Raw genomic sequence first — 288,358 nt, 5'->3', positions numbered from 1 at the left:
TGACACCTAAATTGTAAGCCTGAGTGATTGAGAGGATGGTGGTGCCCTAAACAGTAATGGGGAAGTGCAATGGTTTGAGAGGAAAAAAATGATTTCGGGTTTGGACATGTTGAGTTTAGATGTCTATAGGACATTCTAGATATTCAATAGGTAGTTGGAGATGTAAGACTGGAGATCAGTAGAGACTTTGTGCTAGATACTTAGATTTGAAAACCATTAGCATCAAAATAATTGAATCTATGAGAGCTGATGAGATCACCAAGTAAAAGACTATAGAGGGAAAAGAGATGATTCAGACAGGAGTCCCATAGGACACCCACAGTTAGTGGGCATGACCTAGCGAAGATCTAGAAAAAGGAAACTATGGAGTAGTCAGAAAAGAGAACTAGGAGAGAACAATGTCATAAAAACCTAGAGAGAAGAAAGTATCAAGAAGTGGGTGATCAACAACATCAACGAACAGTCAAGAAGGATGAGGGATTGAGACAAAGACGATGAATTGCGCAATTAAGATATCATTGGTAATTTTGGAGAGAGCAGTTTCAGTTGAATGATAAGGTCAGAAGCCAAACTACACAGCGTTAAGAAGAGGGTGAGAGGCAAGATGTGAAAGCCATCTACTGCAGACAGACTTCTCAAGAAGTTTGGCCACAAAAGGGAGGAGAGATATAGAATGATAGCTAGCACGAACAGATGATCAAGTGGGAGATTTTTTTTGAGGATGAAGGAGACACAGGAATAGGGAAGCAGCCAGGAGACAGGAAGAGACTAAAGATATCTAAGAGACTGGGAATGAAAGAGGGGGAAATCTGCTGAAGAAAAAAAGATGGAATGGGATCACACATGTATGTAGATGGGTTCATCTTGGCAAGGAGAAGGAAGGGCTCTTCATGTGAGACAGGGGTAATGAGGAAATAGTGGCAGAAGGTACATAAGTGATGGAAGATGAAGAGGAGGGAACAAGAAAACTCTCAGAGAATGGTGTCAATTTTTTCAGTAAAATATGAGGCAGGAACTTGGTCTTATGAGGTGATACAAATTCTGGCTGATCCTAGATGAATAGTCAGAGGTCTTGTGTTACCCTAGGAACTCCATTCCCTATCCTAAATTCACTCCTTTTAAGCATTCAACTATATTGACATTAATTAATTAATGCTCTCAGATAATTCCCAGATAGAGGTTGCCTTGCTCAGCAGACCTTTAAGCTTTCATTCAAACCTGTTCTAAATACTACTTTCAATATTACCTCCTCTAAGTATAAGATGGTTCTCACCTGGCAGAATTCATTATCAAATACTTATCATTGGTGGAATTCTAGAATAGTGATAATCACGTACCACTTTTAATGAGGATACCACATTATGATCATAAACTTCACTTTATACTTCTGGTATCTTCCTATCAGGGGGCATCCATCCTTCATCAAATGAAATGCCCATTCTAGGGAGGACCTGCCCATCCTAACAATGACAAATGTCCTAGGTTTCTTGAAAAAGACCATGACTGGGTCATAAGTACAAAATCATAACAAGCTAAGAAAGTCAGTGTCTGAGTCCATTACCTTTGAAACAAAAAGAATAAGAGTCTTGTATCCAAAATATAAAGGGAATTAACACAAATACATAATCATGAATCTTTCCTCAATACATTATTAGTCAAGGGACATGAACAAACAATTTTCAAAGGAAGCATTTAAAATGATTAAACATATCTCCAAATTGCTTATAATAATGAGAAATTCAAATTAAAACTGTTTTTTCCTCACAATAAAAAAATTGGCAAAGATGAGAAAAGATGAAAATAGTCAATGTTGAAGTCATTGTGAAATGAGAGGTACGTTAGTACACTGAGTACAGACCTGCAACTGGTTCACCTATTCTCAAAAGCACTTTGGAATTATGCCACACACAAAAAGGGGTGGAGTGATGAACGTAAAATATCTGTACCCTTTGACCCAATGATCGCATTGCTAGGCACATACCCCAAGAAGATCAATGACAAAAAGAAAGGTCCTATACACACCAATATAATTACAGTAGCACATTTTGTGATAGTGAAATAAACTAGAAATATAGATACCCTGCCTCTGATACATCTTTTTATCAGAGAAACATCATGGTGTGGTAGAAAATATCATCCGGACCTCAGTTTAAGTCTGGGCTCTGCACCCCTATGTGACTTTAGTCAAGTCACAGAACTTATTTGACCTTCAGTTTCATCATTTACAAAATGAAGGGCATTGAACTAGATGACCTCTAATGTTCTTTCCAGATCAAATCCATTAAATTATAAAATTACGAATGTGGCCATTGATTAATTTGTTTTATACAAATATAATGCAATACTGAAGCAGCTAGGTGGTGGCTTAGTGGATAGAGTGCTGCACTTGGAGTCAGGAAGACATTAATTCAAATCCAGACTCAGTCATTTACTAGCTATGTGACCCTGGGTAAGTCACTTAACCTGTTTGCCTCTCTTTCCTCATCTGTAAAATGGGCATAATAACTGCATCTACCTCACAGGGTTGTTGTGAGGATCAAATGAGATAATAATTATAAGGTACTTAGTACAATGCCTGGTATATAACAAGCACCATATAAATGTTAGCTATTATAACAACTAAGCCATAAGAAGTAATTAATATGAAGAATTTAGAGAAGCATAGGAAGACTTGTATAAACTGATGCAGCACAAACTAAGCAGAACCAGAAAAAAAACAAAACAAACCATTACTACAATGATGTAAACAGAAGGAACAAAAACAAAACAAAAAAATCCAGTTCATAATTATAATGGCTAAAGCTGTCCCTGAAGAATAGATGAGAAAATGCACCCCACTCTCTTCAACTACAGAAGTAGGCTTTTAATATTATATGTACTGTCAGATATGGTCAATGTATTCAATAATATTGAGGAACTTATAAAAAAATCTTTGTTATAATGGAAGAGTCACTGAGGAGGAGATAGACAAACAGACTGATACAGATATATATATATATATATATATATATATATATATATATATATATATATATATATATATATATATCAATACCCACACGTATTAAAGAATGGGATGTTTTAAAAAGGCAACCATTTTTTTAAAAAGGAAAGAAAAATGGCTGAGGACAAAATGGTGGCCATTAGGCAATGGTAACTGGCCACCTTTATGGGGCTCTCCCATAGCAGTACAAACCAAGCAAACCATTCCTTTTTTCTAATCACCTTTCATATGTCTCACCTCCATCAGGGCTAACCCATGACATAACCCTTAAGAGTGTGGAAGGAATTCTCCATGACGTGCTGGTGTTACTGCTTGAATTCCATGACCTTTGGCACAAGCACACCCCTGAGCTTAGGGAAGATCTCAGAAACTGTTGTTAAGATAACAATTCTTGCTAACCTTGTCAACAACTCAAAGTTGTTATTGCCCAAATCCTTCATTGTTTTCTATGTTTAAGACCACAAGCAGCTCACAGTAAGGCCTGGCACACAAGACTTCCCCCAGGGACATACAACATAGAAGAACAAAGGAAAAACTACCTAGGAACATCAGAACCCCTGGAGTCACACTGTTCTGCCATGCAGATATCTCACTTAGTTCTTTCTCTCTTTCTCCCAAAGGATAATCAGCTTTTTCAACCACAGTGGAGTGGGCCAGCCTGGGAACACAGCCCACAGGTTCTGGCTTTCCCTGCTTTTATGTGCTGCCTGCAGGCAAGCTCACAGTAGGAGAGAGACTAGTGCCCTCATTAGGACAGCTGCTGCCTTCCTGCCCCCACAGCTCAACTGCCTTGCCTCCCCAAGTGTGATAACACCTTTTAATATTGACATTGGGAAGGAGAAAACGATTTCTTCTCACAACTTAGTTCCACCGTTAGAGATAGAAGATTGGGCAAGTTGAACCGTGGGGCCGACCCATTATGGTAATTCTTAAGTTGTCTGCAATCTGCCACCACAAATCTCACCTGAGCCTACTTCGTTTTGTCTATTAAGCCTTCCGTTGCCAGATACTGTAAGCTGGCAGTAAGTTTCTGTTTTTAACAAAAGCTGATCTCCTGTCTTTAAAAGTTGTTTGCCTGAAAAAAATCTTCCTATGTTCCCCTGTAATTATGATGGTGCAGCCAGCAAGATTTTTGTTTTCATAACAACTACTATTTATGAGTGTCTATTTTCGTTTTATATGAAGGGAGGACGGAAAATTAAACACATAATAGCACTTTTTTCATATTCACATTTATAAATGGTCTAGCTTTGGACTAATGGGCTAGCTTTGGAAATGGGTATATACACTGGGCTCATTTTTTAATTATACTAAAAATATTGAAGACCTTTTACTTACAAATGCTTGCATCAGGTGATGATACAGGTATCATGTCAATGATTAAGCTCTTTGGATTAGCAGTGCTAATAATAATTAGTACACAGATGTTACAGTGAGTACCCTCTTCTTATTCTAGATATGCTTATTTTTATGTAATGCACAAAATTTGGGCCATGTTCAAGTAAACAAAATGACATCTATATTTTTTCAACCCAAGTAATTTCTGGCTCAACACCTCCAAACTGAAAATCTCCCCTCTGTGTCGGGATCTCCCTTTTAAATCAATAACAGCTCTGAGTGTGGAGTGTGGAAGGAAGCTAAAACACTATACTTGTCAAAGTACAACAGTGGTAGGCACTACATAAATAAGCTAAACAACACAAATGAACATTAGTACACACCAAGTAATCCTATTGCTAATCAAACTTGCAAATGACATAAAAAAGCCCCAAATGAGGCTTTTTTTAATCCCAAACTTCCTTAAGCCTATTTGTTTTTTAAAAGCAGCATGACATCGACAACATTTATGTAGCACCAGCTATGGTAAACTGCAAATTTTTAGGTCACATCTATAAAAAAGAAGTTTGCTTTCAGAGTTCCTCCTTTTTTACTTTTTTTCCCCCTCTAATCCAATCAAGGCCTGGGTACCCTACCTTGTTGTTGTTGTTATTATTCAGTTGTTTTCAGTCTTGCCCAACTTTTCATGGCCCCATTTGGGGTTTTCTTGGCAAAAATACTTGAGTGCTTTGCCATTTCCTTCTCCAGCTCATCTTACAGATGAGGAAAGTGAAGCAAATAGGGTTAAGTGACTTGCCCAGCTAATACTTCTCTGAAGCCAGATCTGAACTCAGGAGGATGAGTCTTCCTGACTCCAGGCCTGGCACTCCATCCACTGCACCACCTAGCTGCCCTTGGTATCCCACCTATCGAACCCCAACTAGTTAGAAATCTCCCACTGAAACAATCCATCCAGTTCTGCCCTCCTGAGCAGTGTAACATGTTCCAGAATTATCTGTTCTCTCTCCCCACCAAAATTCCCATTTCCTCAGCATGTGACTTTCAGATGCCATAAAGGAAAACATCTGATGAATTGTGACGAGATTTGAAACCCAACAATCTGTATTCAAGTCCCCACTCTGCAATTTACTACCTATATAACCTTGAGTAGGTCATTGGGCTCCATTCTCTCATCTGTAAAATGAGAGCATTGGGCTCTGAAGTCCATTCTGGATCTACGATTCCATGAACTATTTCATGTGCTAATGACTTGATGCATTATTCCTCTCCTAGGGTTATCTGCATTTTATCAAAGGACTCTAGGAGAGTACAAATGCCCTAAACCAAAAGAATAAATATCTAATGTGAAATTTCGATAATTCTTCAGACCAGTGGGGATGCTATTTTTAGACAAGTAAGTTATCTCAGGGTAACCAATTAATTTGTGGTACAATAGATAGAGCCCTGAGTCAAAGAAGGCTTGAGTTCAAATCTGGCCTCAGATACTGTGTGACCCTGGACAAGTCACTTGGATCTGTTTCCTCAGTTTCCTCAACTATAAAATGGAGACAATGATATCACAGCAGGGTTGTTGTGAGAATTGAATGAGATGATAATTGTAAAGTGCTTAGTACAGTGTCTGACACATTAGTAAAAGCCACTTAAATGGTAATTATTATTAATTATAATTATATATTATCTCATTTGATCCTTACCACTTATAAGATAATCCAAGTATTATTATACATATAATGCATATTATATATATATATATAATATGAAATCTACATATTTATCTATATGTGTACTTGTACATATATATATCTATGTTAGGAAACTGAGGCTGTTAAGTGGTGAGTCTGAGACTTAAACGTGGTCTTCTGATTCCAAGTGCAATACCTTTACAATATACTGCCTCTCAATCTGTAGCCCATACTTGAACAGAGCTCTGGACTTGGACTCAGGAAGGTCTGAGTTCAAATCCTGCCTAAAACACTTCCTAGCTATGTGAACCTGGGCAAGTCATCTAACTTTTCTAAGCCTCGGTTTCCTGATCTGTAAAATTGAAAATATCATAATAGCATCTATCTCACAAATTGTAGTGAGGATCAAATGACACAAAATATGTAAAGCAGTCTGCAAATCTTAGAACACTCTATGAATCTTATTATTATTATTATTAAGTATATGTAAGTCTTACCTTGACATATAAATACAGCTGCTATAGGCACTATGGCTATGGCCTAAGGAAAAATGGCCCATGAAATCATTATCCTTTTGAGCAAGAAAAACTATTTTTCTGCATTCCCCTCATCCTGTTCACCATTCTGCTTTACTTATTTTTTTAAGTCACTGCTGTCCCAAAAAAATATTTACTAGAAAAAAGGTAGAACCAGGTGCAGGCATTAATTACTAATTACACTGATTTACCCAGAATAGCCACAAATTCTTAGTTCCAATCCCTATAGGCTTTCTCATCACCCATGCATTTTGTTAACAGGGTCAAAAAATGTATTTTGTTTTGGAAATATGTCACTATTCCTTATTTTTAAAATAACAAATGTAGTCTTTCCTGTACAGAAATTATTTTAAAATAAAAACTTTCAGCCATTTTCTTCAGTTTTAAAATGATCTTTTTAACCAGCTTTAAAATACTCTTTACAATACAGCCATGATACTTTGCATTACCATCTGCCCTAAACACTATCCTCCCACTCTACCTTGTTATTCTTACACCTAATTCTCTCTGTAACCCTTACACCTCCTACACTATCTACCCGAACTACACAATTTTCAAGAAGGAAATGATCGTTTTATCTCACAGACCATCATTTTTGGCAATTTTTCTCATCCAGAGGGTGTGGCCTTTTCCTCCAGCCAGCTAGCTGTTAGAACCTTTCTTTCTCATACTATCAGTGGGAAGGCACTGATGAACTGTGCACTGGTCTTCAAAATAAGGCAGATAATTATGAATACATTGCTCTTTGACTCTGAAACATACTGGACACAAAGATTACATTCTCATGTCCTCAAGTTCACCATTTCTCTTTTTTACTAGCTCTGTCGCATTTTTAGCCTTTCCTACTATGACATTTCCTCAGATCCATATATCTTGGCCAGCTAACTCAGTTGGGTTAACATGGCATTAATGAAGCCAAGGGTATGGGTTCAATTCCCATACTGGCCAATTAGCCGAGCAGAGAGAAAAAACTCAGCCATAGAACAACAGACTGCACCCTTACCCTAGAACACAAACTCAAACACAGGGAGCCTGGGCCAGAGGGTGTCTGTGACTGACAATAGTCAATCATTGAGAGTAATTGAAAAATTACATGTCCTACTTACTGTCATGTGAGGCACTAATACAGTCCAGGACTGCGATATAGTCCAAATGTTGTATAGCCACAATGTACTTACATAGAGTTCCTATCCAGAGAAGATTACATAGCTGATTATGGCACAGACAATTTCTAAGTGGTTCTACGATACAATCTAGTAAAAAGAGCAATGAGATGAGAAGAAAGGGAATGTGTCACCTTTAGGAGGCAAAGGCCTTCATTTCTTCATGTAGAGAATGGGGATCATAATGGCTAGTCCTAGATTCATTCACTCAAATGAGAGGAAATCCTTCAGATCAAATGAGATGATATTTGTAAAGTGCTTATCATAGTGCCTGGCAAATAGCAGGCAGTTAACAAATGCTTGTTCCCTTCCCTACCATTACCACCCAGTTCATTCAGCACTTCAGCTGGATACACTAGGTTGTGAAAATCAGCTGTTCTAATCCAAGGGAATACAGATAAAAAACACTTTATAAACTCCATTATAAATGTGAAAATGATCATTATTTCTACTTATAAGGCATTGTGGTAGACACTGAAGGAAAGAGGTAGAAGGTAGAGATGGAGGCTGAGAAGAGGGACAAAGATACAAAACACATGTCTCTGGTCTTCAAGAATCACAGAATGTTAGAGATGGAAAGGGCCTCTGTGATCATCTGGTCCAACCCCCTCACTGTAAAGATTAAGATAAGGCCCACAAAAAATGAATTGTCTTAAATGACTAAAGTAGAAATGTTTTATATGATTGCACATATATAACCTATTATCAGATGACTTACTATCTCAGAATGAGAGGAAGGAAAAGAGGGAATGACAGGATCTGGAACTCAAAGCTTTTTTTAAAAAAAAGTTTAAAATTGTTTACATATGTAATGGGGGGGAAATAAAATATTATTTTAAAAAAGTAAAAGTAGGCTAAAAGTTGTACCTGTGGAAATAGTGATGATGTAGCTTCATTAAATGCTTTTCAAGAATTTTTTTAAAAATAAATTATCTTTCTGAAGTCCCCTCCAATAGCCACAGAGTAAGCATTTGAACTGGGGTTTCCTGAATCCAGATTCAATGATCTTTCAAAGTCACTTCCACTCTACTGGGAGAGAGGCGGCAAATACACCTCTAAGGATGATACAGGGCAATCAATGCCTGTTTCAGGAAGCCCTCCAACTCACACATGCAGTTTTGGATCCCCAAGGGATGACTGTCTCAGGGTCAAAGTACTCTGTGATTCCTCACTAGCTCATGAAGCCTCTAGTAAGAGGGAATACACAATTAACCCCAAAGGCATTTACTGAATTAATAATAATTCATCATAATAATAGCTAACATTTATATAGTGCCTGCTATGTGCCAGGCACTGTGCTAAGCACTTCACAATTATTATCTCATTTCATATTCAGAACAACCCTCTGAGGGAGGTACTGCTAGTATCACCATTTTACAGATGAAGAAACCAAGGCAGACAGAGGTGAAGTAACATGGCTTGAGTCACACAGCTAGTAAGTGTCTGAGGCTGGATTTGAACTCAAGTCTTCCTGACTCTAGGCCTGGTGCTCTATCTACTGCACCACCTAGGATGCAGTATGGCATAATGCCACATAAATGGTATAAACAAAGTGTTAAGGAGTTCAAAGGTGTATAAGATGATTTCTGGGTCATGTGAGCAGTAAAGATATATCAAGGAGCAGGTGACATTAGAGATAGGATTTGCAAGATGGGAAGACTTTTGAAGTGGAATAAAGGCTAGGAAACTTCAGGGAAACAAAGGCAAAGAATAGATTAGTTTTGTAAGAGCATGTAGTTCATGTAAAGGAGTAATATAAAATATAAATATTAATATATACAAATATATTATATATAAATAAATATAATATTATATAGTAATTTAAAATAAGATTGGAAAGGGGACAGATTCTAAAGGATCTTAACTATGTTAAGAATCTTGCATCTTGACTATATTAAGAAATTTCGTGTTGGTTCAAATGCAAATGCCTTTGTCTGACATTTAAAGTCCTTCACAACCTGGCTCTATCCTACCTCTGTGGTCTTCTTGTATGCTTTTCCCCTTCCTACCTTCTACAGTCTGACCAAACAGACCTTCAGGCTGTTTGCACACATAAAACTTGGTCTCATACCTGAGTACCTTTGTACATGATTATAATGGACTCCTCATCGGCATCTCTTAGAATTCCTAGTTTCCTTCAAAGCTCAGCTCAGACACCATTTCCTACATGAAATCCTTCCTAATTCCTCAGTTGCTATGCCTCCCTAAAATATAACTTTGTACTTATTCACCATGTGTTTCCTATATACTTTATACATAAATGATACTCCTTGAGGGTAGGGGCTGTTTCATTTCTGTCTTTGTACCACCAGGGCCAAGCATGGTAGATAGTAAACACTTTTAAGTTTGATTGATTAACAATCGTGAACTGTCAAAGGTGGCTACAATACGATATGATATAGACAAAGCTGTTTCTTAGAAAGATTAATTTTATTCCAGCATATAGTATGAGTTGGATTGGAGTAAGAATCATGTGGAAAGCCAAGTGAAGAGGCTACAGCAATACCCAAGGAATGAGGTAATAAGGGTCTGAGTTGGGGTGAGATGGCAGTGATAATGGAAATAAAGGAATAGCTAAGATCGAGTTTGTGAAGAAATAACAAATAGAATCAAGATATGCTTAAATCAAAGAAAAGAAGAGAACTTGAAGTGTGTGGTACTCTTTGGCAGGAAACGGCTACATAAATGAAAAAAATATTATTGTATACTTCCAAAAAGAATCACAGAAGTTTGGGGTTTTGTTTTGTGATTGTTGTGGTTTTTTTTACTGTTACTTAGGGAAGTGACAATATAGTTCACTATCACTAAACTTTTAAAAATTTAGTGAGAGTTTTGAAAGAAAAGTGAAAGCTATTGTGTACATACAGATTGGATGGTTTTTTTTAAATAACAGGGATTAAAGAGGCATTAGGGTATAGTTGATAGATTGCTGGAATTAGAATCTGGAAGACCTAGGACCTCTGAAACTTCTTTTGTGACCTAGGAAAAAATCACAGCTTCTGAGAGAGTTAGTAGAAAGTTTCCACACAAGGAGTGCCAGAAGCTAAGGAAATGGTAGATATTATTTTTATTCCATTATTCCTGAATAATAACACACAAAAAAGGCATAGATAATAAACAGGATTGAAATAAAGGTTTCCCAAAAGAAGGAAGCAAAAGGCAAAATATGACATGAAGGAGGACCTTTAAATCAACTCTAAGTATTCTGAATTTTAGAATGAAGTGGTGATGCGATTCATGATTAAAAAAAAAGTGATTTCACCAACATTATTTTAACAATCTAGAGAGCAGAGAAGTTAGCGGTAGGAAGGTCAATAGGCAATTTACAGAAATTCCAAAATGGTTAGCTATCTAGTGTGGCCATGATTGAACTAGTTAATACCTTATTACATCCCAGCTGCTTAGTGGAATACCCCATGGTGGGCAGATTCACCCAGAGTAAAAAGGTCTTAGAATAGAGGTGTGATTGAATTGGAGAAATAACTCTCTGTTAATAACAGGACAGGCTTTTTTCTAATCTCAGCTGCCCTTGTCCCTTGAGGAGTCTAGTGTGGTATATGTACAATGACCATATGTCTTGGATTTTCCAGAACAGTTCTGACTTCAAGAAAAGAAAGTGTATTTTAATAAGGTTTTGCAAAAATAAATATCCTTTGGCAGACCACATGTCCTGATTTGGGAAAATATGGTTACCATAAGCACACCCCAAAAAAAGGTTAATGAAGTCCAAGCCTGGCATAAACTGTAAGGATTTTCACCTTCTCCATTACCCCCCAACCTCAGCATAACAAAAGGCATAAGTTAAAGAAAGGTATTTAGCACTTAAAAGAAATAAATTAAACCTGGCCCCACTTCTCAAACTATAGAAAAGAAAGGTTAAGAAATGAGGGAAAAGGGTGTAATGTTTTTCGTTCATCCTTTTTTTCCAAGTTTCCCTGTTATGACACTGCAAGTTTGAGTATGAAGCTTGTTGGGATAGCATGAAAGGTTTGGAGGGTAAGGTCTTTTGGTGACCCAAATACTCTCACCCAGAAGCTATCAAGGGTAGAAGAGGGATCACTTGGTCCCCAAAGAATTCAAAGATGTCTACCAAGTTCGAAGTAGATAGCAGCACGAAGATGGAATAAAAACTGTAAAACAGGGATGATTTCTGCCCCTTTCTCTCGACATAGTTGTTTAGGGATGAGAAAATACGCTCTCTCTTTTTATGCTTGGCCATAAACAGGTATTTGTGGGTTGATAAATAAATCCATGAAGGTAGGGAAATTGTATTACCTTAACTTAAATCCCCTTGACTCACCTCATTCCAGCATCTATGAAAGTGCCTGCTGCAAACTGAGTTACTGATTAATTTTACTGTAGACCTCTCTATATCTGGCCAGAGCTTTACCTTGGGCTTAAAGTCTAACTCTCAAGTGATCAATTGATCAGAACTTTGGAGGGTTTAATAACAATTTCATTTCTTTCTATAGTAATGCTTAGATGACTGAATGCTTTAAATTTTGCATTACTGCAAAATTCCCCACGGAGAAAAGGATATTTTGTAGATTGGCATATTTGTTTTTAGCTTAATTTTCCCAAAGTAATCAGTGTGCATTTTAGTCTTGTGTTTGATAAACATATGTTGCTGTTTTTTAAATAGAAATCTGTATATGGAATTTATTAGGGTTCCATCTACCACAATGTGCTATCACCAATGTTAAACCATCACCAATGTTAAACAATATCACCACTGTTAAAACAACCCAAGGTTCCCTACACTAGTTCTGCTTGAAAATTGGGGGAACAGTCTCATTAACAGTCTTGGTAGAGAACTCCACTAAACCTGCCATAACAGTAGCAATTTTGGGTTCTCACAATGACAACTGTCTTCAAGTTTGAACAGGTTGTCATGAGGAAGACACTTTAGCCTTATTTGGCATAGCTCTAGAGGGAATAACTAATAAGCTCCTTAAGGGCAGAGACTACTTTTTTTATTTGCATACCCAGAGCCTAGAATAGCATCTGGCACAAAGGAGACACTTAGTAAATATTTTTTGAATTGAAATTAGAAGGAGGCAGGTTTTGGTTTAATAGGAAAAAGAACTTTCTAACAATAAGAATGATCCAAAGATGTAACATGCTGACTTATGAAAGGGTAGGTCCTATTAGAACCTAGGGCAGCTAGGTGGTGCAGGGGATAGGGTGCTGGGCCTGAGGTCAGGACTTCCTGAGTTCAAATCTGGCCTCAGATACTTACTAGCTGTGTGACCCTGGGTAAGTCACTTAACCCTATTGCCTCAGTTTCTTCATCGTAAAATGAGCTGGAAAAGAAGATGGCAAACTACTCCAGTATCTCTGCCAAGAAAACCCCAAATTGGGTCAAAAAGGGTCAAACACAACTGAAAACAGCAACAGGTCCCACTCACCACAAGTATTCAGGGAAAAGTGTCAGGAACATCATAATAGTGATTCCTACATGGACTGGCAGGTTGTACTACCATCAAAACTCACTTCCACAGGTTAAATTTTTAGGACAAGGAGTCAAGAACAATTTTGAGATGCCGTTCCTGGCATCTTAGAAAAAAGACAGTTTCTCCTTTATGACTAAGAAGTTGTTCACAACTAAGTTCTTCCATAAAAGTGTGAGCTTCTTTAGGACAAAGATTATTTCTTGCCCTTCTTAACAGAGCTTAGTACAGTGGCTGGCACATAGTAGTCACTTTAAATAAACACCTGTAGATTGGACCAATATTCAGTCAAATCACTGAGAGCTCCAGGATACATGCCAATCTCTGTATTGAGATTGAATATCACCCTCTTCTCACCTCCTGCCTTTTCCTTGTTGTTTTCTATCCTACCACTAAATTAGGTTTAATTTTTAACAAAACTCTTCAGTTTCCAATAGCTATAATCAGTGGAGTAAATTTTGTCCAAAGGAAAGTTGTGCAGGAGTGGCAGAAAGGAATGACTGTTTTCCTTTCTGGACCACTGTGTAATTTCACACAAGCAAGGCTCAGGTGCAGAAACAGGACTGGGTGTGCTCTGGGATATTCTTACCATGCTGACTAAGGTAAGTGTGAATTACCCTTTGAAATTAGATCTCATACTGAATCTTACATAATCAAAGAGAGGATGTTCTGTAATGTCCCTGTTTTAAAGGCATAAACATATTTATTTTTCTCAGCTTCTCATTACACATTATTGAAATATTCAAAACTCTGTAGATTACATGATAAAATGAAGACAGGAAAAAAAAACAGAAGATTCCACATTCTTTAAAATAAGTTGGAACAGGTCATATAATAAATCTCTTCACTGGCTTTTGAGAAAGATTAGGTCAAATATAAGAAAATAATGTGTTAAAATGATTAAATATGGAAGAATTTTAAGCTTAATCAACTAAAACACCATAAAAATTTTTCACTTTATTGTAACATCTCACTTACCAAGAATTTACTGATCTAACTGATTTTATTGATTTAACCTCATCTATCCCAAATAGAGCAGAAAATTACGAAGGCAGCCAGAGGAAAATAAAGCCTTGGAAAAGTAAAAAAAAAATGTCTCAAAGTTGAAGCACTAAAGCTCAGTTTGTGTTCTTTTTCATATGAGGGTTCTTCAGCTCCTAACTAAAAGCCTGTATACTCTAATTTAACATGCAATTCTAAGAAGCAGAGAGTTGCTGCTTACTAATAGGCCCTTGAACAAGAGCAAGAAAATATTAGAAAGTCTGATAACAGGGAAGCAGACAAAAAAATTATACAAAGCAGACACAAGAACTAAAAAAAAGGAAAAACAAATAAATAAAAAACAATAGCAGGCTGGAGCCAGTAAGTATAGTGGTGAGCAGCCCTATAAATTTCAAATGTCAGGAGGGCTTCCCTCCTGACAATCAGTTCAACAAACCTTTAATAAGAGCCTATTGTGTTTAGAGAACCATGATAAGACACATGCTCTCGTGGAGCTTCCTGTCAAAAGAAGGGATAAAACACATTCACAGAAAACGATAATACATATTTAACATGTGATAAGTGAATCACATAGGTGCAAAACAAAGTACACATATGTCCATGAGGTCCAAAGAGGAAAAGTGCATGCCTTGATCATAGTATATCACACCCTACAAAGACCTTTCTTGAAAATAGCCCTGTGATAGATCATACAAATATTCACGTTGTGGGGTGGGGGAGGGGAGAGGAGGGGAACTGAAACTTAGAAAGGTTAAGTGACTTCTTGTGGTTGCAGAGGGAAGTAACAGAGTTTAGGATTTCAACCCATGTTGAAAATCTAGTCCAAATTCAATGCTCCTTCAGGAAATGTGGTTTTAAGTCCTAGGTCTTTTTTCACCATGACACTCAGAGGTCGAGACTTGGTCAGTGCTGTAATGTGATCTTCAGTTCCATGTTGAACTAATGAATTATTGTTATTTACTACTTTAAAGGTAGAATATGACTGTGACACTTTAGGCTGAAACTACACATGGGAGCAAAATTTAAGGAGGCTTACACTATCTCAGTGGTTCAATGGGACATTCTCCAAAAGCCACAGGCTATGAAAAGCATTCAACTAACAGAAAAACTAAAACACCATTTCAGAAGTAGTAATCTCCTTCTAATTCCTAAACTGCTGACTCAGAACAGTATCTATGATGGAGAAAGGTGACTGGTAATGTTACAGTTACAGGCCAATATTATCTTCACTCTTCCCTTAAATTTCCCTCCCTTTCTACACCTAGAGGCAGCAAAATGGATAGAGCCACTGGCCCTAGAGTCGGGAAAACCTGAGGTCAAATCTTGCCTCAGACATTTACTAGCTGGGTGATTATATTTTTAAATTGTTTTGTAAAATATTTTGCACACCTTAAAGCAATGTATAAATGATAGATATTATTAATTATGTCGGTCTCATGTTCCTATGGTGTTTCCTCATATTCCTCCCCATCAGTAAAGAAAGAAAAGGCTCTAATATAATATACCATCTAAGGATTTTGAGGCTAATCTGAAAATGTAAAATAGGAATGTCTTTTCAGTACTTTCATATCTTATATTACTTCATTACTTACTCATTTTCCATTCTCCCCTTTTGACAGTTTGGCCACACCCCCAACTGTCAGACCTCTAATGATCCTGCTGTCTCCCTGGCACTAGAGATTCTTTACTCTATTTTTTAATAATTTAATTTATTTATTTTTAGCTTTCAACATTCACTTCCATAAATTTTAAATTTTCTCCCCGTCCCTCTCCTCCCATTCCCCAAGACGGCGGCATGCAAACCAATATAGGCTTTACATATATATATATATATATATATATATATATATATATATATATATATATATATTCCTATTAAACGTATTTTCATATCAGTCATGTTGTGTAGAAGAACTAGAATGAATGGGGGTAACCACGAGAAAGAAAAACATAAAACAACAAAACAAAAAGAAAACATTCTGCTTCGATCTGCATTTAGACTCCATTATTTCTTTTTTCTGGATGTGGATGGCATTTTCCATCATGAGTCTTTTGGAATTGTTTCAGGTCCTTGCATTGCTGAGAAGCCTGCTAAGTCTATCAAAATCAGTCATTGCACACTGTGGCTGTTTCTGTGTGCAATGTTCTACTGGTTCTGATCACTTTGCTCAGCATCAGTTCATCTAAGTCTTTCCAGGTTTTTCTGAAGTCCACATGTTCAACATTTCTTATAACACAATAGTATTCCATTATATTCATATACCACAACTTGTTCAGTCATTCCCCAATTGATGGGCATCCCCTCAATTTCCAGTTCTTGGTGACCACAAAAAAGAGCTGCTATAAATATTTTTGTACATCTGGGTCCTTTTCACATTTTTATGATCCCTTTGGGATACAGCCCTAGAAGTGGTATTGCAGGGTCAAGGAGTTGCACATTTTTATAGCCCTTTGGACATTTTCTACTCTATTATTGATGAAGACCTGTTCCCTGAGTTCCCCTCCTACTCCGAGTCTATCCCTTTTTCCTCATCAAATCATAAAATCTGGGTTGAAAGGTATCTTTTCCAGGCTACGTTCCACAACTCTTTCATTGATTGTTTTGTTTTGTGTATGTATGTGTGTGATTATTACCTCCCCTGTTCTGGACAGCAAACTGTTATTAATAAAGTTCTCTGCTGTGTTAACTCTTTTCATTATCATGATACTCAGATTGTAAACAACTAAAGTCTCAATTTGGTTTTATCTCCACCCATACAATACCCATGCCAGCCCCAGATCCATTTATCAAAAGCTCCTAGGCTTGCTACATACAGGAATTGTTCTCTGCCCTGCTAAGAAGTAGTTTTTTAAAAAGTTTCTCTAGTTGGGTTAGAAGTCTGCCTTCCTACCAATTTCTCTTTGCTGCTCTCCTTTCAGTGGCCCCCTCCTCCACCCCACATACACATACATCCTGCTTTGCTTGGCATGTCTTTTTTTCTGTAGATAACCTGTATCTTAATTGCTTCACCTAGACCTTTGACCATATGTGTGCTCACAATCCTGAACCATATGCTAGGGGTTTGGTCCATTGCCTTTCTCTGATGTATGCTATATGCCTGCATCTAAATTCTGGACTGCTTACCTGGCTCTAGTCCCCACGCTTGTTTTCACTGCAAATTCCCTAATACTTCCCCATGTCTGGCCCACTCTTGTGCCAGCTTTCCATTGTAAACTCCCTCAGATTTTTGCCCTACATCTCTGACTGACAGCAGTCCATAGGGCTGGCTTTGACAGGAACAGTGCCCAGGAAGAGAGGCCCAGAACAAAAATAAATTATTTCTTGATGGCATAAACATAATCATAATTGATTAAATATTTTTTTCAGATTCCTGATTATAGGACAAAAATTTCCACAGACAAAAATATATCTCTACAGGTAAATAGTTTTCACTTTAACACACACACACGACTACAAGAATCATTACTAAGTCAAAATAGAAAACCACTATTTTAACTTTATTGGGATATTTGTTATGGAATTACCTACCACCTTACCCTTTCCAGAAAATCACATGGTCAACAACTTCCTAGGTTCAATGAAGGATGTTTGTCCACAGATACCAATCAACATGATTTTCAGCTGAGCATTCAGGAATAAGGGGGAAAACGTTTATATGAAAATAAGGGGCAAAAAAGTTCATATGGGCAGTTGAAAGTGGGCAGTGGAAAATTTAGCTCTCCCTTCAAAACACAGAAGATCCAGATAAATAAAGAAGATTGAGATGCCTAGTCTTCCAATTCAAATTGGAACAAAAGTCAGCCTTGCATCTTGAAGTTTTTGTAACTCTGCTTTAGATTTTAAAAGGTAATCAGGTGAAGTATCAGAAAAGAACGACTTGCAATGAGCCTCTCAGAGTTTCTTCCAGACAGAAGCAATCAGCTAAGATACGATGGAAGGCATCTGAGTGGGAAGTTTGTGACCCATGAGGTTGATTGCTGGAAACCTGAATAAAAAGTTGAAAGGCTTTAGGATTAGGCCAGACTAGATAGATAGTGAGGCAATTAGAATCATTCATTGCTGCCAAGGCATCAGGCCAAAGTGAATTACAACCCAAACTGAATGAAGTAGAATGGAAAATAGAAAAGCCTTTAATGAAAATGTTTGAGAACTCACAGGGGATGGGGAAAGTGCCAAATAACTGGAAGATGGCTAAGTAACTAAAAGGTCTGTTCTCCCACCGATGCATAAGGGATTTACAAGTTTAACTCTCATTGCTGTTAATAGGAGTTCTATGTGTGATCCAAGGATGTATTCATGGGGAAAATGCATCTATTAGTGTCTTGATTGGCCTCTCTTGAGCCAACACTGGCAAAGGCTTCAAATTATGTGGTGGTTTGGTGACAGGGACTAAGGGGAACAAAAATGAAAACAACCACTTCAGCTTCCCTTTGTAGTCTTTGGACAGAGCAGGATCCCAAGTCAACAAAAGCTAAAAATTCACCTCTTCTATCATTCAGTACTTTTTTTCTTACTTAAAATGTTTTAGAACTCAAATTTCGGTTAATTGGGGAGACAGAGGAAGAGAAAGGGGAGTAGTTTCCTAGTGCAGTTGGAAGGTTTAGCTTTGGCAACGGAAAGAATATTTTAATCTCCCTGTCAACTTGACTGAATGTCCATTAGCACTCTTACGAGGGCGCTTATTTTTGCCAACTTACATAAAATAGCACAGCTCATTCAACAGAAGTCCTACGCTAACTCACTAAGACTTGACATAACTGGTTCCCCAATCCAATGCCAATTTCCAAAGCCACTAACTCTCTTTTTTGACACAAGAAAGGAATTATAACTGTTTCAGAGACAGAGTAAATTCTGACACATACTAACTCTGTGACAATGAGCAAGTCATTGAACTTCTTAGTACCCTCAGGAAACTCCCTGAAAGTCTAAGTTATGGACAAGTTACTAATTTGCTTCAGTGTTAGAAAATGCCACATGAAGAGGGCCAATCCTTCCTCCTTCCAAAAAAGTTGTGTTTTTAACCGTATCTACATACCATACATACCATCACTCTAAAGATCTCAACAAAAATTAACTACTCCATTAATTTTTACCCCCTTTAAAATCATTTACAGCAACATTTGCCTCTTCCAAATTTGATCAATGTATATGTGATGACAAACATCCTTGTTGCCATTAAGCAGTCAGAGAAAGCTTAGAGGCTCAATAAAATTAAATTATTTCTAGAACCCAGAATGATGGCCCTCCAGGCTATTTTCTTCAATTAAGATATTACCTATTCTAAAATTTTTTAAAAATCTAGTGCATTGCATTTTTAATGATTCTGAGGACTTTCTCTTATGTACTCAAATCCTTAAGAACTAGTTTGAACAAGTTTTATAAAATAGCCTGAACAGGCTTAGTTCAAACAAACAGCAAAACAATCTCCAGACCCACAGGTAGGTGCTGGATACCTCTTTCATTTGAGTTAATTAAAAGTATTTGATCCACTATGGCTCATTTTAGTGTAAGATCTTTAAAAGAATCGATTAATACATGCAAGGCTTGTGGCCGGATGTTAATCAAGAGCTAGCTATTGGTTACTGAACTATCTCAGAATTTGCTTGCTTTGAGATGAAGATTCTTGAAGAATGGAATAAGCTGTCAAAGCCAGCACTGTTTTCCAATATTTAAATTATTTAAATAAATTTAAGAGACCTATGGAAAATAGAAAAAGGATAAGATTCTTGTGGAAGGTAGGTAATAGTGAGATTACTGAAGGAAAGGTACAAAGATTATCTTCTTCTACTTTGCCAGTGTCCAGAAAGTTACTTAGAATAAGGATGATGTAGAAATAGACAGTCCTGTCCCTTGGTGGATGCTTAGTTCTATTCAACTTTCCATATTTAAAGTTGACTGGCATTCATAGGTTGCTATAGATTACCAACCCACAAAACCCAGAAAACCTACATGTCGTACCTACACCACTTTAAAGGGCAGGCCCATTAGGCAATCATTTTTGCAATGTGATTTCATCAGGGTGGGAACGGTAAAATATGGAAACTAGGGTAGCCAAAGACAAAGCCCACAATGTGTAACTTACCAACACCAATATGGCTATTTTTAGAGAAAAAGACTACCTTTAGAGATTATGTTATAGGTGTAATCTGAGGTCTTATCATATTTACTATGGTTTATTTTGAACAAAGATAATAGAATGTAAAAAAGCAGGGACCATTTTGTTTTTGTCTTTCTTTTTCTAGCACCTTTCACAGCATCCTGTGCGTTCTAGATACTTAATAAATGTTCAATTAAATTAAGTTTAATTAATAGATCTTAATCTTCACATAGACTCTCCATGAGCTTCCTCATTTCATAATATGAAATACACTATTATAAATAATGAATTTGTTCATTCAATAAACATTTATTAAACGCTTACTGTGTACAATGCACTCTGGTAGGCACTTAGGGAGATACAAAGATAAAAAGTTACAGACACTGACTGTTCTTATGGAATTTATATTCTGAGAGATGTTACTAGTAAAACAGGGTTATGTGGAAGGGCAACCTCTCACATGTGATAGGATTATAAGGATTATTATATTATAATAATAGATGTAATAAATATAGACATAAAGATATAATACTATAATAAGGATTATAAGAATCATTATCTCATGTCTAGGTCATTCTTCACTGTTTTACTTAATTCATTCCCATATTTAATTTTATCATCTCAAGGTCTAGGGTCATATTCATATATTTCCTTATTAATTAACAAAATATCAACATATATTTCAATTAAACAACAGAACTCAAAGCACCCACTCCAGTTCATCAAATATTATTTATTTAATAGGCTGAAGGAATTCCTTTTCTCAACAGCAGTTATTCAATATCTCTGGATATATTAAGCTCTTTAATCTCCTAGGATACAATAATTAAAATTACTTAAGATAATGTATGAACAATGAAGTGAATAATAAAACAATAATATATGTTTTTACAATATTTATCTGTAAAAATGATCACAACCGGAGTCTTTTCAAAGCCTCACTGTAATTGCTCTCACTCCTGAAAGCATTGTCACATATCATTTAGTTAATTCAGGATAATGAATAGTCTCTTCCAAAGAATCCTTTTTGCAAAATATAGTTGCAATAAAAATCTTCTTTTGTAAAGAAAGACGATAGCTCTATCTTCTGTTTTCTCTTGCTTGTCTCCAGCCATGACAGGAAAGCAAATCTTTTCAACTTTCCTCAAGCTTTCACTCTTTATAGTTTCTTTCCAGTCCCATTCGTAAAAGTTCCTTTATGACTCATAAAATTATCTTGATAATAATTCTTCATAAAATAGCAATTCAGACAGTTCTAACAAGATAAAGGTTTCTCCTCACCTCCTTTCTGTCTTCTCTATATCTCAAAAATTCTCATAGCTCATTTAAGCTCACACATTTTCTCTCTTACTCCACAGTAAGAAGCACCTCATAGAATGAGTTATAACTCTAATTCCTAGTTCTTTTCTTCCTAAAAAAAGGGCAAATATTTCTATAGCCTCTGTAATCAAGTCTTTTGAAATGGATTACCCTAGTGTATATTATTGCGTTTAATCCTCTTTAAAATTTTCTTTTATGCATATTTAAGCTATCAACTAAAAACCCCATCTATAAAATAAAATGCTATACAAAATGAGTAGGATTTGTTTTTATTGTGAAGGAAAATGTTCCATACCTTGCAAATAGTATATAGTCAATTATTACTCTAAAAAGAAACTGTGAAAGTCAAAAAAGACATCTGACTTTTATTTGTAAATGAGTCAGAAAGGCAAACTCTTCTTTGAGTCCACTCCAAATTTTTCAGGCATATTTTTGCCTGTACTATTTCTGTCACATTTTTTTTCTGGAAATACTTTAGCTTATTTTTAAGCAAATAGAAAAGGAGATTTACAGCTTGGAATTAACAAGACCATAACCTCATGTAATTATGTTAAATAATGTGAAGGCTTTCCAATTTGGACTAAGACTATGAAATTCAGAACACAAACTCTCTGACTTAAATAGACAATGATTGAAAAATTTCATATTTTTTACAAAAAGATTTTGGTCCATTCTGCATTTGTTTAAAGTATTTTTTAAATAAAACTCATTTCAATAGGTCTAATTGCATATGATAACACATCATAGGCTGGTTTGCCCCACTTACCTCTTGTTTCTTAATTATCTCCCAGGTGATTCCAGTTTAAACTGAAGACCATTGAACAGCTACAACTGCTGTGCTGGAGGGAATATTTTTTCTAAATTTAAAAATGAGACATCTTTTATTTCAAGGGTATGGAGGAAGTTAGTTACAAAAAGCATTACTTGCAGGCTCAACATTGCTGAAATTCTCAACAATGTGGAAAATCAATTTGATGAAATGATTTAAATTTAATGAAGTAGAAATACATATTTTAAATTATAGATAAATATTTTTAAAATTATAGATGTAATTCCAATTGTTAGGAAATGTCTGGGACAATGGTTGGCAACAGGGGTATGCTGGAGCCATCTCCAACGGTCTGACAAGAATCAATGGTTAAATTTATAGTGGGAGCATTAAACCTTGTAAATCCACAAACATGGCAAAGCAGGGCTTGACTCATTGTTCTGTTTATTGTTCAGACAAGAAAGTGATGGAGAAAATGCTAATAATGCAGATTAAACTTAATACATTTCTTTTTACAGAGAGCCGGTTGTCAAACATTTATCAGCATACTAGCAGTTGGGAGGAATGTTTGGCCAATTCAGAAACTACATGCCATCCCACCATTCTATATGGAAGAAAATAATGAATATGTTTCAGATAAAAGTCTGATTCTATCAAAATGTGTGTCAGGTACCAAAAGATTAACAAGAAAATTACTAACTTGCTTTACTAACATATAAAATTGCAAGTGAACTGAGTCCTGACTGTCTAAAAAATTCATCAAGGATCTGCTCTATTTCTTAGGCCTCTAAGCTATCATCCTCTTCAGCCTATTTTTTCTTGATAATGCTTTTGCGCTGGGGGTCCTGGGTAGTGAGAGTGAGGCATTGTACATAATGATCTATTGCTTCATGGTCATCTTAATATTACCACTAGTAGTCATCATTATAATTTCAACCATTTCTTTTTGGTTTAGCCATCACCAATTAAATCACTTTATTCCCAACTTCAGAGACAGCATGAAATAGTAGATTGAGAGCAAGCTTCAGAGTCATGAAAAATGAGTACAGGCTCTGCATCTGAGACATAGTGGCTATGGACTCTGCAGAAATCACTTAACCTTCTAGTATCTAAGGCAGGGCTGTCCAACCTTAGGTTTTTAATGAAACAATAGACGATATATTTTGATTTGCCATTTTAGTGAGAGCTATGCGGTACCTCAGCTTCCTTTACTAAAGCATTTACGTAAATTTCTATGCACTGCCCACAAGGCTGCATTTTGGAAAGCCCTGATCTAAGGGAACTCTATAGAACTTTAAATTGCAAAGAAGGTGTATCTCTGCATTGGTAGATGAACTGATCCTCACTGTCAGCTCCAAACCAACAAAATCACAGATCTGAAGTCTGTTGTTCTAATTTTTTACAGTTAGTTACTTTTATGTGTTTGAGATAAACTTTTGCTTCATTTAATGCTATGCTAAACCCAAGGACATTGGCTAAACCGAAGGACACTGGTTTAAGAGACAGGTTTGAAGCATGATAATGGTTAAAAGATAGGTTGGATGCATGATAACAGTAGCTTCTGATAGTAATCGATTTATGATTCATAGAAAAAAAGATTTTAGGAACTCGTTTCACTCATATTCTCAATTTCGGGCATGCTCACCGACAATCTATCGTAGATAAATGAGACTACAGCATATTTTAAAAACTTCTAGAAAAATAGATTTCCAAACACTCTCATTTCCAATATTCATATATTTTCAAAGACTTCTAAGAGTCATGTTAGGTTATAATGTCCAATAATGTCACTACTCTGCTCAATAAACTCCAGTGGTTCCTTATTATCTATAGAATCAAATCAAACAAACTTTGCTGTTGGACATTTAAAGCCATTCACAAACTGTCTTTCCAGCCTTATCTCACACTATTCACCTTCACATATTCTTCAGTCAAGGCTAGAAGGTCCCTCAACTGCTATAGCCATGATAAATGGATTATATGGGAGATAGTTTGCTGGTAAAATGATTACACCTGCTCATGCACATATTGCAACTTAGCACAACCTCTTCACAGATGCTATGAAAGCAATACATATTGCTTCCCATGAGGATTTATTCCCTTAGGTAAATAGCCAGAAACTGGCCTTGTTGCTGTTCCTCACTCACTGCATTCTATTTCCTGTTTCCTGTACCCTTGCAAAGACTGTATTTCCTCCCATGCAGCTAATGCATCCCTTCCTCATTCTGCCCCTTTGAATCCCTAGTCTTTTCAAAACTCAGCTCAATTGCCGCCTCTTATATGTGACCTTTCCTGATCCCCCCATTTGCCACTGCCTCCCCTAAATTATCTTGTATTTATTTTAAGTATACTTTGTATCTATGAATACATATTGTATGAGTTGTCCATCCCTATAGAACAGAAGATCCCTGAAGGCAGGATTTTTTCATCTTTTGTCTTTGTCTCCCCAGCACTTAGCAGTGTCTAACACGTAATAAGTGTTTAATAAATACTTGCGGATTGATTCACTGTTATCATAATTGTTTTGTGATATGAGAGGCAGCCCGGCAGATAAATGGGCAAAAAAGTCAGCCCCAGAATTACAAAGATCTGGAAGCAAGTCACATCTCTGACACGTATCGTGTCTGTGACTCTGGGCAAGTCCCTCAACTTTGCAGTGCCCCATGGCACCCTAAAACTGTAATAGGAAGAAGAGCTCTCAACCTATACTGGGAGAGGAAATATCTTCATTGGGAATTTCCCACATCAATAACATTATAGATCCATACCACAAAATATTTACTGCAATATGCGTCATGATATGTTGAAGGTACCATGATTACATAGAGTGCAAAAAGCATTTGATGATGATAATTAATTGTGAGAGCTTCAAAGTTCTATTTAGAACATGTAAAAATGTAACCACTGTAGATTGTTTACATCAGGATGATATATTTAAAAATAAGATCTTTTACTTTTCTTTCTGAATCTGTAAAATGCAGCTTAAATTTTGATTTTTTTTAAAATGCACATACAAAGACTTTGCAATAAAGAATAAGTTGTTAAAGCCAACATTTAAGACTTACTTGTCAAAGCTTCTCATTTACAGATTGGCCAGATGGTAATTAGTGTGGAGACGTGTTCCAGGCAGATGTGTACAAAGGAGAGGTTCTTAGATTATTACCAGCTAAGAAAGGGTGAATTAAAGTCAAGACTAGAAAGAAGATTATTATCTGTTTTCTTGTTTTCATGAAAGTCCCTGAGAGTTACTCCAGTGAGACCAATAAGTAGAGAGATTGAATTTTTTTTTAAAGGCAGAAGGCCAAAGTGTCATAATGCTGTTAAAGTATATGATAAAAGCTATCCACTTGAGGCTCATTGTAACACATCGAATAATGATCTTCCCATATTTAGACACAAGAGATAGCAGACCAAACCCCCTGGAAAAGATGTGATACTGTAATACAACAACATACAGAACTATATTTATTTCATCATTGCTACCTATGCACCCTATGGTGTTAGTAAGAACCTGATTTGATATACATGTTATAATGTTTGGAAGCTGCTCTGATTATTCTCCCCTAATTAGCAATATGTCTAGTAAAGCCAGCAAACAATACAATCCCTCAGTATGGTACAAAACTATGTCTTAAATCTCGATAATATTTTTAAACACACAACCGAGGACATGAATGTGGTTTTTTTTCCCCTCTGGATTCATCTCTTTCAGAAATTTCCAAGATCCTTTCAGTCGATACATAAGATAGGGTACATATTGTCAAGGATAAGTTGTTAAAGTGAATTTGAAATGTGCTTCTCAAAATATCGTTTACACATTTACCAGATGGTAAAATAAACATGTAAATTGTTATCAAGTATACACCAAGTTTGTATTAAAATTTTGCGCACTGTAGGAATGGTGTAAAAATTATTGCATACTGTAATACTTGTTCATTTAATAGTTTATTAGCATTTTTATAAATATTTTCTTTAAGGAAATACACTTATGTAAATGGTCACAGTTTTCATGTGTTCAAGACTGGAAGTAAATCAGCTATAAACTGGATATTAAGATCCAGGTTAACTATCTCCCGAGTCACTTCATTTTTTTTGCATCTGCCCACATCTCTGAGATAGGAAAAAATGTTCAAAAATAAGCATAGAGGAATACTTCATATAAAAGCATGAGAATGCCTAGGCTATCATATGACCAACAAAATGCATAAGTTACCACAAGTTAATATCTTGAAGACCCAAAGTGACAAAGGATTTTAAATACAAAGTAAAAGAAAATGTCTCTGACATTCTCAAAATAGAAATGTCATTGCCTTTTGCCCATAACATTCCTCTGGGTCTTTTTGTATTTAAGAAAATAAAAATCATAAAATGTCAACATTACAATTCAATCAGACCAAAACTACATCTGTGATCTGTAGAGGATAGCTGTTTATCAGGACTTGGAGATTCTACCCTCCCCCCTCAACAGTATGAAAGAAAATCAACAGAGGAGTCACATTGCATACCCCCACAAGTTTCCCAGAGATTTCACTTTCCATGCACAAATGTGACAGCTTGGCATGAGGTCATGGGACTCACATCTTGCTCAAGTTGTAGCCCCCAAAACCACCATGGCCAGCATATGCTGAAGCCAGCATCCAGACACAAAAAGGAACAATTCTGCCACTCATCTATGTTGTACATTTAGTCAGTGCCAACCAGCCACACACCTAGACCGGGTTATAGATCAATTAATGAACATGAAGCTAATTACAGAGATTCTGTGAATTCTCCACTATTCTTAACTCTTCCGTTGTCAATGAGAAACACAATTTCAAACCATCAGTCAACAGTGGGAGTAGAAGACTAGAGTGAGAACCTGGAGGGAACAGAGAGAGCTTAAAAAAGATGCCCTCTTGCTTTCTACAAAGGTGTATGATTTTATGTACCAATAGAGCTGAGTACTATAGCCATTCATTTCTACTCTCAACCCTAATCAGTCTAGCCATATCTTTCCACAGCTTGGTTTGCTATTCTATTATTTGGTTTAGTAGCATATGCTGTGACAGAAAGACTATGGAATTACAGGTGTGTTAGTGTGAAAAATCTTGGCTGAACCCTCAGCCAATCCCCTTCAGAATCAATATTTCTAAATGCCAAATATCAGCACATAAAAGGAGCTGATGTGAAGTAGCTAAGCAGTTTTCTAAGATGACCTAAGACACTTCACAGAAGTAGGAAGACACAGAATAGAGATACTTTTGTTATACAGAACCAAGTTTGAATGGAGAAGGAGCAGACACCGATGGCAAGGTTCTCATCCTATCACATACATTTGGCTCAATTCATTTTTTCAACAGCCAAAACACACTTTCAATATTTCTATGGATCTAACACCCTCCTCACAAGCAGGTCACTTTTTCATATAGCATGTTGAAAGTTTGTTTTACATTTCCAAGTTGACTTTGACTTTTACGTATAAAGGTAATACTGAGAATATGATAATAATAATATCTAGAAAGCAATTTCTGAAATGAAATCATATTTAGGCTTTTTATAGCTCTTCCAGCCAATAGAATCATCTTTGAATGCTTTCACAGAAAAGTAATTGAGAACAGAATCACTGGTTTTAGAGGCAGAACGAAAATGAGATTTTCTGTCCTTTAATATTAACTATTTGTGGGACCCTAGGTAAGTCATTTAGCTTTACTGGGCCTTGGTTTCCTCATCTTAAAAATGAGAGGTTGAGCTAGATGGCTTCTGTGGTCACCTCCAGATATAAATCTATGATCCTTTGGTCCAGTCCAAACTCCCTAAATTTACAAATGAAGCACATGGGGTCCAGGGAAGCTAAAGACTTGCCCACGGTCATACAAGCAGTGAGATTTTAAACACAAATTCTCTGATTACAAATTCAGCACTAATTCTACTACTCCACACTGTCCTCTAAGTATACAAGCTACTAAATCCAAAATATTGGTTGATTTCAAATCATGGTATCATAGAACTTTGAGCATTGAGATTAAGGTGATTTAATATTACCTAGCCCAGTCTTCTTCTTATACAGATGCAACTAAGCCTCCAGAAGTGGAATGATATCCAATACCATATGGGTGGTAAGTACTCAAACCCACATTGCTTACTGCAAAACCAGTCCTTGAGATTTTTAAAAAAAGGCAGCAATGGGGTACTCTGAAGCCTCCAATGAGGGAGAGATCACTTCCAGCTAATGGGTATCATCAAGGAGGAGGTGGGTCCTGAGCTGGGCCTTAAAAGATGGAAAAGATTTCAATAAATGGCTGTGGAGCAAAGGTATTTCAGGCAAGCAGTGTTCATTTATGTCCAAGGAATGAGGAGTGGAAAGGGGTGGTCAAGGATGACCAAGGAGGGGGTAGGGGAAGGAGGTCATTGTCAAGGGCAGTTCAAGAAGAGAGCAATCACTTCTTACTGGGGTGGGGTAGAATAATAGAAATGTCTTCTTGGAAGAGATGGGTTGTGAGGAGCATTCCAAGGAAGGAGAATAATTATGCTATTAGTGCAATATAAAACTACAAAGAAATTCCCTCAAACTCTTATTCATCCTATTGCTCAGACCTTCAGACTATTCTCTTTTATCTCTACTGTCTTCTAGGTTCCTCTGTGCTAGCTTGACTTATCCCAACCTCAGAAACTATGAACTGGGCCCTTCATGGCATTAGGCTGAACATGTCATCATACATAAATTGTTACTGTGTTTCATTTTTGGTGCTTGGGTCTAATGAATTATGTTTGTTTGGAAATGTGTTCATTAATCATGTGGGATCTTTTGAAAGATATATGACCAAGTCACTTAAGAACATGCCACTTTTTCTTTTCTTGGAGGACCTTCTCCCCACCTAAAAACTTCATGTTTGCTCTTATTCCTCCCCCTCATCAATTTTTTTTTACATTCAAGGCCTTTAATCTAACTCCAATATATCCAACTTTATGATTCACTGTCTCCATTCAGAGACTCTACACTATTGCTAAACTGAACCAGTCACCAACCCTCTAACACTTCCAACTCTCAATGTTTCTGTGTTTTTGCTCACATCATTCTGCACATCTGGAATGTACTCCCTGTGTAGTCCTTCTCTATTGGACTCTTTCCAGTCCTTCAAGGTGAAGTTCAGGTGACACATCTTCCATGAGATTTTTCCCTAATACTTCCAGCTTGAAATTCTTTCTTCTTCCTTTGAACTCTCATAGCTCTTTGTTTTCTTTGTTTATACTTTTTTAGGTGCTTCTCATCTCCCCTAGTTTTTAATCCTTGGTTTTATTTATAAGGTTTATTTTCTGGTTTAGATTTCACAAGCTAGCTGTTAGTAATATTAGAAAGTTTCACATTTACCCTATGATTGGAAACTATTCTAATTTGTTTTAAAAATATTTTAATTTTAATCTAGGTGTGCCTCAATTTATGAAATAAATGCTTGCGTCTAACTGAAATTAAACAATGAGTTGTATTTACATTATCAAAGAAAAATATTGAATAATTTCTCAAGGAATCATGGAACTTTACAGCTGACAAGGATCAGCTGTTCATCTAGTCTAGGTCATTTGTTTTAGAGATGAGGTCATTGAGGCCTCAAAAGACTGGTAAAGGCCACACAGTTCAAAAAAACCAGGACTAGAACCCAGGTCTCCTGCCTACCAGGCTAATGCTTTTTCTACCTACAATGAACTAACCTTGGGTTTACCAGACAGAAATTTTACATCTTCCAATGAAAATTATGATTATCTTTTTAAAAATGACATCATATTGCTACTTAATAAAACACCTATCCTACTCAGTCAATGACCCTTCTAAAATTTGCTTACATTTGTTATCAGTGTGAGTTGGAAACATTTTATTGATTTCCTGATATCTTCTTTGTTTAGGCATTGGTTTGAACTCACAGCCACAATATTATACTGTGCATACCAAACTGACAATGCACCAGTTGGGTTCCCTCCTGTTTGGAAGAAAAGAGATGATGCACCATGAGTGAATATTACTCAAAATAATTTATGGACTCCACATATATATTCGTATTATTTCAATCTAAGATTTAAGGAAGAATTTCTGGACTAAATCATCCTTAAATAATAACCTACAAGTCAATCACTTAAAACTTCTTTTAAAGACAACCCCTCCTCCCAAATAAAAGGCTAGATTAAAGACAAATAAAAGTTCTCTTTGTGGAACAGTTAAAAAGTAGGTATGCCAGTGTTCATTTTTATTTAGATAGTGATTTGAAATGGATTTATTCTATGTTCCTAGATTCAAGCAGAATTTAGACTATGCACACGACGACCTACTATTTATATAATCTGTAAATCCTATGTATTATAGTGTCTACATCCTGGGTGTATGTGTTTAAAAATGTTGTGATAGATTTCCCCCCATTATTTCAGTCTAAAAGACTAGGCTGAAAAACACAATGAAATGTTGCACTATAGAAGATTAATGTAGAAGGCTCCATACTTATCCAACTGAGAGATGCAGATTTCTGATTCCAAATAGTAATACCTCAAAATAGTCATGTAATTCAATTCACCAGAATTTGTCAAGTACCAACTATGTACATGGCACTTGGACACAAATATTTTTAAATAACCAATACAGTCTCTACTCTCAAGTAACTTGCAATATAATATGAGTGATAGTCAGGAAAAATCTGGTTCAGTGCAATATCAGTTGAATATATTTAAAAATAAAAGCTAATAGTTTTCGATAACCAGAAACTGAAACTTTTATGATCCATTTATCCTTAACTTAAGGTTTTTGTTTTGTTTCATTTTGGTCCAGACCTATGACTTCATAGGAGTAGGAAAGGGTAGGAATTCCTGGAGTGTAAAATCTATCCATCAATGCAGATCAGTAACTCCTTGGTAACATAGCTTTTTTCTCTTTTTAAACAATATTTTATTCCTCCCCAGTTACATGTAACAACAATTTTTAACATTTTTTTAAAGTTTTGAGTTCCAAATTCTATCCCTTCTTCCCTCTCCTCCCCCTCCCTAAGACAGAATATCTGACTGAGGTTATACATATGTAATCATGTAAAACATTTCCATGTTAGTAACTAGAGAATTGCTTGAGGCCCTGAGAGGATAAGTGACTTGCCAATGGTCCTAGATACCAGAGATAGGATTAACTCACAGTGCTTTAAAAAAAAATCCAACATTTACTGAATGTCTTCTACGTGCATTGAACTGATGGAAGAAACAAAATTTTTTAAAACATGGTCCTTGCCTTCTGTGAATTCAAACTTTAGTTAGGTAAGTGTGACATGCCTATAAAAAGATAACAAAAGTATCACACAAGAACTAGCAAATAATGGTAAAAACAGTAAGGGCTATGGTTCAGAGGGAGTACATGTTCAACAAATAAAGCCTATAACTTATATTGAGTAATTTCCATGTGTAGAAGTGCTATTGATTCTATATAGCTAGTCCCTGCCCTTAAGGAGCTTGCAATATAATGAAAAGGATAGCAGTGTTAATATTAGAGCTGTAACTAGAACTGTGGTACCTGAGCAAATTCAGAGGAATGAGGAAGGAGATGGGTCACAATGAGTCTCTGTTCCCATGCCACCACTCAGCCTGAGGCTCCCCTCCTACAGCTATCCTGTCTGTCTCTCTGCACTGTGGTGTGAGGAAGTATATCTCCTCCTCTCCCCCCACCAACCCTGGTCATCATATCACTTATCTCTGGACAACTTGGGCAATATCCTGACCTTCTTTCTCATTGGAAGGAGATATAAAAAAGCACATCCATGCTCCAGAGGAACAAGACCCTTGAAAGACCCCATCCTTCTCTGAGGGCAGAAGGTTAGCAGAAAGAGACTGCACTCCCACCTGCCACTCATCCCAGAAGTGCACCGTCCCTCTTTCCAGGTCACCATCTGCTTTGGAGAAGCAATATCTCTCCAACAGACCCCATCCTTGCCTGCTGCTTATCCTAGCACCAGCTTGGTATGATCAGAGAGTCTCTCTCCCTTTTTACCTTGGGAGGAGGACCAGCTTGGGAAAGGAAATACATTGCCTTATGACTCAGCCCTGGTACAAAGCCCCAGTGGTTATGACCTAGTTGTTCCCTGAAATTAGACAGAGAGGCAGAGAAACTAGAGAGCAGCAATGCAGTAGAGTAGGTATGGAAACAGCCTTGGATTTATAACAATCTAGGTTCGTGTCTCACCTCTGACATTCATTGTATGACCCTGGGCAAGTCACTTACCCTCTCAATTGTTGTTCCATCATTCAGTCCTGTCTGACTCTTTGTGACCCTACATATCATAGTACATCAACATTGTCCATGAAGTTTTCTTGGCAAAGACACTGGAGTGGTTTGCCATTTTCTTTTCCTGTGGATTAAGGCATTAAGTGACTTGCCCTGGGTCACACAGATACTAAATGTCTGAGGCCAGATTTGAATCTTCTTGACTCCAGGCCCAGCACTCTATCCACTGAGCTACTTCCAGTACTCCCAAGCAATTCTCTGAAAATATAAAGTTGCTGAACCTTTTGGCTGTTGGTAGAAGGAACATCCTCCTTGGAGAACTCTCTACAATAGTGAAATCAGGTCTAAACCAAATGGTTTTTTATACAGACCTATAATTTTTTTAATTTAGGGGAGCTCTCTGGTGGGGAAATTCCCTCTACCAATGTAATGGCAGCATGAAATAGCACAGAAAAAAAACCATAATGGTATCATAAAGAGAAATCTGGTCTCAAGGTTAAAGGGTCCTGGGTTCAGCACTTACCTCTGATAGGTTCTGGCTATGTGACCCTGAGTAAGTTACAACTACTCAGTGCCCTCTCCACCCCCAGGCAACTCTCTAAGATTCTAAGTTGCATAATAGTTGTCTGTGTGCATTGCCCCCCAAAAATATATATCTATAAAAATGGCAAAAACAATTAGCCATATGCAACCAGAAGTGCTAAATAAACAAAGGCGGAGAAATAAAAGAAGAGAGAGAGAGATTAGAGATGGAAAATATTATAATTTTTAATGCTGTAACTAACATTGATTTAGCACTTTCAAGTTTTGCAAAATACTCTACACACATCATCTTATTTGATTCTTAATATACTGGCAGTGGGGCAGCTAGTCAGCTCTAATTACCTCTCCCTGCTGGGAAATTTGAGAGAGGAAAAGAGTAAAAGGGTGAAACAGAGAAGAGTGACAATTGGCAACAAGCTTAAAAATCTACCAGGTAAAGCTTCAAGATCTACTGATATATCCCAATGTATTTGAAGCCTCCTGCCTTAGTTAGTTTACAACGATGATGAATTCTTCCATAATCTCTTACATATCCTACAATGTTCCCATATTCAATTAAAATAGCTTTTGAATATTTTATGACAATTAGCGATCGTAATAGGTACCAAGAATAGCATAGATAAATGAAATCCATAGATTAGCTAAAGATTTAATTTTAGCAATATTTTTCTCTTCCTTCCTGATACATCTTTTTAACCAAAGTATCTAATAAATTCACAGATTTCCGTTCCATCTACTATAATTCATATTTCTACTGTCTACTGAAGTGAATTAATGAGCAATAAAGTATATAAAAGGCTGACAGATAAAAGATGTGACTAATATAGAAACTGGAAATACCAAAATAATAAAAAAAATTACTATCTAGAATTCCTGGGTATTGTTAGTTTAAAAAACAACAGAAATAAATTACATAGGAACTCTGTGATTTTTCAAATAAAACTCAATGTTTTCATTAAATTTACATCAAAACCTTACTTCGGTCTCTAAAATGTCCCTTTTAAAATATCCAGATTATGAAATCTCCTTTCACAAGTATTCAAAGTCCAAAAACAAAGACAGAGAGCTTGAGCGAAAAAACTCAACTTCACATTTGTTCTCTCTTCCCTTTACCATTTTCAATCTGGGAACACTTCTAAATTTAGGAGTAAACTATAATAAGCCATGGTCATATGACTTCAAAGTCTCTTTAATATTAATAAATAATTTATTCCAAAACAGATGAAACATATTGCAGTGAAGGAAAAAAAAACAAGCAGGATCAATGGCTTAACTTTTTATTCTGGTTTTCTTGCCTCTATAAATCTCATTAACCTATAGATTTCTAAATATGGGCCAACATGTTTTGTCTTCAACAGAAAACTAAATTGTTTTTCAAATGTCTAAAAGTTTATCAAAACCTAAACTATATTTAATTAAACCATTTCATCTTAGCCTTTTTTTAGCTATGTGTATTTTTTTCATTCCGTCATTTCTTCTAAGCCATCATCACCTTTCTAAATCACTTCCCTTTAATCCACGAAATAAAAATTGTGAATTTTAAAAAGTTATTTTCATATATGAAGAAGACTTTTCTAGCCACATACGGAACTCACTAAAAAATATTTTTCTCAATGTAAACTGGGACACCTGTATTTTCTTTGGATCTAGAAATGGAAGGGAACTTAAAGATCACCTAGTCCATGTCATTCAGTGAATAAACATTTATTAAGCACTTACTATGTGCCAGGCACTGTGCAAAACATTGGGTATACCAAACAAAAAAAGGCAAAAGACAACTCTTGCTCTCAAGGAGATCACAGTCTTATGGGGGAGACAATATGTAAATTGCTATCTACAAATAAACTCTATACAAGATAAGTTGGAAATAATAGAGGGAAGCAACCAGAATTAAGAAGGATCTGGAAGGGCTTCCTTTTAGAAGGTAGGCTTCTAGCTAGGACTTGGGGGAGGCGGGGACACAGGGAAGCCAGGGAAGTGGAGAGGAGACTATTCCAGGTATGGAGAACAGGAGGAAAAATGTCCAGAGTCAGGAGGTAGAGTGTCTTGTTTGAGGAACAGCAAAGAGGCCAGTGTCAAAGATCAAGTATACAGAGGGCTATAACATGTAAGAAGACTGGAAAGGTAGAGTGAGGATAGGTTATGAGGGCTTTGAATGCTCATCAGGGGTTTATATATTTGATCCTAGAAGTGAAAGGGAGCCAGCCACTGGAGTTTACTGAGTGGTGGTGGGGTGGTGGTGGGTATATGATCAGACCTGTGCTTTAGGAATATCGTTTTGACAGCTAAATGGAAGACAGATTGGGGTGGGGAAGAGAAGGGGGGGAAGGAAAACCAGTCAGCAGGCTATTTCAGTAGTCCAAGTATGAAGGAATGAGGACCTGCACTAAGGTGGTAGCAGTGTCAGAAAAGGGAAGGGGGTGTATGCAAGCAATGTTATGAAGGTAAAATCATTAGGATTTGACAATAAATTAGGTATGGGCAGTGAGATGGAGTGAAAAGTCAAGGATGATACCTAGGTTATGAGACCAGGTGCCTGGGAGAATGGTGGTACCCTCAACAGTAATAGGAAAGGAAGGAAGAGGTGAGAGTTTGGAGGGAAAGAGAACAAATTCCGTTTCAGACATGTAAAGTTTAAGGTGTTTACAGAACATCCAGTTTGAGATGTCTAATAGTGAACCATAACTATTGTTAAGAACCATCAATAAATGGCATCAATATTGTACAAAACATAGGTACCATCTAATTAATGTGGTCTAACATTATTTCTGCAGATAATTGCAGCAAATAAATAACCTTCAAAATGTTCAAGGACTGAGAAACTAACCAAAGTGCTAACTTAGAAGTCTGTATATTTCCACTGCAGTACCTTGAATACAAGAATTCCTCCGTTATGTAGATTACTTTGTGAGTCAGTGTGCTAGATATTATTCACCTCGTGACTTAAAAGGATGCAACCACTTAGAAATTGAATGACTTGGGAATCTGCCATAGACTCTGAAGTGATCTGCCTGAATCTGGCCTATGCTGAGGGGAAGATATTTTGCCATATGACATATTTAGAGGTAATCCCTCTTTAACAGAATGGAACTACAGTACACTGCTGGCACTGCTGTGCCCACTTTCCACCCCTAGAATGCTATACTTGTTTCATAGATTAAGACTATTCTAGGCATCCTGGCATTTATTCTTTTGAGAATGAAATCAGATGTCAAGTGCATAATACTCCTGGATGACCTTCCCATTTCAGTCTATCCAGATGAATTCATGGATCATTGCAGGGTTTCTAAAATCATTGCTAATCATTGTGTTTAATCATGATAAACTGAGGAAAGAGGAGGAAGAGGACGGAAAAGGAGGGATAGGAGGAAGAAGAACTGAAGTAAGAGAAAGAAGAGGCGAAGGAAGGAGAGAAGGAGAAAGGAGAAGGAAACAAGTAGATGAGGAAGAGGAGGAGGAGTACAAATGTTTATTCTCTTCAGGTATATTTTCCTCAACGGTGAAGGGGTTGAACACAGTTTTACAAAATTTAATGAATTTGCCACTTCACATTTCCATGCCATATCATTTCCACATAGAAAAGATATGATTCAAAATATCTACATATGTTTATTTCTCAGAATCTCAGAATGGCAAGGGACCTGAAAGGCCATCTGGTTTAAACCTCACTTGAGCAAGAACCCCTAGGTATGATGTTCCTAAGAAATGCAATCTTTGCTCGAAGACTTCAATTAAAGGGGAATCTCTTTACTGCCCCAACCCTGGGAGTCCATTATACTTTTGGAGGAATCTCGTAGTTCTACCTAACAGGCATCTAGATGGTGCAGTAAATAATGAGCCAGGCCTGGAGTCAGGAAGCCCTGAGTTCAAATCCAGCCTCAGACATTTATTAGCTGTGTGACCACGGGCAGGTCACTTAACTTTTTCTGCCTCAGTTTCCTCAATTGTAAAATGGGTATGAGAAGAACAACACCTAAGTCATAGGGTTGTTGTGAAGATCAAATTAGATATTTATAAAGTGTTGGGCATATAGTGGGCACTTAATAAATTTTGTTCCCCTTCTCACGGGGTCTAAATTTGCCTTTGTGCAATGTTTACTCATTTCTCCAAGTTATGCCATCTGGAGCCAAGCAAATCAAATCAAATCCCTCTTCCTCACATTCCTCAATATTTTAAGAGACTTGTCATATCCTACATTCCCAACAAGTCTTCTCTTTACCAAACTAAACATTTCTAATTCATTCAACCAATCTTCTCATGCTATGTTTTCCACCATCCTGGCTGTCCTTGTCTGAATTCTCTCAGATAATTAATATCCTTCCTAAAATGTGATACCTAGAGCTGAACACAAGATTCAGATGTGGTCTAACCAGGGCAGAATACAAGGACTATCACATCCCTAGTCCTCGACACCAGACCTCTCTTGATGCAGCCTATACTAATAATAATTAATACTAAGACTAAGCTAATATATTGGTGTTTTTAGCTACCATATCTATCAATCAAACAATAAACATTTATTAAGCATCTACTATGTGCCAGGCACTGTGCTATGTGCTGGGGATACAAAAAGAGCAAAAGATAATCACTCTATTAACTCATATGGAATTTTAAGTTTACTAAAATTTCCCAAACTTTTTCAGGTGAATTGTGGCCTAGTTATGTATCCCCAATCTTGTGAAGTTGATTTTTTAATCCAGTGTAAGAAGACCTTTATCCCTATTATATTTCATCTTATTAGGTTCAGCCCAACGTTCTAATGTGACAAGGTCTTTTTGGAATCTGACCAGTATATTAGCTACTCCTCTCATCTTTATGTCATCTGAAAATGTAATCAGTATTCCATCAATGCCCTTACCCAAATCATTGACAAACATGTAATACAGCACAAGGGCAAAGGATCCACTCTGCTGGAGATCTCCTTCCAAGCCAACAATGAATCGTTAATGGTTACTCTTTGGATCTAATCAATCTAATCAGTTTGGATCTGACCTAACTCTACTGTTATTTCACTTAGCTCTTCATCTTGTTCACAAAAACAGCACAAAAGACTGTCAAATGTTTGGCTAAAACCTAGTTAAAACTCTATGTACAGCATGCATCCTATCAATAAGTGTAAAAACCCTGTCAAAAAAGAAATGGTGCTGGTCAAGCAGTATTTATTCAAAATGGAGCCATGATGGCGATACAGGCTCACCAGTTCTTTCTCCAGGTGTTGAATAATTCCATCAAGCTCTCTATTAGTGAGCAAAGTCAAACACACAGGCCTATAATTTGAAAATCCCATTCTCTTCCCTTCTTTGGAAATCAGGCACTTGCTCTTCCACAGGTCTGCTGTATCTTTCCTATCCTCCATTCTCTTTCCAAAATAATTTACAAGGTCAGGAATTAAACACATAAGTTCTTTCTGCATCCTGGGACATAATTTATCTGACCCTAGTGACTTGAACTCATCCAAGGCAGCAAGGAGCTCTCTTACTATCCTCCTTACTTATCCAAGGTTTCAATTCCTTATTAGCCTGTTGCTGTTTTTGTTCTGTCTTCTTCAGTTCAGAAATAAATAATTTCTTAATGTTTTTTCACCATCCCTGTGTCTTTCCAAACCAAAATAGCCTGTCTGTTCACCATTCCCCTATATGTGCTGCCTCCCTCTATTCTTTGGGGGCAGAGGCTATCTAATTTTTCTGTTTTTTATGCCTGGGACTTGGAACAACACTTGACAAATAATATCTAGCATAACTATTTTGTCCTTACAATAGCCTTGGGAGTGAGGTGCTATTATTATAACCTCTTTACAGATGAGGAAAATGAGGCAAGCAGCAATTAAATGACTAGACCAGGGTCACATTGCTAGTGAGTATCTTAGGCTGTATTTGAAGAACTCAAATCACCCTGGCTTCAGGACCAATGTTCTTCTATTGTGCCTCACGCAAACACTTAATAATTTCATTTGTTCAGTCTTTAGTATAAAACAACACCATACTTACTAACAAGTGTTCCCCAGGAACCAAAGTATATATATATATATATCATGTAGCTTCTTCATTTGCAACAGTGGCAGCTAAAATCCTTGTTAGCTGGTGGAGATCTCAGAGGAGATTCTACTTGTATCCAAAACTGATACTTAACAGGGGGAGATGAAAGGTGACGGTCATCACTCAAGTACGGAACTAATAGAAATGGACTCCATATTTCCCAAGGTAAATGCAGACCATGACTTGAAATAACATAGTACGCTTGGTATAAATAATGTATTCCTATGAAATGTCTAAAAGGATTCTGATAAGTCAAAATATTAACTAAAACAAGAAGCTCTGAAGGTCAAAAGTCCTCAAACCACAATGGAAAGAAAATTCTAATAGGTAATGCCTCACACTTCAGCTCAACATCCCCTACCTCTGCCACTATGGAAGACAACCGTAAGAGCTAATAAGAACTTACTGAAAATCTTAACTGAGATTAGGGTGAATTGGGAGAGTGGTCCCTAAAACAATCAGGGTACAATCTGTATTTTGTTGCTTTGTTTAAAGTGGGCAAGAAACGTTCTTAAAACCAAATCACAGAGAAGATAATTAAGGGGAAAGTGACTTATGCTTCATTTTAAAAATATTTAATTCTCCCTTCCTAGAAGAAAATTTTGAGTCAAGGAAATAAGGGAAACTAAGACTATTTTAGGCTGTAAAAATGCTGTTCCCCCTTGAATTAGTTCAATCCTGGCTTATCAGAGTTAGATCAAAGTGAAAATATAATTATAAAGACTTGTCCAATGTCAGGCCGCTAATTAGTAATACAGCCAATCTAGAACCCAGATTTCCTTATTATTAGTAAGGTGGGTTTTTTTCCTCTATACTATCAATTATCAGGCTTCTATTTTGTATTTTCAAAGCAGACTTGCCAGATTATTTACCATACCGTTTCAACAAGTTAACAACTATACCTTCCCATTTAAATTACTTATAAACTTGTAAGGTGTGATGATATTTGATGGTTTTCAAATTTTCCATGGTATAACATTAAGCACAAAAACAGTATAGGACATTGTATATCAAGGGGTTAAAATTCAATGCTAAGACTCCATACTAAAGCTAAACCAGAGTAGATTATTTCCACAGATAGAAAGGTAATGGTAATGGCTGGTGCAGTTAATTTCAGCTTTATTCTTTGAATTTCAACTCCTAAAGAGTTTTGTTTCAGGGACAGAGCCAACGAGAGAATTCAGGCAATAACTTAGTGAAGAAGAATTTAAAGAATCACCAAACTCTCCCTTTTGCTTTTCTTGGCCTCATCCTCTTGTTCCCCACAATCACCATACTATAATCTAATGTGCTATTTTGAGAGATGCCTGCAGAGCAAAAAGAACTGTGAGAACCAGTTATGATAAAGACTATAATCCTGTGGAGCTTTAAGGGTCCAAACAAGAACTGGAATTTTAATATAGAAAACAGAATGATACAAGTGAAGTGGATCTCCTGATCTGCAAATCTTGAATTGTGGATTCTTAGATCTGCTCTTTATTTTTTGTGGGCATGAGGAGAAAGGGCATATAAATATGCCTTTGGTTAGTATGAGACTTCAGAGTGATAGTACATCTGCTTCTATAACTATAAAACTCTACCTTCTGCCACCTTGGAAAGCAAGCCTAAGAGCCCATGTGTTCAATTATATTATAGTCTTTTCGAGGGTTGTAACCTCTTTGCCTTTCATCAAGCAATAAAATGACATGTACTAATGAATGAATGAAAGCTAATGAATCAACAGCATTTATTAAATGCTTACCATTTGTCAAACACTAGGGATGAAAATACGGGAAGCCAAACAGTTTAAGAACTCTAAGGAATACTAAAATGAGGGAATCTATCCTAATCATCATGATATTTTAAGTTGAGTCAAGTTTTGCCAGGAAAACATGGGCTAGTATGAAGTGGTGCATGAAAGAAAAAAGTTTAAAAAAGGCAGGGGCAGGGGGAGTGGGGAGACTCACCTTTCCAAGAGAGAAGCTCAAAAGACCTGAGTTCAAAAACTTTTTGGCATTTAATGCCTATGTGCCCTTTGGCAAATATACTTCCCTTTTTCTCTAGCCTTCAGTTTTGTCATCTATGAAAGTCAGGGGCTACATTAGATGGTCTCCATGTGCCCTTCTAGCTCTTAAGTATTCCTGAATCATTCGGGAAATACAATCAAGTGAATGAAAGTAGTCATGTAGTGTGTATAGGTGTGTTTTATGTGTGTATATATACACACATACATATGTATGTATATCGATGCACATACACATATGCACACATACATATACATATGTATTTATGTGTATGTATATATACATATACATACATACACACATATATACATATATATGTGTGTGTGTGTATATGTATATATGAATATATATACATATACACACACACCAAGAAGGTAGTAGATGGTCATTCCCACACCTGAATTTCCATGCACTCTGTTTCCTAAAATGAAACCTTTCTGGGAAGGCTTAAGATGGAATCAGAGACACCAATCCCTGAGGGATATCCATGAGAAACAAAAGTGACTAGGTAAGGAAGATGTATAAAAAGAAAGCTGAGGAGGTGATAAAGGAGAGGATAGAGTTGCAGAATCAAAGTGCTAATTAGAGTTGAAAATGGCAGCCAGAAGCAAGGATAAGTGCTTAATAAGACTCTTCAATTTGGCTAAGTGAAGGTCATTGTTGATTTTAGTAAGAGTGATTTTAATGTTAATGCAAATGAGAAAGCAGTGTTGAAAGGGATCAAAGGAACCTTTGAAAGATACTCTCTGAGTATCAAAAGAGAGGGGAGACAAAAGATGTATGCCACATGTATGCCAAGAATGCTGGGTATAAAGAAGAGTAGAAAAAAAACAATATAATAGACAAATAGCACCTTTAGGAAGAGAAAAATATTTAGTTATTCTTTAACAAATAGAAAAAACTAAATGAGAGGGAAAAGTGAACTTAGGGTAAGGGATAGGTTACAAAAATGTGTGGAAAGGTAATAAGACAATAAATAGAAAGGTGGGCCCAAGCATACATATTGGATACATTGTAACTGATGTTTCTTCAGAAAGTATGGAAATGAAGTTTGGCCAATATTATTAAAATTTGGACCTAAAATACAATAGATTAAGAAATTAGAGGTGAACTGTATAAAGGATAGGGGTCAGGAAAAAGAATAAGGAAGTGATTTGAGAAGTAGTAGATATAAAAGAACTGTTGGCAAAGGAGTCAACAAGGGTTAAACAAGTATATAGTTTGTTGAGGGAAACAGCAGAATTGGAGGAGGAATGAACAAATTTGTTGGAGGAAGTCAGTATGCTTCCTTTGACTTTCTTCAAAGGAATACAACAGAATGCGAGCAAAAAATAGAGCACATTTCAAAGGTGAGTGAGGTTAGAGAGTTATTAAAAACAAAGTCACTGAAAAACAGCAAATAAAGATTGAAAGCAAAAGAAAGGCTTAAGATGTGAAAAAATCATAGATAATACCAAACAGAATTAAAAGTTATGTAAAAAATTGGATTTTGTAAAGAGCTTCTGGTTCTTCAAAGAAGGTGTTATGTGAGTAACAAGTCCTAATGTTATTGGAGAAAATATAAGTAAAATAATTTTTATGCATTTAATTTATAAACTGACTGTAACTATCAAAGCATTAACTGCCTTGTGCTACACATTTATGACGTAGCAAAAACTACTCTGACTTCAGTAAATTCCAATAGAGTAGGCCATGCAAAATAACAGAAATCTAAATGGGAAATCTAAACAGAAAGAACTATCATAAAATATCAACATTAGCTGCAGCTAGCCTATACTGAAGTAAAGATCCAAATACTCATTTTGTCTACAAAAATAGGAGGCAACTGAACTTTTTCTTAAAAAGCACCTGATACCATAATTAAAATTTTATACATATAGATTTAGAATGCTTTGATTCCAAAAACACCCACAATTCAGTTACATTACAAAGGGGGAGATGTTCTGTGACTGCATATGTTAGATGTAATCATAGAAAATACTATATACTATAAACATAAGTGAGGAGATACTTGCTGGTAATCTAAAAGCAATTTTTTCCTAGAATTCTAAGAAATCTAATGAATGAATATATATTGGTGTTTGTACGTTCTAGTACCCATAATTAAAGAATCATACATTCAAATGCACACATCTGAAACTGAAGTGTATTTCTGTTAGTGTGTGTAGGCCCGATGTGTACCCACAATCTGTAGCCAAGTATCGTCACTTCAACTATCCAAGTGGTATGGCATGTATGGTATATAGTACAATGCAGGGCAGCGTAGGGCTCTCTTGTTTATAAAGGCTTTATTTCCCAACTAGTTTTTAATCACACTTGGCATGATCAGGGGGAACATGTGCTCTGCTAAATTTGAACTTTTAAGATGAAACTGAATTAACCAAGGCCAAAAAAAAGGGCATCTGAATTTTTTTCTTAAGATTTCAAAGTGTTTTTTTTTCTTTCACACAAGTAATTATAAAAGGAACCAAATGCAACTTTGTATGCGTGTGTGTTTGTGTGTGTGTCTGTGTGTGTGTGTGTAGGTGGGGAAGATATTGAGAGGAAGGAGCACTTACAGTTTAAGAATAAATACTGCTAAAATGTACCTATATTTTAAAAACATATTTCACATACTTTTTTAAAAATTCAAGATCTCGAAATCAGAGGTTTGCAATTAAAGGCCTTCTTCCAACAGCGGTATGTTTGCTAACAAAAGGTTCTGAGACAACTTAGGCTCACTCTATCAAAGATAAGCAAGAAAGTATTTTTCCCCGCAGGGGTTTTCATTTAATTTGTCATTTAGTTAAATTTGGGAAAAGTCATGGAACCATAGAACCATTGCCTCCCTTACCCATCAATTACCCCTATATTCTTTCTTTCCTCACTAGCAATTGGTTTCAAGTTAGTAGACTGTGTTAAAATTGCCAGAGATGGAGACCTGAAGTATTTGTCTCTACCTGATAATGCTTTCCCTGTGAAAATTCTCTGTTCTTCCTCACAAAAATGTCTGATACTGAGGATATTTGCACTAGCATGCAGAAATTATAAAAAAGCAGGAATCCAAGACCCCCCCCCCAAAAAAAGCTTTTTAAAATCTACCTTTAAAATTGCAGGTAATATTTACAAGGACACTACCGTTTTGCAATAGGTCAAATAACCTGAATCAGCTTGTGGTACAAGCCTCTGTATAGATCTCTGTATTTTGTTGGATGTGGCATTAATAATGTCACAGTTAGCACGTTTATTAAATTAAATATTATCAGCAAGGGTCTTCTAAATGCCATGCTTCTTGCATTAGATTACATATTTATTTCAGAGTTAGCATAGTAAGAGGGAGAGCTATCACTGGACGGATTATTAAGCCATTGCTTTAAAGGAACTATTCAAATCAAGTTCCTCATGCCATGCCTTGTACACTGCTGCAAACCATACTGTGGGTGTAAAATACATGCAAGGCGGATATAATCAGCTCAGAGAGACCGGGGATTTGTACACCATCAGGTTTACTTTATTGGGAAAGCAGTGGGGTTTTCTTTTAAGTGAATACATTTAAAAATATGTTGCAACCTATTGTTACACAAGCTGAAGACGGGAGCCATGAAGATACACACATCCCAAAGCAGCTGAAATTAAATCCAGTACAATAGCAATAAGCAAACTCCTTACCTAGTTTGTCTTCAACTTTCGCAACCTATATGAACCATCTCAAGAACCTAAGTGTGCCAGCAGATGTCCAAAAATAGATCTTGCTTAAACAACCATCACAACAGATTCAGTGGGGTGGGGGTGGGGGGCGAAAAAGGGTTAGGGAGAAAGAGGAAAAGATTCTCTTACTTTTTTTTCTCAACATCTCAGACACATTTTCCTCCCTCAGCTTTCATTGGTATAGGGGTGAAATGGTTCTTCTAATCTCTTTTTTCAAATGATAAATTTCACTAGAGCCAGTGTGATTAAAAAAACAAGAATGAGTAAAATGCAGGGAGACAGGGTTCCTCTTTGGGAAACTTTAAAATGGTCTGCTTCCTAACAAGTTGATTTTAAACATGTGCCTTATTTAAATATACACATATACAGATGTACATGTTCACATGTACATAAATACATGAGTGTTCCCCTAGTTCTTTATGCCCTTTGTATTTATCTGGTTTGCGTTTCATATATCTACTTCCTTGTCTACTTTATCTAATGAGAGGCCTCAGAGCGGAAGTCTTCCGTTGTTTTGCTACAAAATTCCTCATCCCCAAAAAAGTCACCACACCTAAGGTACCAGCTGAACACCAGCTAAGGATTATATGCGCACACGTGGGCACACCCCTAAGTACAATGCAAGTGTCTTAAATTCTACTGTTAGAATTAGCTTCATCCTCATAAATTTTTCTTGATTATCCCATCAGGATACCATTTAAATCTTTTAAAATTCAATGTCATAGATGATAGGTGCATTTTAAACGTCCAGTAAAAATAAGGCATCTATATTATTTTGTTTAAATCCACCTACATGGGAGGGGAAAGTGGGAATCAGAAACTGGAGGATCTTGGATCACACTCAAGGGACTGGAATCCCTCCTTTAGCGCTGACCCCGGGGAACCCTAAAAAGACTTAAGTTCCCTCTCCCCTCGCCCCTAACCCTTGATCCCTGTCCCAGACCTTTCTTTCTCCTACTCTGAAGTATCTCTGCATTAAGAGGACAAGGTTCTGTCACGGGCTCTGGAGAAAAGCTTCAGCCCACTTTTCGATTTAAGCCGCTTGGGTCTCCAGAAGCCCTCCGCTCCAGTCTGAAGTCCCACTAAGGGGATGACACCACCCACAGGCTCCCAGCACTGCGCATCTAGCTGCGCCTAGACGCCGAACTGGCGGCTCTGCCTGAAGAAAAAAAAAAAGGCTCTGTCCTCACGTGCAAATGCTACAACCCGGCCGCCCCCACCACCACCCCCAGAACAAATATAGAAATCACGAGGCGCACAAGCCCGCGTACTGAGGCCTAGGACGAACCCTAATATCCTACTCTTCTTCAAAAATGTATTCTCTCAGAAGCCCCCAGGCCCGGGCTGAGCAAAAACAGGACCATGACCTATGCCACGTTGCAGGGAGCAAGTGGGGATACAGGAGGTGGAGGGGAAAGAAGGTAATGGGATGGGACTGAACCCACTGCCTCCCAGCAGGACTATCTCTTAGCCACTTGGTCTGGAACCCCAGTGACTGGCTCGCCAATGGCTCCTCTCCTCCTCCCCAGACTCATCACTCCCGTGCCTAAAACCTTTGCACCTGGGCCTCTTCCTACCAGCTAAAACCCAGTCCCCCAGTCTGAGCTTGAAACTGGAGAATCAGGGCTCTCCTGTTTGGGGGTTTATAGCCCTTTTGAGGGTGGGTGGAAAGAGGAAGCAAAGCGGAGATAAGATAAAATGATTCTGGAAAATTTGGGGGTTTCCTTCCTAAGCTGTGAGTTCAAAATATTTCGACCTGAAAAAGAACTTGGAGGTCATCTAGTCCCCAGTTCTTAACATTTTTTTTTCTTTTGCATTGTCACTGACCTCTTTGGCAATCTGTTGAAGCCAATGGACTTCTCAGAAGAATGTTTTTAAATGCATAAAATAAAAATGCATGGGGATTATAAAGGAAACCAATTATGTTGAATAAAGTTATCCCAAAAATTTTTAAGAAGATCATGTATCCCAGGTTAAGAATCCCTGATCTAGTCCAGCTCGCTTTTTTTTTTAAACAGTTTAGGAAACAAAGGTGTAGTGAGATTAAGCGATTTACCCAAGGAAGAGAGGCAGAATTTGAATTCAAGTCCTCTAACTCCAAAGCCAAGACTCTTTCCTGTTACCGGGTCATCTTACTATGCTCTCATTTTACGGATGAGGAAACTGAGGCCTTTCGACCGGAAGTTTTTGACCAAAGTCCCACTGGCAGTGGGAGAACCAGAATTTTGATGCCAGGTCCTTCAACTGCATTCCGAATAGCTCGTGCCATACTTAAAAGAAAAAGAAAGAAAACTTCATGGTACACAGTATATGCCTGAGCCTTGACTCCAGAGCCTACCCCCGATCTCGCCCTAAGCAAAAGTAGGATGAATCCTAAGCAAAAGGAACGGAAAGTTGCATTCCACCCCTAACCCTCGCACACGCAGACTCCCTTGCCTCGTACAAACTCTGGGCTTCCTTGTACAGCAGCGGCTTCTCAGACACATCTGACAGTATCACTTTACAAGAAAGACACCGAACCCTTCCTGGAAGCGTTGAGAAAATGATTACTGCTTTGAAAAAGAAAGAAAAGCGTACTGCCTAGGGAAGAGCAAGGAGCTGCAAATTTACCTCACGCTGACTCAGTCCACACAGCAGATGGTGGCAGAGCCTGCAAGGGAAACGACCTACCCATTTTTTTAAAAGTACTTCCTAATATCAGCAAAGGCTCGTCTTTCGGTACAAGGCACTTCGTTCCTGTGAAAATCTATCCCTGTCTCCGAGAGGCTCATTTACGCACAATGAGCGGACTGTTTTTACTCGCTGTGGTGGCTTTTGCCACTTGAGGCGGAAGAGGCCACGAAACGCGCGCAAACCAGACCGCAAAGCGCGCGCGGGAACACACTCACCCCCATCACGCGGTGCACTACAGTTCGACTCCCTCAAAAAAGAAATAAAAGCAACAACCCCAAAGCAAAGCAAAACAACCTCAACCAACAACAAGCAATTACCGTCGAGTTTCGAAGACAATCCACCACTTTTACTTACAACTGCGAAGGTACCTCCTCTGTGTCTGACTCCAAAAGATTCACACGGGAATTGGGGACAAACGGGATTGAGTTACATTAAAAAAAAAAAAAGTGAATTCTTACGTGAGGAGCTCTACTTGTTAAATATGAGCTGTAATTTGTGCACTTCTTGTTTGGGATTTAAGGGGGTGAAGCAGTGGGGGACAAAGGAAAAAAAAATCAGAAATAGCAGTTTTGCTCTGTAAGACAAAACAAAACTCCACGGAGCGCCGTCTAGTGGTAGTTGAATTGTCCAGGGAAGGCAAACGAGCTGTACTTGGGAATCAATGTCTTCTTGTATTTGGTACTTTTTAGTCTTCTTTATATCTGTCAAACTTAAGGGGGAAAATTATAACCTTCAAGACACTGGAAAAACATGATATCAGAAACATGGGATTACCCAGTTAGACAAAAGTTTCGAGACTGGGTGGATTCTTAGCACTTTACTTCCAAAACGAGTGGCAATCAACCTGCACAATGAGAGGCGTTTTCCTAGATCTGACTATGGGCAAATCTCCGCAAGACCTCTAGCGGAGACCTAACTGTATTCCTCTTCCTCTGCCCTACCCGTACGGTTGGATATTGCCATTTATATATTAGTTACCCTGAGAGAACAGAAGGCTTGAGACTCAAGTGGGCACCGATTTAGTTTTCCACTTGACCGCTAAGCACTCTCAGACACTTCTCAACATAAACTGATTGGTTTTTAACGACCTTTCTACCCTGGGTACAGATCAAGAGCACTTTTTTAAAAGTAGGCTCAGTGCTTCAGGCATTTTCTGGGTCTTCCCTCCCCCCCCAAATTAGTACTTTTGCCTCAGACACCATGAGTTAGTGAAAGACAATGATTGGTATCTACTACCTAAAGCTTGTCTCAATACTACTTTAGCAGGCCTTTTTTTTAATTAACTTCATCCACTCTATATACACATGCATGTATACTCACATGCATGCATACATACGTACATACACACGCATACGCCAGCACATTCCCATCCCTTTTTCCCTTTTCCTCTCTGAATTTTAAAGTCAACCCCTGATTTTAAAACGTCTCCTTCTGCTTGCTTTGTCTCAGAATTTGTAAACGTCAGTTTGAAAAGATGGGGGTTGGGGGGAGAGACATACTCTTTTCTGAAAAGAAAAAAAAAAGTAAAGGAATATGATGAGAAATTTAGAATAAAATATTCGCAAATAAAAAGGATAGGAGAATTGAGTCGTTATTGGTCCTGGGGGAGGGGGAGACAGCTCAAATTATAGCTAGATGTCCCATGGCTGGTTGAGATTTTGCCTGATCATTTAAAATTAATCACCTATAGTAACCTATAGTAATTTTCTTCAAACGGTAAGCTGCTTTAAAACACCATGTTAAAGTTTTAGCAGATTTATTTTTACTTGTTATACACAGACGATACAAACGAGCAAAAACAAAACATTTCTCAGTGGAGCTTGTACTTGTATAAATTATTCAGTTCACAGACAAAACATAACAAATATAAAAATCACAACATTAGATTTACAGAAGAGTCAAAAATATACACACGTTTAGACCCTGAATTGCTATTAGGAAAATCCCCCCCCATGGACTGGAATCTAGATTGAATATTGTGTATTATTATGCATATTTCACGTAATAATTTAAAATACCAAAAAAATTGTATAAGTTTGCTACACAACATTCGAAATCCTACTAATCTACTTCCAGGGGGATTAATGTTCCTTGTCAAATGTAACAAGACTTACAAGAGGAAAAAAAAATCAGTCTTACTCGCACCAATGCTAGTGTTTTTCCAAGGAAGTCAGATTTCAGCTGTTTTCTAGGTTAGAGGGAAAAATCATTTTCAAAACTAAAATGCAGTAAAATATACAACTCACACGATTCATCTTCACTGGACTACACTATAGTTACCAACAATTCAATCATCTATATCATTTTAGAGTATTCATTACAAAGATTTACAGCATATAAAGAGGGAGAAAACTGAAGAGAAATTCGGAAACAGTTTGTCAGCATATTTGGCACCTGCACAGACCAGTAATGGATTTGGCACTTTGGGAAAAACAAATAAGGCAAAATAATATTGCTGATGTCGAGCTATTCGATTTAGGAAGTGGAAAAAAAACTTACAAATTCAGTTAACTTTGCTTTTTTGGAGGCATCATGCCATTTAATTAACTTTCCTATAAAACAGATTCGCATTCTTTATAGGAGTTAGGGTGAGTAGGCACTCCTTAGCTGTGTGCACTTAAGGGGCACAGAATAAATTATTCCATGCGAGGGATTGCAGAGAAGTGAGAAACCCATTACTCATTGCCATAGTTCTTGGTCTTTTTACATTACCAGAGCCTCTAGAATATAGTTAACCATCTCTCAAGGAAAATAAATAAATAAAGTTAAGCATGAACTGGTTTTGTGCCTTCACAATAAGAATAAAAACTAGCCATTCGTTACAATAAATTAACACTATGTACAGACATTTCACAGGCTTTGTTCCACTAAAATTATTAACATCCCTACCATCCATCCATCCATTCATGGATAAGGAAGGAGGCGCTGTATGGGCTCCAGGTTCTAGAGTCAGGCGTCCTACTTATTAATGAGGGTAAGGGTGGGGAAAGGCGTGGAAAGGATTGGAATTGCTGCATTCCTATAGCACTTGCTTGGCTTTTGCCTGGCAAAACCAAGGACTGTCCAGATCTCCCAAAGGTGAAGGATTTCATTACAAGTAAAAGGGCGGAAACAAGTAGTGGGCCAAAGAAGGGGAGAGAAGAGAAGGCAGGGTAGAGACTTCGATAAGAACAACTTCTTGGAAGGGAAGAAAGACAGGGACATTTAAAGGGGCAAAAGGTTTACAACTAATTTTGAAAATCAGTATGCTAACTGCAGAGGTTGCTGTGGGAAGAAAAAAAAAGGTTAAAAACACACTCGGAGACCTGTATTTATTCACTTAAGACGGCAATGGTAGGGCCCAAAGAAAATGCACGAGATGCGGAAGGTGGGGTTGTAGTGAGTGGAAGAGGAAAGGGAAGAAGAAAGTTGTGTCGGGGTCTGGCCTTGGGGGGAGATGAAAGGGAGTCTTGGGGCTGTAGCGGGGCCTAGGCGGTGCTGCTGGGTGGCAAGTCTAGCTGTGAGAGTAGAAGCCGTAGTAGCCTATGTCCTTGGCGCAGTTCTTCTCACAGTCCCTTTGGGTCAACACTTCGCTCTTGAGGGGAGAGGAGCTCTCGGACACGGGCGTGTCAGACGGCGAGATACGCCTCCTCTTGGCCTGCTCGTAAATCCCAGAATCAGTGGAGTCGATGGACTTAATGGACGAAGGGGTTTCGATCCAGCTGGAGTCGGATAAGTCTTTGGGCTTGGAGTCCTCGGAACCCGGGGGCAAAGGGGAGCGCTCAGTAGCCAGGCTCTCCGCCTCCTCGCCTAGGTAGGGGTTGCTGCTGGCCATGCGAGCGGCGGCCGCTGCACTGTTGGGCCAACACGAAAGCATGGAGCTGGACTTACTGCAGTACTGCGGAGGGCTGCGGGCCCCCCAGCCCGACGGGTCTGCGTAGTAGCCCAGGGGCCGGCCAGTGCAGCCTGCAGCCTGAAGCGGGAGAGCCTTGACGCCCGCTGCGGCATATGAGAGCAAGGTGGCCGCGTTGCCTGCGAAGTCAGTGGCCGTGTCGTAGGCCGAGGCGGCGAAGTCCAGCCGGTTGTTGGCTGGCGTGACGAACCAGCGCTGGGGTGACGGGGCCCCAGGGTCCTCGGCCTGCTGGGGCGACAGGAGCCCATTGGTGTGCGGCACGCTGCGGTCTGTGCCTGGGCCTGGGCCGGCCCCGGCCCCCGGGTGGAAGCGCGCCTTGGCGTAGTTGCTTACGAACTGGTCCTGAAGGAAGGAGCCGGCCATTGCATAACGGGCCCCCGGCACTATCTGCGAGCGGGGAGAGTCGTTGGGCGAAGGAGTCAGGCGGTCCATATCGCAGCCCGTGTAGATCCTATCAGGAGGGAGAGACAGAAAGAAACGGGAGGAATGGCACGCAGTGTCCATGGAAGAAGAGGAGGAAGAGGGCCCCAGGGTCAGGGAAAGAGAAGGAACTCTAACCTCCTCCCTCCCCCCGTCCCCCACACACATAAGTATACATCCCTTCTGTGGCCGTGCCCAATTTCAAGAAGCCATCCCCTATGGAGACGTGGAGGTGAGAAGGGCAAGGGAGGTCACAGATCCCTTCATCCCCATCCTAGGAAATCACTGACCCAAAAGGAAGGGAAAAGGTCTGTGTGCATGGGCAAAAGGAAGGCGCAGGAGTACAAAACTAATACTACCTTGTCCCCCTTCTCTCGGTCTCTTTGTCACGTCGTACGATCCTTCCAAAATATGCAATTCAAAGGCGGAGGAAGCTAATTGAAGGTCTTCACTCGCCCTTTGTTTGGTCAAAACATATTTATGCATATTCACACAGCCTGGCTGATGGGGATTAACAGGCCTTCTCTGTGTGGTCAAGAGGTTTCTACACTCTGGGGATACTTCCCAAGGTTTTTGAGAGATATTTTAAACAAAGGCTCTCCTTTCTCTCTACTTCTTCCTCTCTCTCTTTTTTTTTTATCACTCTCCTCCCACCCTTTCTGTCACTTTCAATAAGTTCCTTAGAAAGTCATTCATACCTTCTTAGAATTCAAAGGCATGCACACTCTCATCTCTTCTTTTTCTTGTATCAATAATATAAGAAATATAAGTGTGCGTGCCTCCTCTAGGGATTATTGAAGGAACAGGCTCCAGCCAACCTCCAGAGTATGAGATTACTGCTAGAATATCTTGGAGGCACTCTTCAGTCTTCTATTGCTTTCTCTTTACCCTCTGCACCCACCAAAACAAATAAAAAGTAATCATTACTTGCAGAGAGAATTATGAAACTATGAGAGGGAAATTATTGAAAGTTTCTACAAAGAAAAATATTTCCCTTGCCCATCATCCCCCACTCCTTCTTCTTCTTCCTGGCCTTCCATCTCACACAGTTAGGAGCCTTGAATCTGGCTGTCAAAAAATTGAGGCTGAAACCTTTTGCTATCCACTTGTCCCCAGGCAATCCCAAAAGGCTTTAACTGGTAGGCTTGGGTCATTGGCAGCTGCTGTGCCGGCCTACAGTGGCATGAATGACTTTTGTTAGAGAATAGGCCTAGGCCTTTAGGCTAATAGAACCTCATTAGAGATTATTTGAGAGAGAAAAAGGCTGTTAGATGAATAGGAATGTATCCACCTACAAATCAACAAAAATCCTCCCCTTTCAGTTAACTAATGCAGGAACCCTAAAATGCTCATCAATCCATCTTTAAAGCAGTTGGGGGTTGGGGTAGTTAAAAGAGAATACTTTCATATCTCAGTCCCATTTGAGGGAGAGGATCTTATTGGTCATAAAATAACTGCTGAATCCTCCAAAGAAAGCACCTAAATTGAAATCTGATTTTTCAGAGCTCTGCCTTCAACAAACAATAAGTAATTCAAGGGAATATTCAGAATGTGAGTACAAGGGAGGAGGAAGGAAGGAAAGCAATGTTTTGTTTTGTTTTTTGCTCAGGAAAAATTGTATAGTTGTGAAAAATACCTTTTCATAGTACACATCAACTGATTTTAAAATCAAAGTGGGGAAAAGAAAGATGAAGTTCCAAACAAGTTCCTTTTAAAACAGATTTCTACAACATTTAGCCCATTAGGAGTTGGGGAGAGGAAGGAGCATTAAGAGATAAAAGGGCTCCTCTGCTCTGGATACTCAATGCATTTAATTTCTGTCTTGAAATTTAGTTGTATTTCAAAAATTAGAAATAAGGGGGCTGGAAAGGAACACAAATAAGCAACTACGCCTATCTTCTATATTTACTAAAATACAGAAACAGTATTGCCAAAAGTTAGTTTAACCATTCACTGACAGTTTAGCTAGGTCTGAAGCCCTTGGGAATCCTGGGCCCATTTGCAACACTAAATGCATTCAAACAGATGTTAATAACATTTTAAAAAGCTAGGATTCTAAAGGTCTCTCCTCCAATATCCCTGGTCACCAACACATTCTGGATTTACCTATCTTCTATATTTTAGCTAAAACCCTTTGCAAACAATGTCCAATGATTCCCACTTTAGGAAGTGGGGGCATGAATAGGGGGGAGTATATTTACTTTGGAATAATATTTATGATAGAAGAATGATGCTTCTGCTGGGCTTTTTTAAAGGAAAAAATGAAGAAGCAATGTGTATCACTATCAATCACTCTCCTCTAGGCCCACAGTTTCCTAAACTGCTTCTCACAGTAGAAGCAGTTCAAGTACAGATTGGGTTTAGGGGTTTAAGGAATGGTGGCATCTGCCCGAAGCTGGAAATGAAGCTGCAGCTCTGTTTCTTTTTTTCCCTACAAATTTAATCTGATCCTACGCAGAGGGCGGCTACAACTTCGTGGCAGTATCCCAGGCACTGAGAGCAAGCCATCTAATTAAGACTTGTGTCTTTCCCTTATATGGTCAAGGAAAAAATAGGGGGAATCCCCACACTTCTTTGAAATCTAGATTTAGAATTCATTATCCACCACCATCCAAACCTTGAGCCACGAAGCCTGATCCCCTAGACTAAAGCTCTGATACAGAGTGAGCTCAGAAAGAACTGAAACTGAAATTTTGCCCCCAAAGAAGGAAAAATTAAACAAGACAAGAGGGACAAATATGAAAGGGGGAAAGAGAAGGGAAAAGAATAAACACAAGTTTCTAAGTCACATCCAGAAAGTAAAAATTTAGGGGAAAATTACTTCCTTTTGACGCCATTTAAATGTGCACCAAAGACCGCATCACATCTTCCCCCCAACTGAAACTGCTAAAGCAAGCAGTTCATCACATTAGCTGTTAGACTGCTACACATTTTTATTTAGTCCACAATAATGCACAGGAAATGCTATTACAGGAAACCTTAAAGTGGGTAAATAATATGTCACATATGCCAATAAAACTCTCACAACTGCCAAAGCAACGTGCAGTTTCGGGCAGAATCCCGGAAAGGCTTCAGATACAGACAATCTGAGCTAAGCATCTGCAGCCACACACACAACAGGACTGCACCCAGAGGCAAAGCTATCTTCCGCCAACCAAGCCAAAGTACCAATACCAACTGAACAACATCTCAATTCAGATAAAAGCTAAAGATAGAAATTCAAAACACCTGGACCATACCAAAATATAACCAATTTAAGAAAACCCCTGCAAATATGGATAGGACAAACAAAAAGGAGAGGAAAGAAAAAAGAACTACCACAACCTCGTCCTTATACACTTCAGCTCCTGAAAGCTTTTGATTTGACAATTCTAAGTTTTATAAACTGATAAGCGTTCCACTTACTAATGTGACCCGGAAAAGTGAAATAACAGAGAAGCAAATTTACTTACGTGTCATAGTTATCCCGAAAGCCCTTTGCGAAGGGGTTGTGATCTATTTTCAATTGCGTAATCTGAGAAGAAAAAGATCAATGTTTATTTGCCAAGCCAGAGAAATTGTACTTTTGAGAATGTATAATCAGTCAATTATTACAGGAATAATTTCATTAGATGCACGGCTTCCCTTATTTAAACACTTGGGATAGGGAGGGTAATGGGAAAGGGAAAGTTTGAATTAGTAGTAAATACACTTAAACGAAAGGCCCAAATTAAATGCATGCTTTTTAGTTCGTTCCTGCTCTACGTTTATAGAATTTTAAATATATATGCATATGTCACAAATGCATGTTTAAAGCAATATATTTTTCAGACAAAAGTATTTCCAGAGACATTGAAGTTATGACCAGATGTTGAATATTTGAAATCTTTTGGCGACATTTTAAAAGACTATGTGATGAGTTTGGAATAGCAGCTGCACATAAGAGAAAATTCCTCTTACACATTTAATTCAAGTTTCACTTAAATGAAAGTACCTACTAATAAAAAAAAGTTTTAGTATATTTAAAAAGCATCATCACCCCCATCCCAGACAACAGCAGCTATTGCCAGCTTTTAAAAACTTGCTTTTAAAAATGCCAGATTGACCAGTGGCGTTGATTCCCTTCAGAGTATCCCCCACCCCCACCCCCATAACATGTTTCAATATAGTTTTCACATGCCTCTGTGTATTGTATGTGTGTGTGAATGTTTCCTCAGTCTCCCAGGGTGCTGATTTTTGTTCGATTTAGACATCAGTCCTGCCCACCTAGGAAACCGTTTCATAGGCGTTTTGATTTTCTATGATAACGGTGGCGCTTGCCAAGAATGAAAATGCAGGGGGGAAATCTGCTTGTTTTGTAAAGGGAGAGAAATTGAGGGAACAGCTTTTTTTCTGTTCTCGTTTACAGACCAAATTCTAACTCCCCGAATTAAGGCTGCCAGAAATCCTGGATACCACGTAAGTACCAAAACCAGTCCCCGAAGTCAGAGGCAATAAACAATCGTATTCTCCTCCTGCCTGCAAATTTTTGGAGGGCGCACATCCGGCCTCTCCTGCTATAGCTAAATGCTGTGGCTGCGATTGCTGCTGCTGCTGCTGCTGCTGCCGCCGGAACTGGGGGTGATGCCTGCCTCAAGTAGAATGTACAAGCCCAGTTACATCTGTGTTTTGGTAGGCGGTGACCGCTATGAACTGTGTCTCCGGGAAGGTGAAAGTCTGGACCCTCCCTGGCTGGTTGGTATCCTCAGTACCATCTTCGTTCACTTCCACCACATGCAAGCGGGGCTGGTACTTGTGCAAAGACTGTAAAACCACCATCTGTCGAGCGGAGAGAAAAGGGGAGAGACCCAGCGGCAAGTTAAAACACTGTGCCTGTTATGTGAGTGTGTGCGTGTGCGAGCGTGTACGCCGTATGAAGCATATTATGTATTTTTCAGCACTTGCCTCTCCTCGCTAGTCTGGTAACTAGGGATAAGACCTCACCATCTCACAGCTGTCAGAAGAGTTCCAACTAGATCATCCTCAGGAAAATGTGACCCGAACCATCCACCCCTCAGACCATCTCCTTTTCCCCCCTGAAGTAGGGTCAAATCTCAAACCCAACCTGCAAAAATCCGGTTCTCCTTTCAGAAACAAATCAATTGGATATTTGTATTTAGGAAGCTGGGAGGATGCAGGGTAAGAAGGGAGGATTTATCCATGTTTCTTTGTTCATGTCATTTTGGTGGATTGAAATGAAATTTTAAAAGACAGAAAAACACCAAATCCTTGTATTTCCAAAAAAGGGGGGAAAGCGTCCTGATTGTAGGCAAAGGTGAGGAGGAGGGTGGGGAAGGGATAATTTAGTGTATGAATTAGGCAGTACTATTCGTTTTTCTTTCTGGTTGATTTTAAGAGCTAGGGGAGCATAGGGATTGGAATGTGCGAGGGCTGTGTGTGTGTGTGTGTGTGTGTGTGTGTGTGTGTGTGTGTGTGTGTGTGTGTGTGTGTGTTTCACTGACCTGGCCATTGTTGTTTGAAGCTCCTTTGTTGTTTGTAAGTTTTAATTTCCCAAAAGAGATTTCTTGGCGCATCCAATGAGCCCCTGTATTGGGGGAATCGGGATGCATATAGACCCGGTTTCCTAGAGAAACAAACACACATTGCTTACACATGCACACCCCCACTCCCTGACACCGCATTCAAGAACACACATGCATACACAAGCGCACACACACACACCTTGAGTCAGTAAATCATATTAGATGGGAGTTTTCAGGAGGCACTCTTTTTATTAGCTGTAAATGATTAAAATAGCTTCTGCATAAACTACTCCCCCTCTTTCCTTTCTCTTTACCCTCTTTCCTCGTCTCCTTTTCTTTAAAATAAATTGGCCAATCGTTTTTAAAGTCGCTCGAGCCAGTCCACAAAGGCTTTAATTAATCATTCTCACCTAAATATGTGTCAGAAAAAAGTGTTAATTGGAAGAACTTGCCTTGTACATTGGTGTCCGCTTTGCCGCAAGGAACCCATTTCCCTCCTTGAAATCTCCAGTGATTGGGGTCCGCCAAAATTACATCCACAAAAATATTGTAATGAGCCGTGGGATCCAGACCAGAAATGTTAAAACTTAAAAAAGGAAACATGCGCCTATTTAAATTAAAAGGAGGGAGGGAAGAGGAAGAGGAAGAAGAAGATAACGGAAGAAAGAACCATTAATGTTAAAGATTTTATGCAAAACCAAAAAAAAAAAAAAAAACCAAACAATGCCCCAGAAGCAAAGGCAAAACTTGCTATGGTAGCATAGCTTTCCGGGTTAAAAAAAAGGGCCATGCGAAAGAGGAAAAAAAAAATTCGTAAGGGACCTGGGGAATGAGTGTAGGGGGAGTCAGGTGTCTTGGAGTGGCATGAGCGGCAGACCTTTCCTCTCTCCCCGGAGGAGAGAGGCAAGAAAGGACCCACACCGGCTCAGGAGAAGAATTCATCCTTCTCCAGGTGCCCGTGCCCAAACGGCCCTTTCTCATCTTCAACCCTGGCATGTCAGATCTTTGTTCTAAATCTCACCTTTGCCCTCGGGGTTGTCACCCCACACACACACTTAGATGCCTCCACTATCTTTTTTGAAAGCCAAGAAAATAGGGGTGCATACCCCTCCAATTCCGATACCCCCCACCCTCTCTGCCCCAGCAGCCACCATTATGAGGACTGTCCGCTTGCCCAGCAGGCAGCGGCTGTAAGAGCAGCATCAGCAGTAACAGTAGCAGCAGCAACGAATGTAGCTTTTACCTTCCCTGTTTGGTGATGATCATCTCTGTTTGATGTCGATGAAATTTCAGCCAGAGTGGTCTGTTGCACAAGTAGACCTGAGCTTTGCCGGGCACCAGTCCCGGTTGAGTAGAGGAGAACTGATAGAAAGGCGCTCCTTGGTAAGAGTGCCCATACTGTTGAGGGTAAGGATAACCCGCCGCTGGATAGCCCTGTGGCGAAGAATTGGACAAGAGGCTGTTGTAAGCTCCATTGGTGATCACGGGGTGGTGTGCCATGTAGCGACTGGGGCTGCCGATAGAGAAGGCAGGGTGCGCGGGTCCATGCTGGCTGGGGTAAGGGAACATGGTACTGGGAGCAGTGGCAGCGGACTGGGGCTGGCTGGACTGAGAGAGGAGATAGCGATCTGCAGCAGATCCATCGAAACTGTGACGAAGCTCAGAGACCCCGTCCAAGACAGGAGAGAGTTTACTTCTCTGGACGTCCCCTGGTGAGTCCTTGGAGTCAGGAAAATTGTCTGTATCTGACTGATTCGTCATCCCCCTGGTAATTTTTTTCAAAGGTGAACTTCTCTCCAGGTTGTCAGTGGTCGAGATAATGGGATGATCATGCAAGACAAGCTCAGATCCGCCTGAATGTGGGTAACTGCTGCTCACATTGAGAAATTTCTTGGAGAGCATGATAGAAGGAGAAAGACAGTGCTCCAGCTGCATAGCTCTAGAACCAGAGCAATCGCCCTCCCTTCCCTGGTTTTTAAAGTGCTATTTATCATAAACTAGAAATCCACAGACCCCCTCACTAGACGGAAAGCACTTCAACCAGCAAATGCTTCTCAAAGGTTTGATTTACTTTTTTTTTTCCCTGGGAGAAGAGATTGGCCAATTGACACTATGCAGCAATCAGAAAAGGCTCACTTTTGATCTTGCTGCCTGTGCAACCGATGAAACGGCTCCTGCCATTGGTTAACTGCTGACAGTAATTTAATTAGATAGACATTAATTAGGATAATCACCTGGCTCCTGGTCGCGATGATCATGGCAATTTGAAGGAGATGATTTTATTGTGGGCAAAATGGGGGGGGGGGGAAGTATGTGTTGGTTCTACGTGATCATTGTTGTGTCACCTTTAAGCTTTGTGACCACTGCGTTAGGAAAATTCAAAAGACTTGCCATTTACTAAACATTTTCCAACCCCCTCCCTTCTTTTGGGTGGAGGGACGGGGGAGGGGATTCGATGTTGGGAGACTTTTCAGTTTTGAATGAGCCAAATATTCAGTTGAATGTAACCATTTTCAAAGTGCAAAGTATACAAACCACGAGCCGGTGGCCTCAACTAACCCTGTAAAAGTTCCAGAATTTGTCTTTTCCAGCTAATAAAAAAGTACACAATACCTGAGTTAGCCCTTTGTGAATGGGTCATGTGTGTCTTTTGCCCTTCACTATTATTTACCCCCCCTCCCCCCCGCCACTTTCTTTTCAAGAATTAGCCGCTGCTCGGAGTGGTCGTGGTGGGGAGAGTGAGTGTGATGTGGGAGGGGACGGACGGAGTGGGCAACCACAGTAAGCAACCCACCCACTTTGGGAAGGGTTCGTTTCTTGGTTGACTACAGATACAGTGACAATATATGATCTCATTTTTAGGCTTTGAAATAATAATAAGCTGTTGAGCTGAAATGCCTTAATGTATCTGCAGTGATGTTTACGGGTTCTTTAGTAAATAAATATTTTATCCTCGTGCTTGAATGCAGATTATCTGAGGAGCATCTAACTGAAGTGGTGTTCAGGCTTCTGCATTTCTTGCCATTGGAGGTCCCCTGGCGTGGCCACTAGATAAGAAGCAACGCTGGGAAAAGGGGATGGTTCCCTTTGTAAGTACAATGGTCAGAAGCAGTGGACACAAAATGGAAGTAGTGTCAAAACTATGATCACTACTAAGCGGGGGGGGGGGGGGTGAGGGGAGAGGGAGATTAGATCTAGAGAGAAAATTAACCCACATTTAATTTTTTAAAAGGAGGGGGAAGAAACCCCTAATTTAAAGGGGTTTTCGAATAGTAATTAGAACAAGGCCTGAAGCGACCTCGGTGTGTAGGGGGAATAAGATTATTCCCAAATCACTGTCATAGTTAGATTAAAAGACAGAAGCCCAGCGCTCTCTGGCTCGGGGGAACGGGCATAGCGGGAGAGAATTTGATCAAACCTGCTTCTCCACTGTAGAATGCACCCTCAACCCCGCCCTCCTGCCGTTTTCTTCGCCAGGCTGTGTGCGGTGGGTGAAAAGGGAGAGGAGGTGCCGCAACTTGAACATCGAGGCTCAGCCCAGACAGGTCTGTGAACTCCCCCTCGAGTGGACGCTCAGTTCTGTCCACCAGCAGGTGCGCCAGTGCCCTGGAAGCCAGCGCAAAGTGCGCTCGAACTGACGTGCGCGCACCTCCCACCCTTTTTTCTCCTCTCTTCACTCCGCCTCATTGTTCTGCTGCCCGCAGCGACTGCAGCGCGGTGGCTGAGATAGAGCGGGCTTCCCTCCTGCCCTCAGCCTGAGAGGAGGAGTCACCCACCTGGGCAGAGGGAGGGAAGCTAGGCCGGGGATGGGTAACGAAACAGCGCCTGGAAGGGCTCCTGGCGGTGGGTTGGGAGGGGGTACTCGCTTCTTGCCTGCCAGTGTTTCGGGGAGGGAGACGATAGCTCAGCCAAGCTGCCTCCCCAGAACTCCTGTTCTGCAGGCAGGGCGAGCTCAGCTTTGCAGGAGCAACACTTCCTTGGTAGCCAGGATCAGCCATAACTGGGAGACCACAGTTGTAGCATTGGAGTGATAGTGATATAAGGGGAGGGGTCAACCAGGGTCCTTAACTTTATGAGCTCTGGGCACAATGGTTACAATCTAGTCTTCCCAAGGTGGTCAACCCACAACACTTTGTGCCACGTGTTAAGTATGTAATGGGGAGGGCCACAGGCTGCAAAGGCTACCAACTGGGGTAAAGGGATGAGGAGTGGGGAGAGGCGAACACACTCGAGGTCTGCCCATGCATTCCAAGGCTACCCAGTCCCAGGGAGAGAGAATTTTCTAGAAGGGGAAAAAAGCGGCAAAGTTTCCCCTCCAATAAGTAAAAGTGAAACATCTGATTGGGCTTGTTTCATGCCAGTGCCCTAGTCTTTCTGAGATCTTTGGGATTTAACTGTAGCAAGAGAAAAGGATGTTGAGTGTCCCCTAGTTTATTTTCCATAGGCCTCTCAAACGCACGACTCCCTTGGATGCCTCTTTTGGAAAAGAAAAAATATATTCGTGGGAGGTGGGGAAGGGAGGGAGAACTAGTCAGAGTCTAGAGAAGTAAGAGAACTAAAACTGAAAGTCTACAGGTAGAAAGAATATTGGATTTGGAAGTCAGATGGCCCCAGGTTAATATCTCAGCTCTCCTTTACCTGGGACAAATCTAGGCCTCTTTATCTGTAGAGGACTAGACTAGTCTAGGTACCTGAGGTTTCCTCTGATTCTAAGTACAGAAATAATCTTCCTTTGTACTCCCCTTCGAACATTCTCTAGAGGTTGGTGCTGGGATTTGATTTTGAAGGCTGAAGGAAAAATCTGGGTGAGGTGTGAGGCTGGGGAAGGGGCACTCGGCACTGCTGAATCTGTCTTAATTAAATGTATATAGAGAAATTTGTTTCTCTGCTTTATAGTTACCAGCACCAAACTTGGTTCTCTGAATATGGTTTACCCAAGAACTATATACAGTAAGAAAAATCAAGACACTGGAGGTAGCGTTTTCCTTTGGGAAAGAAAGCTGTATACACACTGTAGTTTGTTTTTTTAGATGTATCTTCTTTGCATTACTGGAACAGCTATTTGTCAGAAGGCCTCTCTAATTTAGCAGCAGCTTCAGGAGGGAAAGTGCTTTGAACTAGAGTTTGAGTAATCTGAATTCAAAACCGTCTACTAGGAAAACCGGAGTTTTGATTTTACTATGATTTTAGCAAGGTCTATGTTAGGGAACAGTTTGCCTGGGAAGTGAGGGTTGGAGGTGAGGGTCAGCAGAAGTGCTGAGTGGTTAAAAGAAATAGGGAAATATAAAAAGCAAGAAGGACTGGGAAAGGCTTTTCAAACTTCTTGGACCCCCTAAGGATTAAATTAAGAGTTAATAATTTTTAAAAAGGAATTCAGTTTAAAGCCCCATGTGAATTCGTTAAGAAAAAAACAAAACAAAACAAATTCACTGGATCATTTTATAAGCTACCATACCATTATCTGGGGGAAAAAAAGATGTTTTAGAATACACATACTGGACTGGAATATTTTTTACATTCAGGCTTATTCTAGCTACATAAGGCAAAAAAGCCATTTTTTCCTGATACGGTGAATCTGAGTGCTATATACCTGCTCCCTGTTACATTCCCATAGCAGCTGACATTTAAAGTAACACTTTTATGGTTTACAAAGTGCTTTACATAATAATGTCATCTCACTGGATCCTGTGAAATAGGCCCTACAAGTATTATCCTGATTTTACAGATGAAGACATGAGGTTCAAAGGTTAAGGCACCTGCCCAAATTATACAAGGTAGGATGGGAATCAAGGTGTCTCCTAATTCCAGTCAGTGCTACATTAGGTTCCCATCTCAATTCGGGCACTCAGTATGAACATATTCACCCCTTTAGGACCCAAATCATGTTGATACTCTATCCATTTCCCCATGCTTTCTAACAGGAGGTAGGTTATGTGATGCCACTCCATATACAAAAAATCGTTTATCTTTATTATTTTTGGGAAAGCAGAGTAAGCCAAGGCAAAAGCAAAAGTATTCGGGGACTACAAAAAATGTCATTTAGGTATATTTGAAATTGAGTTGGTTTTCACTTAAACTTAGATTGATACCTGGCTACCTAAAGGCTCACAGAAAAGCTTAAATTCCTAATTTTATCCTAAAGCTTCATTCATGTAACTTCTCTATTTAAACTTCAAAAATAACTAAAACTTTCCTGAAACACTAGAAAACATGCTCATCCAAGAAACTGTCTTGTCAGACTTACTAGGATTATAGGAGCTTGGTAGCTTTACCAATAACTTTTTGGGAAGGGATAGTTCAATATTTGCCTAGACATTACATAATGAGCTATTTAAGAACCACTTTTGCCAAGCTCTATTTGAGCTTCTCTTTACATAATGCTTTATGATTTAAAAAAGCATTTCTCACAACCCTATGGCAAGGTAGGTTTTTTTTTTTGTTTTGTCCAGACTGGAAATTTTTTCCATGTAAGGAACTCCCAGTTTGGAAACTCGGTCTCCACCAATCAGTTTAGTCAAGTTGACTAATGAATAGAGAGATAACTGGGATATTTAGAGTTTAAATGACTTGCCTGATGTCACAGCTAGTATGTACAAGAGGTAGGATTTGAATACAGGTCTTCCTGGCTCCAAAGCCAGTCTTGTATACACTCAAGACTGCTTTCCCGTAGATAGTGCAAGTATTATTATTCCATTAGACAGATGAAAAAACTGTGGCTCTAAATGGTTAAGCAACTTACCAAAAGACCTTTGGTATTCAGTGCAGTGCTAAGCACACAATGAGGAACAAAATGCTTAATGATAATGATGACCATCTCAAGTTGGAAGCTGATTTTAGAGGGAGGGCCATATTTCGGTAACATTCTACTACCGTTTAATGCTTGGAAGGCACTACGATTTCATCTGCGAGTGCCTAACCTGAGAATCTTAAAGAATTCATAGGGGTCAATTTTGTAGGAGCCTTTCTGGGTTCAAAAGTGTCATTCTAAGTCAGTTGTGCTTAAAAAACAACAACCTGAAAACCCATTTCTCTTCCCCTTCATAACATTTATTTCATCTAAGTCTTGAAAGCATAATATATGCTAGGTTAATAAAATCTTCAACATGGAATTTCACCTGTTCTTGAATGCCTTGAACAAAATGTTAATGTACATTCTTTTTCTGGGTTACATGTGAGAGCTGCAAACTAATGGCAACCATTTTTCATTTGTGAAGTTTTGTTATCACACTGATGTTTTATGTGTTATAAGAGCTTCAAAATGCAAAGGAAAACACATCTCATCTGTATGAGCTTCCTAGAGTGTTGTCAAATGTAATACTGTCAATTCCACTCAGTGCCAAAAAAGACCTCAGGAGATTAGATAGATTGTAAATGTATTTTTATTATGTAGCAACAATCAAAATATATATGTACTACTGATTTCTTCAAATATTAAATGGTAACTTAATAAAATTTGTCCACTTTGATGTATTCTTATACTACTTCGGAATCTGCAAAGATCCTGACCTAAAGAAACAGAAGTAATTGCACAACAGAGACCCAAAGGTGTTACAGTGCTGCTCTTGGACTGGAAATGATGCCAGATGTCTTCCATTTAACCAAATACACCTTCGGCAGTTGACTGATTGTGAGCGTTAGAAACAATAGACGAATATACACTGAAAGTATCACTAATGATTTTCTGCTGTTTTTTATTTGAATACAACGGTATCCAACATAGCTGCTAAACACTGGACAATATTTGAGGTCATAAGTACATCCACATGTTCTTCCAAATGACGCTTTGGGTCCTAAAAGCAAAACGAAAGAAAAAAAATGATATTAGCATGAGAGAAAAGTAGAATTGTTTTGGTTTACATTTCAGTAATGGGTAATAATGCAAATGCAAAGATTGAAATAAACTGTGCTACGCATATAATTTTATAAAACTTACAACTTCAACTCATACTATTTATTGGGTTTAATTCAATTTCCAAGATAGCATATTAGTTTATATCATCACTGTTATTACATTCTACCACAATTTGGTTTTGAAATGTACAATAATAAATTCTATATACTCTTTGTTCATTTGGGAAAAAAGGACTTCTCCTCTGTTATACACATATAACTGAGTGAATCTTTTAACAACAACATACGAAAGAGATATGTGCCTAAAGAAAGGGAGGATCAATGAAATCCAGCATCATTTTAATAAAACTTGTTCAATATGCCTTTTTGACTAATTTGGAAAAGAGATCTTTGCACTGAAATTTACTCAAGTTGAGAGAGTCTAAATACCAATTTTAAGCAATTTCATAAATAAGAAGTATTGATAAGGCTACTTGGCTAAATTTTGTTGCTAGAAAAAATTTATTACCCTAAGACGGGAGAATTTTTCTTTTTTACATTTTTATAAAGGCTAAGGGAATTTAGGCAAAAACCATCAATGTTTTTGCCCAAATATGCAGTTTGCAATTGAATAAAAAGCTCTGAAAAAGATGGTGTATAATGGACACAGTAAACAAATCTTTAATTAAAACAATGCTTAATAGGTGTTGCAGTAATACCCAAGACTCTCAACTTTATACAGTTGCTCATCGGTGGAATAATTACTTGGCTATCCTTCATAAGCTGTTTGTTCAAGACCCTGAGGTTATTCATACACTGAATTCTCACAAAAAGCAACCAGCAATTTCAAATGGATAAACCACAAATAATGTATTTTGTTCAATAACTCTGGAGAGAATTAAAACATACAAGCTGAAGCAGAAAGACAGACTTGCGAAAGAAACAGAATAGAAGTTTTTTTTGTTGTTTGTTTTTTTTTTTTTTTTCCTCATGGAGAAGAGGCCAAAATTGAAATACTAAGATCTTTTGGATGATCCTTATGAGCATAAAAAGTGCCAATTTTTCTCATTTCACTTATTTTAATTAGCTACTTCCTTTTCCCACTAAATGGAAAAGAAAACCCAACATTAATGGATCAAGTACAAAGAAGTTACAATGTATTTTTCAGTGAAAACAATGGAAAGTGAAAAATGCCCTCAAATACTACAAGTATTTTATATCCTGTAGCAAAAATAATTTTTGAGTACTTGGAAAATTATCTACAAGCTGCAGATAAGAATTCCTAATCCCACAAAAATTAGTAACTATATTTCAGGTATACCCAAAACTCAAAAAACAAAATTACATACCATGTATGTAGCAAAAGATAACACTATATATGACCAAAATATATAGAAAATAGGAGGTATAAGAAAGGCTTATTTGATTATTTTTCCCACTACTTTTTTAAGGATAAAAGAATATTTAGGGCATAATGGGATCTTCATTTGTTACATTTAAAGATGAACTTTGCCCTTAGTGTTTTACTGGGATAACTGGCTCTAAACTGGTAACATCCTTTCCTCAGTCATCTACACTACATTCTTGTGGCAGCTGGGTGTTTCTTAGAGATTTCCCATCCAAGAATGGTCCTGGCCCAAACCTACATAGCTTGTGAGATGTGATGGGATCACAGCATATGGTAGGATGGCTGAAAGCAAAGACAGCTTAGTGTCTTGCATCTGAAATAGCGGGATTCTGCCAACATCAGCAATATGATAACCATGTTCCATGGAATGGAAAAAAAAGTAATCAATGTTCTTTAAAAAACAGTCTCATTAATCTGGAAAGTCTCCTAATAGGTAAGATTTTTATTTTTCCCTTGCTCTAGTGATGGGGAATAAAATTTCTATTTCCCTTAAGTAAAACCCAAGATTATCTACTTCTGAACACAATTACATATTCTTAAGTATATCAATCCTTATTCCCCACCCCCATCCCCGTTTTGGGGTAAGAGAGTGTAAATAACCATTTAAATATGTATGTATGTGATTTTATTTCAGTTACCGCACAAATATCTACTCAACTGATGTTTAAAAAACAACTTGAATTATTAGTTTAGAGCTAAAATTTCTTTTAATACTTTAAAAATTTATTCTTTATTAACTAATTTAAACAAAACCACCATCTTAAAGGTAAGTGAATCATTTGGTATTTAACTTTTCAAGAGATGAGAAATACAGAAATAGCATCAAATGCTCCTAAAAATTTCATGTTTTCTCAATCCAACATACATTTATCAAGTACCTACTGTGTATAGAGGCTTGGGGGAGTAGTTTAGATAGGACACAATCTCTGCCCATAGGGAGCTCAAAAGCTAGTAAGGAGATAACTACAATAAAATATTAAGTGTATTAAAGACTTGAAGTACAGTGACTGTTGGCTGGACTGGGGTCAGGGAGGAGAAGAGCACTTATACTAGTTTGAAGCAGAATAAATGGAGCATAGGAAACAAAGTTGGAAAGGTCATGAATGTAGGTCAAAGAAAAATAGAGCAATGGACAGAAAGAGGCAAAGAAAGTTCCCCACAAAGACCCCAAAATATAGCTGGACAATCCACAAAGCCTGCTACTGTATAATGTGGTATATCTCACCTGCTTGCCGACGTTCTTTATTGCCAGCTGTTCGGGTGTCATCTTATCTTCTTCTTCTACTGCCTGTAAATGAAAGATCAAGGTCAGCATTTTCAATTTTGCTTACTTTTTCCACAGCATTAAAAAATCATCAAATAAACAATAATAACCTTCATTCATAGGATTCAAAGAACTGCATTTTAGTGATACTCTTTTGCTAATCTTCACAACTTAATTACTATCAATTTGAAGACTTAAGAGACATCTTAAAAAATATGCAAAATCATACTGTCACCCTAAAAAACTGAATGCTTTGAGAGTCAAGAAACTGCTAATGATCTATTTTTTAAGATCAGATAACCTATAATATGGGTGACACTCAATGGCATTTGAAGCAAGTACTGGTTATATTCTACTGGCGTATTAGATGAACTTTAACGGGCTGTTCCTTCCAGCTCTATGATTCATTTATACAACTGAAAACAAATGGGAGCAAAGCAATAACTTGGAAAGCAAAAGGAAATCCTTCACAATACACACAGAAATGGAGACAAAAAGAACATGGTACAGATATACAAATGCAAGGTACCTACTAGGTATTTCATATTGATCATCTTAGTGTCAAATTTCCTCACATTTAGGAAATTCAATCCATCGTCAAATGTTTTCCATAAATTGAGAAGTTTGGCCACATTTCACACCTTCTTAATGGTTTTATAAACAGAGAACTTGAAAATGAGCAAGGATGGCAAGTGCATAATTTTGTAAATGGATAAGCTACCTAGAGGATTTGCCCCAGCAGAACCATCCCCAAAAGAAAGGATGATAGATTGAGGATTGTATCTACTAATTATTAGATTATATTTCTTTAACAACACACATTAAAGAAAAAAATTATGACTCATAAAAAATGAGCAAAGGAAAAATAGCAATTAATAACACCTCCCCAATTGGGAATCCCTAGGGTGGCAAGTATGTTCATTTTCAAGGTTGGATGTCATTCCTATTATTTCCAGATAGCATAAATTTGATTTTTAACTGGGAACTTCCTTTTCCATGTACCCTAGTGTTAGGTGGATTTCCTTGTTAAGTCACATTAATAATGTTGTGAATCCCAGCTGGGTTTGGTTTACATGTATATATTGGTTATATTAGGAGTAATTAAATGGCTAAGACTCTGACGTAGAAATTTACTTTTAAAAAACCCAATGACATTATATATTTTTCTCCATCAATTTGAAGCCAGGCTTCAAATCTCACCTGAAGGACAGTATCTAACACTTTGTACTCTATGTTCATTCAATAATGAAAATGCCAATAACAGTGCCTAGTGTAATATTTAAAGAAGACAATAGTTGTGGAATTTGGCCCAATCCACTAATCCATTAACAAAATGGCTATTGAGAAATTACTACTTAGTACTAATACATATCTTCAGGTAATCTAAGTAGGTGCAGGCGAACAAGTTCTGGCTCATAAAGTGACTAAAATTGTTTATACTATGTAGCCACCTTATAAATTACCCCTCCCCCCCCATTTCCAATAATCCCCCTGGAGAGAGAAAGAAATGCTCAGAAACTCCTTGTTAAATGCAGATGGCAAAAAGTACTCCCAGCCATAGCTGCCATCTGGGAATTGAGGAGCAGCTGTAGATTTAGGCATACACCAAGGTTGCAAACCTTTATGGCAAAAGGGTAAGTATATTCCATTCAGTAGTAAGGGAGGCCAAACTTAACCACCAAAAGCCCTAAACATTTCTTTCATCTACTTGTATTACCTCTATTTGCATAGACTGAGACCAGACCAGTTTGTCTTTGCTCATATTCCTAGTCTGGCCAGTCACCAGAAAAATTCAGAAATGGTAGCAGTAGAATTAAATGAAATTCAGGCACAGGCAGTGTCCTCACTAGGGAACTTCTGTGTTTATGGCAACTTCTATGATTTGGCGTCAAATTTTGCTTTTGCATTCATGTTCATCGGTTTACTCAACCAACAAAAAGCACTGAAAATGTTTGTGGCTATTCACACTAGAAACGTTTATAACAGTTTATCAACAAAGACCCCCAGATGGCTATCCCATCGTGCACTGTCTGCACAGTTCTTGAAAATTCTTGGAACAAGGTCTGATGCATGATCATAATCCCCCTAAAAGTCTCCCCTGTCTTAAAAAGCTTTCACTCAACCCCCAAACCTCAAATATCATTCCACTTTTTTTTCCTTTTCCTTCTTATGTACCTGTGGCTTCAATTCTTATCATTTTAGTAAAACTCTTGGGGAATCTCCTCCAGGTCAAATCCATTGTGTTCTTTTTAGTTCTCACTCTATTTCACCTCTTCAAAACAACTAACCATCTGGTTTCCCTGTGATATTCCATAAGCTCAGTTTCCTCTGAAATAATGTGTTACTCTTAATGTCTCTCTCCTTACTCTTCCCATTCTTCTTTCGCTGTACCCATTAACTATAAACATCCCACAAGGCTCAGTCCTGGGCCCTTTTTTCTTCTCTTCCCCTTAAAAGCTGCCATTTAAATACATAATTCCAACCACTACTATGTATGTGGATACATCTCCTACAACTCATTAACAACTAATATGTGACATGTCAAAAACAACCCTAACATCATCACCTCTTCAGTCACTTCTTCCCAATTTTTCATTACCAACAATGAATCAGTTACTTCTCATTTCTTCAGGTTGGCTGAGAAGGATGCTTCTAAGTATTAAGCAAACAGAAATGTATCAGAGCCAGGACTCAAACATGGATGTTCTAATTCCAAGTCTCTTCTCTCTTTACTATATACCACAATGCACTTGACACCTCAGAAGTGTAACATCGAGAGCACATAGCTGAGAATTCTACAAGAATGATGAAGGAAAAGGCTGGGGAATTAGTAAATAAGGAGGTAACTAATGGGTTTTAAGAGTATTTATGAGGAATGGTGGGGAAACTCAGACTGAAGGTTTAGGGACTAAGAAGAGATAAAGAAAGCAGAGGTAGAAGTTGTAGGACCCTTGTTTGAGAAGTTTTGTGGGGAAAAGGTAGCTAGAGGAGCCAGCAGGAATTCTTTGTTTGAAATTTGAAGGCAAAGGGAAAAAGAGTCACAGAAGTGAGAAAAAAGGTAGTGGAGAGAGAGAGAGAGGATTAGTAGCAGGGGTGGGGAACCTGGGGCCTCGAGGCCACATGTAGCCAAGTTTTTCAGAACAAATCCTTTTATCAAGGGGATTTGTTCTGTGAAGTTTGGATTCATTCAAAGGGCCTCACTTGAGGACGTAGAGGGCCACATGTGGCCCCAGGTTCTCTATCCCTGGATTAGTGTGAAAACAAGACCCTTCAAGAAACAGGATGAGATGAGACTAAAGGTACAGGTAATGTCTTTAAGTAGAGAAAGAGGGACATCTGTTCCTTTGAGACTAGAGGGAAAGCAAATACAATATTATAGCCCAATACAGGCCATACTTTTTCCTCTGATTCCCCCCCCCCATAAAACTTAAGTGTAGCTTAAAACTGCACTTTTAGTACCACAAATAGTACTTAAGCTTTCCTGGTTTCCCCAGAAGTAGCAGAAGCAGTATCAGTGTTTTCCCTCTGGCCCACACACCTGCTGGAGAAACCTGTTCCGAATGTTCCTACTGTTACAAAATGAGGGAAGCTAAACGGATGGCTTTAGCAAGAAACTTCCTAAAGTCATGTTTTAATGATGTCATTCCTGTGGTCTGAAACCAAGAGCAGCTCCTAAAAGCTTTTTACAGTGAGTTTAAACTCCTTATAATATACTTCATGACCCATGAATCAACTGGCCTGAATGTCTTTCTAGATCAAGGTATCTTACCTATTTAAGAGTCATAGAGTCCATTAACATTTATTAAGCACCTACTAAGTTCCAGACACCATGCTAAGTGCTAGGGATACAAAGAAAGGCCTAAGATGGTCCCTACCCTCGAAGAGCTCATAATCTAATGGTGGATGCAAAACATATAAAAAGAAGCTGAAGATCTGGGGAGGAGGGGAAGGAGAGGAGGTGTGAGTTTTGGGTTGATCTCATCTTGCAGAAAAGATGATGAAAACCAGAAAAGTAGGTGGGTGAGAAATAATGAGTGAGAATTCCCTGGGTGCCATCCTTAAATGAGGAGGATCAGGGAAGAGCTCCCAGGTATCTACTTTCCATCCTCCCTAACCAGAAAGAAGGAGGGGCCCAAGGATGGGGGGTGTGCTGAGGACATGTGAATTTCAGAGTAGATTTCATCTTTCAGAATGCTAAATTTCTGGAGATGATGAAGGCAGGAAAAAACAGTTGGGTAGGAAATGATACTTTTATGTCACAGACTCCTTTGGCAGTCTGGTGAAACTATGGACCCTTTTCTCAGAAAATGTTTGTAATTTATTTCAAAACAAAATATTGAATATTTTCAATGTTTGTATTTTATATTATCCATTATAAATGCATGAAATAAAAAATAGTATTACAAAGGAAACCAATTACATTGAAATATAGTTACTGAAATAATAACAATTCCGCGTACGTGGTTCCCCTAAGATCTCCCCTCCAAGGAGTCTGAGGACCCCAGGCTAAGAATCTCTGGTCTAGATTAAATTCTTGTTTACCAACAGTTTAAATTTTTCACCTCAGCCAAACTTACTGTTACAACAACAGTATCAATGACACTTTGACAAAGCACCTTTAAGATTTATAAAGCGCCATCCTCACAATAACCTAGTGGCAGATTAAGCAAGTATTATTCATTTTTTACAGGTAAGGAAACTGATGTATAGGGAAAACCCAGCCCTCTGGACATCATGATATTTCCACTACACCAAGCAAGATTGACTTCTCTTGTCAAAAATACCTTCACTTCCATCCTTCCTCTTGAAGAAAAATACATTCCTACTATTTTATGCCTTCATGCACCTTTTCTTCCTCAAAAACTTAGCATCATTTCTTAGTAATAAGAAAAGAGTTGGAAATTACATGGTAAATTAGATTAGTGCAGAAAGCCAATATGAGCCCACTATCAAAAATTATTCTAGTATTTCTACTACAAGAATGGATTTCTTTCCTTAAATTCTAAGGGTAATTTTGGCTTTATGTTACCTATTCTTTGAATAAAGCAGACTAGTGACTTCTTGATCAAATGCCTTAAAATAACTTCAACCATCAGAATTGAGTATTTTTATTTTTTAATGATGCTTTTTGTTTTTTAATATTACGAGTCATCCTTTGTAAAAGATTAAAAAGAAAAAAATTAGTTATATAAAACCAACCAAATACACTCACTCAGTTATTAGATTTTAAGTACTATTTTACCATTTTTATACTGCCCCCCCCACCCATAAGTTTGCCTACTTTTCAAAATCAGGCCTGAAATGCCATGTGAGTCTTGAATATAAATGTAACACTTAAATGAGATCACTTTGAATGGAATTTTTGTTTTAGTTTTTTTTTTAATTTTTTATAATTTTTTTTTTAATTTTTAGTTTACAATATTCAGTTCCACAGGTTTTTGGGTTCCAAATTTTTTCTCTCTCCCTCCCCTCCATCCTTCCCCCAAGACGGCATGCAATCCGATGTAGGTTCTATATTTATCTTCACATTGAACTTATTTACATAATAATCCAGTTGTAAAGAAGAATTATAACCAATGGAATGAATCATGAGAAAGGAGAAACGAAACCAGAAAAAGAAGGAAAAAAAAGAGCAAATAGATTGCCTCCATCTGCATTCAGACTCCTTAATTCTTTCTCTGGATGTGCATAGCTTTTTTCATCATGAGCCTTTTGGGGCTGTCTTTGAACCTTGCATTGATGAGAGGAGTCAAGTGAATATTTAAAATGGAAATATAGTGTTGCTGAATTCGGTATCTATCAAGAGGTCAGATCCAATTAATAACTATCTATTCTACTTAAAAGGACAGGTTTAGAGAATAATTTAGCGAACTATTAACTTCAATTAACTTCTTGAGTAAAGTTTTGTAAAGAAATCACTCTATATTTATATCTTAAAAAGGTCACGTTCTTGCAATCAGGAAAATGTTTAAGTTCTGGTTCAGTGAGAGACTATATTTCATGTGGAGTTTACTTATCCAAGTTTGGAGAAGTTCATCACCTGGCTCAAGGTGACAGATATTTCTGTCCATAGAAATTCCTTAAAACTGTTTACTAAACTGTAGAAGGATGATGATTGACATCAGAGGAGGACAATACCTTCACTGATAGAAAATCATGGGTTTCTGAAGTACTGAAAATGGAACTTAAAAAGTTAAGTTCTGATATATTATTATATTATTGTAAAGCTACAAGGGAGATATCAGTTGACAACAACTAATAGGATGCTGATGCATCTGAAGAAACTCGAGGAAGGGCCTTCAAACAAAAGGAAAAAAAAAGGAAAAACAGGTTAAGTTTTAGAAACTAGTAGCTAGAAAACTAGTGACTCAAAAAAAGAGAAAGATCATTAGTGTTTTTTACCCACATCATAATGTGACTGTCCCTTTTAAAAACATTAACCAGAAGGGAAGGTAGAAGATAGAAAACATGCTAAGATGATGATTTAAAGTCTTGTCTTCCTATTAAGTTGGAAGTAATCATATTTCTTGGGTTAATGGGATTAAAAGTTTAAAAAGTTGGAGAAAATAGCTATCTACAAGAGCTCTTGATACTAAGCAGAAGCCTAATGTACGGATGCTACCAATATCCTGAAGGATTTGCCTCTTAAGGGTGATATAGGGATTCTATTCTTATATTAAAGGGAAGGTTAGAATTATATTAAAAACTGTGAACTCCATGAGAAGACAAGAGTGTTACCTTCCAATATTCAAGGGGATGCCATGTAGAAAGGGGATTTGCCTTGTTCTACTTGGCATTAAAGGGCAGAAATGGGAAAAAATGCAGGAAAGGAGTAAAAGAAATGATTTTAGCCTGATGTAAGGAAAACCTTCTTAGCAAACAGAGCTCAAAAAATGAGTAAGATGCCTCGGAATAGAAAGGGTTCCAATCATTAGAAAGCTTCCAGAAGAGGCTATGTAGGTTCTTGTTGATAATGTTCTGGAGGAGATTCTCATTCAGGTAAAGACTGGACTAGATAACATCTGAAGTCCTTTCCAAACCTGAAATTCTGAGAAACCTAATTGGGGGGACAAGCCATATGTATAAATGGTAATATAACGTGGCATACAAGTGACAAACTAGTACTACAGATAATAAGTACTCTAGGAGTTCTGGACAGAACCAATAATGGGCTCAGGAAGGTGAGATTTAAATGAGGTCTTAAAGAATTTACAGAGGCAGAGAGGAATGAGAAAACAACATGTGTTAAGTGACCAAATCCTTGGGAAGCTTATCTGTTCAGATCATGAGATCAGAGCTTAGAGACCACACTGGACACCACTCTAACCCTCACTACCTGTCATTTGGCTTGCTGTAATAGCCTGCTTTTAGTACTTCCCCTCCCTAATCCAATTTCCATACAGTTATCAAAATAATGTTCTTAAGACATGGGATCTGCTGTCACAGTATTGTTCAAAAGCCTTCAGTGGTTGCCCTATGGATTCTATGACTCAAATTTTGTGTTTGTGCAATCTGGCTCTCATCTACCTTTTCAAAATTATTTCATACTATTCCTCTTGATGAACGCTATGTTTCAAACAACTGGATTCCTACCCATTCCTTGAACATTTTAATCCCTACATTCATGCTTTCTAGAAGCATACTCACATGCCTCTAATCCACTCTTTCCAAATCTCTGACTCTTAGAATGCATCTTCCTTCAAAGCTCAGCTGAGATTCCATGTTCTCTGAGAAGCCTTCATTCCCTGACTCTTCAGTTTATTAGTGTCCTCTTAATTTCTTCAGTTTACTGTAATGATGTACATGTGCTATCCCTCATAGTACAAAGTAAATGCTAGAAGGCAGGAGATGACTTTTGTCATTGTGTCTTCAACATCAACCATAGGGTGTTCCAACACAGCATGTGCTTCATTCATGTTGGTGAAGTGGAACTGTATTGTTTTATATTAAAATATTTTAGCAGGTATTCAATTCAATAAGTTAAATTTTATTTAAATTAGATGAGGAAAACCTTTAATTCCTATACGCTTTAAAACTATTCATTGATTATTGAGTATTCAAGTGGTAGCAAAAATGTCATTTAAACAGAAATTTTGTCATTTAATATGTGGCTTTTGTGGTAGTCTAGAGGTAGTCATGTGTTCTAAATTAACACTTTTGGGTCCTGAATGTGGTCAAGTAGAAAGAGTGATAGAAGTCAGAGGACCTGGGTTCAAATTCCAGCCCTACTATGTAATTATCTGTGTGACCTTGGGCAAGTCACATAATCTTTTTGGGTCTCAGTTTCCTAATATGATAAACGAGGAGGTTAGACTAGATGACCTCTGAATCTATAACCCTCTTTTTTTTTTAAAGCAACATATTCTTCTGGCATTCAAACAGACTAATATTTCCACATAAAAAGATGAATTGTCCTTAAATCATAAGATTTACAGCATTCCAAGGTTAAACAAGTGGACAAAAAAGGGGGCAGGGAAATATTTCCTACTAATGGATCATCATGCTCTCCACCTTTGTTCCTCCACCACCCACAGAAGTAATGCTCTTTTGCAGTTCATTTTTCCACCTGCACACTCATTTACAAATTTTGCAATCAAAACACTAAAATAAGACACAAAAATAGCAGATGCATCCTGGCATGAATAAATTAGGTGAGTTAGAATAGCAGGAATGTGGGTGTTTCAGTTCAAGAATTAAGGAGATAACCAAATGAATAAAAGTAAAATTCAGGATTTCCAAAATTGTTCTTTCTGTGCTGAATTCAGAGCTGAAGTTGACTACCTAGTACTTATTTACTCAAATGTTCTAATCTCCATGTACTATATATAAGACAGAAGATAATTATATAACTTAAAAACTCAAAATCATTAGGTATAATGCCAATCAACAAGCATCTATCAATTGCCTGTTCTGTACCAGGCATTGGGAATATAAAGACAATAAAGAAATAGCCCATCTTCTAGTGATTTATAGTTTCAGAAGAAATAACATGTGTAAATGTAAGTATATGCAATATACACAGAAAACAAGTACAAGTAATTTGGAGGTAGGGGTAGAGAGGGGAACTGTACCAGCTGAGAGGCACCAACACCAACTGGCGGGATCAGGAAAGGCCTCACGGGTATATAAACTGATCTTTGAAAGAAACTTGGGATTTTAAGAGGAAGAGATGAAGGAGTAGAGTCTAGGTATGTGGTATAGCCTGTGCAAAAGACATGGAGAAAGGAGATAAAATGTTTCAAGGAACAGCAAGGAAGAAAGCATTGATATGGCAGTACTATTTGTTTCTGTATATCAAGTGTTCTTAAAAAAAAATTATATTCTCCCTCAATCATGAAAGAAAGTTAAGAGTCTAAATCTGGATGTGGTGAGAAGATCACTATGACCACAACAATGTAAAAGAAAATAAAACTAAAGGACTTTATAACACCATCAACACAATATCCAATTTTGACTTTATGTTTTTTTATCTCCTTTCATGGTAGAGAAGTGGTAGACTCAAGTGGGGCAGATGCTATCAGTCATAACATTGCCTTATAACCTAATGAATGTATGGCAATTAAAGAAAAACCTTTAAGAAAAAGTAAGCTAATAATCTTAAATATGCTAAATATTTTGTTTCCTTTTCCATAATCTCCACAGCATCAAATTGTAAACTAGAAGGATTAAACAGCTCAACCCTAGCACTACTGTGGATTTTCCAGCAGGAGTGCTCTGTAACCTGTACTTGCCCTTCAAAAGCAAGTTAACTCTGCTGGAATTTAGTTTCCAAGGATCGATCAATTTTAGTTTAAAACCTGAATCCTTGAATTTCTACAAAGGGAAAAATATTTCCTGTTACACCTAGATGAATTTTACATACACCGAATCCTGGTTCATATTATTTCAACATTATACCCTCGATATAAAGCAGAATATATCCTACCTTACACTATCATATTTTTCAATCATCATCTAAAGTATGTTCCTAATACTTCAGACATTTTCCTAATACAAAATCACATTCTCGCATATAAATTTTTAATTGAAAGAGAAGCAAAGGAAATTTCATAAAACAAATGATACATTTCAATTGACTGAAACATTTATAAGGCCAAATAACACCTGTTAGAATAGTTTCATCAAGATTTGCTTATTTCACTTTTCAAAAGAGCACTGTTACTTTATTGGCTTAAAAATCCTATAAATGACTATGGATCAAGAAAGAAGTTTATGGAAAAAACTTAGATGTCAATGTTTTAGTTGCTGCTTCATCATCCTTATCTTCAAAAATAATACAATTTTAGAGAAAAAACTTCAAATTCGGAGTTACTTAACTAGTAGATAGCAGAAAAGGCAATTTTATTTTACAAATTTAAATAGCTACTAGAAACAATTACCTTATTATAATTCTTAGCTAATTCCAACATCTCCTTTACTACAGATTCATTGAGTTTACAATGTTCACTGTAGTCCTGAAGTGTCAAACCTTCCATCCAACTCTTCTTATGCAAATTTAGCAACATCTGAAAAACAGTCATCACAATTATCTGTATCAACAATTTCATTTCCTTGTCAAGAATCAATTCAAAATTAAAGAGAAAAAGCTTAATGTATGTATAAATATGTGTGTTTCTAAGATCTATCTCTTATAGATAAATAAGAGAGTTAGATTAGATGGCCCTGAGATCTCTTCCAGCTTTAGAGCTACAATCTTATAAATTTATAGACTCACTGCAAAAATGCCTTATTTATGCAATGAGACTAGAATATATTACACAATCTAATTTCCAAATGCAAAGATAAGGAGTCATTATCACAAATGGTGTAGCAGAAAAAGCTCTGGACCAACTTTCAGCTATTTTTCAAAGACCCCTAAAATTCATAACTTTTAGAGATTATTTGGCATAAAATTTTCACCCTTTTAACACAAATATAAAGATTGAGACTGGGCCTGTGGTTTCAGTGATGCAGGGAACTCCCAGATGAGGAAATGAAGGCAAGCATATTTTCTCTGCAAACTTAAGAGGGTTGTTTAGAATCTCTTGTTAATGTTCATGAAACCCAATTTGGTACTATCAGTAGCTACATATGCAGTGAAGCTCTCCTTGAATGAAATGGCTGTTGGATATTGGCTCTGTTCTTCTTCTCTAGTCCTTCAAAGATACTGTCCAGACAGCCCATGGTAGATTAGTTAAACCCTGACAACTTCCCCAGGGCAAGAAGTGAGAGGTGGATTCTCTACCACTTAAGTAGCTTTAAAAAAATCTCCCTCATAGGAAAAGAATATTACTATTATGTCTCAGAGTTAGAGGGTTAAGTTCGGGTTTTAGTATATATGGTTGGGCAAGAGTGGAAACAGGGCCTGTGCTGCTGAATGGAGCAGTTAAGATGATAATAATTTTTTTAAAAACATTTTAATTCAAAGATTGTGGTATAGGATATCTCCAAATTGGATACATTTGAAAGTCACTTATTAATTTACATATTTCCAAAAGGCTAAATGTTAACCAACATGTAGAAAAAAAATTTGTATTTTTGGATGAATTTTCCATCTTTTATTTGAATGTTCAGTTATCCCACATTTCTTATGTACAAAAATGTCTACAGACTACATGAGAAAAGCGCCCTCAAAGAATATATTTATCTCTATGCTATCAGCTTAAAAAAATAGAAAAAAATTAGACAAAGTAATTGAATTTCTATAGCCCCACTTCATGTAAATCTGGGAGATAGAGTTGTCTCTCTTCCTAGGCACTTTTGGAGGTGGCAAATGTATACCTAAAGCTCATTTACCAAAAAACAAAACAAAACAAAAATACAGATGGACATGCAGATGAATATTTATATAGCTTTCACCGATGCACTGTTTTTTAGCTTAAAAAGCAATAACACTGGATGCAGGCTCAAGAATTCAAATAGTAATATTAAACAAGAGACAGAATTTCACATTTAATTGAGGGTAGGTAGGAAAAAAAGTTATGTTCTAAATATCTGAAAATAAATAGAGCAAAATCCTCATCTATCGAGAACAAAAGAAAACACGAGGAACCAAAGAAAAGATGGACAATTCTCAACACAAGGTATATTGTTCATCATATAGGCTTTCTTAAAATGAAAATTTATTGTTACGTATTTTGAATCCTCTCATGTTCTGCTACGTACACGACGTGCTTTTTTTTCTTTCTTACTTTGTATTTAAGTTTCAGTATTTAAGTTTATGATATGCTTGTTTCTATTCTCTATTTGTGTTCTGGTAAAATTAAAAATTAAAAAAAAACCAAAGAAACCACAATTAAAAAATCCTAATCTATCCCAAAATGTCAAGAAATTTTCAAGAAAATGAATTTAGAAATTTGGAGAATGGTAACTTTGAATATGATGGCCATTAACATAATTATTTTCTTTTTTTCTCCCTCTTCCCTCCTTTTTCCCTCTCTCATGAAGCTTAGGTCTTTTATCTTGCACAGATGTGTCCATGCACACTCCTGGACTTGAACCCACTACTGGATCAGCATGGGAGCTCTGACCTGCTTAAGGCTACCCCTTACCCTCACTGTTCACCAAACTGGTATGGATACCTGACTGGCTTAACCCACTCTTGCTCAGGACACCTAAGCTTAAGTGATGCACCTGCCTCAGCCTCCCCAGGAACAGAGATTACAGTTATGAGGCATCATGCCTGCCTTAATAATTTTCAGCCTTCTTCAAATTAATTTTTAATTCTTTACTCAAGGTTTCAATGGCACACTTCAAACAAGTTTAAAAAAAATCACAATCCATTCAATGTATTTTCCCCAAACTTTGAGGGAATTAAATCCACATTACTTGGTAACTTAGCTACAATTACAGAAGAGAAGCTAGAAAAATCATATAACTTTACAGGGTAACAAAAGTTTTATCAGGAAGTCACAAAGCTGAGAAAAGGAAAGGTTTTTATGATCTGTCAAAATAAACATTACATTGGAATTATTTTTTTAGCCACTTCTCTCGTGCTTTAGCATCCAGTGATTAGTCTTATTTAAACATGCCTTATGGAAGAGAATATGTAACCTATTCCAAAGGAGCCTTTCCTTTATTGTGTTCTACAATGCAAGAGGAACATGACACAGAAGAAAATAACTGGAGACAATAACTGAAGATGACAAATTAAAATTCAAATCACAATGCTGCAACATGCCCTAAGAGTTGAAACAATTCTCCCCGCACCCCAAAACAAAAATTAAAACTTACCTTCTGCTCCAGCTCATTCTTTCTATAATTGATAGTAATGGAGTAATAATGTCTGTTCAGTCCATGAATTAAAGCCTACAAAAACCAAATGATTAGAAAAGAGGTGAGCAATTTAAACTTTTTAACTTATGATTTGCAAAGCACAAATTAAAGTATTAAATAGCTTAACATCTACTGTAGGCTCTATAACACTATGTGTCAGCTATTACATTTACTGATCATTGCAAAGGGTGAGTTTTTCTGAATTATGACGCAGGATTAAGAGAATTAGTTGTAGCAACAAATTTACTAAGTAAAGTTAAAAGAGGTTCACTCTATTGGTTGCTATGTGCCAAAAAGCATGTTACAGACTAGCTCAGACTCCTCTGAGCTGCTGGCTGACTGGCTCAAGGATAATACATACACAATAATTGCTAGAAAGCCAAATATCTAATTCCTTCATTATACCTTCATGCCTTTCCACTGCCTGGAATGTACTCCCTCCTTATTGCCTACTCTTGGAATCCCAAATTTCTTTCAAGGTTCATCTTAAGCACCAACTCCTACATGAAGTCTTTCCCTAAAACTATCTTGAATCTATTTTGTGGATACCTATATACAGGGTGTCCTAAAACTGCACTAAAATGTTTGGAATGTCCTGTGCATAAATGTTGCCTCAGCTAGCTAGGCAGTAAGGTTCCTGATAGCCGGGAATGTCTGGGTAACCCCAGTCCTACCATAGTGTTTAGCACTTAGTAGTCACTTGTTGACTGACAGACGATATTTCCACCCACATCCCTGATTGAGGTTTTTACCCTTAGCTCTAGTGGATTTAAACAGTCCTATATACACACAACTTAGAAAAAATATACTTGAAGATGATGTTGCATACTAGTTTTTCAGTTACAAATGTCATTCACTACTGGTTTTTACCTTCCCAGTTAAATAGCTATAGTGGATAATTAAACCCATTTAAAATTTGTTGAACTGTATATAAGACAATGTGTATTTTGATACTCAACTTCTGTCTAAAGGATTTCTGCTACTAATTTGTTATTAAGTTTAAAGGAACTATCTCAGCATGTTTAGGTGTGTAGAGATTAAATAACAAAAGTTCCTGATCAGTATACTGAGTAAATTTTATGCCAAGAAAAGCCACTCCCACAGAGACCAAAGAACTGACAAAAATTTCAAGTACTAGCTGTAGCCAGTATAAAGTACCACTAGACATTTGGACTCTAGAGAAGGATTACATTGCCAAAACATATGTACTTTGGCCAAAAGGCAGTGGCAAAATTGCCATAGGCAGCAAGGCAAAATATTATCAAACTATGTGGCAAGGAATTATTTCTGGCATCTAATCTGTTCTTAAGTAAATGTACCTCAACTAAACTAGGTTGGACGTGAGACGGAGAGAAGGGGAACCCAGTATAAAACTGGAAAGTACAGAGTCTAGAAGAACATAAACTCCTTGAGGGAAGACAAAGTTTGTATTTTTGTCTTTGTCTTCTCAGGGCCTAGAACATGATATACACTTGTTGGATTGAATTAATTTTCAAATAAGGAAAAATGCTGAATATATCAAAGTTAAGAGGGAAAAAAAAGCCACAGAAGAGTAGATAAATATCAACATGGCTTCCTAAAGAATAAATTCAAATTTAATCCACTTCACATGTGATGAAACCACAAACACTTGCTGCCACTTGGTGGGGACGTACTCTAAATGCAGACAGTTTTTTCTGGAGTTTGAATCTGCAAACCTAATTACATAATAGTAAAACAGTAAAGATCATAGTGAAAAAAATTATATATGTAACATTTTTCTTGACAATCAAATATGGCTGATGTTTTATGTTCTGCTTCACAAACTTTTTAAGTGTCTATGAAAATACAGGTAGTCAGTCCCTAACCTACAGGCTGTATTCCAAATTCAATTGTTAAGCCAGCTATTCAAAATTCAGAAAATGTTTTGTCTTCAAAATCATCAAGGTGGTTGTAGTCTTAGGCCACATAAGTCCATTTAACCTATAACATGTCCAAATTATGGAACAAATAATATTCTAACTACCCTTGATGGATTCTTTTGGAAAATTTATTCTGAGTTCCAATTCAGTAATTACTTATTTTACTGACATCTTGAATTCCTTGCTTACCTTTCTTTTCCATGCATTGGTCTGAGATGTTAATTATTCTAAGCTCAGAGGGGCTTGCAAGAGGAACTAAGCAGGTGAACACTAGGAAATCTGGGGGTTAAAAAACTGGTAAATTCCCAACAATTCTTCAATCAGTTCTTCATAGTATGGCTTTATTATTTTGTTTCAATTAGTGAGTTCCAAGAACATATGGAACTCATATTAAAAAGTAAAAGACCTCGTCTAAAAAAGGGTAAAAGAAGTGATATTTTAGTTGTCATTTTAACTTATCTATCTCTGGACTAATAATTTAACTCAGGTGACATGAAAAATGGTCAAGTAAGTACAATGCTCTGAACAGAGCAGGTACCTAACACTAATGAATAACAGTGATTAAGGCAGATGGCTACTGTCAGGGATAGAGTTGACAAGGAAGAATGGTGAGTGCTTCAGAGGTAAGTAATAAAGACCACATGGTAGCAGTATAGACTGTAGCCATGTGGTCGCTGGTATCACCAGATGGGATGACATTGTGTACCACTTCAGTTCATGTGCCCAAGTTTGTAAAGCAAAGTACAGTGGACTCATACCCAAATGGCTTAGGATTGGAACTTATTTTGGATGATGGATAATGGAAAATTTCAGATAAATGAGGAGACCCAAACATATGGAAAATCAAATCCACTGGGGCTGCCAGAATGAAGAATTCAATAAATATTATTCTGCTTCTCTATATAGCCTTTGCTAAGGGAAAGCAGGAAATAGACCCTAATTTGAATTGCCAATTGTAATCCAAACTTTTCGAAGGCAAAAAAAAAAAGACATTATGTAAAAGGCTTGATTGAGCTAAATTAAAATAACCTCAAATACAAATTTTCCCTGCCCCTCATTACACTAAGCTTTAAAAAAAAACTAAAAATATTCTGCCAACGTTATATATTTAAGCCACTTTTTGGTGATGTTTTGTTATTGTGGGTAGAGGGGAGGTTTTTCAGGAAACTTAACATTGTAGAACTTAACAATACAGAGGTATTCTTAGGATCTGAAAATATTTTTAAAACACTTATTACATCTCCATGAGATAGACAGTCCAACCTCATTTACTCTATATGTATTCTCTAAAAATGAAATTTCTCATAGTAGTTTTTATGATGAAAAACCTAAAAAAAGGTTTTGGTATCAATTAGATTTCAGGAAGATCCTATTAATTTCAACATTTCATAGGTATGCTGCAGGTCAGATCATATCTTCTGTGTATATGATGATATATTAGAATAACAGATAAACGTTAATATAGCACCACTTTTATTACCTGACAATGGCATTATATAGGGATTCTATGGCATAACACATAAAATCAATATGGGTCTAAGTAAGACAGAGGCACACAAATTCTTTTGAAACGTGTTATCTTTAGTTTGAAATGACTATGGTTGCTTAATCATTTCCATATATTTGTTGTAAACAAGTTTTAAAGGTATCATTAATTGCTGGAACAGGGACTGGTGTCCCACAGGAGGTATTCCCATTTTGAGTGGAAAGTTACTATAACTTGTCATTCTAGAAGAGAAGGGGTTATCAGTGTGCCAACCTACTTTTAAAAAGCTGCTGACCCTTATATTACATATTCTGATGAATGCTTTAAAACTCCATCAGGGAATATTACTGCTTACTTTAGATTCTTTCTTGGTTCCTTTCTTTATAGGTGAGTCTAAAATAAGTAAGGAAAGGTTTTAAGGTATAGGATTTGTTCTGTTACTTTTCTGGCTTTGCCTCATTTAAGTATTTTAATATCCTGAAAGTGTCTTAAAACTGTAAAACACCCAGATAGATGTCATTCTGATGGACGCTATATAAATTGTGATAAATATGTTTACGGATTTTGATTTGAAGAAAAGCAATCTACAAAATCAAAGAAACAGCAATAACAATGTATCTGTACTACACATGGCTCCCTGTCTGGCTGATATTTTATAAGAAAATCTGAGAATTTCACCGAATACTTTAAAAGTTAGGACCAAAAAACCAAATGTATGTAACCTATGTTATAATAAAAAATAGTCCACTAATAACATTTAGACTTAAAATTCATTTAATGTTAAAAAAGTGACACTTTAATTTAAAAGATGAACTATGCAACAGGTGGCTGTTGATGTGCAATTAGTAAACTTCTGGCAGAATTACACCATGCTGTAATCACAATGATCTTAGATTGTGAGATGTTACTTAACCTTTTGCAAAAAATAATGAAGCAGTATGATGCTATGGGGGTTTACAAGGGAGGTCATTATTACAGGCTAAAAAGGTCCAGTAATATATTCTCTTGAAACATGCATGCATGGGCTTGTCTGTACCCAATCAAAAACACTAGTAGGTTATTTCATGCTCATTATACTTTGCAGTTTTCACTTATAAAAATCAAAAGCAACACAATTCTGCTCTTTAACTCAGCACATGTTTCACTTTGATCGAGACTTTTTTGTTAAGTGACTGTTATAGAATTAGGTAAATAAAAACATAAAATGGTCAAAGTTTGATAAAGACTTAACCAGGTTTAACAATCAAAGCCACAAATCCCCAGACAGTTATCTGATAGTACTAGGTAGAGGAAGAAGAGGTGTAATGGCTACTATATTGTCTTTCTTCTGTATGCTCTATTTAACCACACACACTACTATTTCTCTGCTTTTAATTAATCTTCAGAGAAGCAATTAGTGCTATGGTCACAAATACTCGTGCATTTAAAGGCACATTTAAAATAATTTTTGCAGGCAATAAAGGTCTATGTAAAAACAATGAAGCATGAGAATGATTAATAGAAAACATTAATCACTCAAGAGGATACTTAGTGTCTGAACACGAACATTTCAACACTTTCAGGAATGAAAAATGTTGCACTAGATAACCCAAAATAGAGGCTCCAACTTTTAAAAAACATTTTTATGTACTTACTTTTTGGAGCCATTTTTTTCCTTTGGTTTTTTGCTTGAAAGTCAAGTAGAAAAAAATTCCAGGAACATTAAAAACATCTGAGACTTCCTTTCACTGTTATCTGATTTTTACTTACTGGTACTCCTTTGACTGGACTCCTTTGCAGGGGTCCCTTGATTTTTGGCAATAGATGGCAACAGCTTAAAAATGAAGTACAATCCACCCAAAACTATGTCTAACAGCATCATGAACATGCAAAGTCAGAAAATATTCACTAGGGTGAGATGCTTTAAGCATGTTCCTAAAACAGATGCCTTAATATTCAAAAGGATCTTTGTTTCATATTCAAGTCCCCATTTAACAACTACCTTCCAAAGAACTATAAAAATTAATCACATGCCAATTAGAATGACATATTATGTTTTAAAATTACTAACCTGATAAGAGTCTGGTACTATAAATCAAAGTTTGGCACATTATCAAATAGAAGCATTACCTGGATAGATGGCTTGTTTAAGTGACCCAGATTTGAAGTTGTTTGTCTGGGTTCATGTCCCAAGACCATCATATTAGCATTGATCAATCTGAAGGCATCAATAACAACCTGTAAAAACAAGGTGTCAGGTCAATTCTTTTTAGAGACCGCAAGTGATGATTCCAAGCAACAGTGGACAAGGCAAGATCAACTTGCATCTGTTTTTGGCCTATTTCCAGAAAATCATTTAATTATAATATTAATAAAAAAGAACCTCCTGCTGACTGTGCCATCAGCACACCACCCTCTATCTTGTAATGTAAGGTGACACCAATTATTACAATTTTCATGAGCTTCATGTGAGGAAAAATATTAATTTTGCATCCTTGTTACTGTGATACGTCATTGCTAAGCTTCTATTATATAGCCTCCATTGGTGTGCATATGTTTTGTCACCTAAATTTTACCTCATCCAAATGAATGACAAAGAGAGACTAAAACTGAAAGTGAGCACAAGGTAAGGGACCACAGCTAAGGCCCAGGCCTGTCACATCAATTATACCACCACGATACTTGAAATGACAACAAAATTATAGCCAGCAAGGAACTTGCCTCCTGTATTCTCTGCTAGTCAGATGCCTTTTACTCCTTGTGACTATGGAAGAGTTTGAATATTGGCTGATGGGTTTAAAAGTCCATGCCAGTGTCATGATAGTAAGTATGAAACAATGTAAGAAGACCAAGGTCATTTGTGATTTAAGGGGCATGGTATAAAAATGAAAAACATATTCCAAGATTACTACAAAATAAAAACAAAAAACCCACGACCAACTTCTGGTATTTTTGGATAAAGGGCTTTGCATTCTTATACAGCACAATTTCACCTCTTTCAGGGCTTTTGCTGATGTTAAGACTGAATTAACAAGGTATTATCTTACTATCTTGTACTTAACACTCACTAACCTCTCTGTTTATTATCACTAAATTTATGATCCTCTCGTATCTTTAAAAGAAAAAAGTTTCTATATAGAAAACATTTCTAATATAGTTAATGTTCTTAAAACTCAAATAATAAAATGCAGAGTTTTTCCTTTAAAAGGTAAGCCATTGTTTTAATGTAAGGAGAAACAAGGAATAAAAATGAGAATTAAGTTGTCTTAACTTGAAAATGAAATAAATTGAAATGGGGTGTCTAAATAAGGATTATGCAAGTATATTAGATATTAGAGAGGATAGTTTGAAGTAAAGAAAAAAAAATCACACCTTTTTTCTAAAAGACTGCCATGAAAGAAATATGTATTCAAGAGGGACAGCTGTTAACAGACTAAAATGTCATGAGAAATAGAACATTTCAAGGCTTTTATACTATCCTGACCAGTTAGTAAATTCATTTCTAACTGAATTTTAAATTTTAGCACTTAATAATTTTGTCGTGTTACCCTTAATTTCTGCACACTGGTATCTATGTATCGCAGAAAGTTCAATAATTTAACATATTATTTCACGAAGAAAGCTTGATACAGTTTTAAAACCCTTCTTTATTTCCTTCCTTATATTAATATGGCCTAGCTGAATAAGCTTATGCCTCTTGAATCCATTTATTAGTTTTATCATTAAAGCCAATTTTTTAATTCACAAAGTAAAAATAAATCAACACCATCTCCTGAAGGTCTATTTATTCCTGGTAGTACATTTTCATCAGATGGTGTAACTTTTAAGTGCATGCCCACAATGAATTATTTCGTTAAAAAAGCAAGAGGGGAAAAAAAGGAAACAATCTATAATCTCATATTTGGTTGGTTTTTTTTGGAGGGGAGGGGCTAAAATATTTATCACAAGAAAATAAGAAATAATGACTCTTAATTTTACTTAAATTTACTAGCTACTTTATCAAACTTTAAAATAATGATTACTTGAACAGAGAGGAAATTTTAAATAACTAACCTTACCTACTAATATAATAAATTATTTCTCCTAATGTATCCATTAATTTTTTATTACCGGAGTAGGTGAAGTGTTAGCATTTTGGATTTTGCAGCACTACCCCAAACTGATAAAATTCCATGAATTATAATACTATAATGCCTATAATGCTTTTTTTACCCCGAACATTTTGTAACCAATGGTAATGCAGGAGACAGCTATTTTATATGTGAAATATCTGTAATATTTCATAACTATTCTAAGCAGGTGTGAAACTTCATGAGAAGGAAAAGATCAGTTGAGTAGTTTTCATGCCTTCTTAAACGAAATCTAAAATATAAAATTTTCGACTTCTATTCAGAAATCCAGAGGAAAAACATTTAAGCATCTAAATATATCATTCAACTAGTTTATGATAGACTACGCAAAATGAAATGAGTAGAGTGACAATTTCTTAGTAGCAGTATAACCAATAGAAAATGAATACTTTAACTACACCAAGATTAAAGGAATTCACTGCCATCACTATAGCAACTGTCTTAAGGAAGCTAACATGCTCAACAACCTGCAGACCAAAATTAGACTTAGTACGCAATAAAAGCATAAATACGGCAAAATAACCTACATTTTAATTTCTGTACAATCTTATAATTGCTTTCTGCACTGCAAGAACAAATCAGTTCCTCCTTTAGAGCATATCAAAATAAATAGACTCATTAATGTCCGGTGCACTAATGAGCAATGGGTGAAGTAGGTGTTAATTATGCCACAGTAAGATTCAAGAAAAAGCCCTGGTGAGCACTTGGAGGTGTGTACAAGCTGAAGGCTTTTCTCTATGTTTGTGTATTTACAGCATGATGCAATAGAATGACAGCAAAGTGGTCACTGCATAGTTAAGAATGGAAATCTCAGACACAGCAACATGAACAGAGAACCCCCAAGGATTAATTAAAGTACAGGGGGAAAGTCCACTTTTTCTTCAACTCTTTGAATTTTTTCAATAATTTGACAGTTCGAATTTTTGCTCCTCTCATAATGGACACACATGTCCATTAATCTAAAGCAGCCTACACCTTATTAATGCAAACAATTTACCCAAAACAGACTATACAAAATTATCTCTCAATATGTAAAAACAAAAACCCCCAAGTACAAGAATGATGAATGTTTTCAGGAATATGATGAAAGACCTTTAAAAAAGCTTTTCCATGCTTTAGTCAATATACCACACTGAATCTCTATTCACTATCCTGACCATTTAATATTTTCTGGTACAAGTGCCTTGAGACTTTTCAGAGGTCACTGCAACAGTAGACAGCTTATAACAAAACCATTAGCAGTTTGGCTAGCTTAGGGAAACCTCTTACTTTCCTTTTTTGTTTATTATCACTGCATGAATCTGCAGCATATGATAGTTTATAATTTCTCAGGCTTGTTAAATTCATGTTAAAGGTCTGTTTTCTTGTTGAATAAATTTTGTTCATATAATGCTGCCTATTTCATACACTCAGTCTTTAATAGCACCTTTGGTCTATGCGCAACTCACAGATCAAAACAGAGGACTAAAATAGGGGTTGATGATGCTATTTACATGTGTGATTCCTGCTGTCTTCTTGTTAGTAGCTTTAATATAATAGAAGACCTTGTCTGTTTTGTAATTAACACATCTTTACTGGAGAGATATTTGGAAGTGATTGCTGTGAATATACTGGTTAGTAAAATAAACACAATCACACACCACTTTCTGTTATCAGACAAATTTGTGAATTGTACACATTATACTCCAGATCAACAAACTGTGATATAACAGCCAAGTAGAAGACACATATTTATATAACCCTTTATTTTTCTGAAAATATGTATTCACTCTGACCTTGCAAATATAATTAGCTTGTGGGATGTGCGGATTTCAGTACCATGGTTGCTTTACTAATTGCAACTCTTGGAAATAGATACTAAATATTTGGAAGCTGCCAATACAAAATAAAAACTGCATCATTTTGTACATCTGTCTTAGCTTGTAAAAGCTTAATAGTTTGAAAATCAATAACTATGTTCCTTATTTACTCTAATCATGACCAAGGGTCAAAGATCCAGAATTTGATTTTAGTAATGAGTATGGTTTGAAGAGCCAAAACTGCAATCATTTCCAAATTAAGTTTAAATCCATGATTTTTTGGCTTCACTAATGAATATGCTACAATTCATCCAATATGCTATTTATTCATTTTTAAACTCATGTTCTTTTCATCAGTTGTAGGTTACTCAACAAGACAAATTTTCAAAAATCCTAACCTATTTTAACAATATATAATGTATTCTATAAAGAGCAACCTATATTTAATGCAAATTCTCCTTAAAAAAAGAGTTAAGAATAAAGAAAACTGCAAGGGTCTTCAGGCAAGCTCCTTCTCCAAACTAGCAATTTTTCAGATTTCTTTATGGATGAGAGCACAAAGCAGGTGCTGAGGAGTAGGTAAGGAACATAGAAGAAAGTGAATTTTCTTAGTATTTAAGAAATTCTATAACTTTAAAAGAGAGAAGTTTTTGGAAGCCTTTACATGCAGCTCATTGTGAGACCTACTGCAGTTAAGAATTGCAATGTAAACAACAAAAAAAGAAAGTCTGGCTTGAGACTGATAAAATTTGAAGAATAGAATTTATTTTTTAGATTATATGTTTATAAACAAACATACTAGTAAATAGTCTGTAAAAGATATAATACGAATACATCAGGTGTGGAAACAGAGGCAATGTCCCATCTAACATATCTTTTATCACCTGCAAATGACCTGTTATCAAATGCTTAGTTTGTTTTTAGATTCTTTAAAAATTAAAGGGCAAATGACCTTGGAAGTGCTGATGGGTTTATGACCATTTCGTTATTTATGCTGCTATGCACTGTCAGACATCTTTAAGAGAAGAACATCTCCTGTCCCTTGTAAACCCTTAGCATTAAAAATTCAGAGAAATCTTACTTTTGATGCCATTTCCAATGAAAAGCACTAAGAACTGAAACTGACTCATGCCAAGTACATATCACTGAATTGCTATGATTGGGAGTCTCAAGTTTGCAACACGGAAATTATTTATAAAATGTCAATTTTAGCTCTGGAAAAGAGATTCCTATGAGTATGTACATTTTCTTGCTTTATCCTTGGAGAATTTCTTACTATGGCTAGATCTGTAGTACAACCTCAATATACTGGAAGTAGGGGAGCTGATTGCAGGATAATACATTTCTCTTGACAAGTGAGGACATGCATCCTAACTCCAATGGTAAGCCACAAGTTTTAAAGACATATGCCTTAATGAAGACAAAAGGATTACTGTAAAAATTAGCACGGCAAAGAGTATGTAAACATTTAATAGAGTTATCTTTGAAAAAAATCTACTTAATTGTTAGTTGGCTGAATTTCAGAAAACAAATTTAGGCAACTAATATTTACTGTTTAAATCAGAGAACTGTTCAACGACTGTGTAGGTTATCTTGGTAAGCTGAAAAGAGGACCAGACATTGGAGTTAAAAGCCCTGGATTCAAGTTCTGACTTGAATACTCACTAGCTATTCAAGTTACCGAATCTCTGTGATTCCCAGCTTTCTAATCTATAAATAGGAATGATAACACTTTCATTAACTAAACTCACAAGGTTGTTGTGAGGAAATTGCTTTGTAAACCTTAAACATAAATGTGAGCTATTGTTTTGGTATCCCAAAACTAAGCCTCTCTAGATTATACTTCAGGAAACAAAACAAGGAATGAAGTTGTAAAGGTATGTAATTCCTTAAGAAATTTTGTATAAAAAAATGCACCTAAATATTATTTATACCGGATGTTCACATTAACTATAAAAAAAATGAATTGGTATGCCTTAGAGTCTTAACAACTTTATCACTTCAATACCCCTGGAATCAAATAAATCCATATAAATAGTATTAAAGAATCTTGCACAAACCTAGAAGCTGTTAAAGCTGAAATTTTGCTTAGCTAAAGGAGTAGGTAGAATTCTCAAAATACTGTTAATGAAGTACAAGAACTTTCACATCCAAGATACTATTCCCAATTTGACCTACACTATTGTTACCATCTTATGATATTCAGTGGTCCCTGTAAAACAAACAAGTAGAACTCCATTTCATTTTCTAATGGACTACAACTGGCTCTCCTTTAATAATCTCAGAAGTCAAGAACTGATAAACCTAGAAACTATTGGTCAAGGGCAGGCTAAAATGTATTAACAATATTTCTCTTAGATCTCATAGGTAAGAAGCTTTTTAATGATCAAAGACCAATCACTTTGCTAGGGATGGCTGTGTAAGTTATTCAGTATTGCTTTCAAATGGTTCAATAATGTATATGATATTAAAACAAGATAAAGGTTATCCCAAAACCCTAATACAACAGGTAGTTTCACTATTTTTTCCTGCATACATATAAAAGTTAATCAACATCTCTAAAAAGAAAATTGCAGGTAGCTTTCTAAGTTGTATTTTCCCACCAATTTATCTGTGACTTTTGGCTTTGAAACTATTGTGAGTTCTCACAAGGACACAGGTCCATAAAGGCAAAACAAAATGCACTGCCCCACCCCCCCATCTTTTCAGCTTCCTTTTGTGTGCTGTCTTCCACCATTAGATTGTAAGCTCCTTGAGGGCAGAGACTGTCTTTGTTTTTATTTGTATACTCAGGTCTTAGCACAGTGCTGGGCACATAGTAGGCATTTATAAATATTTACTGACTGACTATACTGTTAAAAGTCACTGGCTCATAAATCCATTTGGTTAGAGTTTGCTACAAAAATGGTTAACCATGCTTTATAATACCCAGCATGGCCATTCAGGCTGTGGGGAAATTGCAGCATAGACGAGTCAGAAGTCTTTTGTGGTAATGAATATCTAATTAATTGCTGGCTTTCAGAAACCACTGAAAAATGACGAATAGAGATTTCAAGGAACCTGAGAAGTCACTACAATAACCAATCAGGAAACCCCTACTTATTTGGGAGTGACATAATGATAACACATCCAACTCCCAAATCTAAGTTCACGTGTGACCGGGGGTGGGGGGGTGGGGAAGAAAGCCTTAAAAGTTTACATTGAGCGTAAAAGGAAAGAATAACAATAAAACAAACTGGATGTTATAAAATTCTAATCACCAAAGTCTGGAAAGAAGAGATGTGAGAAGACACTTTCACTTCTTTGAAGAGGTTGGGGCCCACAGGTGTAGAACATTGCATATAACATCCTTTTTTCAATATGCTGGTTAGTTTTGCTGAACTTTTTTTCTTTTTTAATATAAGAGATGACTCATTGGGAGGGAGTTGGAGGATACAGTGGGAAATATAGGTGAAGTAAAGACAAAAATATCCATAAAATTTTAAAGAAATTTTTTAAAAAGTTTGTATTTTAACACAATCTTGCTCCCCAAATATCCAGTCACCTCAAACATACTGACATACACCAGAAATCAGAAACAATGATTCAGCTGCATAAAGGTTCATCCCTTTTGGCAACAGAGAATGGCCTGATAACTTTTTCTTCCACAGCATTTCTAATGATGAAATAGTGAAACGGGTATCACAGTGATGTAACAGTTATGAAACTCATGTTTGTGAAATGTTATAAAGTTGAAAAATATGTTACAAAAATTAGAAATCAGTCAGTTAATAAACATTTTTTAAGCACCTAGTATGTGCCAGGCACTGGGCTAAGTGCTTGGGATAAAAAGAGGCAAAAGACAGTTGCTACCCTCAATGAGTTTACAATCTAATGGGGAAGACAATTTGCAAACAAATATGTATAAACAAGCTATATATACAATGAATAGGGAAAAAATTAAGAAAGAGGACGTACTGGAATTAAAAGGGACTCAGAAAGGCTTCCTTATCCTTAAATCATTATTAAGGGACACTACTATCAAAGGACAAAAAATATAACAGTATTTCTTAATAATAGTGTTTTAAAATTTGTTTTTGAACATTATGCTCCACATGCTTTTAGAACTTTTATTATCCAAAAAGCAAAGTTACTATACACTCATAATGAATTAGTAGAGGGGTTGAGAGACAACTAGGTATAATGGAAAGACAATGGATCTGGAGTCAGAGGAACTCAAATTGAATTCTGGATTTGCCAGGATTACTTGTATACCCATAAACAAGTCACTGTGTTTCTGGGCTCAGTTTGTTAATTTATACAATGACTAGATTACTGCTAATGTCCTGTCCAGTTCTAAATCCCAGGATCTGTCTTACGAAATCTGTTTTTCTCAAACACTGCCATTAGACTAAAAAGAACTGTATATTTAATATTTTATTTTTTGTTTTTTAGAACTTTAAAAAGAACATGACTTTTGCATTGCTAGCATTTACAACATTGTCCAATAACAACAGAATAAATGTGGTAAATGTTTTTATTGAACAGAACTATATAGTGTGGTACAGGTCTTATGATTAACTATGTTAGCATAGCTGAGTAATATTTCCTTTCCAGTTATCTTGAAAGATTAGATCAGTTGGCTACAAGACTTCAATCTGAATACGAGTGAAAAATACAGAGAAAATAAAAAATACAGTAATTAGTCTTGTACCAGGAGTTAGAAGGATAAAGCTGGGATGCAAATAGGACTTGCATTTTCTCTATTTCCTCGTGTTCTCCTTCAACCTAGTTAACAATGAGTAAAATGTTTATATGATAAAGAATACTAAAACCAGAATAATATGAGGAAAATGGTGATTCTCAAAGTCTCAAATGTCTACCGAGAAACTAGTTGATTGAATCCTTATTGACAAATCCATCTAACACCTTGTTTTTTTTTTTTTTTATAAAAGTTGACTCCCCATTGTCATTGGAAGTGGCTTGCACATCGAGTTATTTGGACTGAACAAAATAACTATGCTTATATTTACTTCTTATTCTTAAAGCTGTGTATGACATAGCTTTTTAGTTTGTTAAGAGCCATAATGCAGACAGAAGTCTTCCATTAAATAAACTAAGCAAAGAAAAGAAGTAGAAACTAGTGGTCACTGGCAGACATGAGCTACTTAAGCCAGACTTTGATCATGACATAGTTCTTTTATTTAACAGTATTCCTGAGGGAAATTACCTAGAAATAGTATCTCTAAATTAGGTTGTCTAGAAAATGTGAAAAGAATAATCTATTTCTAGAGTTGATAACTTCACCTTCCTAAGAGTTTTACATAACTTTTCCAAGCTATAGATACGATAAATTCTCAGAAACATTTATTTCCTACATCTGTGTTTTGACCTTGTTCTTGACCATCCTAATTATCAAGAATTTTTTTGGTAATATTTGGGGATATTAAAAACCTCATATAGTTTTGAATTTCCTTATCCATATTTATTAAACTAGGTAAAGGATCTGTCCTAAGAAAGGAAGTATCATTCTAGATGTCTTTCTTATGGCTTAGAGAAGTGAGTTATTACAGCACCTTTTCTGTCTTTCTCTTTTTCCACACTAGCATCCAATTTCCTGTTCTCTTTTCTCTGAGAATGCTGAAAAGTAACTGATTTTACACTGTGACAGATGCCTGAATTCATAGTATAAGTGAAATTTTCCTTATTCATGATTCCCATATCTAGAAGACTTTCCCTTACTTTTCTTTGCTTCAAAGACTCAACTCTAGTCTTACCTCCTCTGTAAAGCTATTCCAGACAATACCGTCCGGTGTTGGTCTCTTGATTTCTTCTGCATGTATTACTGTATGCACAAACACACCCGCTACCTTATGACCTATCTGTACCACACAATTTTAGAAGAACATTGTGGCAATTCTCTCATGGATATTGCCTCCTTATATAGGATTAGACTTACTGCAGCAAGGAGTCTCAGAAATACCATTTAGTTAAACTTTCTCATTTTTCAGATTAAGAAATGGAGTTTCAAAAAGGATAGATGACTTGACCAAAGTCACACAGGTGGGGAATAAGCTAAGAGCTGAGTCTGAACCCATATCCTAACATCAAACAGAACACTTTTTCCACCCTACCACACAGTTCCTCTCATAGGTTCTTTGTGGACAGAACCTCTATGATAATATTTCATTGGAATTCTAGAATCCCTCCTGTTTTGGAGCTGTTCAACCCTCCCTTCCCAGAACAAAACCAAAACCAAAAAAAAATTTGCTGGATGGATTACAACTTAATAAAAAAATCTATCTGTAAAGTTCTCAATACTCAAATGGATCTACAGGCTTGATTCCCCATTCACACGAGTTCATCTTATGTAATCCTTGTTCACGTCCTTCCAATAAGTTCACCACAGTAGGTCCACCCCATATGCTGAAGGCTTTCCTCAATTTTCCAGACTTCATAAGGATATTAGTGGATTACTTTGGCTGTTCAGCTGTCACCCTCAACCACGTGACCAATCTATGTCTTTTTCCTGTTCCATATTTCCCTGATGATATCTTCTATTCTTGTTTGTCATTCTCTGAATGGCAAATTGAATTCAATATGGCAAAGAAATCCAGGCTACACACACATGGAAACCCCCCTAAATAACAATCTCTCACAAAAATGAGGATTATACTGGGGTTAAATGATCACTGGTATTTGAAAATAATTTCCTTAGACTACAGACACAGACAACAAATTTTGAGGAAGAATCGATCAGTTTCCTACAGGCAGAAACCTTGTTGGACATACTTTGTAATAGTGAAACCTATTTATAACAGGCTCTTTCTGTTCTTAGTCACAGGATGATAGATGAAGAGAAGGAAGGGATCACAGAGGCCATCTAGTTCAGACTCCTCATTTTACAGAGGAGGAAACTGAGGTTCAGGGAAATTAAGGGACTTACTCAAAGTCACAAAGGTAATGTTAATGCTGGGACATAAACCTAGGTCATGTGACTTCAAAGCCTGCACACTCTTTGCACTGTACCATTACTTTCCCTGGACTAAGACATAAGCAATATAAGACTAAAACTTAATTCACTGTACTACCTGAATATTCAATGAATAGACTGGGTCAGCCCTGTGTGGAAAGTATACAACAGCAACATTTGCAAGCAAGAAGTTGATGTTTCAACTAGAGGAACAAAGTCAGGTCCCTGAACTGGAACACCTTACAAGTAAACCAAGGAGGCAAATACCTTAAAACTCAAGAAACTTAATATCATATTTCTTATTATTCAGAATTCATTAAATGGTAGTTGCTGGCAATAAAAGCTACTCTATTCTAGAATACAAATGCAACTATCCTGGCTTGGCATCACTGTAATGTATGTTAGCTATGTCAATTATGTAACATGCCTTGGTTCAACTTTTGTGAATCTTTTTTGCTATTATGTGTTTGCTTCCATCTTCTTTCCCTTGATTATAGGTTGCTAGTTGGCAAATATTATGTTTGTCTAAATTAATTTCTACAATGCCTAGCTCAAATATCACTTATAAACAGGCAATTTATACACTCACACTATATGCAGTAAAGATGTTAGGATGGGTAGCCAACAACAACCAATTTGTAAAATCACTTTTATTGATAAAATTCAATTCAGTATTGAGAATAGTTTGGAAGGGGCCTAGTAAGATGATCTCTTAGGATACTTTCCATTTCCTATATTTCTATGTTTATATAGCAAAGTCCAAAATACTCTAATGATATGAAAAATATTAACAATGAATGACTTAAAACTGATGAAATATTAAGATATACTCAGGAGATAAAACCTAACATCACTTATTTAGTAAGAAGTATAAAAACGAAATGAATAAAATGCCAATAAAAGATATTTCCAAGAGGCTCATGAATCAAGGACACAGACTCAATTTAAATAACTTATATATGGTTTACAATTTCAACTTGAGTCAACAGTTGCCTCTATGTATGAAAATACTGGTGAACTTGGGAATTTAAATTCACATAACAAACTATTTGGAATGACAAGAATATATACTGGCCATAATCATTACTTATATTTACTGTAATTCCTATAATTTGAGATAATTCTGAAAGAATTACAATTTCTAAAATTTATTTGGGCAACTTATGAACAAAGTAGCTGTCTGTGTGTGTGTGTGTGTGTGTACACACACACACATATGTACACACTCATACATATAACATATATGTATATGGGACTAGATGCTTTGGTGTGATATGAAATATAAATCTAAATGTTAAAGTGACACAAATTATGTGAGTTATCCATGTTAGATATCTATACAGACTTTGTTCAAATATCTTCCCATATCAAACACTAAACCTAGATTATGCAATTTCTTCACAAAATAATTCAAGATGTTAGACATAAAAGCTATTATCAAATGTTCATCATGACTATCTAAGAAATGTGTCATAAATCTTACACATGTTAATATTTTTATATTTCTTTTACAAAATCAATATGAATGATTAAGTCATATAAATACAAATCAACATTCAATAACTTACAGTAATATATTTTTTAATCCTCAGAACTGCAAGATGTGTCATGTTAAAAGAAAACTATATGATCAAACATATAAAATATGTCAAACTATTTTTGTGTAAGACTATTTTAAGACTGTTTTCTTTCATTATATTTAAGTTCTTTTTTTTTCTTTTCAAGTACCCCCTTTTTGTTGAGTCAAACTACCATGGAAATTCAATCTATCAGCTTCTAACCAATGCTACAAAACAGACTGCTACCTTTACTTAAAATGAGGCCTCAATGATTACTCATCACTTAAACATTATGGCCAGAAAAATTTGAAAGTGATATTTAATATTCCAATCTGAAAACTACTGGCTATTTTTAAAGGAAAAGGACAATAATTCTGATGGTATTAGCTGGAACAAAACAAAGAAAACTTCATATAAGGGATGAGAATTAAAATTTTGTGGTGGGATACCATAAATTAATTAAAAAAAAAACGAACACAAGTCAGTGCCTTTAATTTCTTTTTCCCCTTCACATGAGCTAAATAACCACATACAGTCAAAGGAATTAAATGAGTCGAAAGATTTTTATCCACCAAAGTGTCAGATGCTATTTATTTTGAATTCCCTTATGTGCTAGTTTCTTTTATTTCTTTTGTGGGCAGCTTCTATCCTGAAAAGCTAAATCGAGACTAATAAGATCATGATTTAGGAAAGACCCCAATTTTGATCCATCATAATGATATGTCATCAGAAATGGCTGGACTATAAATTCATGACAGATAAGCACTCTGAAGTAACAGTAATATTGTTTGTCTGAGCTAGTGAACAGATATAAATGTAATCTGCACTACTATTATAATACAGGTCTGAGATATTGCAAGTCAATATTTATTTTAAGTACTATAAAAAAGTATTTACAAAATTGCATAAAAAAGATTCCATAAATATATTGTGATTTTAACGATTATTCTGCACTACAATGGAAGTACATGCTCAAACAAGACACCTCAGCAGTATTTTAAAGCAGTAACCACCTAGCCAATTTCTGTACGTTCTGTAGTTTTTCTAATCCACTCTCCCTGTGGTTGAGCAAAATCGAATTGCCTCTCACATTTGCAGACAGCTCTGTGAAGGTGATAATAGAGCTGCTCCCTGCTGTCATGAGGCAGGAAATAGGAAAATGGCATATGGGGCTAGAAAGAAAGAAATAAAAAAAAAAGAACTAAACAAGAACAAAAGAGATTTCAACAAAGGACAACTATAACCCAATATGCTTTGCAAGTTAATCTCTTTTCAGAATCATTTAACATACTTAATCATTCATCTGTGTCCTCACTCAAAAATGTGAATGGTTGAGACCCAGTCTTTGGGGCAAGTTTTCATTGTCTAAAACATTTGGAACACACAACGCCAGAAAGTGTCGTGTGCAACATCTGCAAAACAAAGCCTTGTAACTAGCTGTTAAAGTGATGTACTCAGCCCTACTTACTATTCATAAATGTAGTTTGTTTAAACTATTTGTCAAAATATTAATAAAACATTTTGAGTCTGGGGTTATCACTCCTAAATGATCTTTCAAACCATTAAGGGGTTAAAAACACAATTACTTATATGGCAGCTGACTAAATTTGGAACAATCATAGAATTTAAAAATTGATAATGATTTTCTTAATATATAGGGGAATATGGTTATAGATTTTCATGATTTGTTTATTAATTTCAATTATAGATTGACTCTATTATAGATAAAGAAACATTTTAATTTATAATCAAATAAATAAAGGGGCCATGGAGATGCTGAACTAAAAAAGAAAGGACCTAGATACAGACCCACCAACATCTCATACACCCAAAGAAAAACAAACTCTACCTTTCCTTTGACACTCTGAATGGGATCCACTACGACTGCTACAGCTCTTTCCGACAAGGCTTCAAAGCTCTGCTGAGTATTGATATCCACACCAGAAAGCCAACAGCCAAAGCCAGGGTGACTGTGATACCAACCAACAACCATTTCAGGCCTGAAACAAAGAGGGCATTCAGGGACTCCTAATGGAAGTAGTAAAACATTTTATGATATGAAAAGAAATACTACAGCAAGAAGGTATAAATTAAGAAGAGAGAAAAAACACACAGGTGTGAAAAAGCACCATTAGAAACACTGAAATTATTCACCATATTATCTTGAAAACACGGAAATGAATCAGTGTGACAAAGGAGTGCTATCATTAAGAGACGCACATTAGCAGTGGTGGGTGAGGCTCGCAGTTTTTCACCCTGTTGCCACACTTTCCTGGAGCCAGTTTTTACCTTTCAGTATTCAAGTAAACATCGACTCTTTAACTCCTTAACTCTGGGACTTGCCTTCTCCAGGCATAAAGTCCATCAAGAACAACGGACACTGGGATCCACTATCATGAAAGTATTAAATATCAATTAAACCAGCAGTAGAACTAGGAACTCAGTCAAAAAGCAATTTGCACTGTTCTGTTCAGCTGCTGAGCCTTTTGTTAACATGAATTTTGAAGTTTTTTTCCACAGTAAAAGAATCTGAGCAAAAAAATGACAACTGTTGAGAGGTTTAGCTTGAAATCACCCAAAATTGATAGACTACTAAGATTATGTTTTACTACTTTTCCCGTCTTTACACCTAAATGGTAATTCACATGCCTATAGATTTAAATATTCAAAATACAAATATACTTGTAACTATCAAAACATGTGGAAAACACAAGCCTTTTCATTTCTAAGTGACTAGGTAGTAAGTCCATATGCTGAAGAGAGGGAAGCTATAGCCCAGGCTGACTACGTGAGAGGCAAGAATTTTAGTGTGAGGCAATTTGCTGGTTGGCAAGTTTCTATGATTTCTGTAAATCAGGGAGGGAAAAGATAACTATATAACTAGATAGGTGATGCACTGCAGTCATATTGATAATACTTTTATGTCAAGCGAATTTTTTCAGTGATAATATCCACAAATATACATAACTCTGAGGTGTGTATCTGAAAAATCAAACAGTTTATATAGCATATGAAATGTTTTCGACTACTTATTTATGTGTTGATTTGAAACCCTTACCTTCCCGTCTGCTTCAGCATATCCAACATTTTGGCTTGGAATACTGGATCGACTGCCTCTACACTGACACCCTGGTTTAGAAAGATGATTAGTTTTAGCACATAAGGAACTTTGGGGGGAAAAAACAAACAAACAAAAAACCTCATAATGCAAGGTAAATTGACAGTTTCAAAGAAATAACTACATAATCTCTTTTTACTTGAGATAGCTTAATCTCCTTGAAAATCCTGTTATGTTACAAAAAATAATCCTTTGAGGAGGAGATCCTTAAAATCAGTTCACTTGACACTGACATACTAATTTCAGTCAATTACATTTCAAATGTTCCCCAAAATCTTCATGATTAATAACTTAGGAAGATTTGATCAACTTTTTATACTTCATGACCAAACAACTATAAAATTATTTTAGTTTCTGCTTGGATCAATGGTTCATCCTGTGCCATCTGTGCTTCCATCAGTCAATAAATAAGCATTTATTAACTCCTTACTACTCCATGAAGAAGGTACTAGATGACCTCTAAGTTCTTCCAGCTTTACATCTTGGGACCTATAATCTTAGAATTAGCTTGATCAAGTTACATTCTCAATAGGCAGGTAAATACTCTGCATTTATTCAGCTAGCATAAACATATCCTAAATATTTTCCTCATAGAAGAAAAAACATTTTTCAGTGATGGAAATCCATTATCATACAACTATGAGAGAATAATCAATTTGGTAGTTTCAGGTGCTTTGTTCTTGGTAGTCAATCTATTAAAACACATTATTGTTTTTTTGTCTGCTATGCAGGCCTGAAGAAATATACAACTTGAGCACTGGCTTAATTTATACAATTTGAGCAATGGCTTAATTTCTATGTCTTTTGACAACAATTCCTTCAAACATGAACTATATTCCAGGAAAGCTAGAGCAGAAGATCAATCACTATGCCTTTAAAAACATTTTTTTTGGACAATGTATCCAAAATGGGATTTTTAGAAGAAAAATCCCCAAAAGGTCATGTTACTTAACTGACAACAGCTTTCCAAGTCCTTATTTCTTTTATAGGACCATTCATTATGACTGTACAACATTAGAGTGTTATACTGTTAACTCCAATATTATATAAATTCACTAGTGAACATAAATACTTCTTCAAAAGAAATCCTTAGTATTCTGGACTCAAAATTAAGAATTAACCATTGCAGAGAAAAAACTTTTTACTATTATTTATGCATGGTGATTTTGGTAATCAAAGTTACTTCACCATATATTATGTTGTAAACTAGCAATTACAGAGAAATTATGAGATCTTCCTTTGTGGAAATCTAAATAAGACAAGGTGTGCCTTCCCCAGAGGGACTGGTTGCTGATACAAAACAGTTAATGAAGAAATTTGCTGATCCGTGTTAACTTATAACGAAAATGAAAGTCTCATGATTTTTTCCCTCAAACTCTGGCACTGTTCATTTAATGTAATAAGGGTTAATATGCTGTCATTGCTTTTATAAATCCAAATACATATTTCCCCTAGAAACAAGTCTTTACTTAACCATGTGAAAATGAAAAAATAAACAAGAAAAAAATGAATTCTAACATGGAATGAATATAGCATGGTTAAATTAAGAGTAATTTAGACATTTCTCCTATTGCATATATTTTGCCCTAAGTACCTGCTTTGCTTTTATTTCCACAGAGTTATAAACGCTTATGGGCTATGTTGATAGTAGAATACTTAAAATCTTTAAAACCTTATGAGAAAATATCAAAAAATGCACTTATTAACACTGATCAAATGCATTCCCCTACAAAACCAGAATGCATAGACAGAGTGGTTTCCTTATAACAACAAACAAAGTGTATACTTCTGTAAATAATCTACCTCATTTGGGAAACAGGAAACATCTTTCTGTGATTTCTTTAAATTACACGCCTTACACTTAACCAGAATAGGTATAGCCTTTAAAGTATTAAAAAGGGGCCTATCTTTAAAATGAAAAGAAAACCCCAAACTATTACTGAATTCAAATCTAAAAGTAGATTTTCAAACATAATACTAATATTCTTTCCTTCATATATGCAACAAGTTTAATATGTTATTTTATTTCAAAGCCTAAAAGTATTGATATAGAGATCTAGACCCAAGACATGTTCTATAAATTTCTATCATTAATGTCATACTTTTTTTTCCTGTTGGGAAAAACCAAAACGGAACATGATGAAAAGTTATTTAGCGTAGAAAAAGAAAAAAAACCACTTTTACTTGCAAGAAGAAACTGTAAAAGTACTCACTGTTCCTGACTGTGGCATAGCAAACACATCAATCACTCTGACGGTGTAATCATCAACAAATTCTCCAAGCATCAAACCCATAACTTCCATTGGAACTCCAGCACGACCATGTTTCAACATCTGTAAAGAAGGATGAATGTTACAACTGGATTCAAAGCTTATTTGTCTAAGAAATCTGTTTGCCCTAGCAGACCTCCCCCATACCCCAACTAATCTTTTAATTAGGGGGAAAAATGTTCTTCATTTTACATGTTAAATTAATAGATTATATACGAAGGTATTAGTTAACATGAAATATATTCCAAATCACAATGGTCAATAGCCTAATAAGGCTGCAACAAGGATAAAAAGACACACTAAAGTAAGTGGCTCTACTTACTTTCAATAGCGCCAAAGAAGAGATATAAACTTGTTCTGCTGTATCTACTGCCGGAGCATCTGTAGGTGGCCCCTAGAAAACAAGATAATCAATAAGTACTATCAAATACTTGCTATAACTATCCCAAGTTAACTAAAAATTAATTCAATGCTTACATGTCATATTCACTTAAATAAGATAAAGCTTACAAGGAAAAAAAGAACCTTGCTATAAGGAACTGATGATAATCATAATCCCCAATATTCTCCCATAGCTACCTAGTAGAAAAAAATCTAAAATACACTAAGCCACAGTTCAGGTGACCATAGTGATTAAGTCTTCAGCAAAGCTAACCTACCTGCAGCTGTAAAACAGCTCCAATTCATCAGTTAACTATGTATCTCTTATAGTGGAGTGAATGTAAATGCTGTTGGGCTAGTATGATTAACTAGCACCAACACAAACAATAATTTACCCCCTGCTTCAGTTAAAGGTGAGTTGTAGATTAGGGCTATGTTAGCTCTCTGCAGATATACAGGTACAATGGGGAAAAAAAATGAACCTTCAATCCCTAGGTGTAAAAGCTGTGTGCAAAATACTCTGCCCCTCCCTTTATGAATTTTTTTTTTCCCAAAATTAACACTGTTGCCTAAGGTGTGAACAAGTAGTTGAGGGAGCTATGGCACAACACTGAAATGTTTCAGAAAACTCAACCAGAACCTTTTAACCAGACAATGCTGTTAATCCTGTGTGCCCTCTATTGAGTAAAAAGGACACATTACTGAAATATCACCAAAACCTTCTAAATCTATTTTGGAATTAATTCAATACTACATAAAACTGTGTGTGTGTGTACATATATACACACACACACATACTCACATATGTGTGTGTGTATATGTGTGTATATATAGTTGTTACCAACTAGAAGTTTAAAATTGTGGAAATGTGGCTTCTCCAACAAGAACTCACATGATCAACCACACTTTAAAAAATGCTGGATACTGAATGATTCTGGAAATCAATGTGGTTAGTTACTTTTACAATGACAGGGTCTTAGAATCTTCATATTCTTTTCTCTGCTAGTAAATGTATTTTCAGATTGTAGATCAAAAAAGTCAACAATTCAAATTATAAATTAATAATCCCTATAGAAGGCAAACAATTTTTATCTATTATGTCATACTTTCAGATCCATGTGTGTTATATCTATACACACAAGCTACATCCATATGTTAGACACATTTGCTAAATGCACAATTATATGTTGTAGAGTTGTGTGTAGTGTTTTAATAAAGAATTCAAGAAGTCTTAGAGAAGGTACTGGAAGAATACTTCTTAAGGATGTTATAGAGGGGATTACAGACCTTCCACTTCTGAGATTCTGTGATGAAACTAACACTTCTAAAAATACAATAGCCCACCCCATGTGCAAAAATGACTAGAGATATTGTTGAGAAAAGGCCAGGTATGTTGAGAACACGTGAGGACTAATTACTACGTTAAAGTGACCCGAAAGACATTATAGAAGGGTAAGCTTGAAAACTGGAAAACATGGGTTTTAATGACAAATAGGCACCTGGATCACAGGGTATACTCATTTTGGTTTGGTTTCCTTATTTGTAAGATAGCAATGAACCCACTTGCCCCTTCTCTTAATTTTCTTATAATTTTTTATTAAGACTATGTTTAACATAGTCATACCCATTATCCAAGGTACTGCTTCATTATTCCCCTTCTATGGAAGCATGCTTTATATAAGAAAAACTATATAACATCCACTAAAATGACTTTCCTTCCTGAGAAAGGTACTACAGTCAAGGAGCTAACCTTTTTTCCCTACAGGCCAGTACTGAAACCAAGGTGGTATAGTAGAAAAAGCACTGGATTTGGAGTTAAAGGACCCTGGTTCAAATCCTGGCTCTCTTGCCACTTCAGTTTCCTCATCTGAAAAAAAAGAAATGAGGGAATAGTACTGGATGCCTTCAGGCTCCCTTTGGATCAGGAAGAGAGTAAAACTGATGCAGCAAAGGGCAAAGAAAGTCAAATGAACAGTTACCCAAAACTGATAGCCTAACCTAAACACAAATAGAGGAGTATATGCCTACAAATGTATATTATACATGTACTTGTAAGTGTAGTAAGATTAAGGCGATCAGTAAAATGAACTCTCTGGGTAACTGCCAAGTTGCCAGGTACAATAAAATATTTACCACTAAAGACTTACTCTGACACCACATAAGAATACAGAGAGTTGATTCTAGGTTTTCTAAGGCTGAAAGAGTGTCAAGTACGGACCCAGTGATTGAGTGTGGGTCCACTGTTTGAAGACCAGGTGAGCTGAATTTGGCAAAGCTTTCCACTAGGTTGGCTCTAAGTTGATTTTTTTTCCCCTCTGACTATAACAACTTTCCAAAACCACCTACTAAGTTTCACTGCCATCTATGTTGGTGAAGGGGACAATCTACACCAAAGAAATTATACTTTTAAATATTGAAGTATTCAGATAAACACATGTCCACCACACTGCTCTTATTAATAATGGTTGTTATGCAAAAACTACTTGACAAATCTGTACTTAAAAATTATCTATATATGATCCCCATAAGTAATCAAGAGTGTTAAGTAGGATAAATAGGGAGACAGGGTCATTTGTGAACACGATAAAGAACTTTATCTTCCTCCAATGTTTTGGTATCCAACACTAACTTCATAGGTCTCCTGTAAGCCCTAAAGCAATTTTTAAAAGCCTTATGCAATCCGAGCAGATCAAGTACAACTCTTGCAACATTTCAGAAGAATCTACTATCATAGAACACCAAACAGAGAATACAATTATTCTACTGAGGCCCAAAACAGTTAAATGACTTGGTCAAGATCACAATGTTGCTTAGTGTCAGAGGAAGAGACTAAAATCTGGGTATCCTAACTACCAGTACAGTACCTTAATACATGTGCCACTACTACCTGCTGCTGTTACAAATAAAATGTCTTCATCACTTGAGCCTATTTAAAATTATTTTAAATAACATATAATAATAGCTAAAAAGTAAAACTACATTCACCAAAGAAGCAGCCATAACTAGCTATTTTTTCCTCAGAGACATCATAATTTGGGCTAAGGGAATAACAGTTAAGGTCTTTGTACACATCATTCTCCCCCACGTCCTCTAAGGTCCAACCATACAGGCTTACTTGCTGTCCCTCACACAGGTACTGCTCCCAGTCCCATCTCTGCCTTTGTACTAACCGACCTCCATGTCTGGAATATTCTCCTTCCCTTGATTTCCTTGAGACTCACCTCAGACAACATCTTTCTCAGTTACTTCAGCAGCTAGAGCCCTTCTCTCTAAGACTACCTTCTATTTATTTTATAATTAGCATTTATACATCTGTATAGTATGGAAGCTCATTTAAATCAGGCTTCTCCTTTTGCTTTTTCTTTGTAACCCCCAGCACAGGGGTAGATACATAGTAAGCTCTTAAAAAAAAAGCAACCTTCCAATTACATGTCAAAATAATTTTTAAACATTTTTTTAAAAGTTTTGAGTTCTAAATTCTAATCCTTCCACCCCCAAACCCTCCCTGAGACAGTAAGCAATATGATATAGATTACAGATGTATATGCAATCACGTAAAACATTTCCACATTGGTCATTTTTTACAAGAAGACTCAGACAGAAAAGGGAATGAAAAAAAGTGAAAAATAGTAAGTACGCTTTGCTCTGTATTCATACAATATCAGTTCTTTCTCTGGAGGCAGATAGCATTTTTCATCATTAAGTCCTTTGGGATTGTCTTGGGATCACTGTATTACTGAGAACAGCTAAATTGATCTATCAATGAATATGATAAGGATAATAGTGATAATAATATAAGGAAAACAGCAATAAGGATAGATAAGGATGTAGAATTTCAAGAAATTTTGAACCTGTAGAGGAAGGAAGATATAACCCAGCCTTAACCCATTTTTGTACAGAATGAAAAGTGAAATCAATGCAATATTATCCTCTCCCCACCAGCATCCTTTACAGACCTAAAATCACTGTTAGTTTAATGAATGAAAGAAAAGGCAGTTATCAAGTATTTGCTATGTGCCAAGAACTACAGCACGCACTGGAAGATACAAATAGAAAAAGTGAGACAATCTTTGCTCCCAAGGAACTCGCACTCTAATTGGGAGAAGACAACACATAAACGAAAGTTAAGTTGCAGGGCAGATGGAAAGGCCCAGAAGTTCTGAGGGTTCAGGGTGGGGTGGATGGCAAAGTCCAAGGGTCCTTAGATTTCATCAGTAAATTTAATGACAATGATAAGGTACTGCTGCAGGGCAGGGGGGGGAGGGTGGCGTGGAGCCAAGATGGCTGCTGGAAAGCAGCAACTTGCATGAGCTCCCATCCAGGTCCCTCCAAACACCTATAAAAATGGCTCTGAACAAATTCTAGAACTGCAGAACCCACAAAATAGCAAAGGGAAGGAGGGCTCCAGCCCAGGACAGCCTGGATGGTCGCGAGGTAAGGCCTATCATGCACGGAGCTGGGGGCAGAGCGGAGCAGAGCCCAGCATGGGCCCCGCAGACCAACCAGACCAGGAACCGGGCCGAACAGGCCCTAGCACCCAGAATCAGTGAGTTGTGGCAATTACCAGACTTCTCAACCCACAAACACCAAAGACAACAGAGAAGGTTAGTGGGAAAAGCTGCTGGGACCAAGCGAAAAGAGTTCACGGTTCGGCCATCTCCCCTGGGGCAGCGGAGGTGGTATAGCTACAGAACTTCAGCTGCAGTTGCTTCCTGCCACAGGCCCACCTGGTGGGAAGAATAAAGTGGCACATCTGAGTAAGAGTGCAGAGTCTGCTTAAGATCTGAGTCAGGTCTGGGTTGGCGGTTCTTGGGGGAGGAATAGCGCTGGTGTAGCAGAGTTTGCTGTGTAGCTCTTAAAACAACAATGCATCCCCTCAAGCTTGGGACAAAATACTCTCTACTCTATAACCAGTCATACCCCGATGAAAAATTCAAGGGTCAAATAAGTCAGCTGGGAACATGGCCAGGCAGCCAAAACGGACTCAGATTCAGACTCAGACTTTGGAATCTTTCTTTGGTGACAAAGAAGACCAAAACATACAGCCAGAAGAAGTCAACAAAGTCAAAGAGCCTACATCAAAAGCCTCCAAGAAAAACACGAACTGGTCTCAGGCCATGGAAGAGCTCAAAAAGGATTTGGAAAAGCAAGTTAGAGAAGTAGAGGAAAAATTGGGAAGAGAAATGAGAGAGGTGTGAGAAAACCATAAAAAACAAATCAACAACTTGCTAAAGGAGACCCCCCCAAAAAAATACTGAAGAAAATAACACTCCCTGAAAGGCAGAATTAGCCAAATGGAAAAGGAGGTCCAAACGAACACTGATAAAGCACTGCTGGGCACAGAGGAAGGGCAGATGATAAGCTCTGGAGGACCATGGAAGGCAATGGTAGGGGAAATTAGTTCCCAAATTCTTTGGATAGCAGAGGGCTATTGACTTCCATCTCATCTAAGCCCTGTGAGAAATCAAGAAGCCCAGGGAAAGTGATGGGAATAAAGACCCCAATCCCTTGTTGACATCTTCCCACCATCTGTATTGATGGGAAGAATTTTTTCAAACTGTATTTTATATAACTTGGTATTTATAATGAAAATTATGTTTGACATAAATGTATTTTAAAATAATTTATTAAAGTAATTACACCCACACTTATGTGTAACTGAATTTATCTTAAAAGGTTATTTTTAATAAATAAATGAAGCCACTAACTTTGTAAGGAATTTCATGTGTCTCAGGTTTTTGTCATTTTATATGAAAGAGATTAAAATGCTCAAATGGATCTGTGATCTCAATTCAGAAAGTCCTTCCAATGATGTAGACAACAACTCCTCTATGCCTGCCCATCTTGTATGATAACTCTGCCCCTTTTCTCCCTTAAGTTCCCCACAGGAAATTACAATGTGCTGGAAGCCTTCTATGCTTTCTGCTAACACTGTGGGATTATCCATTGAACACTCTAGCTGTCAACCTGGCATTCCTTATTTGTCACAAGATGAACATGTCTTATTTTCCTATCATAATTATTTGGTAATATTCTTCATTCCTGTTCTTTGCAGTTCCTAACTGGTTCTATGTTTTAGACTGCTCACAACCATAATACATCACTCCGTTGTCCTTTGTGTAATACTCATTTTAATTTCTTTAAAGGCAGTTGTATTCCACATCTTGCTGCCATGTAGGCAACATTAGTAGAATGTTAATGTTAAAAATATGTGCCGATGCTTTCAAGGAAAGCATGTCCACTTTTCAAGGAAAGATATGCATTTTGGGAATTCTTCTGTTATTAAAAAAAAGTCCCAACAATTCTTCCAGAATTCATATAACATTGTTTGAGCTGTATGATCCTAGGCAAATCACAACCTCTCTTTGCCTCAATTTCCTCTTCTGTAAAATGGGGGTAATAATAGCACCTACCTCTCAGAGTTGTTGTAAGGATCAAATGACATGATATTGTAAAGCACTTAACACAGTGCCTGGCATATAGTGCTATATAAATGTTAGCTATTATTGTTGTTGTTATTAAACCTGTGCACTTGATCTTATCCTCTTACCATTTTCTCCTACAGGTCACATCCTTAATCACCATCCCACTCTCAAATCTTCAACCTCTCTTTCTCAACTAGTTCTTTACTACTGCTTTCAAACATGACCGCTTCTTCCATCATTAAAAAAAAATCCTTCCCTAGGCACCCAAGCTAATATCCTTTATCTTTCCTCCCTTTCTTAGCCAAATTCTTTGAAAGTGTTCCTTATACTTATCTACTGCCTCCACCTCCTCTCTTATTACATATTCCTTAACCCTTTGAAATGTGGTCTCCCAGCTTATCACTCAACTGAAAACTGCTCTCTCCAAAACTACCAATGATATCTTAAACGACAAATCTGATGACTTTTCTCAGTACTAATGCTCCCTGACCTACGTGCTACATTTGACATTGGCATCCTCAATAAGTTTTCATGACACTAGTCTCTCAAACTACCTTGTAGATATTTATACTTAGTCATTTTATATTTATGCTGCACATGTTTCATATGCACTCGTTGTCTCCCCAATTATAATGTAATTACACTGCAAATAACTCCTGACTACTCCCTCTCAGTCTACTTTTCTGGTCCATCACCCACATCATTTCCCCTAACTGGGCATTATTCCCTAAGGTTGGTTCTGTCCCATAAGCTCTTCTCCATTATTTTCTCTTTTGGTATATTCCATAGGTTTAATAAGTAGATGACTTCCAGATCCTGCCCCCTTCGTGTGTGTGTGTGTGTGTGTGTGTGTGTGTGTGTGTGTGTGTTTCAAGCTAGATGTCTGGAAGAAAACTTAAGGACTCCTCATTCTCCACCCCACATTGTCAATTCACATGTCAAATCTTGCTGTTTATACCTTTACCATATCTACCACAATTACCACCTTAGTCCAGGTCTTTATCACCTTTGGTCTAGATTATTGCAATATATAGCCTCCCAATTGGTCTCCCTGCCTCAAGCCTCTCAGCATTCCAGGGATCACTGTCCTTACAGATCTAACCACTTGACTAACCTATTCGACTGAAGCCAGGGGTTTCACATCTAGGATAAAATATAAATTACTTTGTGTAGCTTTTAAAGTCATGTATAATCTGGCCCCAATCTATCTTTCATGGCTCACTAGACATTACTTCCCTGCTATACCTGGTGATCAGACAAACCAGCCTTCTATCTATTTTTTTCATATAGGACACTTCATCTCCTGTCTCAGTGCCTTTTCACTGGCTGTTCAATATGGTGGAATGCTCTTCCTCCTTACCTCACCTCAGAGAGTTCTAGTCTTCCTTTAAGATGAGGTTCAAGCTCATCTTCTACATGAATCCTTTCTTGACTCACCTCCCAACTGCTAGTGCTCTCCCTCCCAAACTATCTTGCAGATATTTATGCTTAGTCACTTTATATTTATGCTGCATATATTTCATATGCACTTGTCTCCCCAATTATAACGTAACTGCATTGCAAATAACAATTATTTCATTCTTTGTACTTTCATCTCCAGTGACTAGCACATAACAATAGCTTAATAAATACTTGTTGATTGGCCTTATGCCTTGTGTGATTTCTCATAAGAAGGTCAGTTAACAGGGCTGTTTCCATAATAATATCTTCTTGATACAATCTTGAATGACTTTAACACCCTGTTGTTAAAGTGCCTGTAAAAGTGCTTTGTTCTACCAAATTAATTGCCTTTAAATAACCAACTAAGAAGTACAAGATCTTAAAATCCCCATATATTTGTATTAATTATGAAATAGTAAAAGATGTTAGTCCATTACTGAATACTGCAAAAGCCTTCTTGTTGCTCAATATTCTCATCAATAACACCCTTGACTTATGAACATATGACTCTCATAAACTGTAGAGAATAATCATGTAGGTCAGCAGTTATTGCTGGTCTCTACTGGTCTCCTCATTTCAGTATTAATAAGGTCTAAGAATTTTTCCATGCCTTTGGTATCTTCTGTCCTTCAAAAACCTTGTATATTGGTCCCTCAATTCTATAACAATTGTATCACTTCTAGCACAGAACTCTTCTATATACATTTGCTTTAACCTGGATATTTTTCCCATCTCTGTTCTCTTTAGGGTTATTTTTCTCTCCTCTATAATGTTAGGGTCCAAGTGGGGTGAATGCATTGTCCCTGACAGAGAAAACAGTTTGTTATGATAACTTTTGCAAATCATTTCCACATTTCTTTTTTTGGTAACTCTCCTTCCATTTTTACCCTTGAATGTCCTTGGGATGACTGTCTAGTTGTAATCTTGCCAACCTTTCTTAAAAATTGGTTTTTGCCTTCCACTGTTTTTCTCTGCTTTATGAAATGATACTGCTTCTAGGTTTTTTTTTTTAATGAGATTTTACAAACCAGTTTACATTCTAACTTGATATTGTTGGCAGCCATCTCTCTCCGTCTGGCAAACAAGTCAGATGTCTGCCGATTAAGGCAGTTTCTGAGGCTCTTATGATCTTCTTGGTGTGGTAGTAAATTTATATTGGTTAAACTTCTGGATAAAATTATTATGGTTAATGTCAATTCTGTTTTTGAAGTAAGCAAAAATTAAAACAAAAATTATTGATACTTTGGTAAACCAAAGAAAAGCATTCTGGTTTTCTGAACTTATTCTACTTAATGTGAAATAGCTGTAGAAAAATTCTTATTTTCAAAAAAAAGAGCTGAGGGACAACACGTCAGGTGGAATTTTAAGTAGCCTTTTCTACTTCTATTGAAACTGTTTTTCACCTTTTAAGATTCTTAGAGGCACCATAAGCTAATTCTTCCCCTTCCCTCTAAATGCAACTAAGGGAGTGGGGTGGGGAGGGTAGAGGTGGTTCCATTTGGAAACACAACGGATATATGCCTCCTGTATCTCTGAACCTACCTGGAAGCCATAAACCTAACCTGGTTCTCAATACCACAACTACCACCATCACTGTAGCAATCAACTAAGGAGGTACCATTGGTCAAGGCAGCTCTGCACCAACATTCTAATTAAAACCTTGGGGGTGATTTAGCTTAACAAGTTGCTATGAATTTTGTGTTCCTTATGCCACATGACTGGCAAATTCTTTCCTCTTGCTCCTCTATAATCTCTGTGATTCTAAACTCCTGTATGTCTGAGTGAAAAACTATTTGCCTCGCTACATCTTTTGTACTTTCATTCTTGACCAAATTCAACCCTACAGTTCCTATCTACCTTTTCCTAATCCCTTCCCCAGGCCTGCCAACAACGGACATTGAAATCTAGGTTTCTCATTTCTTCACTTACCATCATCTCCAATGCAAATACTTCTCTCACAACTCCCAACTTACAGGGTCAGTTGGATGAGTTGGCATGGTTATTTTTTATTTCAATTCCTTTAACAGTCACATCATCATCTATACCAACCTGTCCAAGTCTTTGTTGCTACCAACTACGAACTTCCAGATCATTCTCTATCCTTTCTGAATGAGTTCAGTATTGGTTTCATAGTCTTCCTTTCCATTTTAGCTCCTTTATACCATCCTTCATGGCTTTAGTCTTCACACTAAAGACTCTCAGATTACGTTGGCTTCCCAGGTCACCAGCATTCTGAACCTCAGCCCCCTAGGACTTCTATCTCTATTCCAAATCAGCCATTCATGGGTTAGAAAGGTAGATCTCACCATGACCACAAAATATTCCACCTCACATATCTCGAACAAATTCTCCTCTATAACCACAATATTCTGTCCCTCCACTTCTCCCATTGTCCCATGTACTCCAGATTCTCCAGATCCTCAAAGCAACCTTCAGTCCATAATCCCTTTTTCCCCAGGCTATCAACTCTGTTCTGACATCCTGTTCCTCCTTTTCTTCATCCCTGAATCCTAGACCTTTTTTTGTCCTTCCCTTTAATATTGACTGAATGGTAATTTTTATCCCTGGGTCACTCCTACCATCTAAATTGTCTGTACCTTCTCTCCAGCTACTGAATATTGCAGGAGGGACTTGGTCCCAAGACAAATTGAAATCATCTGTCAGCAAGGTACAAAGGAAAAACAGTAAATTTAGAGTCCAATGACCTGAGGCTGAATCTTGACTCTTCCACTTAGAACCTAAGTGACTTCTCTAGGTACAGTAAAACAAAGTGAAGAGATTAGATTTGATAGTCATCTTGGCCTGTATGAGTTCTAAATCTATTCTGGGCCCTCACAGAAACATCTACACAAACATATTTAATCCTACACAAATATATTTACTCACCTTTAATTGATCCCTTATTGCACACTCCTCCCCCACTAAAAGAGATTTCCAAAATCTTCCCAATATCATGCAAAATTACCTTATTTCTTAGCATACTGCCTCACCTCCTTTTTCAATGAGGAAAAACAGGTTCCCTCAGCTAGTCTTTCCACCTCAAAACTCTTCATACTTCATCCCTCCTAGGTTCCATAGTAGATAGAACACTAGACTCGGAATAAGGAAGACCTGAATTCAAATTTTGCTTCAGACACTTACTAGCTATCTGACCCTGGGCAAGTCACTTAGCTCCTCTCAGCCTCAGTTTCCTCATCAGTGAAACAGGGACAATAACAGCACCTATCACACTAGGTTATGGTGAGGATCAAATATGACAATTTTATTCCTTTGTTCTAGTCTTAGAGAATGAGAAAGTAATTCTCTTTGCCAAGGCTCATCTTTCCACTTTTGCCCATGACCCCAATGGCTCCTCTGTTCCCTCCAAGATCTGGTCCCCACTGATTATTTGGTCCAGATGAACTACATTCCCAGACCCTGAAAGAAGTGAGAGGTGTGACTGCTAAGCTACTGACAGTGATATCTGAAAAAAAAGAAAACAAAACCCAGTAGAGCTCAGGCAAGATTGAAGAATTGCCCTGATTTTCAAAAAAAGGAAAGAGAACTATCTGTAAAGTATTGGTCAACTTGAGTCTGATTCTTGAGAAAATTCTATAGCACATCATTAAAGAGATTGTTGTTGAACATCTAGAAAGAAAGAGCAATTACAAAGGGTCAGCATGACTTCATCATGAACAGATCATGCCAGACTAACTTAATTTCCTTTCTGACAAGATTACTACACTAGAAAGTAAGGGGAATGCTATGGATGTGTTAACCTAGATTTTAAGCAAAGCTTTTGAAAAAGTATCTCATACTATTCTTGCGAAGAAGATGGAGAACTATGAATTAAGCAATAATGCAATCAGAACAGGTTGGATGGCCATTTTCAATCTGTTAATTATTCAATGACAATATGGTAGGAGATCTCCACTGGAGGATTTGTACCTGGTCCTGTGCTGTTTAACATTTTAATCAACGACTTAGATAAAGGCACAAATGGTTTGCTCATCAAATTTGCAGATGACACAAAAGTAGGGACCACTAATACTGTGGATAACAGCCTCAAGATCTAAAATAGGGATTCTTAACCTTTTCTATGTCATAGACCCCTCTGGAAATCTGGTGAAGACTATGGAACTTTTCTCAGAATGTTTTTAAGTGCATGAAACACATTGAATTACAAAGGAAACTAGTGATAAGGAAATATAATTATCAAAATATATATTTTTAAAATTCACAGACAGTTAAGAACCATTGAGTTAAAGAAATTGGAGATATCAAACCTGAAGAACACTTGCAGGGTGGACAGAGATATGATATGATGGCTGTCTTTAGGTATTTGAAGGCCTATTAAGTAGAGAAGTCACTGATCTTGTTGCATTTGGATCCCAGTTGGAAGAACCAACAATGAGTGAAGGCTGAAAAGAAAATAATTAGAGCTGCCCAAGGGTAGAATGGACTGCCTAGGAGTGTGGTAGATTCCCCCTTCATGAAGGTCTTAAAGCAGACACTAGATTACCACTTGTTGGCTTATTATAGTGGAGTTCTTTCAAGTAAAAGTTGGATTAGGTTACTACAAAGATATCTTATGATACAACTTCTTTGAGTCATTATCTCTTACCTCACAAATCTCGGAGTTGCCAAATCGTCTCATTTTTATTGACAACACCTGTTCTTTTCTCTCTATTTATATGGCCAGAACGTTAGTTCAGACTTTCATCACCTTCTGCCTAGACTATTGCAATAGACTCCTAACTGTTCTTCCTGCCTCAAGGTTCTTTCCATTCCAATCCATTCTTCACACAGGTACCAAAGTAACCATGTCATTTCCTACTCAATAAATTTTAGTGACTCCCTAGTGACTCTAAGATTAAATATTTCTTCTTTTTCTTGTCCCTTTCAATTTTCTATTTTATGTATCTTTCTAATGTACAATTATTGGTATAATGCTACATGTACATATGCATATTGGCTGGATGTTAAAATATTTTTTACCAATAGGGATGTACAATCAAAAAGGTCTGGAGACCACTGTTCTAGACAAACTGAGAAACTAGCTGTCCCCTGAAAATTCCATTTCCCATTTCAATGGCAGCACCCTGCCTCCCCCACCCCCGCAATGCTTCTAGGGTGGGAAATCTATGGACTCAAGGCCACATGTGGCCTTCTAGGTCCTTGGGTGCAGACTTTTGACTGAGTTCAAGTTTTACAGAACAAATCCATTTGTTAAGGGGATTTGTTCTGTGAAGTTTAGATTCAGTCGAAGGGCTGCAATTGAAGACCTAAAGGGCTACATGTGGCCTTGAGGCTGCATGTTCCCCATCCCCGTAGACTTTACTTCTTCATTAGATACACCTCTAAAAATCATTCTCTTCCATCAAGGCTCAGTTCAGCACTGTATTCTCTTCTCAGATTTTCGGGTAGTAGTTTTTGCCTTTATCAAAGTGGATATGTCTGTCCATTTCATTTCCCAGTAGGAAAATGTGAGTCTTTTAAGAAGAGATCATGTTTTTATCACTGTAATCTTAGACCCCAGCACAGTCCCCCACATAGAGCAAAGTGTTTAATGTTTATTCTACTGAATTAGAGTTTTATCCATATTGAAATACTCCTTTTGTATTCTTTCATATTTTATTTATCTCTGGGTTTGGTGTATTTCTGAATACAGACTATCTGCATATACTAGTGAAGATGGGCTGTTCCTGAAGCAGATAAGAAACAAGTCAGGGAGTTGTGTGTGTGTGTGTGTGTGTGTGTGTGTATTTCAAGGGCAAGATGGATGGAGAGATGCTCAAGAGAATGCCAGATGTATTCCTTCATCAAACCCCAGGTGATTTTATTCTGCAAACTATCTTTGCAGCATCAAGTCCTAAGTGTGCTTTCTGTTTTGTTATTTAGTCCGATGTATGAGCAGTTCTGTCACTGCTCACATTTCTACCTTTGAAGTATGGACCCAATGGATTTATAGCAATATGAATAAGTAAAATAAAAGGTTGCTGTTTATTAATTTTTTAAAAACTGTTTACTTTGCTTTTTTCCTGCACTTCTAAATAAAAATACACGTAGATTCTTAAAAAAAAAACCCTGCTTTTAGGGAGGCAGTATGACATAATAAACATTGTATTTTAAATGAGGGGACCCAGGTTCAAGTCCCAGCTGTGTAACCTTGCTCAAATGATCTCTGAACCTTAATTTTCTAATCTGTTAAAAAGGCCAATAAATACATATATTATCTCACAAGTAGTTCCCAGCACTGTATCTAAATACAAAAGTACTTCAAAGACTTAAATCAGGAAGAGATTTTGAAAGGCAGTTAGTTCAACCCCCCATTTATAAATAAGGCACAAAGAGGTTAAATGATTTATCTGTTTAAGGTAACACAAGTTGCAAATCAGAGGGCTAGGGTTTGGGATCCTCTGGATCCAAATCCAGTCAACTTTCTGCTGATCCATGCCATATGTCCAATATTATCATTTGGCAAAGAACATTAGCAAAAGTACACTGCAACTCAGATAGTTATAATTATACATAAAAGTTTTTCTACTGTATACTTTTTATAAATCATCCTGGAGAATACAGGGTAAGTAGCAAGATAAAAAAAAAAACCCAATAACTTTTCTTCATTCTGAAATGTTTACTCCCTCTCCCTTTCGGGAGGAGGAAAGGAAAAGGACAATATGAATTTCAGAAAAGCAAACCGTTCCTTATTCCTTCCCCCTGTTTTTCTGGTCCTTCATATATCTACTTTTGAATCATTCCCTCTTAACTTTCTCTTTCTACCACCAACACCCCAATTTACAAGCACTTAACACTTCACACCTAGATCAACATATGGGCCAGAGCTTTCTAATTTTAGCCTTTTTTCCCTCCAATTTATCCTGATTTGAACAAAAGGTCAAACAGTTCAAAAGAAATAATGGGAAAAACCCAAAGAAAAGGGAATTAGAACTAGCAGGTCTCAAACTATAACACAACATCAAAACTATTTGGAATTGGTTAAAAAAAATAGTATCAGTGAAACAGACAAGTAATGCAAGGCTTGACAAAACCCAGCAACACAAATTATTGGGATAAAAACTTCCTATTTGATATGAAGAGTAGAAAGCAAATAGATTTAGATGAGTATCTTTCACAATATACCACAGTAAGTGATTAAACAAATTGTCACACTCCTAAAAAAATTGGGTCAGACATATAGTGTCTTCTATGTATGTTTCATATAATTATGGCTGATAGATAATTCGTAACCAGATAAGAAGCAGAGGTTATACAAAAAACAATCTTAATGCTTTTCCACATAAATCAGAAACAAAGTACATCCCTATTATTGGGTACTGCTAATTAAACCATGGTACATAAATGCAAGGGAATATTATAGTGTTGTAAAAATGATCAGTATGAAGAATTCAAAGAAACATGGAAAGACATATGAATAATATAGTGAGGTAAGCAGAATCAGGAAAACAATATACATAATGACTACAACAATATGAATAAAAAGAAGAAAAAAAGGAAGCTGAATGTTGTGTCATTATAAGGACCAAGCTAGGTCCTAGAAAAGAGACAATGCCCCTCTCTTCCTTCACTGAAAAGGTGAGGGAGACTATGGTGTGGAACACTCCATATACTATCAGACTATGTTGGTTATTCTTATTGAACTTTTTTTCCTCTCTTGCTATTTTGTTCTTTGTTACAAAGGAGGGCTTGTTGGAGAGGCATACAGGGCATCTGAAAAGTCAGTGCAGCTGTAAGCTAAGATACACACTGTATATTTGGAAATGAAGGTCATGTTTTAAAAAGCAAATGATATCAAGTCTTTAAAAAACTTCTGTACAAATAAGATCAATGCAACTAGAATAAGTAGAGAAGCCAGTGACTGGGGGGAGAGGAGGGAGGAGAAAATCTTTGTATCAAGCATTTCTCATAGAAGTTTGCTATCAAAGACACATAGAAAATCAACAAAATTTACATTAAAAAATTGACACAAATTTCTAAGACGAAGAGGCATTCATGGGTGTTAAAATGAAGAGTTTCAAAATAAGAAATGCAATCTAACCATAAATAAGAAAACATACTAAGTCACTAAGAATAAGAGAAATACAAATTAAACCAATTCTATGGTATTGCCCTCAAACCCAACAAATTGACAAAATTCACAAAAGAGGAAAGTCATAATGTTGGAGGGACTGAGGGAAGAAAGCCACACTAATTGGCTGCCAGCGGACCTATGGATTAGAATAACTGTCCTGGAAATCATTTTGGAATTATATGAGAAAAGCTAATGGATCATCTATGCCCTTTGACCCTATGATCCAATATTAGGCGACTACCCTATGGTGGTCAGTGATAGAAAGCAAGGTTCCACTTATATCAAAATATTCATTACATCATTTTTTGTAGAAGCAAAAAACAGGAAACAAGGTACCCATGTATTTGAGAATGTGAATAAACTTCAATACAGTGTATCCCAAAAGTCTCAATATAGTTTTAAGCTTTTGCCTAAAGAAAAAGAGTTTGTTTGAGAAATGTTGATCAAGAAACGTTTAAGTTTCAGTTTAAAACTGCACTGAGACTTTTGAGACATCCTATATATTAATGTAATGGAAGACTACTGTCCTTTAAGGAACAACAAATATTAGAAATTCAAAGCAACGTGAGAAGACTTATATAAACTGAGGCAGAGTTTAAAAAGTGCAACCAGGAGGAAGCACAAAATGCCTACAATGATATAAAAGACAACACAATTCAGATTAAATTTAATGACCAGTGTCTGCTGCAGATGACTGGTATTAGAACATACTACCCTCCTCTTAGGAGAAAAGTGATAGACTGTAGGTGAAACACAACATTTGGTTGGATGTCTTGATGCAGTTATATTTAGTTACTTCTGTTACCAGGTCAGGGGATGGAGATTGTTGGGAATGAATACACAAAAGAAACTATTAACAAAACTTTTTTTTTCAAGCCTGCCTATTCTCTTTCTTTAATAAGAATGTCTTTGATCTTGTGTAGGATACTCCAAGAGAATAGGGAAAAGTCAGTATACAGGTCAAGTTTTGTTAATATTTTCTTTATCATCTTTTCCCATAATAATGTCTATTATTTTTCCTATACATTTGGTATCTTCTTTTATTTCAAATACCTAGAAAAATCAATCCCACAATACTCTCTAAATTTTATCACTTCTAACACAGAATCCTCAGTGGTTACTTGGTATAATCCAACAGCTTTTCCCACCTTTAGTTTTCTTTAGTATCATTTCTACTTCTTCATGCATGATATTAGGATTATAATGTTATAGGCCAAATGTGGTCACTACATTCTAACTGATGATGAAAAGTTTTTTATAGAAATGATCACTCTTTTCCCATTTTTTTCTGCTTGTTGTCTTTCAGTTTCATCCTTAAATACCTGTGTGATATTTTGGTTTAACTGGATCTCTCATTAAACTTCACATAAACTTGTTTCCTCACCACTGTTTTTTGCTGTTCTGCTGGAAGATACCACTCACAAATTTTTTAAAAACTAAACTCCTCTATAAATTTCTAGAAGGCATTCTGGTCTTTTGAAAAGCGTTTTGCTTAAAAAATAAAAAAAGGAGCTTTGCTAACTGCTTGCTAGCTAAGGTTGTTTTGTTTTCCTTGTTGAAGAGATTGATTTTCATTAGTTAAACTTCCTTAAGATACTATAAGAGTTCATTAATGTCTGTTATTTATTTCCCATTTCTAGCATAAATAGTTTATTTACACTAGTTTGACTGTAGTTGCTTCAAGTTCACACTGGGCACTTGAATTTGTTCTTCTTGTTTAATATTGATTTTGGTCTCTGCTTTAACAAACTTGTGGTCTGACTATGTACACAGCTGACTGGGAGATGATCCTCACATGGGTAATCAGTTATTTCCTATCCTGTTAGGTAAGGATCAATTTCATTTCATTTTTTTGCAGTGTTTATGAGGCAATGTGATATGAGGTGACCAGTGTTTATTAAATTATGTTCCTAGTTGCCTTTAGATGCATGATAAAAACAACCCTGCCAACTCCTTCAACAACAGAAACCAGCATAGGAAGCATTCAACTGTTTAGATGTTTTGTCTTTTGGTTCCCTATACTGTTAAAAAGGTCTAGGTCATTCAATCTCTAAGACTGTAAGTGGCAGAGAACTTGCTGACCCGCACTGAGGGAAGACGTTCCTTACCAGGAACGTCTTCCATCAGTGAAATCACAGTCCAATCATTATTAACTAAAAATGTCAAAACTGCTATGGCTTTAGTTCCAGTAGCATGTCCAGTTGTAACAACGTTAGTTGCAACTACTGTGGATGTGTAAGGACAGTAACACCAACACAAAGGAGAGCTGCTAGCAAAGGTTCTTTCATCTGCTTTTCTAAGGAAAGTGACTTTAAGGGGTTTACAATTTCACTTTAATTAAAAATACATATATCATTCACTTAGTTCAGGGAGAAAAGTCAGCACTCTGAACTTCAGAGGAAACATAAACAGAAATTACAAGCAGAAATTATACAAACAGAGCAAATAAACACAAATCAACAGACACGCTTCTGTCTGAACACAACAATACATATATAGTTACCAGAGAGAGAAGCACCAACATCTGGGTTTTCAAAGCTGGGGGGTGCTCCTTGATGGCTACCCAGAGTCTCATCTGGCCAAATCATACGAACATTCTTCCAAAGGGGAGGTCCCAAGCAAAATGCTAACCTCAGAGTACATATACACTTCTTCAGGGTCAGAGGGCGTCAGAACCATGTGACTCAAACCCATGTGACCAAGGCCTTCCCCTGACTTAAGCAGGTCATCAACGACTCCCGATTCAATCAAAGACTTTCAACTGAAACAAAGGCAAGACTCAATCATGACTTAGTGCTGAGAAGCACTCCAAAACAAAAAAAAACAGCAAAAAGTCCCTCCCCGCTTGCCATTACACCAGTTTATCACTGGACAAAGATCCTTATGCTTGGAGTACTAACTGCTAAAAGTTCATAAACAATCTATCCTGCACACTCCCTCCTGATTCTGCTTCTGTCCCTACCACTGCTGAAGTAGTATACACAGGCCTGGGGGGCCATTGCATTTTTCTTTGTCTAAAACATTAATAATGTCAAACAATTCACGTACTGAGGATATACCTCTGTAGAAGTTAGGCAGGGCCACAAAAACTAGATAGTCCTTGGCCTGGACCCTGGACTATAGCTCCAGCAGAAGAGAGCTTGACAGGGATTGAAATCCCCTGCCAAAGTCTTGGAGAACCTGGGGTTGACTCCAAAATGAAGTGCTGAAATAAGGAAATGTAACTGAAAGTCTACAAAGGAGAATACAAGGATGTCTGTGAATTACAGTACTTACACTTGGCAAACAGTGAATTCTTGAAGTACTGATATAAATATCATTTCCTTAACACTGACTAGATACTAGTAGAGACAGGAAGTAAACAAAAATAAGGTTTTTGTCTTCATAACTCACAATCAAATAAGAAAACATAAATATATTAAACCTTAAAGTGCTGTGTAAATGAGAAGTATAATTACAATCTAGTTGGGAGGATAACTTACATATAAAAGCAAAGTTGCAGAGCACAAATGATTAGCTGTCAAAATGATTATTATCAGCTTTAAATACAATAGTATCTCTGGGAAGTTGGAGATCCAAGGCGGGGAGACAGAGGTGGTAAAGAAAGGCCTGGGACACCAACAAGAATTTAATAAATAGGTAGAATTTGGATAGAAGAGAAAAACAACTTTTCACATGGAAAGAATCTGTCTAAGGCAAATACAATTTGTCAACATATGCACTACCACAAAAATGTCTATTTAAAGCTGGGTTTGAGGAAACAAGTAACGTATCTTTGGATCAAATGAAAACAAAATAAAATAAAATTTAAAAACTCATAGTAGAGTAAATATCAAAAGAAAGCAAAATGTGTCTCAAACCTCAAACAGGAAAAAATTTCATTTCTAACATTTTCTTTTTCAAGAAGACTATGTGTAGGAAAAAGGAAGCCCCTTAACTGTAAATCCTGGACACCAGGATTCCCCTTTTCCACTCCTGACTCAGATAATTTTAATTAAATCAATACAATCTTCACCTCTGGAAAGGGTGGGTCAAATGACTGACCTTGCATTGCACTCAGAATTCTTTCAACTTTTAAGACTCAGGGTCCGTGGTACCCCACTATAAGAATGTCAGCTTCTTGAGGGTTTGGACTTTCTTACACCTGCATTTGTATTCTGAGCACTCCCAATCTTTCTTGTTTGTTTTTTAAATTAAAATTTTTAATGTTTAGTTTACAACACTCAGTTCCGCATAATTGTGAGTTTCAGATTTTCTTCCCCTCCCTCCCTTCACCCCTTCCCCCCAAGATGGCATGGAATCCAATATATCTTCTACATATAACTTCGCATTAAACTTATTTACACAATAGTCAAGTTGTAAAGAAGAATTATGACCGTTGGAATCATGAGAAAGAAGAAACAAAACCAAAAAAAAAATTTTTTTAAAAAGAGGGAAGGAAAAAAAAAAGGACAGCAAAGAGTTTGCCTCAATCTGCATTCAGACTCCATAGTTCTTTCTCTGGATGTAGATAGCTCTCTCCCTCATGAGTCCTTTGGAGTTGTCTTTGAACCTTGTATTGCTGAGAAAAGCCAAGTCTATCAAGGTTAGTCATCACAGAATCAATGTATTTGTGGCTGTGTACAATGTTCTCCTGGTTCCGCTCCTCTCACTCAGCATCGTATCAAGTAGGTCTTTCCAGGTTATTATGAAGTCCGTATCTTCCCCATTTCTTATAGCACAATAGTATTCCATTACATTAACACACCACAACTTGTTTAGCCATTCCCCAATTGAAGGGCATCCCCCTGATTTCCAATTCTTTGCTACTACAAAAAGAGCTGCTATAAATATCTTTTTACATAGAGATCCCCTTTCCACTTGTGTGATCTCTTTGGGATACAGCCCTAGAAGTGATATTGCTGGGTCAAAGGATATGCACATTTTTATAGCCCTTTGGGCATAGTTCCAAATTGCTCTCCAGAATGGCTGGATCAGTTCACAACTCCACCAACAATGTAACAGTGTTCCAATTTTCCCACATCCTCTCCAACATTTATCATTTTCCCGTTTTGTCATGTTAGCTAATATGACAGGAGAGATGTGGTACCTAAGAGTTGTTTTCATTTGCATTTCTCTAATCAACAGTGACTTAGGGCATTTTTTCATATGCCTATAGATAGCTTTAATTTCTTCCTCTGAAAACTCCGTGTTTATATCCTTTCATTATTTTTCAACTGGGGAATGACCTGTATTCCTATAAACTTGGCTCAGTTCCCTGTACATTTTAGAGATGAAGCCTTTATCAGAGACACTGGTTGTAAAGATTTTCTCCCAATTTTCTGCTTCCCTCCTAATCTTTGTTGCATTGGCTTTTTTTTAAATACAAAAATTTTTCAATTTAACATAATCAAAATTATCCATTTTGCATTTTGTAATGCTCTCTACCTCTTGTTGTGTCATGAATTCTTTCCTTTCCCATAAATCTGATAGGTACAAATTACAAAGAAACCTTCATCCTTAATGTTTTTTGTCCAAGTAAGTATGGGTAGCTAGGTGGCTCAGTGGATAGATTGCCAGCCTGGAGTTAGAAAGACCAGAGTTCAAATTCAATCTCAGACACTTACAAGCTATACAACTCTGGGGAAGCCGCTTAACCCTATCTGCCTCAGTTTTCTCATCTGTAAAATGAGCCAGAAAAGGAAATGGCAAGCTACTGTATCTTTACCCAGAAAAACCTAAATGGGGTCATAGGTATAACTGAAACAACAACAATTAAATATAGTCAAAGCTGTGGCTGCAATTACTTAGACTGCAATTACAAAAATTGTAAAGGCATTAACTTACATAATTCATTTTAGTAAAATGATACAATTAGAAATTAACTGACTTTAAACATCCTGAAGCCTTGCATTTAAGGAATTTTCAGGCTTGCTCCAACAGAATGAAAGAGTCTGAGGGCAGGGGGGCAGAGCCAAAACGGCAGCTGGAAAGCAGGGACTTGCTTAAGTTCTCCCCCAAATCCCTCCAAACACCTGTAAAAAATGGCTCTGAACAAATTCTAGAGCTGCAAAACCCATGAAATAGCAGAGGGAAGCAGGTCTCCAGCCCAGGAGAGCCTGGATGGTTGCTGGGAAGGGTCTGTCATGCGGTGCTGGGAGTGGAGCGCAGCCCAGCATGGGCCGCGCCAGGATAGACCAGACTGGGAGTCCACCAGAGCAGGCCTTAGGGCCATGAATCATTGAGCTGTGGCAGTTACCAGACTTCTCAACCCACAAATGCCAAAGACCACTGAGCAAGTTAGTGGGTAAACTTCTAGATCGGGTGTGGCAGAGGTGGTGCGGTGGTAGAGCTCCAGCGTCAGCTGCTTTCAGAGTCCCTGGCTCACACAGTGGGAAGAATCAAGCAGCAGACCAGAGCAGGAGTGCAGGGCTTGCTTTGCCCTGCTTGGATCTGGGTTGCAATCCTGGTTGGTGGTTCTTGGGGGAGGAGTGCTGCTGTGGCAGAGCTTGCAGTGACAGTGGAGTAGAAGTAGCTCTGAAAACAGCAGCTTTTGGACCCTAAAGCTTGGGACAAAGCACTCTACAAGCACTCATACTTGACAAAAAGCTCAAAGGTCAAGTACTTGGCTGAGAGCATGGCCAGGCAGCAAAAAAGGACCCAACTCAGACTCTGACTCAGACTGTAGAATCTTTTTTTGGTGACAAAGAAGATCAAAACATACAGCCAGAAGAAGTCAACAAAGTCAAAGAGCCTACATCAAAAGCCTCCAAGAAAAATATGAACTGGTCTCAGGCCATGGAAGAGCTCAAAAAGGATTTGGAAAAGCAAGTTAGAGAAGTAGAGGAAAAATTGGGAAGAGAAATGAGAGAGGTGTGAGAAAACCATGAAAAACAAATCAACGACTTGCTAAAGGAGACCCAAAAAAAATACTGAAGAAAATAACACCTTAAAAAATAGACTAACCCAAATGTCAAGAGAGCTCCAAAAAGCCAATGAGGAGAAGAATGCCTTGAAAAGCAGAATTACCCAAATGGAAAAGGAGATCCAAAAGACCACTGAAGAAAATATCACCTTAAAAATTAGATTGGAACAAGTGGAAGCTAGTGACTTTATGAGAAATCAAAATATTATAAAACAGAACCGAAGGAATGAAAAAGTAGAAGACGATGTGAAATATCTCATTGGAAAAACCATTGACCTGGAGAATAGATCCAGGAGAGACAATTTAAAAATTATTGGACTACCTGAAAGCCATGATCAAAAAAAGAGCCTAGACATCATCTTTCAAGAAATTATTAAGGAAAACTGCCCTGATATTCTAGAACCAGAGGGTAAAATAGAAATTGAAAGAATCCACCGATTGCCTCTTGAAAAAGATCCCAAGAAGAAAACTCCTAGAAATATTGTTGCCAAATTCCAGAGTTCCCAGGTCAAGGAGAAAATACTTCAAGCAGCTAGAAAGAAACAATTTGTGGAAACACAATCAGGTAACACAAGATCTAGCAGCTTCTACATTAAGGGATCAAAGGGCTTGGAATATGATACTCCACAGGTCAATGGAGCTAGGATTAAAACCAAGAATCACCTACCCAGCAAAACTGAGTATAATGCTCCAAGGCAAAATATGGACTTTCAAGATTCTGAGGGCAGGGTTGTTTTTCCACTTCTCCTTTGTATCCACAGTGCCTTGAACACTCATGAGGCACTTAATAAATGCTTGTGGTTTTACTGTATTGTTGCTGCCCAGTTCATCTGGACACAAATACCCAGAAAAGAGAGAAAGAAACCTAATTTTAGAGAACCATGAACATCAAAAGATATGCTGTTAAGAAAATAACATTAAAAGCATTTGTATAATGTTTGTAGGCTAAAAAAAGAACAATTCCTGTAGTCTAGAGATGTTAGGAGTGATGAGGAATCAACACAGTTTTTTAAAAAGTAAGGTCCTGAAGGCAGGAAAAGTCCTATTAAAGTGCAACAACATCACTGCCATGAAAATAAGGATGGACTTGGTCACTAATTTAACCCTATGTCCACAGAACATTTTCAGTTTAATCTATTGAAAGATAGAACAATATAAATTTTGTAACATTAAGTCAATGAGAAAATGACATTTGTTACATGATGTCCATATATATATATGTATTCTGTAAGTTGTATTTCCCCACAAGTTAGAGGGAATGTGATGGACTAGAAAGTCACTAGACAGTGAAACAGGAGACTTTAGCTCTAATTTTTCTTGATTATGTCACTAATAAAGCTCCATCACTTTGGGCAAGTCATTTAAGTTGGATGATGCTTTATTAAGCATTTATGTCAGGCACTCGGCTTTAACCTCTCCAGGCTCAATTTCCTTCCCTGTAAAACAGAGGAGTTGGAGTGGATCATCTTTAAAGTCCTTTTCAGCCCTAAAATTATACATGTGGATGTATTTGGTTTAGGGAGTTATTAATATAAGTAACAGAAAAAAATTAATGGAGAAAATGGCTTTTCTCTGGTGCTTTATCAACAGCATAGCTCTAAAATTATCAGCTTTATGGAGTGTGTGAACTATTCAAGTTAACTCCAATGACCTTACAACTACTTTATCACCATAATAACTACACTACCATATTTTACAATGATCAAACAAGAGTACTTCATTTTTTAGGCTTTATGTTAAAATGTAAGCAACATTTCAAGTTAATTTAAAAACAGGCAAAAGACTAACTTAAGAACAGGTCAAGGTTTTTGGGATAGAAAAATAAGTCTAAAACGATGCTATATGTACTTTTTTATATAAGTTTTATTGACGACTATTTTTGTAACTAATTTCCATTTTATTCTTGGAAATCTTAAGCTACCTTAAATATACCTCTCCTATATTTAAGCCAAAGTTACAAGATACAGAAAAACATTATGGACAATAGACACTTAAAGAGAAAAAAATCAAGCTGTTTTACATGTTTTCTTAAATTAACAGTAAAATGGAAATTATAATGGTTGCCTATATTCAAATTTTCAGTCTACTACAGAATTTCCAAAGCTTAGAATTTAATAACAAAAAAGAAAATATCTACTTTAAAACTAATTGATGATTTAATTGAACGATACCATGCTTTTGGATTTACATTCCATATTAGGTAAGCTTGTAAGACATACATACACTAAAGTGGGAGGGATCTTAGGGGTGGTAGGGGTGGGTGGGAACAAATTCAAACAGCTTGTTATTTTACAAAACAGGCCAAATTCAGTCATTCAGTGCCTGGCCCTCTGAATACAACTTCACCCTTCGACCCCTAAACTTCCCCCAAACCTCATCTCTCAACATACTGCCTCAGAGAATCAAAGCAAAAAAAAAAAAAATGAAATCCTCTCTCCATCACATATGCCTTATTTACAAAACCAAAAACTGAAATAATCACATTTGTTGCTTAATACCTTAAGACTCATTTCCTATAGCTATCTTAAAGTCTGGAGAAGGAAACAGCAAACCTGTCCAAATATCTTTGTCAAGAAAACCCCAAATGGGGTCACAAAGAGACCGTAATGACTGAATGACAATCTTAAAGTTATTTAAACTGCCCTTCTGCAATATAGTTTTTAAAAGGGTAAAACAAACACCAGGATGATCCATTTGCCTTTAAACCTTCCAAAAGGATTAGACAGAGAAATGACCTGACTATATGGTAAAAAACCGTAGTTATAGGAGACTCAAATTAAGCTAGTCTTTATATATGCATGTATATATATACCCATCCTAAGCTTATCTTAAATCTTTTATTGGCATAAATAAGGAAAATAAATATACCAGTTTAAATTGAATTTTGATTTGTCACATTTAGTTATAAAGAATTTATGTGTAGCTGTGTATTCATAATATTTTAAGGCTCTAATGATTTACCTTTTTAACAAATTTCAAATGTAGCTAAATTAAATGATACAAGCATTTTGTCATTTAGAAGGTTAAAATCTGATACAGTATAAAAGCTGTGACTTCTCCTTGGGCAGCCCTTGTTGACGAAGTGCTAAAAAAAGGCATTTGCCATTATAACGGCACAAAAACTATGGCCTCCAAGTGTTACCTACTCAGGCCTTTTAACAAATTTGTTAACACTCTTAGTTATATTACTCCACCTTTCTCTTAGTGTGAACTGGTATCAATTATTTAGCCAATTTTATTATGTTATTAAAATACCTGCTGATTAAACGTGAACCAAAGTGTCACTTTAAAGAAATGTAAAATAAATAGTACCACTGAACTGCAATGCTCCCCAAATGTCTAAAACTGAAGTTGAAGTTAATTATGTTGGCAAAAGTGATAACATAAAACATTTCAAGAATTTGCACAAAATGCATGCTTTTTCCCTCCTTTGCTAGAAAGGCTTATTTTCCCAGCACTGGTTAAGGCTATGTATGCAGTTGTTTCAAGATTTTTAAATGACAAAGGGTCTTAATATACAAGCTTTCAACAAAAGGGATTTAGACTTCACAAATGGAAGTTATTATACTTGTAAAAAAAAATTACAACACATTAATTATTTGGGAACTTGACAAAATGAGCTCTAACTTTATAGTATCCAGTATCACATTCTGCAATTTCTACACAAAATGTAAAATTTGATACAGCCACCACCTCCAGTTTCCTCAATTAAAAACCTTCAAAATAGAAATAGCATACAAACAAGCCAATACAAAAACATACAAATAACTACCACTGTATTGTTTATCTCTTACCCAGCAAGGTAAGAAACAACCTTTTAATACTTTAATTTTGAGAGTATTAAACAACTAGTGTGAAAAACAAGCTGCATGTAAACTATTTCTACTGCCTGTGCTTCAATGACTAGCTGAGGCAACCTGTTATAGGAGGTGTTAATTGGCAATAGGAGTACAAGTCAGAAGCATGTTCCCCATCGTCCTAACCCAGCAAGGCTAGGTCATTAAAGTGGAAATGAATTCTTTCATGTCGACTTAACCCTTTCAGTGCTTGATTTCAGCTGTTTTCCCTCAATTAATTTAAAACTTGTTACTTTTTAGAGTTTAAAAAAATGCTTACCAAAAAAAAAATCCTCAGGCTGACAGTTCCAATGGATATATTATTCAGAAGGCAAGGAGAGTTAATTGCAATAACCGCCCCCCCCAATCCTTCCCCCAAAATAAAAACTATAATTCTATTTGCTGATCTGAACATTAAACAAAGATGTAGGCTATATGGAGAGGGCATTCGAAATAGAAGGTATTCAGTTATTTCTACTGATTTATACTTAATTTCTAGATATGCAATGTGAATGTTCTGTTCTCCAATGGCCTAAACCCTGAACTACATAAGCATAAATATGAACTGAATTATTTTCAAAATGTCTTCAATGTGTCCAAAGAAGAATCTTCTGAGACAGATAGAACTTCCAATGTATTTTGAACTAGTCCACCTTTCTAATTATATTCCATTATTCTGAGAAGGTGTACAGCCACAACATATCATGATGACTGGTTGCCAAAAAGCCAAAATTCCTTTTATGGCAGGATCTCAGAGGTTTCCAGATGGCACATTAATTCTCAGAAAGAGAAAGAAATGAAGACAGAAAGAGAAAAAGAAAAAGGAAAAAAAAAGAAAGAAATGGGGATGTTTAAAAAATCAAGCATTTTAGTAGAATATTATGTATCTACATTTCTATATATTTTTAAAAATGATAACCACTTGAATAACAAAATTTCAAAGTAGTGGTTTGTACATGATACTTTGACCACATGTCTGTTGTTTTTGTCTTCTAGTCTAGAACAGTGATTCTATCCTTCTGCTCTCTTCACCCAGGCAAAAATGTATCTTCTTAGCGAGTTGTCTAAGGGCACTAAGAGGTGAAAGAATTTGTCCATGTATAAGTCAGAGGCATAACTTGAATCCAGGCCTTCCTGACTCCAAGGCAGGCTCTGTCTTCATTATATGATCTTTTTTGATCATTAGTTTTTATTGTAAAAGCTCATTTTGCAACTTTTATACTTGAATAATCTTTTCAATTATGTGTTCTTAAAATTTAGAGATTCCAAGGAATCACTGGCATGAGGTGACTCAGTAAATGTTTGTTGACAATCAAGAACAATTAATTCATTAATTCATCACCTGTTGATGAAATGTAGTCAGCTTTTAGGTAAATGGTTGACAGGACCTAGTATTAGTTTAATACCTCTATTAACAACGTGGATGCCTTCCTGTGAATTCACTGTCTGAAATTCATGGTCAGAAATTAAAAAATATATATAAGTGTATAGGGAGTATTAAGTTATTATAGATAAAGAAATGCTCTCCCTCATTTTTCTCCTTTTTTCTCCCCTATACATTGCCTTACTGCTCTTACTTCTACCCATTTCCCAAGGTTGTTGGTATGATTAAAGAAAACAACTTATGTAAAGCTATCCTATAAAGTCCTTCAGTGCTCAGACATGATAATAAGGCAACATTAGGCCTGGTTGCTTGGGAAATACAACCCTCTATGCTATCTTTTAGGTTACACTTCTGCCCTTCCAAAAAAAAGTGTCACACTTACTTTTCAACTTTCCATTCAACTTTCCATTCACTTTTCAACCTTTATATAACTGTTAAAAGTGGAGAACCTGGAAGATAAGAAACAGTCTAATCTGCCCCAGGCCCAAAACTCTCATTAGGAGTGACCCTGACTCCCTCTTTCCTATGGCCAGTGTTGGGATTCTGTACCATCTGTTTCATGAGATTAAGGGTTATGTCTTATATTAATCAATCACCCACAGGGCTGTCCACCGGGGGGGGGAGGGGCAGTGTCCATCACTCTATTCGCTAAAAGTGAAGAGACAGCATTTCATGATCTCTGATATAGACTAGAATTTCACCCCCAGAGGATTAAATAGAGGGATCATAGTACAGTTGCTTTAAGACCTTAAAAAAACAATGCCACCAAAAAATATTTAGGAAGGGCAAGAATGTGCTATCTTTGAGAGAACTAAAGAGCTTTATACAATGGATCGACAACACTCACTCTTAGGGCAGTCTGCAATATTCTAGAATAACAGTGTCAAACTCAAATGGAAACAAGAGCCACTAATCCACGCACAAGGATACCTGTGGGCTGCACACTAAGTTTTAAAATGTAAACTATTTTATTGTATTTGTATTTATTTTATTAACTATTTCCCAAAGACATTTTTATCTGATTTGGGCCTCATTTGAAAATGTTGTTGGCCACATGAAGCCTATGGCAGGCATGTTTGACACCCCTGCTCTAAGAACCTTGTTCTCTTATTAGGCCATTGACTCTCTGTTGAGTTCTTGTGATCACTTGCTGATAATGCTATGATAAATGCATACATTCAATTACTAAAAAATTATATTAAGGGAGATTCTAACGTAACTCTTGTGGAAGCTAATAGCTAACAGTTTAAATGTAGACCTGGCTTCCTATAATCTCACAAGTTCTGGTAACAGAACTTACAGCTCAAAAGAATGTTAGAACTAGAAGGGAACTAATCCTTAGTTGTTAAAATGAATAAACCTGGCCCAGAGAGAAGACAAGTCATCAACCCAATTTCATAAAGATAGTGTCAAATCAGCAACTAGAATTAAGGGCTCCTGCTTCCTGGTGTAGGGGTTCTTAAAGTATTTCTAAAACATTTTTTTTTCCTTCACACAACATAAAACTTCTGCTTTTTCACTTCTCACATTGAAGACAATATTTTTAAGTTTGAATGGATAAACTGAGAACAAATATTACATTCCTAAGAAAAAAACGAGCATATAAAAGACTTATAACTTGGGGATGAGGTGAAGAGGCAATGCATATCTAGGATTTCACTATTCTAGAGAACTCCAGGTGAAGTAATGCCTTCTATCAACACAAATCTGCAACTGCTCTGCAATTTACAGTCTTGAAGAGTTGCCTGAGAATGGCTTAGGGGATAGAAAACAGCCCTATGAGTCAGTAAGGACTAGGTTCAAGTTTCCCCTCTGATACATACTGGCTACATGAGGAAGTCACCATATCCCCAAAATCACAACTACATCTTTAACTAATAAAACACCTATTGCTATATTTTCTCAGAATGATAACAGTAATTATTTTTTTAAAAATTAATCTTAAGACCATCTTAAAAATTAAAGATGTTTTCTCATATACCCTTTCATTTAGTAATAAATTTACCGCTACAAACTTTAAATCTAGTGTTCCTTTACTGTCCAAGAAGGAGTAAATCACATTGAAAAGATCTAGTATGTTTTCTCCACAAATCTTTTTTGACATTGACCATTAGATCTGGTTTTGTAAAAAAAAAAAAAAAAAAACAAAAATGCTGCTTTTGTCTTTTTAAAAATATAATTTGCTTGAAGACTAGGATTACTATAAGAGATGGTCAACTTTTTTCCAACTGGCTTGTAGAGACTCTGTTAACCAGACCTTCTTTCCTTTAAAGCAGGTTTGCTGGACTAATGCCAGATGTCTCCAAAACTGAATCCATAATTTTCTGGAATTCCAAACTGGTATAAGTTGACTTCTAGACTACAGAATATGCATCATCCAGGATCTGAGAAATTAATACTTAAACCATCCGAAGATGACCAGGTAATTATGGGCACAGCAGAGGAGGAAAAGGGAATAGACCCTTTCAAGCTAGGGAAATCTTCATTTTGGATTGGCTGGTAAACCAGGTCTCTGCTGGCATGGAAGACTATGTTATACTATCAGTACTGCAGCTGGACTGGACTATATAACTTATCCTGATTCTATCTCTAGGTACTGACCAAGGCCATTTCTCTTCCTAGAATAAATGTTTTCAAAGTGCTTTCAATACATTATCACATTCAGAGAAAGAAAACCTGAGTGAAATAAATAAGAAAAGCAGGAAGAACAGATCAGCAATGAAAAGAAGAGATGTATTGGTAAGAGGCAGAAAAAGAAGAAATAAAATAGAAGTGAGAATGAGGAGAGACAGGACTGAAGGGGGATAAAGAGGTACATGATGTAATCTTGGTAAACCACCTTTAGTTAGCTACCAAATTAAGCTATCCAGAAGACACAGCCCTTATTCTTAACTGGTTGATCGAGGTGTCACAAAGCTATTACTAAAAAGCACAGAACTGATCTTGTTATGTGAATAATTGTATAAAATAAAGTCTAAGTAAGGACAAATTCTCTTAAATTTTGTGATTTTCCCTGTTCATGTTATTTTAGAAAAGATTTCCATAGCATAACATCAAATATCCCCAACGCTTAGTAAGTACTTAATAAATGCCTTTTTCATTCATTTATCCACACTGTAGAATCAGCAAGCTCACAGCCCACTAAAAGTCCCAAGTATTTTTAAAAAATTAATGCTTATGTAACCATGCTTCCCCCCATCTTACTGTTTATAATACTGATTTTTGAAACCAAGTGTTAAAACTTTACATTAATAATTACTCAATATCACGTTTTTCACGAAAATTTACCAGCTCAATGTCCTAGCCTATTAAGATCTCTTTGGATCTCGACTCTGTTGTCTAATGGTTAGCTATCCCCCACAGCTTTGTGTCATTTGCTAATCTGATAAGCATGTCATTTATGGTATTCAAAATCGTTTACAAAAATGTTAAAAAGAGAAGCACTAAACACAACCCCCTGGGGCAACCGCTCCAAAGGAGAGCTCCTCTTAAGTTCATATTCACAAACCATTTATGATGACTACCCACATAATCTGGTCCTTCAACGAGTCCTGAATCCTTAAACTATACTCTTGTCTAATCCGCTCACATCTTCCCACCTTTCTCCACAAGGATAAGAGACATTTCATTGAACCCTTTGTGAAAATCTAGATACACTATATCTATAGTATTTCCTTTATCCACCAATTTAACAAGTTTGTCAATAAAGGATAGAAGGTTAGTCTGGAATGACCTGTTCTTGATGAAGCCCTCCAGGTTCTTGGTTATCATTTCTTTTATTTTATAAATGTTCACTAGCCATCTTTTAAATAACCCACTTTAGAATTTTGCTAGGAATTGAAGTCCCTAATCTACCTGCCAGTTCTTTCAGTACCCAGAGATGTGTATATGTAATATACACATTATATATGTATTATATATAAATATATACATGTATATGAATGTTTGCATGCATGCACGCATTCATCTGCAGATTGCCACAATGTTTTAGAAGGATGGTCTTGGAATCATCGAAACCTGGATTCAAATACCATCTCTGAAACATGTTGGATGCACTACAATGGGTAAATGACTTAAGTATTTAGACCCTTAGGAGACCAGGAAACTGTCAAATACTATGAACTGCCAACCTGTCAGTTGAGGGAGTTTCTACACAAGAAGCTCTCTATAGTGATGAACAGTTTGGACAGGAATTAAGTGTGTGAGTGTGTGTGTGTGTGTGTGTGTGTGTGTGTGTGTGTGTGTGTGCACGAGAGAGAGAGAGAGAGAGAGAGAGAATGTGTGTGTGTGTGTGTGTGTGTGTGTGTGTGTGTGTGTGATATCCATTCGAGTGTCTCAGTTCCAAATATTAGTAATACCAACCTTTTTTGTTAGGAACATTTCGCAAAGGACAAAATATTAGCAGCAATAGAACCATTTATTCAACTATTATTTATAAAAACCCACAACCCAACTACATCTGTATATTCAAAGTTTGTATTAAATAAAATTGTGTCTGGAGCCTCCGAATGAGTTGTCAAATGTGACTGTTATCTGTCAACCTAAGTTTCCAAAACTCTACAAATGAAATATAATTTTTTTTTTACCATTCCTCCCCTGTGATTACTTTTTAAATGTACTAATAATAGTATATGCAGATTACAACCTAGTCCTAGAATGCTACTCATTTATAGTCATATGCAAATATCACCCCCATTTTACAAGTAAGGTTAAAAGAGGGTTATGGCTTGCCCAAGGTTATACAGCTAGTAAATTGTAAAGCCATAACTCAAAGCCAGGTCTCCTCACTACAAATCTTGTATTCTTTCTCCTATTTGAGCCTGTTTCTCCAGACTAAATACTAGAATAAATACTTCCCCAAAGAGTAATCATTTAGCTGTATTAATCTGCCTAAGTCATCACGGTAAAGTGATCAAGTCTTCGTTCCAGCAACTCAAATGAACCATCATCTAATAGTTTTACAGGTTTCTTTATTCTGCTTGGCTTGACATAAGAGCTAAGTTGACATCATGGGGCAACAATGGTGTGGCAGAAACATCTGTGGATCTGGAATTGGAATATTTTGGAGCTCTGAATCCTGGCTTTATCAAGTTACTAGCTGTTACCTTAATAATGATGATGATGACATTGATAGTTGTAGTAAATAGTAATGAATTATCATCATACTAATAACTTTCATTTACATAGTGCTGTAACCACTGCAAAGTCCTTTATAAGTATTATCTCATTTTATTCTCACAACACCTAGTAGGTAGATGCTATTATTATCCTCATTTTATAGATGAGGAAACTGAGGCAGACAGAGAACACTTGCCCAATGTCACACAGCTAATAGCAGAGGTTAGGTTCAAATTCAAATCTATCTGATTCCAGATTCAGCCCTCTATCCACTGTGCCATCTAGTTGCCTCTTTGATCAAATTACTTTAAAAATTGTATCCCAGTGACTCAATTGTAAAATGGAAGTAAAGAAACAATTTAGCATCTATATAATTCACCTAGTTCTATATCTAAAATCTTTGTCCATGGAATTTTGCATTCATTCATCCATCCTTCCATTCACCTATAAAAATTAGCAAAAATGTATTTTCACTACTTATTCCACAAAGTTATGAGTAAAGCATTTTATAAAAATCTTGAAAACTACAGAAATATGAGTTATTATCAACCTGATATACTGTTACCCTTTATAGACTAATCCTGTTTAGAAAGACTCATGATTTCTTCCCTGAATTTTTTTTAGTTAAGCATTCTTACCTTTTTTGGGGTTAGCGTATGCAGAGGGGTCAAAGGAATTCTTTTGTTGTGACAGGACCCCAGCCCAAGTGCTATAGAATCCTACTGCCCAGAGAACGAAGCACACCAAAAAAGGAAGAGAAACTGAGGTGGGCAATGTCAATGGATTATACCCCGGGATATCAGATTTGGGACAACATGCAGCATAAATAAATCTCTTAAATATCAATATTTCTCAACTATCTTCATCATTTCTATAAATAGGTAAAGAGACTTGCCTTACATTTTACAGAAAAAAATTGAAGCCATTCACTATGAACTCCCTCTCCCTTATTTCCTATCATTTAGATGCCTTTTGCCACTTTCTCCTCCTTAACCAGTTTCACATGATGAAGTGGCCTTACTCCTTACCAATGCTAACCCCTCTACTTGTTCAAGTGATCCCATGCTATCCTGTCTCTCCCAAGAGAGCATCTCCTTCTGCCATCTTCACTCTCTCACTTATTTTCAATTTCTCCCTCTCTACTAGTTCATTTCCTACTGCCTACAAACATGCCCTTGTCTCCCCTATCCTGAAAAAACCTTGAGTTGATCCTTCCAACCCTGCTAACTATCATTCCATTTCTCTTCTGTCCTTTGTGTCTAAACCCCTTAAAAAGGACAACTTCAATAGGTGCCTCTACTTTTTCACCACTTACTTTCTTCTTAACCCCTTATGATCTGGCTTCTGACCTAATGATTCCACCAAAACTTCTCTCTTCAAATTTACTAATGATTTCTTAGCTGCTAAATCCAATGGCCTTTTCTCAAACCTCATTCTCTTTAACCTCTCTGTGGCCGCTGACACTTGACCAATCTCTCTTCCTTCATACTCTCTAGGTTTTTGGGACAGAAATCTTTCTTGGTTCTCCCCATATCTGACTGCTCCTTCTTTGTCTCCTTTGCCGGATCCTCCTCCAGACCATGCCTTCTAACTGTAGGTGTCCCTCAGGGTTCTTTCCTGGGCTGTCTTCTCCCTCTATACTACTTCATTTGATGATCTCAGCTCCCATAGATTTAATTACCACCTTTTTGCTGATGATTGTCAAATCTACCTTTCCTGCCCCAATCTCTGTTGACCTCCAATCTCACATCTCCAACTGCCTTTAAGACATTTCGAACTGGATGTCCACTACATCTTAAACTTAACATATCCAAAACTAAACTCATTATCTTTCTCTCTAAACTCTCTCCACTCTTACCTCTAGAGCAGGGGTGGGGAACCTGCAGCCTCAAAGCTACACACAGCCCTCTAGGTCCTCAAGTGGGGCCATTTGACTGAATCCAAACTTCATAGAACAAATACCCTTAATAAAAGGATTTGTTCTGTAAAACTTAGAGTTAGTCAAAAGGCCACACCCAAGAACCTAGAAGGCCACATGTGGCCTCAAGGCTCCAAGTTCCCCATCCCTGCTCTAGAGGGCAACACTATCCTCCTAGTCCTTCAGGCTGGCAACCTAGAAGTCATCCCGAATTCCCCACCATCTCTCACCCCTTCTCCTCCCATCCAATCTATTGTCAACATCTGTCAATTTCAACTCTGCAACATTTCTGAATAAGACCTTCTCTCCTCTGATAGTGCCACCATGCAAGGCCCTCAACACGTCACACTTGGATTACTGCAATAGTCTTCTTGCCTTGAGTCTCTCCCCACTCCAATGCATTCTCCATTTGGAGATTTTCCCAAAATGCAAGTATGATCACGTCACTCCCCTACTCCAGTGGCTTCCTATAGTCTCCAGATGTAAATACAAAATGCTCTAACATTCAGAGCCCTTCATAACCTAGCCCCCTCCTACTTTTTCAGTCATCTTATACCTTACTCCCCAATAAGTACTCTTCAGTCCTGTGACACTGGTCTCCTGGCTGTTCCACGAACAAGACACATTGTCTCTGGCTGTTCCCCAGCCTGGAATGCTCTCCCTCCTCTACTCTACCTACTGAACTCTCTGACTTCCTTTATGCCCCAACTAAACTCTCACCTCCTACCCCCACTTCCCTAATCCCTCTTAATTCCAGTTATTTCCTCTGTCAATTATTTCCTATTTATCCTGTATATAGCTTGCTTTGTACATATTTATTTGCACGTTGTCTCTGCCATTATATTATAAGCTCCTTGAGGGCAGGAATGGTCTTTAGCCTCTTTAAGCATCCCCAATGTTTAGCAAAGTTCCTGGCACAGAGTAGGTGCTTAATAAATGTTTACTGAATTGAGAATTGGCTTTTCTGTTTATACTTACTTAAATGAATTATAGTTGACAATGAAAGATTATCATTACTTTGAATAGTTTTCAAAACGCTGACCAGCAAACATTTATTAATACTACACAACAGACACTGCATAATATTTAACAGGCAATATGCCAAGCACTGGGGATACAGGGAAAAAATTAAAACAGTCCTACCTGCAAGGAGCTTACAATTTAGCTAGGGGAAGCAACACATACAGATAAATACAGAGTAGAGTCAAGGTAACCTCAGAAATAGCACTAATCTACCCAGCAGCAAGCCTGGGAGATTATTATTTGTAAACACAACCATCACTACCACAATTCCTTCACTGACTCATTTACCACTGGGATCTGGGTACATCTGTTTATCTGGCTTGTCGTCCATTTTGAGAAGGGTGCTAAGAACAGAATGGCACCAGGTCACAAAGATCATAGATGTTCTCAAGGGTAAGCCACAGGCATTGTACCAAGGGTATCTTCCCCAGCTTTTCCTCTTAGTCCTCTCCTTGTTCCAGGGTTTCAGATGTAGTGGGTTCACCTGAACGTACATTCTCAGATGAACCCATATGTACATGGGACATTAATCTTCCATTAACTACTATATATAGTTATGAAATACAAAAGAGCAAATAACTCCAAAACTCTAGTACTCCAATGGATTTATAGTTTCAGTGATATGAGTACCCCAATCAATGATGTAGGTGGTAATCCAGCTACACCTGCCTATTCTCTGGGACTCCCATACACATCCTTGTATAAGGTTCACAACAAAGGGGCTTCTCAGTATGCTGGGGACCCTTCCTCAAGCTCTCCAGATATAACCTACCCAAGAGGTGTTAAGTTTCCCACTGCCCCTAGGATAAAATATGGACTCTAGCATCTAAAACCCTTCAACATCTGGCTCCAGCATTCTTCCTACAGGCTGATTACATGTTATTTGCTATTCCCAATACCAGCAGTCTATCTCCCATTTGTGCCTCTACACAGGTTGTTCCCCCTGCCTAGAATGCTCTCCTTCATTCCTGCCTCTTAGAAACTTGAGTCCCTTTTGAGGCTTAGCTTAAAGGTCACCTACTTTAGTAACTGGCATATCCTTGAAAGGTACTCTAAAGACCTATTGGTCAAGGAAACACAATTGTGAAAACTGTTAACCTAATTCTTTACCTGAAGGAAATCTAAATACATTAATGATGGAGTTAGGATAAAAAAAGTTCTCCAATTCTAACTAAATAAATTATTTTGGGACTGCCAAGGCAAAGAAAAATACATAACTTGTATGTGCTTGATTTGTTTAAAAGAAATCTCTTTTGATTACTTTACATACCATGATGAATATAAGCTTCTTGAAAGTGGGGAGCTTTTGTTTTTTCTTCTTTGCATCCTTAAACCAGTGCTTAGTACATAGAAGGCCTTTAAGAAACATTTGTTGAATTGTATGAAGCTGTAAATGTATTTTTGATGCTTGAGCAAGAAAGAATAAAAGGAAATAGAAGGAAAAAATTAGAAAAATGTGTGCTATAAATAATACTTTATGGCACCAAATCAGAACGGACAGAATGCAACAGGAAGATTGTTTTGAAGTAATAAACTTACAAGTATAAATCTGATGTTTTTAATTTTGAAAGACTTTTGCCTTCCAAAATTACTTTTACCAATGTCATTTTCAAGATGGAGTAAATTCAAAGTGATTCTGAGAATTTCAGTGGAACTTAAAGCTACTAGCTTTGGTCAGCCCTCATTCTTAGGTATTTTGAGCTTAAGAAACCTGGTTATTTGCCAACTGATAACTTGGAATTAAAGCTAGTACTAAGCCCCAGTGATTCAGGAGTGCTAAGAGGCAGTGGATTTGGCAGTCTGTAAGATATAAAATGTATCCTGGTTACAACCTCAACAGATGTGCCATTTAAAAAAACCCAAAAACTCAAGTTAAAGTTGCATGGCTTCTCTTTAGGAGCTTGCAGTCTGATAAGCAAATGGTAAAGTAGTTGAGCATAAATGAAACACAAAGAGAAGTTTACAGAGGCTTCTCGGTGCGAAAATTATGTGAAATGGGAAAAGGAGAAAGATAAAGAAGTTTAACAAGGCTGAAAGATGCACATCAGGCAGAAGTAACTTAACAAAGGGGTGTAGGAAAAAGTGAACTTCTTGAGATTAAGAGACATGTCTACTTGTACACTTCCTACTATTTACTGTATCTACACCACATAAGAATATCCTCAAAAAAAATGCCTACTGACTGATAGGTAAGGAATTAGAAAATGAGATCTGCTATTGCAATGATATTTTGCAGTTAAACTCTTTCAGATTTATATTTTTTTTAAAACAAGCTTAATTTGCAAACAAATACATATTCTATAACTGAAACCTATATTCAACCAAAGTATATACATACAAAATGATTTTACATTTACAAAATGTTTTATGTAGTGTTTTCATCTTCCAATCATGCATCTAATGTTTAAAGTATTTCCTTCAAGTTTTAAGATCAAGAGAATAAGAAAATGAATTGTAAGAAAAGGTATAAAACAATAGGAGAGAGAGGAGAGGGAAGTATTTTAGAATTATCAGGAACTAAAATTAATCTTCTGTGTCTTGAAGTTTCACTCAATTGATTTTTACTAAGCTTTGTAATTATTCTGAAGATTTTTGGCGTTATCCTGACCAAACTACCAAAGAACTAAAATTTCATTTTATAAAAGGAATCACTAAAGACTGGTCCCTATTATTAAAACAAAAATACTTTTGAATGTTAGTTATTACTTTATAGACCCTACTTCAAAATCATTTCACACAGTTGTTAACATGTGGAAATCTCAACACTTAAAGAAGCCTTGGGCTAGCACACCTTTCATTGAAAGACACTTTAAAATTAGTTTACATTAATGTGAAAATGCAAAGAAACTCGCCAGTGTGTGCCAACTTCATGGCTCATGGACAAAGAACATAACCTTTCTGTGCCAATCAGATCACGAACCACATTACTTTAAAGGTCATGTTAACACTCTGTTTAATCCCAGCACAGGCCAGAGCACCAGATTAAGCAGAATTTTACATCAGTGGCAGGTCTCCCAAGTTTTCTTGATGCCACAGAATTCATAAGTAGGATCAGTGTGTTCTAAAAAAACATGGGGGGGGGGGGAGGGAGGAAAAAGGGTTGCACAGCATCAAGCAGTATAATGCTTGAAACCTCATCATCAAAGTGACAGTTTTCAAGTGCCATTTATGATGCCCTAGTCTGGAAACATCCCAGCTAACCCATCTGATCAACAATTTCACAGATGGAAGCACTTGATGGCTAATTGGCAAGTCCATTATTCAACTAAAACAGCTCCCTGTACCTCTTTTATTTTCATTGAATGTCAAGGGACACTAACACTGGTCACTATGAATATCTTAAATTTTTTTAAAAAAAGGTCTCACTTGCTCAGGGCAATCTTTTAAGACAACATAAAATTGTTTGGCTGGTTTAGAATACAGAAGCAGTTTCTAAAAATTACAACCTTTTCAAGAACTGAAAGAAGTAGGGGATACATAAATCCTTTTTCAAAAGTTGATCTTGCTTCTGTATCACTGGTCTTTATCAAAGTGATATGACACAGGAAAATTAAAGTGAAAGCATCTTCTCAAATGTCCTTCTTAAAACATTTCTAAATGGCCTGCATGTTACATGTCAAGACATAAAAAAAATCCAAGTATTTGAGTTTTGCTGGAGGTGAGCACCTGTTAAAATATAACTTGTTCTTAACTGAGTTTTGCAAAAAATTCAAGACAATTCCAATTTTTGATCTGTGAATCAGGTAGCCAGAATGACTCCACAAAAGAAATTACCGGACTCAATATGCAGTTAAGTTTTTATGACATCAAACTGAAGGAAAAAAATGATATAATGTCAGTGACATTTGTTCACATTATCAGACCCCATAAAATCAATCTCTGTACCTGTTTATCCCTTTTTAACAATGCTACCACCTGCGGCTAATACATTCAAGATGTCTTACTAACCTGACCTTTTGTAATATTCCTGATGAAGGAACCAAAAAGAAATCCTTGCACAAAGATGAATGATACATACTGTTTCAAAACACTACTTGATTATTACACAAAATCTAAGTCACTAAGGATTTACTGAATACCTACTATGTGCAGATTACTGTGCTATTCAACAAGTATTTGAGTGCCTGCTATGTGTACAACTATAAAACTTGTATTGCTTAATGAAATTACTACCCCAAAATACTCATATACAAATTGAGTTTCACATTTAAACATGTCCAAAAATTTATCCAATGCTGTAATGAATCTGTGATCTCATCAATGTGGGTACTCCTGGCAATGACGCAGACTGCAAATGATATGGAGAACCTACCCACCATGCGTAGTCTTGTTCATACTGAAATGTCAACAGTACTCCTCCTATCAAGGCTGGAGATTGTGCCTAATCCATATCCGCCCATCCTGCATTACTGACTTTTGTTCATGTCCTCCCATTAAGTTTGCCACAGAGTCCATCCAACATGCTCCAGGTTTGCCTCAGTTTCTCTCAATAAGGTGAGTTAATCAAAAGAGTTTATGAACCATCAGCCCATCAGTTAACCCTTGTTCTCATATGACCAGTCCCTCTTTTTTGCTTTATATTTCTATAACATGCTATTGTACTTCTCCTTTGTAACTGCTTATTGTTGCACGGTGCAGCCTGCTTATGGCTACTATGTGCCACTCAACTGCCCTTTGGATGATTTTCAAAGTTCTTTTAATGACTCAGGCTTCTCTCTGAAATAAAGTCCCACTTTAGAATATCAATATTCTGCCTTTGTAGTTCTGACTATGAATTATGTCACCACTTCCTCCTATAGCTTCATACTATGCTCCAGAGACTTTCCTTGCCTTCTCTTTACACTGAGTGGATATCAGTGGAGCAGAAGGGATGTCCATTAGTTGTTCCTCACTCTTACTGCAAGAGTAGCTCATCTCTTTTTTTTCTAATTACACATTTCTGAGAATAGTTTCCTTACCATTTACAAATACTTCCTTGCTTGAAGCGTGATGCTTCCTGAGCTAACCTCCCATGTGCCTTTCTACTGCATGATGTATGATCTTCAACTTTAATTCTCTGGAGACTGCAGTATTGAATTTCTTTTAAGTGAACTCAATTGTCTCCTTGAAAAAAAGGTCCACCTTTTTAACATCATATTCTTCATCATGTTCATGTATGAATGTGAGTCATGGAGTATTATAGCCTCCAAAGGAAAATGTATATGAAAAAATATGTATATGTGCAGCAAGTGAAACGGAAAACATCTAACAATTTTCCTACATGTCAGAGAGGGGTACCTTTAGAAAATTAGGTTTTTTACCATCCTTATACTATTTTTTATTAGAACTATATTTCCTACTACTCAGCTTCCACTATTTATACAACCAGGGAATGAAGATTAATTAACTAATTAATTAATCAATAACCACTATAGCCAGCTATAGTTAGAGCAAACGCAGATCATGGGAACATAAGATAGAAAATAACCTAATTTTCTCTGTTGTTTAGGGAATATAAGTCAACGGACTCTCTGTGAGACTTCCCACTATGCTCTCCCCTCCTACATTCATTTTCCCTTATAGCAAACAGGCTCAGAGATCACTGGCAACAAGACTTAGTAACATTGGGAAACCAATATATAGGGTGCAAAATGGTGATAACTACTCTGTCCTTGGCATGCCTCCAGTCACTGAACATACAAAGGAGCACCAACAATGAGATATACTGAACATGTGGAACACACATGCAAGCTTAGTGAATCTGCTAATGTACAGAAAACTGGTCTCATCAATGAAAAAGACTTGGAACTTGATACAATAAAGTTTAAAAATTTGAGAAGCAAATTTGAATTAGGAAATATATTCAAGTGGCCAATGGAAAGTAGCACCAGGTAACTAATCAAAAGTGTAAAAACACAAAGTGAAAGTCAGGGAAGCATAAGAAATAGGAATAGAAAAAGCTTGTAAAATTAATTTGCTTCAGATTTTAAATAATCTCTTGGGCCTTGATTTCATCTATAAGTACAATGGGCACACTAAAATTATGTTGTAATAAATATGTGGCTGGGCATGGTGGGCATGCTTGTAGTTCCAGCTACTTGGGAGACTGAGGCTGGTAGATCATTTGAGTTCAGGAGTTTTGAACTGTAGTAAGACTAAGCACTAAGTCCAGCACCAATATGGTGAACCCCCAAGAAGGGCAAACTGGCCCAGGTTAGAAAAATGAAGTAGCTTAAAGCTTTTGTGCCAATCAGTATTGAGACTGGGCTATAAGAGGCCACTGTACTTCCAGCCTGGGCAAAATAAGAGTATCCAAGCATTCAAAACACACACACAAACACACACGTCTCCACATCTATGGATCTGTGGAGAGTTTCTACACCAAAAGTTCCCCTGTGCCAATGAAATCACATGTCCTAAGAGGGAAAAAAATTATCATGTACAAGAAAGTATATTTCCAACATTTGAATCCTTCATCTCAACTTCTGCCCTAAGAGTGAACTAACCGAAATTTCACATTTCAGACAAATTTAATTTGACCCTGTGCTTTGATATCATATTCCATTATAATTAACTTGTTCTGTTTCTACGTGCTTAGATACTTCAAAGATCTGATTCTGTCCATGACAGTACTCCCTCCACCAATACTGATCAGAACTCCTCCACATCTCAGCAAACAATTTAATTAGCCCTTGAAACGCCAAACAGAACTAGGATACTCAAAAAATATTATAAAGATTAGATGTGATATATCCACCTGGAATCTGCTTCTCCTTTAATGATTTGAGAAACCTCAAGAGTAAATATGAGACCTCCCTCAATATCATAACATAGCTTGTTATGGAGATGTAATCTTCATTAGAACCCAAAAGCATTAATAATTAGAAGGGCCTGTCCTAATTAATTTGTTTGGGGTATGATCCTTTTCTTAATTTTCTTAAAGGTGGTGGCACAGGAGCTAAAGAATTGCAACTGGAGTCAGGAAGCCCTAAGTTCGAATCCTTCCTCTCACATTTAGTAGTTTGTGTGACCTAGACAAGAAATTACTCTTAGCCTCAATTTCTTCATATGTAAAATGGGGGTAATAATAGCAACTATCTCACAAGGTTACTGTGATGATCAAATGAGAATATATGTAAAGCACATTGCAAACCTTAAAATATATATAAACATTAGCTATTATTATGTAAAAAATTAATAGCATCTACATTTTAAATAGTGCTAATTTCAAAGAAGAATATTTAAGGTTCTTGGGGTCTTATTTAAAAATAATTGCTCTTCCATAAAAGTATTTGTGGTAAGGTAAAACAATTCAACAATTATATTAAAACATCACAGCTATGTTCCCTCTCACCTCACTAACCAACTTCATACATAACAAATGTTACAGCTTTCATAGAGGGTGAAATTTGTATGAGCTCTAATAGCTAGCATTTATATAATACTTTAAGGTTTGTAAAGTACTTGACATATTTTATCATGTGATAAGGATCATGTAGCCCAATAAATACTTAAATTTCAGTCAAATAATAATTAAAAGAAATATCTTATTCCATGAAGTTGGAAAAAGGATAATTAGAAAAATGAGATGGTATGCAAAATACTATAATTATAAAAATACATTTATAAACCCAAGAAACAGAAAATTCAGTGTATAGAATTTTTATCAGGAATGTTGTGATCCTTTTCTGAATATAACAGACTAGTGTTTAAGGGTGGAAAAAACATTTCCTAAAGCCAGTGGCACGTCCAAATCATGATTAGCTTGCAAATAGTAGACCTAATTTGTTAAAAACCCTAATCTCCACAAAGTCAAAAATGGTATTAGGAATTTGGGTTACAGTAACTGATTGCAAATTTGAATGCGTGTATGCATGTAATCACATTTGCTGGAAGGGGCAAGTTTAGTACATCGTTCCTTCACTGATACAGACTAGAACAAATGAGATGGTAGACTGTCTCTGGATTTAGGAAGATCTTTCTAGGATCTGTTAAATCTACTCATGCTCTACTCACAAATACTTTAAGATTGGGGTTCTTAACCAGAGACACACGAACTTAAAAAAAAAATCTTTATAACTGTATTTCAATATGATTGGTTTTCTTTACAATATTATGCATTTTGTTTTCTGCATTTAAAAATATTCAGAGAAGGGTTCCATAGGCATCACTAGACTGCCAAGGGAGTCCATGACACTGAAAAGGTTAAGAATGCCTATGCTAAGTCATCTCATTACTAGGAAATGCTTCATGAACAGAGAAGCAGCACGAAACAGAGGAAAACACTGAATTGGGTCCAAAGAGCCTGGATTCTAGTCACAGCTCTGCTATTTGCTACTTTTATGACCCTGGGCAAGTCCCTTCTTTCTGGGCCTCAGTTAACTCTTTTGTAAAATGAAGACACTGAGCTGGATGGCCTCCAAGTTCCCTTGAAGCTCTAAATCTATGATCTGAATGAGGTGATCAATAATTTGGTTCTTTTTTAGTTGTGGCATAGACTTAGTGACATTTTATTCAATAATTTAGGTGAAGATATAGATGGCATACTTAACAAATTTGTGAAAGACATAAAGCTGGGAGGGACATTGGTGGGGTTGGTGGATCAAAAGGCACCAGCTGCTAGCATGGTAATATAGAATGGATAATGAACACCAAGGTGGCAAATGCATTATGCCTGTGGAGGTCCTGATTTTAGATGAGTCGTAGAAAATCAAGGAATATCATCCCCCACTCAACAAAAAAAAAGGAAAAGGAAGAAAGAGAAAATGAAAGGGGAGAATCCTGGGGCAAAGAAAGTTTCAAGAAGCTGAATAAGGTCACAAAAACACAAGACTTCAACGAAGTAATGAAATAATGCATATACATTATAAGTAAAATCTGTAAAAAACAGAAGTTCACCTTGCTGATCTCCTTGCACTCCCTCCCCTACTTTAACACTTCTGAAAATACTCTCTACTGAAGTTGATCTGCAAATATTAACTTACAGTTGAAGGCAGTTGCCTATATTAGAATTTAAGGGAGTTGCCCAGGACCATAAAGCATGGATGTGTCAGGGATACAACTTGAGTCCAGGTCTTCTATCCACTTGGCTTCTCTTCTTAGTCTAAGGAAAGCAATTAGGCAAGATATTCTTGTTCCCTTTTACTAAGGATAAGAAAGAGTTGATTGTATAACTCAAGTTATCAGAAGAATAATGCATTTAGAAAAGTGTTATTAACAAAATAACGAATTATGCCTACTTCAAAAATGGGAAAGTAGAGGATTCCAAGTAACAGAATTGATAAAATAAACCTCTCCAAATATGTGTGTATCGGAATCCTAAAAGAAAGGAAAAGCTCAATAGGAAAGGCAAAAAAAGTTTGGGAAAATTCATTTATAAAATATTTAAGTCAAGTCAGCAAGTGTAAAATTTATTAAGCACATACTGTGCCAGGATATAAAAAAAAAGGGCAAAAGCTCTCAAGAAACTCACAGTCTAAAGGGGGAGAAAACATGAGCTAGCATTAAGGAAAACTGGGAAAGTCTTTTTGCAGAAGGTGGAATTTTAGTTGAGACTTTGAAGGAATATTGGATATTAGACGCAGAAAGAAAAAAGAGCAATGAAAGATAAGGGAAAGCATTATTAAGCACTAATTATGAGTCAGGCACTGTGCTAAGTGCTAAGGATACAAATACAAGGTGACTATAAAGATGTCTATTTTTTTCTTTTAAAAATCTGCAAAATTAAAACAATTTAATATAATTAGTTAAACAAAAAATTATTCTTTCCTAATAAATATAAAACTATAACCAAAATTTGAGGCTCAATTGAAGCATTTGAGAGTTTTGCTTAAGACCTCGATTAGGAAATGAAAATAGGGAATGCTGTAAAGCTGTATTATTCATTTGATAAAACTATAAAAAAATTAAACCCACAGAAAACTCTCTACTTCAAAAATTTGATAAGTTACAACTTCTTTTATAGGAAGAGTAAAAGGAATTACAATTCAACACAGGAGACTGTTGCAAACACAGCACCAGTTCCTATCTACTCACAAAAAAGATAACTTATTAACTTTAACTATGTTGCCAAAACCTACCTCAAATGCCAGCTGTTCATGAAGTTGGCCATAACCAATTCAAAATTATTTCTACTTCCTCTGAATTGATGGCATTTACCATATGTATTATTTTTCCCCTCCAGAGCACACTACGTCTCAGCTCCTAAGGGTTGTGGTGCGTCAAAACTCTGGCCTGGGTTTTCTTCTGTTCTCTATTCTTTCTCTTGGTAACCACATCTGCTCCTACATGCTTAACTATCATCTCTACACAAAGGACTACTCAATTAATACATCTCTTTCTCAAGCTCAAGTCACGCATCTCCAAACAACTACTGGACATTGCAAACTCAACATAGCCAAAACAGAAATCAATCAAGTTCAATAAAACTTTCTTCTGAACTTCAGCATTTCTGCCAAAGGCAACATCTGCCAGTCATCTATATTTGCAACCACAACATCATCCTCCACGCCTCATCCTCCCTCACTCCAAGATCCAAATAGTTGCCAAATCTCAATGTTTCCACCTCTACCATTTCTTTCACATCAGTCCCCTTCTCTTTGTTCATAGAACCACAACTTTTGTTCAAGTCCTATCACTTCTCCTTATTGTTTTCCTCTGTTTCAATTCTCTCCTTATTCCAACCCATCTTCACACAACTACCAGACTGATTTTTCTAAAGCATGGGTCTAACTATGGCAGTCTCTTACCCAAAGAATTTCAGTAATTCCCAGTGACCTCCCTGTTTTGGCTTTTAAGCCACTTACAACCTGGTCCCACCAACTTTTCTGATCCTTATCACACACTTCTAATAGTGTATGGTTTAGTCCTAAAAACTGGTTTTCTTGAAATTCCTCCCACATGGTACTCCATATCCATCTCTACCTTTGTCCCTCATGAATAAAATGCATTTTCTCTCCAGCTCCACCTCTAACAACCCCTTATTCCCTTCAAAATTCAAATGAAACAGACTTTTTACATTAAGGACTGGTAACCTGCAGTCCATAAACTTGTTGCAAAAATATTTTGATAAATATATCCCAATATAACTGATATCCCCGATAATCCTAGTATTTTCTTTCATTCATTTTAAAATATTATTCTGAGAAGGGGCCTACAGGCTTTACTAGACTATCAAAGGGGTCCATGACACAAAATAAGTTTAAGAATTATTGTCCTAAATGAAGCAGTGAGGTGGTACAATGGATAGAGTGCTAGGTATGGAGTCAGGAAGACCTGAATTCAAATCTGGCCTCAGAGATGCCTTAGCTTTGTCACCCTGGCCAAGTCATTTCACCCCTATTATCTCAGTTTCCTTGTCAATGCTAAGGGGATAAAAATAGCCCCTACATCCCAGGACTATTGTGAGGAACAAATAAGATAATAATTTTAAAGTGCTTAGTACAGGGATGGGGAACTTGTGGACTTCTAGGTCCTTGGGTGTGGCCTTTTGACAGAGTTCAAGTTTTACAGAATAAATCCTTTTATTATGGAAAGGGATTTGTTCAGTGAAGTTTGGATTCTACCAAAGGGCCATACTGAGAACCTAGAGGGCCACATGTGGCCTTGAGGCTGCAGGTTCTCCACCCCTGGCTTAATACAATGCCCAACACATAGTAAGTGCTCTATAAATGTTAGTTATATTATCCCTCAGCTGCTAATGAGCATCTCCTCCTCCTCCCCACCATTACCTTGTATTTACTTATAAATGAATATGTTGTCTCCCCTGTCACTTCTGCCTCTGCACAACACAGTACTTCGCACAAAGCAGAAATTTAATAAATACCTGCTGACTACTTAATTCCAGTCCAACTGGCCTGCTAGCTATTGTGTGTAGATGACATTTCATCGTCTACCTCTACACCTTTGCACAGGTGACAGCATGATCAACAAAACCAGTGCTGCCACTGAAAGGGAGAGTTAAAAACAAAAGGCTTCACTGCAAGGATAATCAGCAATTTTCATATATTTAGTGACTATTTTTCATTTCATTTCATGATAAAACACTATAAAATTAGTTCCAAAGGATGCATACGCTATTGATAGCCGAAATGTAATTCAAGTCCAAAGCTGCACAGTAATAGAAGCACCAGGAAGTAGATCCCACCTCTCCTTCATCCTGCATAACTAAATATTCTGCACAGTCTCACAGGGTGTCCCTTCACACATGGAGGGCTGCACCTCTGCTTCTGCAGGAGATCTGGAGTCCTTATCAGCTGTGGGTAAGAAAACCAGGTTTCTAATTGGTTCATCAAATGGGTTGATGAACCTTCTTCCCCATCTTGATTCTCAGAAGGTGGTAGCATGACCTATAGGAGCCCAAATAACACACAAACATACCAATCAAGGTCTAAAGATATCCTGAGGGGGAACAAGGATAAAGTGAATCAAAGAGAAATAGCTCTGAGCTCCTCCATCCAGGCCAGGCTGCATAAGAAGGCTGCCAGAATCCAGGGAGCTCTGAGGGAGATAAGCTGGAATAGAAGAAGGCAGAGGCAGAAGCACAAACAGACTCTGCTGAAGCAGAGATGAAGACACATTAAATGTCATCAAAAGCTAAGGCAGTTCCAGCTCCCGCCCCAGCTCCAACTCCAGCCTAATAGAAGCCAGGGCCAAGTCAATATCCCACGCAGGGCCATGGTAGCCTGGGCCCAGCCACCCCAGACTAGCCTGCAGCACAGGGCCTAGTCAGCCCATGCTGGAACCTCAGGCAGACCAACACTCATGGTGACCACACTGAACCCGTAAGAGAAATACTAGGAGCTTGCACAAGACCAGTGAACAGCACAGTCAACAAACCATAGAGCCTCCCAGGGTCACAGAAAAGGAATGAGTTTGGAAATATGCATGGAGGAAGGGAGAGAAGTAGCCGAGACCAAAACCTAAGATGAACCGCCAGCACACTGAACAATAGCCACGAATTCTGAAGAAGATGTAAGTTTAGTCTTAGCTACCATATCTAAAATCAAAGCTGGGCCTGCCCCCCATCATTATGTATGAGAAAGAAGAACCTGATCCAAGTACAAAGCCCCAAACTAAAAAATATTGCTAGAGATAAGAGGAAACCAAAGGAAATTCTGAACACAGTGAAGAAATACTTTGGACTGAGAAGAGCTCAAGAGGTAAACCCAGAAGAGATTAACTTCACAAAGAGTCCATAAAAATAGTCAGAAAAAAGTCAAAAGAAGAAAAAGTCAAAGAGAAAACGTCAAAAAGATAAAAAATCAGGGAAAATAATGTCCTGGCCACAAGATCTACAAAGATACTTGGAAGAAATAAAACAAAACACATAAAATGTAATGTTCAAGGAAATGAAAGCTAAGGAGGCAATGAGGATTAACAGCATAAGGCAGATGGTGAAAGGCCTTCCTTACCCAAGAACTCAACTCCATAAAAAGCAGATTGAACCAACTAAAAAGCAATTCTGAGCACTGAGAAATAATAAAACAAAATCAAAAGACTGAAAAAAATGTAAGGTGTATAATAACAAAAACAACTGACCTAGAAAATGAAACAAGGAGAAATCATCTAAGAATCATCAGACTAAGTGAAAATTGTTACCAAAAGAGAAAAGACTGGATACGATATTTCAAGATAATATAAATGCAAACTCCTCAGATCTATTAAAACCAAAGGGCAAAGTGAAAACAAAGAACATACAAGTCATCTCCTGGAATACCAAAATGAAAACTCCCTAGCACACCATAACTAAAATTCAGAGCTTTCAAGTCAAAGAAAAAATAATGCAAACAGCCAAAAGAACAATTAGAAAATGCTACTATCGGTGTCTCTGTCTCATTCTCTCTCTCTCTCTCTCTCTCTCACACACACACACACACACACACACACACACACACACACACGGCATAGAAATATACTAAATTCTTAAGTTCTTTCTATGACAAATATAATTTGGAACTTACTTCCAAGGGTAAAATGAAAGTATAACATGAAAGTGCTATATAAATGCAAGCTATTATTATTACTATTAATATGTATTATAGGGTCATAAGTAACTACATTCGTTAAAAGGCTACCTTATCTTTTAGGATTCAGAGTGGGGAGAGATCTTTTTTTTTTAATTTAAATTTATTTAAATTTAAATTTATTTATTTAACATATTTGGTTTTCAGCATTGATTTTCACAACAGTTTGAATTACAAATTTTCTCCCCATTTCTACCCTCCCCCCCACTCCAAGATGGCTTATATTCTGGTTGCCCTGTTCCCCAGTCAGCCCTCCCCTCTATCACCCCCCTCCCCTCTCATCCCCTTTTCCCTTCCTTTCTTGTAGGGCAAGATAAATTTCTATGCCGTGGGGAGAGATCTTAAAGATCCTCTTGCCCAACCTGTTGGTTTCGAGAAGTAGAAAGTGAGGTCCAGAAGACACTTGCCTAAAGTCACACAAAGCAAAGAACAGAGCTGGTACTTCATGCCAAGTGCTCTGACTCCAAATCCAGTGCTCCCACATTGTCCTTTTTCTTACAAAAAATATGTGTATTTTAATACTCTTTAACATTTAATAAGGTGAAAAGAAGTATTACGCAATGAAACACTGTAAGCAAGATTTTTTTTTAAATACCTAAAGGTGAATAAAGTTAAATAAATAAGAATTTGGCAGAGGGGAGAGAAAGAAATCTCATTTACTATCACTGACTGTGGTAAAAGATCTACTAAGCAAAATGATAATGACAGAACCACAACAGAAATAAGACTCAAAGAATAATGAAAGAATTAAGTTCCGTTGCAAGAGCTTAAAATCTCTGGGAATATGAAACATAGTGACACTTAAACCTTATGCAATATGTCCTAAATTAAAAAATATAAAGCAACCACTGAATACATGTGCTGATTAATCAAAAATCTAAAAGAGGCTATTTAGCAAATGTTAAATTTTTCCACCAATTAACAGATCAAAGGTTAGTAACAGTCATTGTGACATTACTTAATTCAATAAACAGACTGAGACACCCATTATTTCATATCCTTAAGGGAGAAACAAGGTAGAATATTCTGGTATAGACTGTTGATGTTATAATTACAGTTGCCACTTCCAAAGGAACTTAATTCTGAGAGGAACTATGGTATAGTGCAGGGGTGGGGAACCCGCAGCCTCAGAGCCACACGTAGTCCTCTAGGTCCTCAACTGCAGCCCTTTGACTGAATCCAAACTTCACACAACAAATCCCCTTAATAAAAGGATCTGTTCTGCAAAACTTGGACTCAGTCAAAAGTCTGCACCCAAGGACCTAGAAGGCCACATGTGGCTTCGAAGCCACAGGTTCCCCACCCCAGGCATAGTGGAAAAAGTGTTGGATTAAGTTGAGGTTCAAATCTTAATGCAGACACTTATTAGCTGTGTAACCTTATGTAACCTGTGTAACGAGGGGCAAGTCACATAAGTTCTCTAAACCTCAGTTTCTTCATCTATCTAAAGGCTAACAGGGCTACTGTGAGGTTCCAACAAGGGAAGTTCTATATAAAAGTCAGTCATTTATTTTTAAAATCTGAACAGAAGTTGCAAGGTGGAGTGATGAGTGTTTGGAACATGATAATAGGAAGATCTGGCCAAAGACACTTAGCAGCTAAGTGACCCATGACAAGTGCCTCAGGCAACTCCTCCCTAGGACTTAAATACTTGGCTCCTATCTCTGTGGTATCATGAGATTTCCTACAGATGACATTACAGACCAAGGTTCAAATCTCAGCTGTCAGCTTAGGCAAGGAATTAATCGCTCTGGGCATCAGTTTCTTCATCTGTAAAATGGGGTGGTGGGGTGTGTGTGTGGAGGGGTGTGTGTGTGTGTGTGTGTGTGTGTATGTGCATGGACCAGAGCACCATAACAGTCTCCTTCACTAAAGCTATAAGCCTATGACCACAGATCCTTTATGTATTTCTACAAAGCTAATCTAATTCCCTTAAGAAATATTTGTGTACTACAATGGCTGGCTATAATTTGAATATTAAGGTTTTTTAAATTGTTATATGTTTTTATAATTAATTTCAAATCAAATTCAGAAAATTCTAGAAGACATCTGGAAAGTTTACCATGTATCTCAAAACAGCTTCGGTAGGCGTCAAGTTCAGAAAGGCCTGAGGAGGCATAAGTCTGAAGGATTAGACTACGCAGATGTTAGAAAAATGAAGAGTCATGAAGCAGGTTGGCAGCAAAGAAACATGAGAAATACTCAAAACTGCTTAAGGAAAAGAAACTAAAAATAACTGAAGACTGCTCCAGGATGCAATAAACTATCAGGAAGAGATTTTTAGCTCTCTAAAGAAAATATGAAATAATTACAAACCAAAATAGAATTTGGCCGTCTATCTAATGAATGAATTTACACATAAGCTATGAAACTAAATGCCTCAACAACACAATACCAAAAAACTCCAACTTTCACATCAAGGATATTAGTTCTTAGAACAAACATCTGAATGAAGAAAACAACAACCTCTTATAGTAATACTGAATTACAGAGATGCTGATGACTAAAGAAATAACAAAAATGAGATATTAAAAATAGACTATTGAGGACTGTTTTCTGTAAAGTGAGGTAATTGGTCTGGATTATCTCTAGGGTCAACCATGAACTTAAATATGTAAATCTAACACAGTTCCACAGAAATGGAAAATTAGAAAAGAACAACATAAAGAGATGTATACAATATAGGAGTAGATGAACGACAGATGACTAAAAATAGTCCTTTACAGTTTGCAAAGTGCTTCATATTCTTTCTCTTATTTGATCCTTCCAATAATCCTGTAAAGTCAGAAAGAAAAGCATCATTATCCTAATTTTAGAGATGATGAAACTGTGGCTCAGAAAGCAGCCAAAGGATATACTGCTAGTAAGTGAGTTAATATGAATTTGCACACTTCATACTTGAACCCAATTCTTCTGACTCCAATTCATTATTTTTTATACTAGCTTTCAGCTGCTCCTGCAATACTCAGCACAGAGTTCAGAAAAGAGAATATCTTCACTGGCTTCAGAAGACAGAATAGTAACAATGCTTCCCTCCCCCTCCCACATAAATTGTATGAAACAAAGAAGGTATTTAGATCATTATTTAGTAATCAGCTAATGTAAAAGAAATCATTTCATACAAAATATTAAAAGGGAAAAAAAGACATATAATGATACACTTTTAAAAAAAGTAAACATTTATTTTGCACCAACTATGTATATGGCACATGGTAGCCAACAATATAAGACTTCATACACATAAATAATTTTGGTGATCATTTTTAGATTACTGCTAATAGTACTGGTATTTAATTTTGCATACATATTACTAATAAAGTTTATAGGTTTAAACAGATTAGGTATTTCAAGTAATCTAGCCTTTTAACAAAAGGCAACTTTGAAAATCTTACATATCTCAAAATATTAAATGAAAACAAGTAGTTAACTTTATTATTCCCAGGGCAAAATATCAATTAAGATAACTGTGCTCTCCATATACCTTTAGTGCGGCAAGATAGCACTAAAGCTATAAGGTCATCTGTTGGGTCATTTTCTTGAGATTTCTTTTACTTCTAGAAACCCAGAAAATCATTTCATCTTTTTTTAATGTTCAAAGACACACTGAGAAACTGTATACTAACCTGGCCAAGCCCAGGCATACCTCCTCCAAGTCGAAGTAGTCTGTCCATATTTCTAGAAAACAGAAACAAAGGAAAACGTTCCTAAGCATAAAAGTGTTTACTCAATTGCTATCTATATAATTCACCTTCAGTCACTCAGTATGTCAAAAATATTGGTGGTAATTACAACACAACATCAGACTTCCTGTTAATTAACACCACATATTAATTCAAGAAGCTGTCTTCTACGCTAATTAACAGACCTTATTTTACTGCTTTGGTTTTGGGTTATCCCCAGTTTTAAAGACAAGCAATCTTAGCATAGTTTTCAAAACTTTGCTATCAAGTTAATTATATTTTCTTATTGTTATCAGATAACAGTACCTGAACAAGAGAAGTGCCTGGAATACTTACCATGTATATGATTGAGTGTGCGTCAATTTGTCCAGAGTGTACAAATAAAAATCCTCACTTTTAAATTAAATTTTAACATCCTCATTAGTAAGTTCTGTGCTAATTAACTTACAGCTTGTCAGTTATCATCAAAACTACATGTGAAAGACATTGTGAGCAGATTATGGATCTCTGAATTAGCATCAAAAGCTTTTTTTAATGAACTCATTATACTAAAAAGAAATACTATAAAGTAAACATTAAATGCATTCAGTTAATATTCTAGAAGCTACACAGAAATTTCATTTATTTCAAATACCGGGGAGCAAATATAGGGAAATGTGCCTTCTTCACTGAGGAAGTGCTAAGCTATTAAGTGTTATAATTATGAGTCATTAAATATAAATATGATTTAACTTATTAAAAACAATTTGATTTATTTTGGTATATTTGGATAAAGAGGAGAAATAATTTCTGCGAACATGAACAGCTCAGGCAGAATAGGTAGAACATCAAAGAAAAGTATGTGAATGTGTGTTTGTGTCTACATGTGTATGTGTGCGTGTGTATATATATATATATATACACAGACACGCACACATACACACACATATACATACACATATATTTACATATTTATGTAGTCTCAAAGACCACATAACTAACACTCTCAATATTTAAAAAGAGTAAGCATCTGACTTGCATACCTAAAATACTACAATTTCCCTAAGCAATTTCCTTTTTCAAAATGGCTAGTACCTCTCAAGAATTCTTCTGTCCCTCCATATTTTAGAACATGTCACTGGAATTCTCACTGGAAATAATCCTAAGCAAAATGACTTTGTCTTAGTTAAACATTTATCTACCTTGTTTTACCAGGTGAAACTGTCAAAGACAATGAAATCCAGTAAAGTGCTGCAATCATTATACCACTAAGAAAAGTATTATTTATAAACATAAATGCTGAACCATGCTGAAAATGTAAATTACTGAATAACTTTAAAAAGTTCCCTTTAACTTAGATCTTAATAACTATTTAATTAAAAAAAAAAACTCACGATAACGTATGGCTTAATACATAATTTGCTTCCAAAGAGTTACAATTTCCATCTCAATTAGTTAGCAAAAGTAATGAAAAACCCTCATCAAATCTCTATGGTTTCATGAAGATTCCTATTATTACATGTACCATGCTCATAAGAATATTAAAAGAATGTTAACAGCAAAAACAAGTAAATTGGTATATATTTCTCCATTACTGAGCAGAGAAAAAAATGTTCTCAGCACAGCATCAAATAAACTCAAAACAAGAAATCTTTTTCTAAATAAGACCTTGAAGATCAAAATTTTAAAGACATAACAAAAAAGTATGCTAATTTAATAAATACTTAATATGCTCCTCCCCATTGAATCTAATTTATCTTTTTGTGCTTTATAGCTTTCAAAGATTTAACACAGATTTCCAGATGCTGTGAAAATTGAGAGCAAGGTAAGAAGCAGAGGGAAAGAAAATCTGGCCAGTGAAATTTGTGTTTTTAGTAAAATTGTGTTTTTCATTCAGTAGGAAAATATATTACATAAACTAAACTATTTTTTAAACAACTGATCTATATACAGATAAATCAAGAATTTTTTTCCTGAAAATGTTTTAATTTTGATGACATATTAAATACAAAAAACTTTTAGTAAAATGTTTTCAAAAACATTTAAAGGCACTACTTTAAAAGTTAACAGAAAGCAGAAGTAATATTTTTAAATATGTTGCAAAATCAATGCTGATCTCCAAACTGCCCACTAAGAATCATTTATTTTTTAAATTTGAGTTACTATTTAGCACATCAAATTTGGAATTTACAGGGTAGATAAGCACAATATATTTTCCAAAGCCAGGTCCTTGTTATCATAGTCTGAAAAAACAGGTAAGTGAAGCATATTTCTATTTCTCACCTGGTCACTAATTACAATATTTCAGACTTCAATTTATTGAACTTGGCAAAAATTCTTCTTAGTTCAAACTCCTGATCCTTGTAGCAGTTCTGAAGCGCAACTCTTCCCAAGTATCTCTTTTTTCTCACCTCTTTTTCCTAAAGAAAAAAAAGGGGGGCGGGTAACTGTGATGATTATGAAAGATTGAGCAAGCAAAACAAAAACCAAAAAGTTTTGCCCCAGTAGTTTCTGCACACTAAGGCACACTAGAAGTTAATTCCTCAGGCATCATTTCCCAACACTCTAGAATCATCTAACATGTTAGAATCATGATATTCCATTTAAATAGCCCCCCCAGATGTTTAGCCACAATACAGAAGCTTTTTGAGTCCACAAAGCTCAATGCTTATCATGTCAATAGAAGTCCCCATCTAATGAATAATGTTTATTCCAAAGGTCAATTTTCCAATCTTTTTAGAATTGGGAAAGTACTTTTCTATAGAAACAAAATTATATCACTGGTTGTCAGATCAGGCCACAAAAATCTTTAAGACTATAGGTTTACATGAGTCAGAGAAGACAGTGTATATATCAAATATCTATATAGGTATGTATAAAATACAATGCTTTTCATCTTAAATGAATTTTAAGATAGAAGAGGGCAGAGCCAAAAAATCCAATATACACCAGTGTTATCAAACCCAAACAGAAATGGATCCCTGTAGGTCACATATTGACTTAGAAAACCATAAACTGATATTATCTATGTTCTATTGTATTTCTATTTATTTTGTTAAACATTTCCTAATTACATTTTAATCTGATTCTGCCACACTTAGGGAGTCAGGCAGGTCAGTAAGCTTGACAATTCTAACATACATTATGACTACCAATAATGTAAACAAAGAAAACATTAAAGGCAACAAGAAAACTCAAGTAAAACACAATTGACAAGTTGGTTACCATATTTTCAAAGTCAAAGCATACACTTTTTAATCTGTTAACAATTTAAAAAAAACTAGAAAAGATAGAAAGTGACAAATAATATATCCATTGCAGTCATTAAATGATTCAGATTAGATATTTACATGGACACATACTAGAGAAAGGGGTACTTTGGGTATTGGCTCATGTTGAAAAAAATGTCTCCCTCCCACCTCAAATCCTTTAAAACATTTTTTAAAAAAATAAAAATTAATTCAGAGTTACATCCTAGGATACATGAGAACTATCCCTTCTCCGTAGCCTTGGCAGCAGGAATGGAGACCTTCTCAATTCCAAGTCAATAACAGTAGCTCTACCAGGAAAGGTACAGTAGATTTGAGAAGAAGAGATTAGGGGGTAGGTGAGAGACGAAAGGGCTGTTGTTTTTAATAAATATTTTTCAATATAATCATCTTCCTTAATCCTATATATTTTATTTTATGGATTTAAAAACATTATTCTGAGAAGGGGTCTATATGTTTCACCAAACTACCAGAAAAAGGACAAGAAGCCCTCTAGACCAGGGGTGAAGAACCTGCGGCCTTGAGGCCATGTGTGACTCCCTAGGTCCTCAACCAAGTTGTTGTTGGTTGTGTTTGTCCTTTGTTTTCGAAGAGGACCATGACATTAGGGAAATGATGACACGACTTGCAGTTGATTTTGATTTGAGTGAGGGAGGGCTATGCAAGGTCAATGGCCTCACTTTCTCCTCCAGAGCCAACTGGATCCACTGACCAGATATTCATCAGGATGACTGGAGATGACCCAGAATGCAATGGGAGACCCAGGCCCTTTCAGGCTAAGGCCTTTTCATGTACTCACTTAGAGTGAGGTAATGCCCACTCAGTGAATAAGCCTCTTTAAGAAGTGAGTTAAGGGACTTAATTAGAAAAAAAAATCAAGCTGGGAGGGGAAGACCCTCAGAGTTGCTGTTCCAAAAAGAAACAGTTACCATAGACATTCATTCTAAGCCAGGACGGCCCAAAATACAGCCATTAAGTGGAGCTCGGGCATGGACCTATGGTGGTCCAATCTATGAGCTTCAGAGAAGGAAGGAAGGAAGAAAGGAAGGAAAGAAGGAAAGTGGGCAGCTTCTGGCCATTAAAATTTACCTCCCTTTAATAAAAGGCTGCAGGTTCCCCCACCCCTGCTCTAAACAGTCCTCACGATTTGGGTATGAAAACCTCCAAGGTCCCTTCAAACATTCTAATTTTAAATAGGGCGGAGCTGGTGAAGGAGGTCCTCATTTCCCCCTCCATCCCACCTTGGTATCATCAGTTGTATCACAGTAGACCCTATTCTGGACCAGCACTGAATAGAGGTCCCTAACAACCATCCTCTTTGAAGTCTCTATTTCATGTGCCCCTTTTTACCACACTTTCCTTGAAACCTTGTCTTTGTGACTCTTCATTCTCATGGTTCTTCCTCTTCTAGGATTAATCTTTTCTAAGTTTCTTCTTTTCCTCTCTTTCCTGTGTTCTCTATCTACAATTCTCTTGCTTGGTGACTGTCTTCTGAACACTTCAGTTATTTCCTCTGAGTTGGATATCAAACTGATTCTCTCATTCTGAACAGAAGCTATTCCAAACTTCACTCATTCAAGTCTCCTTTATCTTACCCCAATCTCTCAAGTGAGGACCCTGCCTCTTGCTTTACTGAGAAAATTGAGGATATTTGCCATGACCTCCCTTTTCTCCCTGCTCTCTCTCCAATGAGATGGCCTTTCTTCTTGCCAGGCTAATACCTTTATAAGGTTCTTGAGCCCATGATCATCAGTCTTCACCAGCAAAACGCCTCTTCAATTGGGCCCCCTCAAGCTTTCCCTAACTAATAGTTCCTTCCCTACTGCCTTCAAACCTGTACAAATCTCCTCTACACTTAAAAAAAAAACCCTTCACTAGACCCTACCTTCTACTCAAGTCATCATTCCACAGGTCTTCTACCTCTCTCACTCAACTCTTAGAAAAAAATCTGCTTACACTCCTTGATTTCACTTCCTCTTCTGTCACTCAACTTTTTGCAATATGTCTTCTGATCTTATCACTCAAATGAAAATGCTCTTTAAAATCTCATTACCAAACCTGATATTCTTTTCCCAGTGCTCATTCTTTTTGATATCTCTCTGCAATACTTGACACTGTTGAATACTCTCTCCTCTCTCTATTTTTCTTATCCTTCCTTCTCAGTTGCCTTTTCTGGTGGATTCTCTATATCAATACCCTCTGGCTTGGTCCTAGGTCCTCTTCTCTCTTTACAGTCTCTCCCTTGGCAACCTCAACACTTCCTATTGGTTTAATTATCACCTGTACACAGATGATTCACAGACATCACCACTGGGCATTTCAATACAGATGTCCTTGAGACACCTCAAAATCAACATGTTCAAAATAAAATTTGTAATTCTTCATCCTAAACCTATCCCTATATGAAACTTTCCTCTTTCTGTCCCTATTCATCCAACCTCTGAAGTTCATAACCTCAGTGTCATCCTTAAGTCTCCACTTTCCCTTACTTCACACATCCAAACGTTGCTAAATCTTGTTGTTTTAACCTCTAATATTGCATTTGCATCATCAGTTCCTCTAGTCACAAAGCCACCACTTTAGTTCAGACACTCATTACTTCTCATCTGGACCTTGGCAGTGTCCTCCTAATTAATTTCCCTGCCTCAAATGTCTCCTCACTCCAACCCAGTTTCCACATATAGGCCAAAGCAAATTTCTTAGGCATAAATCTGACCACGTCAATACTCTACCCAATAGACTCCAGTGGCTCCCTAAAGCTGCTACGATAAAATAGGATTTGCTGTTTGATTTCTAAAATCCTTTTCTTGGCCACAATCTATCTTCCTAGCCCTTTACATTTGTAACCAGAATGGCCTTTGTTTTCTTTGAGTGACTCAATTTATCCCAGTGAGCTTTACTAGGTGCTAAGCCCCAGACCCAAACCCCATTAGGTGTTAATGTAATCCATGTGGATGTGAACCTCCCAGGGTCCTAAGGGGAGGGGCCAACTCAAGAACCAATCACCAGAGCCTGAGCTCTGGTGATTCAGATGATGTTTAATGTCTGAAGCCCTATAAGATGGGAGGAAAGAGCCATTGGTGTGGGGGCTCTGGAGATGGTGTTGATGAGGAGACTCTGGAGATGGTGTTGATGAGGAGACTCCAGGCAGTTGTAGCTAAGGAGCCCTCCAGCTTGTAAACCCGGATGTTGAGATTTTGTTGAACTCTGGTAACTATGTGTTGGGATTGAATCAGACAAAGTCTGTTGATGTTTGAAATTTGTTTGCATTCTGTTCTGAAGTTTAGGGTGCTGGCTTTTTCCCTTGAACTAACTGAATAATATTTGAATGCTGAATTAAAAGTAAGCTTGTCAACCCCTTCACCTTGCTTTCCTTAATTAAGCAGATCAAAAGAACCTGTGCTGTTGGCAGCTTTGTGGGGGCTGGCTGTGGGTGAATCTCACACCCCTACAGAAGCTGCTAGCCGGATTGTTCAAACAACATTATTCCCTATTATGCACTCTAGACTACAAACAAATTAATCTTCTTCCTGTTCCTCACACATGGCATTCCAGGTCCCATCTCCACGCTTTTGCACTGCCCATTCCCCATGTCTATAATGTACTTCCACACTTCCACCTCATAAAATCCCACTCTTCCTTCAAGGTGCAGTTCAAGAATCACTTTCTACTAAAACTGTTCCTGACTCCCTTAACTACTAGAGCCCTACTTTCCTAATTGCCTTGCATTTGTCTTCCATTTATTCTGTATAGAAGACTATCAAATTTGCAGAACACTGCATTCTCTGTTAGAATGTAAGCTCTTTGAGAATTGGGATTTTAAAAAAAATTTAAATCTGTGTCCCTAACACCTAGCACAGAACCTGACACCTAGTAGGTACTTAATAAATGCTCCTGACTAATTGTAAGGGGGATGAGGTGGGAAGAGGAAGAATGCCAGGCATAATCACTAAACTGCTTACTGGACATTTCAAATTCAATGTCCCAGGGACATCTTTAACCCAACATGCCCCAAATATCTTTACACCCAAGCCTAGTCTTCTACCAAATTCCCTACTACCATCAAGGATAACCTCACCTTTGTAGTCTCTAAGTTTGTAACCTCAGTGATAACCTCAACTCTTTGCTCTCTCCTACCATACACACACACACACACACACACACACATATATATAAATATATATATATATATATATATATATACACTTAGTTGCCAAATCTCACCACATCTACCTCCATAGTCTCTTGTATCATCTCTTTCTAGTCACAAAGCCACCACCTTAGTTCAGCTATTTGTCATCCAACACCTTTCTCTTTGTACCCCAGTCCAACCTCCAACCTCCAACAGCTGCCAAAGTGAGTGTCCTTAAGTGAAGATCTGCCCATGTCACTACCCTATTCCAGTAATACCCTCTGCCTCTGGTTGGCTTTTGAAGTTCTTTACATCTTAGCCACAATTTCTCTTTCTGGGCTTAGTATACATTACTTCCCTTCCCCCCTTCCCACAGTCCAGTCAAACTGGTTACTCTGTTTCTCCTACATGCTAAAAACAATATAACAGAAGAATCATTTATGTAAAGCATTATACTTGTAATCAGACCCTCAGATCCAAGTTGATGAGACATCACTTTTAAGCTCAACAGTATGGCACACCTTTGGTACTTCACTGTACTCACATGGCTACCACCCTAATTAGCTAAAGCCTTTATCATCTCTTGACAGCACAATTACAATATCCTCTTAATTTCGTGCCTGAAGTCTCCATCTACCAGTCAGTCAGCTGCTGTGCTAAGCACTGGAGACACAAAAAGAGAAAAAAGACAGTTCTTGCCCACAAAGTATAAGAGGAGACAACATGCAAACGTATATATACAAAATAAGCTATATACACAATACATAGCAAATAAGAGAGAAAGCAACAGAATAAGAGTGGGTTGGGAAAAGCTTCCTATAGAAGATGGAATTTTAGTTGGGATTTTAAAAAAAGCCAGGAAAGCCAGCAGGCAGAGATGAAAAGGAAGGACATTCCAGGAATGGGAGATAGAGAAAATGCTTGGAAAAGAGAGACAGAATGTCTTGTTCAGAAGAGCACGGAGGCCAGTGTCACTGGGCTGAAGGGAAGGGAAGTAATGGAGGGAAGTAAGGTATAAGACTCGAAAGGTAGGAAAAGGCTAAGTCATAAAGAACTTTAAACGCCAAACAGAAGATTCTGTATTTGATCTTGGGGATGAAAGGGAACCACTGGAGTCTATTGAGTAGGGGGCTGACATGGTCAGACCTGTGACTTAGGAAAATCACTTTGGTGACCCAATGGAAGATGGACTAGAGTAAGCAGGATTGAGGCAGGCAGACCTACCAGCAGCTGCTGCAATAGTCCAAGCATAAAGCTTAGGGCCTGCACTAGAGTGGGGGTCAGAGGAGAGAAGGTGGAATATTTGAGTTATTGTAAAGGTGAAATCAACAGTTCTTGGTAACAGACTGAGGGCCGGGGGAGGGCACTGGTTAGAGATAATGAGGAATTCAGCATAATATCTAGTTTTCCAGCCTGAGAAACTTGCAGGATGGCACTGCCTTCTACTGTAATAGGGAAGATAAGAAGAGGGGAAAATTTAGGGGAAAAGACGAGTTCAGTTTTGCACATGTTGAGTTTAAGATGTCTACTGGACATCCAATATCTCAAAGGCAGCAGAAATGTGAGACTGGAGGTCAGCAGAGATGCTAGGGGACAGCTAGATGGCATAGTGGATTAATCTACATGAGTTTAAATCTGGCTTCAGATACTTAACTAGCTGTATGACTCTGAGCAAGTCACTTAACCTTTTCTGCCTCAGTTCCTCATCTGTAAAATGAGCTTGAGATGGAGCATCTTTGCCAAGAAAACCACAAAATGGGGTCACAGAGTTAGACACCATTGAAACAACTTAACAAGAGATGTTGGGCAGGATAAGTGGATTTGAGAATCACTGGCAAAAAGATACTAATTAAATCCATAGGAGCTGATGAGATCACCAAGTGAAATAATATAGGAGAAGAAAGGAGGTCCCAGGATGAAACACTGAGGGACACCTACAGTTAGAGGGCATGATCTGGAGGAGGATCAGCAAAGAAGACAGAGAAAGAGTGATCAGAGAGGTAGGAAGAAAAGCAGGAGAGTAGTACCCTGAAAACCTAGAGAGAAAGGAAGAGAAAGGATCAACTGTTAAAGGCTACAGAGAGGTAAAGGAGAATGAAGACTGAGAAAAGGCCTTTGGACGTGGAAACTAAGAGACCACTGGTAATTTTAGAGAGAACAATTTCAGTGGCATGATAATGTAGGAAGCTGGATTTTAAGAGGTTAAGAAGAGAGTCAGAGGAGAAAAAGTGGAGGTACTATTGCAGATGACCTTTTCAAGGATTTTAGCCACCAAGAACTGAAGAGCTATTGGATGGTAAGAGGGATAGAACTATCAAATGAAGGTTTTTTTTGAGAATGGGGAGATAAGGGCCTATTTCTAGGCAGTAGAATCCAAAAGACATAAACTATGAATAAGGAAAGTTTTCATATAGAAATTGTTACTTGAGTGGAGCCTTGGAATTCTGTGAGGCAGAGGGAAGAGGGGAGTACATTCCAGGGACAGAGAAAAACCTTTGCAAAAGGATGGAAACAGGGGATGGGAGGCTGTATTTGACAAGCAGTAAGAACAACATTCTGATTGATCTGTTGTGTATAAAAGGAGATTAATATGTAATAGGCCCAGGTTGTTATGCTTTAGATGTCATACAGAAGATTTTATATTTGATGCTAGATCAAATAATAAGCATATAAATAATATAAATTAATAATAACTAATAGGGAGCCACTAGAATTTATTGAGAAGGGAAATGTTAGACCTGCACTTTAACATAATTTCTTCAATGGTTTTGTGGAGGAAGATGTGGTAGGTAGGAGGTGGATAGACTGGAGGAATGATCCTGCTTATTTTCAGTATGAAAACTTTCCTTATTCATAGTTTCTGGTGTCTTTTCCATAAAACTGATCTTTTATCCATTTTGTATATTAATACATGTGTTGTCTTCCCTGGATAGATGAAGCATCAATGACACGTGTAACAAATCTACAGATGACATGAGTTTAAATCTGGCTTCAGATACTTAAACTAGGCTAAGAGGTATAGTTAATATACTAAAGGCCAAATACTCAGATTTTAAGCAGTATGCTCAGATAAATCTATCTGGAAGAGTGAACTGTCCACTATACTTATTTTTCCTTCAGGGTAGTAAATGTCAGAGGCAGGATTTTAACCCAGGTCTTCTGGCTCCTGTCCCTGTACCTTTTCTATTGCACCACTTTTATGTATCCACCCTCCATCTGCTCAAGAAAGGAACGGAATCAAGAAGCACGGGAGTGCTCTGTACATAAAGGCATTAACAGAATAGCATTTTAGAGATGGAAGAACTCTGGAGAGTCCGTATTTCATTCATGGAGTTGGATGACAGTAAAATGGATCTGTAACTACAAAATAGCTACTGCCAAAAAGTATTGATTTTGTTAATCTAGACAGAAGTCTGATTATGTGCTACAGGGTTTTATCCTGGGCCCTGGCTTGTTCTGTTCATTATTTTTAATCAGTGACTTGTATGAAAACATAGATGGCTTATTTATCAAATCTGCAGATGATACAAGGCTAGTAAAAAAAACTTAAGTCACTGGAGACAACCAGATTTTAAGCAGCATGTCCAGAAAAATCTTTTCTGGAAGAGCAAGTCATTCATTTTGTCCCAGCCTGGCTCCAGCCATGCTTCATTTCCCTCCCAATTTCCCTCATCAACTACTGTGCAGCTCTCTTCCCCCCTTTCCAGTTCTTGAATCACAATTAAATCAATTGTGCTATTGCTCCTAGAAAGAGTATATCAATCTGCTTCCCAGTGGCTTAACTCATCATCCTTGTAACTTTCCAAACAAAAATCTCCTTCTCTGGACACTATTCCCCTTTGATGCCCCCTGTCAGAATGTAAGCTTCTTGAGAGCAGAGACTTACTATACTCAGCACTTTGCACAGTGGTAAGGATTTAGCAAATCCTTATTTATTTTTCATTTATTCAAAATGACACTGATGGGTAATAAGTCAAATATAACAAGATGAAAATCTGATAAGGGTGTATACAGGGTATCCCAGTCAGAGTGCAATTTTAAGCTATTAAAGTTTTCAGGGCACCCTGCATAGAAGTTACAAAAATCAAGTGTGAAAGGACATGATGGGAGGTACATAACAGAAGTTCAGAGAAAAAGCAAACATGGACTCATAAGCTACCGCCATTATCCTCTTAAGAGAGGGAGCAAGGTGATAACGCCTCAGACATCTCATCTCCCACCAGGCTGCACTCACTCTGAACTTTTCTGACTTCTTCACAATGCTGCCCCTGCCATGCTCTTTCTCCTCTTTTCAGCTTTCTTTTGAGTCTTGTCTCCCTCAATATGATAGAAAGCTCCTTGATGGAAGGGGACTGTCTTTCTTATTCACATTTGTGGACCTGACATGCAGTAAACACCTAATAATGTTTATTGACTATTGATTCCACAAAGAATCAGGAAACACGGGCTCCAGTCCCAGTTCTGTCACTAACTTACTCTGTGCCCTTGGGCTAATGACTTTTCTGAGGATCTTCAGTTTACCTCATCAATAAGACAAAGACATTCTGTGAAATCCAGATGACTCCCAGATCTATATATATCCAGTGCTGGTACTGCTCCTGATCACCAACTGCCAAGACAACACTTCCATTTAGTGTTTCAAACGTATGTCAAATTCAACATTTCAAAACAAAACTACGTCCTTTCCCCAAACCTGTTCATCTTCCAAACCTTCCTATTTATGCTGAGGGCATCTTTCTGGTTTGCCCAGACTTGAAACTTTGAAAACTCCCTCAACTCTTCATTCTCCCTCATCATCCCTCATGAATTCATTACCTCTCCACTTAAACATCACCACCATCTCTCACTTTGTCTATTTCAGTAGTTTCCTAATTGGTTTTCCTGTGTCAAGTCTCTCCCTTCTCCAAACCACCTTCCACACATCTGCCAAACTAATACTCAGAAAGCACAGATACAATCGTGTCTTTCTCCTGCTCAATATGCTCCACTGGTTATTGTAAATATGGATGAATACAAACTTTTCTTTTTGCTAATTAAAGTTCTTCAAAATGTGGCTCCAACCAACTTTTCCAGGTTTACTGCGCATTATTCTCAACATAGTAGAAAAACTGCTACCTTTGCAGTCAGAGGACCTGATTTCAAATTCTGCCTCTGTTACTTACTGCCTCTGTGACTTTGAGCAAGTCATGGATGGCTCTGGCCCAAGTGTTCTCATCAGTAAAGTGAGAAGGTTTAACTAGAAGGTTTTTAGGGTCCAGTCTAGCTCTAAATCTATGATCTTACAATTTCCTTCACATAATGCTCAAGTGCTCATAGTAGACCTATTCTGATCCCTTCCTAGTTGCTAATGTCTTCTCTGGGTACATGTTCCATTCTAAAAGAATGGAAGCTCATCATGGGCAAGGACTATTGCGCTTTAATCTTCACATCCTCAGCTACTGGCACAGTGCTTCGCAGGCACTTAAAGTTTACTAAGTTAAGGAATAGTCCAGCTAAGATACCTTCCTATTCTTAGGATTCTAAGCACTTGACAGTTTTTCCAGGAATCCACATTAAGCTCACTAGTATATCTTTGTGTTTCCTTCTACAGTTTTGAGTGGATTTTCTTTTAATGACATATTTATCGAGTCAATTCCAATATTCCTAAGAAAATTACCTTCACTGCTTTTAAGAATCAAATTTCTCTCATGTGTAGGTAGGTCTTATTTGCCTAAATGGAGGTGAACAAAGCCACCAGGAGGCAGCTAGGGGGCTCAGTGGATGGATTTTGGGCCGAGACTCAGGAAGACCAGAGTTCAAATCTGGCCTCTGACACTCACTAGCTATGTGACCCTGGGCAAGTCACTAAACTTCTGTTTGCCTTAATCCAGGAGAAGGAAATGGCAAACCACTCCAGTGTCTTTGGAAAGAAAATCTCATGAACCCCACAGGGTCACAAAGAGTCAGAATCGATTGAACAGCAACAACAAAAGACACTTAATAAATGCTTGACTGAAAACAATAGCAAAAAATAAGAGGCTCTGCTCCCTTTACTAATAGGAATACATCAATGCCTATCAAAACACTTGTCCAATTCTATTTCCCCCTATTCACTTACCTACTTAACTGCTTAGAAGCACAATGTCTAAGATGTTAATAGTATTGGGTTATATTTACAGTTACAGAATCATAATAAAGTCAGGGCACTAATGAAAAAGTAAATAAAAATCTATGTGTGACTTTGGAATGCACTTTTTTATTTTGTTTTACATTTAAATATGGAAGAAGCTGATGTTCTAGGAATTTACAAAACTGAAGCCCTCACTCAGAAGAAAAAACCATCCAGTTTCTCCAACACATTCCTTTTTTTCCACTTTTCACTTCATTATGGGTAGGAAAACTTCAGTCATATTTTAAAATGCTAATTTTCCTATTTTTTATAGTTTTACTGATTTGTAGAGTAGTACTAATTTTTTAAAAAGCCTTCCTTCAAGGAGGAAAACCAAAATGGGAATTAAAAGTAAATATGAGTTAATGGCATGAATAAGATTCTTAGAACCCAACTAAAAATGTTTCTATCAACAGGAACTTAAAATCAAATTTCATTCAGATTAGCACAGACTAGATGGTCATTATGGTGTCTGCTCAAAGTTATGTACAGTTTTCATTTTATAAATATTTATCAATTACTATGTGCTATATAAGATACACAGGGAAGGCATTAAAAGCATTCTGCTCTTAAAAAATATAGACTCATTATAATCAACCTTACACATAGTTGGTGAAAAGTGCTTGCTGAATTGAATCTACATAGGAAAACTCCACAAAGTTAAAGTAATGATACGAACTCTAATATAAAGTAGTGCCCGGTTAAGTGCCAAATGAGTACTTCAGTCATTAAGTGTTCAGAATTCGTGGGAGGGAAAGATCATTGTAGATTGTAATGGTAAGGCTAGGCTTCAGAGAGAGCAGGAATTGGGCTGAGACTTGGAGGGCAGACAGTTGTAAATACAGAAAGAGAGAAGTATTGAATATGTTACTCTTTCAGAAATAAAGTGCAAATTACAGTGATGGTATCATACAGCTATTTGAAGTTACTTATAAACTTAAATAAAATTAAGTTGTATCAAGCACACAGAGAACACTGTTACAAGAATTTTAAATAATAACTTTTAAAATAAAAAATTAAATTTGTTTCTTGGTGTTGATCAGGCCCAAAGGCTGATTTCAAATATATTTCATGCCAGGGTCAGTGGGTCACTTCAAATGAACTGACCTACATAAATATTAAGATGCAGCATCTTAAAGAACAGTTTCCAAAACTTCACTTCACTGAAGTTTCCCCTTCACTTAATCACATCTATTTGAAGGCCAGTAGGTCTGTTCCACCAAGGGGCAAGAACAGCTGGAAATGTCCAAAACCAAAATGAATTAGGGTTTAAAATTTACATGGATGGCTATCCAATTTCTTAGCAGATGTTATACAGGACATTAACGCTTCAGATAGGAGATTGGATAAGATGACCTCTAGGGCCCTTCTATCTCAGAGACTATCTTTTTTTTTTCTTTTCATATTACTTTTTGTGTATCTTGTCGTTTCTACCTCTATTTCAAATATATCAGTGAGTTGTCTGTAAAGGCAACAATTGTAAAATAAATTCCAGGCTAAACCCAATCTTTATTTTCCTGTTCGTTTCTTGAGAAAGCAGCTTGAAGCTGAAGACTTCTGCAACATTTGTTTATTCATTATATTTGTACAGAAGATCTCTCAAGGTGAACTTTTTTCCCTGCCCTCAAAAGAAACAGCAGAAAATTTCTTCATTGCCGAAATTTGCCTTAAAGGCAAAATACACCAGATTTCTTCTTGCCAGCGGGGGAAAAAGATGCAACCACCCAATTATGTAGTAGGTTAATGCCTTAAGTTATTTTATTAAGTAAGAAAGGATATTTTCAAGTTCCAAATTAGTGGATTCTAATGTTTTTGAGGTTCTTTTATAAGAAAAAAAATTAACTGGGGGGGGGGTGTATCACTGTTAGAGATAAAAAGGAAATGATGGATGGTAGAACTGACTTTCTAGCAATACAAGTTACTGGTATTTGATGAAGATATTGACTTTATTGCTTTTGCCTTTCCTCTTTTGTCTCTAAAAGGTAGATGCCAGAAACTGGGACTTCTTTGCAAATCTTGGCAAATAAAACGCAGAAGGAGTAGACGAAAAAACCCCAAGATACAGAACCATCACTAAAAGGCGTCGAAGTGACCCCGCTGGGCAGGGTCTTAAGGGTCCTGACTCCTCTCCGGACCCTTGTAAGGGACGACTTACCGACTGTGCACCGCTTCCACCCGGCAACGTGACTAAGGAAAATCCGCGGCTGGGAGCGGCCTAGCTGAGTAGATTTCTCGGCCGGCTCCCAACGGAGCCCTATCCCCTCACGGTCCTTACCTGAAGGTGGGTAACCAAGCGACTTTTCCACTCGTGGTTGCTGAGGTGATGGTGGCAGCAGGTACAGCGGCTCTGACAAGCCCCCCAGCCCCGGCTAGGCAAACGCACGATGAATCAGCCCGATTCCATTCAAAAGAGTCGCCCAGGCCTTGGCCGCGAAGCACTTCCGGGTTCCGCTTCATCCTCTTCGGCTTCCGTTCCGTCAACAGCCAATGGGAAGTGGCCGTGGATGCGAGGCTTCCACCTTTCGGGGTAGAAATAAACAGAATGGGAACTTGCCTGGCTGGAGAGAGGGGAGGAAGCCGCGCTCCTTTCTCGGCTTCGCGGTTTCCACTCCAGAGCCTCGGATCGAGAACGCCCGATCTCCCAGCCCTGGGTCTATTTGCTCGTACCCCCCAGGCTATGGGGCAGATGTAAGAAAGTGGCGGGGTTTCTGCGCCACATATTTAGGTTAGTCACCCCAAGTGGCTGTGACCTGAACATTAGCCCCTTCTCCCTATCCCTCCTAAGAAAGAGAAAGAAAAGTGGCCCAAGAAAAGTCTATATTGCCACTTTCTTTTTCTAGTGGATACATCTTCACCTAAACTTTGCAGCACTTCCCAATAGTTTATTCAAAGGAACGAATTTGTTTTGTGCTTGCTCGATGATTTTTAGATTCTTAGAGATGTGGTCCAGGACCCGGGTTTTACAGATGAGGCCCAAACGTCATAAAGCTAGTAAGTGACAAGGTCTTTAGCCTTCCGACTCACAAAAACAGTGTTTGTTTGTTTTTTTTTTAATTTAGCCACTTTTTGCTTGTTTAATGTTTCGTTAGGGTCTATGGATGGCTTTAGAAAAGCCATTCAACCAACTTGGTGGACAGAGGGGCTCTTTAACTTTTTTGGTGTCATGGACTCCTTTGGCAGTCTGGTGAAGCCCTTGGATCTCTTCTCAGAATAAGGCAAGTTATGCCAAGTCAACGAGCGCCTACCATGTACCGGGCACTCTGATAAACACTAGGTATTTAAAAAAAAACAAAACCCAAAACAGTCCCTGCTTTTAAAGAGTTAACATTCTAATGGGGGAGACCAATGACGATGATGATAAGTAGCTGGCAATTATATGATCCTTTAAGATTCGCAAAGCTCTTTACAAATACCTTATTTTATGAGATAGGTACTATTACACCCTGTTTTACAGATGAGGAAACTGAGACAAAAATTAAAGGACTTGTTCAGGGTCACACAGCTAGTGAGTTGCAGAAGCCCTCAGTGAACTATTCTTCCTGACTCCAGGTCCAGCCTACTGAGCCACAAAGTGCATATAGAGATGGCATCCAAACAAAATAAATGCGGGCTCAATTGGAGATGATTTTAGAGAGAGGGCACTAAGAATAATGTTTTAAATGCATAAAATAAAATGCGTAGGAATTACAAAGGAAATAAATTATATTGAAATACAAATATGAAAAATATTTTATAAGATTTTTTTTAAAAAAATTCACAGACCTTAGGTTAAGAATCTCTGTTCTATAACATCTTTCTCATTATTTATGGAATGCATACAGTATTATTTGGGTGTATGTGGAGCTCTTTTTATTAATGACTTCCTTGGGCAGATGCTTAGCAGTGGAATTTCTGGATCAAAAAGTTATAGGCATGTCAGTTTATTTGTGTACTTTCAAATTGCTTTTCAGAATGGTTGTACCAATTCACAGCTCCACCAATGATGTGTTACTAGGACAATGTATTTTTAAGGGTGATTTTGAGTCTGTCCAAAGGGATAGCTACATTTAGTTTTAAGTATTTTTGGCAGAATTTGAGTACATATCTTCATAGAAGTGATTCTGCATATTTTTGTACAATTCACTTTGCTAAATAAAAATCTTAAAACATCCAGATTTTTTTTTTGTCATTTGATGACTTCATCATCAAATCTTAAGTATAGCCACATGCCTAATATGGATATAACCCAATGAGCCCTACTAAGGAATAACCAATTGATTAATATCAGTGTGGTACCTAAGAGCACTGTGTGGTACAGGGAACTTATGAAATGTTGGGCACTAAAAGTCATTATCAAAAGTTCACATAAATAGTTGAAAAATGTGTTTCTGTCGGTTGCAGAATACATTCTCTGCCAGATAGCACTAAAGGGATCAATTCTCAAAGTCTATCAAAGACAGGAGGAGGCCAAAGGTGTCAAAAAAAAATCTCATACCTTTTTATTATTCTCCCCTCCCCCCAAGCCACAAAAAAATGTCAATAAATACTGCCTTATAGAAGGTCAGGAACTACTGACTTATGTTTGTTGTTGTTCAGTTGTTTAAGTCATGTCTGACTCTTCACGATCCCAGTTGGTGTTTTCTTGGCAAAGATATTGGAATGGTTTGCTATTTCCTTCTCCGACTAATTTTACATATGAAGAAACTAAGGCACACAGGGTTAAGTGGCTTGCCCAGGGTCACATAGCTACTAAGTCTGGATTTGAACTCAAATTTTACCCGACTCCAAGCCCAGTGCTGTATCCACTGTGCCTCCTCACTGCCCCTGACTCACGTTCCTACTTTCCTAGCTAGACAAAGATTTTTGCAAATATAATCTAAACATGCATAGAAGTTATTTTTACTCTTTCCCAATTGCTCTCGAAGGTACTAATAATGTTTATATTGCTTCCGACAGTATTTAAACATTTTGGGTAAAGGCCATCAGCTGTATGGAAATGATAAAACATTCACTATTTAGTATCACTGCTTTACTTTCAGAATGAAGCTTTCTGTCCTAATACTGTGATTGCTTAAAAGCTGCAGTAACTATTCCAGTGTGTTTTTATATTATTAGAAATCAAAGGTAACAGTAAGCCCTAATTGTCCAGTCTGATGACCTTGGTTATCCTTGATTTCTCTGTAGTATTTTACATTTGATCACCTTCTCCTTAATATGCTTCTAGTTCTCCTGTCTGAGTGTTCCTTCTAAGTCTTCCTTTGCTGATCCATCATCCATGTCATGCCCACTAACTATGGTAATACCCCAAGCTCCTGTTCTCTTTTTTCTGTACTCTCGAATGATGACATCAGCTCCCATGGGTTCAGTTATCATTTCTGTGAAGATGAATCCCAGATCTATATATCCAACCCTTGTTTCTCTCCTGAGTTCCAGTTCACACTTTCCTATTAGACGTTTGAAACCATATGTTCTGTGGACGTCTCAAACTCAGTGTTTCGAAAGCATAGCTTATCTTTCACTCATATCTATCTTTGTTCCAAACTTTTCCCTTATTACAGTCAATGGAACCACCAACTTTTCTGTCATACAGGTTTAAAACCTCATCCTCACCTCATTATCAAATTACTTCATTTATCAAATCCTTTTGTTTCTGTCAACACAACATCTTTCATATATATCCCTTTCTCCCCAGTTGCAGTCACTATTCTAGTTCATACCCTTATCACCTCTCACTTGGGCTATTAAAATAGTTTTGTTTAATCTTCCTATCTCAAGTCTCTCTTCCATTCCATTATTCACAAAGCTATAGAAGTAATTTTCTTAAATCTTGGATCTTAGCTTGTCACCGTCTCTTGACCCAAAATGCTAGTGTCTCCTTAACACTTTTAGGATCAAATGTACTCTTCTGGCATTTAAATCTCTACAACTTGGCCCCTTCTTACCTTTTCACTCTTCTTACACATTGCTCCCCTCTGTTACTCTGTAATACTGCAATTCTTCCTATGGTAGAATATGCAATACACACATACACTGATACTGGCCTACTTGTTCATTGCCTTTACATTAACTATTTCTCATACCTGAAATGGACTCCCTCCTCACCTTGCTTCTGCTTTTCTTCAAAAATCACCTTGCCACCTTCTCTATGAAGACTTTCTCATTTCTGCCTAGCAGCCAGTGTTCTCCTTTTACACACACACACACACACACACACACACACACACACACAGAGTTGTATGTCCTTAATTTTTGAAGAGGACCAATAATATCACAGAGTGATGTCTTGACTCCTGGGTCAGTTGGGTTTAAGTGAGGCAGAATTGCATAAAGTCATCAGCCTCACTCTCCCTTCCAGAGTCATTGAAGTCCAGTGGCAGGGCAAAAGTCACGATGACTGGCAGGATGCAGTAGATAACATTGGCACATTTGATGTATGACCAAGCTCTAAGTACCCCATAGTGCCTACTTCTGCTGCCTTCGTGGCTATTGGAACAAATTGTTTGCATCCACCTGTTCCACCAGGGAAGTCTTCACATGCTTTGGGTAGACATTCCCCTAATTCATGGATAGATTTGTGGCTCATCAGTTACCTTGAACCTGGTTTAGCCCACCTGCTGATATGATTTACCAGGGTGTGTCTGCTTGGCAAGCAAAAGCTTTTTGGAGTTACCGGTGAGAGTTAGGTGAAAGTGGATGATCGCTCTAAAGGGCTCAGTAAGCTCTCACACCAGAGGTGCTAGTCCTTCCTGAATACCATACACCCCTATATACATATATATCTATGTGGGTGTATATACATAGATGCACAAATATATAATACATTTATTTTACATATATACACATATGTACATGTTGTCTTCCTCATTAGGATATGATTTCCTTGAATGCAGAAGCTGTTTTCATTTTTGTGTTCGTATGCCTAGCTCAGACCACAACACCTGGCATATAGTAAAGAGCTCAATAAATTCTTGTCGATTGATTTTTATAAGGCATTAGATAGGAGTAGACATGCTTTCACAAGTGATATTCCATAGCAAACCACACCTTTATAAAAATAGAATGAATTAAAAGACAGAATTCAAGATCCCATTGTGCTTAGATTTTGTTAACTATTTTTGTTGACTATTAAAAAGATTTGAGTTGTTAAAACAAGGCATAATACCTTAAAGGATTTCTTCCAGCAAGATGTTTATTATGAATATATCAACATTATACAAAATATCTTGAAAATATAAGAACAAGAATAATTTTGTTTGAGGACCTTCTGATTATTAATAGTAATCAAGGCATAAAACAGGGATACATGCTTGCCAAAGGTGTTCATCACTGTCATGAAGAAGACCCTGGAGTCCAAGTTGAAGAAAACTTTCCTTTAGGTCAATCTGACAATCAAAAAGCATTTATTAGGTGCTTATTTAACAGCCTGGCCTAGGTTAAGGATACACATACAAAGAACATAATAATCTCTGCTCTCAGGGAGCTTACATTTTATCAGGATGGTGACTTACATAGATACAAATTTCTCCAGATATTCCTGTTTGTGGGTGATGTCATGCTGCCTGCATAAAGCCCCTGAACAAAGCAGAGCCTATTAAATGAGCTCCATAGAGCTTGTCCATAGCTTATACACACACACACACACACACACACACACACACATCTGCCATAGATACTGCTGATGGACAATGAGCTGGCCCCACAATTGAAAAGGAGTAGAGGAATTGCTTTTGGGAGATTGCAAAGTACACACATATCAACAGATATTGATTAAATACCTTCTATGTGCCAGGCACTGTGCTAAATGCTGGGGATACAAAAAGAAGCAAAAGATAGTCCCTGCTCTCAAGAAGTTTATAATCTAATGGGAGAGATAACATGCAAACAAATATATCCAAAGCAAACTATATACCAGATAAAGAAGAAACAATCAACAGAGAAGAAGACACTGCAACTAGGATGGGTTGGGGAAGGCTTCCTGTAGACGGTAGGATTTTATTGGGATTTAAAAGGAAGCCAAGGAGGACAGTCACTGGATGGAAGAAGGGAGAATATTCTAGGTATGGGAGATAGCCAGAGAGAATGCCTGGAGCACAGATGAAGTGCCTTATTGGTTAAAACAGGTAGGACATCAGGGTCACTGGATTGAAAAGTATGTGTTAGGTAATGAGGTATAAGGTGACTGCAAAGGTAGGCAGGAGCTAGGTTGTGAAGGGCTTTGAATGCCAAAAAGAGCATTTTGCATTTGCTCCTGGAGGCAATAGGGAGCCACTAGAGTTTATTAAGTAGGGGAGTGATATGATCAGACTTGGCCTTTCGGAAAATCACTTTCGTGGCAGGATGGAGGACGGATTGGAGTGTGGAGAGAGACTTGAGGCAGGCAGACCTACCAGCAGGCTGTTACCCAAGGTGTGATGTGAAAAGGGCCTGCACCTGGATGGTAGCAATATCAGATAAGAGAAGTATGACTCCTAGGTCGTGAGCCTGAGGGACTGGGAGGATGGTGTTACTCTCTACAGTAATGAGGCAAGGCACAGGGGGAGAGTGTAAGAGGAAAGATAATGAATTCCATTTCGTACATTGAATTTAAGATGTCTACTAGACATCTAGTTTGAAATGTCTGAAAGGCAGTTGGAGATTTGAGAATCGTTAGCATAGTGGTGGGAGCTGATAAGATCACCAAGTGAAGTAGTATAGCATAAAGATAGAAGAGAAGAGGGCCCAGGACAGAACACTGAGGCACATGTACAATTGGAGGGCAGGACCTGCAAGAAGCTCTCACAAAGGGGACAAATGAAGGAGCAGTCAGATAGGTGGGAGGAGAAGCAGGAGAGACTGGTGTCCCACAAACCTAGAGAGCCAAGGGTATCAAGGAGAGAGATCAACAGAGTCAAAGGCTACAGAGAGGTCAAAGAGAACGAAAATTGAGAAAATGCCATTGGATTTAGCAAGTAAGAGATCATTAATAGCTTTGGAGAGAGAAGTTTTGGTGGAATGGTTAGGTTGGAAGCTAGATTATTATGGGTTAGAAAGAGAAAGGAGAAAAAGTGGAACCACTTATTGAATAAGACTCTTTCAAGGAGTTTAGCTACAAAGGCAGAAAAGGTGATAGTGAGCAAGGATGGAAAAGTCAGCTAAGGTTTTTTCAGGATAGGAGGGTAATGGGCATGTTTATAAGCAATAGGAAATGAACCAGTAGACACAAAAGACTAAAAATAAGTGCAAGAGTAGGGATGTCAAAGGGGGCAATCTGTTGGAGGAGACAGGATGGAATGGGATCACTCAAACAAGTAGAGGGGTCAGCCTGGTAAAGCGTAAGGTCACTTCATCATATAAGACTGAAATAAAGGAGAGAGTGTCAGAAAGCATCTGAGTGACAGAAGGTGAGACAGAAGGGAGAAGAAGGAGTTCATATTACATGGCCTCAATCTTTTGCTATAAAATATAAAGTGAGGTTTTCAGCTGAGAGAGTGGGGGGGAGGTGAACCATGGGAACTTTGAGGAAGGATGAAAAAGTTTGGAAAAGCCGATATGGAGAGTGGGATAGTGAATTGATGAGGAAGGTACAATAGGATTGCCTAGCAGTGGTAAGGGTATAGTTGAAGTTATATAACATAAATAACAAATTTGTATTGGACCCAATCAGAACAGCCATGTGATTTTCTCCTTCACTCAGCAACATGTGTGTGCAGTTTTGAAGGTAATGTATGGGGATAGTGATCCAAGGCTGAGACTTGGATGGGTAAAGTCAGTGAGATAAGGGAGCTAGGTTGTAATTAAGGAGGAGAATCCAGAGTTGAATTGGTTCACCACAGAGTCAAGATGGGGAGCTAGTGTAAGGGAGATGGCTTGGGAGAGAGGAGTCAAGGGATTAGATGTCATGGTGCAGATGAAGAATAGAGTTATCTGAAAGAAGGCAGAGGGAATAGTGAAAAGCCAGTAGATTATGGTTGGATAAGGAAATTTCAAGATTCTTGAACACGGAGGCAGTATTTTTTGTGGGCAATGCAAGATCAATGGTATGGCCATCTTTGTGTGTGGCTGAGGTGGGATAGAGGAGTAGCTCATGGGAACTAAATACGTAGAAGTACGGAGTGCTTATTTTAGGGAGAATCAATATTTATATTAAATTTATATTGGGGAAGACAGAAAATTGTAAGCCAGGTAGAACTCATTGAGGAAGGAAAAGGAGTGACCTAAGGAGTCTGTGGACAGTGACTACCAGGATTTCGATTGGTTGGTAGATATGGACTGCATGAATCTCAAAGGAGGAAAGGTTACTGAGTGATGGAGGAAGAGGAGAACTTGAACGTGGCAATGGGAAACAAAGAGTATTCCAACTCCCTTGCCTCTAGAGGTGAACTGAGGATGAGTGAAAGTGGGCAGCCTGTACTGCAGGGAGGCCATGTCATCACAGATAAACCCCATTTCAGTAAGAGCTAGTAGATGGAAGGAACAGGAAAGGAAAAGATATAGGATGAAGGGAAAGAAGTTTACTGCCTCTGGAATAGGTATTCCAGAGGGCGTGGTAGAAGGGCTGGGTGGAGTTGGGATGAAGCTTTGGGGTGGGAGGGTTGAGGGGGATAGAAATGAGGAATCAGGTGATAAGGGGTGAAGAATGGGGTTTGGATGATGATCTACAAGAGTTCAGTGTAACTGGAATGTGAAAGGTATGAGAACGTTCATCATTGAGTGGACCGCAAAACTCCTCTACCCTCCTCTACTTGCCCCTAACAAGCTACATCAGGTTGAATTTTAAGCTGTATTTGAGAAAGGGGAATATTGGAAGAAAAAATGTCATGCAAAATCTTTTAGATGATTTTTAGAAGGCCTGATAACTTTTTATTTGCTAGCTAATTTATTACAACAGCTTGACAGTGCTAATAGAAATTGTATCCAACCCCACTGTGATTAGTGAGACTTGGCTGTCTGAAGTGAAACCTTTGGGACCATCAATTTTCTTTTTGAGCTTTCATTTTCGGGTTTGTTGTGTCTTTGAGCCAATGTTTCACCATTTTAGGGAAATGTTAGCAGCTCAGTTTCTTTGGGAAAGTGGTTGGGAGGGCTACCTTGCCAAAGGTAAGGTAGGACCCTCTTAACTCAGATTCCCATATGAGAAATTTTCCTAGCTGGTTAATTCTGAGCCTGATTGTGGTATCTGGTCATACACTTGGTCACTTATGCTATTCTCACCTGAAATCAATTGGAACTAGGGATGCTTTAGTCATTCTGTTCTCCTGGGCTTTGGCCTGGAGTTTGCTATTGTGATCCCAACCTGTTTCTTCCTCTCTTAGCAAAATCTCTACATAACCAGGGCAAATCCTCCTTCATTGGTATTGTTGTATCATAAGGTATTGTTGCAATACCTTAGCACCTCCTGATGTTTTTACAACTAAGTAAATGAGTATTTGGCCTTGTCCTCTGCCTGTTTATAGTTTTATATTCATGTATAAGATAAGGTCCTTAAAATTTTCAAAATATTATGGAAATAATTAGACAAAGATGTAAGTTTGTGGGGCCTTAATACATACATATATACATACATACATATGTACATGCACACATATATTAATTAGTTCATAATTAAATTCCAAACATCTTCAGTTTTATTTTAAAGAAAAGGATTAACCTTAAAGGAAAATAATTTGTGGAATATCCTGTGCTACCTCAAAGGGGATTCCAGTTTTTTACTTAGCTTTATTTTTTATTGTGGGATTAATACTTATATAGAGAGCATGCTCTGAAATGCGAGCAAATTGCATAAGATTTTAAAGAGGATTTGAGAGCGGTGGTCTATGTGGGTGTAATATCCTGTTAATTTGAGCATGGTTAGTAACTGAACATGTTTTACCATAGACAACTCATTTGATACAATCTGGAATTATTTACTTACTCTATCCAGACACTCCACCACAGTCTTTGTTAAAATAAGCATCTTCGGGGTGAATTCATTTGTGTGACCATTAAATTTAGGCCCAGAAGTCACCTACTTACAAAGGGTGTTGTTATTAGATCCTTTGTGTCACCTCATCCTCCTAAGTGGGGGAATGAGTTGTCCCATTTTTTTTTCCTGTAAGCTTTACAGATATTATGAGTTTTCATGCTCTTGGCATTCAAATATTATGATGATGATCGTGTGTATTTATTTGATACTTTTTCATTGATATGTATTTGAACAAGTACTTTGGCAAAATATATCTTTTATTAAAAACAAAATTGTAAAGTAATAGGCACAGAAGAGTATTACAAATTAAGTATCTTGGGTTCTTCTCTTAGAATGACAGAAAAGTGTGTGTAGGAAGATTGTTTTGTTTCTTAATGGGATATTTGACTAGAATTTGTTTTATTACTATCAGATGTTTTTGTTTTAAAGCACTTTATACTATTTTAACCTTTTTCCTTCCATTAATATTATTTTGTTTCATTGCCAGATTTAGGAACTTTGGTAACCTGCATTCTGTTTTTAGCTTTTGTATTTTTTATGGTATTTTTAGGCAAGATGCATTTTTATACCAAGTGTAACTTATATCAGATCCAACGTTAATGCGGGTACATTTTATCTTTATTTTTTCTTTCCTATCTGAAAGGTAATTAAGTGTTTCTAAATCTACCACAATACCAAATTACTTATAAGCAGCCCTAGTAGTATGTATACTAGAATTTTCTGATTACTGTTACAATTAATTTCTAATGAAAATGTAAAAAAGATGCTGCTAAAAGCATATTGTACATTTAATTAAATCAAGATGGCTAATGAGATTAACTTTCACTACTGCTCTGTGCACCAATGCCAAATGATTTAAAGGCCATCAAAACATTTCAATCAGTATTAAAACTTTAATTAAGCCAGTAATGCTGCATGCCTGTTGTTGCTGACAAAATGGGTCAGGAAGTTCTCCATTGAGTGCCTTGCAATAATTTAAAATTGAGCACATTTAAGGTGCTGTGTTAGACTGTGGGGTTCAATTTTTCATTCACATATATGTATGTATATACAATTACACATATATCCATGCACACATATGTATGCAAAAACCTAAAGAGTCATCTGTTCCTTTTGAGAATTTGGTAGATTTATCACCCTAAGAAATTACATGTACATTTTGCTGCTATTCATTGTCAGATAGATGACACAAGATGCTTTTTTATTAAGTTTATATAACAGTAACAGTGTTGCCAAGTCATTCAGATATTTTTATGGAAAATATAAGTGCCAAATTCCAGACAGATCCCACATAATCTTATTCTTTCCAAGGCACTATGACCGTGTACAGTAGAATTTTAATTTCCTAAAAGACAGATCTCCCAGATATTACCTAATCTCCTTGTGCCTCATACCAGAAGGAAGCTCAGGCTAATGAGAATAAGGAAACTCATGACTGGAGGTTTATATCTCTACTTGGCCACTACCCTGGAGCCAGCTGTTATAGATCTCTGAGTCTCTGGCCTTCCTAACCTTCACCTTAAGCTATTCTCTGCCTTCTGGATGAAGGCTCAGCAGCACATCTAACTACTCAGTGCCTCCCTTGGTCAGTGATGGAACTCATCTTGACCAATAAGGGGGAGTGTTTGAATGCAGCTGACCTTGCCTGACCCCGCAAATTGCTTGAGGGTGATCAAAACTAGTTAAAGGAGGACTACTGATATTAGTTTAAAAAAGAGAAAAAAAGGAGGCAGCCATTCTGACCAGATGTTACCACTTCTGCGCCTTTCTGGTCTTCTCCATGGACTTTCAGTTGTGCAAAATAATTTACTTAACAGCTGAAGCTGTGCCTCCTATGAGACTCCCTCCCTGTTGAAATATGTTTAACCTTGCTCCCTATCCCACTCCTCTTGGACACTCCTGGACTTCTGTGCTTTGTGGTGCCCTGGATTGGAATTCCCTTGCCTACATGAAAGATCCTAGTTTCCTAGTTTTTGCTATTTTGGTAGTCTTCTTTATTTCAGGTTGACAGTCCTTTGTTGTAGTCATTTTGTGTGTATGTGTCTGTGTGTCTGTGTGCTTTGGTTTACTTTACTTCACTCTGCATCAATTCATATGTATCTTCCTTTACTTCTTAGAATTCTTTGTATTCATCCTTTCGTATTACACAGTAATATTCCATTTGCGGCATCATCTACTTTGTTTCCAGTTCTTTGTTACCACAAAAAGTTCTGCTATGAATATTTTGTCGTAATTGGGAACTCTGTGTTCTTAACTTTATTGGACTATATGACTAAACAATGGAGTCTCAAGGATACAGACTTTTAAATTTATTTTTTAAGCATAATTCCAGAGTGTTGTACATAGTGGTTGGATGAATTCACATTTCCACCAGTCATGCTTTGGTATGCCTTTCTTGCCACAACTCTCCCAGTATTATTATTTCTATCTTTTGTCATCTTTGCCAATTTGCTTGCTATGAGGTAAAACATGCAAGTTTCTTTTTGAAACATTTCTTTAATTATTAGTGATTTGGAGTATAGTTGTGATCTTGCTCTCTTTTGCTTTTTTTTATGGTGTGATCTTTTAAATTCAGGTTTCATATCCATTTTGATTGTATTATAGTATATGGTATAAGCTGTTTGTCTAAACCTTATTTCTGCCAAGTGGCTTTCTAATTTTTCTAGCAGTTACTGACACGTAGAGAGTTCTTCCATAAATAATTTATATTTTCTGGTTTATTTAAGACTGGTTATTGAATTTGTTTTTGATTCTTTCTTAATCTGTTTGACCAATCTGCTTTTGATGAGTACTCCTTTATAATATAGTTTTAGATCTGGAAGTACTACTCACCCTTCATTCCTACTTTCATTCCTTTATATCTCTTTATGTTTCTAAATCATCATTGTTATTTTTTTTAGCTCTACAAAGATTCCTTTTGTAATTTGATTGGCATAGAAATAAATTTATCAATTAGTTTAGTTTAGGTAAGCACCATCTTTTTTTATTATACTGGCATGGCTCAACCATGAACAGTGAATATCTTTCCAATTATTATTGATTGGTTGGTCCAGTTATTGTCACTTTTTAAAAGAGTGCTTTATAATTCTATTTACGTAAGTATTGAATGAATAAAGGTCAATCTTTTAAACACTAATATTTTTCTGGTAATTTTATGTGGTTGGGAGTCATGTAATACTACATTCTTAAAAGAACTGAAGTTGATAATGACCCAAAGGACAATTGAGTTGTGCATTGTAGATATGAAAAAGTTGAAACACATTAAAATGATCAATTAAATGGGAGAAATAGTATGAAAGATGTCATTAAAGAAATATATGACTTTAAAAAAGGATAGATCAGTACCAGAGAATGAAACAAACTTGGTGTACAACCTGCACTCTCCAGTGATATCTTCACATTGTCAGGAAAATATGAGGCAGGACCCTATAATTTTGAGTGGATCCTTATAGCACATATTCCCCTATGGAGATATTATACAACATGGAGAAGAGACACACAAGATGCATAGTCATGGATGGACTTTGATTTGTATCATTGCAGGGAATATACTAATCAGTGAGATTACAAATACTTTGAACTATTGAAGTATTATTCAATTTAGATATTCTCAGTACCTTGAAAATTATGACCATATCACATTGCTTCCAGTTTGTTTTGATTATTGATTGTGTATAAAAAATATTCTTCTCAGGTGTCAAGGACTAAAGGTCAGTTTGATGAAGAATAATAGCAGAAATTTTTTAGATAGCACAATTTAAAAATAAAAATTTCAGTACTTGAGTAGAGCCATTAGAAACTGTAAGTGATACTTGGAAGAGATTAAACAATGTATCATATTCAAGATGCAAAATCGGTATTAATTGTTATACTTAGGATTGAGTTATACAATTATTGAGTTTTATAAATAAATACATATCTAGAGAAAGAAAAAGTAAAATAGGAAAATATTTACATTTGAAAGTACAGTGAATTAATTTAATGTATAAGACCAATATCATAATTGTTACTTCTGACAGATGGTATTTTACATTTTGATTTCAAAAAAAGAGATATATTCTTAATGATATATGTCAAGGAAAAGCTACCATATGTTGTTAAACACTTCCAATTTATCATTTAATTTGAAAGGCACACTAAGATAGAACCATTAAATTCTTCATTGCTATGACCCAAAGTATCCTTAATAAAGGATAAACTGTGACCCTTTCAGGTTATTGTCCAAAATCATAGATATCTAAGTCATATCAGCCAACAAAAGATTTTCTCAGTATGGATTCTATGAAGAGGTAAATACAGAATATGTTCTGCCTAGATTATTAATTAAATATGTGTAGTTTTAATAAATTTTCTGAGATTTAACTCATTCATCCTCTTCAAAGAATAATGATATTTCACATTATCTCATTTAATCCTCACAATAGCCCTGTGGGGTAAGAGTTTATATTGCCTTTCTTTAACATGTGAGGGCACTTCCTTCCCATCTAAGACTTTAGTTGATTTGCCCAGAGTCACACAGTAAATGTCTGAGGCCTTATTTGAATCCAAGGCTTCCTGACTTCAAGATCATCACTCTATCCACTATTCTACCTGGTGTGGTTTGATGTAATAGACCCTTGAATGTGCAACTTTATATTTAAATAAAAATAAGGTAGGGGATGATTCACATTACAAAATGATTTGCTCCTCATAGAATATTCCTTTAAATGGAAAACTTGCAAGAGATATAATAAATAACAACATTCTTATAACATCTATATGGAAAGGGGGAGGACTAAGGCAAGCTGATGACAGATGACTGTTAAAACATAGATTTTTTTAAATGTCTTTTAATCTCTGCCAGTATGAAGAAGTTTATCTGTTTAGGTTTCGTTAGTGGGTGAAAACTAAACTAGAATAGGAAAGATAGCAGATGATAAGTGCTTAAAAGCTATATATTTTTCAGATTAGAATGGCTTGATCTGCAATTTTAGGATATTTTGTCCAATGGCAAAGTTGTCCCACAAGCACTACCATTTATTTTTAAGAACGTTCCTGAAAACTAGAAAAAATGGTTCAGATGATCATTCTAATAATTCTAAAGGAGTCATTGTGATTCACAAACTGAAAAGATAAGAATAAATCCTCTGACTCTCTATTTCATAGACTCTATGCCATCTTGTTCAACCTCCATTTTACAGATGAGGACACTGAGACCCTGAGACGTGAAATGTCTTGTCTACCACCACTCAGGTAATTGGCTCAATAGGGATTCAAATTAAGGCCTTCTGACTCCAAATGTAGGATGAGTTTCACTATACTATTCTGTATTTGCAACCAATTAGATTACAATCATTACTTTGTGACTTTTTTTGAATAATTAATTTATTTTTAGTTTTCAACATTCATTTCCTTGAGATTTTGAGTTTTAAATTTTCTCCCCTGCCTTCTCCTTCTCCCTCCCCAGAACAGCATGCAATCTGATATAGGCTTTACATATACATTCATATTAAACATATTTTTGCATTAGTCATGATGTAAAGAAGAATTGGAACCAATGGGAGAAATCACAAGAAAGAAGAAACAAAACAAAACAACAAAAGAAAAAGAGAGCAAATAGTATGCTTCCATCTGCATTCAGACTCCAAATTTCTTACTCTGGATGTAGATAGCATTTTCCATCATGAGTCTTTTAGAGTTGTCTTAGATACTTGCTTTGCTGAGAAGAGCTAAGTCTATCAAATTCAGTAATTGCACAATGTGACTGTTACTGTGTACAATGTTCTCCTGGTTCTGCTCACTTCGCTCAGCATCAGTTCATATAAGTCTTTCTAGGTTTTTCTGAAATCCACCTGCTCATCATTTCTTATAGCACAATAGTATTCCATTACATTAATATATCACAAATTGTTTAGCCATTCCCCAATTGATGGACATCCCCTCAACTTCCAATTCTTTGCTACCACAAAAAGAGCTGCCATAAATATTTTTGTACATGAGGATCCTTTCCCCATTTGTATGATCTCTTTGGGATATAGCCCTAGAAGTAGTATTGCTGCGTCAAAGGGTATACAAATCTTTATAGCCCTTTGGGCATAGTTCCAAATTGCTCTCCAGGATGGTTGGATCAGTTCATAACTCCATGAGCAATGCATTAGTGTTCCAATGTTTCCCACATCTTCTCCAACATTTATCACTTTTTGTCATGTTACGCCATTCTGAAAGGTGTGGTGTGGTACTTCAGAGTTGTTTTGATTTGCATTTTTCTAATCAATAGTGATTTAGAGCATTTTTCCATGTGACTATAGATAGCTTTAATTTCTCCCTTTGAAAACTGCCTGTTCATATCCTTTGACCATTTATCAATTGGGGAATGACTTTTATTCTTGTAAATTCAACTCAGTTCTCTATATATTTTAAAAATAAGCCCTTTATTAGAGACACTGACTTTAAAAATTGTTTCCCAGCTTTCTGCTTCCCTTCTAATCTTGATTGTATTGGTTTTGCTTATGCAAAAACTTTTCAATTTAATGTAATCAAAATCATCCATTTTGCATTTCATAATGTTCTCTATCTCTTGTTTGGTCACAAATTCTTCCCTTCTCCATAGATCTGAAAGGTAAACTATTTCTTGCTCTCCTAGTTTGCTTGTAGTATCAGCCTTTATATCTAAATCATGTACCCATTTTGACTTTTATCTTGGTATAGGGTGTAAGATGTTAGTTTATGCCTAGTTTCTGCGATACTATTTTCCAGTGTTCCCAGCAGTTTTTGTTAAATAGTGAGTTCTTATTCTAGAAGCTGGAGGCTTTGGGTTTATCAAATAGTAGATTACTATAGTCATTGATTATTGTGTCTTGCATACCTAACATATTCCACTGGTCTACCATGCTATTTCTTAGCCGGTACCAAGTAGTTTTGATGATTGCTGCTTTATAATACAATTTAAAATCTGCTACAGCTGGGCTACCTTCCCTTGCATTTCTTTTCATTAATTCCTTTAATATTCTGGACCTTTTGTTCTTCCAGATGAATTTTGTTATTATTTTTTCTAGCTCTATAAAATAGTTTTTGGTAGTTTCATTGGTATGGCACTGAATAAGTAAATTAATTTAGGTAGAATTGTCATTTTTATTATATTAGCTTGGCCTACCCATGAGCAACTGATATTTCTCCAGTTATTTAGATCTGACTTCATTTCTGTGAAAAGTCTTTTGTAATTGTCTTCATGTAGTTCCTGGGTTTGTTTTGGCAGGCAGACTCCCAAATATTTTATAATGTCAACAGTAACTTTAAATGGAATTTCTCTTTCTATCTCTTGCTGTTGGGCTTTGTTTGTAATATATAAAAATGCTGATGATTTATATAGGTTTATTTTGTATCCTGCAACATTGCTAAATTTGTTTATTATTTCAAGTAATTTTTTACTTGATTCTCTAAGTATACTATCATATCATCTGCAAAGAGTGATAGCTTTGTTTCTTCTTTGCCTAGTCTCATTCCTTCAATTTCTTTTTTTTCTCTTATTGTTAAAGCTGGCATTTCTAGTACAATATTGAATAACAGTGGTGATAATGGACAGCCTTGTTTCACCCCAATCTTATTCGGAATTCTTCTAGCTTATCCTCGTTACATGTAGTGCTAATTACACTCAATAAGATGGCTTTAAATAGATGCTACCTACCATTTTAAGGAAGACTCTATTTATTCCTATGCTTTCTAGTGTTTTTAATAGGAATGGGTTGTTGTATTTCGTCAAATGCTTTTTCTGCATCTAATGAGATAATCATACAAGATTTCTGTTAGTTTTGTTGTTGATATGGTCAATTTGCTGATAGTTTTCCTAATATCGAACCAGCCCTGCATTCCTGGTATAAATCCTACCTGGTCATAGTGTATTATCTTTGTGATAAGTTGCTAATATTTTAGTTAATGTTTTTGCATCAATATTCATTAGGGAAATTGGTCTAAACTTTTCTTTCTCTGTTTTGACTCTTCCCAATTTAGGTATCAGCACGATATTTGTAACATAGAAAGAATTTGGTAGGACTCCTTCTTCGCTTATTTTCCCAAATAGTTTATATAGTATTGGAATTAGTTGTTCTTTAAACGTTTGACAGAATTCACTTGTAAATCCATCTGGCCCTGGAGATTTTTTCTTAGGAGTTTTCTTAGGGAGTTCACTGGTGGCTTGTTCGATTTCTTTTTCTAAAATGAGATTATTTAAGTATTTTATTTCTTCTTCTGTTCATCTGGGCAGATTATATTTTTGTAAATATTCGTCCACTTCACCGAGATTGTCAAATTTATTGGCATACAATTGGGCAGAGTATAATTGTTTTGGTTTGCTCTTCATTGGTGGTGAATCCACCCTTTTCATTTTTGATGCTGGAAATTTATTTTTTTAATCAAATTAACCAAAGTTTTATCACTTATTGGTTTTTTCATAAAACCAGGTCTTAGCATTATTTATCAATTCAATAGTTTTCTTAATTTAATTTTATTAATCTCTCTTTTAGTTTTCAGAATTTCTAATTTGGTATTTAATTGAGGATTTTTAATTTGCTCTTTTTCTAACTTTTTTTAGTTGCATGCCCAATTTATTGATCTCCTCTTTCTCTATTTTATTCATGTAAGCATTTAGAGGTATAAAACTTCCCCTAAGAACCACTTTCACTGCATGTTGTAAGCTTTGGTATGTTGTCTCATTGTTGTCATTCTCTTGGATGAAGTTATTGATTGTTTCTATGATTTGTTGTTTGACCCACTCATTATTTAGGATTAGATTATTTCATTTCCAATTAATTTTTAGTCTATCTTTCCATGCCCTTTATTATATGTAATTTTTATTGCATCATGATCTGAAAAGGATACATGAGTATTTCTGCCTTTCTGCATTGGATTGTAAAGTTTTCATGACCTTATATATGGTCAATTTTTTGTGTAGGTGCCATGTACCACTGAGAAAAAGGTATATTCCTTTCTATCCCCATTCAATTTTCTCCAGAGGTCAATCATATCTAAACTTTTCCAAAATTCTATTCATCTCCTTAACTTCTTTTTTGTTTATTTTGTGGTTAGATTTATCTACCTCTGAGAGGGTGAGGTGAGGTCCCGTACTGGTGTAGTTTTGTTGTCTATTCCTTCCTGTAACTCCCTTAACATCTCCTCTATGAATCTGGATGCTATACCACTTGCTGCATATATGCTTAGTAATGACATTACTTCATTGTCTGTGGTGCTTTTTAGCAGGATGTAGTTTCCTTCCTTATCTATTTTAATTAAATCTATTTTTGCTTTTGCTTTGTCTGAGATCAGGATTGCTACCTCTGCTTTTTTTTTTAACTTCAGCTGAAGAAACATATATTCTGCTCCAGCCTTTTAACTTTACTCTGTGTGTATCCCTCTGCTTCAGATGTGTTTCTTGTAAACAATGTATTGTAGGATTATTGTTTTTTAATCCATTATGCTATCCACTTCAGTTTTATGGGAGAGTTCATCCCATTCACATTCACAGTTATGATTACTATCTGTGTCTTTTTCTTTCCCCCCGTTTATGCTTTTCTCTCTCCTATCTGCCTTTCCCTCCTCAATAGAATTTTGCTTTTGACCACTGCCACCCTCAGTCTGCCCTCCCTTCTATCAGCCCCCTTCCTTTTCTTCCCCTTTTCCCTTACTACTTCTTCCCTCCTTTCCATCCCCTCCCTCCCTTTTCTATTTCCTTTTCCCTCCTATTTCCTATAGGGTAAGTTATATTTCTCTACCTAACTGATTATGTTATTCCCTCTTTGAGCCAAATCTGATGAGAGGAAGGTTTAAACAATGCTCATCTCCCTCCCTTCTTTTCCTCTGCTGTAATAGGTCTTTGTGCCTTTTCATGTGACATAATTTACCTTTGTCTGCCGCCTCCTTTCCTCTTCTCCCAGTACAGTTCCCTGTCACCACTTAATTAGATTTTTTTAATCATAACATCAAAGTCAACTTATACCCACATGCTTTGTCTATGTATACCCCTTCTAAATGGTATAATAACAATACAGTTCTCAAGAGTTAGAAGTGTCATCTTTCCTTTTAGGGATGTAAATAGTTTGCCATTATTAATAACATGTTTTTTTTTCTTTCCTGTTTACCTATTTATGTCTTTCTTGAGTCTTGTATTTGAATATCAAGTTTTCTGTTGAGTTATGGTCTTTTCATCAGGAATGTTTGGAAGTCCCCTATTTCATTGAATGTCCATCTCCTCCCCTGAAAGATTATGCTCAATTTTGCTGGATAGTTGATCCTTGGTTATAATCCAAGTTCCTTTGACTTATGGAATATCATATTCTATGCCCTTTGATCTTTTAATGTAGAAGCTGCAAGGTCCTGTGTAATCCTGACTGTGGTTCCATGATATTTAAATTGTTTCTTTCTGGCTACTTACAGTATTTTCTCTTTGATCCGGTAATTTCAGAATTTGGCTATAATATTGCTTGGCGTTTTCAATTTGGGATGTCTTCAGGAGGTGATCAGTAGATACTTTCGATGACTATTTTACCCTCTGGTTCTAGGACCTCAGGGAATTCTTTCTACTGGATTTGTTTTCCAGGTCAGTTGTTTTACCAATGAGGTATTTTACATTTTCTTCTATTTTTTTAATCTTTTGTTTTTGTTTGACTGATTCTTGATACCTCATAGAGTCATTAGCTTTCAGTTGGCCCATTTTACTTTTTAAGGAGTTCTTCTCTTCAGTGAGTTTTTGTACCTCCTTTTCCATTTGGTCCATTTTACTTTTTAAGTTCTTCTCTTCAGTGAGTTTTTGTGACTCCTTTTCCATTTGGCCAATTCTACTTTTTAAGGACTTGTTTTCTACAGTCAATTTTTGTCATTTCTTCTCCAAGCTGTTGGCTCTCTCTCTTGCATACCTCTCATTTCTTTTCCCAGTTTTTCTTCTACTTCTCTTATTTGACTTTTAAAATCCTTCTTGAGCTCTTCCAAGAAGGCTTTTTGGGCTTGAGACTAGTTCATACTCCCCTTTGAGGTTTTAGATGTGGGTATATTGGAAATGTTGTCCTTTTCTGACTTTGTGCCTTGATCTTCCCTGTCCCCATAATAAGAATTTATGGTCATTATCCATTTCGGCTTTTTGCTTATGGTGTTTACCTATTTACTGACTTTTAAAGTTGAGCTCTCCTGCTGGAGCACAGGGGACACTGGCCTACACCTCTTGTGCTGGGAGACTGGGACCTGGTCACTTTGGCTTTGTGTACTGGGGCGTCAGGTGCTGGCAGCTGGAGGCAGTAGGGGTCTGGCAGCTTACCTGGTGCTGGGCTGAGGTCATCAACATTGAAGCTCTTGGAGTGGGAGTAGGGAGTCTGGCCCCTGGAGAATGCCTGCTCACCTAAGCTTCTTTAAAGCGTTGGAAAGTCTTGCTGCTGGAGGATGACAACACCCAGAGCTGTGCCTTCTAGAGTTGTGCTTCCTAGAGTTGTGCTGAAGCACAGGCAGGTTTGGCTACTGGAAGACATCTGCTTGCTGGCATACATGGTGGTTTTCTGAGCTGGTGTCTACCGGTTCCCCTGCCTGTACTGAGGCACTCAAGGAGTCCTGGTATTGGTGCTTACCTGCTCCACCACCCTGGGGCTCAGGATCTCCCCCTGGTTTGTTGAGGTGGCTTGTTGCTGGCTTTCTGGGTTGTCTCCCATACTGTACTCCTCTCCCTCCACTAGAGTAAGAAGGGCCTTTCCTGTTAATCCCCTAAGCTTCCTGGGCTGCAAGACTGCTGCACCCTGTCTTTCTGCTGGCTCAGCTGTTCCAGGGTTTTTCCTGGGGCGATATTTTCTGGGCTTTCAGAGGTCAATAAGGGAGAGTGAGAACAATTTATTTCTTACTCCACTATCTTGGCTCCCCCTGTGTTTATTTCTGCCAATCTAAGGTCATGTTCTGTCTTTTTTGTGGAGGAAATTTGGAAATTCAAAAGTTTTCTACTCTGTGATTGTTGTTCAGTCATTTCAGTTGTGTCCACCTTTGTGTGAACACATTTGGGTTTTTCTTGGCAAAGCTAATGCAGCTCTGAAACTGAGGCTCACAGGGTTAAGTAACTTGCCCAGGGTCCCACAGCTAGTAAGGTGTCTGAGACTGGATTTTAACTCAGTTCTTCCTGAGACCAGACCCAGTGCTCTATCCACTGTGCCACCTAACAATTACTAATTAGTAATTGACATGTATTTGGGAAAAAACAAGTCATATTGAACAAGCATTTTCCCCTTTCTGTGAGGGAATGCTAATGGCTTTGAAGCAACAAATGCAATAATTTTTATTAGGTTTTAAAAATTTTATCTCACTTGATATCATCCTCTTCAAATTAAACAAAGATTGTTTCACAGACTTATAAAGTTAAATCAGAGTTGACTAGACAGTCATTAATTCAATGTCAATCTTAAACACTGTGAAGAGTCACCAGTCCCATGGCTAGTGGCAAAATTGAAAGTCTTTTTATTAAATTTGCTAGTAATACCAGTTAGGCACATGGTTCTTTTTTTTTAAAATGCTATAGACAAAATAGACCTCAAAATGACTTTGTATAATTGAAAAATAATCCATAAAAACCTGAATGGAATTCAATAGAAATATGTTAAGATTCTGTGGGACAGTTGACAAATTAAAATCAGAGGCTTCTCAAGGTAGAAAGTAGAAAGAAATTTTATTATGATCCCGCGGGAAAGGGCAACTCACACGCGCCAAATACAGAAAATACAGGTTTTTATAGGGCCTAACTGCTATTCCCCCTCCCAACCCTCTTCCTCTTGGCTCAAAATCGTAAGCCTTGAGGGTACAATCTGGAAAGGGACCAACCTACCCTAGTGACAATGACAAAGGACAAAAGGTTTGATCATCTTGACAAGTGGAAACCAGTTGTTTTGACACCTTATCTCCCAATACTCACATCTGTGACAAACTAGTCTTTTCCACCATTCTAACGTCTGTAACTGATGTCTCTCACCATTCTTACATTTAGCTGGTCTTCCCAGGTTTGCACGACCAGATTTGCAATTGGCTTTCCGGCTTTTATTCTCTTTCTCAGGCCCCTTGCCCTTAAGTAAGTATGCAGGATGTAAGCATCCTGTGTCCTATTCTCATTCCCAGGGGATCTCAGGTCACTAACTTGTCTTACAGAAAAACTGAGCAAAAAGCTGAGATTTAGATTTTATGAGAGGTTTTACTATCCTGCTCATTTGGATTTTCATGAGAGGTCTTCACTATCCCACTTAAGATCATATTAGAGTTTAAGCTACACCCCACACTTAAATACCACAAAAATATTAGGGCCCCTATTTTCAGTGGGAACTGAAGATAAACTATTGAAAAGTATAATTTATAGAATATTTTAAATTAATTTTTTCCTTTCTGGTCATTTCTTTAATCATGTAAACTAGGCAGTATCAACTAATTACTTAGGGAACTTTAATCACTTGGAATTATTTGTAATTAGCATGTCAGTTGATTATAAAGAGATGATTATGAAGTGATTAAAAATCTTTAGGTCAATGAAGCATTTTCTTTGAAATCTTATTTACATTCTTTTGTACATAATGCAAAATTAAATTTCAACTTTGTTTTATATTTGAATTGTTGCAAGTTCTGAATTATATTTAAATTAACTAAATTCTGTTGCATATGTAGTTGGATCTTGATTATTTGCTAATAACTCCCACTTATGCTGTCATTTAAGGTTTGCAGTGTGCCTCCTTAGTATTTACTCTGTGAAATGGATTGTGCAAGTATTAGGATCTGTGTTTTACAGAGGAGGAAACTGAGACACTTAAGAAGGTAAGAGATTTGCTGGTTGTCAACAGCTTGTGTCTATATAGGCAAAATAGTTTTTTCATTAGACTATTCATTAGTCTATTCATTACTTCATCTATATATAATTTTTTAAAAGCCATACATTCATCTATTCACAGTAGTAAGAATAAAGAATAGAACAGATAATCCCAATCATATGTTTATTAAAAATATTACCAGAAAGAACACTAGAAATTATCTAGTCTAATCCTCTTATTTTATAGATGAAGAAACTGAGTTCTTCATAAAGTGACTGGTCCAACAAGTTAAATGTAGAGCTGGGCTTACAACTCAGTTGCTCTGACTCATAATCCATCATTTGTTTTACACTGGACAATACTTACCCTCTAGTCAACATTGCTTTATATTTGGCTTTGGAGTATATTATATTTAGGTTGGCTGGTTTATGGATGAATGTTTTAATTGATTGTGTCCTTAATTATGACATATAGACAGATACTAAAACTAAGCATATTTCAGCTTATTGGGTAGATGACCAATAATTATAATGCATGGTAAGAAGAAGTAAGCCTAGAACATTTTTGTTCTAATAATATTTCTGTGGTGAGAGAAATATTTACCTTATAGACTAGGCTTAAAGCAAAAAAAAAAAAAAAAGATAGGGAAGCTGTTCTTCAGACATGAATGATCCAAGGGGCTAAGGCTTGAGTAATTGATTTGGCTTCCTGGTCCCATATCAATTGATTAACAAGTGTTTATTACTTCTTATTTAATGTACTAGGTGCTGATGATACAGGTGCAAAGAATGATACAATTCTTTCTTGCAGTGAGCTTATATTTTAATGGAGAAAAGTATATGAACTAACCTCAAAGCACTATGTAAATGCTAGCTGTTATTATTATTAACCTCAGAGCACTGTATAAATGCTGATCCTTATTACATGCAGCCAGAAAATAACTTACCCAGTATAATTGAGTATAATAATACCGGAGAAAAAATTGAGGACAGAAGGTCTCCAAGCATTCTTGATGAAAAGACCAGAGCCTCAAGGAAACTTTGGAATATAAACACAAGAGTCAAAAGAAACATTAAAAATGTAAATACAAACATGCAATCATAAGGGATTATACAAGAATGAAGCGTTTACATTCTAACATGGGCAGATGATATATATGGCATTCAGAACCATCAGCAGGGGGTCACTGAGTTAATCTGATAAGACAGAGCCTGGTAGTGGGTCTTAAAAAATGTTTTGGTTATCTTAGAAGAAAGGAAAGGAAGAAGTAAAAAGCTACACTAGAGAGAGGAAGGATGGGGAAAATTATCTGGTATAATTTGAGTGCATAAGTAAAAGATTATACAAATAAGATTGGGGGGAGCAGGTGACCCTTGAACTTCACTTTCATCTGAACTAGCCAAGGGAGGAAGGGAAGAATTTACCCACATTTGTGTTGAGAAATATATTTATACTACAGTAAAACAGGAAGAGAAAGTGAGAAGGAAGAGAGGAGAATAAGAGGTATGGTAGAAAAGGGAGAAATTGTCCTAACCAAAACAAACTCTAACCACAAAAGTTGGAAAAGAGGTTTAAAAGGAAAGAAAGAGAGAAGATTTTATTATTCTACTTCTGAGAGCCAAAATGGTGAAGTAAGCAGTAAACTGCTGCAACTCTGTCATACTTACCTCCAAACAATCATAAAATAGATCCCCAAAACAAATCCTGGAATAGCAGAACAAGCAAAAAGATAAGGTGAAATAATCCTTGAGCCCAAGAAACTTAGAGGATTGGCAAGAAAGGTCCATCTCACTCAGGTGAAAGAAGAGCACAGCCCAGGATGGGAAGTGTCCCAACAAGCCAGCAGCAAGCCCCACCTCAGCAAACCAGTGGGAGATCCTAAGCCCCAGTGTGGCAGAGCAGGCAAACACCAACACCAGGACCCCCCCCCCCCCGACCCCACATGCCTTAGCATGGCCAGGGGAACCAGCAGACTCCAGCTCAGAGAACCACCACGTGCTTCAGTGTAGCCCTGGGCAAACATGTAGACACTACCCTATGAGTGCCTAAGCACACAGGCAGCCCAGCCAGCACCGGCCCTACCAAGCTTCAGCTTAGCCCTGGCCAAACAGGCAGCCTCCAGGGGCCTGACTGCATATGCTTCATTGTAGCCACTGGGAAACAGAAACACCCCACCGGGCTTCAGCATATGCCAGACACCACCAGTAGGACCCCAGCTCAGCACCAGGTAAGGTGCCAGACCTCTATGGCCTCCACCAGTACCAGCCAATCCCTACCCCATCCCTGCAGTGCAGCAACAGACATGAGGGTCCCCTGTGGGTCTCAGAGGAACATCAGTACAGCACTAGGTAAACTGCCAGGGCCTGCAGCCACTAGCACAAGAAGCTGGAGGCAGTGCCCCTCTTACCTTGGGAGCAGAGCTCAAATTTTTTTAAAAAAGGAAAAAGGCTCCTCAAAAAAGATGAGCAGAAACAAATGAGAGTAATACAAGAGAATTATGAAAAAAGAGTCAACAGCCTGGAAAGGTAGCCTTAAAAGGTAGAATTGGCCAAATGGAAAAGGAGATACAAAAATCCACTGAAGAAAACAATTCCTTAAAGAGCAAAATTGGCCAAATGGAAAAGAAAGTACAAAAACTAATAGAGGAAAACAGTACCTTAAAAGTTAGAATTGAGCAAGTAGAAGCTAATGACTCTATGAGACATCATGAATCAATCAAATAAATTCAAAAGAATGAAACAAATGTAAGAAAATGTAAAATACCTCCTGGGAAAAACCACTGACCTGGAAAACAGATCCAGGAGAGACAATGTCAAAATCATTGGACTACATAATCAAAAGGAGGACCTGGACAGCATCTTTCAAGAAACAATCAAGGAAAACTGCCCTGATGTCCTGGAACCAGAGGACAATAGGCGTTTGAAAGAAACCACTGGTCACTTCAGCAAAGAGATCCCAAAATAAAAATACTAAGAAACATTATGGCCAAATTTGAGAACTCTCAGATCAAGGAAAAAATGCTACATGGCCAGAAACAAACAATTCAAATATCAGGGAGTCATAATCAGGATTACACAGGACTTGGCAGCTGCAGCATTAAAGGACTGGAGGTCATGGAACATAATATTCTGGAGGGCAAAGGAGCTAGGACTACAACCAAGAATCACTTACCTGGCAAAATTCAGCAAAATACATCAAAGGAAAAAAATGTTCATTCAACAAAATAGAAGGATTTCAAGGGTCATTCATTACATTGATCAGTTTCATGTCCCCTTCTTTATAAAGTAAAAGGAAATAAAAAAGGAATGTGCCTTAGTACTTGTGCTCTATATTTGATGCAATTTGCCTCTGCCCTCAATCACAGGTCCTTATCCTTTTCTTTCTTTCTTTTTTTTCTTTTTAATAGTATTTTATATTTTCCCCAATTACATGTCAAGACAATTTTTAGCATTCATTTTTACAAGATTTTGAGTTCCAAATTTTTCTCCCTCTCCTAACCTCTTCCTAAAACAGTAGGCAATTTGATATAGCTTATGCACATGCTATCATGTAAAACATATTTTCATATTAGTCACAGTTGTGAAAGAATAAAAACAGATGAAAAGGGAAAAAAAACCCATGAGAAAGAATAAAGTAAGTGAAAAAAATATGCTTCTATCTGCATTCAGAGTCCATCAGTTATTTATCTGAATGTGGATAGCAATTTCCTTCATGAGTCCTTTGGTCATGAATTCTTCCCCTCCCCATAGATCTGACAGATAGACTATTCCTTGCCCTTCTAATTTGATTGCTACATTGTCCATGGTACCTTTTAACAAGATGTAGTTTCCTTCCTTATCTCTTTTAATTAGGTATATCTTTGCTTTTATTTTGTCTAAGATCAGGATTGCTACCCCTGCATTTTTTTTTACTTCAGCTGAAGCATAACAGATTCTGCTCCAGTCCCTTACCTTTACTCTGCATATGTCTCTCTGCTTCAAATGTTTCTTGTAAGCAACATATTGTAGGAATCTGGTTTTTTATCTACTTTGCTATCCAATTCCATTTTGTGGGAGAGTTTATCCCATTCACATTCACAGTTATGTTCACTGCCTGTGTATCTCTCTCCATCTTATACTTCCTCCTGTTTGACCTCTCTCTCCTTTCACCCTTTCCCACCTCACCAGTGTTTTGCTTCTGTCTACCATTTCCCTGGATCTGCCTCCCACTCCCCCTCCACTACCTCCACTTTACTTAATACCCTCACCTCCTACTTCCCTGTAGGGTAAGATAGATTTCTATATTTGACTGATTGCATATATTATTCCCTCTTTGAGCCAATATTGATAAGAGTAAGCTTCAAGTGATGCCCATAGCCCTCTCCCTTCTTCCCCTGCAGTGTAATAGGTTTTCTTGCATCTTCATGTGAGATAATTTACCCCATCCTGCCTCTCCCCTTCTGCACCATTTATTTTCCCCTTTCTCATCCCTTAATTTTTTTTGTCATTGCTTCAAATTCACCTTATGCCCGTATCCTCTGTCTATGTATACTCCTATCTGTACTGTCAGTGATACAATTTGTCAGAATTACAAGTATCATCTTTCAGTGTAGGGATGTAAACAGTTTAGCCCTATTGCATTCCTTAAGTTTTCTTTCCCCTTTTTACCTGTTTATGTTTCTCTTGGGTTTTGATATTGGGAGTTCAAATTTTTGGCTTAGATCTGGTCTTCTCCTTATGAAGACTTGAAATCCTTCTATTTTATTGAATGAACATTTTTTGGACATAGCCAATGTGGAAATTAGTTTTGACTGGCTTTGCATATTTGTTATTAGGGTTTTGTTTTTTCTTTTCCAGTGGCAGGATGGTGAGGAGGTGGAATGGAGATCAAGTGTTTTGTTTTGTTTTGTTCTTTATTGAAAAAAATAAAATTAAGTTTAAAAAAGGGTATTGGCAGAATACAGCTAATGCTAGAAAGGAAACATTTAACTGGGGAAACATTTTTGCATCAAGTTTAGCTGACTAAGTTCTCATTTCCAAGGAAAGTAAGGAACTGATTCAAATTTTTAAGAATGAGTCATTCCCCAATTGATAACTGGTCAAAGGATATGAACAGGCAGTTTTCAAAGGAAGAAATCTAAGCTGTCAAGAGCCACATAAAAATACTCCAAATCACCGATAATTAGAGAAATGCAAATTAAAGCAATACTGAGGTTCCACCTTATCCCCCTCAGATTGGCAAAATTTAGGAAAAAAAGGAAAAATTACAATACTGGAAGGATTGTGGGAAAACAAGTATATTAATGTACTATTGGTGGAACTGTGAATTGGTTTAGCTATTCTGAAAAGCACTTCAGACTTATGCCCCAAAAGTTACTAAATTGTGCATGTCCTTAAAAACTACTAGGCCTGTGCCCCAGAGATCAAAGGAAGAGGACGAGGATTCATATGTATAAAAATATTTATAGTAACTCTTTCTGTAGTGGCAGAGAATTGGAAATTATGAAGATGCCTGTCAGTTGAGGAATGACTAAACAAATTATATGAATGTAGTGGAATGTCATCATGGCATAACAAATGACAAAAAGGATTCATTTCTGAGCAACCTTTGATTGCAGATTAAAAGTGAGCAGAATCAGGTGAACAATTTATATAATAATAACAACATTGCAAAGACAAACAAGGGCAGATATGTGGCACAGTGGATAGAGTGCTGGGCCTGGAGTCAGGAAGACTTATCTTTGTGAGTTCAAACACTTACTAACTATGTGACTCCGGGTAACGCAACCCTGTTTGCCTCAGTTTTCTTATCTATAAAATGAGCTGGAGAAGCAAATGGCCAAACCACTCTAGTATCTTTGCCAAGAAAACCCCAAATGGGTTCATGAAGAGTTGGACACAACTGAAAAACAACTGACCAACAAAAATTATTTTTATTATATTCCAGGGAAATAAAATAGAAATGGGAAAATGTGGTTATCTCAGTTGTAAAGGATAGGTTTCTTTTTTCTATTCAACCAATAAGTTAGTAGGGACAAAGTAGATTGCTTGAATAATTAAATAAATTTCTATACAACAAAAATAATATGATTAATAAGAAAGTATGTTGGGGAAAATAGAGTAAATATGATAGCTAAAATTTGGTATGGCCTCAACAATACAGAAGGAACTGCTAACATTTTATGAATGACCAAGATATAAATGGATAATTTCCAGAAATTTAAGCATAAACTGTTAAGAAACACTTGAAAATAGTTTAACTTCACTGAGAATCAAAAAGATTCAAAAACAACTGGATTTGAAGTAACTAATTTACATGTAGGTTGTTATTTAACAAATGTAAATCCTTTTATTGATCTAAAATAATTTTTTTAAACAAATCATTTAATTTTTTAAAAGTGAGTGTGGTGGAAAAGGATCCACATTGACAAAAATATTTATAACAGCTCTTTTTGTAGTAACAAAGAATTGGGAATTGAGGGGATGCCCATCAATTGGGGAATGGATGAACAAGTTGTAGTATATGAATGTAATGGAATACTATTGTTCCATAAGAAATGGTGAGCAGGCAGACTTCAGAAAAACTTGGAAGGACCTACACGAACTGATGCTGAGTGAAGTGAGCAGAACCAAGAGAACATTGTACACAGTAACAGCAACATTGGGGGAAGAATAACTTTGATAGACTTAGCTGTTCTCAGCAATGCAAGGATCTAAGAGAACTCCAAAAGACTCATGATGGAAAATGCTATCCAAGTCCAGAAAAAAATAATTATGGAGTCTGAATGCAGATCGAAGCATACTATTTGCTCTCTTTTTTCTTTGTTTCTTCTTTCTCATGATTTCTCCCATTGCTTCTAATTCTTCTTTACAAAATGACTAATGTGAAAATATGTTTAATATGAATGTATATATATTACCTATATCAGATTGCTTGCTGTCTTGATGAGGAGAGAGGGGAATGAGGGGAAGAAAATTTAGAACTCAAAATCTCATAGAAGTGAATGTTGAAAACTAGAAATAAATAAATTAAAAAAATAAAAGTGTGATACTGGATTTTCTTTTGCATAGTTCTTTTATAACTCATCTTAAAACTGAATGTCTAATTTTAATTTCACATCTCAAGAATCTATTGTTTAGTCTTCTTTACAGCCCTACCCTTAATCGTTTTGGGGTTATCAGTCTCTTAGATTATTTTCCTTTTCTCACCAAACTTAAAACCCTTCACACAGTTGTCCCCAAGTTTATCCTCAAAGTGCTATCAAGAACTCTTAGTACTCTTAGAGATCATCTAGTCTAACCTCCCATTTTACAGATGAGTTACCTGAGTCCTAGAGAGGTGGAGTGATTTGCCCATTGTCATAGAGCTAGTGAATGGCAGATCCAAGATTTCAATTTTAATTAATTTTAAATTAATTAATTTTATTAATTATTTTATTTTAATTAATTTAAAATTAACTTTAATTCCAACAACTAAACATATTTATTGGCCTTTGATCTGCTGCAATTCCAAGGTAGTGTCATATTGTGCTATAGATCAACTTAAAGAAATCTGCTATTTCAAAAAAATTTACCAAATGTGAAGTAACTCAGTTCTTTTTTTGACTCTTTGATTCTTTCTGATCATCTCAAGAAAACATCCTGGCAATTTAATCCAACAAGCAGTTATCAATCACTTACTATAGGCAAGGAATTTTACTAGAGGCTAGGGATAGAAAGACAAAATGAAAAACAGTGCCTCTCCCAAGGAATTTACATTCTGTTGGGAAGACACAAACGATCAGATAGGCAACTATATGATTATTTAAGGAGGAAGAGAGCAATAACAATTAAGAGGAAGGTCAAGAGGTATTGCTGGTCATTATCTGGGTTTCCTTTTCCATATGTCTGTTGCTGAGAGGCAAACTCTACTGTACATAATGTTTTTGAAGCCAAATATTCTATAAATAAATTGCCTTGGAAAATTCTCAAATATCACATAAACCATAATGGCTTAAAAGTTAAAGTAAAGTAAATATTTTCTTATCTTCTTTTCCTAGAAAGACCAGCAAGCTAATGGGAACAATAAAAAAGTCCGCTCCATAATTTAACAAAAGAAATTCAGTTAAATTTAATAATAATAATAGCTCACTTTATATAGCATATAAAGGTTTGTAAAGCACTTTATAGACATCATCTAATTTGTTCTTCACAACAGTCCTGTGAGGCAGATAATACTATTATTACTGCTTTGTAGGATAGTAATAATAATGATAGTGATGATAATATGCTTTAGCGTTTGCAAAGTACTTTGTAGATATCTCATTTTATCTTCACAACAACCCTGGGAGGTAGGTGCTATTATCCTCATTTGACCATTGAGAAAACTGAGGCAGATACAAGCTAAGTGACTTTGCCCAGATTTATACAGCTAGTCAGTTTCTGAAGTGGGATTTGAACTCTGGTCTTGTCCAGTATCATATAAATATGTGTGTGTGTGTGTGTGTGTCTGTGTGTCTGTGTGTCTGTGTGTCTGTGTCTGTGTGTCTGTGTCTGTGTGTATGTATGAATTTATTTATTTTCTGTTTTCAACATTCACTTCCACAAGGTTCTGAATTCCAAATTTTCTCCCCATCTTTCCCCTCCTCCTACTCCATGACAGTGCTCATTTTGATTACCCCTTCCTCCAATCTGCCCTCCCTTCTATTACCCCCCACCCCCTTCTCTTATCCCTTTCCCTTCTGTTTTCCTGTAGTGCAAGATAGATTTCTACACCCCATTGCCTATATATCTTATTTCCCAGTTGCATCTGAAAATGATTTTTAACATTCATTTTAAAACCTTGAATTCCACATTCTCTACCTTCCTCCCTCCCCACACACCCTCATTGAGAAAGCAAGCAGTTTGATATAGGTTATACATGTGTAGGCATGCAAAACACTTCCATAACAGTCATGTTGTGAAAGACTAAATATATTACCCTCTATCCTGTCCCACCCTCCATTGATTCTATTCTTTCCTTTGACCTGTCCCTCTATGAAAGTGTTTGCTTCTGATTGCCCCTTCCCCCAATCTACCATTCCTTCTATTATCCCCCCATCTCTTATCCCCTCCCCCCCTTTCCTGTAGGCTAAGATAGATTTACAAAGCTAAGTGAGTGTGTATGTTATTGGCTCCTTAAGCCAAATCCAATGAGATTTATTCCCTCTCACCTTCCCATTTTTCCCCTCCATTGTAAAAGCTCTTTCTTAACTCTTTTATGTGAGATAATTTACTACATTCTACCTCTCTTTCTCTTTTTCCCAGTACATTCCTCTCCACACTTAATTTTATTTTTTAGGTATCATCTCTTCATATTCAGCTCACCCTGTGCCCTCTGTCTACATACACACACACATATATATACACATATGTACACACATATATATAATATACATAAACATACACACATATATATATGCACACATACACACACACACACACACACACACACATATTCCCTCTAACTACCCTAATACTGAGAAAGGTCTCTTGAGTTGCAAATATCATCTTTCCATGTAGGAATGTAAACAGTTCAACTTTAAACGTTCCTTATGTCTTCTCTTTCCTGTTTACCTTTTCATGTTTCTCTTGATTCTTATATTTGAAAGTCAGATTTTCTATTCAGCTCTGGTCTTTTCAACAAGAATGCTTGAAAGTCCTCTATTTCATTGAAATGTCATTTTTCCCCTGAAATATTATACTCAGTTTTGCTGGGTAAGTGATCTTTGGTTTTAATCCTATCTCGTTTGACCTCTGAAATATCATATTCCAAGCCCTTCGATCCCTTAGTGTAGAAGCTGCTAAATTTTGTGTTATTCTGATTGTGTTTCCACAATACTTGAATTGTTTCTTTCTGGCTACTTGCAATATTTTCTCCTTGACCTGGGAACTCTAGAATTCGGCTACAATATTCCTAAGAGTTTTTTGCAGCAGGGCGGGGGGATCTCTTTCAGGAGGTCATCAGCCACTTGGTTCTCCCACTGTCTGTAGGCTGAGAGCTCCAGAAGCCGCCACCACTGTGGCAGTGGCTGCTGCCACCCTGAAGCTGGGGCTCGGCTGGGGCTGGACCATGCTCCTAGGACTCACCCAGGTGGGAGAGCTTTCCCACAGACCTTTGAAGCTGTCTTTGGCGTTTGTGGGTTGACAAGTCTGGAAACTGTGGCAGCTGCCCTGAGGCCTGCTCCAGTCCTGTCTGTGCCTATGCTGCCCAGGCTGGGCTGCGCTCTGCTCTGAGCATGGTGCAATAGACCCTTCCTGTTGGCCTTCTAGGTTGTCTTGGGCTGGAAATCTGCTTCACTCTGTCATTTTGTGACTTCTGCTGCTCTGGAATTTGTTTAGTCATTTTTTACAGGTATTTCACAGGGTTTGGGAGGAGAGCGCAATCAGGTCCCTGCTTCTACTCCACTCTCTCCTGTCCAGTATTCTTGCCACTGTGCCTCCTGGTTGCAATGAAGACACAGATGAAGAAACAGTTTCAGAAAGGTGAAGTCATATAACTACTGTTTAGCCAAGGTCACAAAGCTATCGATTGATCCACAGGCTTTTAGTAAATACCTATCTGCCAGGCACTACTGAGTGCCAGGGATACAAAAAAAAGGAATTCCATTTTGACCTTAAGCCTACTTTTATTTCATCCCTTTTTCCAAGTAATACCCAATGCTTAGAATATATATCCCACTTCCTGCTACCCACACCATGAAACTCGCTTAGAACTTTGCCTTCTATCATTTAGTTTCCAAGACCACATACCCTCTATGAAGCTTTTTGTGACCTAGAAGAGCTAGAAAGTAACTTTCCCAGTATATTTATTTAGCCATTGGTTGTGTCTGCATTTTAAAAGAAAACAGCAAAACTATTTAAAGCATGAAAATTAGGACCTGTGAAGAAAAATAAGGCAAAGAACAACTTTGGTTAACTTTGAGAAGAAATAAGAGATGATTTATTTAACTGTCCTTAAGCATTATTAGTTGTTTTTAAGAATAATGCAAAGAAATTATTGTCCATTTACAAATTAGATGAAATAAGGAAAATTGCCTCAAGAAAGAATTTGATTAGACACAATTATAGAACTTACTGATTAAGAACATAAGCATGATACTCCTAGAAGAGGCTATAAAGAAGTCTGTATGACCCTAGTCCCTAGAGATTTTTTGTTCTCTAACTGTTAAATTGTCTTTTTTTGTTTCTAATAATTTGTTAAACATCAACAAAAGTATTTCCATACACATAAAGAACTGAAAAAGGCTATTGTATATGATATACCACATCTTCATTATATACTGTTTGCATTTGTTTTCAAAATTAAGTAATAAATTCATGTTAGTTTCAAAGCTGTCTTTATTTCCTTTTATGCCTATTTAAAAAAAAACAACCTATAATCATCTTCAGACATCTTGACTTTTGTCTTGCCACTGGACTTTGATGACTCTGTAAGAGAGAGTGAGGCTGACAACTTTGTACAGCTCTGCCTCACTTAAATCCAATTCACATGCAAATCAAGACATCACCCATCACCCATCATCCACTATTTCACTATATTATTATTTTACTATTTTGCTTACCTTGAAGTCCTATGGTGAAGGCTGAGTAAAGAAGCAGCAGGTGTGGATACACCGGAAGCTTTAGCCATAACCCAGTATGTAGGTGACTCACAGCATTGGGTTGTCTTCTCACTGGACTAAAGCAGCCCTGGGATTCAGCAGCCCACGGGTATCTAAGGAGCTTTTGTTAAAGGACTGCATTGCTCACCTCCTGGCATGAAGAAGGGGCTAGAAAAGGTGCCCTAAAAATTATCTGCTTGCCCAACCCTGGCCTGCATAGTCCCTTTGAGAATATATAGTCTCTTTTTCTTATTGTAGGTGAAGTCACTGAGAACTGGAGAGGTAAAGTGACTTGTCTGAGGTCACACAACTAGTCAGTAGTAAAGAATCTAAAGCCAGGTTTTCTTACTCTCGATCCAGTGGACTTTCCACTACATCATGCTTTCTATTCAGTTACTTTTTTCTTGGAGATTAGTGTGAATGTGTGTGTGTATGTGCAGCATGTGTGCCTGTGTGCATGTGCAACTTTGGGATTTTTTCTTCCTTCTCTTAAAAACGCAAGAGAAATGAGTAGCTGTTGGTTGTCCCGAAGAGAATAAATAGAAACACATTTCTCTTGATATAATCCCCTATGTCTACTGCTAAAAATAGTGGGCTTTGGGTTGGGGTGGAAGATGGGGGCTATGAACTAAGTTGCATAAGGTTTTAGGAACGAAAGAAGGCAGATACTATTTTTCCTGCTATTGATGAAAGAAAGAGAAAACAGTCTCTTTCTGGATGAAAAAAATATACAAAAGTGGAATCATGAATACAAAGAAAGATGAACAACCACGTTTCTCTTGCATTCAGCAGTAGACACATGGTTGAAGTATTTCAGGACTGAGAAGTTTTACATAAATGTACTTTGTTATTAATGATAAAAGTGAGGGGAAAGGAACTTTTAGTGGCTGAAAATCCAGATGTAGAAAAAATTGTCTTTTCTCTACGGTCTATAAACATGAGTTGGGAAAATTTGTAGTCTCTTTTCTCTTGCTTAAACATCCTGACTAAAGGTGGATGAGGATTTATCCTTGTTGCCCTTACCCAGGAACAATGAAAGCTATTTGCAGGAGCAGCACATGGCAAGTCTGAGAGGTGAGCTCTTGGACCTCCACTTCCTGCCTTCTTATGATTTTGTTTCCTTTATAGAGCATGAGTCAAGACTAGCATACTGATTCATAGACTTTTGTTTCAACAATCCAGCTAGCAGCTTCTGTGGGGGTGTAAGATCCACCCACAGCCAGCACCCAGAAAGCTGCCAATAGCACAGGTTCTTTTGATCTGCTTAACTAAGGAAAGCAAGGTGAAGGGGTTGACAAGCTTACTTTAATTCAGCATACAAATATCATTCACTTAGTTCAGGGGAAAAAGCCAGCACCCTGAACTTCAAAGAAAATTACAAACAAAGTACAAACATCAACAGACAGACCCAATACAGATTCAGAGTTACCAACATCTAGGTTCAGCCCAGGAGCTCAGAACAAGGACTGGCCCAGAGTCATGCATGCCACCACTGCTGTGGGAATGAGCTCCAAGGAAGAGGAGGCCAACCCCTGGTTTTTATATCTTTTTCAGCATCAGGGGTGAGTCACACATGTGACTCACAAACGTGACCTAAAATCATTACAAAGAGGCGTCTTAAACCCATGTGGTCTAAGAGCCTCTGCTGTCCCAGACATGTAAACTAGGCCCTCCCTGGAGTTAGCCCTACCTTGGGCCCTGCCTTAGTTGCCAATCCACACCCACTGAGGTTTTACACCTAATAGGAGTTTGGGCCCTGGGGCTTAGCACTTAGTAAGACTCAATGAAATACTCAAAGCAAACAAAAGCCAAACTCTTCAAGGGTACTTGTTGAACTAAGTGCTAAGGAGCCCATTTTGCTTACCAACACAACTTTCCATACCTTGAGGAAAGGAATGGAACAAACATTTGTTTACTAAGTGCAAGGCCCTGTGCTAAGCACTATACAAATATCTGATTTTATCTTCGCAGTAATCCTAGGAGGTAGATACTGTTATTAATATCATTTTACAGATGACAAATGGAGGCAGAGGTTAAATGACTTGCTGAAAAACTCACAGCTAATTGGTGTCTGAGACTGGATTTGAGATGTTTGTTAGTTGTACATAGTTGTGAAGTTTACTCCTCCAATTCTCACTCCTTCCTTCAATTCTCATTCCATTCTTTTCTAATTTGTTTATGATATGACCTTTTATTTTTAGGCCATATTTACATTTAGAGCTTATTTTAGTATACCTTTTATAATAAAATTTATGCTAAATTTGGTATACTAAAATTTAACTAAATTCTACTAAAATGGTATACTAAATTTAGTATTTATAAATTTAGCACAAATTTTAGTTGGGATAGTAGTCTAACCTAATTTGTTTCAGACTGCTTTCCAGTTTTTCCAGCAATTTTTATCAAAGTGTGAGTAGTTAGGATCTTTGGATTTATCAAATATTTGGTTACTGTGTTCCTCTGCTCCTGACTGTTGTGCAATTAACACTGATTGTTCTATTTTTTATCCAGAATCAAATAGAATTGATGATTACTGCTTTTTGTATAATTCCAGATCAGATACTTTTAGGCCTTCTTCCTTTCCATATTTTTTTATTATTTCCCCTGAAATTTTTGACCTTTTATTCTTCCAGTTGAATTTTAAATTTGTTTTTATAGTTATATAGAAACCATCCTTTCTTCTTTGATTGGCATGACACTGAATAAGTAAATTAGGTGATATTGTCATTTTTGATGTATTGTTACAGCCAAAACATGAACAATTAATATATCTCCACGTTTAAGGTCTCTGTTTCCCTAAAGAGTGTTTTGTAGCTATATCCATTCCTGAATATGTCTTGGTAAGTGGACTCCTAAATATTTTATACATTCTTTAGCTATTTTAATGAAATTTTTCTTTGTAACTCTTCCTGCTGGGTCCTATTAGTAAAATACAAAAAAGGTGATGATTTATGTTGGTTAATTTTATTTTTTGTTACTTTGCTGAAATCATTGTTTCTCTTAATTTTAATTCATTATTTAGGATTCTTTAATTAGACCATCATATCATCTGTAAAAAGCAATAATTTTGTTTCCACCTTGTCTCTGCTTGTTCCCCCAGTTTCTTTTTTTATTGCAATAACTAGCATTTCTAAAATTATGTAAACCGTAGAAGTGAGCATGGCATTTTTACTTTATTCCTTATCTTACTGGAAAATCCTCTAGAAGATCTCAATTATAGATAATGTTGGCTCTCAATATTAAGCTAATGCTGCAATCTTGGTACAAATCCAAACTGATCATAGTTTAATTTTTTTATGTTGTTATTTCCCCTTTGCTAATATTTTAGTGTCAATATTCATTAGGAATACTGGTCTCTAGTTTTCTTTCTCTGCTTCATTTCTCTATGGCTTAGGTACTAAGCCCTTACTTTGTCATAGAAGAAATTTGTGTACTATCAAAATTAATTGTTCTTCAAATTTTTGTTAGAATTCACTTGTAATTTCATCTGTTCCTCAGGTTTCCTGCTTTGGGAGTTTATTTATGGCTTATTATTCTTTCTTCTGTAAACCCTGGAGTTTCCTCTCTTAGGGGACCGGGTGGTCTCTGAACTCTCTGAGACTTCCCTAAGTCAAGATAGTTCCAAAGTGGAAATTCCGGTCTTTTTGTCTGTGCAGTGTCCACAATTTGAGGCTATATTTTTATGCAGTCTTGGGCTAGATAAAGGATCTTTCTGAAGTTTGTCTGTGGATTTTTGAGTCATGGTTCAATCTGATGATTTTTTTAGATCATTGCTGGAAAGAAGTTAGAATTGGGCTTTTGTGTGATTTCCCACATAACCATCTTGATTAGAACCCCTAGAAATACTTAAAAATTAGATAGACAACCATGATCTGGATTAGTGATTTCTATACCTTTTTTGACTGGAATTTATTCTTGCACCTCTACTTCCAAGTTCCATGTAGGAGATATGGTCGGGGGCAGGGGGAAGAACAATTGTTCCTTCATGATCCTTGGGAAGTCTCAAGGATCTAAATGACTTTAGACAGTGACCTTTGGGTCCTTTGGGAAGTCTCAAGGATCTAAATGACTTTAGACAGTGACCCTATGGATATCTTTTTTGAATCATTGGCTGAAGTGCATTTGTCTTAGGCAGGGGACTGGATCAGATGATTTCTTGAGATCCCTTCTTGATCTATTATTGAATAATGCAAAGGCTGTAGGTATATGATTCAGATTATGTATCTAGCCCAGGATACATCTCTCTACTGCTTTCTAGTCCTGATTATGGGCCTTAGACATTTATTTACTAGCTTTTTACTTACTGTGTGACCTTTGGTAAGTCCTTTAACCTCTTTGGGTTCAGTTGCCTCATTTGTAAAATGAGAGGATTGTACTCAATGACCTTCTAACTCTAAATCTGTGATCCTATGTTCTCCAATGGCCTATTGGATATTTCAAGCCAGATGTCCCCTATGTATCCCAAACTCAACACATGTAAAACAAAACTCATTATCTTTCCCCCAAAACTCAAAGCTTCCCTATTTTTTTCAAGAGCACCACTATCCTTCTGGTAACACAAGTTTACAATTACAGTATCCTTGATGCCTCATTTTCCTTCACTGCACATATCCATCAGATGTCACATCTCGTCATTTCTACCTCCTTAATATCTCTTATGTGTCCCCTTTTCTCTATTCCCAAAGCCACCACTAGGTAAGGGCCCTCACCTCTTGCATGGACTACTATAATAGCCTCCTAATTGATTCCTGACTCAAATAATCTTGTGTTTATTTTGTAAATATTTATATAGCTATGCATATTATCTTTTCCAGTAGAATATCAGCTCTTTGAGAGCAAGGACTATTTTATTTTTGTGATTGATTGGTGGTAGTTTGTACTTTGTTACAAAATGTAGGATAAATTTTCATATTTTCATTCTTTAGTAACTTGTTAAAAGGATATTTTCTTTCCTTCTATTGATGCAGTAGTTCTACTACTTAAATAAAAATATCAGAGATTAGTTGGCTAATAGTTACATGGAACCTCTGAACTATTACAAAAAGTCTTGATCCATTTACAAAAAATGAGGGCTAAATCAAAATGTGTTAAGTATCAGGAATATTATGCTCTAGCTAGATGTCAAAAGCTTTCTCAGCCTCTAATGAGATAGCTAAAACCAGATTATCTTTGTTGGATAATATTAATTAGGTCCTATTATTGGAGCATGTCTTTAAGTTTATAATGAATCTCTTTGATTTGGGAAGATTAGTTTAGTATAAATCTCTACTAATCTTTACATTAGAATTTTTGCTAGTATTTTGTAATTTTTGTGAATTAAAGAAATTAAGCAACAATCTTAGCACTTATTAAAATGTCAGAGGAACATGAATTTCCTAATAATTTCAGTCAAAATGAACTTGTGTGTTAAAGGAGTTAATATTCATTCATGAAATAGCAAATGAATACAGCATAGAGCTAATTCAATTTTAAATAAATGCCAGACACCAGGATTTGAAACAGTCATTCAGAAACTCTACAAATAACTAGAGTAGATACAAAATCAAAGATGATTTCTTTTTAACTGAGAGGCTGGTTTTTTTCATTGCATGTATTTCAGAATATTAAAGTGGAGCATAACTAACAAATCTCAATACAAGCTATTTGACCAAACTCCATTAAAAATAACATACTTCTCAGCTATCAAATTTGTATGTATGTATATGCACACCTGTACACATGCACACACACATATATGTGTGTGTATATATATATATATATATATATATATATATGAAAGTAGACCCTTATTAAAGCAGTCTTTTGAAGGACTCAATCATGGATCTAATCCCATAAGTGAGGCCACTTTTTACTGAATCTTTCTCTGCCTACTCAACAAAATCCCATTGGATAGACTAAAAATTAATAAAATTCATAAGGAATTCTATTCTATGTAAATCAGCATTATGGAGACTGAAGTGTATTTTTCAATTCATGAGAAGATTTAAAATTAGATGTATACATTGTATTTTAAATTTCATCTTTCTTTGAAATATCTAACAGAAAAAAATGAGACTTTCACTTGAATTTCTCCAGACCCTTAAAATTTTATGTTATTCATATAACCAATATATTGAATAGATAAATGAATAAATCACAAGTGGCACAAAAGGAAAACTTGCAAGATTTAAAGATGTGTAAAATTACCAAGAATTATTTATGTGGAAAATTCATAAGCATATCCACTCAGCTAAACAGTAGAATTTATTTCAAGAACTAGCCTAAAGTTTCATTCTGGGGAGCCATAATGTGAAAAGAATCTGAACTGTGAGGTATAAATATGGATTCTAGGCCTGGCCCTCCTTTGAAAAAAATTAATTTTATTATTTTTTTTCAATCAGTAAAAATCTTCCTTCTCTCTCTTCTATTAACCTTCCCCTCAATCGTAAAAGAAAAAAAAATCGATGTTACATACATGTATAATCAAGCAAAACAAATATCTGCATTGGTCATGTAAAAAAAAAAGCCTCATTGTGCACTCTCAGTTTTTCATTACTCTATAAGGAGGTAGTCAGCATGATTCTTCATAAGTCCTCTGGAATTGTTGGTTGTCACGCTGATCAGAGTTCATAAGTCTTTCAGGCTTTTTGTCTTTACAATATTGTTGTCATTATATAAGTCTTTCTTCTAGTTCTTCTTATTTTACTCTGTATTAGTTCGTCCAAGTCTTTCCAGGTTTCTCTAAAACCATCTCCTTTATAATTTTGTATAGCACCATAATACCTCATCACATTTATATATTATAACCTGTTCTGCTCTTCTACATTTGATTGTGAGTTTTTTATGTCCTAATTCTTGGTCAGTTTTTGTGAAAGTACCATGAACAGTTGAGAAAAAGGTATGCTCTTATTTCCATTCAGTTTTCTTCAGAGGTCTATCACATCTAACTTTTCTAAAATTCTACTCATCTCCTTAATTTCTTTTTTATTTATTTTATGGCTATTATATTTACTTAGTTCTTAGAGGGAATTTGAGTTCCCCCACTAATATAACTTTATTTATTGTCTATTTCCTCCTATAACTCATTTCCTTTAAGAATTCAGATTCTATTGCCATTGTTGTATTTACGTTTAGTAATAATATAACTTCATTATCTATGATGCCTTTTAGCAAAATGTAATTTCCCTTCTTATCTCTTTTAATTAGGTCTATTTTTGCTTTTGTTTTGTCTGAGATCATGTTTCAACAATACAGCTAGCAGCTGTTGTGGGGGTGAAAGACCAACATAAGCCCAACAACAAGAATGCTACCAGCACACTGCAAAAGCACAGGTTCTTTTGATCTGCTTTTCTGAGAAAAGCAACATTAAGGGGTTGACAAGCTTACTTTAATTCAGCATACAAATACAATTCACTTAGTTTAGGGGAAAAAGCCAGCACCCTAAATTTCGGAACAAATACAAACAAATTACAAACATCAACAGACAGACCTTGTCTGATTCAAATTCCAATACATAGTTACCAGAGTTTAACAAAGTCCCAACATCCGGGTTTAAGAGCTGGAGGGCCTCTTAGCTACAGCTGCCCGGGAGTCTCCAAACGCCAGCAAGAGTGAGAGCCCTAAACAAATTACAAACATCGACAGACAGACCAAATACAGATTCATAGTTACCAACATCTAGGTTCAGCCCGGGAGCTCATAACGTGGGCTGGCCCAGAGTCACTTGCGCCACCACTGCTGTGGGTAAGAGCACCAAAAAAGAGAAAGCCAACCCCTGGTTTTATATCTTTTTCAGGGTCAATGGTGAGTCACACATGTGACTCACCCACGTGACCTAGAATCATCACAAAGAGGCGACTTGAATCCACGTGGTCTAAAAGCCTCTAATGTCCCAAACATGTCACTCAAACTCATGTGTAAACTAGGCCCTCCCCTGAATTAGCCCCACCTTGGGCCCCACCTTAGTTACCAATCCACACCCACATAGGTTTTACACCTAATAGGGGTTTTGGCCTGGGGCTTAGCACCTATTAAGGCTCAATGAAATACACTGAATTACTCAAAGGAAACAAAAGCCAAACTCTTCAAGGGTACTTGGTTGAACTAAGTGCTAAGAGCCCATTTTGCTTACCAACACAGATCATGATTGCTATCCTACCCTTTTTAACCTCAGTTGAAGCATGATAGATTCTGCTCCAGTTGTTTAATCTCTGTATATATCTCTATTTTTTCAAGTGTGTTTCTTGTAAAAAGCAAAAACAACAAAAACAGCCCTATTCTGCTATCCACTTCTGTTCTATAGGTGAGTTCATTCCACTCACATTCGCAGTTATGATTACTGGCTGTGTATTTCCTTTTATCTTATTTTTTTTCCTATTTATCCTTTCTCTCTCTCTCTCTCACTCTCTCTCTCTCTCTCTCTCTCTCTCTCTCTCTCTCTCTCTCTCTATCCCCCCCCACCCCCCCCCCCCCCCGCCATCTCTTCGCAAGAGTATGTTTCCTTCTGACCACTTCCTTCCTTACTCTGCTTCCCTCCATCACTCATTCTCTCTTCTCTTATCCCCTTCCTCTCCTGCTCCCCTTTTGGGTAAGATAGATTTCTATACCCAACTAAGTGTGTATGTATCTGCTTCATCTTGTGATCTCTTTCAGGAGGTGATTAATGGACTTTTTCAATGTCCATTTTGCATTCTGGTTCTAGGATATTGGGGCACTTTTCCTTGATAATTTCTTGAAACATGATTGTTAGGTTCTTCTTTTAACCATGGATTTTAGGTAGTCCAGTAATTCTAAAATTATTTCTCCTCAATCTGTTTTCCAAGTCAATGCTTTTCTGATGAGATTTTTTCATGTTTTCTTCTATTTTTTTCATTCTTATGACTTTGTTTTGTTGTTTATTGATGTCTCATAGAATCATTAGCTTCCACTTGCTCAATTCTAATTTTTAAGGAATTTTTTTCTTCAGTAAGGTTTTGTACCCCCTTTTCCATTTGGCCAATTTTGCTTTTTAAGGAGTTTTAAGGAGTTCTTTTCTTAAGTGAATTTTTGTGTCCCTTTTAGCATTTGGTTTTTTAAAGTGTTATTTTCTTCAGTATTTTAATACCTCTTTTACCAAGCTGTTGATTGTCTTTTCATAATTTTCTTTCATTACTCATTTGTTTTCCCAATTTGTCTTTTTTTCCTCTACTTCTCTTCTTTGGTTTTTAAAAGTCTTTTTGAGCTCTTGAAGGAATTCTTCTTGGGCTCGTGTCCAATTCACGTTTTTTCTCTGAGACTTTGCTTGTAGCTATTTGGACATTGTTGTCTTCTTCTGGGTTTGTCTTTTTAAAAATATTTTATTTTTCCCCAATTACATGTAAAAATAATTTTAACATTTATTTTTTTAAATTTTGAATTTCAAATTCTCTTCTCCTCTTCCTCCCTTCTCCTCTCCTTGAGGGGAGAATTAATAATAATTTATTATAAATTATACATGTGCAGTCATATAAAACATATTTCCATATTATTTATGTTGTGAAAGAAAACACAAAAAACAAGAAAAATAAAGTTAAAAAGTTTGCTTCAATCTTCATTCAGACATCGTTAGTTCTTTCTCTGGAGGTGGATAGCATTTTTCATCATAAGTCCTTTGGAATTGTCTTGGATCATTGTATTGCTGAGAATAGCTAAGTCATTCACAGCTGATTGTTGTATAAAAATTGCTGTTTCTGTGCACACTCTTCTTCTGGTTCTATTCACTTCACTTTGCATGAGTTCATGTAAGTCTTTCCAGCTTTTTCTGAAAGCATCCTGCTCATCATTTCTTATAGTACACTTATAGTACATTTGGTCTATTCCATCACAATCATATACTACAACTTGTTCAGCAGTTCACCAATTGATGGTCATCCCCACAATTTCCAGTTCTTTGCCACTGCAAAAAAGAGCTACAATAAATATTTTTTGTACATATAGGTCCTTTTCCTTTCCTTTTCTTATTTTTGAGGGGGATCTCATTGGAACATACACCTAGTAGTGACATTGCTGGGTCAAAGGGTATGCATGGTTATATAGCCCTTTGGCATAATTCCAAAATGGTCTACATAAGGGTTCAGTCAGTTTACAACTCTCCCAGTGGTGCTTTAGTATCCCAATTTTCCCACATCTACTCCAACATTTGTAATTTTCCTTTTGTCATATTAGCCAATCTGATAATTGTGAGATGGTACTTCAGAGTTGTTTTAATTCACTTTTCTCTAATCAATAGTGATTTAGAGCATTTTATATTATAGATAGCTTTGATTTCTTCATCTGAAAAATACCTGTTTCTATCCTTTGACCATTTATCAGTTAAGGAATTACTTATATTTCACAAATTTGACTCATTTCTTTATATATTTGAGAAAATGAGGCCTTCATCAGAGAAATTTGCTGCAAATATATTTCCACAGTTAGGATTACTACATATTTCTCTCCATCCTTCCCCCTCACCATGTATTCTTCTCTCTCTCCTTTTACCCTGTCTCTCTTCAAAAGTGTTTTGCTTTTGACCACTGCCTCCCTCAGTCTGCCCTACCTTCTCTCAGCCTATCTGTTTTGTCCCATTCCCATCCTACTTCCCTGTAGGGCAAGATAGATTTCTATAGCTAATCCAGGGTGTATGATATTCCCTCTTTGAACCAATTCTGATGAGAGTAACGTTCAAGCATTGTCCACCACCCTCCCCTGTCTTCCCCTCCATTGTAAAAGCTCTTCTGTGTCTCTTTTATGAGAAATAATTTACCCCGTTCTACCTCTCCCTTCCTTTTCCTCCTAGTGGATCCTTTCTTGCTCCTTAATTTTACTTTTTTTAGATATCATCTGACCATAGTCAACTCACACTTGTGCCCTCTGTGTATACTACTTTTTACTGCCCTAATAATGATAAAATTCTTAGTAGTTACAAGTATCTTCCCCTGTAGGAATGTAAATAGTTTAACCTTATTGATTCCCTTATGGTTCCTCTTTCCTCTCCCATTTTTATGCTTATCTTGAGTTTTGTATTTAAAAGTCAAAATTTCTATATAACTCTGGTCTTTTCATCAGGAAAGTTTGAAAGTCCTCTATTTTTATTAAATATCCATCCCCTCCCCCCTTGCTGGTTATACTCATTGTTGCTGAGTAAGTGATTCTTCATTGTAATCCTAGCTCTTTTGCCTTCTGGAATATCATATTCCAAGCCTTCTGCTCCTTTAATGTAGAAGTTGCTCCATCTTATGCTGTCCCGGCTGTAATTCCATGATATTTGAATTGTTTCTTTCTGGCTGCCTTCAATATTTTCACTTTTACCTGGGAGCTTTGACATTTGGCTATAATATTCCTGCGAGTTTTCATTTTGGGATCTCTTTCAGGAAGTGATTGCTAGATTCTTTCAATGTCTGTTTTGCCCTCTGGTTCTGGAATATTAGAGCAGTTTTCCTTCATAATTTCTTGAAATAAGATTTAGAAATCTTTTTTAAAAATCAAGACTTTCAGGTAGTCCATTAATTATCAAGTCATCTCTCCTTGATCTGTTCCCAGATCAGTTGTTTTTCCAATGAGACATTTCATATTTTTTCTGTTTTCTCATCCTTATGTCTTTGTTTTATTGTTTCTTGACGTCTTGTGGAAGTAGCTTCCACTTGCTCAATTCTAATTTTTAAGGAGTTATTTTTTTCAGTGACCTTTTGTATCCTCTTTTCTATCTGGCCAATTCTACTTTTTAAGGAGTTTTTTTTCTTCAAGTGAATTTTTGTACATCTTTTTCCATTTGGTCAATTCTGTTTTTTGATGAGATCTCTTCAGTGGATTTTTGTGCCTTTTTCACCATTTGGTCTAATCTGTCTTTTAAGGAATTATTTTCTTGCTTATTTTTTGTGCCTCCTTAACCAAGCTGTTGACTCTTTATTCATGATTTTCTTGCACCATTCTCATTTCTTCACCCAGTTTTCCCTCTACCTCTCTTCTTTGATTTATAAAAGCCTTTTTGAGCTCTTCCAGTTCTTCTTCTTTTTTTTTTTTTGCCTGAGACCAATTCACATTTTTCTTTGAGGCTTCAGATGTCGCTGTTTTGACTGTTGTCTTCTTCTGAGTTTGTGTCTTGATTTTCTGTGTCCCCATGTCAGCTTATTATAGTCAGGTTCTTTTTTTATTGTATGCTTATTTTTCACAACTGTTTTTTTTTTTTTGCTTTTAACTTTATGTTAAAGTTGAACTCTGTTCCTGCAAATGGGAGGGTGGTTGAAGGCACTGTCCCAAGTTTCAGGTTTTTTTGTGCTACTCTTTTCAGAACTAGTTCTGGGGGTCTGTAAGTTTTGTGCTTCCAAGGTGTTATGATCTGAGGAGGGGTGTGGTCACTGTTCTCATGATCTGAGCTTTGAGCTTTACCTAGGAAGGTCTCTTGCTCCCTTGGAGCCACAAGTGTTAGTGCTCCTCTTGATCTTGTAACTGTGAGCAAGTCCCCTGCTCTACTGCAGCCATAATAACTAGAGCTTCTCTCTGCCTTGGAACTGAGACTGAGGCCACTGCTTTCTTTTGAGTGACCACAAGCACTTTTCTCCGTTCTTGAACTGTGATCAAGGTCAGCACTCCCCTGGGGCCACAAGTACTGGTGCTTCTCTTCACCCAGGAACTGTAAGGAGAACTGCCTTTGGACAATGCAACAGGTCCTGAATCTAGTACCACTAAAGGTCCCTTATAATCTCTTTCTGACTGGTTATCTGACCCTTTTAACATCTCTGGGCTTAGAGCTCCCAAAGCTGCTATCATGGCTGCCTCCAAGGCCGATTGCTGGTATTGCTGCCATGTGTGCTCTGGGCAGGCTTCCATGCCACTGTCACAGACCTCTCCTACTTACCTCCTAAATTGTATTAGATTGGAAAAATGTCTCACTTCAATCTTTTTTTGATTCTACTACTCCAGAATTTGGCTTGAGGCATGATTTTAAAATTGTTTGGAACAGAATGTTGGGAGATTTATCTTGAATTTTTTTCTGATTGCTAGCAGTATTTTTTATTTGATCTGGAAGTTCTGGATTTGGGTTACAATGATCCTGCAAGTTTTCACTTGGAAGTTTCTTTCAGGAGATGACCAGTAGATTCTTTCCATTTCTACTTTGCTTTCTAGTTCTAAGAGATCTGAGCAGGTTTTTTTTTTATGATTTCTTGAAATATGATGTCTAGGCTCCTTTTTTGGTCATAGCTTTCCAGTAGTCCAGTGATTTTTAAAATTTTTCCCCTTGATCTGTTTTACAAGTCAGTTATTTTTACTGTATGATACTTTCTATTTTTTCAATCTTGTGACTTTTAATTTTTCTTACTGTCTCATAGAATCATTTATTTCTATTTGGTCCATTCCAATTTTAGGGAGTTTGTGACTTGGGCAGAAACAATCAGTACATCCTTTACCATAGTGCAACAAGAATAGAAATTGGTTCATGTATCACAAACAAAAAACATAGCCTCAAATGGAGATTTAATAGTGAAATCTTAAATAATGAGTGAGCATTTGGGCAAGGTTATGTATTTCTTGTGTCAAACTATTAATTTCCTTTGCTAATCTTGTTTCCATCTCATTTATTTTCCAATTTTCCCCCATTTCATTTATAAAGCATTTTTGACTTTAAAAACCCCTTTATTCACAACTTCCATGAATTCTTGTTGAATTTGTACCCAAGCTATATCTTTTTTGTTGAAGTATTGTTTGAAGATGTTTCAGAGTCATTCTCTTCTTCTGGGTTTGTGTCTTCAGTTTTTCTGTCACCATGATAGTTTTTTAGGGTGGGGTTTTTTGTTTCCATATTCTTCTAGCCTATTTCCTGGCTTTGGATTTGATGTTAGGGCTGGGCTCTGCATACTTCTGGTAAGAGGGTCTGGGATGGGCCTGTCATTGCTTTTTTGAGTGTACTGTTATGTTATTCCAAGATCTCAGGGAAAGCTTAGGATGGATACCTACAAGCTTTCAGTGCTCCCAATCCAGGGCAAAGTCTAATTGTCCCCCTAGTCTGAGTTTTCTATAAATTTCTGATGAGGGTCTGAACAATACCCTATACGTCTGATTTGAAGTCTCAATAGACTGCTGCTGTACATACTTATTGTTTCTGTGATATGTTCTTTGGCCCACTCTTTTAAGATTTCATTGTAAAGTCTTCATTTGGTTCTGTGTCTTTTGTCTGTGGTCCATGAACCAATTTCTACTCTTATTGCATTATGGTCTCTAACGGATGTATTAATAATTTCTGCTTTTTGACATTTGTTTGCAATATCTCTATGCCCTAGTATGTGGTCAGTTTTTTTTCATAAAAGTTAAATGTAGGGCACAGAAATATGCATATTCTTTTGCTGTCCTATTTAGAAGACACTATAACTCTTTAACCTCTAATTTCTCTGGAAATTTGTTCAGTTCCATATTTCTTATTTGTTTATCTTTCTGTTGCTATTCTTGTTGTTTAGCCATTTTTCAGTCATGTCTGACTCTTTGTGATCACATTTGAGATTTTCTTGGCAAAGATACTGAAGTGGTTTGCCATTTCCTTCCCCAGCTCATTTTACAGATGAGGAAAATGAGGCAAACACAGGTAAGTGACTCGCAATTAGACTTATCCAGAACTGACAGAGGAATATTAAAGTCTCCTGTCACTGTTGTGTTAACTCTCTATATCCTTTTGAAACTCAGATAATGTTTTCTTAATGAATTTTAATGCTTAGGCATTTGGAGAACATAAATTTACTACTAATATTAGCTTATTATCTATGGTTTCTTTCTGCATAATATAGTTTCCTTGTTTATCCTTTTTTAAATTTTTTTGAATGTTTTTGCACTGTGTTATAATATGATGGCACCGCCTGCTTTTTTGGATTCACTTGATGCATAGTAAAAATTTTCCCATCCCCTCAGTTTGTGTGTGTGTGTGCGCTTGTGTGTGTGTGTCTGTGTGTGTTTCTTTATTTTTTTAAATGTTTCTTGTAAGCAACAGATTGTAGGGTTTTATTTTCCTATCAAATCTGTCACTCTTTTTCTTTTTATTGACTTGTTTGATCCATTCACATTTAAATGTTATGAATTAGGTTTCTCTTTCCTCTGTCTCTAAAACTGGGTTTTTATCAATTATGTTTTTTTCCTCTTCTGCTATAAACTCAGTTTTATGTTTCTTTAGTTTTTTTTGAGGTGGTGGCCCTATTTTCACTGTCTCTCTTCCCCATACCTTTCTTTTTGTTTTTCACCCCTTTCATTTTAGGGTTTTGTTTATTAGTTCCTCTCTCCTGTTTTTATCTATATATTCTACTCCCTCTTTTTTCCTCTCAGTCAGGCAGATTCCCACTTCCTTTCCTCCCTTGTAGTCCTTTTCATTAGACTTTTAAAATTTCATTTTTTGCCCCACTCCCTTTGTGGAAAAGGACTTTTTTTCACTCACTTCATTATTCACATTCTCTTTTTGTTTACTCTAGAACCTTATCTCTGGTTTATTACCCCATAATCATTTGTTCTTTCATTTTTCTTTATATTCTTCATACAATCAAAGCTTCCAAAGTATCCATTCTAGGCTCTGCCCTCTAGTCACTTTTTATCACTTACCCAGTGGATTCCTCTTTTCCATCATGCCTCGCTCAGAATTATGTCAATTACAGTTGTTGTCAAAGAGGACACTGCCCCTTGGTATAGCACTTCCCTCCCCACTGATCTATACCCCTTCTTGTTGACCTTTTTTTCTCTACAGTTGCTTGGAAATCTCCTGCATGGGCTTTCCCACTCCCTCCAGATGCCAGTTGCCCCTGGGAGTTCCAACTCCACTCCTCTCTGAATAAGTGAACTTTTTCAGACACCAGATCCTGCTGACCTCATCCAGTGTAAGGTCCTTATCTCTCTTCACTCATAGGGGCATTCATCAGTGTAACCCCCTCCTCCCTCAAAAATCAAGCATTCTCTTTTTCTTCTCCTTTTCAATTTTTTTCTCCCCCTCCTTACCCGGTCCCTTGTAGGCTCTTTTTCTGAGACCACTAAGGTCACCTTCCACTGATTGCTATCCCTTGATTTGATCCTGGTGCATCACTCACTCTTGCCTGTACCTCTGCTACCTTCTCTCTCTTTCATGTACCTCCCATGTTGTAATGCAGTTTCTCAAAAGAAATATTCATCTGTAGGTAGAGTGTCACCAAGTTCTAACCGTGATACCCCCTGTCCACCTATCTACTGTTGCCTCTCCTAGGTTTCCATATTCACCCCTGTCTCCTTGTGTACATTTAGAAAGAAGTTTCTTACTGATTTTTGTGTTATCATTCTGTTGCTATTGCTTTCTGAATTTATTCACTCCTCCTGCATTTCATTTTTTTCTTCCAATGTTTCAAATTCTTCTTTATTATTGGACATCCATCTTTTGTACTGTATGGTTAGGCTGACATGGGTTCTTAAAAATACATTGTTCTGTTCCCTCCTCTTTTTTCTAGTGGGTATGGAATCATCTTAAATTATTTAAGTGTCTTTTCCTTTGTTTTTGAAGGTCTTTCTCCTGATGACTTTCAGAACTTGTTTCTGAAATGAATTGTTAAATTTAATGACTATGTGTCTTGGAGTTTGCAGCCTTCTTTTTTTGGAGGTGATCTATGAATTCTTTCAGTTAGAATTTAATTTTTTATGTTTAGTAGTTCTAGGCAATTCTTTTTTCTTTACTTCATTATGATGAGGTTTTTTTCCTGTTATATTCTTCTGGGAGATTTATGATCCTTAGGTTGTCTCTCCCCAGCCTGTTTTCAAGATCTGTTTGTTTTGCTTGCATAGTGAACATATTTTCTTTTAACATTCTTGGTTTTTGCTTCTCTTCTTCCAGGGTTGTCTCTCACTTCTGTGTATTTGCATTCCCAATCCATTGTTTTCTCTTCTGTTTCTTTGTTGAGGCTTGTCATTGCAGATTCAAGGTTTTCTGTTCTGCTTATTATTTTTGCTGTGCAGGACATAAATTCTTCTCTCAAAATTGTTATTTTTCTTTAAAACCACTTGGAATCAGCATGTTGTGATTTCATGTTCTCTTCAATTTTCACAGGGTTGTCTACCTCATCAACTGTTGAATCATTTTCCTTTATTTTGCAGTATTTATTCATAGTTGCCTGAACTTGTTTACTTGATCTAGAGGCCATATTTCCTTCTGTTGTTAATATTTTTCCTGTTGATTTATCTTTATGTTCAGGGTCTTTGAGAGTTCTTCTTCCCAGAACCTTTGGTACTTTCAGTCTTTTTTTCCCTTCTTGTTTTCCTTATTGCTCACTTCTGACTCCCTCCCCTCTGAATGTGGTTTCCTCAGGGGTTGGATCTTAAAGTTTCTAAGCTCTTCCCATACTGGGTAATTTGCAGATCACCAGCCTAAGGCTTTGCCTCAGCCAACTTTGGTTGGTCACAACTGGCTTTAGGTGGATGCTTTGGTCTTCCTTCAGGCTTAATGGAATGCTACATAATACCTTGCATGCATAGTTTTCTGTCCTGATGACTTGTCCCATTTTGTCTATTCCTAAATTCTTTGGCCCATCACCAGCAGTTCAGAGTGCACTGAGAATGGCAGTTCAGAGCCTGCTTTCCCTGGCACAAGCAACTCAGAGCTACTCTGTTTAGAGCATTTCAGTATTGGTACCCAGGCTGCAGCCCCCAGTAGGCTTTTGCTCCTGAAGGGCTATGGCCATGCTGGTTGTTGAGGCTGAAGGAAACTTTTGAAGCCTGGAGCCGTGGTCTCTATGGAATTGGAAAGAGGGAAGGGGTGGCCACAATTTAGGGAAGGGTCTTGGTATAAGCCTGTGTCATGTCCTTGGGTCTGCTAGTGTAGCCTCACTGTCAGTATTGTGGAAAGCGGGGCAAGGGTTCTGAGTGAGCTCAGTGTCAGTGAGTGTACATTCCTAGGTCTGTTTTTTTAACATTCTTTTGGATTCTTTTTGCCCTAGACCATAGAAACAGCTAAGTTGCTTTATCTTTGTTGCATATTTCCTGTTTTGGTAAGGTTTGAGAGTTGTGGAAATCAGAAAAAGTGTCTGGTCTGCCATTTTGTCACTCACATCACTTGCCAATAATGGACATTCTTGCTATTCAGTGGATTGGAAACAGGCACCAATACCAAGTTTTGATTGGTGACCCAGTATCTAAACTTACTCCAGTGATCACTGATATAAATTGTGGTAGGCATTAAGTATAACATTCATTCATTACAAAATAGAAAAGCTCTTCATTATGAGAGTAGTTCATTTCATAGACCCCTACCCACTCGTATAAAAATGGCTTAGTGTTTAACATCATACTTAACCATTGACTGTTGTTCTCTCACAATCAAGAAAGAGAAGATGCATGATTGCAGTATGGAGTCCTTGGGGCAACTAATGAATTAGAAGCAAGGGATTTAAATTAGACATTGCTAGAACCATGCTAAAGCCACCTTATCCCTTTCCTGAAGGATGAAAATGACTTGTGAAAAATGGAAACATTGTTATTAATTGACCTAATATAAACCACTGTTATATACAAATGGCCACTGTATATTTATATAATGTCTCTAAATTGTGGAACATAAATAGCTTTATAAGTTATTGAGTGTCTTAAAAAAATCTATCATCTTTTTAAAATGTACACCAGTCCTGTCTTTCTCAGAGTTAATTTTATGCCTAGTTAACTAAATATCATAACTCTTTTAATTATAAGCATCAAGGGGGAAGCACACAGTACACTGTGTAAGTGTTTACTGAACAGTTAACTAAATAGTTGCCATCTTTTCAATTTTATATGTTTAATAAGCCAAAATTCAACTTTTAACACCATAAATAATCTAGTTGTTTTTATTTATTTATTTATTTATTTTTACCAAACTAAAGTTTGAAGCTTTTATAAAGAAAACTTTTGGACTTCTAAGTTAAGCAGATATCATGAAAAGTCAGAGAGAAACCAAGATTTATAACATATAACATAATGATCAAAGAAATCAAAAAAGAAACAATGGTAAGCACCTCCATTCAACTCAGAGCTGCACATAAAGACAGAAGCCTGTGGGCATTCAGAGAGATCCTACTAGGCAAACTTGCACTTGCACAAGCAAACAGGATGGAAACCTATCAGTTCTATGATCAGGAACACTCCTGGAGTACTCTGATGGGGAAGTTCCAAGTAGAGTCTTTAACCATCATGCTTTGATCTAAGATTCTCCAGGGATTTGGGAGGAAAAGTCCATGGCCATAAGGGTGTCCTGAGAAGTCTAGAGACTGCAGTATTCTGATCTATGAAAACCCAGTAGGGAAACCTGAATGCAGACAAACTAGAGAAAGTGTAAGCTTTTAGCAGGAATCCAGGAAATCAAGGTCAGGAACAAAAAGCATCTTATCATCTTACCAGAGTCTAAGAAAGGGGAAAACCTGGCCCTGGCACACAGTTTAGAAACTAAACCTGAAGAAATGAATAAATAGAAGAAAACACTGAACACATTTAAAAATGCTGTGAATGATGAGAAGCTCAAGAAGTAAACCCAGAATAATTATGAGCAGAAAAAATGGAAAATCCCCAGGATTGTCATAACTAAAATCCAGAACTTCAGGTCAAAGAAAAAATATGTAGAAAATAATTAGAAAAAAAAGCAGTTTAAATACCAAGAATCCACAGTCAGGATCATATAAAACTTGGCACCAACTACATAAAGGACAGAAAAATCTTATAATTCAGTATTCTAAAAGGCAAAAGGGGGAGGGGAAAAAGCATTTATTAAGGGCCTACTAAGTGCTGGGTACTATGCTAGGTATTTTATAAATGTCTCATATGTTTCATAGGGGAAAAAATGAACTATGATGGAATTGCTAACTTTTAAGGATCCCTGATAATTTCATCAAAGAAAATGACAACAGTGAGATAACATATAAAAACTTTGGGGATTCAACAAAATAAATCCTTAGGACAAAATGTATATCTCTAAACACTTTCTTTGTATCTGTAGACCATTCTACAGATACTGGACAAGCAAGGAAAGGAGATGTTCCAGCAATTGGAAAACAAGGAAGCCTAAGAGGACCCCAAGAACTTTAAGCAAAGGAAGGATTGAAAGGTCAAAATGGCCCAAAAAGCAGAGACCTAAAGGAAATGATCCCAGAACTAGAGCATAAGTATCAGAAGTCCAATGTGGACTGCAAGATGTAATAGACACATTGAAAAGTGAGGCATTGCTGCTACAAGGTTAGTAATCTATCAGCTCCAAACTTAATCTTAATTATCTCTCTAGAGCAAGGATATTTTTAGTGACATTTCAAGAATCTCATGTGGTTCAAACTATAAAGCCTATAAATTGTCTCAAGATTTTTAAAAAAGGCCTTTCAAAGGTATATTACTTCCTCAGCCTATACTCTGGATTTCCTCTAGTTCTTAAGTCCTCAGTTCTTTATCCTGAAACCTTACTCCAGCCCTGGAATTCACACATTGGAAGAAGCCTTCTTCCCTATGGTCTTTACTTCTGACTGAATGACTCCTCCAGAATGTATATTTAAGGAGGGCACCCAGGCCAACTAGGTCTTACTCATCTCCAGGCTGCATATCACACTTTTTCTACCATGCCCCCAGCAACATTCCCATGCCCCTCCCCCCATCACTGTTCAGCTTCCTTTTATGTGTTGTCTTTTTCCATTAGAATGTAAACTCTTGTAGGACAGAGATAATCCATTTTTTTCTACTTCTGTTTGTATTTCCAGCACTTACCATAGTGCCTGGCACACAGTGAACATTTAATATGTCCTTGTTGACTGATTCAGAAGAAGAGGAGGAAGAGGAAGAGGAAGAGGAAAAAGAAGAAGAAGAAGAAGAAGAAGAAGAAGAAGAAGAAGAAGAAGAAGAAGAAGAAGAAGAAGAAGAAGAAGAAGCAGGAGAAGGAGAAGGAGAAGGAGAAGGAGAAGGAGAAGGAGAAGGAGATGGAGAAGGAGATGGAGAAGGAGATGGAGAAGGAGAAGGAGAAGGAGAAGGAGGAGAAGGAGGAGGAGAAGGAGGAGAATAATAATTATTAATTGGGCATGCAACTACTAAAACTAATAGTCATAAGCCAAAACCCCCAACTAACTACAGTAATAAAAATTCTGAAAATCAAAGAACAGATAAATAATTTTGAAATAAAAATAAATATATTTATAGAACTAGGACCCTTTTAATAACAAAAGTTGTTGGCCAAATCCCTCCAAACACCTGTAAAGATGGCTCTGAACAAATTCCAGAACTGTGGAACCCACAAAATAGCAGAGAGAAACAGGTCTCCACCCCAGGAGAGCCTGGAGGGTCACTGGGAAGGGTCTATTGCATGATGCTGAGAGCAGAGCACAGCCCAGCATGGGCCACACCAGGACAGACCAGACCGGGAGTCAGCCGGCTGGAATAGGCTTTAGGGCCATGAATCACTGAGCTGTGGCAGTTACTAGACTTCTCAACCCACAAATGCCAAAGAGCAGGTTAGTGGGAAACTGTGGGATCGAGGTGGTACAGCGGTTACGGTGGCAGCAGCAGGAAGCTCCTGAAGCTGCTTTCAGAGCTCCAGCATCAGCTGCTTCCTGAGTCCCTGGCTCACATGGTGGGAGGAATCTAGCAGCGGATCAGAGCAGCAGTGCAAGGAGCGCTTTGCGGGCACAGAGGCTCTTGCTGTGCCCTGCTTGGATCTGGATTGCGGTCCTGATTGGTGGTTCTTGGGGAAGGAGGAGCACTGCTGTGGCAGAGCCTGCAGTGATGGTGGAGCAGAAGTAGCTGTGAAAACAGCAGCGCTTGGACCCTAAAGCTTGGGACAAAATACTCTCTACTCTAGAAACAGTCATACCCTGACAAAAAGCTCAAGGGTCAAGTAGTTGACTGGGAATATGAACAGATAGCGAAAATGGACTCAGATTCAGACTCAGATTTTGGAATCTTTTTTTGGTGACAAAGAAGATCAAATCATACACCTAGAAGTCAACAGAGTCAAAAAGCCTACATCAAAAGCCTCCAAGAAAAATATGCATTGGTCTCAGGCCATGGAAGAGCTCAAAAAGGATTTGGAAAGGCAAGTAAGAGAAGTAGAGGAAAAATTGGGAAGAGAAAGGAGAGTGATACAAGAAAATCATGAAAAACAAGTTTTTTTTGTTTTGTTTTTGTTTTTTTCTTGCAAAAGATTATTTTATTGTGATAGAAAGATAACCAAATTCATATGGAGGAACAAAGGTCAAGAATCTCAAGAGAAGTAATGAAGAAAAGCAGAAAAGAAGTGGGTTTGTGAAGATTTGGTTAAAAATATAGAGGCCATTTAATGGAACATATCAAGTGTACAACATATAGATGCAAACACAGAAGTATAGTATTTGATAAATCCAAAGACTCCAGTTACTAAGACAAGTATTCACTATTTGACAAAAACTTCTGGGAAAACTGGAAAGAAGTTAAATATAGAAAAACATCTCACATCATATCCCAGGACATACTTCAAATGGACGTGACTTGAATATAAAAGATGACATCATAACCAAATTAAAGGATTATGGATAGAGGAAGAGTTCTTAACAAAACAATGGATATAAAGTAGTACAAAATGTAAGATGGACAATTATGATTATGTAAAGTTTAAACTTTTTTGCACAAAATATCTCAAATGTAGTTAAAATTAAAGGGAAATGGGTAACTGGGGTGGGGGACAGGAAATCTTTGCAGCAAATTTTTCTGATAAAGGTATCATTTCCAAAATATTTATTTTTTTCCTTTTATTTATTTAAATTTATTTATTTATTTAACATATTTGGTTTTCAGCATTGATTTTCACAACAGTTTGAATTACAAATTTTCTCCCCATTTCTTCCCCCCCCACACTCCAAGATGGCATATATTCTGGTTGCCCTGTTCCCCAGTCAGCCCTCCCCTTTATCACCCCCCTCTCCTCTCATCCCCTTTTCCCTTCCTTTCTTGTAGGGCAAGATAAATTTCTACGCCCCATTGCCTATGTATCTTATTTTTTAGATGCATGCAAAACCTTTTTTTTTTTTGTTTTTGAACATCTGTTTTTAAAACTTTGAGTTCCAAGTTCTCTCCCCTTTTCCCTTCCCACCCACCCTCCCTAAGAAGTTGAGCAATTCAACCTAGGCCACACATGTATCATTATATATAACCCTTCCACAATACTCATGTTGTGAAAGGCTAACTACCTTTTGCTGCTTCCCAACCCATCCCACTTTATTGAATTTTCTCCCTTGACCCTGTCCCCTTTCCAAAGTGTTTGTTTTGATTACCTCCACCCCCATCTGCCCTCCCCTTCATCATCCCCCTGCCTTTTTTTTTTTAATCTTCCTCCCTCTTCTTTCCTGTAGGGTAAGATACCCAACTGAGTATGTATAGTATTCCCTCCTCAGGCCAAATCTGATGACAGCAAGGTTCACTCATTCCCCGCTCACCTGCTCTCTCCCCTCCTCCAACAGAACTGCTTCCTCTTGCCACCTTTATGCGAAATAGTCCACCCCATTCTATCTCTCTCTATCTCCCTCTCTCAGTATGTTGCTCTCTCATCCCATAATTTCATTTTATTTCTTTTAGATAACTTCCCTTCATCTTCAACTCACCCTGTATCTGCTCTCTCTCTTTTACATATATATATATATATATAAAAACACACACACACATATATATATAATGCACATACATACACATACATACATATACACATAGATATATACGTACATACACATTCACTTATATATATACATAAACATATATATATATGCATATTCCCTTCAACTACCCTAATACTGAGGTCTCATGCAGTTAATTTGGGTATATATAATAGTCAAAATGACTTAGTCACTCAAAATTGTTCTTAAAACAATATGATTGTTACTGCATACAATGTTCTCTTGGTTCTGCTCTGCTTCATTATTTCATGCAAGTCGATCTATCCAAGTTTTTCTAAAATAATCAAACTCATTATTTCTTACAGAACAGTAATATTCTGTCACAATCACATACCACAACTTGTTCAGCCATTCTCCAATTGGCAAGCATTTCCACAGTTTCCAGTTCTTTGCTACCACAAAGAGAGCTGCTATAAATATTTTAGAATATATAGGTTCTTTTCTTTTTTCCCTAATCATCTTTGGAAGTAGACCAAGTAGTGGTATTGCCAGGTCAAAGGGTATACACAGCTTAATAAGTCTTTGGGATTACTTCCAGATTGCTCTCCAAAATTATCAGATCACATTTCCCCCAAGAGTGAATTAGTGTCCCAATTTTTCCACATTCCCTCCAACATAATGTTGTTTTCCCCATCAGTGGTTTTAATCCATCTGATAGCTGCAAAATGTTATCTCAGGTTTGTTTTCATTTATATTTCTCCAGTCAATAATGACTTAGAGGATTTTTCGTATGACTATAAATTATTTTGATTTCATCAGAAGACTTCCTGTTCATATCCTTTGACCATTTATCAATTGGGGAATGACTCATATTTTTAAAGATTTTACACAGTTATATATATTGAACCAGCAAACCATAGGCCCTGAGGGAAGCAGAATAGAACTCAAGAAATTTCACATCAACTTTCACATCATTCATGGCTTCAAAAAATTTCACCTCAAGAACTTTTACCTCACAAACTTTCATCTAAAGAACTGCAGAGGCTAAGTGAATAAAGCTTGAAGGACTTCCGGCTATTTCTGAAAGCCAGTCCTAGCGGTGCTGATCAGATGTGATCCTGGTCTGTGGCTGTGGGCAAGGAGGAATAAGAGTAAGCACAAGCCTGGTGAGTACAACACTGCAGGGAGCAAGAACATTTTCTGGACATCATGTCTGGGGCTTAAGGGAGGAAAAGAGGAATCCCTGAGGTTGAGCCCATGGGCAGAATTCAGAAAACAACAGTTGGAAGGATTTGAGACCTAGGACAAAATTACCCACAATTTGGAATTAAAACTTGATAATAATATTAAGCAACTAAAAATAAAATAAGGTAAATTAAAAATAAAAATGAGTAAGTAAAAGAAAAAGAATCCAACCATTGATAGCTACTTTGGTGTAAAAGAAGATCTGGGTTCATATTCAGAGGAAAATAATGAGCTTAAAAAGACACTTTTACCCTAAAAAGTAATATCAAGTGGTCACAAGTCCCAAAAGAAATCTTGAAAGAACTGAAAAAGGAATTCAAAAATCAAATAAGAGAGAACAAGGAAAAATTAGAAAAAAATAAAAGCAATTCAGGAAAATTCTGAAAAGAAAGTTAGCGAATTAGAAGAGGAGATACAAAATCTTAAGGAAGAAAACTCCTTGAAAATTAGAATTGAGCAAATGGAATCAAATTATGTTATAAGAAACTAAGATATAATAAAACTAGAAAAAATAGAAGAGAATCTGAAATATCTATTAGAAAAACAACTGATTTGGAGAACAGATTGAGGAGAGATGGTAAGAATTGTCAGACTACCTGAAAGTTATCATCAGAAAAAGAATCTGGATATAACGTTACAAGAAATTATTAAGGAAAATTGCCTTGCAGTTCTAGAACAAGAAGGTAAAGAAGAAATAGAAAGAATCCATTGATCTCCAAAAGTTACAGGAATGTCATAGCCAAGTTTCAAAATTCCCAGGTTAAAGAGAAAACATTGCAAGCAGCAAGAAAAAAAACAATTTAAATACTGCAGAATAGTAATCAGGATTTCACAAGACCTACCAGCTTCTGCACTGTGAGGTCAATGGGGAATAAGATCTTCCCTGCCCATCAATAGGCCTCATGTGGAACCCATTAAGGAAAGTTTGCCTACTTGTAGGAAGGCTTACACACCTTTTGCTAATTAGGAACTGGGTCAGGAGGGTTCTGGCTCTGAGCCTATTAGCTGAAAGAGTATATATTCTGAGAGATAAGCTTTTCCTTTGGGGGCTTGCTTAGAAGAAGGATCTTGTGATTCCCCAGTTGAGATTGAGTGGTTCTATGTTCAGAGCTCCCTGACTGCTCAGAGGTAAAGGCTTTCTCAATCCAGTGGAGAATGTAAGGTATGTAGCAGTATTGTTTTGATTCAGGCAGTAGAGCCCTGTCTGTTGTTCTTTATTTCTCTTCTCTGTATTTCTTCTGTTTGTTGCAACAATTCAGCTAGCAGCTGCTGTGGGGGTGAAAGACCAACACAAGCCCAACAAGAATGCTGCCAGCACAGGTTTTTTTGATCTGCTTCACTAAGGAAAGCAATGTTAAGGGGTTAACAATCTTACTTTAATCCAACATACAAATATCATTCATTTAGTTCAGGGGGAAAAAGCCAGCATCCTGAACTTCAGAGCAAATACAAACAAATTACAAAGATACATTATAAACATACCAAATACAATTCATAGTTACCAAGAAGGCATCAACATCTGGGTTCACAAGCTGGAGAGCTCTTAACTACAGCTGCCCAAGGTCTCCACATCAGCACTCTGCCAAGAGTGAGAGCCCCTAAGCAAATAGCTCTGTTCTCTCTTTTTATACAGTCTTTGGATGTCATCAAACCTGAGTGACCAGAACTTAGACGCCTACTATTGGCTCTGGTCTTAGCAACTCTTCTCAGGACCCTGAAGGCTTCATACCCACATAGGCTTAGCACCTAGTAATTAGGGGTTTGGGCCTGGGGCTTGCACATAGTAAGGCTCAATCAAGGAGACTTAATTAATTTATCATTCTAGAACAGTAAGAAAGTCCCACCTTAGTTACCAATGCAGTATTTTATGTAATTAAAGAAGATTGTTGACCCCTGAAACAGCTGTCTTTCCTAGTAAAGCAGATAAAAGAACCTGTACTAGCAGCCATCCTGGGTATGCCAGTGTGGTTGCTGTTAAATGCACTAAAAGGTGGTAGGTCTTGGAACATTATATTTTAAAGAGCAAAGCAGTTGGGGTCACATCCAAGAATAATTTATCTAGCAAAGCTCAGTATAATCCTGAATGAAAAAAAATGAATATTTGATGAACTGAAAGACTTTCGAGTATTGGTAACAAAAAGACCAGAACTCAATGGAAAATTCAATATAAAAGATCCAGAAGGAATATAGGGAAATCATTAAAGACTAATTATAAAGCACTGATAAAGGTCTAGCTGTTTACTTATCATATCTGAAAATGTTATCAGCATTCTTAAAACTGTTATCTTTACTAAGGTAGTTTCAAAGAAAGGTTGTGGCTGAGTTGTATATGATGGGGTGATCCTAGAAAACAAAACTGGGTAGGAAAAGGTAGAAAGGAGCAATTATCTCACAAAAATGGGATATGAAAGAAAGAACAAATACAGAAGAAACAGGTTGGGGTGGAGGGCTGGTAATGTTGGAACCTTCCTCTCATTTGGGTTGAAGAGTAAACAAAGTGTACATCTGGAGAAGGTTAGTGTAACAAAAATGTTGTCTGCAGCTACTGTCTGTATAAGACCAATAACACCAGCACACAGAGAAAAGGGGCCTTATCTAATATTTTTTTGGTTTGTTTTTGTTTTTAAATTAGTTTTATTTTTATTTTTAGTTTACCACACTCGGATCTACATAATTTTGAGTTCCAGATTTTCTTCCCTCCCTCCCCCTCTCCCTCCCCAAGATGACATGGAATCCCATATAACTTCCATGTATAACTTCGCATTGAATTAATTTACACACTAGTCAAGTTGTGGAGAAGAATTATGACCAATGGAACGAATCATGAAAAAGAAGAAACAGAACAACAACAACAAAAAAAAACAACCCAAAAACAAAAACAAAAAGGAGGAAAAAAAAGGGGGGGCAGGGAGAAAGACGAGCATGAAGTGTGCCTCAATCTGCATTCATACTTCATAGTTCTTTCTCTGGATGTAGATAGTATTCTCCATCATGAGTTCTTTGGAGTTGTCTTTGCACCTTGTGTTGCTGAGAAGAGCAAAGTCTGTCAGGGTTAGTCCTCACAGAATCCATATATTTGTGGTTGTGTATAATGTTCTCCTGATTCTGCTCTGTTCACTCAGCATTATGTTGTATAGGTTTTTCCAGGTTGTTATGAAGTCCGTATCATCCCCATTTCTTATAGCACAATAGTATTCCATTACCTTCATACACCACAGCTTGTTCAGCCATTCCCCAATTAATGGGCATCCCTTTGATTTCCAATTCTTAGCTACCACAAAAAGAGCTGCTATAAATATTTTTGTACATATGGGTCCTTTTCCCGCTTGTGTGATCTCTTTGGAATACAACCCTAGAAGTGGTAATTTTTGGGTCAAAGGATATGAACATTTTCATAGCCCTTTGGGCATAGTTCCAAATTGCTCTCCAAAATGGCTGGATCAGTTCACAACTCCACCAGCAATGTAACAATGTTCCAATTTTCCCACATCCTCTCCAGCACTTATCATTTTCCTGTTTTGTTATTTTAGCCAATCTGACAGGAGAGATGTGGTATTTAAGAGTTGTTTTGATTTGCATTTCTCTAATCAGTAGTGATTTTGAGCATTTTTTCATATGCCTATAGATATCTTTAATTTCTTCCTCTGAAAGCTGCCTGTCCATATCCTTTGACCATTTCTCAATTGGAGAATGACTTGTATTCCTATATATTCGGCTCAGTTCGCTGTATATTTAGAAATGAGGCCTTTATCAGTGACACTAGTTGTAAAGATTTTCTCCCAGTTTTCTGCTTCCCTCCTAATCTTTGTTGCATTGGCTTTTTTTGTACAAATGAACTCCCTAGGAAAAAATCTCCAGGGCCAGATGGTTTTACATGTGAATTCTATCAAACATTTAAAGAACAATTAATTCCTATACTTTGTAGACTATTTGGGAAAATAGGTGAAGAAGGAGTCCTACCAAATTCTTTTTATGACACAAATATGGTACTAATACCCAAACCAGGTAGAGTCAAAACAGAGAAAGAAAATTATACACCAATTTCCCTAATGAATATTGATGCGAAAATTTTAAATAAAATATTAGCAAAAACATTGCAGCAACTTATCACGAGAATAATACACTATGACCAGGTAAGATTTATTCCAGAAATGCAAGGCTGGTTCAATATTAGGAAAATGATTAGCATAATTGACCATATCAACAACAAAACTAGCAGAAACCATATGATCATCTCAATAGATGCAGAAAAAGCCTTTGACAAAATACAACACCCATTCCTATTAAAAACACTAGAAAGCACAGGAATAAATGGAGCCTTCCTTAAAATTATAAATAGCATTTACCTAAAACCATCAACAAGCATTATTTGTAATGGGGATAAGCTAGATGCATTCCCAATAAGATCAAGGGTGAAACAAGGATGTCCATTATCCCCCCTACTATTCAATTTGGTACTAGAAACATTAGCTGTAGCAATAAGAGAAGAAAAAGAAATTGAAGGAATTAGAATAGGAAAAGAAGAAACTAAATTATCCTTTTTTGCAGATGATATGATGATTTACTTAGAGAAGCCTAGAGAATCAAGTGAAAAACTACTTGAAATAATAAACAACTTTAGCAAAGTTGCAGGATATAAAATAAACTCACATAAATCCTCAGCATTCCTATACAATACTAACAAAGCCCAACAGCAAGAGATAGAAAGAGAAATTCCATTCAAAGTTACTGTAGACACTATAAAATATTTGGGAGTCTATCTGCCAAGACAAACCCAGGGCCTATATGAACATAATTATGAAACACTTTTCACGCGAATAAAGTCAGATCTAAATAAATGGAAAAATATCAGTTGTTCATGGTTAGGCTGAGCTAATATAATAAAAATGACAATTTTACCTAAATTAATCTATCTATTCAGTGGCATACCAATTGAACTACCAAAAAATTATTTTACAGAGCTGGATAAAATAATAACGAAATTCATCTGGAAGAACAAGAAGTCTAGAATATCTAGGGTATTAATGAAAAGAAATGCTAGAGAAGGTGGCCTAGCCATACCAGATATTAAACTGTACTATAGAGCAGCAGTCATCAAAACTACCTGGTACTGGCTAAGAAACAGAGTTGTGGATCAATGGAATAGGATAGGAATGTAAGATGGAGAAGTCAACGACTATAGCAATCTACTCTTTGATAAACCCAAAAAGGCCAACTTCTGTGCTAAGAATTCACTATTTCACAAAAACTGCTGGGAAAATTGGAAAATGGTAGGGTAGAAACTGGGCATAGACCAATATCTTATGCCATATACTAAAATAAAGTCAAAAGGGGTTCATGATTTAGGAATAAAGGCTGATACTAAGCAATTTGGGAGAGCAAGGAATAGTTTACCTATCAGATTTATGGGGAAAAAAAAGAATTCATGACACAACAAGAAATAGAGAGCATTACAAAATGCAAAGTGGATAATTTTGATTATGTTAAATTGAAATGTTTTTGTACAAAAAAAATCATTTTTCTAACAGGCAAATCTAGCAAAATTCTTTTTTCTCCTTCATAGAGGGTTATGATGGTGACAGAGAAGTTCAAGACATAAACCCAGAAGGAGATAATAACTCAAAAACATTTACAAGCAAAACCTCAAAGAAAAATCAGTTTGGGATTAAGTCCAATCAGAATTCCTACAAGCAATAAAGCAATTTTTTAAATACTAAAAATGATTGTAAAAACCAAATGAAAGGGGAAAAATGAAAAACAACTGAAAGCTATGGAAGAAATATATAGGAGAAAATTACCAGCTTGGAATAAAAAGTATAAAACCTTATCCAAGAAAATAGTTCCCTGAAAATTAGAGTTGACCAAACAGAAGCTAATGAATCCATGAAACAACACATAATGTCAAAAAAGTCAAAAACTGAAAAAAATAAAATGTAAAGTATCTCTTAGCAAAAACAACTCACTTGGGAAACAGATCAGGGGAGAAAAATTTAAGAATTATTTGATTACCTGAATGCCATGACCAAAAAAAAAATGAGGCTAGATATCATACTTCAAAAGACTGTAAGAGAAAACTACCCAGAGTAAAAATTGAAAGAATCCACTGATCATCTCCTGAAATAAAACCCATAATTAAAACTCATAGGAACATAGAGAACATATAGAGCATTCAGATCAAATAAAATAAAATTCTCCAAGCAGCCACAAAGAAAGAATTCATATACTGAGGAGCCATAGTCAGGATCACACGTAATTTAGTGGCCACCACTATAAAGGAATGAAATAGTTCCAGAAAAAAAGTAGATTTAGGCTTACAACCAAAAATAATATGCCCAGCAAAATTCAGTATAATTCTACAGGGGGAAAAAGACCTTTAACTAAAGAGAGGATTTTTAAGCATTCTTAATGGATAACCAGTGCTGAGTAGAAAATTTGAAATAAAAACACGGGAGTCAAGAGAAAAATAAAAACATAAACTATAAGCAAGCCATCATAAGGGACTAAACAAGGTTAAATTATTTACATGCTTATATAGGTTGATGATACATGTATCCCCTCAGGTCATATAGGGAATCTTATTTAGACAGAAGGTCTGGTAGTGATTCTGTTACATTTTGATGATTTTAAATGATAATATAAAGTGAAGGAAAGAGTAATACACTGGGAAGATAGAAAGGGAGAGAAAGAATGGAGAAAATTACCCCACATAAATGGGATATATAAGTAGAATTCTATGTAACAAGGAAGAAGGAATAGGAGAGAAGAGAGGATGGCACTTGTACCTCAGGCTAAATTGGTTAAAGTAAAGAAGAAACACACACAGGTTTTATCCAACTGGCAAACAGGAGGGAAGGAGGTTAAGGGAAAGGAGGGGAATAAGATGGAGAGTAGATTAAAGGAGGGATGTCAAAAGCAAAACAAATTCTTAAAGAAAGGGTGGGAAATAAACAGAAGGAAAAGCAAAAGAAGATAGGATAGAAGGAAACACACAACTAATCATTATTGTGAATGTGAATGAGAGAAACTCACCCATAAAACAGAAGAGGATAAAAGTACAGACTAAAAACCAGAATCCAACAATACTATATTGTTTATAAAAATACACTGGAAATAGAAAGTTACACACAGAGTTAAAATAAGGGGCTGGATCATAATCAATTATGCTTCAGATGAAGTAAACTAAGGTAGGAGTAACAACCATGATCTCAAAGTAACAATGCAAATAGATCTATTCATTTTTAGTAAATAATAGTTCATTTTTTTACTATTACATGTAAAGATAGTTTTCAACATTCATTGTTTAAATACGATTTTGAGTTCCAAATTTTTCTCCTTCCCTTCTGCCCTCCCCACTATGGCAAGCAATCTAATATAGGTTATACATGTGCAACCATGTTAAATATGTTTCCACATTAGTCATCATTAGTCATGTTGTGAAAGAAGAAACAGAATAAAAGGGAAAAGCCACAAAAAACAAAAACAAAAAAAGTGAAAATAGTATGCTTTGATCTGCATTCAGACTCCATAGTTCTTTCTCTGGATGTGGATAGAATTTTCCATCATGAATCTTTTGGTTTTGGATCACTGTGTTGTTGACCATCATATAATGTTGTTGTTACTGTGTACAATGTTCTGATTCTGCTTGCTTCACTCAGCATCAGTTCATGTAAGTCTTTCCAGGTTTTCAATATGAGTGAATGATGGTACATGTAACCCCTAAGGACTTTATCATCATTAGAGCATGAGAAGGAATTTACTTCTACAGAGGGCATGGTATGGGTGTATTTTGTTGGGATGATCTCAAAAGGAGAATGAAAAGGTAAGAAAAGGGGATGCATTGGGAGAAGGGGCAAGAGAGAAGAAGAAAATGGAAAGAATTATCTAACATCAATGAGGAAAGCAAGGAAGAGTTTATACAGTGGAGAGGAGAATGGGGGCAGGGAACAAGCAATGCTTGAACCTTGCTCTCATCTGAACTGGTTCAAGGAGGGAAGAAAATACAAATACCCAGTCAGGTACAGATATTCTTGTTACCTAACAGGGTAGTAGGAGGGGAAAGGTCCTAGAGGAGGCAAAATATTAGGTAGAGTAGGTTAAGGGAAGCAGTGATCAGAAGCAAAAATCTTGTGAAAGGGGATGGTAAAAAGTGAAGAATAAAGAGAAGACAATAGAATGGAGAGAAATACACAGTAATCATGACTGTGAATGTATATGGGATAAACTAACCTACAAAATAGAAAAGGATAGCCAAATGGATAATGAACTAGAATCCAACAATATATTGTTTGCAAGAAACATACCTGAAACAGAAAGATGCATAAAAGTTAAAACAAGAGGCTGGAGTAAAATCTATTATGATTCAGCTGAAGTAAAAAAGGCAGGGGTAGGAGTCATGATCTCAGACAAGGCAAAAGCAAAATTAACCTTAAGTAAAAGAGATAATCAGAGAAATATTTTGCTGAACGTTATGCTAAACAATGAATTAACATCAATACTGAACATATATACACCAAATGACATAGCATCCAAATTCTTTCAAGAAAAGCTACAGGAGGAAATTACAGTAGGAATTACAGGAGGAAACAAACAGTAAAATTATACTAGTTTGGGACCTTAATTTATGTGCTCAGACCTAGATAATCTAACCATAAAATAAGCAAAAAAGATATTATGGAGATGAATAGAATTTTAGAAAAGTTGGATTTGATAGACTTCTGGATGATATTGAGTGGAAATAGAAAGGATTATGTCTATTTCTTAGCTGCGTATGGCAACCTCAGAAAAAATGACCATATATTAGGGTATAGAAACTTCACAAAAATTCAGAAAAGCAGATATATTAAATGCATCTTTTCCTGATCACGATGCAGTAAAAATTATATTCATTAAAGGGCTTTCGAAGCATATATTAAAAATTAATTGGAAACTCAATAACTTAATCCTAAAGAATGAATGGGTCAAAGAACAAATCATAGAAAAACAAGATAATGATAACAATGAGAAAACATGAAAAAAATTTGGGATGCAACCAAAACAGTACTTAGGAGAATTTTATCTCTCTCAGTGCTTACATCAATAAAAGAGAAAGAACAGCAATGGCACGCAACCAAAAAAAAACTAGAAAAATAAATTTAACATCTTCAATTAAACACCACAATAGAAATCCTAAAAATCAAAGGAGAGATTAATAGGATTGTAAGTAAACAAAACAAAACATTGGACTAATAAATAAAACTAGGAGCTGGTTTTATGAAAACAAGAAATAAAATAGATTAACCATTGGTTAATTTGATTAAAAGAAGAAGAAAATAAAACTACCAGTATCAAAAATGAAAAGGGTGAATACATAACCAATGAAAAGGAAATAAAAGCAATTATTAGGAGCTATTTTGCCCACCTCTATGCCAACAAAACTGACAATCTAAATGAAAGAGATGAATATTTTAAAAAACATAAATTGTCCAGATTAGCAGAAGAGGAAATAGAATATTTAAATAACCCCAACTTAGAAAAAGAAGTTGAACAAGCCATAAATGAGCTCCCTCAGTGGGAGAAAAACATTGCAGTATCAGATGGATTCATAAGCAAATTCTACCATGTAAAGAATAATTAATTCTAATACTATATAAACTATCTGAAACAAATAGGTAAGGAAGGAGTCCTATCAAATTCCTTCTATGACACAAATGTGATTTTTATACCTAAACCAAAGAGAGCAAAAACAGAATAAGACCAATTTTTCTAATGAATGTTGATGCAGAATTTTTAAGAAAAACAATATCAAGGGCATCACGACAATATATCCCAAAGATCATTCAATATGATGAGACTAAATTTATGTCAGAAGTTCAGGGATAGTTCAATATTAAGAAAATTATAAACATAACTGGCATACCAATACTAACTAAAAATAACTAAAATCACAAGATTATTTCAGTAGATGCATAAAAAGCTTTTAACAAAATACAATACCCATTCCTATTAAAACACAAGAAAGCATAGGAATAGGTGGAACTTTTCTTAAAATGTTAAGTATTATCAGTCTAAAACCAAGAACAAACATTATCTATAATGGGAATAAACTAAAAGCTTTTCCTATAAGATCAGGGGTGAAGCAAGGATATCCATTATCAACATTTTTATTCAGTATCATACTAAAAATTCTAGCTATGGCAATAAGATAAGCAAAAGAATTGTAAGAATAAACATAGGTAATGAGAAAACAAAACTATCGCTTTTGCATATATTAATTATGTTGGTATACTTAGAAAATTGTAGAGAGTAAACTAAAAATCTAGCTGAAGCACTTATCAACTTTAGTATAATTACTGAATATAAAATATGGAGGTCATCTTGAAAAATAGGTGCACCATTTTAGTGTTGGCAGCTAAATGGCTCAGTGGATGGAGGGGTGGACCTGGAGTCCAAATCCAGCCTCAGACACTTGCTAGCTGTATGACCGTGGGTAAGTTACTTAACCTTTGTTTACGTCTGGAGAAAGCAATGGCAAACCATTCCAGTATTCTTGCCAAGAAAATCCACAGACTGTATTGGTTTACTTTGGCCCACAGGGTCACAGAGAGTTGGAAATGACCAAACAACAATAATTTTAGTGTTATTGCACTATTGGTGGAGTTGTAAACTAGTCCAGCCATTCTGGAGAGCAATTTGGAACTATGCTTAAAGTGTGCACATATAAAACTGTGCATACCCTTTCACCCACCACTAGGTCTATACCATAAAGGGATCAAAGAAAAGGAAAAAAAGACCTATTACTTAAAAAATATTTATAACAGTTCTTTTTGTTGTGACACCAAATGGGCAAGTTATGGTATGTAAATGTGATGGAATATAATTGTGCTGTAAGAAATAGTGGAGGGGATGGTTTCATAAAAATCTGAGAAGACTTATATGAACAGTAAACTGAAGTGAGCAGAACAATTTACACGGTAACAAACATGTTGTAAAGATTAACAACTGTGAAAGCTTTAGTAACAGGGATCCACCACAATTCCATTGGACTCATGATGAAAAATGCTGTGAACTCAATACAAATTGAAGCATACGTTTTTCTTTTTCTTATTTTTCCTTCAGAGCATAGCTAATGTGGAAATATGTTTTGTATGACTTAATATTTATAATGGATATTGTATTTCTTGCTTTTGCAATGGGGAGGGGAAAGGTTAGAATGAAGGAGAGACTTTGGAACTGAAAAAAAATAAAAGTGAATTTATCACACAAATTTAAAAAATTAAAAAAGAAAGAAAAGAAAGGGTCCTACCAAGTTCCTTCTATAACACAAATATCATCTTGATACCTAACTATTGGCTTACAGTTTTCTCTGTCAAAACAGAGAAAGTAATATTATGTAAAATATTACACAAACAATTATTGAACTATAAGTCTTACCAGGAATAAGGTCTAGTATAAATATCTCTAAAAATCAGTGCTAAGTATATCTCAAGTCAGTGGTTCCCATTTAATTTTTCACACATTCCTTAGGGGTTTATGACAGTCATCTAGGTGGTTGTGCTAAAAATTATTTAATATTGCCTATGAAGTAAATAATTCCTCACTTATATTACAAATATATTTTCCCTCTGTGACAACAAGCATCTATCTATTTGAAGAATTGTAGGTTTTTTTCTTCAGTAGTTCAAAACTATCGTGATCATGTACCCAATGATTTTGGTATTCATGTAGCAGTTACATCAAACTCTGACTGCTTCTGACTAATAGCAATATGTACTTGCAATTTCTCGATCTGTCATCAAATTGTTTCCAAACTTCCACGAGGGTTTCACATTTGAGCACAAATTGATTCCCAGTGCATGGTCACAAGTATGCTCTATTCATTTGCACTGTGCCAGAATAGCTCTCTTTCCCCCCTCTGTTACTATGTAATTGTACTAATCAGCTGTGTAATCATGTGATTAAGATGTTACCGATGTTTATGTTCTTATAGCACAAATTTCAAGCTGTATGAAAACTATAATTGTTGGGTATTTTACCTTATAAACAATTCTTGAAATCATCAAGGCTGAGTACAAATGTTCTCCAGGAAAAAACCTTATATTGCCTCTCACTGCAGCATCAAGGCTGTTTTCCCATTTAATATTCTCTTTTTATATTATTGTTCTTAAATCTGGTAAATTTTCAAATGCACTGGTTGACAACATTGGTAATTCATTCAGTAGAGTTTCTATGAGAATATAGCCACTGTCCCAGTGGTAGAAGAGAAAAAAATTGAAGTTTTTTTCCTTAAAATTATTATATAAATGTTAAAAATTAACACATATATATGTATGTATAATATATATATGTATATATATAATTGAACTTGAAGTACATTTCTCATTTTATACAGTCCAGTACATAGAAGAGTGAATATTTTATGTTGTAACTAGCTATGTAGTTTTCTGATTACTTAGATGGCAAAAAATTAAAATAAATTAATTGCTACGTCTCAGCAAGACAGCTTGTAAAATTTTCCTGCCATTTTCCTCCAAATATTCTTGTTTTAAATCAAAATGAAGAAATAAAATGTGTAGAACCATGTTTAAGACTGTTTGCCTAGTGTTGAGTCAAATATTACAAAACTGTTTTTCCAAATAAAGAAGTCCAGCATCAAAATTAAATTTATATATGACTATTGTATTATGTTAAATACCTTTCAAGTTATAATGTATTTTATTAAAATGTTATTTATGATCAACAAAATTTGTAAAATAATGGAATTTTATATGACATCATATGGGCAATAACTAGCATATGAAGTGTTCTTGAATTTCTGTTAATTCTTACAGAATATTCCACTAAAATATTTGTAATTATTTTACAATTTGTAATTTATATGTTAGAGTTATATTTTTATTTTTAGAGTTTTCATATTTATGGCTAGAATAAAATTTTCTATTTTGTAATTTAAATTATATAATGTAAATTTTAATTAGAAAGGGGGAAAAGTTATAATTGTAGTTACCATAAGAATGTATAAGTAAAAAAATATGAATAATATATTAAACTATCTTGGGAGTTTGCAACCCCTTTTCTGTTGTTGAAAGGGATTCACAGAACAAAAAACATTGAAACTATTTGTCTCTATTATCTCTAATGTGATGTTTAGTTCTTGAATTTTTATGTTCTAACTTAATACCATAATCCAAATAGTATGGACTGGAAAAGTAAAAAAGAAATCAATTACTAGAACTGTCATCTGAAGTATAAAAAATTATTTGAGAATATTAAAGGGGTTAGCAGTTAAAGGTTAATTCAGTCTTTATATCCTTCTGTTGATTAGATTTTCTAGAAATATCTCTTTGCCAATTAAAAATTATGTATTTTCTTTGTTTCCTATTTTCTCCCTAACATTTTTTAAATGTTTAACAGAAAATAAATGCTACAAACATATATCGAATATTGGGTTGGGGTAGGGTCATTGGCCCTTGAAATAAAATGATTTGAGTTGGGCATGGTAGTGCCCAGGGCATGCCTGTAATTCCTGCTACTGAGCTGCGGTGGGCTAAGCTAATTGCATGTCTGTGCTAAACAACAATATGGTGAACCCCTACAAGTGGGGGGTGACTAGGCTGCCTAAGGAAGGTCAAACCAGCCCAGGCTAGAAACAGAGGAGGTCAATACTCCCAGGCTGACCAGTATTGAGATTATGCCTACAATTACAGGCCCAATTAGCTGCTGCATTTACTGTTTGGGAACGATCAGGACAGACAGACAGACAGACACAGAGAGAAGAAGAGGGAAGGAAGGAAGGAAGGAAGGAAGGAAGGAAGGAAGGAAGGAAGGAAGGAAGGAAGGAAGGAAGGAAGGAAGGAAGGAAGCTATATTGGGAAATTCTATAGACTTTTTAGAAAGAGTTCTCTTCCATTTTTTTTTACTATATTTAAGGGTTGTTGGAGTTGACGCTCCCTGTTTGCTTTCTTCTTGGGCAAATTTTCTAAATGACATCAATTGCATTATGGTCACTTTATACACAGGCAAAATAAAATGGGAAGTCTAATTTAATTACTATGCAATACATGTCTCAAAAATTGCAGATTCCCTATGGACATAATTCTGTTCTTATTTTTTATCTAGCCCTGAGATTTCCTCTATGTAGGGAATTCCTTGTATAGGGAATTCACCCTCAACTATACCAACAATAATTTTCAACAAAAGAACACCAGAATGAGTAGTGATTTAAAAATCCAAGGGGAAATCACAGTGGGGTCAGTTTTCAAGCTGAAGACTATACATTCAGTTCACCAAGTTATCAGAACCAGCAGCTCTGTCTCTTATGACCTCAGAGCATTATTGGTGATTCATCCTATAGGGACAGACTAGGAACTGTCTTGGAATCAAGGTTGTTCTGACACCAGAGTGGGAACTTGAACTTAGCCTAGGGGCAAGTAACTAAGGCAGGAGCTGTAGACCCAGGGTAGACATATAGCTCCGTCAATCTGACACTAAAGTAGGATTATAGACTTAGTTCACAGGCTAATGACTCAGGGCAGGGATTGTGGGGGGACTATATTTACATTGTTCTCTACTCGAATAGCATTCCAGCTAGCTGATAGGACCTGGGGCCAGCAACTTGCTAACTTGAACTCCAGCCAGGGGCAAGACTGCAATTATGTAGCCCTGACCCAAATAGGATGCTGAGTTGCAAATCTAAGACCAGGAAGATATCAATCACACCGAGTCCTAGAATAAATTCCTCTGGGCAAACTAAGTGTTTGCAACAACACAGTTTGAGCTACCCCTGAAGTACTTGAAGAACGTGGCACTTAATTCCTGGGGAAAGCAGTTGCAGGAATTCGGATAATATAGATCAAAACCATACAAGGTCCCAATATTTTTCCAGAAATATACAGAACCTGGCCCTAACACAAAATCCCAGTTTAGGAAGTAAGATTTAAAGAATTCATAAGCAGAAATAAACATTGATGGCAAAGAGCTGCTATGGATCCAAATACTCAGAAGAAACAAACCCACACAAAGAAAACAACTAAAGCTTCTATAAACAAAATCTCAAAGAAAAATAGCTTGGCCACAAGGCCAATTAGAAGTCCTAGAAGAAATTAATCAAGAGATAAAAAAGGGATTTTAAAATGGTATTTAAAATGGTATGAGAACTCTAGAAGAAAGAATTGGAAAAGAAATGGAAGCTCTGGAGGAAAGACTTAGAAGGAAAATTAACATCTTAGTACAAGAGGTATAAAATTTTACCCAAGAAATAGACTCTGAAAGTTAGAAAAGTCTATGAGACAACAACTAAAAAATTAAAATAAAGACAAAATCCTAAAAATACAAGAAAATATGATATAACTTACATAAATGACAACTGATCTGTGAAACATGTAAAGAGAAATTTAAAATTTTTGAACTACCTGAAAGCCAGGGCCAAAAAGTGATACTGAATTTCATGTTTCAAGAAAGAAAATAAAACTGCTTAGAACAATAAAATAGAATAGAATAAAACTGCCATTAGAACAAGAAGTTAAATTGAAAGTAGAAAGAATCCATCAGTCCCTTCCTGAAAGAAATCTCAAAATGAAAACTCTAAGGAATGTCATAGTAAAAAGAAAGATCTTCCAGGTCAAAGAAAAAAATATTGAAAGCAGCCATAATGAAACAATTCAAGTACCAAGGGACCAAAGTCACACAAAATTTAATAGATACAATTATAAAAGAATGGAGAGCATGGAATAGAATATTCCAAATGGCATAACAGGTTTACAATCAAGAATAACTTACTAGCAAAACTAAATATAATCTTATAGAGTAAGAAAAAATGGAGAACCTCCAAGGATTCCTTCTGAAAAGATTACAGATGCACGGAAACTCTGAAATATAAACACAAAGTCAAGAAAAGGTAAATATAAATGAACATTCAGGACTACATAGGGATGGAGTGTTTGATTTTTTAATGCAGGGAGATGATAAATTGTCCCCTTAGGCCCCTAATGTACTCAGTGTTCATAGAAGGAGCTAAATAAGACAATAGATCTCTTTGTGGTTTTGTTATATTTTGATTACCTTGATATTAAAAGGGAAAAAGCAATACACTAGTGAAGAAAGGGGGAGAAAGGATGAGGGAACTTACTACCTCACATTATCAGAATGAGCAATTAGACTATACAAAAAGGGGAAGAAGTGGGGAAATGAACCTTACTTTCATTAGTCAAAAAAAGGTAGAACACTCACACATATATGTATAAAGAATTCCATGTAGAAATACATTCAGCTCAACAAGAATAGAGTGGTAAGGGAGGGGGAATAAAAGAGTAGATTCAGGGAAGCATGGAAAAATGGAAAATCTAATTTAATTACTATGCAATACATGTCTCAAAAATTGCAGATTCTCTATGGACATAATTCTGTTCTGTTAATAAGTGAAACAAATTTTAACCTTGGAGAGGGGACTATTGTGACAACAATGTTGCTAGCAGCTGCTGTGGAGGTGGAAGACCAACAACACCAACACACAGGAGGGCTCCTAGCACAGATTCTTTCATCTGCTTTTCTAAGGAAAGCAACTTTAAGGGGTTAACAATCTCACTCTAATTAAATATACATATACCATTCACTTAGTTCAGGGGCAAAAGCCATCATCCTGAACTTCAGAGAGAATACAAACAGAAATTACCAGCATATATTACATAAACATAGCAAATAAACATGAATCAGCAGACAGCCTTCTAGCTGTCTGTCCAAGCAGTACACAAACAGTTACCAGAGAGAGAAGCACCAACATCTGGGTTTTCAAAGCCAAGGGGGCTCCAATGGCTACCCAGAGTCTCCTCTGGCCAAATCACCAATTCTCTTCCAATGAGTGTGCCCCCAAAACAAAATGCCAACCTCAGATCTTATATACATGTCTCAGGACCCTGGGGCACTTAATTACCTCAGTGCTGAGAAGCACTCAAACAAAAAACAGCAAAAAGTCCCATTTTGCTTTCCACTAAGTTTGAAAGGCAAGACTCATCAAAGGTACTTGATTACCTCAGTGCTGAGAAGCACTCCAAAACAAAAGACAAAAGGGTCCCACTTTACCTGCCCCATTCAAACAAAGGGAAGACTCATTAAAGGCATTTGATGGCCTTAGCATTCCAAAAGAGAACAGCAAAAAAAAAAAAGGCCCACCCTAATTACCATAACAATCATGAAGAGAAGTTTAAAACTTTGAGAACTTGTGACTGAGGGCTGGACAAGGAGAAGAGAAGAAGAGCAGAAGAACAGAAGCAGACTACATCAAACATAGAGCACTGGTTTTGAGCACATATCTCCTATCACTCTTCTCTTTTTAAAGAAGGGATAGGGATCAAAGATCAAAAAAGTATTGCATGGAGGGAAATTTTTTAAAAGAGTTTAGGATGGAGGAAAGCAAACTATTAATGATTATAACTGTAAATGTGAATGGAATAAAATTACCCCAAACCGAAGTGGATAGTAGAATGGATTAGAAAGCAGAATCTGACAAGATGTGTACAAGAAATACACTCAAAACATAAAGATACACAGAGTTAAAACTTAGCCCTAGAGAATAATTTATTATGATTCATCTGAATACAGAAGACCAGGAGTAGCAGTCATGATCAAACAAGGTAATGGCATTATCATAGTCCCTTAAGATTTCCCTTTCCTGTTTATTTTTTTTTTATGCTTCTCTTGACTCTTGTATTTGAAAGTCAAATTTTCTATTCAGCTCTGGTCTTTTCATCAAGAATGCTTGGAGGTCCTCTATTTCATTGAATATCTATTTTTTCCTCTTAAGGATTATACTCAATCATTCTGGTAGGTGATTCTTGGTTGTAATCCTAGCTCCTTTGACCATTTCACATTATTCTTTAGGGTAGAAGGGGGTTTCTTTGCTTCAATATCCTCCTCTGAAGATGACCTTCTATCTTCTCTATTCCCATAATAACTATCTTTTATCGGATTCTTTCTCCTCTGTGTGTGTATTTTTGGTAGTAACTGCTTAATTTTTGTAATCCCCTGTAGCCCTGGGGTATGGGGATGGTACCTCTTGTAAACCAATATCCCTAACAATTATGGGTGTAAATCTTTTAAATAAAATATTAGCAAAAAGGCTACAGCAATATATGAGCAAGATTATACATGACCAGGTTAAGCTGTTATCAGGAATGCAGAATTGTTTCATATACTAGGAATATCATAAACATAATAGTCATCATTAATAGCAACAACAACAAAATTACATGACTATATCAGTAGATGCAGAAAAAGGGTTTGGGGGGCAGGGTTTTAGTCATTCCTGTTTTAAAAACACTAGAAAACAGTAATAAATGCTAAGTAGTATAAATCTAAAACTAAGAGCCAGTATTATGTATGTAATGGGGATAAACATGAGGCCTTTCCAATAAAATTAGGGGTAAATCCGTTATCACTATTTTATGTAGTGTTAGTAATGCTAGCTAAAGCAACAAAACAAGAAAAATGAGTTGAGGAATATATAAAGGTTAAGAAGAGATTGCTCTTTTAATATGATATCATGGTTTGCTTAGAAAACCATAGAGTCATCTAAAATATTAATTTAAACATTTGATCACTTCAGCAATGTTTTAGGACATAAAATTCATCTACTTATGTCATTAGCATTTCTATATATTACCAAGAAAGCCCAGGAGGAAGAGAGAGAAAAAGAAATTTCATTTAAAATAATCACAGAAACCCTAAAATGCCTGTGAGTCTACCTGCCAAGACCCCTACAAGAACTATATGAATACAACTACATAATGCTCCTTGTAGAAATAAAGATAGGCCTAAATAATTGGAGAACTATTAATTGTTGAGCCAATATAAGAAAATGACAATAACATCTAAATTAACTTGTTCAGTACCATACTAATTAAACCACCAAAGAATTCCCTTGCAGAACCAGAAAAATAATAAATTCATCTGGAAGGACAAAAGCTATGCACATTTTATTGATATTTTAAGTACAATTCAAAATCATTTCCCAGAATGGTTGGACCACTTTATAGCTCTGGCAACAATACTTCAGTGTGACTACCTTCACAAAGCTCCTTAAACAATTATTTTCCTTTTTTGTCACCTTTGCTAATATGAGGAATGTAAAGTACACCTCAGAGTTGTTTTAATTTGCATTTCCCTCACTATTATTGGTTTACAGGATGCTTTCATATTATTGATAGTTTGCATTTCTTCCTTTGAGAACTGCTTATTCATATTCTTTCATCATTTATGTATTGGGGAATGGCTCTTGTTCTTCTATAGTTGTAGCAATTCCCTATAGATCCTGGATATCAAATTTTTATCAGAAAAACTTACTGCAGTTTTTCCCTCTAGTTAACTGTTTCTCTTCTAATTCTAACTACATTAATTTTATTCATGTAAAATGTTTTAGGTAATCAAAATTATTCTTTTTATTTTGTGTGATGATATATATTTCTTATATGGTCAAAAATTTTTCTCCTATCCATAGTTGTCTTCTTCCTGGTTCCTCTAATTTATTTACCATGTGACCTTTTATATCTAGGTCATATATCCATGTTTGTTGTTTAATATGGTATGATTATCAAGTAATGAATCATTATCCCAGTAGTTATCTTCAGGTTTAGCCTTACGTTAATTTGTTCATTTGTTTCTGGATCTTCTAAGGCCAGATTTGAATTCAGGTCCTTCTGATTCCAGGCCTGACACTCTATCCGCTGTGTCACCTAGCTGTCCTAACTTCCTAGTGATGAGCCTCCAAACTTAGATTTGTGTACTTGGACAATAAACATGGAGTTTAATTTCCTGCTTGATGGGACTTACCAGAGCTTGAACTCAATCGCATGTCCTTTGAGAACTTGAGGTGTAAATGGCATTGAGATTGCTGAGTAGGAATTGAGTGGAGTTGTGTTTACATGTAATATATTGATTTCCATCTTATAAATTTTCCCTCACAATACCTAACATTTTGTTGCATTCCCATGTTAATCATGTCCTCTATAACTGGTTTAAAATCCTAGAACGCTCTTACATAACTAATCATAACCCAATAGCCTCTTGGCACTTATTCATTTATTACCATATCCAGTTCCTGTTTACCTATACTAATTAAAGAGTTCAAAGGCATGTACAACCCATAATAGTAGATATTTAAGAAGTAATTTTTATTCACTATCTTCAAATGTCAGGCAACTCCGTAAGACTATATATTATCCATGGATTGTGATCTTTTTGTCTTCCCCATGAGAATGTAAACTTCTTTAGGGCAGAGACTATATTACTTTTGTCTTTGTATCCCCAGCTGTTAGCATAATACATGGCACATAGCCGGTTCTAAACAAATATTGTTGATTAATTGATTGATCTGAATTGGTGGAGGGAGTTTTCACACCAAAGAAATAACAGGTCTTTGAGATATTGCTATATTCATATAGACATGTAAAGCCACTTTCCAGTGCCAGTGTTTCATGTTATAAAAATTTTCGTCAAAAATAATAAAACCACCCTTTCAGTATCTCGCTCAGAGTCAAGTAATTTTCTTTTTTTTTTTTTCAAATATCTTATATAGTATTGGAATTAAGTGTTCTTTAAATGTTTGGTAAAATTCAGTTGTGAATCCATCTGGTCTTGGTGATTTTTTCTTAAGGAACTCATTAATGGCTTGTTCAAAAGTAATTTTCTTATTTGACCACTAATCAAACGAACTGAATTAAACTCCTTTCACTCTACCACTCTTTGGTTAAATGTTTAAATTTGAAGAGATGTGTCTATTCAGATTTAGGCTTCCTTCAAAATAAAAGTTAAAGAGAGCATAGATGTCAACAGTCATGTAATTAAGCAAATTAAGTGTTGCCCATAGGGGGAGATGTCAAAGAAGTAGGTAATGTGATTAAATGGCATGTTTTAGTTGTTGTCAATAAACTGAAAAGATCTTCCCAATAAACACACTGAGGATAATTGAGATTTAATGTCACGGTCTGTCATTTCTCATTTGCTAACATTTTCCTTTGTAATTGTTCTTTTACCATTCCCTATGTTTCTTCTCAAATAGGGTCTCTTCTCACATGTATATGCATCCATAGACCTTATTCCATGGTGATGTTTTAATGGAAGAAGTAAAATACATAGCAACTGTGTTAGCACCTGGAAAAATCAAAGAGAAAACAGATTCTGTGGGGAAAGATCAAGAGGGTGAATCGAAAATGGAAGTGGATGTTAAAAGAAACAAAAAGAGTCTTTTAGATGAACATGGACAGTACCCAGTGTGGATGCACCCAAGGCAAAGGAAAAAACTAAAGGCAAAATGGGGAAAAGGGAAAAACAAAGTGAAGGCGGCAAAAGCAGCAAAGGGTCTGGCCTGGTAGAGTCTTAAAGGCCCGGAAAAATATCACATGGACATGTTTGTTCAGAATATGTACTTTGGTTGAATGAAAATCATTTGTTCCCATATTTTGCCTTCTCAAGTTACTTCGGCTGAAACACGAAATATCTCTCTTCCATACTTCATTTGGTTCTTCACTATTAAATATCCTTTTTGTTTGATCGGTGTTAGCTGCACCAAACCTTTGTCTGACTGTATTAGTGATTTATCTGATGCAGCAGTTTTCAGCAATGCACTGTGCACCCTTTGTGCATTAGCTACTCAATAAATCCTTGCTATTAGACTACAAATCTTTTTGTGTAGTTAAATATTTGATTTAAAAGTATATTGAGCATCAATGCATTTGACTAAATTTATTTGGTAACCAGTTACATAAGTAATTTCAAAATATAAGGTATTGTAAATATGTCAAAATATGTATATCAAAATATCAAATATAAAAATATAACCAAACTATAATGTCAAAATATAAAGTATTATAAAATATAAAGTATCATATTGTTTACTGTTTCTCTAATATGGTCATACATAGTGCGTACTCTTCTATTTTTTGCATTATTTTATAAAGGTTTTTTCTAGGTCACTTTATAGTTTTAAAATGTAATAGTTTTAATTGCATCAAAGTATTCCATAATGTCAATGTGCTACAATTTATTTAACCATTCTGCAATTTCCAGAAGCTTAGGTTGCTCACACCTTAAAATGATACATAATACTGCTACAAAAGTCTTTAAGCTGGTAGCTATTTTCTTGTTTCCTTTTGATAAGACTTCCAGAATATATTCCCAACAATGGAATTGTTGATTGTATCAAAGGGTGTGATTAATTTTGTAGTGTGTTCTGTTCACTAACATTGTTTCCCAAAAAAGATTTTACAAGTTTGTAATTACATAAGCAATAGATGAGTATACCTGTTTCTCCACAAGCCCACCATCGTCTTTTCATTGCTTTTAATTATTTTTTTTGCTATTTAATAGGAGAGGTTACATTGAAGTTTTATTTTGCTTCTCTTTGATGCTTCATGAAGTTGAACATTTTTTCAAGTGATTATTAACAAATTTTGTATCCTTTTTTGGAAATTGTTCATTTCCTTTGATCATGTATTAATTATGAACAAGGAATGAACACTGTGAATGTTTAACACTTTCTTACATATTTTAGATGGCAAGTTTTTATCTGTACTGCAAGTTATAACTTTTCCCTATTGTTTTCCTTTTAATTTTAATTAAATTATTTTTTGTTATACAGAAAATTTTAATTTTAATCTGGTCAAAAACATCGGTATGATCCCTAAGAATTTCAGTTTGTTTAACCAAAAAAAAATTTCTCTTCATGATTTAAAGAAATATATTATTTCATTTTCTTCTACCCTTTAAAAGGTCTTACAATATTTAGATCTGTCATCCAGCTGGAATTTTCCAGCTTTTGTGATTTAATATGTGAGTCGGCTTATATAATTCTCATTTAAACCCATGATTTTTCTGAATTAGCAGGGTTTAGGGACTGAATCATTCAGTAAATTGTGGTAATGACTCATTAATCTGCTATTGGTGAAGAACACTACTAACTAGAATGGAAGATGATCCTAAACTTAAGATGATTCCCTTTTAAAAGGTTACATAAGAAACTTTTAATAATCTGTTGTCAATATGCAGTATGAAGATAAACTTTCCATATTACATAATTTTGTTATTAACAATTTAAAATACTTACAATTTGTCCATCTTTTTTATTCCTTTCGCCATTTTCAAATTCATTTTTACCTTTACTGCCTTCAGTGTATTCAATTTCTTCTTTGAAATCAAAGAAATCACCTTTAGTTTTGTTCATGGGGTTTTAAATTCAATATTTCTTAAACCCTTGAATTTCAGTTTCTGGATTTATCCAACCCCAAGGTGTTTTGTAAATGACAAAATAATTCCTACAGTTACTATCTTTCACCACTAGATGCCACTCATGAATGAATTCAATGAATCTTATTGTTCTCGAAGTTAAGTTACTTGGGAAGAAATTTTATCTTCCACTTAGGTATGAAAAGAGAATTTTCCCAATAATAGAATCTTATTCCTTTTAAGATTAAAGGGATAAATGATATTCACAAGTAATTTCCATACCAAATTTTAGTAGTTGGAACCTCCTTATCAAGCCAACCTTTTAGAGCCTCTGACTCTAATATTCTAATGAATATGTGATCTCTTTGATGACAGCATTCCTTACAAAGATACACAATGCAACCCATCCCTTAATACCCAGACTATGAAACTCTTGTCCATATCTTCCTGTAAATTTTCCACCACATGTTCAGTCAAAATATTGGGAGCCTTCCTTATGTGTTCTTGGCATCAAGTAAATACTTGTGTGGCCGAACTCTCCACAGAGCATCTCTCCTTTTTACCATGTGACCAATTCATTTTTTTTTTGCACTGATGCATTTTGGTGGCATTTTTTACAACCACTTCTCATGCATAATTCCTCATTTCTCATGTGTTACAGCCTGCTCAGACCCTCCATGTTCTCCCTCATTGGGCTTCAAATAATTCTCAACTACAATGCTGAGATTGCAGAGTTATCTTCCAGCACTGGAACATCAATGGAAGAATGTTGTTGTTAAAAATATAGACCTTTGTTTCAAGAAATGATGGCATAATTTTTTTTAAAAAAAATTGGCACTTTCTCAAAGCCAATTCCACCCTTATTTTTCCCTCCTTTCAATTCTGGGTTCAGCTCATTGACCATTTACTGTGCCTGTCCATGACAGATGCGTTCTATAGATTGTACGTCAAACTGCATATTATAGTCTATCAATGAATATTCTTCATTCACTTAGTTTTTCCTGTGTATATAAACCAATTCTTTTGAACCTGATAGAGCTCATTCAAAGGCTTATTGATGTTCTGTGGCTTGACAGTACGAAGTCCTTCAAAATCAAGAACATCAGGCAAACCTCATCACCCCACAGGGAATTCCTCTTCAACTTGGACTCTGCTCAATCTCTTCACAATAGTGGTCAATAACTTTAGCTAGCATATATCTCCCTCTTTCATGCCTTATTTGATATTAACAACTGAATAAAGCTATTTCTGTTTCTTTCAAATAATCACATTATTTTTATAACACATGGGGGATACCTTGTCAAAGGAGAGCCTTGAAAGTGGCATTTTGCTCTACTAAATTAAATACTTTCTTATTGTCAACAAAGAAGTACTGTGGGATTTTTTAACATCTTCCCATGAATTATTCCATGGTTAACATCTCTATTTCCTAAAGGGAAGATACCATAAGTAAAAATGGAATTTAATTTCACATTTCCTATCTTTCCCTGTGAACTTTTCCATGATATAAAAAAAAAATAGCTAAATGCTCAAAAGACAAGCAGCAGAAGGCAATAGTCTCCAGCTGACTAGATAATTGATAAATCACAGAATCTTGGAGTTGGAAGAGACCTCAGAGGCCATATAGTCCAACTTGTACCTGAACAAGAATTTCCTCATACCTTATACCAGACACGTAGTCAACTAGCCTTTCCTCGAAGGCCTCCAATGAAAGGAAAAGACCATCTTACAAGGCAGCCCAATCTACTTCAGGATAACTTTAATGTCTAGAACTTTTCCCTCACTACAAGCCTATATTTGCCTCTCTGCAACTTTTACCCAACACTTCTGATTTTGTCCTCTAGGACCAAACAAAACAAATCTACCCTCTTCCATGTGGCAGACGTTCAAATATTTAAAGAGAATGCTCATGTACCCCTTATTATTTCTCTTTTCCCAGGTAAGTACCCTCAATCCCTTCAAATAATCTCAATATGGCATGAGCTCAAGGTCCCCTCTGGCATAATCCTGGTAGCCTTTCTTTGGCAATTTTCATGGTTCTTCATGAACAATATGCTCTGCATATTCAATGTTCTTCCTAAAATGTGACATCTAGAACTAGACCCAGTTCTCCAAATGTGACCTGACCAGGGCAGAATAGAGCATTAATTTTGTTGTTGTTGAGTCATTTTTCAGTTGTGTCCAACTCTTTGCGACCCCATTTGGGGTTTTCTTGGCAAAGATGCTGAAGTGGTTTGCCGCTTCCTTTTCTAACACATTTTATGGATGAGAGAACTGAGGCAAAAAGGATTAAGTGACTTGTCCAGGGTCATACTGATAGCGTCTGAGGCAAATAGTGCTATATCTACTACGGCACCTAGCTACCCTCAAAATATTACTTCCCTAATACTGAATGCTGTGTTCATCTTAATGAAAACCTAAGATTTCATTCTTAGCTATTATATCACACTATTATCTCATAGTTACATAGTTACAATTCGCTAAAGCTTCCAGATCTTTTTTCAGATGAACTGCTGTCTGGCAATTGTGTGAGACAATATTTTCATCATCATCATTACAGTTAACATATAGCTAATGGTTGATATTTATATAGTGCTGATTATGTGCCAGGGACTGTGTTAAGTGCTTTACAAATATCTCATTTGATCCTCACAACAACCCTGAGAGGTAGGTCCTATTATCATCTCCATTTTACAGATGAGAAAACTAAGACAAACAGAGATTAAGTAATTTACCTGGGGTCACACAGCTGGTAAGTGTCTGAGGCAAGATGTGAACTCAGGTCTTCCTGACTCTAGTTCCAGCACTCCATTCATTGTTACACCTAGCTACCCACCATAATCCTCACTAATGCTTACTGTTTGACCAAGAAATCAAATGGTTTTTAATTGTCTTGGCTTCTTTTGGCTTTCTTGTTATTGAAATTGTTTCACATAAGTAAATTTCCATAAGAAATTATGATAACCTATGTTCGCGTGAGTTTTTTCTCCCTCTTTACTCATTACCTCACTTCAATGGATAGTCTGCTTGCAAAGATCAAGTTGGAGCAGAGCCCTAGCTAGAAATGCCATTAATTATTTAACTGTCTGTTTGCTTGTTTGTTCATTCATTCATTCATCTATCTGTCTGTGTATCTATCTATCAATTCATTGATTGATTGATGTTTAGGACAAGTGGGGAAAAATACATCCTCAATTTAAGGGGAAATGAATAGAACACTGCCTGACTAGAGGTGGGAGAAGACTGAGATCTTGATATGAAGCCATTGCTGGGAAGGCTACTGCATGGGGATAGGGGACACAAAGGCAAGGGAAAAGCTAACTAGCTGCTAAATTTAGTGGTTTTTCTGCTACTAAAGGACCACATACAATGACATCAGTCTCTAAATTTGGTGACCTGGGCCAATGCCCTTATCACCCAACTCTTATCCTTAGAGAAGAGTGGATAAGAGCTATTGGAAGTACATATAATCCCTTTTAACTTTATCTTTTCTTCTAAACTGATGTTGATTTTGATCTTTGCTTAAATAAGATGACGACTCTATAGACATAGAAAGCTGATTCTAAAATGATATTCATATTAGTAACAGCCATTTCTTTCCCTTTTTTAAAAGCCATCTATTTCTTGCCAGATCAATTTCCTTTTTAAATGATTTTGTTGGGTGCTTACTTTGTCTAGCACCTTCTGACTCTCTTATTGAAAAAAAAAATAATGACTTAAAGGGATGAGCCTTCCAAGTAAGGCTATAAACCTTTAATTCTTTCATTTCCTAAACCTGAACCAAAACAATGAAACCTTGAACTGACTAATCATTAAAAGTAGAAAGGGATGTGTATTCTCCTTCCTGGCAAGATAAAGTTTAGATGAATACTTGTCCAGTATATTAGAGTAGGCATCTTTTTGGGGGGGGATTCAGATAAATTAACAACTGGTTCTCTATGGAACAGAGCCAAGGCTCCACGGCTGCTGACATGGCAGGTGCAGGTTCAGACCCTGCTAACAACCGGTTTGCCCAACTCAACCTAAAATTAGGTACTGGTTCTGCAGAAATAGTGCAAACAAGCTGAATCCCACTACTGGGTATAGGCTGGACTAGATAGTCTTTTAGGTCCCTTCCAACTCTGAAATGCTATAAATTTGTAATATTTTCCCTCCAAGAGTTTTTTGCCATTCTCCCTTATGCTCAGCTTTGCATTAGTCACTAAATCTCAATCTCTCTCTCTCTCTGTCTCTGTCTTTCTGTCTCTGTCTCTCTCTCTCATATATATATAATATATATGAATTATATATATATATGAATGTATATACATATATATGTACATATACATTTTTAGATGGTTGGAAGGATCTTTTTAGATTCTTAGCAGAATTTTTCTAACTTCATCCTCTGCAACAGATATTGGAGATAAACTGTAACTGTTTTCATGGCGATCTTTTTGTTTATTTGCATGAAAAGGACTACAAAGCAAAATGACCATGTATCCTATAAGATGGTATTTCTTGTTGAGTTTAGGCATAGGATGAAATCAATTCTACCAAATCTTTTATTTATCTGTCCAAAAAGAACCTGTTAGCCATCCTTCCATTTTGCTACAATTTCATTATGTCTTTTTTATTTCATTTATTGCAAAAAATATTAATATCAATCTGGTTTAGTTCCTTCAATAGCATGTGAATTGTCTCTGTTCAATTATTGTTGTTGGAAAAGGATTTCGCATTCAGAGTACCAAGAGTGAAATTAATTTTTACAGATGGTTTATAAATTGTGAGTCTTATCCCCCTCTACCTCCTTTTCTGTCACTCCTGCTATACTCCTTGAAGAAGCAGAAAGGGACTACATTGGACTGAGGGGCAGTTAGCACTTGCCTTTATTTCATGGGTGGCTGTGGCCAAAGAATTCATTACTGACAACCTACTATTAATTGACCTTTACGTATTTTGCTTAGAATGGTTCTAGCTAGAAATCAGCTATTTGTAACTTTATACTCAAAGACTTTCTAGGTTGATAGTAGCAGTTGGAACTTGTGCTTTGCTGGCATAGCCCCCAAGCATCCAGAGTCAATTCTATGATATAGTGAGGCAACAGAGATTTGTACTTCTGTGGAGGTAATTTAAATAAGTTGAAAATAATTAAGACAACTATTAATATTATTTGATATGGGCTCTTTTCCTTGTCATAATGTCTCTGTCCAAAAATAAACTTGGGTCTTGTCTACCTTGTAGTAATATTTTATGCCTTTTTAAGCAAACTTATTTTGAATAGTGTTAATAGATTAGAAAACTTCAAGATAATGCCTGTTGTATATTTTGTTCCTATTTTAATAATGCAACGTTGAGTATCTCTAGTCTCATTTACCCAACCAATATATTTACCTGGCCTTTGTGTTTACAACATATCTTTGTTAATAGTTTTCTGTTTGTCTGGTCTTTAGTGGCCAATAGGTTGCAGTTATTATCCTCCAGGTGATGAATCTTCTTATTTACAAATTATTTCTAGATCATGTGTGGGCAGCATGATTGCTGATCCTAACTAATGAACATATTTTGCTTAATTTTTGTTACTATTTTCTAATTTGAGGTGGGTAGTCCAAAACCAATTAATTCTCTGCCAGTTCTACAGTCCTTTGTTGCATTTTTCTTTTGTCACTACAGATGCTTATGACTCTTAATGTATGGCTTTAAATAACATCGATATTCGAGATGTGCTTATATAAAGCTATCTACTCCTCTTAGCTTCATCTTTTAGGTAAACTAGAGCTGCTAATTATGTTCAGAAATCTAGGTCAGACGTTCACATTATGAATTCATTTACCTCAACAAAATTGCTAATACTCAAGCTGTCATTAGGCTAAAAAGAAAAAAGCCAGGAACCTTTAAAAACATTTTTAAAAAAATGATTTCAAGCATCTACTGGATAGTTACACACATTTATTCCAGAAAGAAGTTTTTTTTCTTTGTCACCCACATTCTAGAATGAAAACTCTATATAGAAGCTGATTATATGTTAAAAGCAATGGGTCCCTTAAAAATTATTTGTACTCTTCCACTGGACCTACCAAATAGAAAGTAATAAATGAATTAATGAATCAAAGAATCAACACGCATTTATTAAGCAACTACTCTACATGAGGCATTGTGCTGGCCCTGGAGGTATAGAGACAAAAAAATCGTTTCTGTTTATATTCTTTGAGGAAGAGAACATGTGCATAAATAAATATATACAAAATAGTTGCAATATAATTACAGTTTAGTTGGGGGCAAAGGCATTAGCTGCTAGGTGAATTGGCAAACCAGGAAGGTAGCACTGGAGTTGATCTTTGAAGGAAATTAGACATTCTAAAAGGTAAAAGTGAGGAGGGAATGAATTCTAGGCATACAGAGAATACCCTAAGCAGTGGTATGAGATGGGAGATGGAATGTTATCTTTGAGGAATGGCAAGAAGACCAGTTAGACTAGACCTTAGACTGTGTGAAGCATAATTTTATATGTGTTTGTGTGTGTCTGTCTATCTCTCTATCTATCTATCTATCATCTTGGAAGAGAGGTTGTAATGAAGTAGACATTTCAGAGTCATATAGATTAGCAGTTGCCGAGACTATCATAAAACTCCAAAATTTCTCCTGAATTTCCTCAATCACAGTGTGTTTGTGACTGAGATTTTGGCATATGAGTGAATGAGTGGGAAGGTGAGTGAATGAACAGGTAAATATTTATATAAATTTATCATGACACAGCCATAGCCTTAACTCCACAAAATATAGTGTATGTTAGGAAATCTCTTTTTTCCTCTCCTTTACTTATATCACACATGTAATATTTATTGCCATATACGACTCATTGTTCAATCATCAGTAACCTAAACCTGAATTTAATAATAGATGGCCAGGTAACTGGTTAAAGAGTAGCTTAAGATATTGTTTTATCATGTACAAACATTGTAGCAGAGAGTTACGAGATAAGTAGTGTTAGCAAAATGTTCTCTATTGTTTAGACTATGTATATAGGTTTACAAAAGTAAATTGAAGATTGCTGAATGTATTTAAGATTGCAGTGAGTACACATATTTATTTGATTTATTAGAATGATAATGTTTCTGTATATAAGGTATATGTGGTTGGGCTAACTAATATAAAGATGATTTGGTTTGCATGTGGCACAGATAGGTATCTGACTTGGGATCTACCCCACTGCTTTCCAGGGGAAACTGAAATGTCTGTCTTTGTGGGAGAAAGGAGGAAGACCATGGCTAGGCACTGTCTCCTTTCCTTGCCTATCTCCCAGAGGAGTATTGAGCTAGAATTATATCCATCTATCACACCTGAAATATTGGTAATTTACCAGTACAGTACTTTTGGGAGCTCAAGATCAATGTCAGTTTTCCTGATTGCTGTTAAGATTGCTGTTTTTGTGGGGGAAAGGAGGAGGGCCATGGCTAAACACTGTCTCCTTTCCTCGCCTTTTTCCAAGAGGGGCATTGAGCTAGAATTATATCCATCTACCACACCTGAATTATTGGTAATTTACCAGTACAGTACTTTTGGGAGCTCAAGATCAATGTCACTTTTCCTGATTGCTGTTAAGAGAAGGGTAATAATTCTTAGCAAATCACTGTTGGCTTAGCTTCCTCCCACTAAGCTACTTAAATAGAAGATCATCAAGAACAGCTAATATACCTCTTTATTAAATTAAACAGCAAGCAGAAGTCAGGTAAGTTATACGGATTAGAATATCCCCCCTCCCCACAATTACACAAGAATAAAGGAACTCTTTACTTGAGGGTTTAAAAAACTAAACTTAACTAAGAAAAAGGAGCATAGTCTCTAGATTTGCAATCATTAGAAGCTAAAGAGCATGTTGGTGGCTGGCTCCTCATAGTCTGTGGCTCTGAGAGTGCTGGGCAGCCAATCAAAAGTTTATGCTAATTTTTTCAAAATCCTTTAACTATCTCGAAAGAAGAAATCCCTCTTCAAGAATATGGTGTTGTACCACTCAAAGTTCTCTCAAATAATCAGGAGTCACATCTCCCTCCATTAATGCAGCACAGAGGTCACAGGATTGTCTCTCAGAAAAACCATCCCTGGTTTAGATGGAAGTGGGATTACATGTAGAAGAATATACATATGTACTCTATATTTTGAAAGGTAGCATGGTTTAGTGGATAGAGAGCCAGCATTAGAGAAAAAACTCCAAAATCTGCCCTCTGACTATTCTATAGTAGCTGTGTGGTATTGGGCAAGTCCTTCAGACTCTTTAAATCTTTAAGGCAACCTCAGGGCTGCAGGAAACTTTTTAAGATTATGAGCTACAGATAAACTGATGATCTGATTTGGTAGAGGGGGTTTCCTAAATTGGAGTTCTCCAGACAGATAAAATTATGATTGCACAGAAAGGTCTATTTTATTAAAAAATATTAAAAAATATACACACATATACATATATATTTAGCTCTCCTTAGGATTTTACCTATGTAGGGAACAGAGGTTAAAAATTCTAATTCTATTTCTTTGTGAGACACCAAAAATAGGATGTCTGTATCAAAATAGGGCTGTGACTAAGGCAAACCACACACTGTTGCATGTACTTAACTGCATGCATTTCAAGGTTTGATTTAGAAAGCTATTAAAAATGGGAAAATAGGTCCCTACTGCATGATTTGGAGTTTAAATTTAACACTTTCAGCTGTCTTAGTATTGATTTGCATTTAGGACAGAATTATTTTTATTTGATTCTTCTTGGACTTCTTTAACTTTATTCAATCAACTAAAATTGATTATTTAAGAATAGTCATGTAAATTAGTATATATCTCTATGCATAAAAACATCAATTCATAGTATTACTGAAAGATATCAGAACTTGACAGTGCCTTCGAGATCATCTAGTACCAAAAAAACTCATTTTTTTGGACGAGGAAACAGGCTTAGAGCAAGCCAGGTTAAAGTTGCTATCAGTGAGACAAATACTTTCATAAACATTGTTTCAGTTGTATATTAGTTTTATGGTGATTTGGGTTTGAGAGAATTTCAGGTGGACAAGTGACCATATGCATTGGTTAGGACAAATAGATTTTTAGCTTTCCATTCTAATCTGTCAGCTCTCCCTGTCTCTCTCTCTCTCTCTCTGGTAGTAATAGGTAACTCTGTCTCTTTTGGTGTCTTTTGTACCCCTTAGTTTCTGATTGCATGTTACCAAGGATACCTGCTCATGGGAATTACATAAGCAGTGAGTCGTAAACATAGTTCTTCTAATTTTCCATACCTCTATCCATGATTCATGCCAGGGATCTTGTAAAACAAAAAGACATGTCTGTGTATTGTGCATAGAGAAAAACTATGTCCTTCTGGGCAGAATGTTAGCTAGCATTTTTTTTTGTACCTAGGTTAAATGGAACAAAATGCACCCCCAAACACAGCCGGGAAGGCTGCTGTGTTGTGGATATCCATTTGGGTGGCACACATCTTGGTTGTACCTACAAAATCTTCCTATTTTATTTAATTATTCTCTTTAACTAGATGCTAAGTTCAGTTGTTTCTAAGCTGCTACGCGTTCTATAAATGCTGTCAAAAGTCTTCTAAATCCAGCACCCTGGAACAAAGTGCCATTCACCTGACCTAGTTACGGTTCTGACAAGAGGTGGCATTAGAAAGGGAATGATACCCAAACAAAGTTAGCAGAGTGGTTTCTCAAAGATGTTTTGAACTTCCCTCTATAACTGCGTATTGTGTATGTATATAAACAGACATACAAATATTTCAGATGATGTGTCTAAAAGAAGACTTCTCAAGAGTTGAAACTAAACCTATGGATTCCTATAGTACATTAAGATAGATTTTTTTTTTCATCTAAAAGATAGACTATGGAATACAAGATATGTGCTGCACTGATGCCTTCTCATGAAAAATCAGGTTTATGCATTATTTATCTTTCTGAACATATCATCACAGCTATCGAAACTCCAAAAAAGCTATAAGCATTTGTTCTCAAAACGCTTATATAAAATAAGGCCAAGTTATTCTTCTAGTACACCTCTTCCCTCCATAATTTAGTTTTCAATTGAGTTTGAACTTATCTCAGGTGAAAATAAGACGATCCTTATCTGTCAGTTCTGATATACATGTAAGTTCCTTTATTATAATTTGTGAAAAGCTCTCAAGCTGCCTTGGTGGGATCTCACCAAGAACAAGATGATAAGGAAGCAAGATGGTGAAATGCACTTAAGTTGTACCATCATGAAGTGATCAAGTATGGTAGGTTTCAAACATACAAGAGAAATTGTGGAACTGTTCTAAAGATAGATGCTATGCTATGGTGCAAATTATGCGATATTTCTTGTTATTTCTTTTCAGTCTAAAGTGACTGACAACACTTCTGAAATCGCTTGCTCCTTTTTGAGTGGCATTTCATTAAAGAATCCTAGACTAAAACCCCACTTTATTCCTTTATTAAGAACTATAGCCCATATCAAAACTGTTCTCAACTATGAGTTGTTTGTATTTATGTCTTCCGATGAACTACTTTTCAATTGCATTGAGAAAATCACTTTGAGTTTTTACAATTGCTTCTTGAATTCTAAAAGAAACAGATGTCAAAAATAAGTTTATAGTGGTGACTGGTTGCTTCAGTAGGTGTAAAATCAATTTGTAACTTCTGTTTAAGAAAAGGGATCTGCCAAACTACCCACTGTTACTTTGGTTATTGATTTTTGCTAGCAAGAGTATACCAACTTTCAAGGGGAAAAGTTTGTTCTTTAAGCAAAATAACTCAATGAAACTTGGAATGTCAAGCACATAGTGTGCCACACTTGAATTTTTAAAAGAAATCAGACTTTTCCAACCTTGCAGAGCTATGGATCCATGGGATATATAAACTGCCTGAAAACATCAATCAGTTTCATTTGTAATCTGTCTTCTACTTATAATATAAAATGATTTAGTAAACACTCTAAACAGCATAATGATTGATTTACACTGTTAGTAAATCTATTTCAGAGTCAAAATCTACAATGAAAGAGTAAATGATTGATGTCATTCAAGATAAAGATAAATAACAGGGAATGAAAAGGAAGCAAGGGACTATTCAAATGATAATAATATGCTATAAAACAAATAAGTTGCCTTCTTTTTTCAATAATTCCTTTTAAAATAAATTACCAAGCTATTACAAATTAGATTAAGGTAGATAAATTCACTTTCTAACAACATTATGGTTAGTTGTTTTGTCTGTTGTATTTTTTTAAAAAAAAAAGATGATGCCTAATTTGCAAATATTGAAACAGGGCCATGTCAGGGTGGTTAAGTTCTTGTTTACATGTGTCAAACAATTTAATATGTTTGTCATGTAGAATATTTTGTTAAAAAATAATGATAACTGGAAGAACATGGTTCTTACGAATATGCAAAAAAAATAGCAAAACTAAAGGCAAAGTATTAACGGCCTGAATTTGAAAACAAAACTGTCATATTGAAGTGTAGCCAACTAAGTAAAAACAAATAGTTGGGAGGGTACCCTACTGAGTGGATAAGGTTATTTTGGATCTACCTGAAGAGGGGGGAAGGCGAGAAGAGCCATTTGAGAGCAGTTCTGCTTTCTGCCTCTTTTGTTCTTGCCAGGGTGCCCATTTTTAAAGTATTCAAACAAAGAACCACAAACCGCCAGTCACACCATAATACCAGCTTGTGTTTACATTTTCAGCTCTCCAGATCGTGATCCTATTCAGTGCACACAGAGCGAGTGCTCGTGTACACGCGCCCATCCGCCATCAGGAGAACTGAAACTGTAAACACAAGCTGGTATTTTGGTGTGATCACACTAATATGGCGGGTTGTGAGGTCAAGGGGTGGAAGGTGAATTATGGATTCAGAATTTCCTTGCTTTTGTCAGTCTAAGTCAGGCTGCTTACATAGTAGCTGCTTTTCAAACTTGAATAACTCAGCTATTTTAAAGAATTATGGGTTCACTGTATTTAATTAAAGATATTCTATTGGAGAATTGTCTTCTAAGGGAAGTAGTGGACCCTTTACCACAATGAAGTATATAAAATGAAGCTAGAAAAAGCACTAAAAGTCTCATATAGAGCCAAGTCATTGACCTCGCATTGACCTGGGGGAAAGTACTGACTGTAGTTACAGGAATCTTTCTCCTTAAACTTTTATGTCTCAGGAATAAACCACTTGTTTGGCATGTTTTATTATTAAAATCCCTTTTAGTTAGAAAATGAACCTTAAAAAAGTTATCTAGGATGCCTAAAAGTCATCCACTCACTGCAAAGAAAGATAAACTGAGTTTCAAATTGAACTTAGAAGGGTTTTGTCAGTTTGCAACTCAACAGAACACTATGATTGTTAGTATCACTCATAAGTTTAAACATAAGTTATTGATGGAAAGAGCCAATACATTTTTAAATGAAAAAAAGACTAGTTGGACCCTTTAAGATTATCTCATACTTTTAGGTCTTGAAATATTATAAATATATCTCCATACTAGTAATCAGAAAAGGTAGGCCAAATCCTTCTATGAACGATCAGGCCCAAATCATGAGCATCAAATTCACAAATGTTGTAGGATTTCTGTAGAAGCATGAGATCACTATCAAATCAAGTTCATTTTATGTTCCCAGCTATTCTACTTACTACACAGATCATAAGTTTTAAAAAAAGCATGATCTTACAGCATGCATCATATTTAAAGGAAGGCTAGGGGTCTTGGTAAATAGGAAGGATCAAGCTCATTATTGGTTCTTTGGTATGAAGGCACTATGGAGCATTGGTTGTGTTTCTTGTAGAACAATTTAAACTATCCCTTCCTGCTGAGAGCATAGAGATTGCTTTCAGTATGTGTTCTTTAAATTTTTCAGAAAAATAGTTCTTCTAAAGTAAAAGTCAGTTATCAAACTGTGTACAGAAATGAAAAATGAAACAAAAAATGTCTTCTTTTACTTAAGGGCTATTCATTAAAATTTATTTTGAAACTAGGCTTACACAAAATTTTAAAATGTAATGTTTTTTCATCTTAAGGAAATCAAGCCAATAAAGGATGATGAAGAATATGATACGTTATCTGCACACTCTTCTATTCTATACTCAAAGCCTAAGTTCTCCAAGAAGCCTTGGCTAATTCATATTTAACCACTTAATACCTAAACACTTTCATGAACATGTGGTTGTATGTGGTTATATATATTTCTATAAAATCTTGGTTCACCTTAATAGTGAATCCACATTTGGCCACCTTGTCTCCTCTGTTACATTAGGAAGTCCTTGAGGACAAGGATTATGTCTGACTAAATTTTGAAAAATACCATGGAACCTAGTAAAGTGTCATGGTAGATAAAGGTTTGTTAATAATGGCAGCAGTGGTTACAATGATGATGCTGGCATGATGATAGTGATAATAATGCCACCAGTAATGGTGATAGGTTTGGAGACACTATAACACTTGACCCTAAGAGAGACTAAATAGCTTCTTGATATAAATGACATTGGAAAGCCAGTGGCTCTCCTTTCATCTTGTATATATATATACATATATATATATATATACCTATATATATATATACTAATCAGCATCATATTTAGATATCTGGAACATCTTTGCTGAAATAGATCTTGTTCTCAGGGGAAAACAGGTAATAGGTTTGCAAGGATAAAGAAAAGGAATAAAATTAAGTTCAATTTTCCTTGCAGATGAATATTTTCTAAATCAGCCCTACAGGACATTTACCAGCTTGTTTAAGATTTTTATCTTCTTGAAGTTTTACAATTTATAGACAAAATAATGAACTTAAGTTTTTTTCCCATTTGTTCGACATAAAATATTTATCATCCTCAGCAAATGTGTGCCTATTTCCAAGTCTGAATTTACTTTTTCTGCTAATTCATAAAGAGTATTCATTAAATTTCTTCTCTATTTCTTGACTATCATTATAACTTTTGTCAGAAAGTTATCCCTGAGTTGAATTAACATTACTTGTAGGTTAGTGATTCTGAAAGTGATCAATGAAATATTGTATGTTCTTAAATACTCTTCTTGGTTCCAAGATCTCCACATTTTCCTCCAGAGGGCTTGTGCTGTTTCAGTATTTGCAGTGTGAGATGGCTGGCTTTGGTTAGTATTATCTTTGCATTTTAGGATACTATATGCCAACTGGAACTTAAGTATTAAAAAGTATTGTTTATTTTTTGTATGATTGTCCTTGGCTTCATTTTTACATGAGTTCCATTAATCCACATATATTTTGCAAATATTTAGCACTATTTCTTGAAATATCTATTTCTACAAATAGACATTATATTTCTTTTGCACCAAATAAAGAAGTAAGATCTTGGTTTTAACCTGATCACTTGACACTTTGTGATTGTGCAATATAGGTTTTGAAGGAATTGGCTGATTTTGATACTAAATAATATCAAACTTAAGTTTGAGCTTGATACTAACTTTTATACAAATTTTATACAAATTGAATCCTATTGCAATTTCCCACCTGTAGAGAAGACAAGATGGCCAATACATGTTTTTGAGAGGCTATATTTTTTGTGATTTTTAACAGATTTTAGTGTAACAGTACTTGAGAAAAAAGAAATATCTTACAAGGAAAAAAAATGGCCTGCTCTACCATTTTAAAATAGAAGGAATGGATTGTCTATAACAGGAGTGGGGAACCTGAGGCCACAGGTGCCCCACCCCTGGATAATATTTGCTCTACCCTAAAAAATGCCCCCTCACTCAGTTTGATATTTAGCTTACATTAGTTTACCTCATTTACAATTAATCATGCTTTTATCATTATTACCTTATCATAGGTAGGTATCAAGTCCTCTAAGTTTATACAACAGATAATTAATTTATGGTTCCAAGAAATTGAAGTCAAAGAAAGTAATTCTAGTAATCTCTTCTAAAATCAAGGGTGCTGGTTTATAGGACTTCCAGGTGATTGTATCATGAACTGTGGAGGCTAGGAGGGGCAAAATTACCTATACAATAACTATTTTTGAATTTTCTGATACAACTCAGATCAAATGGGCAATGTCTATAAAATCCTGGGGCTCTCAATTATGTAAATCTTTCCTCCTATCAGGAAAACGGTGTAACATTGTTTTTAGATTAATAAATCTTCACAGAAGAATGTATTGAAATGTCTTGGCTTTGAAGATTTTGTGGAATCCAAACAATTAGTAACAAAGACTTAATAAGTCTGACAATATTTTAAAACCTAATTGGAGAATGATAGAAAAAGTGGATTTATGAAGCACTGGCTTCTGAATCAAAACTATTTTGCATTTCATGTCTATACTTATTTTCCTTATTTAACGTTATTTTAAATGTATGCAAGAAATTAAATTATTTACCTTTTACATAATCATATGGAGGTAAGAGAGGTGTAAATGAATATGGTTTCAATAGGAAAATAAATAGTGGAGAAAAAACTAAGATTCTGTTTTTATACAGATTCACTTAAAGAAAAATAATGACAAAAGTATATAAAACCTCATGTTATTTTTTTAAATTTGGCTTACAGAAACATAGGCAGAACTCTCAAAGCTTGTACAATGCCCTTTAAACAGCAATCAATTAATACATATTAAATAAGAAACAGAGAGGGTGAAGTCATCATCAATGAATATTTATTGAGCACTTGGTAACTGCATAGCAGAGTATGTTGTTTGGAAAAAAAGATACAAAGTAAATTAAAAAGATCTATTTTATGACAAGGCTGTGTATTGTCTCCTCATTTATTTAACTTGTGTGCAGAGTACATCATTCAAAATACCAGGCTGGATGAATCAAAAGCCAGAATTAAGGTTGCCAGGAGAAATATCAACAATCTCAGATACGTAGGCAATAGCATTCTGATGGCAGAAAGTGGAAAAGAATTAAGAAGCCTCTTGATGAAGATGAAAGAGGAGAGTGTAAAAGCTGGCTTGAAGCTTAACATAAAAAATCCCTAATATCTTGGCAACTGATCCCATCACTTCCTACCAAATAAAGGGAGAAGAAATGGAAGCAGGGTCAGATTTTATGTTCTTGAGCTCAAAGATCACTGCACATGGGGACTGGAGCCACGATTCTTGCTCCTTGGAAGGAAAACTATGGCAAATCTGGACAGCATACTAAAAAGCAGAGACATCACAAAAGTCCTTATAGTCAAAGCCAAGGTTTTTCCAGTAGCAATGCATGGCTGTGAGAGTTGGACTATAAGGAAAGCTGAGCATTGGGCCTAGCGTGCTATGGTCCGTGGGATCATGAAGAATCAAACACAACTGAATGATTGAACAGCAACCATTTTAAGGTGAACAGATGCGGCATTGGCATGGTCACTGTCTCCACATTCAGAATTATTTGAGAACTAGTCCCAAATTGCCTTCAAGTAGGATTTATATGCAGCAACAATGTTATTAAAGTTCTCTGGTAATCACATTTTAATTGGCCAAGACGTTGACTGATTAGATAGAAAATTGTGTTTCTGCTACTTAATTTAGAAATGGCCAAAGAAATAAGAAACAGTATGTATATAACAATGTATTTCTAGAAGTAGTATCAGAATCAAGGGTCTTTAACTTTTTATGTAAATGTTTCTTATGTTGATTTCTGGTTTTGATTCATTTTGGTAGTAATACACGGTATGAGAGGTGTGAAGGAAAGAGAATAGGGAAAACTATAAGAATGGGGAGGCAGCAGAGACAATTCTAAGTACTTTATAAGGTATTCCAGAATTGTTCGTCAAGAGTCAGTTTCTCTTTGTAAATAAATTTTAAAACATTGTTTAAAATAATCAGAAAAGTTATGCAGAAGTTTTAAACACCAAGAAAAATGTTTTGAAGCTATTTTTTTGTAATAACTAGTAAAATCATACAGCAAAATACCTTATTCCCTGGAAGAACACTCATCAATACATGTACATATTTTGTTTGTATCTTATCCCAAGTATTCCTCAGATACATACATTGTATTATATGCAAAAACTTATATATAAAATTTACCTTTGAGAAAAATAGAAAAATACTGTGATATTAATTTTTCTTACCTTTTTGAGTTATAGACATTCTGAACTTCACAAATACCCAAAAATGAACATTTAATATACAAAGTAGAGAAAAAATGAGAAAATTGCAACACTGTTGCTAGCTCTTTGTTCTTCTCCCCCTCACCTCCCCACCCTCCCACCCCTGTTCTACTCCAGAAACTAAAAATGCAATCCTTGTAACAAATAGTCCTATGCAAGCAAAACAGATCCATATATTTCACAATGTCCTAAAATTTATGTCGTAATGTTCTTTACCTTGAATCTCCCACCTTTCTGTCAGGTGGTGGGTAGCATGCTTCATCTCTGGTCTGTTGCAGTTGTGGTTGGTCATTGTACTGATCCAAGTTCTTAAATCTTTTCTTTATAATGCTGTTGTTACTTTATAAATTGTGCTCCTGGTTTTGTTCACTTAATTCTGCATGGGTTCCTACAAGGCGTCCCAAGTTTCTCTGAAACCATCCCTTTTTACCAATTAATTTTTTGAAATTGAAACACTCCCTTTATTATTCTCCATGATTTTCTCTCTGTGTGTGATATGATGATTTTTATGACTAGGAAATGGAACCCATTGCTTTCGGTTATATTCTTCTAACAACTAGATCATCTTTGTAGTGGCATTATGAAGGGCCTTTTGAAATTAGTTAAAATGTCTACATACTCAAATTTAAAAGGTCCATTAGCAAATGTGACAAATATGACCTTACTTCAATTTGGTATAAGTCTAATGAACAAAAGAGAGAAATTCATTAGAGGGTACTTGGGAAAAGTCATTAAGTAAGTAAAGAAGGTACCGAAAAGCAGCCATTTATCTTGCCTATCTGAAGTCAATATCCCTCATGGTATTGAGTAGTCCAAAATATCTTTCTAAATTTAGGCAGGATCATTTGACCAATTTGTAATTTTCTGGCTATAATGGACAAGATATTAGACAGCTAACAAAAGTTGGGTTTTGCTCAAAGAAATTTGTATGATTTTAATATAGGCATGGGAGATATCTGTGGGGGGACAGATTTTAATGCATCATTTTGAATCCTCAGGTCAATATCTTTTTATAATCAATAAACAAGCATGCTAGAATCTTGCATATTCTCAGTAACCTTTAGTTAATTGTATTATTGTCAAGATGTGATCTGCTGGAAAATATCATTTGCAAAAACCTTCCAGGTCCTTCTAATCTTATCAGGTATATTTGCTCAAGGTATGCGGGCTATTCTCAAAAAAAATTGAAAGATAGGAAAATAGGCATATGGATGGTAATTATTGACATTTTATCACCCGCCTTTTTTTAGTAATAATAATGTTAATGATTTTATCCAAGCATTTGGCATCCCTCTCTCTTATAAATATTTTGAGAATTGACCCTTAATGCCCTCCTTATATCTATATCACATATATGTATACTTATACATACACACATAAGAAGTTGAGAAGCATCAATTATTACTTATATAAAATAACAAATTTTTAAATCATAGTTCTTCATTACTCCAATGAAACTGATCTTATCAATATGGAAGTTTCCTCCAATGATCCAGAGTACAACCTATACTTGCCCATTGTTTTCTTTTAAGATACATTTTTATTGACAACTTTTGGTTTTATATCAACTAGATTTCATCCTGTATCCCTCATTTTCCCTCCTCCTAGAGAACCTTCCCTATAAGAAAGGATTTTTGAAGGAAAAAGACAAATAGGAAGAAGAGACAACAAATTGAGGTAAATATGAAAATATTGGACATTATATGTAACATCACTCATGGGATCTCCCCCCTACCTCCTCCCAAGTCTCTACAAAGGGGTGGGGAGCAATGTCTTCTCATATTTCTTCTTTGGAGCCAAGTCTTTACCATGAAATGTTGCATCATTCATTTCCAACTGTTTTGTGACTGTTCTTTCCTATTATATTATCGTCATCATGTATGCTATTTTCTTGGCTCTACTTACTTCACTTTGTATCAGATCATGTATCAGATCTCATACTCCTTCATTTAGTCATAGTCATTGGTTTCCTATAGCACAGCAACATTCCATCACATTCATGTGACATAATTTGTTTTGCCATTCCTTAATCAGTTTGCCCATCCTAAAAACTGTCATCAATGTCCTCTGTAGGTCTGCTATAGGCAATCTACCCAAAATGGTGTGGGCCTTCTTATGAAGCAATAAGCTTTAATAATAATACTTTACATTTGTCCAACACATTCTATTTATAAAGCACTCTCACATTGTAACTTAGGTTCAGAGATTTTAACTGGTCTAAAGTTCACATAAAACAGCAGAGGACAAAAGAAAACATACAAGGAAGTTAGGAAAAGATGAACAGCTTTGAAAATAATCTGTAGTATTGATTATGTAGTTTTTCTTGAAATGGAAATTTAGTGCTTTATGTTGAATCCTCTAATGTTCTGCTGTGTACATGGCAATTTTTTTCTTTTCTTATTTTGTATTTGTTTAAAATAAATTAAAAAACTAAAAAATGTAAAGGTCACATAGCTAGTTAAGTGGAAGAGGTAAGGTTTATGCCTTTTTGACTATATGTATAACAGGCTATTTCTCACTAAATGTGAGATATATATACTACATACATATAATCCATAATTTTATATATAATATATAGGTTATATGTAAATTATATATATTCCTACATGCTTATAAAGCATGTTAATATATTTAGAGATGATATCTTGCAATAATTAGCATTTGGTTATTATAAAATATTGCACAATTGTGGTGTAACAATTCACAGAGTTGTAGAGATATTGAAGGATAATTTAGTTCAGCCATATCATATGATCTAGCTTTCAAGAAGATGAAAATCCAAACTATACAGAATGGATAGCCATCCCCAATACCTGTAGATATATTATCTCCACATTTCTGCCTATTGAAATCCTTCTCTTATTTAAAGGTTCAGGTTAGATATCATCACTTCCATGAAGCCTTTTCTGATGCTTTAGCTCAAAGGGTCTTAATTTTTTTGCTGTGATATGTCTCTTTGGCAGTCTAGTGAAGCCCATGAATCCTTTTTAGAATAATGTTTTTTAATTGTATAAAAAGCTCTACAGGATTACAAAGGAAAATAGTTATACTGAAATAAAGTTGTATTTTTTCCTTTTAAATTTATGGACTCCCTGAAATTTATCCACAGACCCACTGGTGGACCCCAGGTTAAGAATCCCTGTTTTATCTTGAAGTGATGTCTCAAAATGACTTCTGACAGGATGTCTGAGTTGGTGGCCCTGTCAGTGCCAAGTTCCCTTCATCATCTCAAAGGAGATAGAATTGTGAACAAAAAATAAAAGAACAACAAAAAAATAGAAGTGAGAGGAAGAAGGGGAAAAATCCTTTCTAGGAAAACTTCACTGAAAAACCAACAGAAGGACTGAACAAATGAGTAACAAAAAGAGCCCTTCTGCGACGTTAATCAGTGAGGTGAAGATATAGAATAAAAGAAAGCAGTAAGCAGCAGTCTCAAGGAGCAAAGAATAATGACAACTCAACCTCCACAAATAAGAATGGAATGCTCAGAATCATTGAAAAGCTTTATAAAAACATTACATTTTTCTTTTAAAAATATGGACCTGTGATTTCATCAGTATATGGAATTGTTTTCATTTCATTTCATATAGATAAGCACCTTTTTTGTAATTTCTCTGTCTCTGTCAGAGTTGCCCAAAGCACTGGGAGGTTAAGTGACTCGATCATGATTACACAGCTAGTATGTCATAGGTAGGTCATTTTAACTTCAAGGCCAGCCCTCTATCCATTCTTCCATTCTGCTTGTCAATGGAAGATGTAAGAAGAGAAACTGGAACTCTTAAAAAGGAATTTGAAAAGACAGACATGAAAATTGACAGCATAGAACAGTAGATACAAAAGTCTTATATAGTAGTAAATGCTCTGATCTGAAAAATAAAACAGCAAGAGACAGAACATGAAAGTGAAGAGATGCAGTTAGAAATATTAAGACCAAGTTAACATATAACAAAATTGGAAGAACACATCTGGTCTTTACAAACCAGAGGAACTGACCTGAGAGGTGGGCTAGACAATCTGAGAATCAGTGGTACCTTAGAAAAAACAATAAGACAGAAAGCCTGAATACCATGTTTCAGGAAACCATGGAGGAATGAAATTGGAGGGCAAGGGTCAAATCAATAGTATCCACAGGACACCATCAGGGGAATACCTCAACTTTAATTCTCCCAAAAATATAGTTGTCAGGCTCCAAAGCTACTGGGTAAAAGAGTCTTGCAGGCTGCCAGGAGGAAGCAATTTACATATCAAAGAATGCCTGTTACGCTTTCCCAAGATAACTCATTGATGATGATAAATTTAAGATAAACTAAAATGAAACACTAAAAAGTCTAGAAAAATTGCTTATATCAAAGGATAATTTATACTGCAAAGATAAGCATATTCCTATATAAAAAAGAAATGACAAATTTGACAGCTCTGCTCTTAAAAGTGAGGCATCTAGATGGCGTAGTGGATAGAGCACTGGGCCTGAAGTCAAGAAGACCTGAGTTCAAATCTGATCTCAGATACTCATTAGCTGTGTGATGCCAGGCAAATCACTTAGCTTCTATTTGCCTTAATCTATTGGAGAAGAAAATGGAAAACCATTCCAGTATTTTTGCCTAGAAAACCCTACAGGGATCACAAAGAGTCAGACATGACTGAATGACCACAATCATGAAAGGAAGTAATAGGACTCTGGCAATACAAAATTTATAGTGATTGGCATGAATTTATAAGGCTAACAGTTGTTTCCCAATAGACAAATGATCAGAGGTTTTGAATAGTTTTCAAAAGAAAATGTCACCCATCAGCAATCATTTGACAGATTGTTCAAAATAGCTAATAATCACAAAAGTACAAATTAAACAACTTTTACATATCACCTCTCACACTCCTAATACTGATAAAGAGGTAAAAGATGGGAAAATTAAATGTTGGAGGAAGTCTGGGAAGACAGTTCAATCCTGGTGGAGCTTTTGATTGGTTCAATCAATGGAAAATATTTTGGAAATATGGAAGACAATTTTTTTTATCACATTGCCGATTTTCTGCCCCAGAGAGATTATTGACAGCAAGTAAAGATCCATATGAACAGAAAAATTTCATAACAGTATTATTTATGATAACAAAAAGCCAGAAGCAAGCTGTATACTTATTTATTGGGGAATGGCTGAACTGTAATACATGAATGTAAAGAAGTGTTACTGCAATGTATGAAATGAAGAATATAAAGAATTCAGAGAAACATGAGGAGCCTTGTATTAATTAAATCAGAGAAAGAGTCACAGGAACAATATACAGAACAACTTCAGTGATACAAAGACAACACTGAAAGAGAAGAAGTCTGGAGAAGTAAGACCATTAATATTGGTACCATATTTTCAAAGTTAAAAACATATATCCCTTTTTCCTGTGAACTATTAGTAAACTACAGAGGGGGAGATTGTGATGTAGTATACATAAAGAGGCAGCATAGTGGAGAGAAAAGAGCACTGATTGAAGTCAAAAAACCTGGGTTCAAATCCCACTTTTGACACTTATTACCTTGGTTATTTTGGGCAAATCACTTAGCCTCTTTGCTTGTCAGCTTCCTCAGTGTAACTGAGAAGGCTGGACTAGATAGCCTCTAGGGTTTCTTCCACCTCAAATCTAGGATCCTGTGATCAGCCTCAATTATGCCACAAGGTGATGTTGCTTACCTGTTTTTAGCATATTCACTTTGTTGTGTCGCAGGGAGGATTTTTTTGTATTGGATATTCTGCCAAAACAAAACAATAAAAATAAGACTGGAATAAGGTGACTTTACTCTACCTTCTGACCCCATACAAGTACCCTTCCCCTCCCACTTAGGTATCTCTCTCACCTTAAATTTTCTTATGGAAGTGCTGTCTGGATCTCTCTTTTGCCCTTATCTCATTCTACTCTATATCATGTGTATTCATGGTGGTGATGGTGTTCAGCTGTGTCCAACTCTTCATGACCCCATAACAAAGTCATAGAGTCATAAGACTTGGAACTAAAGTGGACCTTAGACATCATCCAGCACAAATCCATTATTTTACAGAGGAGGAAACTGGCACCCAGAGAAATGAAGCATCACACCCTCAGTCACATGTATGGATAAGAGATTTCATAGAATCATGAAGTGGGAAGGGACTGTAGCAAACATTTATTCCAATTACTGACTTAACAAATGGTGAAACTAAACCTGAGAGGTTAAATGACTTTCCCTAGGTCAGGCAGGCAGAGCTGTAGCTCAGAGCAGGTGCTCTGTCTTTAAATCCAGTGCTCTTTTCACTACAAGAAGACCTTGAAATAGTAAGGTCATTGAGGGAAATTGTTATGAAATCTTTTTTTCATCTATATTTTTCTAGCTTTTAGGTACCTCACACCTGTAATTATTTTATTGTTTGAATTCATGAAAGTTCCCAAGAATTAACTCTACAACTGTCGTAATAACACAGCTCAGTGTTCAATCACCCTAAGTTTAAAAAGTTTGTGTAAATTCATTTTTTTTTAAATTTAGTCTTATGAGGACCAGGAGAATGACAAAAGAAACCCCTGAAAAGGCATCACATATTTGAAGTCAGTAATCATCACACTTTTAAAAATGTAGTTTTATTATTAAAAAATTTTATTGATATATTTTGTTTTTAATCAACTTCATTTCCAAATATATCACTTACCTCTCTCCTTATACTTGTAACAAAGAGTAAAGAAGAAAGGGGTTGGGGCAAGCAGTTTAATGAAATTACCAAATACATCAACCTACGCTGACAGTATATGTTCTTCAGGGCCAAGCTTGGTAATTATAAATATATTGCTTCTTTGTTGTTGTTCATTCTATATTTGTTGTTATAGTCATTGTATGTAGGTTTTTCCGGGTCTGATTACTCTACTTTGCATCAGTTCATATAAAATTTCACATGCTTCTCTGTCTTCTACATATTTGTTAATTCTTATAACTTAATACTATTTCATTACATTCATGTAACATAATGTGTATAGCTCTTGATGATAGGTATGTACTTTGTTTCCAGTTCTTATCCTCAGATTTTAAAATCTTCACTTGTTGGGACAAATTTGTCATCTTTTAAAGTAATTTTTGTTCCCTCTGCACTCTCATCAATTTCTCCATATCTTTTCTGAAGTATAATAAAGTGATTGTGTTCACAACAAAATAAAAATCCAATCCATAGTTTAAGAGGAGGTTCCTTCTTGATCTTTGTGTCCTATACTCCTTTTAACAACATGCCAAAATCAAAGGAATATATACACCATATTTCAGAAAAGTCACATAAAATTTCTCAGACTAACCAAAAAACCTATGATAGACAAGTAGAAAGAAGCTATAAGATACTGATAAGGAAGAGTCATTAAGTTGACCCAAAGTGTCTGCATTTAGCCCTAGTGAATTTCGTCCTCTTTTTGTTTTTAAAACCATTTTCCCCCTCCCAAGTTCTTCAACATAATTTTATTTTTGGTACCATATTCCTGAGTATTGGCAGTATGATGTCATGGATAGAATGCTGAGCTTGGAGTTAAGAAGGCCTAGGTTCAAATGCTACCTCTGACACTTTTCAGTTGTATGACCATTGGAAAATCACAATCTCCATGACACTGGAACAACTAAGATTATAAAATTATAGGTGAGTTGCACTTGGCCTCCATTGAGGGGCTCTCCCACCCCAACTAAATTAGGGTTTCTTGAATGACTTGATTGAAGGAGCTATATACAAAACATGTTGTAGAAATGACAATATTTGGAAATGTATTGGATGTGAAATGTAAACGAAAGTAAGTAGTTGAGGATGACACCAAAGCTTGAGTGACTGGAAGGATAGTGACGTCCTCAACACTAAGAGGTAAAATGGGAAGGTGGGGGGAGTTGGAAGGGTGGAATTAAAGTGTTCTCTTTTGGATTTGTTGAGTTTGAGGTGCCTACAGAACATCTAGTTCAAGGTGTCTAAAAGGCAGCTGATGAGGAAGGATTGGAGTTCAGAAGAGAGACTAGGGCTAGATAAAAGTATCTGTGAATAGTATACATAAAGATTATAATTGAACCTATGAGAATCTGAGATCACCGAGGGAGGTAGTACAGAGAGAAAAGAGGTCCAGCAAAGAGCTTTGGAGACACCTAAGGTTATCATGACATGGGTGAAGATCCAGAAAAGGAGATTGAGTCAGATAACTAGAAGGCAAACCAGTAGAGAGCAGTATCATGAAAATCTAGAGAAAAGAGTATTCAGGAAGAGTCAATCAGCAATGTCCAGTGTTTGCAGAAAGATCAAGAAGGATGAGGATTGAGAACAGGTCATTAAATCTGGCAGTTAAGAGATCCTTTGGCAACTGGAGAAGGCAGTTTCAGTAGAATGATGAGGTTGGAAACCAAACTGCAGAGGACTAAAAAGAGTAAGAGGAAAGGAAGTGAAGACAATGAATTTATACAGCTTTTCCCAAGAGATTTAGTCAAGGAGAAGATATGAAAATTACCTTGCAAAAATGGTCAGATCAAATGAAATTTTTTTAAGGATGGGGAAGACATGGATAGATTTGTAGGCAGCACAGAATGAGCCAGTATCTACTGAAGAAGTAGTGAGAGAAGGGGTCTAAAAAACGTGGGATTATGAAGAAGGGAGGAAAGGGAACTCTAGGTATATGGGCCCAATTTCTTGGCAGAGAAAGTGAAGAGAGTTGGTGCCATGGGAAGCTTGAAGAGAGATGTAAAAGTTTGTAAGTGGAACAGAGACTCAAGGAAGAACAGGATGATTGCTTGCTGAAGTATGCTATTGAAAGGAGCTGGAGAAAATCACAAAATTGTGCTGATTCAGCCTACTACATATTTATGTTAGCTAACCTATCATTCACCTACTTTTCTCATATTAATTCTTTGTCAAATCCCAACACACACACATGCATATGTGTGTGCATGTGTGTATAAATATACATTTGTACATCTATATATATCCAAAGTAGGTGAATGATAGAAGTAATCTAAGATTGGGGTTTGACAAAGAATAATTAATGATAGAGAAGGCAAGGCATCTAAGGGTAAAGGATAGTATAGAGTTGAACTGGCTTATCCACGAATCAAGACATGAAAAGGAGGATGCTATAGCCAGTTGAAGGGTGATGACCTGGGAAAAAACAGGATTAGGGGGCATAAAGCACAGGGAAAGATAGAATGATAAAAGATTGATTAGATAAAACAATTTTGGAGTTCATGAACATGGAAGTAGAATACTTTTGACTAATGGCAAGATCAAAAGTATGGCCATCTCTGTGTAGCTCAAGTGGAATGGATGAGTAGCTCATGGGAATTTGGCTGAGGAATTAGAATATTAGGGTGCATGAAGGAGCATCTATGGCTTCCCTTTTATTGCCAAATTCAGTTTTAATTCATCAATCATAGATAAAATTGATGTTTTGGCTGCTAATTTGTTTATACATTTAAAAAACAAATGACACTAGGTATATTCTCTTTTGCTTAGTGGGTTTTAATTTTAATTTAATATCTTCTATCAAAGTGAAGTAAGCAGAACCAGGAGAACAATTTATACAGTAACAGAAATATTGTGAAGATAACTTTGAAAGATTTAGTAACTCTGATCAACACACTGACCAATTAGAATTCCAAAAGACTTACGATGAACATTCTATCCATCTCCAGATAGAGAACTGTTGAACTCAGAATGCAAAGTTAAGTATATTTTTGTTTTCTTGATTTTTTTGTGGGGGGTGTTGGGGGGGGAAGGGGAACATGGCTAATGAGGAAATTTGTCTTGCATGATTATACATATTTGTAATGGGTTTTATTTTTCTTGTCTTCTCAGTGGGTCGGGGAGGAGGAGAGAATTTGGAACTGAAAAATAAAATTAAAATAATTAAAAATTAATATCTTCTAGACAAAAAGCTATATAAAAGCTATTTCCTCCTACCTTGATTTACATGAAGCTTCTTATTCTCAGTTTCTCAGCTACCTGTCTGACAGTCTTATCTATCTCCCACACACTAAGTATGGGTATCCTCCAAAGTTCTGTCCTGGGATCTTTTCTCTTCCCTAGACTCTCTTGGTGATCTCATCTGTGCCCAAAGAGGCATTTATTTCCACTATACAAATAACTTGTAACTCTATATATCTAGTCCTAATATGTCATCACGTATCCATAATGGAACTCATTATCTTCTTCCCAAAATCCAACTCAATTCCAAACTTTACTGTTTTTGTTGAGAGCACCACCATCCTTCTAGTCCCCTATGTTCTCAACCTCAGGGTCTTCTTAACCTCACTCTACCCCATTTATAATTGGTTGCCACATCCTGTTGAGTCATTTCCTTTAGATACCTAACATCTGTCTCTTCTGCTCACACTGCCACTAGTTAAGGTCCCCATCGACTAACCCTAAATTACTGCAATAACCTTTTAATTGATTACCCTTATTTCAAGTCTCTTCCCTCTGCAATCTATCCTCTACACAGCTGCTACTTTTTTTTTGTCTGAGCCAGTGATTTCATTTGTATCAAGGAGTGATGTGGAAAATCTCACCAATGCAGATCAGCAATTTGTCCATAACTTGCCATCTTAGAGAGTTGCCTTGAGTGTTAAGAGGTTAAGTTATTTTCCCCGTGCTTACTCAGCTACTACAATATGGCAGAGATAAGCCTTGAATTCCTGACTCCAACTCTATCCTCCCATTTATTATACCTCCCTGCCTCTCCTATAAAATTAACATTCCTAAGACATAATTTTGACTATAATTCTAATATGCTAACACTAATATAACTATGTTAAAAAATCTTCAGTGGTTCCCTATTTCCTCTGGGATAGAATACAAACTCTTCAGCTTGACATTTAAAACCCTTTATGATCTGGTTCCCAATGACCTTCCTAGAAGCTATTACTTGAATTCAGTGTTTCATCTCCCATGTTGTTCCCCATACCTGTGTAAAGTTCTACAACCCCACAACATCAACCCCACAACATGAGCCCAGGTTGAATAGTATATGCCTGTTATATTGGTGACTATGGTGTCAGACTACTATTGTCTGCAGTAGGTACTTCATAAGTGTTTGTTGATTCCCAACATCAGACAAATACTTGAAGTTTTTTAAAATGTATTTCATGTTGAATATCTAATTTGGCATTTCTACTGAAATTTCTAATTGCTTTAGTACTGCTTACGCACAACCTTAGTCAAACAACCAACAAATGATTTTAGTTTTTTTTTTAAATCACTTGTCATTTGACTGAATTGACCTACCACTTCAGTCAAAATAATCATCTTACGTTGGTACAGCTTACACAATTAAAGCATCTTGTGCTCTAATTGTGTTTGTTGTTTTTTTTGGGGGGGGGGACAAGGCAATTGGGGTTAAGTGACTTGCACAGGGTCACACAGTTAGCGACAAAGTCTGAGGCCAGATTTGAACTCAGGTCCTCCTGACTCCAGGGATGGTGCTCTATTCCACCGGGCCACCTAGTTGCCCCATGTGCTTTAAATTTAAAAAAAAAATCTTAATTGACTTGAATGTTTAAAAAAATCCTAACTTAAGCCTTACTCAATTTTTTATGGCTTTAAAATTGCTTTCCTTCAAATGGGTCACCCAGTCATGAAGTAACATATTTTTATTTGGAGGTTGGGGAAGACTGCTGGACAAAACATTTTTACAAGTTAACATTCAACAGTAGATGATTTTTCCTACACGTAAATTTGCATAGTATCATACCTTTGCAGCAATACTTAAGAATGGTTCTACAATCTCAATAATGAGAACTTCTTCCAGTGGTACATATTTCATCTCAAAAATATTGTCTCGTCCTCTGTTACTTTTGTCCATTTCCTCCCATAAGTTCTTCATAGAGCGTCACTTCAACATTTTGGAGGCCTTCCTCTGGACCTTTTCAGATTTTATGAAAAGCCACATTCAGGTTATTCTGTTAGCCCTTACTCTCACTTTTATTCACATGACTGACTTTTATTTTACTCATCAGTTTTTATATTATATAGGTCATTTATGCTATTTCATGCACATAAATCTTCAAATGGTAATAGGCAGCAGCCTCCTTACAACTAACATGTCTTTCCATTTCTCTGCGGATCTCCTGAAATTTAAATTCTTTGGAGATTGTACCATCCCATGATTGACTGTATCGTATAAGTAATCTCCCAGGAAAATGGATCTTTATCTGAATTAGTAGGAAAATAACTGATGAGCCAAAAGAAATGATAGATGGACAAATCTAAAACTTTGAGAGGCAAAAAAATCTAGTCTAATAGAGAATTGGAAGATTGTGTAATATAAACTGTACCTAAACAAGAAAACCTGTAGAAATACCCAACAAATTGTCATTCAACTTTTGTTGCCATCCTATTAACTCTCCTATTTTGTTGGTAAACTCCTAGAAAGCTTTGTCTATAATCACTGCCTTTACTACCTAATCATCCACACCCTTCTCCATCTTTTTCAGTCTGACTTCTGCCCTCACTATCAAATTGCTCTCCCAAAGTTTTACACTGATATTCTAGACTCATTTTTTCTCAGCCCTCATCCTTTTTGTAATTTTTGACACTGTTGGCAATTCCCTTCTAGACATTGTCTCTTTTCCCAAGATTTCGATGATACATCTCTCTTCTACTTGTCTCCTTCTAAATTTCCCTTCCTGAATCGTCATCCATTTTCTTTCCCCTGAATGTGAATATTGAAGGCTCTCACCTGAGTTCTCTTCTCTTCTTACATTAGAATCTCCTTCTTAGTGATCACATCAACTCCAATGGAGTCAATGATCATCTCTAAACAGGTAACTGCAGATATCATCTGTCCTCATCTCTCACCCAAACTCCAATCCTACTCCTTTAATTGTCTGCTAGATGTTCTACCAGCACCTCTGACTCAGTATATCTAAGCAAAGTGGCTTTACTCTCAAACTTCTCTCTCTTTGTTGAGCATACCACCACACTTATACCCAAACTTTAAAGACAGAGGGTATATCCTCCTCAGTATTAACAATTGGTAAGCCAACAGTTTTTTAGAGAATATACTTTGGAAGGTAAATTCTTTGGGAGTTATTTTGAGAGTGTCTATTCTGCCATGGCAAAATATTTCACATTTGAAAAAAAAGAATAACTTATTTTTAATTTAAAAGTAGTATATAAAATATACAATTTTAAAATGTGGATTCCAATTATATGACATTATAAAATCATATAAGAATATGGATGAAGGGATCAGAGGGTGATACAAAGTAAATATTTTTTACTGCTATTTTGTTAAACTCTAAAATCTTTTAAAATGTAAACATATTTCTTCATAAGGTTTTGTTTGATTTTGCTTTTGGTTGTTTTGTATAAGGACAATTATTGAGTTTATAATTAAAGAAAATTTTAAGTTAAAAAAGGGCAGAATCAGAGCAGTCTTTGAATTTTAAGGGTAAACACTCCCTTTCTTGAAGTACAAAACAACCAATCATAATTAATCAATAATTCTCAAATATTCTTTGTCTTTCAATTTAGCTATATATCAACAGTATAGTTCTTATGCTATCCCTTTAAGTTTTATTAACAAATAATTTTTACCTAGCCTCAAAGTGGCAAATATGGTAGGTGATTGTAGATTAGGGATCTAATTTTAGACATTACTAATTTGGCTGTCACTGTGGCAAAAACAAACTGAGCCACATGTAACACAGGATATGATGAATTCCAAGCACAGCCCGAGTTAAGAAGTGTAATGCATTTCATACAACTGAGATACATTTTTGACATATCAGTGCATTCACCATCTAATATAAAGGAACATTGCCAAAGGGAAAGACACTGCCCTCCAGTGGTCTTCGCTAAAGAAAGTGAAATAGTTTCAGGTACCATGACTTTTTTTGGATTATGAGTATTTGGCCAAACTCTGTTTAACACGCTGTATTTTTGTGCACAATTACTGAATTCATTTATTGCTTTTCTTGGTGCTATTGTTTAAGCTGATGCCTAACCCTGCAGCATTAAAAGAGTAGGTAGAGGATAATTTCCATAGTGAATTCTAATTGACAGGCAGG

General features: G+C 36.4%; 2 protein-coding genes across 2 annotated transcripts; both read right to left on the bottom strand.

The window, feature by feature from the left end:
- Positions 1-49,243: 49,243 nt before the first annotated feature.
- On the bottom strand, positions 49,244-59,325 carry TBR1 (T-box brain transcription factor 1). The gene is made up of 6 exons (XM_036742561.1): positions 58,582-59,325; positions 57,791-57,945; positions 57,318-57,439; positions 56,476-56,634; positions 55,290-55,351; positions 49,244-51,868 (listed from the first exon to the last, which is right to left on the bottom strand). Exons 1-6 carry the CDS (start codon positions 59,271-59,273, stop codon positions 51,019-51,021), a joined length of 2,040 nt encoding a protein of 679 aa, XP_036598456.1. The 5' UTR covers positions 59,274-59,325; the 3' UTR covers positions 49,244-51,018.
- Positions 59,326-64,699: 5,374 nt separating this feature from the next.
- PSMD14 (proteasome 26S subunit, non-ATPase 14) lies at positions 64,700-174,456 on the bottom strand. Its single transcript, XM_036746781.1, is given in 13 exon segments — positions 64,700-65,128; positions 67,802-67,864; positions 78,220-78,345; positions 81,053-81,127; positions 86,591-86,698; positions 100,750-100,900; positions 101,959-102,029; positions 104,232-104,351; positions 104,611-104,682; positions 158,415-158,466; positions 160,734-160,870; positions 174,275-174,325; positions 174,328-174,456. Coding segments are annotated over 13 exon segments (1,254 nt in total). The 3' UTR covers positions 64,700-65,029.
- Between the last annotated feature and the right edge of the window lie 113,902 nt (positions 174,457-288,358).

This window comes from Trichosurus vulpecula, chromosome 2, assembly GCF_011100635.1.
Source record: "Trichosurus vulpecula isolate mTriVul1 chromosome 2, mTriVul1.pri, whole genome shotgun sequence".
Classification (NCBI taxonomy): domain Eukaryota; kingdom Metazoa; phylum Chordata; class Mammalia; order Diprotodontia; family Phalangeridae; genus Trichosurus; species Trichosurus vulpecula.
Note: the sequence above shows the minus strand (reverse complement) of the source record. Positions and strands in the feature narration are given on the sequence as shown.

What these genes read in the sequence shown, in the direction of transcription:
- TBR1 (XM_036742561.1), bottom strand. Translation starts at nt 59,273, where the DNA reads ATGCAGCTGGAGCACTGTCTTTCTCCTTCTATCATGCTCTCCAAGAAA. An exon ending in ATCATCACCAAACAGGGAAG is followed by an intron (nt 57,946 to 58,581) that starts GTAAAAGCTACA and finishes TAATTTAAATAG; the next exon opens with GCGCATGTTTCCTTTTTTAA. An exon ending in CCGCCTACCAAAACACAGAT is followed by an intron (nt 55,352 to 56,475) that starts GTAACTGGGCTT and finishes TTTTCTTCTCAG; the next exon opens with ATTACGCAATTGAAAATAGA.